General features: G+C 45.3%; 1 long non-coding RNA gene across 2 annotated transcripts; it reads right to left on the bottom strand.

Moving 5' to 3' along the window:
* Positions 1-104,432: 104,432 nt before the first annotated feature.
* Positions 104,433-216,665, bottom strand: LOC144761209 (uncharacterized). Of its 2 annotated transcripts, none has more exons than XR_013595629.1 (3): positions 215,311-216,665; positions 104,972-105,048; positions 104,433-104,876 (listed from the first exon to the last, which is right to left on the bottom strand). It is a non-coding gene; the product is annotated as an uncharacterized LOC144761209 (long non-coding RNA). The 2 variants fall into 2 exon arrangements; XR_013595630.1 differs by having other exon boundaries at positions 215,327-216,665.
* Positions 216,666-288,358: the final 71,693 nt, after the last annotated feature.

Genomic DNA, 288,358 nt, shown 5'->3' with positions numbered 1-288,358 from the left:
GTATCGGCCATAGTGCCTCGGCTGCCACCAACTCTGTGCACCTCAATCATCACCACGTGGCAGGAGGCCGGTGTCCGGCAAAGTGCTTCAGCTGCCACCAACTCTGTGCACCTCAAGTCATTGCCAGATTGCGGGAGGTCCGTGTCGGCCAAAGTGCCTCAGCTGCCACCAACATAATAAGCACATGGATACACCAAGATTGAGAGAGGAAATGGCATTGAGCATGTGCGCTCTGCCCTTTTCATTGGCAGGGTCACATGTCCTGTGATGCCTGTACTGCATGGGTGAGGTGTGAGTATAAAACAGCCGTGAGGGAGTGGCTATGGCATGCTGACAACTAGACCTGTGATCAGCAGATCACTACGGGGAAGACCTGGGACATGTAGGGCTGTAGTTCCCTCCCTGTAAGCGTAAGCGGAGTGGGCTGGCTGAAAACACGCATCCTTCACGACTTTACCAATTTGGCGGTTTGAATCCGCACACCCACAGGTGCACAATGGGTGCGCGACTCCACTTTAAAAATATATATATATATTAATACTTAAGAAAACAGAAGACATTATATTATTTTAATAACAAACAAAAAAAATACAAAAACAACTTTTAAAATATTAAAGTTACAAAATATCACAAAAAAAGAATTCATAATTACTGAAAAAACCATAGGTTTAATGTACATTATAAGTCGAAATTAGCATTTAAAAAACCTTTGAAATTCACTGAAAAAACCATAGGTTTTAGACATGTTATAGTTAGAATTTAGCATTTAAAAAACTTTAGAAATTCCTTAAAAAAACCATAGGTTTCAGGGACGTTATAGTTAGTTGGACATTTCTCTTGTACAAAACGATAGAAGTTAGTTCACCTAACTATAACTCGTGCCCCTGTAATGCACTGCTGATGATGTTATATATTACATCATTCATCACATTGTCAGTGACATCACTGATAACATCACTGATGCCATCATCCACGTGAAAATCTGATCCACCTCCTCACACTCTAATATCACCTTTGATACACCCACTGTAAAATAGACTACCATTTTCGAAACCATTGACACACCCAAAGCAGTTACTACATACGCACTCACTGATTCCTAGGTCTCCACACACATCCACTCATTCACCCGTACAATCACTCATACATGCAGTCATTCATCAATACAACACTATCATAAGCAGTCAAACACGTATACAGACACTCACACACCACCACTCATCCAGAATTACTTGCACACCTAGTCAGTCATGCAAAGAATTAATCACACTTCCATTTACTGACCTATACAGTTATACACACACCACATCAATTATTCAAACAGAAACAAATGCATGCTTACTCTCTTATACAATCACTGATACAAGTACACATCCATCCATACAGCCACTCTCACAATCACGGACTCTCATGTACAGTCATTTATATACTTCAACTCTCACATACACTGCCTTTTACATATGTAGGTACTTGGGCACTTACCATTGAGTCATTCATTCACTCACCAACACACCCACACACACACACACCCAAACAGATATTTTCACATGCACTCTTGAAACCCTGTACATAGTAAATGAACCACCCAAACATCTATGTACAAAGTCACACACCTCCCACCCACACACACACCCAGGCACCCATACAAATACACAGGCAAACCATTGATAAACCATATAGACACTCATGTAGCTACTGACCAACCCATGCAGCAGCTTATACAACAACAGACAGACTGATACAGACATTCACACAGTTTAGTCACTAACCCATGCATTCAGTAAGACACGTTTAATCACTCACTTAAACAGTCAGTCACGCACCTACTAAATCCTCCATTCAGGCATTTATACACCCACTCATTCGTCAATACACATTGGCATATATATAATACATATTTAAACTTTAAAGAAAAACACCGTCACTGGATGATGTCATTAGTGATGTCATTTGAGATGTCATTAGTGATGTCACTGACCATGTCATGAATGATGTAATATGTGATATTATCAGCAGTGCATTGTGGGGGCGCGAGTTATAGATAGGTGAACTAACTATAACGGGGGAATTTCTATGGTGTTGTACAAGAGAAATGTCCAACTAATTATAACTTCCCTGAAACCTATGGTTTTTTCAGTAAATATATATATATATATATATATATATATATATATATATATATATATATATATATATATATATATATATATTTATATTACCTACTGGCGGTCGCCAGTAGGTATATATAGTTAGGATTTTTTCTCTATGGGTTTTTTGAAAATTCTATGTCTAATAACTTTGGCGTTTGTGGACGGAATTGGCTGAAATTTTCAGGAAAATGGCACATTTTGTTTCTGAGCAGCCCTTGAAAATTTGGGGGGGGTTCGTCCAGTGGGGGCCGAGAAAAAAGGGGGGTCCCAAAACGTGTTTTTAACATTGAGTTTTCCATAGGGCGGTTGGCCTCACTTTTAGCCCGAACGGCTGAATGGATTTGCACGAAACTTGGCAAAATTGTAGGGACTGGTAGCCCGATGTGCCTTTTGTAGGTCTCAATATATGTGCTCCAGTGGATTTTGAGAAATTAACGTTTAAAAAAAGATATATATCTGTAACAGCGGACCGGGCAGCGCACTGGTTCGCGGACTTTTCGCGCAACGGAGCTTTGTGAAGCGAAGCTGATTGGTTCTCCGGCGTCTGTCAACATTCCAAACAGTCCGTAGCGGCCGCCATCTTGTCTCTCGGTAGGATCGAGAGACAAGAGGAGGTCAAAACAAAGGGGGAAATAACTATAAGGGGGCATAGTAGATCCTCGCTGACCCCCTAGGTTTGATGTGGAGGTTTTAAAAGGGCCCCGCGGGGCAAAAAAAAATAATAACAATAATAATTGAACGGCTGAATGGATTTGCACGAAACTTGGCAAAATATTAGGGACTGGTAGCCCGATGTGCCTTTGCTAGGTCTCAATATATGTGCTCCAGTGGATTTTGAGAAATTAACGTTCAAAAAAAGATATATATCTGTAACAGCGCTCCGCTTCGCGTAACGGAGGTTTGCGAAGCTGATTGGTCATTCTGTCACTGGGCTATAGTTGGGCTACATCTGGCTGATATTTGGGCTACATTTGTTTTTTTGTGTGTCTGGCGGCCATCTTTGGGCTACATTGGGCTACATTGGGCTTCATTGGGCTACATTCGGCTAATTAGCAAATAGCTCATCGCAAACTAGGAATGGTAAAGAATAGCTATTTATTCCTTAAAGTTCGTTATTTAGGAAATGCAAATAACTTTGATGATACATATGGCGGTTCATCTCTAACAAGATAAGAAGCATAGGGATACATTTATGATGACTGGCGCATCACCAGGGATGTGTTAGTCATTTTGTGCCGCTGTTCCGTCACCTATGGTGTGCTGCATTTACAATGCGGCGCATCATGGGGCAAAAACAGCACAGATGCGTGATGTATCTGTGCCGTAAAGGTGGCGCATTGCTGGAGTTGTATCGCAAGTGTGATGAAGCTCCAGCAAGGGTCGGGGGTGCCCCTGTCGCAGGGTTTCTGTTCTCACACAGAACTGTGGACAGAGGATTGGAACCTCGGCGAATTAGGGTGTCCCAAAACTCACGTTAGTAATCAAAAACTCCTTAGCAAGCTAGGTACAGTGTCACATTGGATATAACAAACTCTCAATGTTTAGACAATCCAGAATATGAACTTATAGTACCTCAGGATACGTGGAACTCATGAACAGTCGGTCGTTATAGATTTCTTAGAAACCAGAACATGGAGTTAAGAAGAACAGATGTGTATTTGAAATGTTTATTTACTAATGCCGTCTTCTCAGGCGTAGTACCTTAGATAATAAAAGTACACATATTATCAGTAGCAAAATTACCAGCATAGTTACTAGTACATAAAAAGTGAATGGTGATAGTATGTTAACATGCTGTAAATGAATAAGAGTTAGCAACACTTATAAGCAGCCGCGGGCCGTGGAGGGAGTTACGGTGAGGCAGGGAGGCGGGGAGGGGGAGAAGCAGGGTGGAGAATACAAGTACACATATTATCAGTAGCAAAATTACCAGCATAGTTACTAGTACATAAAAAGCGAATGGTGACAGTATGTTAACATGCTGTAAATGAATAAGAGTTAGCAACACTTATAAGCAGCCGCGGGCCGTGGAGGGAGTTACGGTGGGGCAGGGAGGCGGGGAGGGGGAGGGGCAAGGTAGAGAGGGCTCCACCCTGCTTCTCCCCCTCCCCGCCTCCCTGCCCCATCGTAACTCCCTCCACGGCCCGCGGCTGCTTATATCTCACCCTCCCTAATACACATATTATATTATTTGCTAAGAAGGTCTCTTTGTGTTGGTTTAGGGCGTGCCCATACTTTAGTGTCTTAGATTTGAAGGAATCACATCAGCATACACCAGCTCTCTCTTCATGTGAACCGCATCAAGTGTTGTGTATGTGTGTTCGGCAAAGCAATATAAAACCCGCCTCATGCCCAGAATTGGCAGAAGTTGCACTTATGTTATGAGTATGAAGTCGTGGAGATCAGACCTCATAACAATTCTGTATCGTGTTGTTCTTGAAACTTTAGCACTCGCTGTACAGATATAGTTTAACAAGTAAAGCAGATAGTAGATCAATAACATATTATTCTCATGTAAACCACGATGAACTACTAGGTGGAAAGCTAAAGCAACAACTAAGTGTCGTGTGCAGAAGTTGCAAAAAAGGAAAAATGGCGTTTAAACCGGTAATGAGCCCATGCTAACTTAACACGGTGTAAAGATATCCAGGACCTAGATGACACCTCCTCATGATCCGGAAACGAACTGAATAAGATAATAGAAGTGCCATCTCATGAGAGCAGATTGCAAGTTTATATGTGGACGGTCCGCAAGGTAAAGCATTAAAAACTAGGAAAATTTAATGCTAAAGAAAAATAAAACAGCCAAGTACTTTATCGAGTCTTAAGCCAATAGGCAAGGTAAATAATAAAAACTTGACAAATAAGTCAATGAATTGTCAATGAAATGCTAGTACTCAGCATATCAAACATGAAAAAGGTCTATGACATAACTGTGTATGCAAAATAAGCTGCAACAGCCTCCAATAGGAAGTCACCGTCTTCATCCGAAAACAGTTCAGCCATCCAATTTAAAAGCGGAAAAGAACATACGTGCTCTCCCAGCACCGGATCCTCTATCACCATCAGAGGACAGCTCGGTGGGTTTTCAAGAAAGCTCTGTTCCAAGAAAGACTGTGCTGCCGCCAGTAAATTCCAGGGACCAAGTAGTCCATGCATCAATGCCACAGCCATAATCCTTTCGCCTGGACAAACCAACTCGTGAGTAATGATAGGAGTCATCAGCTGATTAAAGTCGACGTCAGGAGAAACCGGTCCGCAGAGACACAAATCAATGGCCCAATCGAAATCACAGGTCAGGCAGTGAAATACAGGCTGGACACAGGTGAAGTAGGAGAACCGAAAAGATAATCCATATGCCGTGCTTAATATCGCCAACGGCATTGTGCCATAATATTCTAGCATGCGATTGCGGAACAGTGTCAGCAGCTGCAGGGTCGGAGGTTGCATAGGAGGGACATCCATATTTAAAAATGTAAAAAAGCACAAGAGCGTCCGCTGGTAATGCAAGTAAAAATGCCAATCTACGAACCAGAGTGCAGAAAATACAATGAAAGGAAGCAGGGATGACTCCAAAGATTTTCTCAAATGAAGTCACGAGACCACTGGTAACAACTTTAAAAAAGTGTGCCAGGGACTTTGTGGAGGATGCGTTAAAGATAGTCGGAAACATGTTGCTGAAATTGAAAGGCAAATCTTAATTGAAAAGGGTGTGCACCTCTGTATGGGTGTTCGCTATGTGAAGTATGAAAGTTTCACGGGCCGAACTCAAGGCCACCTCTCTCTGAGACAAAAGAGCTCTTATTCTTGCCATGCCGTTGAAACGTGTCCCAAGGTTGGTATTTGTGGCCAGATTGAAAACTCCCTATGTTCATGTGTGGGAGGAAATAGAACATTTCTGCAGCAAATAACCCGTTCACTTACTGTTACGATAAAAGGAATACTTTTAATTAACTCAGAACAATCTTCATTATTGAGCATCAAATAACTACCATTTTCCAACAACTTGAACGTGGGGATGATAGCAGGAAGTGGCGTGCCTTGCAACACGCAAGCCATATTTGGTCGGTGTTTGTTGCATGAACCGTGTAACTGTATGTGCCTACACATTAGTGAATGATCTGGCGTCTCAGTGCATTCCTCTCCATTCAGATAAACTTCTTGATCATCTTTGAAACATCTGTATGTGTATGGAAGCGACCAGACCTCATGAAGAAAAGCACTACCTAAAGGTTCATAACGACCTATTGGTATATATTTCATACAATTTGAAAACTTATATAAAGCAAAAGGCAGCGTTATTAAACCGTGGATAAGGCATGTTGCCAAAAAACCCGCAATCCTCTGCTGATGATGTCACTGAGCATGTCATGAATGATGTAATATGTGACATCATCAGCAGTGGATTACGGGTAATGGTATCTCTAGTTTACTCCCTTATAGCTGTGTTTCTTTTAACATAAGTGTCTGTTTCCTTCCCTTATACTTACTGTTTTTGGTTCGCTTCCGGTTCGCGTACCAGCGAGCGAACTAGGAAGCGAACTAAGAGAAATAGAGGTTGGCACAGTTCCAAATATTGTACCAATTTTTTAATAACGGGGAGGTAGTTCTGAAAAGAACTTTTTTTTTTATTTTTCTGAACATTTTTTTACTGTTTTTGAATTTTTCGGAACAGTTTTATATTTTTTGGGGTTTTTCTTGGAGGGGGCAATGAAAACGATTCATTGTAAAGGGCTCAACAGGAGCAACAAAACAAAAAAAAGAAGTATTTATTATTTTGGGCGTTTCGGACAAACTTGCATATGATAGTCAATAGCTCTGTTGATCAGAGTGATGCTTTTTTCTCCGTAGGAAATGAATCCATCGCAAAATGCGCAGATGTGTTTTACATCACCAAATCTCATTTGTATATTTGGCACCATCTCCCTGCCCTCTGGTCCCGTTACTTCCGGTACAACAGATCTTCTGGCCATAATAGGGAGATTATCTAGGTCGTTCCGAAACTGTGCAGCACTGTAGTTGTTAGGATGCCACCTAGTCATATGGCGATGCATTGTGTAGTTTCCGAAACTGTATTTTTTGTCGGTCCCTCTGGACAGTCTATCTTGACATATAAGGCAAGTTACGTATCTTGCATTTACTTTTTTCTGACCTTTGGGAATTTTAAAAAATTGCCAAATGAAGTTTTCTTTCCGGTGAGACGTCCTGGGCTGCTCAGGCAAAAACTGCCTCTCTTCGTGCTCGTCCTCCTGTTCCTCTTCTTCTTCTTCTTGTTGAATTACAACTTGAGCAGGTGGTCCACTCTTCCTTGGATGTGGTGGAGGTGGTGGGGAAGCACCAGCTGAAGCTACTAAAGAAGCCATTGCTCAGTGATCACAAAGGGTCTTTCTCTCACAATGATGAAAGTCAGAGTGAGGAAAGAAGGAGGGATTTTCATCATTTGGGAAAAACAAGAGTTCTCAACCAATCAAAAGTGTTCATTTTAGATTATATGACCTAGTCTTACATCATTAGGAAACCAAAAGTGAAATGAACCAATGAAAAGTGTTATTACCAAGTCACATGACTTGCTGTGTTTACGTTAAGCGCTTTGCAGGGCCTCCCGGTTTGCTTCCAGAAACCTGCGCTTTGCGACTCGCTTCGCGTACCAGTTCGCTAACGTAGCACGTCATATGACGTATCACGCGACAACGTGAAACGTCATGCGGACGGGAGGCGTCACGATGTTGTTTTCTAACGCGGCACTTGCGGTAAAGAAACGTTTACCGGCTCGCGGTCTATTTCGCGGCATCAAGGTCAGCTAACGGGAAGCTTCCCGATTCGCGAAGCGGGAACGAAGAAAAAAAAATATTTAAAAAAAAAATTATTCATAAACATATAAAATATATTTTTGGATTTAAAGAAGAATACATTTTACAGCTACAGATATTAGCTGTTAAAAAACCAATGAAATTCACAGAAAAAACCATAGGTTATAGACCATATATAGTTAGGAATTAGCATTTACAAAACCTTGAAAATTCACTGAAAAAACCATAGGTTATAGACCATATATAGTTAGGAATTAGCATTTAGAAAACCTTATTTTACTCACACAAAACCATTGAAATTCCATATATAGTTAGTTGCACTAACTATATATCGCGCACCCGCAATCCACTGCTGATGATGTCACATATTACATCATTCATGACATGGTCAGTGACATCACTGATGACATCACTGATGACATCTCAAATGACATCACTGATGACATCACTGATGACGTCTCATTTGGCATCATTCTTGTGCTAATACGATAAACCTCTTCAGACTCTAATATAACCTTAGATACACTCAGTGTAAACAGACACTCACACACTGCCACTCATCCATGGAGTTACTCACACACCCAGTCAGTCATGCAAAGAAACAATCTCACCTCCATTTCTTCAACTATACAGTTATACACACCTTACTTATTGAAACATATACTAACACATATTTACTCTCTTATACAATCCCTGATACAAGTTCACAATGATCGATACAACCACTCACTCAGTGGCTCTCATGCACAGTTATTTATATATGCCAACTCTCACATGTACTGTGTTTTACATATGTACTTACTATGACATGTAGCATTGAGATATCCATTCACTCATCAATACACTCATGCACACAGTCAACTGCCCATGTAGCTGTTTCCACATGCACTCTTGAACTCATACACCTAGTGAATAAACTGCTCACACATCTATGCACAGAGTCACACACCTTCCAGCCACCCCCACACAAACTCAATCTCCCATAGAAATACTTGGGCAACCAATTAATAACACATATAGCCTCTCGTATAGCTAATGATCAACACATGCAGCAGTTTACATCACAACAGACATAATGATGCACAAATTAAGACAGTTTAGTCACTAACCCATGCATTCAGTGAGACACATTTAATCACTCACTCATACAGTCAGTCACGCACTTACTAAATCCTTCATCCAGACACTTATACATCCACTCATTCTTCAATATCTAAGACATATTTTAACTTTACAGAAACATACAGTCACTGGATGTTGTCATCAGTGATGTCATTTGAGATGTCATCAGTGATGTCATCAGTGATGTCACTGACCATGTCATGAATGATGTAATATGTGACATCATCAGCAGTGGATTGCGGGTGCGCGATATATAGTTAGTGCAACTAACTATATATGGAATTTCAATGGTTTTGTGTGAGTAAAATAAGGTTTTCTAAATGCTAATTCCTAACTATATATGGTCTATAACCTATGGTTTTTTCAGTGAATTTTCAAGGTTTTGTAAATGCTAATTCCTAACTATATATGGTCTATAACCTATGGTTTTTTCTGTGAATATATATATATATAAATATATATATATATATATATATATATATATATATATATATATATATATATATATATCCTACTGGCAGTCACCAGTAGGTAGTTATAGTTAGGACCATGTTTCCATAGGAAAAGCATATTTTGACTTGGCTATAACTTTGGCATCATTTGACCGATCTTCATGAAAGTTCCCCCAAAAAGTGTCATGGTGGGTTCTATTGTCATGGAAAGTGTTAGGGTTATCCGTGCGGTGGGAACCGAGAATTTGGGGTGGAGAAATAAGGTTGCGTTTGTAATGTGTATTACCATAGGAACGTTCAGCCCGAACCGCTGATGGGACCGAAAATTATAGTGCTATCTCTGGCTGTGGATATTTCAAAGTGGTTGCACAATTAATCGCGAATGCATGCACCAGCGGGAATGCTCTGATTGGCTGGATACAACCTGTACAGAAAATTGCAGCTGCCATTTTGTCTATCAGGAATGGTTCCTGCAGCTGAAACATTATGTGAAAGCCCACATAAGGGGTCAGGGTGGAGATTCTGACCCCATGGTTGAGAAATAAGGGTGTTAGTGACACAAGTTAAGTGCCCAAAATTAAATGTTTTTATTTTTTTAATCGCGTCCGATATTTGTGACGACGCGACTGCCAGCATGGCCCCCGTGTATCATCACAGGAACGTCGCGATTATCATCGTCATCAATAATATTGGTGGAAATATAAAAAATTTTGTCAGTTAGTCATTAATAAGCATCATTATAGAGATATTGAGATTCCGATAAATGTTTTTATAAAGTTATTTATATAGTGAGTGATGTTCTGTGATGGTTAGAACTAATTATAAAGTTATAATTTTTGTATGTGATGGTGGCTATTAAATTCCTGATTTTGCTTTACGCTTTTGCAGCGTAACCCCGGGTATCGCGATGAGCAACATTATTGTGATCTCTGGCCTGACTGCGAAAGCAGAAAATAGGTTTTCAGATTTGGTTGTTCAAGAGATATACTATAAAAATATGAGTTTACAGTGTACAGTAATAAACCCCTTGTGAGTAAAATACTGTAATATGTGTGCATATATGTATTTTCACTTTGTGGAAAAGGCGCGATTGTCGCGGTTAACGACGTCATTGCTATGTCCCGAATAACCGTGATAACGGAAACTAGGTCTGAAAGATGATTTTTAAATCAATTTAGTAGACAATATGAGTTGAAAGATGCTTTGAATGAAGTATGTATATAGTAATATGTGTAGGGCAATGTTCAGAATGGATTATTTTTGCATATTATTTTTGATGTGTTGGTGGCCATTGAATGTCTGCTTTTGGTTTCCACTTTCGCGACATGTCCGTGGGGATCGTGATTACCGATGTCATCGCGATCGCCAGAGTCACAGCGAAAAGATAAAATAGGTTTAAGAGATGGTTTTTATAGAAACTCTCTAGAAAAACATGACTTTAGAGAACAGTGTAAGAAACCCCTTGTGTGTAAAATACTGTAATATGTGTGGATATATGTGTTTTAAACTTTATGGAAAAGGCGCGATCTTCGCGGTTAATGATGTCATTGCGACGTCCCAAATAATCGTGATAACATAAAATAAGTATGAAAGATGGTTTTTAAAGAAACTTAGAAGAAAAATATGGGTTTAAACATGCTTTAAAAGAAGTATGTATAAAGGTGCAACATGAGACAGTGAGCGGCATGTTTTTCCCCCTTTTTAATGAAGTTGAATTTGTGTGCACTGAACTTACCTGAACTCAAAATTGTGTAGGGTTCATTTGAACTGTTATATTTAGAACGCTGCAACATGGTTTAATCATGAATTAAAGATCACTGTACATGCTCAAAGACAAATGACCGGAGGACCACATCAACATTAAATTACGTGGTCATTTCAAAAGAAGCCGAAATATTTGATTCCTGTGAACAAGGCTTGTGAGTGGAGCCGAAATGCATTGGGACTGGCAACATCGCTCAAAGAATGCTCTCTAATAAAGCGCTGTGAGCCCCTTGGATCTGGCTGCGGTGTACTTCTTGTGAGGAGGAGATTTTCTGGACATAGTAATATGTGTAGGTAATGTTCAGAAAGTTTTTTTTGTACATATTATTTTTGGATGTGATGGTGCCCATTGATTGACTGCTTATGTTTTCCGTTTTCACAATGTTTCCACAGGGATCGCGATGACTGGCATCATTGCGATCTCCGGAATCACCACAAAAACAGAAAATAGGTTTTAGAGATGTTTTTTATAGAAGCTCTAGAAAAACATGACTTTAGAGAATACTGTAAGAAATCCCTAGTGGGTATAATACTGTAATATGTGCAGATATAAGTGTTTTAGGGGCAGATGTATCAAGCCTTTTGCGACTCGCATAGGCCGAAATTCCCAGAATTTCGGCCTTTGCGAATCGCAAATGGCCTTTTTGCATGTTTTGTAATGTATCAAAAAATCTCAATTTAAGGAATCGCAAAAAATTGCGTTTCCTTATTTTGCCATAGCATTTAAGGAATCGCAATTTTTGTGATTCCTTAACTGCTATGTATGTAGCAATTTCAACTTGCGAATTTTGGTTAAGAAATCGCAAATTACCACCAACTTGTTGTTTATGGTAATTTGCTAATTCTTTTAAAAAAGCTCAATTTTTCATTTTTTAAGGTGGCATGTGACACACACACATGCCCATAGGGCATGTATGTGCGCCATATGCACACACATGTACATTTCAGGGGTGCAGCAGGGTGTCTTTGAGACACCCCGCACCCTTGAAATAATTCTCAAATTGAGATTAGCAAATTGCGAATTCGCAATTTGAGAATTACTTCACAATCATTCCTATGGGCCTCCTGGCCCATAGGAATGAATGGGAAATTATTCCTTAATTGCGAATTCGCAAATTGCGAATTCGCAAATAAGAAAGATTAAGAAATCGCTAAAAAATAGCGATTTTTTTGATACATGCCATTTTGCGATTTCTAAATAGCGATTCCTTAAAAATCGCTATTTAGAAATCGCAAATGTCTATCTTGATACATCTGCCCCTTAGACTTTACAGAAAAGGCCTGATCATCGCCACTAATGGTTTCATCGCAACTTCCGCTATCTTGGCAAAAATGGAAAATAGTGTTTGAAGACAATTTTTCTGCAAACCCACTTACAAAATATGAGTTTGAAAAGTATACTAATTAAGCTCTACTGTCAAAAGTACTGTAGAATATGTCTGTATATGTTTTACACCTTGTACAAACCACAAGCTCTTCGCGACTACCAACGTCACCTTCGATGACGTCGGAAGTCGCAAATATAATATTATTTTGTAAAGGTGGTTTTCTCCTAAATTGATCAAAGAAACATAAGTTAAAACAGTATTTTACTAAATATGTAGACTTAAGCTATATTTTAAAAAATTATTTAAGTATAATTTTCAGCACGTGAAATACATTTACTAAGCACACATTCTCCACAGGACATTCAACAATGTTGTGCCGGCTCACAAAATTGTTACAAATAAAACCAGTTATTAATGTACTTTCTGATAAACACATACAAAATCAAAATGAGTGCGAGTGGTATATAATATAAATAATACACAATATACAATTATAGAAAGAACATACTAAAATCTTTGAGATTCATTTTTAAAAAAATAGACGTTACAATTAAGAAATAGAATTTATAAAAACCTTAGAAACTGAAGAAACCAAAGGTTACAGGGACAAAATATTTAGGAATTAGCATTTAAAAAACCTTAGAAATTTGATGAAAAAACCAAAGGTGTTATTATAGGGACGTTATAGTTAGGAAATATAATTGTAAAAAACCTTAGAAATTCACTGAAAAGAACAAAGGTTACAGGGACGTTGTAGTTAGGCTGGCATTTCACTGGTCTGGGCACAAAACACCTGGGTGGAATGCCGTTACAGCACTGGAATTGGTTACTTCTGCAGATTTCAGGATTTTTCAATGGGGTGTAACAAGCTGTTTGGAGTTCAAAGATCAGTAAAACCACATGGCATCGAATCTTCAGCACTGTTTTACCCCTACAAATGTCTCCATTAATTTGCACAGGAAAAAAATACTGATGCAAATGCAATTTGCCCAAGTCTCTGCTTGTGAAACTGCCCCCAAATAGCGTTTGGAGACAATTTCACAATTCATTTGGGGCCAGATGTATGACCATCTCGTTTTGTGGGTCTCAAATTGCGATTTGTTTTGTGACTCTCAAAAACAGAAAGTACTAATGTATCTCAGACACATTTAGCAATTCCCAATGGGGTGGCAAATGACCTACCTCAGTGCTCTCTGGTGTCATGTATTCCTATAGGTTCTGAATCGATCCCCCTATTCCTGACCCTATTCTGGTTAAACTAACTATCAAGTTAACTAACAGTCAGCCCATGAGGCAAGAAAAGCCCCCATTATGCAGATACCGTTATCTGACGCAGTCACACTACGGCACAGGAACGTGTTATCTGATTAGGTCATAACGCTTGAGATCTAATTAGACAAGCGACATTCCTCCAGCCCCTGATAAGGCATACGACGTTCTCATAACAAATCAAACCTATGACAACCTGGAAAATCCGTGCGGCCATTGTTTTGATTTCACAGAGAACTTCAGTAAAAGAATGTGCTAACGAGCAAGTCGTATGACATCTTTATTGACGTATCTATGTCCATCCTTACGTCAATCTCGGCACCTTTAAGGTATAAATATTGCCGATCTTGCCCTATGCAAACACACGCGTGGTGACGAGACGGAGCAGCCATACTTGCCGAAGCCCAGAAGCAGAGCAGACCCCGCTGGCAGCAGCCCCGCCTTCCTGACGCGCTGAGAGACGCGCTGCTATCTCCTACCGAGAGACCCAGCACCGGCGCTTTCGGGCAGCCCTCGCAGGCAGCCTGGAATATCGAGACCAGAGAAAGAGATACCATTCCTCATTCATCCTAACTTCCAGGTACAGAACTGAATAACCCCTCACAGAGAATTCTTTAGTTATTCACTTGGCAAAAACAAACTTAACTTAAACTGTAACTTTCTATTCCCGCCCACGCATTAGACTTAGGTCAGGTACACGGGGTAGGCGTATTTAGAAACACCAGTTGAGTACGTTTAGTCAAATGTATATGTGTATGTAAATATATTTTAATCATTTTTAAACATCATATGGCTCAGAAACCATATCAATGTTTTTACAGTATTATTTTATACTATTGCTTTTAATGTATGCACTTTACTTAACTATAAGTATTGCAATAATATCGATCCATTTCTCTTGTACGAGAAAAGAGACTGATCAATAAATAACACCTTTTTATTGAACACGCCCGTCTCTTCCTTTTCTCTACAATCTGATGAGACTAAGAATGCACGTACTGACTGAGTAAAATAATTGCCTTGTGCTCACACGACTCTGGAGATACACTCTTGATTAGGGGAGAGCAAAGTTGTCATGTTCTATGGTTGTCAGAAACTAAATCCCTTCTTGTCTAATCAGGGGAGTTAATTCTTTCCTGAACATTCGAGAAAGTTTCTAGCGAACTCTGAGCTACGCTGGCAAACCCAAAACTTAAGTTAACGTCTGGCCTAGGCCTTTACTGCTGCAGGTATTATTCCAATGCGCAGAGCCTATTGGGAAGATAGGAACTACACTACATGGCGCCCAACGCGTTTGGAAAGGGCGATAAAACTAACGTAAGACATTTAGAGTAACTCAGTCGTGCTTTCTCACTCAGACCCCTTTTCCCAAATACTCCAAAGACGTCTGGAGTGGGTGAAAGGTAATATCCTCCAAAACCTCGCAGGAGGTAACTCCTATGTAAGGTTCTTGGTTTAGTCAACGTTGAAGGATACACTGTTCCAAAATATTGTGCATCTAATCTCTGTTTCCATAAAGAAACCTGATCTGCAAACAAAAAGAATAACCTTTCTAACAGTAAAATTTCAGAAAGTGATGACGAAAGAGAGGCAGTTAGATTAGCAGCTGAAATAGTAGCAGCTGATACTGCAGCACTAGATGCGGACGGGGATATAATACTTATCCCGGTCGCCAAAAGGAAATCTATAACCTTAAAACTTATAGAAAATGGACTGACACCTAGAGGTGGCACAGTCATATTCGTAATTGAGGCACACGAATATCGGCAGACAGAGGTATACTATACATGGATACATTTTCCAGCAGCAAATGCTGTAACAAAGTACTTCCACTATTACAAAATAGAGGTTCCACCCGACATTTACACTCCTTTCGAGGAGGTGGAAGTACCACTCAAATTCCAAGAGCATTTGCTCTTATTTGATGGCGCCCTAATACATAATAATCACATCACCAGGCTCGGTCCTTTAGGTAGACCAGGAGCAACGTGGCCGGTCTTAGCCGGATACACACCACACCCAGACATCGAAGGAATGTCTACAGGAGAGCTGTTAATACAGCTAAAACAATTACTAAAAATTCATAGACAATTAGTCCAGTATGTAATGCGGACTTCAACAATTCAGCCAGCGATTAAACTTCCACAGCTGACCCCTCACCAGGGGAACACAAATAAAATCACACCACAGAACATCCAATCCTGCCTAGGTAAAGTTCCGGCTAAACGGGAACAGATACCATTCTGGTTGGCACAGAAAATCACCCAAATAGAGGCGGTGTTTCCTGACACCACCCCGCTAGAAAAACACAGGATTCTGACTATATGTCTCCCAATGGGAATCGCACCACACATAGAAGACTGTGACACTTGGGGTACAGTCTTTGCTTCAATCTACACAAAAACGCACGGTGTTCCATCCATTTCGGTAATACCAGATGTGCTAAAACAAATTCAAGATGAATACGGTCCAGAACCAGCTTTAACTCTTGGTATGAAATTACTTAAAGACTTCAAGCAGGTCTCGGCTATATTATTAGCCAATATAAAAGGTGAAGCAGCAAACGTGGCGATCCGCCAGAGGTTAAAAGAGACAGATATAGCAGACCAACCAGCTGAAATTGCCAGAATCATAGAAAAATCTTATGAAGAACTAGGTAGAGATAGTTTAGGTGGAATACCAGTAAAACCGCAACTGACTGAAAGTGCAGAAAAAATATTTTTTAATAATAATTCACCAAAAAAGAACTGGGATGAAAACAAACAATCCAATCCAAAAGAAAAGAAATTCCAGTCCCGAGGAAGGTCTCCTAGGCGAAGGGAGAAATCTCCGAACCAGAGACACAGGTCACCCCAGAGTGCCCCTTTGGGAAAAGATATAACCTTAGAAATAGGGATAATATTAAAAAACCTGATAGATATCAAGACATTGATACACGTCCCTCTCAATCTTTTCAGACTTCCTCGCAGAAATCGGAAAGAAGAGGACGATCAGAACAAAGAGAAGAGCACGCCAAGTCCAAAGACAAGGAACCTGCTCAACAAAAAAAGAAATTACAATTTCCAAAAAAGAAGGTAGCCAGTATCAAGGTAGTTAACAATGCCGAGAATACTGAGGACACAACTGAAAAACGGAGAGTGGGCTCAGACAATGCTAGACAGCGCAGCAGAAGTGAGCATAGCTCGCAAAGTCCTTATGAATCATCTGGAGACAGTGGACACGAATGAATATCTTCAAGTGGAAACTGCAGACACCAGAGTTAGCAAACCCCACAAGATATACGAGATAACATTACGTATAGAGGGAGATAAGACTAGGAAAATAAGGGGACTATTTTGGGATAACCTTTCCAAGGGTTATGACATCCTTCTAGCTGAAAAAGACTGGCCACCAGAGTTTGTCAGGGAGTGCCCTCATGGCGAAGAAGTAATTATGCCTGCCTTCTCGAATCAAATCCCGATTCATAAAAAATACACACTTGCTAGAAAGTGGGCAGTGGCCGTAGCACCTGCTTTATATAAAAATCATGTAGGATGGGATGAGGATTCTCCTCCTCACAAAATCCAGTTAAAATCACAACCTACTGCACAAAGGCAGTACCCAATTAAGCAAGAAGCTAAAAAACAGGTAAATGAAATACTAGATCAGCTAGAATACCAGGGGGTGATTGAAACTTGCACCTCACAAATGAACAATCCTTTGTTTCCGGTCTCCAAACCAGACAATTCATATCGTCTAGTTTTGGATTACCGACACCTTAACACATGTTGCAAAACCTTTGCAGTGCAAAACTCACACAGTGCTGCACTAATGAATAACATAGTGCGCAAAAAATACAAAACAACCTTGGACATCTCCAATGGATTCTTTTGTCAAAACATAGCACCAGAGAGCAGATATTTAACTGCATTCTCAGTAAATGGCACTCAAAAGCAATTCTGTCGGTTAGCCCAGGGGTACAAGAACAGCCCGGGGGTATTCTCAGCGAGAGTAACAGAATTACTACAACTATATGATGATGAAGCATTATCTTATGTTGATGACATTTACTTAACAGACGATGACTTGGATACTCACTTGAAAAGAGTGAACACCATAATACTTGGGTTCGCAGCGGAGGGTTACAAATTCAACTTTAAAAAATCCAGAATTGCCCATCTGACAGTCCTATTCTTAGGATATGAGTTATCAAGTGAAGGCAAAAGCCTGGCTGACAATTTCCTAGAGAAATGTGCTGTAATCCAAGCTCCTAAAACACTAAAAAACCTACAGTCAATTCTAGGCTTCCTAAATTTCGGAAGAACATACATTGCAAATTACGCAGAAAGGGTCAAACCCCTTTATGATCTAATTAAACCAGACTTTAAAATTTCCAATTGGACTCAAACACACACAGAGATTTTGAGATCCTTACAAACAGACATGCTAATTAAAACAAAATTAGAAACACGTGATAACACACGCAATCTTGTGATTCGAGTCATCCCAGGGAGATGCGGATTCACATACCTAACCTCTAATGAGGGAGAAAAGGTACCAATTGCATTCAAATCACACTTGTACACAGAAGCTGAACAGAAATTCAGTAATACAGAAAAAATCATTCGTGCAGTTCAAACCGCAATAGCTACAGAAAAAGACATAGCTGACGGTAGACATATCACAGTCAGAACAGCAGAATCAGCCTTTGAGGCACTAACAACACCGTGTAATTTACCAACAACAACATTGAATCCGGAATGGATACAATGGGTGAACTCAATCACAACGGACAAAGTATACTACTACTTTGATCCAGAACTAGAAGAATTAAAAAATCTAAAATATGAAAAGACGTATCCTCTGCCAATCGACATTCTGCCTCTACGACATTACGCCTGTGTAATCTATACAGACGGACATGCTCAACCCTCCGTTTGGGGAGAACATGCATACAACCCCACATGTGAGATTACAAAAGAAGTGTGGCGCGGAGGTAAACTAAGACCTCTATTAACAAAATCACACTCAGTAGAAAGTAATTCAGAACTACAAACTGAAATAATAGCATTAAAAATGGCGCTAGATAATGCGGATCGCGAATTCCCGACACTTATAGTGTCAGATTCATATTACTGCGTCAAAGCATGTAACAAGGATTTGCAGACATGGATTCAGAACGGTTACAAAGATGACACAGATGCACCAATAAAGCAGAAATTGCTCTGGGAACAAATAGCTCTTTTACAAAAAGAACTACCAAAGACTCACGTGACACACTCACTGAGTCATCAGCGTGATGGCGTTCACGTTGTAGGGAATTCATTGGCTGAAACAGCCGCAGCGGCAGCCACTAAATCGGCTCCCGTAGTTCGAAAAAAGCGTACATTAAAATACATTGACGGTGAAACAGTGCTGGCGGTGAAAACGTCATCAAAAGGCGACTGCTCAGCGTTACCGATCAACTATCCACTCAATTATACATACATAATCGATGCAAACTCCGTCCCTTTTGCTCGAATCCCTGGAGTGGGGGATAGAGTGATTCCAAACATGGACAGGAGAAGCTTGTTAATCGCAGACGCACATATGGGCGAGGGTCTCAGACACCTCAAACTGAAAGATTCTCTGGAAGAATTACAATCACGGTACTGGTGGCCAGGCATGAGCCTGCATTACACCATGTTTGTAAAAAACTGCCCAAACTGCAACAGAGATCGCAGTGGGGAGAGAAACAGTTTAATACCTCGTCGTATCAAGGCAGATAATATGACCAATAAAAAGCAGGGCTTGCGATTAACATATACAGGCTAGTTTCCACTTATAATGTAGATCACCAGCACTCGGCTGACGTCCGGACTGTTATACAAAGATTTGCGAGTCTAAATGGCATATACGCTAAGAGCATGCTACGTTCGACCATTGTTTTCACTCAAGCCCACCAGCCTGGGGGAAACATGGCCGAATGAGCACAGACCAGCGGGAATCTTCTCACTTCCTTCCTGAGGGTACGGGATGGTGTAAAGAAAAAACCAAGGCATAAAGCAATCTATAGCGGAAAGGAAATTAGGTTCGGGAGCTGGGTGGGTCAAACATCTAATAAGTGTCCAACGTAGTCTAAATAACTTGCCAAGAAATCCTCTGAAGGGATTCAGTCCGTACGAATTATTATTTGGAACTAGAATGATTATCTCTGACCTCGACAGTCAGACTTCAGTGGTTAAAGAAAAAAGCTTTGATGTCAAAGACCGTTTGGCTATTTTGCAGGACTTAAACAAAACAAGAAAAGACCTGAGCAACATACAGTTGAAACAACAGCCAACAACCACTGAAGAATCACCACCTGTCCCAGCAAGACCTGTCTGGATTCCAAAAGTCGGGGATCTAGTCAGGGAGAAGATCGCGGTAAAGAAGGAATTTGGGCCTTCTCACAGAAAAGCAGTTCCTGTCTTGTCTGTCAACGGGACAAGATCAGTTGTACTACCGCCACTTGCTGGTAAAAAGGAGAACCGAGTTGTATCCATCGACCTGGTAAAACCACAACATGTGGCCGATAACAAACAGTAGGCCAAGTGGACTCCCAATAAGTAGCAGAACACCAAGGTTTGCTACCAGTACAGAGGTCCTAACAAAGAGGCTCATCACATTCGAAATGCCTACAGAAGAACAACAAGGACTATGCAACAATGCAATAGAACTCAGACCTCTGAAAACCCAAATAAAAACATTTAGCAGAGACACACCAATCTATAATGAAGTACCAGGTGACAATTCAAGAAACAAAAATACTGAACCAATTGGAACAATTGACAGAACTGCATCCGGCTACTTCATCAACTTCGATGATTCCTCTGAAAGCCTCATTGAATCAAAGACACAGCCATCATCAAAATCCTTTAAAGACAAAGCTAAGGAACTTTTGAACCAACTGAAAGAAACATATCTGATTTCTCCATGGATTGAATTTTGGGTGGGTTTTGGTGCATTTATCCTCATACTTTGGCTCATCATGGTATTAACTTTGGGACGCTTCATTGAGGGAAAATATGCTAAAATGGACACAGCAAGTCAGAACATCAACTTGGTCCTCAAACCACACACATCTTCACACGTCGAGAAAAGAGAACTTTCTTCAGCCAACTTCACAGCCAATCCTATACCTGGTGGGGTAGCCTGGGACAACACTGACTATGAAATTTATGGTCCGGTCGAGATCCTGAAATATCCACACCAAATCAAGATCTCCTTGAGTGACTTTGCAAAACCAAACTCATTTGCTGATGATTGGGACTTCGAAAGCATTAATAACATGATGTCTGACTTAGTAATGTCTGCCAAATTTACAAAACATGATTATTTGCAAGGTTCTACAAATTATGATAGTATGTATTGCTATAACCACTATGGTAACCATTTTTTACATAAATCTGCACAACCTAGAAATGTTTTAAATTATAATCAATGGGAACATTGTGCAACACCTCCAAAAGGGAGCTCAAGAACCGTTTACGACAAATATTCATATTTTTCAGGTTTTAACACAAGTAATGCTGAAACATTTTATTTTAAATTGTCAAACAAGACAGGGATGAAAACCATGATAACCAACACAAAGTTGATATATTCAGATTCATTCTTCGAAGAAATGAATACTTTAGGATTTAATTATTGGGACAAAAATGTTGATTTGAAAAGTGTTTGGGGTACAAAAGAATGGCAAGTACAGGGTTTAGAAGCTTTGTTTAGAGCTTGCATGATCCCAGAACAAATGATATTTTTAAATGACACTGTTCAACAAACCACCTGTCTTGGCCTAGCCAAAATCAAAGATTTAAATAAACCGTCTATTCCAAAGCCAACAATGTTTAGCAATAGCTCTGATACGGATGAAGAGATAGACGTAAACCATATATTAAACAAAAACAGAACACATCCTGATTGGAAACAATGGTTAATCTGGCCCACAGATACAAATAACTGTCAAGACAGACTCCTGAATAAAACACAGGGGTTCAAAATGACCAGGCCAGACCCTAGATATCCCCAAAGACATCACCCAGGGATAATAACAACCTACAGTGTGGGCAAATTATGCCTTCAGTGGCTACAAACTTCCACACTGCCTGAAATTAAGCAACACCTAACTTTACTTACTGATGGTACTGACTTGCGTGATTTCATAATGGGACCACGCAAACAGCGTCAAAAGCGTTTCATAGCAGCCTCTGTATATGCAGCATACAATGAGGCCTGGAAGGTTAATCAAATTGAAACAGCAGAGAGAATACGGGAAATTGACCGTATTAATTTGGAAAAATCACTTTCTGTAGTGGACAATGGGTTAATGACTCTGTCCTCCAGAATTTTTTCATTGGACAGCATTGTGTCTTCAGCAATCGATATATTATCGCAAGACTTACTGTTATTACAACATGGTCAGTCACAATTGCGTTCTATTGTACAGCTTGGCTGGACGTTACAAAATCTGCGTTCAGGCTATGTGCCTTGGCGTTTAATCAACACAACGTCACTATTCCAAATCTTTAACCTTACTGATAGGACGACTGCAGAGATACATACATTATTATCAACTAATTCCCCCGTACATTTCGCGGAAATCCTGAGCGAAATCTTAAATATTTCTGATACCACTGAAGAGTAGTGAAGTTCAAGATGAAAGCAGCATTGATCAGGTACGACCTTCTGTCAGCAATGCGAATCAGAATGTCAATGGAGACAATCATGCGCACGAATGCATGGTTACACCTATTTCCGACTTAGTGGAACTTTCCCATGAAGCTGTTGACAGTTTTTTCGAAAGCCTTAATGATATGATGTTCTCTCCAGAACAGAAATAGAGACTTTTGAGCAAGCTCGCACACGGCGTTCCCTGAATTCGGCCTTCAACTTTAAAAATAAAGTCACATGAACAATTTTTCCCACCAGTTCACGGACAGCAATTTTTTAGCAGCCCCAAATTATTTTTTACAAAATTTTCGGGACACTTATCTTCTGCTTAAAGTAAGAAACTATTCCTAGAGAACTAAGATTTCTATTTTTAGATACTTTATAAACTTTAGTTGCCCGCTGGTATGTTCACAAATATTTTATTATGTGATGAAATGGTCTCGAACTTTCTTTCTGTATAGCCATATTAAGAGCCATTTCATGTGTATTTCTCATATACCAAATAAGCAATAATGTCTACAAATGCGTGTTTACTTTAGCGTTTAATTCATAGCTTAAGTGCATACAATATATATGACTGCAATGTTTCAGTATATTTGAAAATTTCAAAATGCATTTATGTATTTTGGGGTGGTGAGGTATACACTATACTCTATAGTATGTTGTACTATGTTATACTATGCATAGATTAGTAAATATGACCATAGTTAGCGTGGAGTGGGTGTCATGTATTCCTATAGGTTCTGAATCGATCCCCCTATTCCTGACCCTATTCTGGTTAAACTAACTATCAAGTTAACTAACAGTCAGCCCATGAGGCAAGAAAAGCCCCCATGATGCAGATACCGTTATCTGACGCAGTCACACTACGGCACAGGAACGTGTTATCTGATTAGGTCATAACGCTTGAGATCTAATTAGACAAGCGACATTCCTCCAGCCCCTGATAAGGCATACGACGTTCTCATAACAAATCAAACCTATGACAACCTGGAAAATCCGTGCGGCCATTGTTTTGATTTCACAGAGAACTTCAGTAAAAGAATGTGCTAACGAGCAAGTCGTATGACATCTTTATTGACGTATCTATGTCCATCCTTACGTCAATCTCGGCACCTTTAAGGTATAAATATTGCCGATCTTGCCCTATGCAAACACACGCGTGGTGACGAGACGGAGCAGCCATACTTGCCGAAGCCCAGAAGCAGAGCAGACCCCGCTGGCAGCAGCCCCGCCTTCCTGACGCGCTGAGAGACGCGCTGCTATCTCCTACCGAGAGACCCAGCATCGGCGCTTTCGGGCAGCCCTCGCAGGCAGCCTGGAATATCGAGACCAGAGAAAGAGATACCATTCCTCATTCATCCTAACTTCCAGGTACAGAACTGAATAACCCCTCACAGAGAATTCTTTAGTTATTCACTTGGCAAAAACAAACTTAACTTAAACTGTAAATTTCTATTCCCGCCCACGCATTAGACTTAGGTCAGGTACACGGGGTAGGCGTATTTAGAAACACCAGTTGAGTACGTTTAGTCAAATGTATATGTGTATGTAAATATATTTTAATCATTTTTAAACATCATATGGCTCAGAAACCATATCAATGTTTTTACAGTATTATTTTATACTATTGCTTTTAATGTATGCACTTTACTTAACTATAAGTATTGCAATAATATCGATCCATTTCTCTTGTACGAGAAAAGAGACTGATCAATAAATAACACCTTTTTATTGAACACGCCCGTCTCTTCCTTTTCTCTACAATCTGATGAGACTAAGAATGCACGTACTGACTGAGTAAAATAATTGCCTTGTGCTCACTAGACTCTGGAGATACACTCTTGATTAGGGGAGAGCAAAGTTGTCATGTTCTATGGTTGTCAGAAACTAAATCCCTTCTTGTCTAATCAGGGGAGTTAATTCTTTCCTGAACATTCGAGAAAGTTTCTAGCGAACTCTGAGCTACGCTGGCAAACCCAAAACTTAAGTCTAGTATCGACAGTAGTAGACCTAGTTAACGTCTGGCCTAGGCCTTTACTGCTGTAGGTATTATTCCAATGCGCAGAGCCTATTGGGAAGATAGGAACTACACTACACTGGACTCTCTTTTGGGGCAAACCAACTCACCTCCTGCTTCCCTGACTTTTTCGCCTTGGTCTCCCTCCCACAGCCGCAGTTCTCCATCTTCGCGGCTGCAGTGCGGAGGGGGACTACACTCCCCGGGATCCTTTGCGGCGGAAGCCGCCAACGCCAATTTCGCACCCGAAGGCGCTTACAACGGAGGAGAGCCCCCGCGTCGTCGGCCCGCACGCGGGCTAAGCCCGGGCAAAGGGCGGGCCGTCTGTGGCCGTCCGGGGCCGGGAGAGGCCGGGCTGGGCCATTTCTCTTGGTTCTGGGCTCTAAATAACCTAATGACTATATTGGTGGTAATTGCCCACAATTTAATCCCAACAGTAATATTGTATTGGAAATGTAATCCACTTTTTAAAGGTTATATCGTATTTTAATGCTTGATTTTTTCTTCATTCTTTGTGTATGTTGGTACCATTGTATTGGCTTACTATTAGCCTAGCACTTTTGGGCCCAATATTGTTAGAAAATATGGGGAAAAACACCCCTTACAACTTGCCCCTGCTACAAAACAAAGAGCAGCCTCAAACACTCCCCTACCCAGTTTAACAGCAATTGATAGAATGTTGCAGAAAACCATAGGGGTGGTCCCGTCTGCCTGTTGGTATGCTCCCCCCTTGCCCAATGCAAGTGCATTGATGCTTACGATAAACTCCCAGGACTCGATTTTAGAGCCATCTTTTGTTGGTTTGCTGGGTACTCAATCTGTTCCTCTAACCCATGAAATCGTACCTATACTGCAGAATTTGTCAGCTGAACCCTCCCATTCTTTAACTAGGCTATCCTTGACTCCATCAATTTTGCCAATGAACGTATCTTCTGATCCTCCACTTTTAACTGACCATCTTCTATAAAAAAGTGGGGTGTGATACTCTTCTAAGCCGATTTCTGTATCACTGCTGAGTGTGAATAGTGGTAGCCTGCGTGTAACAACTAGAGAGCAAAAGTCAAGGCGAAAGCAAAAGCATATAAATAAGGAAGGGTCATCTGCAAAAAATGTCAAAGGGAATGGCAGTTCTAAACAGTGTAAAGCTGCAGTAAAACCATCTGGAGGGAAAGAAAATAAAGGTAATGGTCAGACGGAGATTCCTTTTCCCTCAACTAGTATAGGTAATCCAGTAGTTGACGAGAATTTCTGGGGAAAATGGAGACTCTGATAACAACATTCTTAGAACCCATCTGTTTAAAAATTACGAACATAGAAACCAGACTAACTAGTATTGAGGAAAATCTTGCTAGTAACCATCAGCCCACTCAGGAGAAAACACATACTACCTTACCTCAATTAGTCCCAGTTAATCCAAATGAAAATCCATTCTTCCCCTCGGTTTCTTTTATTGTCCCCCACGGCCTGGTTGGGGTCCAGGTCCCCACTGTCCAGTATTAAACTATGTGGGTCATACCGGAGGAAGATATTGCGTCCGACATCTAATCCTTTTGAGATCCTTAGTGGTTTAGAGAGCAATGATTGACTGCAATCAGATACTCATGCAAATCCTTCTGGTATAGTAGTCGATCCCATCCCAGCTTGTAGTCATGAGGACAATTCAAATGAAGGGGTGGAGAAAGTTGTTACTATGACAAGGAGTGAGGATCATAGAGGGGGGACGGAGGTCTTGGATGATGGGTTAAAGGTTGGGAGAGAAACCAGGACTGAGATATTATTGGTAGGTGCTGGACCTGTTGCTCCTGTGTTTCCCCCATTGGTTCCCCCTTTATGCAACGTCACCTCTTGGAACATTGCTGGTATCAAGTCTAAAATTGGTAACCCACTTTGGCAGGACTTTATTCACACTGAAGACGTGATTTGTCTCCAGGAAACATGGAGTAGGGAACCAGTCCACCTTAATGGGTTTAAGACTTTCCATACTCCAGCTGTTGATGTTACACATGGGAGAGCTAAGGGGGGTTTGAGTGTCTATTTGTCAAATAGGCTGAATATAATAAGGGTAACAGAACCTGTTAAAGATATCTATTTCCAACTCCTGATACTTGTATTGGAGTATGACACCCCAATTGCTTTGCTTAATTTATTTAATAACATTCCCCCGGGCGAGGTATCTAACGTCCTTAATAAGTTGGCTAAAGCCCTGTCTTTTCATGAAAAATCTTTTGGCAATAATTTGATGATTCTTTTTGTGGGAGATTTTAACTGCACTTTATGTAGTATGGTGGAGGACAATAGGTGTGGAACAACATGGGAAGAGGGCTTGTGCCAGTCACATTTTAACCATTCTTCTCTGGGTGAACAGTTTAATGAATTACTTGGAAAATTTGATCTGGGATTTGTAAATGAAGTTTGTATGCTATCATATTCCTTATCTCTAACATTTAATGGGAGGGGCTGCTCTTCTACTATCGATTATGCTCTCGTAACCAATAAGCACGTTGACAGAATTAATTCTTTCAGGGTCTCAGATATTGCTTTAAGTGACCACTTTCCGCTCTGTGTGGCCATTTTGATCCCTATGAAGTCCCCTTTAAGACATAACCTGGAAGGGGACAATGGGGGTGAAAACTTGTCTATTGGTAGCATAAATGGCTACACGCTAAGATGGGCAATGGTGGATCAAACTAAAATACTTAATACAGTAATTGGTAAATGCAGGTCTGAGTTAGCAATTTGTTTGGGGGAAGATTATACCCCTGAAGTGCTCCTCGCTTCCTTTTTAACCATCTCTAATGAAATCAGGACCTCCCTTACGAAATGGTGTAAAAGTAATAAACAAAAGGGAGGCTGGTTCAATTCTTGTTGTACCAGAGCCTATGCACTTCTAAAGACAGAACAGCGTAGGAAACCAAGGTGTGTCGCGGAGGTTAGGAGACTCAGGAAAGAGTATAAAATTGCTGTAAAAGATAGAAAGAATATGCTGAAAGAAGAAGCTTGGGAAGCCTTGCATTTAGCCTCTGAAAAAAATTATAGTGCGGGCTTTTGGAAGATTGTTAGAACACCCTTTCTTAGGGAAGAGGCTGGCCCTAGATTGGAGATAGCAATTCTGGAATCAGATTGGATTGGGTATTTTGCCAAAGTATAAAGGGAGAGGCATTGGTAACTCCTCCTTCTATTTTCACCCTCCATTCTACTTCAAGAAATGTAATGTTCACTCTAGAAGAGGTTGAAACAGCATTGCATGCAAGCCAGAGTGGTAAGGCCCCCAGCCCGGAGTTGTCCCTATAGACATCTTTTAAGCCATCATTCCTCTGTGGGGCCCCCTCTTGGTTCAGGTGCTCAATGCTAGTTGTATTACAGGGGGTGGAGTCCATAATCGTGCCCATCTATAAAAAGGGGGATAGACCTGACCCGGGTTGTTACAGACCCATCTCCCTTCTGGATTATTTTACGAAAATAGCGTGGCAGATAATTTTGGACCATCTCTTGGTTTGGACTGAAGACAACTCTATTCTATCTGTCCTACAATATGGTTTTCGTTCAGGCTTGGGAACAGTGGAACAGGGTCTAAATCTGTTAATGCTGGTCGGGAAGTACACAAGGGCAAAAAAGGGAAACTTGTTCCTGGCCTTTGTTGACCTCTCGGCCGCATTTGACTATGTGATTCATTCCAAACTATGGATATTGCTGGGACAACTTGGGGTTGATGAAAATATTATTTATTATCTCAAACGCTTTTATAGTCACGCTTCAGCCCGCGTCCGTTTTAGCCTGAAGTGGGAACGAATGGACAAAATCACAATCAGGAGTGGTGTCAGGCAGGGCTGTGTCCTATTCCTTTTTAATTTGAACATAAATGGTTTGGAGGATGCCCTGTGCAGTAATTGTTTAGACCCCCCATATGTAGCAGGCCGTCCAATCCCTGCGCTTCTGTACCCTGACGAAGCTGTGTTAATGTCGCGTACTCAAGTGGCCTTCAGCGCGTGGTGGATAGTTTTGCCCTTTTTATGAGAGATTTGGGCCTAAGAGTAAATATGTCAAAAACTTTCATCATGCGCTGTGGCAGGCACTGTAACATTAGGAGGGCCATTTTTATTGCTGGATGGAAGCTTGAGTCCACTAAGCAATTTTCTTACCTGGGTATACTGTTTTCCCAGAATGAGTCTTGGGGGCAGGCAGTAGCAGCTAGAAAACTGGCGAAGGTTCGATCGACTGCTGCCCTGAAGACTTTTTCTAAGAAATTAGGTAGTAGACCACATGTGGAGCTAATTAAAATCTACAAAGCCAAATGTGTATCTGGTGCCATTTATGGGAGTGGGGTATGGGGTTTTGCAGACCCTTTGCCCATCCATGTAGTTGAAAATTCCTTTTTGAAATGTATCCTTGCAGTTACTAAGAGTACTCCCAACTACAACTGTCATGCAGAATTGGGACTTCCATTTATATCTGATTTGATTAAGCTTGAGCCTGTGCTTTTATGGCACTGGCTGTGGACTAGAGAATAAACTAAGCTGAACAGAGATATTTTGTCAGATATTTTGAAATTGGAAGGAGCTATGAGGATACCATGGTTGAGCTATGTATGTAAGTTTTTAATGGATATTGGAAGGTTGGATTACTTTTTAAATCCCCTTACTATGTCAACCATTTCACAGAAGGACTTGAAGAAGGAGGGTCTGTTCCTCTGGACTCTTTAAGAATAACATCTGAGGTTTTAAAACCTACTGTCCTGCAGCATCAATTATTATTAACAACTTTTAATATTCAACCCTATTTGGTTTAGGTCCCTGGCAACCATGATAGATTTTTCTCTTATCAAAGCTTTATTTCGATATAGAAATATCATAAAAGCATTTTCCATATTGTTTTTTTAAAGAATTAAGAACAAATTTAAAATACAACAGAATAAAACGTATTCCCCTCTTATACAATCAGTAAATAACAATTCATTCAAAAAAAGGAGAGTACAGTTATAAAATCAGTTACCATCAATCATTGAAGGTAAAGATGTACAATACATAGTAGTTAAGATTGAATTAAATAATCACAGCTTTGATACAGCGTTAAAACCCAATTTGGGAGAAAACTTTATCCCATACATAACTTTTTCGTGCGGATCACCCATGACCACCTGAGGAATTTGGCCACCCCACAGACCAGAGTAGTATTAGTATTTGTGCGTAATATTCTCAGGGCCTCAGAATGGTTTCTGGTTCCTAATTGGCAGCAAACCTAAGTCAACCATTTTTCCTCGGTTTAACATAAGCAGTACAGGCGAACATAAAGTGCGGGACACTTTCCACTACTTCATCACAGTGGGGACAGGATGATTGGGTCTGGTACGGAGGTTTCTACCTGCTGGTAAATTCTTGGACAGGTAATGTGCCTAACCTGCACTGAATATAAAGAGCCCTGTCTTTAGGTTTCTTAATAACGTCCAGGTAGGGTTCTAGGCTTGGGACCTGTTTGTGAAGATGAAAATCATCTGTGAGCCTACCTAACCTGTGGTTTCTAGACTCCTGACTGGCAACCCAAGCCCACTAGGCACTCTTGATATCCACTTTACTCAGTATGATCTCAGAGTCCCACGCTTCTCTATAACCCAGTTCTATAAGGAGTTTTTTATGTTAGAGAGCCAACCAATTTTTTGGGATCCCTCGATGAGCATTACTCCTCTTAGGCCGTCGGCGTATTTGGATAACTCAGGTGTACGCCGCAGGCGGGCCCAATAAAGGAGCGGATGTAAAATAGCAAGATCTTTCAAAGACCGACGTCCCAAATCATTCAGCAATGGCTTGGTTGGAGTTCCTTGAGGCAAAGAGACCAGCTCTCTAAAGAATTTGTTTTCTGCCTTAACCATTTCGGCAGCTTTCTCAAAGCCCCAGAGCTCAGCACCATATAGTGCTGAGCCTACAGCCTTAGCAGCATAGATTACAAGCGCAGGGGCAATTGGCCTGGAACTTGAGGAGCGATGCTCTCTACCTATGGCTCCCACTACCCTCTTGTGGTTCAAGGTCATTTTATCAATGTGGGGTTTCCAGGACAATTTATCTGAGATTCTGATGCCCAAGTAATCAAATGTTTTAACGCACTCTAAAGGCACCCCATCTAATGTAAGGGTTGACTTTGACTGCCTACTAGGGTTAAAAAAGAGAAGTTTGGTCGTAGTTGTATTTATTACCAGGCCCCTCAAATTACAAAACGAATGAAACCTATTTAACAGCTTCTGCAAGCCTGCGGGAGTTTTAGAGATTAATAAGGTGTCATCGGCAAAGAGTAAAGCAGGCACCTTATCACCCGCCAGGACTGGGGCATCTGCATTTATTTCTAGTACATAAGAGATAACCCCATTCACAAAAAGAGAAAAGAGGGTTGGGGCCATAACACAGCCCTGACGGACCCCTCTTTCAATTGGAATTTTCTCGGTTTTTAGGCCCTGTGTACCCCACCTGATTCGGGCATAGTTGCTCTCATGCATACGCACCAAAAGGTTCAGTATCGGCGAGGGTATCCCCATCTCATGTAGGACCAACCAGAGTCGGTCTCGTGGCACCAGGTCAAAGGCAGTCTTTAGGTCGATAAAAGCGAGATAAAGACTGCCTTTGCCAATGGTCACCACCTTCCAGTGTAGGAGGGCCAACCTAAAGGCCTGATCAATCGTACTTGTACATGCCCTGCACCCTGCCTGATAGTCCGACAAGATATTATTCTCTCCAACCCAGGAGAGGATCCTCTCCAAACCAGGAGAGGATCCTCTCCAGGAGGACCCGGCCAACCACCTTCTCACCGACATCTATAAGACTAATCGGGCGGTAGTTAGCTGGGTCTCCCCTAGAGCCCTTCTTGAAGATGGGTATTACCTCAGCCCCCTTCCAGGAGACGGGGACAGATGTCCCAGCCAAGAGGGCATTGATCAAGAGGGCAAAGTATATGGCCCAATCCCTTGGGTGGGCACGATATAGATCACCAGGAATGCCATCCTGGCCTGGGGCCTTTGCCGGGGCGATCTTATCTATGGCTCTCTCGACCTCACTGACAGCTATTGGATGAAACGACTCAGGGGAAGACAGAGACAGTTGACAACAGGAGGACTCTTGGGGGCAGATTTACAAGACCCTTGCGCGTCTTTTACGCTGCCGTTGCGTCACTTCCGTGACGCAGCGGTGGCGCAAAAGATGCGCCATGGTGAGGGTATTTACAACGTGACGCATCTGGGAGATGCGTCACGTTGTAAAGCCCTGCACCAGAAGGAGGCGTTCCTGCGCAGGGAGGGGCGTTCCGGCACAGGAACGCCTTCTAAAAGTGGCTGCATGAAATCTACAAGATTTCACTCAGTCACTTTGGGGCCCATGCTGCGTCAAAACCCTGCGCCTGCTTGAAGCTGGCGTAAGGATTGACGCAGCATTAACAAGATAGGGCCCCCCAGAGCATTGCTGGAGCTGCGTCGCGCTTGCGACGAAACTCCAGCAATGCGTCACTTTTACGGCACAGATGCGTGACGCATCTGTGCCTTTTTTGCCCCATGGTGCACCGCATTGTAAATGCGGCGCATCCATGGTGGCGGAGGCATGGCGCACAATAAGTGACGCATCCCTGCTGATATGCAGGGATGCGCCACCTATTGTAAATATGCCCCATTGTGCCTTGGGTTACTACCTCCTTCATACAATTTTCTGAAGTGTTCAAACCATTCCTGACTGGTTATCTGGTTCGGAGTCTGATAGATTTTTACTATCTCGTTTTAGATTTGGAATTTTTCAAGGACTGGTTAGCTTTCCGACATTAAATGACTGGTCAAATGATTTACAACCCTGTCCCTGTGACGATGTGTCCCCCAAAGTACCATGCATGTTCTTCTATTTTGTACATTTTACAGTTCACTTAGGCGCAGTGTTTTATTGCCACTATTGAGAGAAATGGGCCATCGACAATGCCGTTCGGCTATGTTAAGTATTCAATACCTGGATAACCAACTATGTGTTGCAACAATTACAGTGTTTCTGAAAAGAGTGATGTATAGTAGAAAAACCATGATTATATAGCAGCACACTCTAAAAAGGATGCCTTTAATGGAATTTTGCTATCAATGAACTTTTTTTTGTACAGCAGTGAGATATTGTAATTGTAATGAATTGAAATGAAATTATTTTTATGTATGCTTTTATGATTACTTTTTAAACAATCGAATAAAGTGATATTTGATTTGATTTGATTTGACCTACCTCATCAATATTCATGAGGCAGGACACAATTTGCAACCTATCGAGAATTGGCTACAATCATCACAGGGTTGGTGGCCTGCTGGGAACAGAAGACTAACATGTCTGTGTTTGCTTTTTAAATAAAGCAATGTTTTTTTTCAAATGCAGCTCGTTTTCCGTAAAGGAAAATGGGATGCGTTTAAAAGAAAAAAAACATGTTTTTTCTGCTTTTTTTTAAGAGATGGCAGTGGTTTGTGCCAAACACAAAGAAGAAGGGATCCTCTGTGGAACCCTATTTTGCGAGTCAATATTAGGTTACCGACTCGAAAAATTGGGTGTGTATATGCTAGAGCACTTTGTAGTAGTCGCAAATGGCCCGATTTTCTGTTTGCGTCTCCTAAAAATGGTTGTGAATTATTATTAAATGTCTATACAATATACAGTACTCAAAGATCATAGCACTGCCTGCACTCCCTGAAAGGTCGGCCCAAGGTCACACTTGTAAATTTTCCTTTCAGGGCTGTCATATGCTACTCATGTAACCCTCTGCCCCTTCTGCTGTGCGTGTTTTTTTGTCAAAACAATACAATTAGCTTCTTACAGCTTAGTTAGGCGGCTGGGGCCTGAGGCTAGGTGGCTAGCAGAAGACCCTAAAATGTGTTTGCTTTTTTCGTTGTCTTGTTGATATTTCAGCCAAAGACAGCCATCTAGTGTTACTTATCAACCTGCTCTCCTTCAACTAGCCTCAGACCAGTGCAGACCACAATATACTGTAGTTAAATTGTTTTCTGCAAAGAACTGTAAATCTCCACATAGAATTCAGCGCATGAGATCACTAACTTTAAACTGTTTGTACAAAATCAGACAACCATAGCCTCTGCCATGCTCTCCAACCGTGCTCCCCGCTGCTTTAAATGTATATATTCTTAATTGCAGGTTTTCTATAGGTGTACCACACACAACAATTTGATCTCCTTTGATATCACCAGGCCCTTATGGATTAGATGTCTGCGAGGCCCTATTATATGTGTTGATTTTAAGGCAGGCGTCTGTTTCACAGTCTTGGAAGTTCTTTAGAACCAGGAAGGTGATCTGATATGTGTATTTTCTAACAGATGAATTACCATGGACCTTTTTACTTTCATTTTGACGAAGTACCACAAACCAGAAATGTTTACTAGATCCCATGGGCACAGAGTCAGGAACAGGTCCAGACACTCCTCTGTCCTCATCAACCATGTTTCTTCTTTGGGAAGATCTCCTCTTACTCATTATTTTGAAATCAATATCTACTTTCTGAAATGAAAAAGATGCAATTGTTCTGTTTGTACTAGCCACATAGGGCCTGATTTCGACTTTGGCGGTGTGGATGCGGGACCGCCATGCCACCACCCCACTCCCTCACACCATCAAAGCAGTGTGAGTACCGCCTGCAGATTACACATTTTCTGGTGTCTGGTGGGTGTTCCTTTAGTGGTCCCACGACAGTACCTCTGAGAAAGGGCACAGCAACGGGAGAGTCAAAGGCCGTTTCTGCATGGCATGGACTATACAGGCCGTGCTGGGCAGGAACTAGGGTGCATGTACATGGCACGAAGAGACCTTATGGTGAACGTGAGCTGTATAAATGGCCTATACCATAACAACACAGGGGGTACAACATGGGCCTCCCTGCATGCACCTCATGGCCCTGAGGCAACAGGGGGCCTTGTAGACCCCCTTTGTTTCTTCTCAGCCACAATTTTCATTACGGGCTCACTGCCATGAAAACCACGGCAGAGAGGAAACTTGGCAGTGCCGCAGCGGCACCACCAAGCATATTGCAGCATAAAGAATGCTGCATCACTGCCAGGGATCTTGAATCCCTGGCAGTTGCAGTGGTCCCATGGAGATCTGACTGGCCAACTTGTAATAGGGGTTGGAACGTTGGTGCGGCAGTGCCCGCACCACCACCATGGCTACGGTGGTCCATCAGATGGCTGTAATCATAATCAGGCCCTTAGAGTTCTGTATGAAACCCTGAAAAAACAAAGAAGGAAGTAAAGCATCCCCTACTGTCAAGTCAATAACAGCAAATACATCAGTAATCAGAGCATGAACCCAATAGGAGGAATTAAAGTCAGACCCCTTCCGCAATTCAGCAATTATGTATATTATATTTACCACATGCAACAACCAACCACATGAACAAGGGTCAAATGTGACCACCACAATGTGGCAGCCAACAATACAGTTCATATATCCAGATAATGAGCAAGGACTGAAGACAAGACACAAAACAATTTGTTCAGGAACAACAGAAAACACATAACGCTTAGGGGGTCATTAGGATAGCGTGCGGAAAACCACCCCGACCGCCATGGAGGCGGAAACCAACCACCCGCCTGCACCGCGGAAACACTGGCGGGCACATTAGGATCAACCGCCACAAAAGACCGACCGCGGCGGTAGCGGGCCAAGCAAACCCGTCTGACGTGGTCGTGATGGCTAAAAACGGACCGCAGCGGTCGGAAAAGCAGCGGAAAAGCAACAAGCCGCCGCAAGGACAGAGGACACACCGCACGGGAAATTAAGATAACCCCGAGGGTGTCGCGGTCGGAACCGCTGCTACCGACCGCCGCGGTCGCACACAGGAGTGAATGGGAAAAATAGCAGAAGAGCTGCAGCATAGACACCGCAGCGGACGGAACATGAAAAACATGGCGGGCGATGCCAAAACACCGCAGTGATGCCAAACATTGCACAAATAAAATCAGCCATGCCCCCCAAATATACACATACAAATAAAAAAAACAAAAAAACAACCAGGACAACTCCCACAACACATCTGACACCCAAAATCCACTTGGACACACCCACACAGCTGAGTATAAAGCCACCCCCTTCACTAACCACAATCCTTTGCAATACTCCAGAATAGAAGGCCATATCCCATATCTAACAGGAGAGGCAAAAGAGCACAGCACACACACACATCCACCACCACCACCACCACCATCACCACCACCATTACACCAGCACAAACAATCCCCCACAACACACCTCACCTCAACACCATACCCCTGCACCCACACCCCTGCACCCACAAACACCTCAGCCACCACACACCATGACATCACAAAAAATGCCCAAATTCCCTGAGAGTGAGTTGACAGTCATGGTCAATGAGATTGTGAGAGTAGAGCCACAACTGTTTGGTAGCCTGGTCCAACAGACACCATTAGCCACGAGGACACAAATATGGGAAAGGATAGTCCAAAGGGTGAATGCAGTAGGGACCACCCCAAGATCCAAGAAGGAGATCATGAAGCGGTGGCATAATCTCAAGAGGGTTGTCAAGGAGAGGAGGAGTAAGAACTGGACGCTGGTGAACGTGACTGACAGTGGCCCTCCCATCCCACCGAAAACAATCACACCATCGGAGGAGAAGGTGCTTGCCATACTGCTTCCTGAGAGTCTCACAGGAGTAGCCGGGGGAGCGGAGGCTGGTAAGTACAAGCAAATGCCAAACAACACACTGAGAAGTACTTCCTTGCAATACCTAAACACCATTACACTTTCTATCCTCACCCAACAGGTAGCTAGCCATCTTGCTTAGGAGGCCTGTATGGGGGAGGGAGGGAGGCCTGCACTACCACTCCCACCACACCCCCTGGCCCACAGCCGAGCAGGATACAGGCCTCCCCCATCCAGGAGCAAGTGTCAGCCATTGCACAGTACAACAAACAGACTTACAGGTAGGTAGCCATCTTATATTGGAGCACTGTTTGGGGGTGGGAGGCCTGTATCACTACTCCCAGCATGCCCCCTGACCCACACTCCAGCAGCATGGAGGCCTCCCCCACCAATGAGCAAGTGTCAGCCATTGCACAGTACAACAAAAAGACTTACAGGTAGGTAGCCATCTTGTATTGGAGCACTGTATGGGAGTGGGAGGCCTGTATCACTACTCCAAGCATGCCCCCTGGCCCACAGCTGAGCAGGATACGGCCCAACCCACCCAGGAGCATGTGTCAGCCATTGCACAGTACAACAAACAGACTTACAGGTAGGTAGCCATCTTGTATTGGAGCACTGTTTGGGGGTGGGAGGCCTGTATCACTACTCCCAGCATGTCCCCTGGCCCACACTCCAGCAGCATGGAGGCCTCCCCCACCCAGGAGCAAGTGTCAGCCATTGCACAGTACAACAAACAGACTTACAGGTAGGTAGCCATCTTGTATTGGAGCACTGTTTGGGGATGGGAGGCCTGTATCACTACTCTCAGCATGCCCCCTGGCCCACAGCTGAGCAGGATACAGCCCAACCCCCCCCCAGGAGCATGTGTAAGCCATTGCAAAGTCAACAAACAGACTTACAGGTAGGTAGCCATCTTGTATTGGAGCACTGTTCGGGGTGGGAGGCCTGTATCACTACTCCTAGCATGTCCCCTGGCCCACAGCTGAGCAGGATACAGCCCAACCCACCCAGGAGCATGTGTCAGCCATTGCACAATTCAACAAACAGACTCACAGGTAGGTAGCCATCTTGTATTGGAGCACTGTTTGGGGGTGGGAGGCCTGTATCACTACTCCCAGCATGCCCCCTGGCCCACACTCCAGCAGCATGGAGGCCTCCCCCACCCAGGAGCAAGTGTCAGCCATTGCACAGTACAACAAACAGACTTACAGGTAGGTAGCCATCTTGTATTGGAGCACTTTTTGGGCGTGGGAGGCCTGTATCACTACTCCCAGCATGCCCCCTGGCCCACAGCTGAGCAGGATACAGCCCAACCCACCCAGGAGCATGTGTCAGCCATTGCACCGTACAACACACTGACTTACAGGTAGGTAGCCATCTTGTATTGGAGCACTGTTTGGGGGTGGGGGGCCTGTATCACTACTCCCAGCATGCCCCCTGGCCCACAGCTGAGCAGGATACAGCCCAACCCACCCAGGAGCATGTGTCAGCCATTGCACAGTTCAACAAACAGACTCACAGGTAGGTCGCCATCTTGTATTGGAACACTGTTTGGGGGTGGGAGGCCTGTATCACTACTCCAAGCATGCCCCCTGGCCCACAGCTGAGCAGGATACAGCCCAACCCACCCAGGAGCATGTGTCAGCCATTGCACAGTACAACACACAGACTTACAGGTAGAGTAGGCATCTTGTATTGGAGCACTGTTTGGGGGTGGGAGGCCTGTATCACTACTCCCAGCATGCCCCCTGGCCCACACTCCAGCAGCATGGAGGCCTCCCCCTCCCAGGAGCACAGGAGCAAGTGTCAGCCATTGCAAAGTACAACAAACAGACTTACAGGTAGGTAGCCATTTTGTATTGGAGCACTGTTTGGGGGTGGGAGGCCTGTATCACCACTCCCAGCATGCCCCCCGGCCCACACTCCAGCAGCATGGAGGCCTCCCCCACCCAGGAGCAAGTGTCAGCCATTGCACTCTTCACCCTCACCTAACAGGTAGGTAGCTATCTTAACTCTTCCTGGTGTGTGTGTGTGGGAGACCTGCATTTCTAAACACAGCAACAATTGCATGCAATGCATTGAGATCCAACATGTATGAGTAAATGATGTTCCTTTGTACTATGAAATTACACACAGTGTTGCCATGAATTGTACTACAGGTTACTTAATATTTGTGTAGTGTGCAGACAGTCGATTATAAGCAGCTGACACAATACTTGCACAGTGCCCAACACTGACCATTCCCCATCTACTCCACAGGTGATGAAGAACTCACTGCTGAGGACCACACCAACGACCAGCAGAGCCAGTCTCCACCCCCGGCACATGGACTTTCAGATGTGGACTCCCAGGACAGTTTGGATGATGAGCTCCAGCCCGGCCCATCTGGTGTGCCACAGATCCAGAGGTCCCAGGCCCCCATCCTCCCCACCATCAAGTCTGCTGCAACAACTGCGCAGCAGACCCCTGCTGTCACGGCCTCTGCCTCCACCGCAGCCACCACCACCACCGCAGCCACCACCACCGCCTCTGCCACTACCACTAGTACCACCAGTAACACCTGCAGCACCCTCCCTGTCCCAGGGGATGACCAGCCCACAGCAACAATTGTGGAGGGCAGGGAGAGAGTGCGTGGACCCACAGTGGCGAGGTAAGAGGTCCGTGGCAGCAGAGCAGGTGGGAGGGCCAGAGTCACCACCAGACCTCGGGAGGAGTGGACACCATCCCTGGACCACTTCACCAGAGTAGTGGAGGCATACCAAGAGGTCCAGGGACAAAGTGGCCGGTCGGATGAACTTTTAAGGGAGCTCATCCTGCTGATGAGGTCCATCGACAACCGCCTTGGACAGATGGTGGACCTCATGAGCCAGCAAGTGGCGTTGCAGAGGGACAGGCCTGTGTCCCAACCACCACCTCCGTCCCCTCCTGTTGTGCCACAGGATGACAGTACACCATCCTCCCCTGCGCCAACAGAGAGGGGCGAGTCCCCTCATGCCGCTGGCCATTCAGCAGGCCCCCCACTGCCAAAAAGATCTAGGGGACGTCCAAAGAAGAGCCTGGGAGTCTCCGGAGGCAAAGCACCTGCCACACGCCAGTCACGGAGCCAGCCATGATGACAACCCTCTTCCCTACTGTATTGACTGTTTGGACTGTCTTTCCCCACATTTCCTTGGCAATGTCACCTGTCTGTTGGACTGGGTCACCACATCCATGTGGACTCTACTCTTGCATCTCATCGAACAGGACTGTCAACTCACTGCTCATTCCCCACTGTCATGTAAATATTCCTGCACAAATCACATGTCCACTGTCAAAATAAAATACCTGACGCACCAGATTTTGCGCAGTATCGTTTTTAGGGCAATATTTACAATGTTGACAAGGTCCATGATGTGTCCAAATGATGTACAGTATGTAGAGCATGATTCGTCAGTTGCACCTAAGGAGACACAACAGAACAACAGTCACTGATCTCATTGTGGCATCACAGGCAGAACACTACACAAAACATACACAAGACACTACAGGCATACTAGACAATGGGCTGCAGGTGTGAACAAATAGGGTCCAGCATACGTTCCCATATGGAACGTCAATGTCACTTTTACCACACACAGGTGACTGAACGTGCGCCTGTCTGTAACATCCGCCCATAGCCCTTCACAACAACAGCAACCACACCAGACAATGTACACGTTGTACCTCGTCACCCACCTTCAAGTGAAGTAGCGTTCAATGAGCTGCTGGCGCAGGTCTACTCCTTCATCCTCACCACTGTCCTCATCACTGGACTCAGGTCCTTGAGCAGGTGGTGGCCTTGGTCCCTCACCATCGTCCAGGAGCAGGGGGACCCCCTTGTGAATGGCCAGGTTTTGCAGCATACAGCATGCCACAACGATCTTGCACACCTTCCCAGGCGAGTATGCCAGTGCGCCTCCTGTCAAGGCAGCGGAATCTAGACTTCAGCAGGCCAAAAGTCTGTTTGATTACCCGTCGGGTCCTGCCATGGGTGTCATTGTAGCGGATGTCAGCCGGGGTCCTGGGATTCCTGAGGGGGCTCAACAGCCATGGCCGACTGGGATATGCAGAGTCACCTGTGAATGACAAACACACATTGCAATGTTGCACAGCCACAGTGCAGCAGGTAACACACAGCACACCATATCAATAGGCATACTTACCCACAATTCAAGCACGCTCGGGATGCTGATTCTCCATCATCCGTGGGACCATGCTGTTCCTTATGATGTACGAATCATGCGCCGAGCCAGGATGCTTTGCACACACATGAGAAATGGTCATGTCCGCAAGGCACACCACCTGCACATTGATGGAATGATAATGTTTGCGGTTCCTAAATATGTGCTCCGTCGCCTGTGGTGCCACCAGACCTACATGGGTGCAATCGATGGCACCAACATGTGGGATGCACCCAAGGGGATAGAAGTCCCCTTTCACGGCAGCCAATTCTCCTCCCCTTGGGAAATGGATGTAGCGATTCCGATAGAGCATCATGGCTGCAAGAACATCCCTCAGCACCATGCTGAACATGGGCGTGACATCCCTCCAGCGCTAGCCACAGTCTCCTGGAAGGAACCTGTTGCAAAAAAGTGGAGTGCTGCCATCACCTTGTATGTGGGTGTAAATGCCGTCGGATAGTGACGGTGAGGCTACAGGTGGGGCTCCAATAGATCACACAGGATCTTCAGTGTTTGTCTATCCAGGCGGAATTGCCGGATTATTGCCTCATTCTCCATGTCCTCAAGCACTGTCAGGTGACGTAGTATATTTGGCCTCCTCCTAGTTGAGATGTAAATTAGAAAATGTCAGTGACAACCATCATGAGATGGCCACGGCACATACCATCAATGATGTCATGGAAAAACAAAGACTGCCTGAGAGACGCATGGCACACAAGGTTACATGGGTGGCCTTTTGATTCACACAGAGGGCACACCTCCCCACTGACAATGTACAAGTGCCACGAATACATTGGGGAATGTGAATGCGCACATACTGGAGGACACAATTCACATGTGCAGGCAAGGTGCTGCAACATCCGCCAATGTGTTGTAAATTACCATGTCTGTATCATACCCATCTGCTGTACCTGTCACCGCCATGGAGCATTGCCTACAGCCAATGGGAGCGATGATCGCGGTGGCATGATGCAGATTTGAAAAATGCGGAAGGTGTGCTCCGCCAGCGCGGAGGCAGTCATTGGATGATTTTGAAAGAGGCAGACCTGGACAACCAATTGGTGCTGCTTTGTAGCTTACAGACGACCCCAGGGGGCTATACGTTTGTGGGAGTGAGCCTCACATTTCCACTGCTCACAGAGCCTGCAGCCTGGGACCCTCTCCTGCTGCTGCCTCCTGAGCCTGCTGCCTGGGACCCTCTCCTGCTGCTGCCTCCTGAGCCTGCTGCCTGGGACCCTCTCCTGCTGCTGCCTCCTGAGCCTGCTGCCTGGGACCCTCTCCTGCTGCTGCCTCCTGAGCCTGCAGCCTGGGACCACTCACCACTCACTTCCACCACAGGTGGTAAACAACCTTTACAACGAAACTTTTACAACGACCTACCATTACAACGCAACTTTTACAATGCAAACTATTACAACGCATTGCTCTGGGGGGGCGCTCTAGGATAGGGAATAGGTTAATTTACTATCCAATAACCTTCCCTACTATCCACGGGGACTGGAGTTGGAATAGTAAATTAAACTATTCACTATCCAGCGCCTAAAAGCATTATGCGTTGTAATGGTATGCGTTGTAAAAACCGCGTTGTAAAGGTAGGCGTTGTAAAAGTATGCGTTGTAACGTCATACATCCACGACAGGTGTTCCATGTCCACAGGTATGGCAAGGACAGAGAAGATCCGTGCAAGTCCATTCACCAGCGAGGAGCTAGAGGTCCTTGTGGACGAGGTGCTGGCACAGTACCCAAGGCTGTTTGGTGGTCCCAATGTCGTGGTAAGCCACCATGAAGGTAGCTGTCGGGCACGGCGGGTGTCAGACATGTAGTTGTGCTGCTGCAGTATATGCCTGAGGGTGTGGGGTTGTGTCAAACACTGACAGACAAGCTGTCTCCAGGGCGAGGGAGTGTGTGTGTCACAATGTCACTCTTTTCCATGCCTGCACCTGTATGTGTGAGTGGGGAGTGTTACATTGTCAGCAATACAGAGCCACCGAATGTTTGCCATGTATGTGCCAGGACAGTAATTGCTTGTGTGAATATTTCTGTATGCCCCTGTTTTCTGACTCAGTGTGACCCAGAGAGTAGGACCAGTGGCTGCCCACCCAAACGAAATACACCACCAGACTTACATGGTCCTTGAACCAGTTCCTTCCCACTGAATAGTAGATATGTCCCATCTGTGCCCTGTGTAATAGCTTACACACTTCTGTCGATGCATATTATGTTCATGCATCCTGCATTTGTGAGATTATCCTGGACCCTCTATGCCCCAATGTGTGCATGCAATCACATCTGTGTGGGCCATGCAGAGTGCCCTTGTGAGGGGTCCCCCAGTTGTGGAGGGAGGGAGGTTTCAATTAGTCATGAGTCTGTGTCTTGCTACTGTTCTGATAGATGTTGTTATCTGTCATTGTGTAACTACATTTACCCTTCTTTTCGCTCATACCGGCAGCTCAAGGTAAACCAGCGTAAGGCCGTGTGGAGGGCCATTGTGGCAAAGGTGCGAGCCCTGGGGGTATCCAACCACCGACGCACACACTGCCACAAGAGGTGGGACGACATCAGTCGGCTTGCAAAAACCGTGGCTGAGATGACATTGGGGATGCTACCACGCACAGGGCGTTTGGCATGGCGCAGCATCATTCCAATGAGGGGCCGCATCTTGGCAGTGACTCATCCAGACCTGGATGCACGTCTGAAGGAGCATGGCAAGCAAGGCAGGGCTGGTGAGTATCTGGGGAGCGTGACTTTTGCTGTGTACATGTGGCAGCGGTGAGCCATGTGATGTGCATATGTTGCTGTGCTGTGCTGTGTCATGTGAGTGGCTGCTGTGATGTGTGCTTGTATCAGGCATTGTGCCACCCTGGCCTTACTGATCAGATACTCCCTGCTGTACTTTCCCATTGCCAGATGTGTTGGGCTCCACATGGTCATTCAGCGTTGGGATGGTGTGGGTAATCTATTATGGGGTGAACAGCAGTGTCCACTTGCACGTTGTGAATTCATGTATGCCTACTTTGCCTGCGCCATGATCGTTGGTGCCCACACATCTTCAAATAATGTGCCCCAGATTACCACATGTTGCTTGCTATGGCCTACGTGGCCTTGGGGACTGTGATGTCCTAATAGGTGTGTGTTGTCCCCTCCTGTTCCATGAAGGTCTGTTAGTGGTAACAAGTGTTGTACCCTCATCATGTCCCAAGGTGTGGGCAGGCCAAGTTGTGTGTGAGGTACACTTCATCTACAGGCAGGGTGTAGTGCTGTGTGGCATCAACATGGCTCACTCATGGCAGATATTCAGCGTTACAGGCACTGTTGTGGTCTGTGTTGTGTGTAGCTGCACGGTGATTGCAAGGTGTGGTGGTTACCATGTAGATTTGGGCCTCTCCTGTAGTGCATTGTCTTGAATTCGTGTGACCAGATGATGATACTTACACAACCCTGTATCTCTCTCTCATGCAGATCCGCAAGAGACCACAGAGGAACATGAGCCCGAACCCAGTGGTGGCGAAAGTAGCACTACAGCTGCAGCGGAGTCCAGTGACAGAGAGCCCACCAGCGCATATGAGGGGGACAGAAGTATGCAGGAGGAATCCGTGACAGAGACACAGAGTACCACATCATCTGATGCGAGCGGGGATGCATCCATGTTGGAAGGCACAGGGGATGGGGAGTCTGCATCATCATCTACCACCCAGCGGCCAGTGCCCAGCCTCCCATCCACTTCCTCTGGTGCTGCCCGTATCGGTGTCACTAGGAGGGGACGAGTCACATTCACACCTGGCACCGCTGCCCCTGCACCTCTCCCCCCTGCTGCCCTCACTGCAGAGTGTGTAGAGCTCCTGCGCCTGCTCTGTGTGGGCCAGACCGCCCTGCTCAATGCCTTCAGTGACCATGACAATAAATTAGGCCAGGTGGTTGTATACATGGAGGGCATACACTCTGACGTGGGTGGGCTACACCGTACAGTCCAGGCGTTGTCATCCACAGTGACATCAGCCCTTCAATAGGCACATGCTCCCATTGCAGCTCAGGTGCCTTTGTCCACCCCCCAGTCAGTGGCCACATCAGGTGACAGTGACTACGGTTCGCCTGCGTCACCAAAAAGATACAGCACAAGGAGCACACAACAGACACAACCCAGGCACTCCTGCCCACAGACACCATCCCCACTGAAGAGCATGGCCACCCCAGAATGCACAGACAAGAGCCAGTCAGGAAAGATCAAGGCCAGGTGATCAACGAGGCAGACATCAGGCTCACATGCCGCAGAGGCATCACCAGCAAAAGACTCCCCTGTCACTGAAACTTCACACAGACCTACCCATGCAGTGTCTGTGTCCACTGAGGAGGTGTTGCATATCAGGGGTACACCTAGTAAGAGCATAGGGACACATCCACCCACCACATCTACCCCAATTCCGAGTCCATTGAAGCAGGTGGGGGAGGGCACTGTAGAGACCCCCCTGGCAAGAAGTCAAAGGAGGGCACTGTAGGGGGAACACCTGGCAAGAAGGCAAAGGAGGTCACTGTAGGGTCCACCCCTGGAAAGAAGTCAAAGGAGGGCACTGTAGTGACCACCCCTGGCAAGAAGTCAAAGGAGGGCACTGTAGACACCACCCCTGGCAAGAAGTCAAAGGAGGGCACTGTAGACACCACCCCTAGCAAGAAGTCAAAGGAGGGCACTGTAGACACCACCACTGGCAAAAAGGCAAAGCAGGGCACTGTAGGGGGTACACCAGGCAAAGAGGGGAAGGAGATTCAGAGGCGTAGCCAGACCAAGCGTTCCGCAGGATCCAGCACATCACCAGAGGTAGTGCCAGTGTCTGCACCTGATGTGGGACAGTTGGTGTGTGTGCCTGTTGTGTCATCAACACTTCCCATCAACCCCAAGACAGGGAAGCCAATTCATATTCCCAAAAAGTGGAATGGCACCCCTCAAACTTCTCTCCGATAAACACACTGTGCCAGAAGTCTGCATGACTCCACCTCCACGTGCCACTATGCCACCTGGTCCACACAGCCCTCCAGCTTGCCAAGCCACTGTAAGCCCCACATAACCTGGGGCTCTGTCACCCCAGTTAAGTGGGCCTGCTGTCCCCGACACACAGCCAAGTCAAAGTCTGCATGACTGCCAGGAGTGTGTTGACATCCCCCTCATGCGCCTGTGCCTCATGCAGGTGTGCTAATCCTGACCATTATTTACAAGCATGGACACTGGCCCTGTAGCTCTGCTGTGTCGTGCTCTCACCTGTGCCTTGGACACTGGCCCTGTTGCTCTGCTGTGTCGTGCTCTCACCTGTGCCTTGGACACTGGCCCTGTAGCTCTGCTGTGTCGGCCTCTCCCCTGCCATGGACACTGGCCCTGTTGCTCTGCTGTGTCGTGCTCTCACCTGTGCCTTGGACACTGGCCCTGTTGCTTCGCTGTGTCGGCCTCTCCCCTGCCATAGACACTGGCCCTGTTGCTCTGCTGTGTTGTGCTCTCACCTGTGCCTTGGACACTGGCCCTGTTGCTCTACTATGTTGGACTCTCCCCTGCCATGGACACTGGCCCTGTTGCTCTGCTGTGTCGTGCTCTCACCTGTGCCTTGGACACTGGTCCTGTAGCTCTGCTGTGTCGTGCTCTCATCTGTGCCTTGGACACTGGCCCTGTTGCTCTGCTGTGTCGGCCTCTCCCCTGCCATAAGCATTGGCCCTGTTGCTCTGCTGTGTTGTGCTCTCACCTGTGCCTTGGACACTGGCCCTGTTGCTCTGCTGTGTCGGCCTCTCCCCTGCCAAGGACACTGACTCTGTTGCTCTGCTGTGTCGTGCTCTCACCTCTGCCTTGAACACTGGCCCTGTTGCTCTGCTGTGCCGGCCTCTCCCCTGCCATGGACAATGGCCCTGTTGCTCTGCTGTGTCGTGCTCTCACCTGTGCTTTGGACATTGGCCCTGTTGCTCTGCTGTGTTGGCCTCTCCCCTGCCATGGATACTGGCCCTGTTGCTCTGCTGTGTCGTGCTCTCACCTGTGCCTTGGACACGGGCCCTGTAGCTCTGCTGTGTCGTGCTCTCACCTGTGCCTTGGACACTGGCCCTGTTTCTCTGCTGTGCCGGCCTCTCCCCTGCCATGGACACTGGCCCTGTTGCTCTGCTGTGTCGTGCTCTCACCTGTGCCTTGGACCCTGGCCCTGTTGCTCTGCTGTGTTGGCCTCTCCCCTGCCATGGACACTGGCCCTGTTGCTCTGCTGTGTCGTGCTCTCACCTGTGCCTTGGACACTGGCCCTGTTGCTCTGCTGTGTCGGCCTCTCCCTTTCCATGGACACTGGCCCTGTTGCTCTGCTGTGTTGTGCTCTCACCTGTGCCTTGGACACTGGCCCTGTTGCTCTGCTTTGCCGGCCTCTCCCCTGCCATGGACACTGGCCCTGTTGCTCTGCTGTGTCGTGCTCTCACCTGTGCCTTGGACACTGGCCCTGTTGCTGTGTTGGCCTCTCCCCTGCCATGGACACTGGCCCTGTTGCTCTGCTGTGTTGGCCTCTCCCCTGCCTTGGACATTGGCCCTGTAGCTCTGCTGTGTCGTGCTCTCACCTGTGCCTTGGACACTGGCCCTGTTGCTCTGCTGTGTTGGACTCTCCCCTGCCATGGACACTGGCCCTGTTGCTCTGCTGTGTCGTGCTCTCACCTGTGCCTTGGACACTGGCCCTGTTGCTCTGCTGTGTTGGCCTCTCCCCTGTGCTATGGACACTCGCCTTCCTGTTTGTGTTTCACCTGTGCATGGTATATAGCATTTTTGCATCATTCTGAGCCTTGTTGTTGTCTACTATTGTTGTACCGCAGCATATGTGCAATATGTGAATAAATACAGTTACTTCTGGTGTGTGTTTTGTCGGTGTCCTTGCTGATTAAAGTTCTGTTTCTGTTCGCATTTGATTGCCTGTGCACCATGCTCCATGTATCACTTCAACATTGCAAAGCTCTTTGCAGCCATCATAATTTTGGGCAGGGGTGACAGGGTCTTAAATCCATTCTGAGCCTGTAAATTGTGTGATCTGTGATGGCTATTTACCTGGCATGCAGTCATCTTGTTAGTGATTTGCTGTTGTTGCCTACACTGTTCACGTGTGTGGGTGGGGGACACTGCCAGCACAGGGTGTGATGCTGTGCAAATGTTTTGAAGCTGGCTGGGATATGTAATGAAGTATGTGTGTGGATTGCTTTCTGTGTGCCCAGCCTTGTACGTGTATGGTCATCTTGTGTTGGCCCTTGGTCCTGGTGCCATGGCCTACATGAGATGCGTGGCGTTGGGTGTAGAAGAGGTGTGCAGTGTGAAGGGTGTCAGTTTGTAGTGGATGTGTGTGTGCCCCTGTATTGTGTGAGTCACACATGTGTCACCCAGGAGTTGTATGCCTGTTTGTTTTGTCTTGCCCTGGGTAGAGGATTGTATGCACTTGTGTGAGCTGTTTGTAGTGCACTGTGGTGTGTGTTGGTGTGTCCATGGTGTTGTGTGTGACTCCTCCTTGTTGTGTTTGTAAGTTTGAAGTGTACAAAGTGTGTGAGTTACACATCAGTGTTGTGTTTGATTGATCCTCAATGTGTCTTGAGTATTTTTCTGTGAACTGTGTGGCCCTGCTGCTCCACACTGGCATTGTGATTGTCATGCATTGCAGGCACATGGTGGTTTTTCCACTCCTGTATGGCATGGTGTGTGTGGTTTTAGGCCATCCCCTATGTGTGCTACTTTTGCCTGGCCATTGTGAGTGTTCCGTCCCTCTATTTGGGTGTGGTACACCCCTTGCATGTCTGCTACGGACATGCAGGCTGTTTAACTTTGATGTCAGCTTTGCCTTTGGTTTCCATGGGTGTGTGCCTCCCCATCACTTCATATGTGGGCTTGTGTTTTGTGGTGCAGTTCCTGGGCCATTAGTGTTGTTCCACTCTGGACATTGCCACAATGGTTTATGTGTGCTGTCCTTGTGCTATTGGTCATTCTGTAATGGTCATGTGCACTTCAGCTGTGTGTGCTGGCCAGTGCTCTGGTGGAGGTGGCTGTGCTCTTGTATCCCAGAGTGGTGCATGTGTACTTGTTGTGTTGGATGTGTGGATGTAGGGTGTGGTATTGCTTCAGTTCCTGGGTGTGGTGTTGTATTTGTGTAGTGCTATTTTGTGGTGTGTGATGCGGTTGTGTCAATCATGCCTGTTATGCAGATACTGCTTGTCGTGTATGCGGTGCTGTGTGTATGTGGCCTTGGCATTGCCTGATGTGCATCCCCTGTGTCTTGTGGTGTTTGTTGAATGAGGTTTCATGTGCATCTGTGATGGGTTTGATGTGGCTGTGTGTGTTGGTCCAGATGCACTTCTTGTGTGATTTGTGTTATGGTGTGTGTGTTTTGTTCCTGAGTGGTGTTGTTGTGTACTCCTGTTGTGTCTGTTCTCCCATTGCTTTTCCCCAGTTTGGCTGACAGGGTATGTGTTTTTCTGTTGGCGTTAAGTATGTGTTCCTGTAGTGTTTGTGTGTTGTTCTTGTGCAGGCATCGGTTGAGGCATCCCTGTGTGTGTGTTGTGTTTGTGGCTACACCCAGGGTGTGTGTTTGTTTGAGTGTGTGTGTATGTGCTGGCAAGGATTGTGAGCCTTGAGTGTGTGTGGCAGTGGTGTTGTGCGTTCCTTGTCAGCCACTCTTGCAGTGGCTGTCTCCCTGGTTGTGTGTTGTGTGGTGCACAGAGTGTGTATTGTGCTTGTTGTTGCAGTGCTTGTTGGTGTGTGTAGGAAGGTAGAGCCCTGACTATGGTTGCCCCCAACTTTTTGCCTGGTGTTTTGCTGGTTTTCTGACTTAGTTGACCTGGGACCCTGCTATTCAGGGCCCCAGGCCTACTGCTCTCTCTGTAAAATGGATTCCATGTACCTTAGGTACATATCTAAATTGGATACTGAGTCACCTTATCAGTCCCTGTACAGTGTACCTTAGGTACCCAGGGCATAGGTGTACCCAGGGCCTACCAGGGGCTGCAGCATGTATTGTGCCACCCCTGGCTGGCCATCCAAATCTGACACAACTGGCTGCTTGACAGCTGGGGCAAGGTGGTGTAATCACCCTTTGCTTTAGATATAGTATACCTATATCTAACCCTAAAAATGGACACACAGATCTCCTATCAGTCACTCCTATGGCAGGCCTTAACAATCCTGAAGGCAGAGTGCTTGGAATCGTGTGAGATGGTGCTCTGGCATGAGCTGAGCCTGTCTGCGGCTTTCGGGATCCATCCCTTAGCCGTTTCCATGATATCGCATACCATATACTCTTAAGTGCATTATAATCCTCGCGGTTATATGCCAACTCTGGTATCGCTTTATCAAAACATGTCGAGTAAGGTGTCATACGAATTGGAATACTAACCCCTCGCCAATTCTGGCGACGGGGTTAGCATTCCACCCTTCTAGAGGGACACGACATGTATGTAACCCCTAACCCCGGTTAAAGTCAGACAGAGCCTTAGCATCCACAAAATGGATGCTGCCACCGAGACACAAGTCTGCCCTCCTGCTGCTGGGAGTCCTCCCAGAGCAGGAGATAAGGACAAAGGGTTTCCTGCCAGGGGCGGTGCCAGCACCGTCCCAGACAGGGTTTTGTGTATTGTAGGTAGGCAGGGCTTTAGAGGAAGGTGACTGCAAGTGGCACCCCGGTGCTCACTGTGCATAGGCCGGCTGAAACCAGTTCCAGGGGCACTCCAGCCCCTGGCCTGGGGAAAGCCCGCCAAGGAAGTGGGTGTAACCCCCCCCCTCCTGGTCCCACCCATAGGGCAGGACCTAGTCGCGTGCCAGCCCCCTTTTACAGGATAAAGGTAGGAACTGGCCCCCTTCCAAATCAGATCATCTTTGAATCCTGAAACTACTTTCTGCGAAAGGAACTCAAGACTTCTTCCTAAGATTTCTCCCTTGTGACTAAGGAGTAGTCACCCTGCATCCGCAGGCACCATCTAAGAACACTGCGGTCTGCTGCAAGTCCTTCCTCCGGAATCCGACTGCCCAGCTCGACGAGAACCGGCTTCCCTGGCACCTCTGACCTCTACCCACCTCTACAGCCCAGCTGAGAACCGTGGGTGCGACGAGACCTCAAGGGACCGGCCATCTGCAAGACTGCACGACTTCTTTCCAGCAAGCCCGCCGAGTGAATTCCTGGTGAGTGCTTTGGGGTCCGAGAAGCCCCCACCCTGAGCAGCTCCAGCACCGAAGAGCAGCCCCCCAGCATCTCCACGATCTGCGTGGGGCCCTTCTGCTTTTTACTGCTCACCGCGTTGTTTGGCTACTAGCCCGCTGGCTTGTGGCCTTCCTGACGACGCCCGACGACATTTCTGCTGCTGGTCTGGTTGCTCCAGACTGGCCCTTGCTTCCCTCCATCGGAGAAGTACCCTGGACCCTCCTGGTCCACCCAAGACGCCATTTTAGGTCCACCGCGTGGGCTTTGCATTTGCCAAGACTTGTTGCCCAATCCTGGGTCCAGCGACGTCGACAGCAAGATCCTTCGTGGGACAGCTCGCACCTCCATCCTGGTCGCCGACAACGCCTCCTGGTCCGAGAGACTGCAGAGCCCAGCAGCGCCCACTCACCTGACTGCGGTGACTTCGCCCGGTGCCATCCTGGTGCCCACTTAATCACTGGCTAGTGATTCAAGAACTTGGTCCCCTCTGCTTTCAGGTTTTCTTCTTCCTTGATCCAGGCTTGGATCCATCGAACTTTTCTTCACTGGTCGCCTGCCAGCAACTTCTTCCTTCCAGGCTCCTGGTCCGGCAACGAGATCCCCGACGTCTTTTCAGACCTATGCAGCTGCAGCCCCTGGGCTAGGTAACTTCGGCACTTCGGTGTCCCAGCATAGCCTCACTATCCTAGGGTCAGGATCCACTGTCGTTTTCTTCCTACCAGGTCGGGTTCGCCCGTGAACACTAACTTTGCCTTTACTAGCCTCCATAGACTTTGTCCCGCATCCCGCGTGAGAGTGCACACTCTGCACCCGAGTCCCCTGGGCCTCCTAGAAGTAATCTAACGATTCCCTAGTCAAGTCCTAGCGATTCCAAAGCCTATTAGTACTGTACTTACCTGCTAGTAATTTCGCATTCCAGTTTTAGAGTATATGGTTTTTCGTGCCCCTCGGGCATTTGTGTATAACGTGCTAACTTAAGTATTTTCGTAAGAGTTTTGTTGTGTGCTTAGCTCCCTGTCTCATAAAGAGCCAGGGTAGTCTTGTTATAAATAAATACACTGTTTATTTTCATAACAACTTGTGTGGTGTCCTTTCACTGGGTGTTCAAGGGGTAATGTGATGGTAAAACAGCTGGCTTAACACGCCCTCTAGAGTCTTAGCCTTAGACTGCTCGTATCCATGCTACTAGGATAGCTGGTCTATAAGGTTGACTTACAACCAATCATCAATAAGGGTTGTTTGGACTGATATATAGTGATCACTAGAATAGTGAGCACTGCACATCAGGCCAACTTCTCACATTGGTGAGCAGCGGTTGGGATTTGAGCTTGCTGTTGTTTTACCACACATGCCCTAAGAATATCTTGTGAAAGATCACATAAGTACTAAAGGTACATATAACTTAGCTTAGAATACTCTGAGTTCTACTGAACCAGCTGTTGTAGCTCCTAGGGCCTAGCACACCCTAAACTACAACTCTAGCAAGGGATCAGTAGGCAAACATATAGCGTAGGTAAGTGCACCACTTACACCTCACTAGAAAAGCATGTCTACCCAGGGAGAATCTACTGAGACTCCCCTGGTCAGTGTTGACCCTCCACAGGTCACTTCAAGATATGCAGCTCTCAGCTTTCAGGAGATGAGACAAATCTGTGTCTCCAGGAAACTGAAGCAGGGGTCTAACCCCACCACTCCCTTTCTGATAGGTCTCTTAGAGACATATGATGCCAGAAAGCTTTCTCAGTTACATGAGAACATGCCAGCCTTAGAGGGAACCTCTGGGGATCCAGACCTCCCCAACACTGATTCAGCAGTTGAGGAGGAGGATCAAGAGGTACTCTCTGGGGATGAGGTAGACAAGGGTCTTGAGGTAGTCAGAAGGCTAACTAGGACCAACTTAGACTTACTTGGGCTAGGATCTGGGGGACCCCCAGTACTAACCCGAAGTGGGCCTAACCTTGGAGTTAGGAGAGATAGATCTCTTTCTAGGGACTCCAATAGATCTCTGCACTCTAATGCCTCTTCTCAGGGGAGAAGGAATCCTCCACAGAGGAGATTTACTTCCCCTCAGAGAAGAGAGCATGAAGCTAGGATGAGACAAGCTGAACTGAGGATTGAAAGGGAAGAAATTGCCCTGGCCAAAGAGAAGCTTGCCCTGGCAAGAGAGCAGCAGATGAGTGGGTTAGCTCCCACTGGTGGCAGCAATCTCCCAAGAGATAGAGAGAAGGGTTTAGACACTAAACACCTGACTAAAATAGTGCCCCCCTTTAAGCAAGGGGATGACATCCAGAAATGGATGGCTGCTCTGGAGAGGGCCTGCACTGTGCAGTGCATTCCCCAGAGTCAGTGGGCAGCTATACTGTGGCTCTCCTTTGATGGTAAAGGTAGAGATAAGCTCCTCACTACAAGAGTGGAGGATGCTAACAATTACCAGGTCCTGAAAAATGCACTGGTTGATGGGTTTGGTTTAACCACTGAGCAGTACAGGTTGCTGTTCAGAGACACCCAGAAAACTCAGTCTCAGGACTGGTCTGACTTTGTTGATTGTGCCACTAAGGCTTTGGAAGGCTGGCTACTGGGTAGCAAGGTTACTGACTTCACAGGATTGTATAATCTTATTATGAGAGAGCAAGTCTTAAATAATTGTCAGAACCAGTTATTACACCAGCACCTGGTAGACTCTGATCTGACCTCTCCACAAGAATTGGGTAAGAGGGCAGACAAATGGGTCAGAACCAGGATTAGGCCCAAGAACCAAGGTGGTGACCAGAAAAAGGAATCAACCAAGCCTCAAGAGAAGGGTGGGAATAAATCTACAGATCAAACCACATCAGGGCCCCAAAAATCCTCTGAGGGGGGTGGGTCCCAGAATCCTTCCAACAACCAGAAGAAACCTTATTGTTATCCCTGTAAACAGGTGGGTCATTTAAAAACTGACAGCAGTTGCCCCAAGAATAACAATAAGGAAAACATACCCCCAAGTAACATTCCCAAACCTCCTGTTACTACTAGTAGTAATCCCCCAGGTGGTGGGAGTGCCCCCAAGAATTTGGGTGCATTTACTTTGGGAGTTCCTGGGGACTCTGGCCTAACCAGGTCCCCAAACTTAGATACTCTTGTCTGTGAGACTGGCATGGGGTTTGCCAACTTCACAACTTGTCCCAACACTTTGGGCAAGTACAGACAGGAGCCCCTCATCAATGGTATAAAAGTTGAGGCCTATAGAGATACAGGGGCTAGCATCACTATGGTGACTGAGAGTCTAGTCCCCTCAAGGCAACTTTTACCTGGTGCCACATACCAGGTGACCAATATTGATGGAGTACAGAGAGATCATCCCATGGCAGTGGTCAATCTCAGCTGGGGAGGTGTCACTGGCCACAAGAGAGTGGCAGTGTCACCAAACTTGCCTGTAGATTGCCTACTGGGGAATGATTTAGAGCTTTCAGCCTGGGCTGAAGTAGAGCAAGAAACCCATTCTAGAATGGTAAACATCCATGGTAAGGTTAGTGGGGCAGTGGTAGCCACAGCCCCAGTCCACGATATCCTCCCTGAACAGGCCAGGAGGGTTGTGCCAGTCACAACCCAATCTCAGACAACTTCCTTCCCAGAACAGGTTGTCAAGGCTGTAATGGTAACAGCCCACACCCAAACTGAGCCCCCTCCTGAAAAGGTTGGGAGAGTTGTGATGGCCACAGCTCAAACTCAGACAGATGATAGTGTTGTGAAGCCTGAAACTATGGATCACTCCACTCAGACAGAGAGTATTGAGGAGGAAGAGAAATCTCCCTCCCACCAGACTTTAGGAAAGGATCAGCCTCCTCAGGGAACTGATCTGACCCCTTGTGAAGAAACTGCCACAGAGGTAGTCAGGCCTAGCCTGGCAGAGCCCCTGATGTCAGTGGACCCTTCCAAGGTGGGACCCAGTCTGGAGCAGGTACCCTGCCCCTCTCTACCCTGCCTCAGTCAGCCCAGGGCTGTAGAGGTCAGGGAGGCCAGTGTTGGACCCCAAAGGGCCCCCTGTCCAAAAGAATCTCCCAATCAACAGATTAAGGGCACTGAAGCTAGTAGTACTAGCCAAGTAAAAATAAGACACACTCCTGAGGGATCCCCCTTAAAATTAGTTAGGGACCTCCCACAGATGGACACTGTTGGGCACAGCCAAACTTGGGACCTGAGGGCCCCAGACCTGAACTGTCCCTCCAGTAAGCCAAACAGAGGGACCCAACCTCCAGCTGTAGGTAGCCAGAGGTTGACCCTGAGAGCCCAAAACAACTCAGTCTTGGAAAGAAAGGCCTCTATGGTGGATAATGATTGGAGGAAGCTGAGCCCAAAGCTAGTGGAGCCTCACTTCAGTACTCCATTTCAGCACCAGCCTTTTTCTTTGACAAAACACACCACAGGTAGAGATTCCCTATGGTGGAGACCCTCAGACACCCTTAGGGTGAGGGATTGCTTAGTGGACCATGACATAGGGGGTAACCATGCCCGTGCTGGTACTTCCTTAAATGGCCACTTAGGCAATATAGGCTTACCTGGACAAGGATAGCCTTATCTCCTTTCGTTTGGGGGGGGGTTATGTAGGAAGGTAGAGCCCTGACTATGGTTGCCCCCAACTTTTTGCCTGGTGTTTTGCTGGTTTTCTGACTTAGTTGACCTGGGACCCTGCTATTCAGGGCCCCAGGCCTACTGCTCTCTCTGTAAAATGGATTCCATGTACCTTAGGTACATATCTAAATTGGATACTGAGTCACCTTATCAGTCCCTGTACAGTGTACCTTAGGTACCCAGGGCATAGGTGTACCCAGGGCCTACCAGGGGCTGCAGCATGTATTGTGCCACCCCTGGCTGGCCATCCAAATCTGACACAACTGGCTGCTTGACAGCTGGGGCAAGGTGGTGTAATCACCCTTTGCTTTAGATATAGTATACCTATATCTAACCCTAAAAATGGACACACAGATCTCCTATCAGTCACTCCTATGGCAGGCCTTAACAATCCTGAAGGCAGAGTGCTTGGAATCGTGTGAGATGGTGCTCTGGCATGAGCTGAGCCTGTCTGCGGCTTTCGGGATCCATCCCTTAGCCGTTTCCATGATATCGCATACCATATACTCTTAAGTGCATTATAATCCTCGCGGTTATATGCCAACTCTGGTATCGCTTTATCAAAACATGTCGAGTAAGGTGTCATACGAATTGGAATACTAACCCCTCGCCAATTCTGGCGACGGGGTTAGCATTCCACCCTTCTAGAGGGACACGACATGTATGTAACCCCTAACCCCGGTTAAAGTCAGACAGAGCCTTAGCATCCACAAAATGGATGCTGCCACCGAGACACAAGTCTGCCCTCCTGCTGCTGGGAGTCCTCCCAGAGCAGGAGATAAGGACAAAGGGTTTCCTGCCAGGGGCGGTGCCAGCACCGTCCCAGACAGGGTTTTGTGTATTGTAGGTAGGCAGGGCTTTAGAGGAAGGTGACTGCAAGTGGCACCCCGGTGCTCACTGTGCATAGGCCGGCTGAAACCAGTTCCAGGGGCACTCCAGCCCCTGGCCTGGGGAAAGCCCGCCAAGGAAGTGGGTGTAACCCCCCCCCTCCTGGTCCCACCCATAGGGCAGGACCTAGTCGCGTGCCAGCCCCCTTTTACAGGATAAAGGTAGGAACTGGCCCCCTTCCAAATCAGATCATCTTTGAATCCTGAAACTACTTTCTGCGAAAGGAACTCAAGACTTCTTCCTAAGATTTCTCCCTTGTGACTAAGGAGTAGTCACCCTGCATCCGCAGGCACCATCTAAGAACACTGCGGTCTGCTGCAAGTCCTTCCTCCGGAATCCGACTGCCCAGCTCGACGAGAACCGGCTTCCCTGGCACCTCTGACCTCTACCCACCTCTACAGCCCAGCTGAGAACCGTGGGTGCGACGAGACCTCAAGGGACCGGCCATCTGCAAGACTGCACGACTTCTTTCCAGCAAGCCCGCCGAGTGAATTCCTGGTGAGTGCTTTGGGGTCCGAGAAGCCCCCACCCTGAGCAGCTCCAGCACCGAAGAGCAGCCCCCCAGCATCTCCACGATCTGCGTGGGGCCCTTCTGCTTTTTACTGCTCACCGCGTTGTTTGGCTACTAGCCCGCTGGCTTGTGGCCTTCCTGACGACGCCCGACGACATTTCTGCTGCTGGTCTGGTTGCTCCAGACTGGCCCTTGCTTCCCTCCATCGGAGAAGTACCCTGGACCCTCCTGGTCCACCCAAGACGCCATTTTAGGTCCACCGCGTGGGCCTTGCATTTGCCAAGACTTGTTGCCCAATCCTGGGTCCAGCGACGTCGACAGCAAGATCCTTCGTGGGACAGCTCGCACCTCCATCCTGGTCGCCGACAACGCCTCCTGGTCCGAGAGACTGCAGAGCCCAGCAGCGCCCACTCACCTGACTGCGGTGACTTCGCCCGGTGCCATCCTGGTGCCCACTTAATCACTGGCTAGTGATTCAAGAACTTGGTCCCCTCTGCTTTCAGGTTTTCTTCTTCCTTGATCCAGGCTTGGATCCATCGAACTTTTCTTCACTGGTCGCCTGCCAGCAACTTCTTCCTTCCAGGCTCCTGGTCCGGCAACGAGATCCCCGACGTCTTTTCAGACCTATGCAGCTGCAGCCCCTGGGCTAGGTAACTTCGGCACTTCGGTGTCCCAGCATAGCCTCACTATCCTAGGGTCAGGATCCACTGTCGTTTTCTTCCTACCAGGTCGGGTTCGCCCGTGAACACTAACTTTGCCTTTACTAGCCTCCATAGACTTTGTCCCGCATCCCGCGTGAGAGTGCACACTCTGCACCCGAGTCCCCTGGGCCTCCTAGAAGTAATCTAACGATTCCCTAGTCAAGTCCTAGCGATTCCAAAGCCTATTAGTACTGTACTTACCTGCTAGTAATTTCGCATTCCAGTTTTAGAGTATATGGTTTTTCGTGCCCCTCGGGCATTTGTGTATAACGTGCTAACTTAAGTATTTTCGTAAGAGTTTTGTTGTGTGCTTAGCTCCCTGTCTCATAAAGAGCCAGGGTAGTCTTGTTATAAATAAATACACTGTTTATTTTCATAACAACTTGTGTGGTGTCCTTTCACTGGGTGTTCAAGGGGTAATGTGATGGTAAAACAGCTGGCTTAACACGCCCTCTAGAGTCTTAGCCTTAGACTGCTCGTATCCATGCTACTAGGATAGCTGGTCTATAAGGTTGACTTACAACCAATCATCAATAAGGGTTGTTTGGACTGATATATAGTGATCACTAGAATAGTGAGCACTGCACATCAGGCCAACTTCTCACAGTGTGCATGGGGGTGCAAGGGATGGGCACCTGGCCTGTGGATTGATGGGGTGTGTTGCTGTGTGGTTGGGGGCTGTGTGTCCCTGTGGTGTCTGTGCCCTGCCCATGCCTTGGAGTGGCCCTGCCTTCTGCATAGTGCGCATGTGTTGACCGCGGCGGTGACGTGACCGGGACCGGGACGCTGCTGCTGGATGGCGGGTGATGTGTGTCCCGGATGCTGAGGGGTGCCTTGTTGTGAGGTGGGTGATGTTTGGGTGCCCTTGTGGATGTGTTGTGACCATCAGCAGGGTGTCTTTGGGGTGATTGGACCCTATGTCGGCCTGTGTGTTGTGTGTTGCATATGTGTAATTGTGTACCGGCGGCGGCGTCCGCGGCGGCCCATCTGACGGTAGTGTTGTAGGAGGAACATCACCGGATGCATATGGAGGGCTGGGTTCATGGCGTTCGGGACCGGGTCTCGGATATCTTGCTCCGCTGTCGAGTTTCCGCCTGCTCAGGCTGGGCGGTGTCTCAGTTTGTTAAATGGACAGATTATTTAGTAAATAGTTTTTGTCAAAATGCTTTAATTCTTTCCATACATATAGAAGTATAGAAAATTAATCTATATTTATATTTTTTGTGTTTTGGTATGAACAGCCCTGATGATGTCCATGTCTGGACAAAACGCGTTGGCTGTTTGACATGTGTATTGATTTATGAATAACGAAGATGTACTACTGATTGATCGCCATCATCTCTGTTGAAATAATATCAATAAAGAAATTTTTTGGGAATCCACATCTGTGAACCTTTGGATATTTCTTGTTGAATTTGGACGCTCCCTCAACTCATAGGAATTTTATTATGGACATTATTGGATTTTCTCGGTGGATCCAATTGAGGTTTTGAGCGTACATTTGATTTCTAATTTTCGGAACTACTGAATGCATTAATTTAGTTATTGTCTGTGCTGCTCTAGTTACCCTCACCGCTCTTTAAATATAAGTATTTCTCTGCTGCGGTGCGTCTGCTTGTTTGGGCCATCCTAATTTGTCGAGCGGGGAAGACGTCATTCGGCACGGCGGAGAGTCTCGATTGGCTCCCACCGCCGCAGTGGCGGGCACACTTTGATGGTGGTGCGCGGCGCTCCGCGGCGGACGGGAAATGACCTATGTTTACCTATCTTAATGTGGCGGACGTGAGTTCTGCTGCTCGCGGGCGGTAAAAGCTGTTTTTCCGCCCCGCCACCACCGCGGTGGTGCCACCGCCCGACATCCTAATGGACCCCTTAGTCTCCTGCCAAGTACCTAACTGCACAATCTATTGCACAGTCGAAGCTTCGCCAATTTATGAACATAGAAATGGCTTTCTTACAACACAGCCAATGCTACCATATTACCATGGCAATAGAGGCAAGCAAATAAAATCACTACAGTGAGTGAATATTCAAAAAATAACATAAAAAATAACAAGAATGAAAGACAGGCATTTATAGCTTGGAAAATACTGCACAAAACAGCAAATCTGCATGGAAGGAAACCAGAGTGTTTAAGGCAGCACCTCTAAGCGCGACCCCAATAAATGCATGGTCCTTCCCAGGTCCTCACCAACCTTGACACACCTCAAGTTCCACAAACTAGTAAATATGATCTTACAATCAGACTGTCCACTACTAACTGGAAAGGAGAAAGGGGCTCAGAGCCCAGCATCCCTTAGCAACAGTGCTCTGAGCCAGAGGTTCTTGACCTTGTGACATCTGTAGACCCCACTGAATCACTGATGGATGCAGGGGGTCTCAGCCTAAGCCATTTCTATGGTTTGAACCTTAAAGCAATACACAAAAATACAGAAACAAGTATACATCAAACAGATACAAACACTATGAATTTTATATTCAATTAACAAGCAACAAAATACAAAAATTTAATTTTAATGGGAATGCTGGAACGTTTCAAAACTTGATTCTAGACTCTAGGATATCAAATTGTTTTTCTCTGAAGGCTTTCTATTCATCAGAACATGCCAGTGCTTCACTTTGGGCCACCAAACGCCCATACTCGATGTGTTGCTGTACTTTCATCGCTCCCACAAATCGAGCTCTGTTTCGCTTATAAATTCCTTACAGAGCGTTTAAAAAAAATGTAATTTATATTTTGTTTTTTTAGCTATTAATCTGCTAGTACTATTTAATTTTCTAAAAAATCGCGGATGCCCTGAGCAGTAGTCACTGGCCAGCAGGGGTCCAGGGACCCAGGTTAAGAACCGCTGTTCTAAGCTTCTTAAAGAAACAACCACAACAGAACTGTCATTTATCAAATTAAATATCTGAAACGATTCTATCTAGGTTCAAATGTTACAAAATATTAGCACAAAAAGCAAACTGTAAGAACAGTGGAGAGACCTGTGCGATCAGTGGTATGGACTTCGCAGCTGCAGGGTGCCCTAAGCAACTACCAGCCTGTTTGTCCATCAAAAGAAAAGACACCTTACTTCACCCTCTGAGGGAGAAATCAAACAAGGAACTCACAGCACTCTCCTGCAATCCAGTGAAGGGGCTGCTGCAGATCATTCTTGAAACCGGCATTGTGTCCGCCATCAGGAAAGTATCTCAAAGAGACTGAGCTCGGATAAACAGACATAAAGACCCCAGTAAGGTCCCATGGGTTCCAGCAAGCCCCACTATGTCTGAAACACACACTTGATGCAAGGAAATGTTACTTCCAGAAACCATCACCCTGCCTCAGATGAGCAGGATCCGACCTGCAGGGCACTGGGTTGTGCTGGCTCTGGCAGTCTCTAATCCTCTGAAAAAAGTACCTGCACAGAAACACCCTTTTTTAATGAAACTTCTCTAACCTCTATATTGATCACATGCTGAAGAGGCAGCTATATCTTTTCAATATCAAGGTAGAAGACGGTGACCGCTGAGCGACAAGAACTGTAGCCGTCATTAGTAGAGCACCGTACAGCAAACCCAGCAGGCCATGCCATCTATGCTGAGAATCTAGCCCAGTGGCTCAGTGAGTTGAATGCTCTCTGCTGAAATATGCAGTGGTCAGCAGATCATGAGTTAGAATCCTAGCGACCACTCAACCTTTCATCCTCCTATGATTGCTAAATTGAAATCATTAGATTGGGTAATATTCACACCTGTTATTTCCAGCGCTTAGAACAGGCAGAAGTACAGCATAAAGCACTGTGTAGATATAAGCAATCAGAGACGAATATTTGGTTTAATTTGTCCGTGGTTTGAATTCCTGATAACAACAAATATATGCCTCAGTAGAAGGAGAAAGCACCATGAGGGAGTGAAGCCTGGGAAGTATGCGATGGTGGAAAGCATGTGGCTTGGAAGAAGGCCAAAACCACGAACAACCCAAGAGGGGGGAGATGACGGCTGGGCAGACCCACCCACACACAGAGAAAGAAGTGGAGAGAGTAATGACCCTTAATTCAAGAACTGCAGCTGACCCATCTCCTACAAAAAAGTAATTCATCTACAGATAGGGATGGGAGTGGTGTAGAAAGGATTTCATAGATATTTTAATATTTCACTTTTTTTTACGAAACAGGTCTGATGTCACCCGCTAGGTCCAATTGGGTCTTCTTCTGAAAAGGGCGGAGGGTGACACAGATGTAGGTTTGAACACTGGCGTCTAGTACTTTGTAAGCTGCTGCTCCTGCCTCTGTACTAGCTGAAAGCAATGGATTGAGAGTGGGAAGAAATGCAACAGCCCGGCGAGGTCTCATCTCCCAACACAAAAACACGAGGGCTGTAGCAGACGCAACCTCATTCAAACCCGAAGAAGTGGGACTGACATTGAGAGACTAAGGGGCCTATTACGATAGTCTGCCCGCAACCGCATCGGAGCACGGGACCGACTGCCGATGTTGCGGCAGTCCCACCATTCAAATTAGGATGAACCCGCCACACTGGCGGGCGCATCCCTCATTAGGTCTCGGCTAGAAGCGAGCGAAGCTCGCTCTCGCCAGAGACCTATACTTAGCGGCTCAGCTTCCGAGGAGGACAGCACCTGGCCGCGCGCATTTCTGCCAAAGGAGGCGATTTGCGCCGGCCACGCGCGCGCGAACGCGCTCGCAGTGGCCAGGTGCTGTCCTCCTGGAAAGCAGCCTCCCACAACTCAGAACGCTGCTCATGCTCACGCCTGCTCCCAGGGCACGCACTCTCTCATCTGTGCGACTTGGTAGAGCAGCTTGTAGTGTTCCTCCCTCTCCTCAAAAGTACACAGGTCGCAGTCTTCTCTTCGCCCGACAAACGCTGGTTCTTTTATTTCACCCACGCTCGCCTGCCTCCCGTTGATATTAAAGCATTTCTGGTGCATCGAAGCATCGAGGGAGGGAAAGTGCTTAAGTTTATTTTCTCTTCCTACAAGTACACCACATGTGATAAGCATGGGTCATTGTAGCATCACCCAAACATAGATAGTACATGCTGCTTCTGCAACGAAAGGCATGACTCAGTTAACCTGCTCCAGCATTCAGTGGTAAGAAGAGAGGAGTTGGCCTAACGGCTAGGGCGCTCGACCTCGGACCTGGGGAACACTGTTCGAGTCTCGGGAATATCGCGAAAATCTCCTGTGATTCTGGGCAAATCTCCGTGCCTCACAATATGGATGTGTGTCCTTGTGTAACGTAATTGGTGCTATGTAAAGCACTCTGAACGTATTAAAAATCTATTTACATGTGAAAATAATGTGATTTCTTTTGATACTCCATTGTAGTAACCCCACTGGTCTTTTTCTCACGTTTGGGGCTACACTGGATAGTGCGTCCACTTCTCCTTGAGGATTCCTCCTTTTTGCATTTCAGCGGAACATAAGTTCATTTTATCTCGGAGACAGACTTGGGTGGTGCCTGTCTTCCGCATGTACGTGTTCTCGCCGATCAGGTCTGTGTGGTTAATGTTGTGCAAGCCACTCATATTATGTGTACCTGCGTGGGTGTTCTGTGAGGCTGGTTTTATTTTACCACTTCAAAGCACATGCCGTTTCCACCATTAGGCCAGACTAGGCGGTCGCCTAGGGCGGCAGAAGGGAGAGGGCGGCAAAAACAAGAGTTTGGGAATTCTGCTCATTTGCACTCAGCTTCCGAGGAGGACAGCACCTGGCCGCGCGCATTTCTGCCGAAGGAGGCGATTTGCGCCGGCCACGCGTGCGCGAACGCGCTCGCAGTGGCCAGGTGCTGTCCTCCTGGAAAGCAGCCTCCCACAACTCAGAACGCTGCTCGTGCTCCGCCTGCTCCCAGGGCACGCACTCTCTCATCTGTGCGACTTGGTAGAGCAGCTTGTAGTGTTCCTCCCTCTTCTCAAAAGTGCACAGGTCGCAGTCTTCTCTTTATGCAGGATGGGCGGATCGCCCGACAAACGCTGGTTCTTTTATTTCACCCATGCTCGCCTGCCTCACGTTGATATTAAAGCATTTCTGGTGCATCAAAGCATCGAGGGAGGGAAAGTGCTTAAGTTTATTTTCTCTTCCTACAAGTACACCACATGTGATAAGCATGGGTCATTGTAGCATCACCCAAACATAGATAGTACATGCTGCTTCTGCAACGAAAGGCATGACTCAGTTAACCTGCTCCTGCATTCAGTGGTAAGAAGAGAGGAGTTGGCCTAACGGCTAGGGTGCTTGACCTCGGACCTGGGGAACACGGTTCGAGTCTCGGATATATCGCGAAAACCTCCTGTGATTCTGGGCAAATCCCCATGCCTCACAAAATTAATGTGTGGCCTTGTGTAACGTAATTGGTGCTATGTAAAGCGCTCTGAACGTATTAAAAATCTATTTACATGTGAAAATAATGTGCTTTCTTTTGATACTCCATTGTAGTAACCCCACTGGTCTTTTTCTCACTTTTGGGGCTACACTAGATAGTGCGTCCACTTCTCCATGAAGATTCCTCCTTTTTGCACTTCAGCGGAACATAAGTTAATTTTATCTCGGAGACAGACTTGGGTGGTGCCTGTCTTCCGCATGTGCGTGTTCTCGCCGATCAGGTCTGTGTGGTTAATGTTGTGCAAGCCACTCATATTATGTGTACCTGCGTGGGTGTTCTGTGAGGCTGGTTTTATTTTACCACTTCAAAGCACGGGCCGTTTCCACCATTAGGCCAGACTAGGCGGTCGCCTAGGGCGGCAGAAGGGAGAGGGCGGCAAAAACAAGAGTTTGGGAATTCTGCTCATTTGCACTCGCTCACTGTGACAGTATCAAAGCGGTGCCAGGACTCTGCGTCCCAAACCTCGGCTCCCAGACGGGGACAGGAAATCTGCAGCTGCGGCGCACAACATGCCCTTGAGAGGAACTGGGTGCTGAGGGCAGTCCTGGACACAGGACGTTGGGTGGGCCGGGCATACTGGAGGGCCACCCTGTGCAGGAGGAGACAGGCGGTGGCGCTCTGTGCTCAGCTTGAGACCCCAGGCCCACAGCCCCACCCCAACCTCCGGGCCGCCATGGCGGAGGCACCGCTGTGCCTCACCTGGGTGCTTCTGGTGCTGGCCGTGTCCTGCGTGTCCATCAGCCTGGCGTCCAACAACGAATGCCACAACACCTTTGATTAAAACGGCTGGAATGCCAGGTTGAGGTATAGTGCCTGAAACTCAACTTTTGGCCTGGGAGCCTTTCACAGGATTGGAAATGAAAGCCTGTGTCAGACTCGTCAAGGGCCTTGAGTGCACAATTCCAGGAAGCAGCGTTGGCTGGGCTGATGAGAGTTGTACACGCCATGCCGACATCACTCCCACCCCGTACCTGCGCATGGCATATTACAGGCACACAGTCGACCTTTCTTCTCTTGCTGTGTGTACTCGACCTTCCGATCCAGACTGGAAGGAACAGCTAGAAGTCCCGGGGTTAGTGGCATTTAAGAGCTGCACCTAGCACCTAGAGGCAGTGTAGCGGCTAGGCCTAGCACGCCTGGTGTTCTTCGCATTTCTTCCATTAGCAGCACGCTCTTCAGCGCCGAGGGAACCGGTTGTTGTGGACACATGGTTCGCCTCTAGATAGCAGGCCAGGGCGGCAAAGGGATCAACTGCTCAGGTACAGCCACCCGTGGAAAAAAGCTGCATGGGTTGGCGAGTCACGCCCTGTTCACTTCAACCACCAGGGCACATCGGCACGACCTTTCCCTGTGTACCATGTTGGAGAACTGCTCATAGCCCATCCGTCATTCTCCGCATGTTTGTTTATTTTCCCTTCTTCTTACTGTGCAGCTGCAGACACCCCTCCCAGTCTGCGATCCAGTGAGTCACATGCCTCTTTCCCCAATCCATCTGGTTCGATGTGCACTTTCCCTGCAGCTGCGGTACTTCTAGTTTTGCAATTAGAAAGCATCAGTGGGCCAGCTCTGAAGGGACGGGGAAGCCTTCACTGACTGACCGTGCACTGCAGGATGTTATACATGATTCTACGCCCCGCCTACCAGAAGGACCCTCACTTTCAGGCACTGAGGCCACAGTGCCAACCCTCGGCTCACGCCAATGAACCAAGGGAACAGTGTCAGACGCGGGATACGGGCGCTTCTGTGAAAGTGGAGCATGCATCTGGAATTCCCTCCCTGGAACATCTGTACCCCCCTCCTATTTAATGCTCTTCACAACCCCCCTCCCCCTCCCTCCAGATACTGGCGCCCGTCATCGCCCGTCATCGCTTCAGCATAGCATGCAACCTTCCAGTGATCAGTGCAATGCTGTGACGTATCACACAATGAGTGTAATGAGCATGTGCTGCCTCTCTAACGGCTCTCGGGATACACTCAGCGAAAGCATGACCCCGGGCCATGTACATGTGAAGCTCTGCAAGAGCTGTATGTACCTGACTGCTCTCCTACTTTGCCTTTGTGCGTCCGCTCCTCCTTGCATTTGATGCTCAAGGCCAGCTTGCACATGCGTAGCCTGGGATCAGTGCTTGCGTTTATTCTTAGGTGCTTTGGCAAGGTGTGCGTTTAAGCAGAGGCATGGTGCAACATATACCTATCTGCGGAGCGCTTCTCTCCATAAAGGTACTTGCACAAGCTTGCACTGCTAACTGTTTTCGTTGGCGAGTGTTGCTCCATTGATAGATTCTTCCCCCTGATTGCACTTGTGTTTTTCTTGCCTTCTGCACCGCTGTCCGTGTATGATTGCACTCAAGAGATTAGGGTCTGGTCTCCTGCTGGTCACCTTCTGCACAGCCTCACTGGCACGCCGCGGAAACTGTGAGGCATCGAGGCATAGGAGCTAGGATCAAGGTAAGAGGTCTGTGGTCACCTGCCTGCCACCCCTCTCACTACCTCACTCTCTATCTCACTACATAACAACTTCACTCTCTCTCTCTCTCTATCTCACTACCTCACTCACTCTTTATCTCACTACCTCACTCGCTCTCTTTCTATCTCACTAACTCACTTTCACTCTCTCTTTCACTACCTCTCTCTCTATCTCAATACCTCACAACATCACTCTCTGCTTATATCTCACTACCTCACAACATCCCTCTCCCTCACTACCTCACTCTTTCACTACCTAACTGTCTCTATCTCACTATCTCACTCTCTCTCTCACTACCTAACTCTCTCTCACTACCTCACTCTCTATTTAAATACCTCACTCTCTCTCTGCTAATGCAATAAGTCTCACATATGCAAAAAATTAAGCTATTGCCAATAGAAATGACAATGCCATTTATTTAGGGATAAACATTTTTTTTTTAAAAGAGCAATGCCAACAGCTCTAACTATAATATTGCCGAGACCATTGCATTGTAAATGCTTGTTTTTCACATTGCGGCTGGTGGTGCTGTAAGTAGCACACGCCACAATGTAAAAAATGCATGTTGTGCATTTGCATGCACAACGTGACAGGCACTGTGTGGTGCCTGCCACCTTGTGCATGCAAATGAAGGGGGGTCATGTGCCCACCCCCCCAACACCCTGGGGGCCCGCAACGGGCCCCCAACAGCAAGAACTGCCTGCCTTTCCATGGCGGCAACACCTCCATGGAAAGGCTACTCTCCACCTGCATCAAATATGGATGGCGTTTTCTTGAAGACACCACCACCATATTATGCCCCTTTTGCGCCTGGTCGATGAGTCAACCGACGGAAAAGCGGTGGACAGTCTTTCCGTCCGCCGCGGACTCCCCCAGCCATGCTAATATGGCGGGAGGTCAATCAGGCATGGATGGTGGGCGGATTGCCCCCGCGAGGCCAGCGGTGGCTACCACCGGCATGACGGGGCGATCCATCCGCCATCCTAATGGGCCCCTATATAAGGTGCATTAATCCTGCATTTCAAGGTCTTGGCAAACAAAGAAGCCCACTCTTTCAGTCTAGAAGGGCTTCAGCCTACTGTGCTCACAAAGAGTCAGCCTTTCCAAGCAAGGGGTCGAAAATTGAATTGAAATGAATTGAGTGAAGTCCACAGATCCATGGAGCATTACACATGACTCAGAGGCAGGGCCTTGACTGGTGAAGGAACACACAGTCGGCACCCCACACTTAGAGGAGCTTGAGGCCTCATCTGTTCGATGCACGAAGATGAGCCATGCTTCCAAAGCACTGCTTGCATGGTAACCCCCATCCTGGAAAACTATACGTCAGAATCCAAAGAGAAGCATGCAGGCGAGCACCCGCACATCAATGCATGCACCAGTACGAATAAGGAACAGTGACAGCTGGATACACAGCAACATCCAAGGGTGTTTAGTGGGAAGTGAAGCAAAGAAACGCTATTCCAGAGTGAAAGGTCGGCTATGTTCCATGTCCTGGGGTCAGAGGTGCAGCCAGCATTTATGGCCTTTCTGCACCTACTCTCATTCCTGACCCTCCCCTCTCTTCATACACGTGTAGTGTTGCTTTCTTTCAACTAATAGGTTTCTCTGAACATTCCACCGTGTATAAGACCTGTAGGTACATTTATGGGTGCAGTGTCTGCCACCTAACTGACAACACAAAAACGCTCAACCTGGAAGACGGCAAAATCTGGCAACAACGATCCCACACAAACTGCAACAGCAGTAATGTAATATACCTCATCAAATACACATGTGGAAAACCATATGTTGGCATGACGACACGGAAGGTCAAACAGCGCATCAGCGAACACCGCAGCACCATACGCTGCAAAAAGAGTGCAACAAGACTGACAGAACATTTCCTGGCAGCTCACCACACCCCCAACGACATGAGATGGACAATAATAGAGCAGGTCAAAGCGGGACCCACCCTGCAAAATCATCTCAATGAAAAAGAGCAACGCTGGATCTACAGATTGTCCACATACAAAATTGGATTAAATGATAACATTCCTTGGGCCTAGGTATTAAAATGACCTTGCAACATAATCTTGATGGACTACAGTTTCAGCTACCTGCATTGACTATACTCTCATCAGTGCACCAACTGTGCTTATGTTCCTATAGACATGCTTTCTTTTCCATATACAGGGATCACCCTGTACAAGCACCCCATACACTATGATACACTATCTGGATGTATACCCAAGCGGCACATTGACCACAATCAATGGCCTCAGTTGTGCCACGAGCAATCCTAGAACAACCAGCCCCAGTTGAGCCTGGCACTTAACCTTCCTTGCCAAGCCCCTTTGCCGGAATCATGCAGAGACATCTCTCACATGCATGTTTTTTACCGTAGACACTCTCCCGCTATGTAAACCCCCAACATGTACGGGAGCAGAGAGACACAATCCCTGTGGTCCCGATGTCACCCACATATTGAACTTTAACCTGGTGAATTGTGCACTCAGCTCTGTAATACGTTCTCACCATAAGGGCACCTCAAAATGCACAAGGTGTCCTCTGGTAAACAGAGATAAATGCTCGTTTTACCTTCCATCTACTCATACTGTGAACTTTATTAATGACGTTTGTGCAGACATTCTCAGATAGGTGCTCCCTCGCCCTTTCACTGTAGTCGCCTTTTGAGTACTTCAGGACACCGTAGCTCATTCAGACAGCGATCGCCATGACAACCATCACGTGATTGCTACCTAGCCACGCCCGTCCCGGAAACCAGCTCCGGTCTTAACAGACACTGTGAGCACCGGCCATTGTAACGGGGCAGCGGGCACGGCTGATAGGTAAATAGCCATCCTAAGCACAGCGGAACTGTAAGTACTTCTAATCCCATCCTTTCTTTCACAGCTCCGACGCACTCCGCCACAATGGAGCTCGGACCCTGCGCTACCAGCCGCATATCCACGCGGTCACTTTTAATAAGAGCTAAACCCCATCTTTTGCCTTTTCACCACCCACAGAATATGTTCTAGCTGAGGAAAACCTCCCCCTGCCCACCAATGCCTTAAGACACACAATAGGAGTAAGACTGGCCTAAATACCTTTACATGTTACTCGTATGTTGGTCTTTTCGTGTGTTGGTCTGTGTATGTCTCTTTTAAGTACTGGTATGTTTGCACGTTTTTAATCCCGTCCTCACGCATAGTAATGAGAGGATGGATTACCACGCCACTTCAGTTTGGATGCGCGTGTGACTAAAATAAATTCAATATCCGCCACCTTACACGCACATATTGATCAGTGTGTATGATGATGTCTACTTACTAAGCATGGGCGTAAAATCCGTTCCGCTCGCGGATTTTTCGGATTTTCGGTAAATCCGCAATCCGCGAACTCTCGCGGATGTAGAGAAAATACGCAAATCCGCGCGCTGCGGATTTTTTGCTTGTGTTCGCACTGCTCGCGGTCCGCGGCGCGGGCAGCAACAATCTCGCACTCGCGAAATTACAAAAATTACAATTGGGGAGGGGTGAAGGAAGTGGCCCAGTCTCCAACTTCCTGTTCCTGTCCAGCAAGCTCCTCCCATTGCTTAGTCCATTTCCTGGCCACTTTGAATTCGATCTTGACTGGGAAGGATTACTTTTTGTGGATGCTGCTGGAGATTTGGTTTTGAGGCCTTTTGGATTACTTTTGGATTCGAAATTTGATTTCACAAGTAAGTTGATAAGTTGATGTTGTTTGTTTGTGGTGATTTTTGTGTGTGTTTTTCGACTTTTTGGGGTGGGGTTGGGGGCTGGCTATGTTGGTGGGAGGCCATTTTGAGGCATGGTCCTGCAGGTCCTGGCCATGTGGATGGGGTCAAGCGGCCATTTTGAAGTCAGGCAGTGTGCTTTGTGCCCTAGGCCCACCCAGTCTGCTCTGATTTCTTTCATTATGCCCAGGGGGCCTAGAACTCCCGCGGATTACCCGAAAATCGGATTTAAAAAAAAAAAATGTGCCTGTGTTCGTACTGCTCGCGTCCCGCGCAGCAACAATCTCGCACTCGCGAAATTGTAAAAATTACAATTCTGCACATGAATTGAAAACTACCAGGCTTAGTTATGGGTGCATGCATGATACAACTGTTTTGTTGAATTTTAACATGATTCTGGCCAGGGCATGGATGGCATTGGATTGTGGTGATTTTTGTGTGTTTTACGTCTTTTTGGGGTGGTGTTGGGGGCTTGCTATGTGGGTGGGGGTCATTTTATTGCCTGGTCCCGTGTGGGTGGGGGTCTAGGGGCCATTTTTAAGCCAGTTTGTGTGCTTTGTGCCATAGGCCTGCACCCAGTATGCTGTGATTTTATCATGCCCAGGGGGCCCAGAATCGGTCTGTTCGCGGATTTTGCTGGTTTTTCGCCACGTTCGCGTCGTGAAGCAACAATCTCGCACTCGCGAAATTGCAAAAATTGCAATTCTGCACCAGAAAACCACCAGCAGGCAGCATAAACCTTCTGAAACTTGATGGATGGCATTGGATTGTGGTGATTTGATTGGTGTTGTGTTTTTTGATTTTTTGGAGTAGGGGTTGGGGGCTGGCTATGTTGGTGGGGGCCATTTTGAGGCATGGTCCTGGCCATGTGGATGGGGGTCAAGCGGCCATTTTGAAGGCAGACAGTGAGCTTTGTGCCATAGGCCTGCACCCATTTTGCCTTGCTTTCACCCATTGTGCCCAGGGGGAGTCAGTGGTACATGAAACTATAACCCTCTCTGTGTGTGCTCTCTTGGATCAATGTTAAATTCCTGTTTCCCAAAAATTTAGCAATTCTTAATTTTGAAATTTCCATATTGTGTGGTGTGCACGTGTGTATTCATAAATGCCTACTTGCATACTATTTATTGAAGCGCTACATATGCAACATATATTTACTGATGTTCCTCTGTCTTCGTTTGCTTTTAGGTGCACAAAGTCAATAACTCCGCATCATCGTTGAGCATCAGTGCCAGGAAGAAGTCCTGCTGCGGCCTGCTGTTCCGACATCTGAAGAAGATGGCTCCAAAAAGAGGTGCCCGTAGCTCCTCTTGCAAGAAAGATGTCTCTACTAAGGAGAAGAAGAAGCAAGTGGCACCACTTACCAAGGAGACTGGTGGGTCGACCACTAAATTTTTGTGGAAAAAACAAAGGCCCACCATGAGTGCTGCACAGGTAGCCTGTTTAGTGGTTCAATCACCAACGACCAGTGATGTTGGCTCATCGCAAGAAAGTAGCAGCACACCATCAACACAGGTTGTAACTCATCTCACAAGTACTATTCAACAACCAAAGCCGCAACAACAACTGCATGGGCTACTAGTACAAGCACAAGTACATGCGCGAGGAGCTGGCCGAGAAGGAGCTGTCCGAGAAGGAGCTGTCCGAGAAGGAGCTGTCCGAGAAGGAGCTGGCCGAGAAGGAGCTGGCCGAGAAGGAGCTGGCCGAGAAGGAGAAGGCCGAGAAGGAGAAGGCCGAGAAGGAGAAGGCCGAGAAGGAGAGGTCCATGGAGAGTTGCAAGTAGAGGTCAGTGAAGAGGCCCATGTAGCGGCGCATGGAGCGGTGCAAGTGCCCACAATGGTTGTTCTTCCAGAAGTAGGGGCACAGGAGGAAATTGACTTTGGAGCCGGGGTATCATGTCAGGAAGACGAAGGCACTCCTCCAGATGATTCATTTTCTCCCAGCTCCCCAGCAAGGAAAAGATCAAGGAGTGTGTGTAGAAGTTCCTCTTCAAGCCCCGCTCCATCAGATGATCTGGATCTAGATTGGCAACCATCTCCGACGTCTGAGAGGGAGGCACACCATGAGCTGCGAAAGGTATCACATGTTAAAAGGAAGGGCCCCGGAAAGCTCATACTTATGGATCCGAACGTCGGACTTGATGAAGTGGTGCATTCTGATTTTGTTGAACAGGATGACAGCAATGACCTAGTCATCACACACGTCATTCCAGCCACACCGGCCATGCAGCAGACAGACATTTATACCCTATCCCGACGTCATGCTGAGCGTGACCCTGGCGACGTGGCACTGGTAGCACCACCAACGCAGTCAAGTAGTACAACAAGTTCAACAAAACCTACAGCTCCCATATTTTCTCCCCAGAGGGGGACTCCATCCAGCTCGACTCCCTCAAGTAGGGTTGCTGCAATAATTGCACAACCCAGTAGATGTCTGCAAGGCTCATCCACCACTGCTTCATCTGGCATTGGCAGTATCATCTCGTGCGGCAAAACCAGAAGTTTCCAGTCCCCAGTTTGGAACTTTTTTAGTGTCCATGCAAAGTATGATAACATAGCCGTTTGTTGCATTTGTAAGACTAGAGTTAGCCGTGGTAAGACTGGTACCAACTATGGAACCGGAGGCCAGATAGGTCATCTTAAAAGAAGGCACGCTGTCGAATGGTTTGCGCACCTAGCAAACATCAAGGGAAAGCAATCCCAAAGGGCAAGTGGCCAAAATATACCCATACTAGGTGTTTCATCTGAAGATGACGGGGAGGTAGAAGAAGCGTCAGACATTTGTCCGGTTGCACCCAGTACCCCTGGCAGCACCACACCCTCCGGAACACATAGGAGGCACACTGAGAGTCTGGGAGACACACCAATGCGGAAAATGTCAACACTGAGCAGAAGTGGGTCGAAGAAGGCATCAGCATCATCCAGTAAATTTGTCCAGCGCACCATTACAAACATGTTCTCCTCAGATGCGCAATTTCAACGCAACCACCCAATTGTACGCCTGTATAACACTAAGCTGGCTAAAATGCTAGCGGTGGACCTTCTCCCTTTTTCGTTTGTCAAAGGTGTGGGTTTTCTTGAACTCGTGGCAACACTGGCCCCTAAATGGAAGGTTCCTAGCCGGTTCTATTTTGCCAGGGTTGCTGTTCCAGCACTACATAAAGAGGTGCTTGAGTTGGTTGGGCCAGCTTTGCAGAAGAGTGCTGTTCACACTATACACCTGACAACAGACATGTGGACCAGTTGCCAAGCCCTTGATTACATGTGCATCACTGCACACTGGGTCTCTTTTTCAGGGGTTGCAAAACAGATAAATGCAGGTGGTGACTTGGTCGAGATTTCTAAGGGTGCTCGTAAACATGCAACATTAGCCATGTTTGGCATGGAGAAAACTCATACTGCAGCCAACATTTTGGATGACTTTAACAAAAAGGTCTCGCAATGGCTGCCCCCAAGAAATTGCAAGGTTGGTTATGTTTCTACTGATAATGGCAGCAATGTAGTTAAGGCCATGGAGAACGGTTACTATTTCAGAGTGCCGTGTTTGGCGCACTGTATGAACCTTGTCGTGCAAAAGTTCTTGAAAAAAGAACTTGCAGTCGACAAAATACTGACCATCTGCAGAAGAATATGCACACATTTCAACCATTCTTTTAAGGCCCGGAAGGAGCTGAGGCGCCAGCAAAATGTACGTAGAATGCCAGTGAAAGCACTTATCCAGGAGGTGGCAACACGTTGGAACTCAACCTTCTACATGCTTGAGCGTCTGCATGAGCTGTTTCCAGTAGTCAATGAGTATTTCTACAACCTGGGTGGTGATACGACAGAAATGATGCTAGCGGTGGAGCAATGGCAGCTAGTTAAAAGCCTGACAGACATGCTTCGTCCTTTTGAGGTCTTCACGCGTGAAGTCAGCAGGGAGGACTGTTCTTTGAGCAAAGCTATCCCATTGTTGCTGAAGCTCGAGCACCAAGTCAAGGTGGTGTCTTCAGAATTAAAAGATGCTGGAAAGAATGAAGCATATGAGTTGGCGCAGAGATTATTACAACGCCTAGTTAGCAATAAACGGCTTGTAAATATCAAGAAACAACAGCACTACATTTGTGCTACTATTCTGGATCCACGTTACAAAAAGCCATTGTTTGGCAAAGTAATAATTCCTTTTGAAACATCAGATGTTACAGAGTACAAAGATTGGCTAGCTCAGTCAGCCATTCGTTTTGAAAGAGAGCGGAAGGAAACTGTAGGAGAAGACAGTACTACTAGTGAATCAGCAGGCCATCAGGCGTCCCAAAAAACACTTCTGCATCTGTGCCTGTGGCAGAAGTGAGTGACTTTTCCTCTGAGCCGTTAACCACACCAGCAACCGTATCATCTGCATCAGGCCCAGGCGATATGTCTGAAGCGGATTGGCTAAGTGAGCTAGGGTTTCCTTGTCCCAGAAAGGACACAGAAGTGCAAAGTACAGGAATCCGGGAGAACATTGTTTCAATTGTGCAGGCCTATCTGGATGACTCAACAGCGGTCAATATTACTGAGGACCCATTGGGGTATTGGCATGGGAAAAGAAACATATGGCGAGAGCTCACCAACCTGGCTATCAATTACTTGTCTTGCCCACTCGCAAGCGTGTCTTCAGAACGTGTTTTTAGTTCTGCTGGTGGCATTGTGACTTGCAAAAGGTCCCGCCTCTTGCCCGCAAATGTGGAGCGGCTCACCATGATAAAGATGAACCAGCACTTCATACCACCAGATTACAAAGTACGAGAATGCACGCAGGAAGAAGAGGACACCGACCTACCTGAGGAAAGTTCTCCTCAGTTACCAGAAGTACTACCGACTGAATTTGCAGAGTATGAGGACGAGTTCTGCTTCCCTGACAGCGAGTTCTGAAAATGAGTCAATGAATCATTAACTTTATTATTCGTCCTTATTCACTTTTATTCCTGTGTGTCTGTCTTTCTTTGTTTAGCAAGTGCTTCATCACATTCACAACAAAACTCGAATCAACCAATCAAACAACAAGCCCATCAGCAGAACTGTCTTGATTTTGATGCCGCAGCATTCCTCAGGTTCACAACAGTTAGTTGACAAGAACTCAGTCCTGGTCGTCTATCCTCCTCCTCCAGACTCACCCTATCCATTTCCCGTAATGCTGATGCCTGGATTCTGCACAATGAAGAAACTTACGTTGACGAGTCCCCTAAAGAGGGACTGGAAGTAGTGAGTCCTCATTTAAATACATTTTGCTAAGTGTGACTTTTTTTCCCCGATTTGCTTTTTGGCTGTTTGGGGGGTGTCAAACTTGTTTGCGCTTGGGTTTACGGGTCTTGGCTGGGCCATTGCTGGCAAGGTCTATTAAGGGATGAAATTGGTTAGGCATTTATTTTGAAAAACATTTGGCCAATTACACGTGAACGTTCAGGCGTTATTATTGCTTGCTTGCCTGTCTTAGGGGTGCTGTCTGTGGGGCTTCTAGGTTTTTGGGGTCTGTGAGCACCGCTGCCACATTTCTAATGTTGATTGCTTTTGTTTTGCAGAAAATCCACGCCGGGAAACTCCAGTTGGGGCCCTGCTGCAGAACGCTTTAGGAGGACACTGTGAATTCCAGGTGGAGCCAGCCCTCAAACACAAATTACAGGTAAGATAAGCGTTTGGATGGGAGGTAGTATAATGGAGTATTAGGAGAGGCGAGAGAGTGACAGTGGTACTAGTAGTAAAGTCCTAGGACTCTTGAATTAACAAACTCTGTGACAGGCATTTACTTTGGAAAACATTTGGCCAATTACACGTGAACCAACACGATGACAGTGTTCAATAAAACAAACTTACTGCAAAACCACCACCCACCAGGCTCAAAAGTACTAAAAAACAGGTATGCTCAGATAAAGTTTGAAAAAGTACATTTTTATATCCCTAACAAAATAAACTCCTGCAAGACCCTCCCTAACCCCAACAAATAAATAGTCCTTCAAAAGTCCCCAAAAACCCCAACTCCCAATTCCCACCCTCCAAAAGTCTCTAAAAAAGGGGCAAGGGACACTCTAGGGATGCATGGTGTTGACTTTGGCCTCCAGGGCATCATGCCTTAGGGCCAGGGCATCGTACTGCTCCTGGAGGGTGGCGTGGTCTAAGCGGAGGCCCCCCAACAAAGTTTGATATTCTTTCAATTTCCGGACCTCCGCCTCCCCAGGTCGGACACTCTGTGGATTGCACGGCGCAAGCGAGCCTTTAGAGTACTGTGAGGGGCAGCCGTTGCTGCTCGGCGGTGGCGTCTGCCAGCACGGCTCCGTTTCGCCGGAGCACTGCGCTGACCGGCAGAACGTGGGGTCACGGAAGAGGATGCAGATGTCCCATTCGATGTACTGGACTGCGTGTCCTCCCCCTCCAGTTCCACCAGCCGCTGATATTGGGCAACAGTAGCATCCAGCCTCCGTTGCCGGGCCAGTACAGCCTGCATACTCCTTGTTGGTTTTGATGTTTTAGTATGACCAACTATATGAAGAAAGAAAGACATAATCTGTAACCAATGCTCTTTAAGAATATGATTAACACAAAATGATTCAGCAGGAAGTTGTGTCACAGTACAACTAGCAACTAGCCAGCGCAGTACAAAACTATTCAGGCCAGTATCATGGGCGTCTGCAGGGAGGGGCAAGGGGGGGCGCTTGCCCCCCCCTGGATCGCAGGTCCATCCAGTGCTGGCCCAGTGACAAATTACAATATGGTAATTACAGCAGGCTGGGACCGACAGACAGATAGAGGCAGAGACAGGGACAGAGAGAGAGGAAGACAGAAGGAGAGAGAGAGAGGGAGGGAGCCAGAGGGTGACAGAGGGAGGGTGAGGGAGGGAGACAGAGAGAGAGAGACAGCGAGGTAGAGGGAGACACAGGGAGACAGAAAGAGGGAGACAGAGAGAGAGAGAGAGAGGGAAACAGAGAGAGGGAGGGAGACAGAGAGAGAGGGAGGGAGACAGAGAGAGAGGGAGGGAGAGAGACAGAGAGAGAGACAGAGAGATAGAGAGAGAAAGAAAGATGTGTGTAATGTGTATGCCAGGTCTGGTGGCTCAGTGGACGAAGGCATCCGCTGCAGGGGCATGAGTTCAACCTCATGGTCATAGTTTTTTTTGTTGCTCTAGATCCACCCCCCTCCCCCACTGACCCTGCCCCCTTCGGTGCGGCCCTTGGCCACAAACCACACTGTCAATTTGGCCCCGAGAGAAAGTTTGTGAGGACCCATGCTCTATAACCACATCCTCCTGATTTAGATTGAATTGTTTTTTTCTGGCATTTTTTGTTTTTCCCTCTGTTTTAATGTAGTTGCCAGGTCGTCTGCTGTGGTGCCGCACAAGATTTTTCTCTTCCCCCTATGGGGTTCTTTGTTTATTTAAGCTCTATGTCGTGTTAGATTTAAAAAAAATGTATTTAATACTTGTGCTCAATCATGTCAGGAGTAGGACTCAGGAGATGGTGATGATGTTGCACCCCCCCCCTGGAAACATTTCATAGTATTTTCGTAGTTCATCCAGTGACCGTCTACTCTCTGTAGATACACATCATATGCTATCTAAGAGTCAGATAGTACCATGATCCAGCTTACCTGTACCCGCCACCACCACTGTCTGCTTCCTCACAGTCTGTTCTTGGGCCACTTGCGTCGCCTCCTCCCCAGAGTTGTCCTCAGAGTCGATCACCACCACCACATCCGAGCTGGCCCCGCCACCAGATGTTCCACCTACAAAGTAGATTTAAGAATGTTAGATTACACCACTCACTAGTATTTGGTCTAGGAATGAAGAAATGTGAAAATAACAGAAAAAGTAATTGACTGTCTACTCTAGTCTAAAGTAAAAATGTCCCTCCTTCCAGGGAAGGCTGTTGTCTTGCTGCACTTTTTTGTCACAATTGATGAATGCTTGCTTAATTTTAACACACACCATTTTTCTCTGAACAGACAGAAGCTGGACTACTAAGGACAAGAGCAACATCAACTTCAAACCAGGTGAAAGCTCGGCTCGACCACAAGAAATGTGTTCCATTACTCATCAACTCAGCACCAAGCACTTTTCCATTTCCAGCTAACTTTATTTTAATATATGTGTTTACTTTTACTTTTAATAAAGCTTTTAAACTTGAATAGACTCTGTGGTTTTTGGTCCTCCAGACTAGAGTGACTGAGCGAAAGGTTTTGCAATTTTTGCAAGGAGGAGTCCGTGCCGCTGACACTACCAGGTTTATACAGTGTGCCAAACACGCCACTCTGAAATATTATTACTCTGGTCTTTGGTGTCCATAGTTCGGTTTGTGGAGAATTGTCCCTGCAACAGTAGTATTATGGATTTTGCTCCTATCTAAACACTATTTCGAAAAAATTAAATTAGGAACGCTTGGACAACAATAACAATAGGTCCTCTATATTTAAATGAAAACTTACTGGGGCCAGCAAAGGAGCACTCGCCGCCCTGGCCTGCATCCTCCTCTTTTGGAGCCACAGCATCCTCCTTTTCCGTCCGCTTGCCCCTGGGCGGACCTGACGTACAACATGAAAGAAAGAACAGAAAACATTGATGATTGCTGCTTGTCGATGTCCTTGTCAACCAAATCAAACATTTAGAAAGAACAAGAACCAACTATTTTGCGAGGCGCACAGCTGCCTGACCGCCACCCCCACCCCTCCCCCCCCCCTGCGTGGGAACGCACCCATTGTGGCGCAGGCCCAGGCCTTAACGTGGCGCATCTCCCTAGATGCATCACGTTGTACATGACTCGCAGGGATGCGCCACGTTTACGTCGCTGTGCGTCAGGTAAGGCAGCGTAAACGTGACGCAAGGGGCTTGTAAATCTGCCCCTTTGTGTCTAGCATTACGCAGTTCTGTAAAGTACACTCATACATTACTCAGCCCAATTAAATGAACACAAAATAGAAAACAAATAAGCAGTGGCACCGCCACAGAGAAGGAGAGCAGTGCACCTGAAATGCACAGAAGATTTTGAAATATTAATTTACCTCTCCTATCAATGTAATCGGCAGCATTATTGCTCTTTGTAAAAAAGTTAAAACAAACATTTGCAATATAACACACAGAGCAGGAGAAAAAACAGAGTAGTGAGTGATGAAAAAATTGCTACTACTACTCACCAAGCCCGGGGACCTCCACTCCCAGCAGGTCGAGCAGGTCGCGCTCCCGGTCCAGGATATCGGTCCAGCGGTGGGTCACCTGGTTGTAGGTGCGCTGGACCCCCGAGATGTGAAACAGGGCCCGGCACACCTGCTCCCACCGCTTCCGTCGCTCCTGGAGGTTGTAGCCACCAGCGATCCTGCCGCCTGCCACGATGGTCCTGGGGAGGCGGCGCTGTACATAGAAAACGAGTGCGCCCACCTCCTCAGGGCTGAAGATGTCCCTGGGCACCACCATTTCCGCCCTCAAACGGCCACACGGGAGCCGGGCACGGGCTGCGGGGCCCGTCTTGGGCAGCTTCACAGCTGGCTTCACCATGGTCTGGGCAGGTGTTAGCAACAAGGAGACAAAATGAAAAAGAATAAGACTAGAGAAGAAGAAAATAAAAGTTTAAAAAAGTAGTTGAAAAGTAAACAAAAGTAGCCTAAAACACAAAAATATAGACCTAGAAAACTAGAGGGATAGAAAAAAAGTTAAATAGATCAAAAAAATATTAAAACAAGAAAAGGATGGCAGAGATATAGAGAGGATAGAAACACCATGCCCAGACACATAGGAATGAATGAAAAACAAGATGGCGGCCCGATCACGTGCGCGTAAGTAAGTTCGCACGCGATTTCTCTCGCGAACTCGTGCGAACTTGCATTCGCAAGGCGCTCATTCCGCGAGATTACACATAGCGGGCGGAAACGGAAATACGTCACGCAAACAAAATGGCGGCGCCCATACTCAACCTTGGGGTAACTCGCACGAGTTTGCTGCTTCCACGGTCGATTTCGCACGACGCCGCTCCTCGCGAATAGCGCGAAATTACCGAAAAACGAGTTTTGCAAAAGCAAAACCAACGAGCAGGTGCAAAAGTTCGAGCTCATCATTTGTAACCATTTCCCTGTAGTGCTTCCTGAAGGGGCCCTCCAGAATCCGGTTGCCTACTTGCAACTATTGTGTGACCCTGCTCTGACAGTCACAGAATAGTTAGAAGTATGCCATTGCATCCTGTTAAAAAAAAATTACATTGCAACAAAAAGGAAAGGGAGCAGACAAGCAGGTGCCAGCCTTCATTAATGTCAGTTGGGGCAGGGCAGGTGTTGTTGTTTGCAAAACTTAAAGCACTTAGCAGGTGTGCTTTGCTTTGCCACAATAATGTACACTCACTGGTCAACCAGAGGGTGCTGTGATGACACCGAGGGTGGCATGGGTGTGCCAGCCAGAGGGTGGCATGGGTGAACCAGAGTGGCAGTGTTGACAGAGGATGGCAGTGCTTTGCTTTGCCCCAATAATGTACACTGGTGAACCAGAGGGTGCTGTGATGACACAGAGGGTGACATGGGTGAGCCAGAGGGTGTCATGGGTGAACAAAGAGAGTGCCAGTGGTGACAGAGGATGGCAGTGATGAAGAAAGCCTTGCAAACAGGCTGGGCATGTAGAAACAACAAGTTCGCAAAACTGGCGACCCGACAAGTAAGTTCGCAATTTGCGAAATTGTACAAAACCCTCGCGAACTTGCAGAAACCCGTGCGAACACACACCCAAAAAAAACATTTTTCGCAATCCGCAAATTCGTAAATCCGCAAATTCGCGGATTGCGAATCCGCAAAATCCGCCCATGCTTACTACTTACCCTATTTGGGGAATCCTAGCATTAACATAGCAGCACCTCAAACCGGATATACGTATGAGCTAGCCCCCGGACTCTCCAGCCGGCTATACACTGGAACATAATGGGATTGGCATGTTGCATGGGGACACGAGAGAATCATCACAACGTTACAGGCACGTAATCGAAAATATTTACGACCGTCTTTCCGTTCTTTCTTCCCACAGGTCTTTTTTATCACAAGCTCGCCCATTTTGGCAGGAGCTCACGCCACAAGCAGACTTTTTTGCTTATCTGGTTACAAGAATCTAGGATTGGATACGCCTTTTAGGGGGTGTAGACCGTCCATTTTCTTGCACTTTGGTCCTGAAGAAAACCTGGTAATTTCCACATAAAGGTTGAAACATGTAGACCAGACCACCTACAGAGATACTCTTGGTCATAACTACCCTCAAAGTATCTCCACACGTCTTTTAACATTGTCCAGTTACTTATGAATACAATTTATTTTTTGAGTCAAACCAGGACAATTTTTTGCACTCAACACTCACAAACCAGCTCCACTGTATTCCAGGTGTTGTAGCACACCCTGATGGCACTCGGTCATCAGGGTGGACCCCTATGATGAAGCATGTCACCACCAGGCTGGTAAGTGAGGTTTTTTTTACAAAAGGATGAATTCTTTCCTTTTTTCAAACACGCATCCCATTAAGAATCTACGATTCTCTATGGCGATACTCTTCCTTTGTTAATTATAAACCTACCTAGGGGAACAGGAGTAATCTCCAGTCACACTTGGTGAATAAAATCCCTTACTCTCCTCTTTGTTGTTACACAACAGAAAAACTAATATCAACATGAAGAATCCAACAAGGTCTTCAGTATAATTTCTAACCTCAGGCTGTGTCCCAGACTCCCTTCAACTAGGACAAATCACATCCATTCTCAAGAACCAGGGGCTGACCCCAATGATCTTAACCACCTCAGACCCATCTCCAACCTCCCGTTCCTTGCAAAAACATTGGAGAAATGCGTTCTCCACCAATTCAACAAACACATTGATGAGCTCAACCTCCTCAACACCTTTCAATTAGGGCTCAGGGAGGGTTGTAGCACTGAAACAGCTATGCTCAACATCTCTGACGGTATTCACAAGGTTTTAGATGAAGGTGATGCCTGCCTACTCACCCTTATTGACCTATCTGCGGCATTCAATACAGTAAATCATCCAGCTCTTCTGGAGACCTTGTTGAAGCGCTCCGGCATTAATGGCACAGTACTAAAATGGTTCACCTCCTTCCTTCAACACTGCTCGCAACAAATTAAAATCAACTCCTGTCTCTCGAAGCCAACAAAAGTCACACTCTGGGTCCCGCAAGGCTCGATCCTCTCCCCGTCCCTCTTCAATCTCTTCATGGAGCTCCTCACAATCATCTTGAAAAGAGCGGGAGTGAAGTACCACCTTTCCGCTGATGACACCCAAATCTATTTCACAATCAAGTCTCCCAGCGACATCCGACACCTCAATGTCACTCTAACCGAGATCCAAACTTAGTTCAACGCTAACAACTTAAAGCTCAACCCAGATAAAACGGAACTAATCATATTCTCTCCTATAAGCAACCATCGCCCAATCCAAGAATGGCTCAAAAATCTGGTTGTCCTAAACTGACCGCTCGTCCTATCCGACTCAGTTAAGTCTCTAGGCATCACCCTTGACAAGACTTTATCAATGGAGGCCCACATCAAAAACTCTGTAAAAGGTGCTCTTTTCTCACTAAAATACCTCAAGAAATTGAAACCTTTTCTTCCCCATGATGACCTCAAGTCAGTAGTTCAATCTCTAGTTATCTCTCAAATCGACAACGGGAACGCCATCCTAACATGGACTCCAAAAGCTCACCTAGCCCCACTAAAGTCAGTGCTGAACGTGGCCGCTCGACTCCTATCTGGTGTGAAAAGATTTGAACACATCACTCCAGCTCTCAACTCCCTCAACTGGATTCCCATGGAAGGAAGGTGTATTTACAAGCTAGCCTGCATCACACACAAAACCCTTCACTCTCCGACCCCCAACTAGCAGAATAACAAACTGGTAAGAGCAGATCAATCCAGAATGCTGAGAAGTTCCAACTCTCTCCTTATCCCTCCGAAACTAAAAAAGAAAACCACCCCATTCTGATTGTTTTCTGGCAACGCCCCCAGGATGTGGAACGCTCTCCCTAGAGTGCAACACCTCCTCCTGTTTCAAAAGGGACCTGAAACTCCATCTCCTTAACAAATTCTTTCCTGACCAGCGTCAACTAACCTAGACTTCAATATCCGAGTTGACTCCCCTCCCTCTGGACATTCAAGGATAGTGGTGACCGGACTGTGTTAACCACCTTTGTTTGTTTTCTCTCCCTCCGCTGCACTATTTATCTATTTATCATGTTGTATTTGTTATATCTGTTTTGCTTCCTTACTGCCTTCCTACTATGTAATGCAATTTCCTTTGGTTTTTACAGTGTGTATGTAAAGCGCTCTGATACCTACGGGTCTAGCTAGCGCTATATAAAACTTTTAAAATAAAGAAATAAATAAAAATAAAATAAATAAACCAGTAAAACTAAGCAATACCAAAATCACAAAAAAACGATAAGGGGATGGAAAGATCTGAATGTTTAAGGAAAATGTCAAAATAGCAATATTGGAACAATGGAATTGTAATAGCCATTTTCTGTCCATACATATTACCATAATGGCAGACCCAGAGAGCCAGTGTGTGCAGCTTGGCTATCCCACTAAGGAGCTGTCTTGTTTTAAGAAGGACGCTCCCTTCTAAGCCAACCATGGCCTGTTCTAATCCCAGGTTCTTATTGCAAGAAGGATGCTCCCTTCTAAGCCAACCACAACCGGTTCTAAACCCAGGTTCGGATCACTGAAACAATATCGATGGACAGAATATCGAGCTACACAAATATCAACGCTGGAATATCGAAGACAAAAATATAGACACCCTATCTACAACATTGTAAGTACAAAAATATCTAAAAAAATAAATATCGATGTTAAAAATATAAGTAAAAATATTGGGGGTTTTTTGTAGAAAAAAGTAAAATAAAGTAAATATTGAAATAAACATATTTAAACATATTTAATACTGTTTAAAATTAGTAAATAATACATATTTAATATTAAAACTTTAAAAATATACATACAATATATACCATATAATTACTAAATAATAATTTTTTTTATCATTATTTAATTACTTAGAAATTATTTAAAAATATTATAAATTACAAATACATTTATACTCATAAGATAAAACATAAATAAAAATAAATAATTATATTTAATAAATTAATACAATTAAATATATTTCAATATTTTTAAAGTTAATTAAATACATTATCTAAAAAAATATTAAATACATAAATGAATAAAAGTACTATTTAAATGCCAAGAAAAACAACAGTAATGAAAACATTGGATAGCGTAGAAAATAAAATTGCTATTCCCACTCCAAAAAATTCAACCGTAGGGAAAGCGTTAAATAGCATAGGGGTAAAAATTACTATTCCCACTCCAGAGAGTGCAACTATAGGAAAAACGTTGGATAGCGTAGGGGTATAAATTACTATTCCCACTCCAGACAGTGCAACAGTAGAGAAAGCGTTGAATAGCGTAAGGGTAAAAAATACTATACCCACTCCAGAGAGTGCAACATTAGGGAAAGCGTTGGGTAGCGTAGGGGTAAAAATTACTATTCACACTCCAGTGAGTGCAACAGTAGAGAAAGGGTTGGATAGCGTAGGGGTAAAAATTACTATTCCACTCCAGTGAGTGCAACAGTAGGGAAAGCGTTGGATAGCGGGTGAGTAAAAATTACTATTCCAATTCCAGAGAGTGAAACAGTAGGGAAAACGTTGGATAGCGTAGGGGTATAAATTACTATTCCCACTCCAGACAGTGCAACAGTAGAGAAAGCGTTGGATAGCGTAAGGGTAAAAATTACTGTTCCTACTACAGTGAGTGAAACAGTAGGGAAAGCGTTGGATAGCGTAGGGGTAAAAATTACTATTCCAACTCCAGTGAGTGCAACAGTAGGGAAAGCGTTGGATAGCGTAGGGGTAAAAACTACTATTCCCACTCCAGTGAGTGCAACAGTAGGGAAAGCGTTGGATAGCGAGTGGGTAAAAAATACTATTCCCACTCCAGTGGGTGCAAAAGTAGGGAAAGCGTTGGATAGCATAGGGGTAAAAATTACTGTTCCTACTACAGTGAGTGAAACAGTAGGGAAAGCGTTGGATAGCGTAGGGGTAAAAATTACTATTCCAACTCCAGTGAGTGCAACAGTAGGGAAAGCGTTGGATAGCGTAGGGGTAAAAACTACTATTCCCACTCCAGTGAGTGCAACAGTAGGGAAAGCGTTGGATAGCGAGTGGGTAAAAAATACTATTCCCACTCTAGTGAGTGCAACAGTAGGGAAAGTGTTGGATAGCATAGGGGTAAAAATTACTATTCCTACACCAGTGAGTGCAACAGTAGGGAAAGCGTTGGATAGCATAGAAATTAAATATAACATACTTATAAATCATTTTTGTATTTAAAATAAATAATAATTTAAATTTTAAACAACTCAACATCATTTACAATTACCCATAAATAATTATAAAAACATAATTACAATTGAATAATTAATTAACAATAAATTAACAATAAATAGCAATAAATATTAATTAATAAATATTAGTTACAAAATAATAAATATGAAAAAATAAAAGATTAAAATGAATACAAATTGATTAACAACTTAAAAAAATTAAACAATAAAATTATTTTTTATACCAAAATATACTTTTTTATAAAACATTAACTAACAATAAAAAATTATTTCCAAATTAAAAATAATAATTACAAATTAAAAAATGAATTACCAATTAAAAAAATGAATGACCAATTACAAACATGAATTACCAATTACAAACATTAATTACCGATAACAAACATTATTTACAAATTAACAAATTAATTAACAATTCAATAATTTAATTGCCAATTATTAATTAACTAAAAATAATTTAATTATGAATACCAAAAATTTTAAATAAATCATTACTTAATTACAATTAAAATACTTCCCACCCAATTCCCCTATAACCCCACTACAGAACTTACATGCAAAAATTAATTAAAATTAATTAATAACTCGTAAAAATTAATAATTAATTTACTATTATTAAATTACTTCCCACCCTATTCCCCTATAAACCCACAACCCGCTCCGGTAAATTTACTGAAAAATAACATTATTAATATATAAAAATAGTACACATATAATGTAAAACAAGTAAAATACTTAACAAAAAACAAATAACACATACATGTTAAATACATAATAAAATACATAAAAAGACAAAAATCGATATTAGTAACATCGAGATTAGTAACATCGATTTATTTGATATCAATATTACTGACTTCGATATTACTTACATCGATATTAAAAAAATCTATATTACTTACCTTAGAGTCTTTATTCTGTCTACGATATTCTTGACCTCGATATTCTGTACCTTTGATATTAAAAACTCAATATTTCTGTAGGTCGATAAAAAAACTCGATATTTAGAATGTGCACCCCCAGGTTCTTATTACAAGAAGGACACTCCCTTCTATGCCAACCACGGCCGGTTATAAGCCCAGGTTCTTATAACAAGGAGGGTACTCCCTTCTATGCCAACCATGGCCAGTTCATTATTCATTCATTAATAACTTTATTCGGTTGTTGCATAGAAAAAAGACAACCATAAAAGTACATATTTAAAAATACAGTATAAAAACAAAACATAAGAAAGACAAATATATGTACATAATCATCATTACACATTAAAAGTAAATAACTAATTACGGCTAGGCAAGAATTGATTTTCGTACTCTAAGAGCATTTTCAAAAAAGGCAGACGGAAGCAATGGTCAAAATGTTATCTAGCTTCTGAATGGCTAAAAAAGCAGGGCGACACTGATTTAAATCCATGATCTTCAATATGGGCACAATCCATCTTTTTCTATGAACAGTATAAAACTTACAATATAGCAAAATATGCATATCTGATTGATTGGATAATTCATCGCATGGACAGTTACTAAGGGGTCATTATGATGACGGGCGGACTTTGTCCGCCCGTCACCATAGTGGGGAACGGGAACGCCCGCCATAAGGGCGGGGGTCCCGTGGAGGGAATTAGGATGTGCCCGCCACAGTGGCGGGCACATCCAGTAGTTTTAGCATTGTGGCGGGCGGGGCACTCTGCACCGCCCGCCACAATGCTAAAAATGCTTTTTTGCATTTGCATATGCCAAGCGGCAGGCACCCTGCAGGGGGCCCCCGCAGCAATCCCCGCCTGCCTTTCCGTGGCGGCATTGCCGCCACGGAAAGGCCTCTACAGTGTGCCATTGTAATATGGCTGGCGGTGTCCATTGGACACCGCCACCATATTAATCCATTACCGCCGCGGTCGCAAGGCGACCGCGGCGGTAAAGCGGCGGACGGTCTTTCCGTCTGCCGCTGTCCCCTCCGCCATCCTAATCTGGCGGAGGGGAAAACGAGAGTGCTTGTCGGGCGGATTGCCACTGCCACCCTGGCGGAGGCAATCCGCACGACATCCTAATGGGGCCCTAAGTTGTTTTGTCCAATCATTCATTTTGGGGAAGCTAAAAAATCTAAATAAAATATTAGACCTAAAACGAATCAAATAAAACCTTTCAAAGGCTTTCATGTGTAGTTTAACATATGGCTGGATATCGCTAGTAATCATTATCAATTGATGAGCAACCATAGTACATTTTCTCATCTCGATGCTCAGTCTTTGATCCCCCAGATGCGTCATGCATACATTTTGTAATTCTCTTCTTGACACGTGAGTCATCGATGACGGATCTTCAAAATAATCCCGGTGGCCTATTTCTATGAGAAACATCTTTACATAAGACAACCATCTTATTTTACTAGCGTTATCCAGATTCATAGCATCTCTCAGTATCAGTTGATTAAAAACACACTCCTCTGTAGTCCAAACCCTATGCAATAGTAATACTGGTTAGACTTTGATAACATCCTCTAGAAATGGTTGGCCCAGTTCAGCGTGACAGATATACGTAGACATTCTGGGGGTCATTAGGATGGCGGGCGGACTTTGCCCGCCCGCCATCCTGACGGGGATTGGGACTGCCCGCCATAAGGGCGGGGGTCCCGTGGGGGGATTAGGATGTGCCCGCCACAGTGGCGGGCACATCCTGCATAACTAGCATTGTGGTTGGCGGTGCTCTCAGCACCCGCCGCCACAATGCTAGAAATGCATTTCAGCATTTGCATAAACAAAGCAGCATGCACCACGCTGTGCCTGCCGCTTTGTTTATGCAAATGTGGGGGGGTACCACAGGTACCCCCCGTGTGCAGCCCACACCTCTCCTTCACTCTGGGGGCCCGCAGCGGGCCCCCAGAGTGAAGACCGCATGCCCCGCCACGGAAAGGCATTGTAAAATGCCCATTGTAATATGGATGGCGGTGTCTGATAGACACCGCCACCATATTATTCCGTCCGCCGAGGTCCCCCCGCAATTCTAATATGGCGGGGGGGAAACGAGTGAGAATGTCGGGCGGATTGCCCCCGCCAGGCTGGCGGTGGCAACCGCCAGCCTGGCGGGGGCAATCCGTCCAACATCCTATTGACCCCCACTGTCTGGAACTGTTAGGAGGTATCTCATAAAACAGTTTTCTGCCACCTGTAATGATTTTACATTTGCGTACCCCCATATTCCTGCGCCATATGTAGCGATTGAAACACATGTTGCTCTATATACAGTTAAAAGTTCCCCAATCGTTTTTTTGCCCAATTTTCTGCTAAAATTTGTAAGGGCCATTATAGATTTACAGAACAACAACCTCTGTGTCTTTATTGTTGTGTTCCATAGGCCAGTTTGATCGAACATTATACCTAGGTACGGAAAAGTGGGAGTAAATTCCAACGGATTCGAATTAATATACATTACTTTCTTTTTCTTTTGTGCCACAGGGCCACAATTCATACAAAATGTTTTCGTACAATTAATTCTTAAATCCAGATTGGTCATGAAGTTGGAAAAAGATGTAATCATCCTTTGCATGGCCAAAGGTGTTCGGGCCATCAAAACCGCGTTGTCCGCGTATAATAGTGCAGGGACCGATCTTTTAGCTATCATAGGCATGTCTCTGCACTCCCGGAGTAATGTATTTTCCAGGTCATTAATGTAGATTGTAAATAGGAAGGGAGTGAGCACGCACCCTTGCCGTACTCCTCTTGCAATATTGATGGGCTTAGTGCATTCTCCGTTCCTACCAAATCTAACTATGGTCCGTGCTCTCATATAAAGTTCCCTAAGGAAAGAAACTATGTTCTCCTCCACACCCAATTTTTCTAAAATAAGCCACAGCTTACTGTGGGTGACGCAGTCAAACGCTGACGTTAGGTCGACAAAAGTTAAAAATATTCGACTTCTCCTAACTATGGTATACTTTTCTAGAAGGATGTGCAGATTAAGACCCTGTTTAATTGTACCAAGGCCTTTCCTAAAACCGTATTGAAGATCACTTATTATTGAGTGTTCTTCAGCCCATACTTGCAATCTATTTAAAATTACACGGCCAAAGATCTTAATGGTTGAGTCTAGCAGTGATATTGGGCGATAACATGTGTAACTTGTCCTGTCTCCCTTTTTAAATAAAGGTACAATGGTAGACTCAAACCAAGAGGGTAACAATCCATTCGAACAAGACGCATTAAAAAGTTTCGTAAGGATTGGACCCCATAAGACCAAGTTGTTTTTGTACAGGTCAACTGGCACCCCATCAGCGCCAGGGGCTTTGCCTCCCAGGCTAGCTTTTATACCCGCCATGACTTCGTTCAGATTGATACGCAGATCCATTTTTCTGTTGCTATTTAAAGTCCCCTCTGCCACCGCATTTATTGCTAGAATCTGATCCGAAGGCATCGCTGCACTATATAAAGCCGCGTAGTGCTCTGTCCAATCGCTATTGGAGATTGCTATCTCTATTCTAGCCTTAGATTTCTCACTAAGGAAGGGTGCGTTGACTACTTTCCAGAAAGCAGCAGTGTCTCTACTCAAAGAAGCCTCACACAAGGACTCCCATGCCTCCTTTTTCAGGGTGTCCTTTCGCTGTTTTAACGTATTTTTGTAAACCTTACGCAAGTCCCTGCTTAAGTTCTGGTCTCTTGGAGTATCGGTTAGTGCATGTTTAAGGTTAGAGTAAGCCTTGGTGCAAGCTGTATCAAACCAGCTGGCAACATTATCTTTGGGATTTTGCTTATCAACCCATAGGCTAGTTTTAATGTGTGAGGTTATAATTGCAAAATGTTTCACAATTGCTGAGTCACACGCATTTCCATCTAGGCAAACTTAAAAACTGGCTTCGCATTTCCTAATCAATTTCTGAAGGAAAACTTCCGGGACCACTTTGGTTCATTTTAGGGAATACCCATTTTGTCGGTTCAGGGCAATATCATCTACAACCTGTCTTGTTGGGTTGTCTTTATTCGATTCATAATCAAAGTTTTAAATTTCGATGCTAAGAGGGAAATGATCGCTTAATGCGGTGTCTAGAGTGTTAAAACTTTTAATCTGCTCACTATATCTAGCCGTGGTTAAAATGAAGTCAATTGTTGAAAATACACCTCTACCATTAAATGTGGGGCAAAAAGAGACCTCGGGATAACAAGCTTTATTTGCGAAGCCCATATAGCATGAAAACATGATGTTGTTTAGAACATCCCCACATACAGAGTGGTCAAAGTGAGATAAACTAGTTTCTTCGCTCAACAATGTGCCGCATACTCCTCGTTCCCCTCTTTTACATAATGAGGAATTAAAATCGCCTCCCCAGACAGCAAAAACTTCCTTCGCTTTCCTTCCTAACATGTGTTTAAAATCTGCACTCAGTCCTTTTAACATATCATTCAATACCTCCGCCGAAGCATTATTATAAAAATTTACAATAAGCAGGCACTGCACTTTATTAATATGTATCTTAGCCATATGATAGTATCTGTTGTTAATAGGAAACTCTATTTTCACACATTTAAACATGTTTGATACATAGGTGCATAGCCCCCCTTTTGCCCTACCAAAAGTTGAGCCTACCGCTGGTGAAAAAAGTTTTAAAACCACACAAATGGTGTGCCTCCTTGGCCCAGGTTTCTTGCAAACTCACTATATCAAAATGGGGCAAATAAAGAGGGAGGATAAAAATATCTTAGATCTAAAGTTTGGATCCCACCCACCCTTCTTTGCTCGATCCATCCGCAAATATGACGAACCACCCGTCTGTCTCTAAAATTAACAATAACACAATCGCCTGGCAAACCCTTCGGTTTATGGCCCACCCAGCTTATTCTACAAACATGCAGGATTTCACCATGCATGTGAGTCGGGATAGGTCTGTTCTTATTCAGCCAGAAGGTCACTTTATTTTTCTGATCAGAATAGTGTTCTAATTTACCCTCATCCAACTCGGGGACCTCCGTCAGCACAACAGTGTATGGGAAAGACTCTGGTGGTAAATCGATGCGGGGGAGTATATTCTTATGTTTTACAGAGTCTAGGATTCCCTTAACTAAACATCCATCTTCTTTGGCCAACTCATTTGTACTCGTTGCTTTTACCATCCCCCCTACCCCATCCCTTGTCGTCCCCCTCCTTGTGTGCTCTGTGTCCTGTTTTCTAAGACTGAAATATCCTTGGTAGATCTATTCGTCGGCTGAGGTGTGTATTATTCGTAGTGGGGCAGACAGTGGGGCTACTGAGTTCCCAATTAGATTCGCCCGACCTTGGTTAGGTATGTTCTCAGCGTATTTCCTCACTATCTCGTTGTTAACTAGAGTAGCTTGTTCACATTTTTCTAGCCTGTCACCCATCATTTTTATCCTCTCAAGTATGGGTAACATTAGCGATTTAAGCAAATGCTCCATTTTCCCCATAAAATCCTCTGCAAATTGTGGGGAGGGCGCACCAAGTTCAGCCATATCCACAGACCTTGGCTTTGACAAGTGGTTAGGATTCGTTGGAAGTATGGTTTCTACTAAAGATGAGGTCTGTGTTACAGCGTTAGATGTTCTATGCTTGTTATTCACTATCACACTCTTTGCCTTCTTGGACTTCCCTCCCTGTTTTCTCTTAAAATGTAATCCTGTGTCCAACGTTTGTTTTGCAGTTTGAGAATTAGATTTGTTTTTGGACATGGATCTCGTCGAAGAGTGTGGTGCAACATCAATCGATGTGTTAACTGAGCTTAGCTCACTGCAATCATTTATTACTGCAATGGGGCCACAATCATTTGTTGCAGGTGGAATAGTCGTTTCTGGAGTCTGATGACCGTCGCTATCACTCACACTATTATCATTGGTGTTTTTTCCAAGTTGCTCTGGTGTAACAGCTAGCATTATTCCCCCCAATGATGATCGTTTAGTATAAAGTGGTTCTAGCGAGAGACGGCGTTCAGTTAGGGCTATTTCACGCTATAAAACATTAGTGGCCCTAGTTATAAAGTTATCCAGTGTTCCCGTTACAATCCCACCAATCACTGCCTTTCTCCCTTTTCCAGCACGAGTCGCCATTTGTCCCTAGACTGCAAGCTATTATGTTCCCACAGCCAAAAATATAACTCACATAAACTGTGCAATACAATGTCCAATTTATCAGAGTGCTTACAGTTTCTCGGATGTTCGAGGGGTGGCCCAGCCCGGCTTCAAACGGCCTCAGACGGCCCCGCCCTTGTCCCGGGCTTCTCCCGGCGCTGCCCGCGTGCGTCCCGCGTTAAGTGGGGGAAGGCGGTGCTTTATAGCGCGATGACAGCGCCTCCCCCTGCAGCAGCAGCTGTGTTCACTTTGGCACTCAGGCGACAGGAAAAGTAATGCGGTGCACCCTGGGACCACGAGTCCCACATGGGCAGCAAGACGCGTGGAACGGGCGTCTCGTCCACACAGCACAGCAGCAAGTCACCAGGAAAGACTTGAAAAGGGCCCCGTGCTGCGTGGGGGAAGGCAGCGCTTCATAGCGCGATGACAGCGCCTCCCCCTGCAGCAGCAGCTGTGTTCACTTTGGCACTCAGGTGACAGGAAAAGTAATGCGGTGCACCCTGGGACCACGAGTCCCACCAGGGCAGCAAGACACGTAGAACGGGCGTCTCGTCCACACAGCACAGCAGCAAGTCAACAGGAAAGACTTGAGGGGACATACATGTGCAGAGGAGCCTAAGGCGGCCCTTATAACATACTGGAGAGTTCTACGTCCAACTGGAGCAGTCCTCTACATGTCACTTCCTTAATATTTTCATATTTGGGAAGGCCAGTTGTACACCATACACATGGATCTTCAGGCTGTTCCCTCAAACAAAACGTGGTAAACAGAAACACCAGGAACTATGCACACTTCTTTAGGAGCCTCCAGTCCACGCGCAAACGTAAAACAACTTCCGGGTTGTAAAGAAGGTCAGCACCCATGGCCAGTTCTAAGCCCAGGTTCTTATTACAATGAGAAAGCTCCCTTCGAAGCAAACTACGCCCGGTTCTCAGCCCTGGTTCTTATTACAGTGAGGACGCTCCCTTCTAAGCCAACCATGACCGGTTCTCGGACCAGGTTCTTATTACAATGAGAACGCTCCCTTCGAAGCCAACCACGGCTGGCTCTCAGCCCAGGTTCTTATAACAATGAGGACACTCCCTTCTTATCCAACCAAGACTTGGTTCTCAGTCAAGGTTCTTATTACAATGAGGACACTCCCTTCTAAGCCAGCCACAGCTGGTTCTCAGCCCAGGTTCTTATTTCAAGAAGGACGCCCCCTTCAAAGCCAGTCACAGCGCGTTCTCAGTCAGGTTCTTATTACAATGAGGACACTCCCTTCTAAGCCAACCACGACTGGTTCTCAGCCCAGGTTCCTATTACAATGAGGACAGTCCCTCCAAAGCCAGCCACTGCGAGTTCTCAGCCCAGGATCTTATTACAATGAGGATGCTCCCTTCAAAGCCAGCCACAGCGCGTTCTCAGCCTAGGTTCTTATTACAATGAGGACACTCCTTTCAAAGCCAGCCACGGCGCGTTCTCAGCCCAGGTTCTTATTACAATGAGGTCACTCCCTTCAAAGCCAGCCACGGCTGGTTCTGAGTCCATGTCCACCTTCTGCTCTGCTCTCAAAGACCTCCTTTACAATAAGACTCTTGTTATCACATATGAAAAAATGCTAAATAATGGAAATCAATATCAGAAGGCAGTAAATGAGCATATTTATCAGAAACAGGTTATTTAGACTTATGCGGTAAGAACAGGTGCCAACTCGCCTCCTCGGAAATAACATTAGGTCAGGGGTCGTGTTTTCTTTCGCACCCGATTGTTGTTTTCAGTGTTATTACCTCTTGTAACCTGCATTGCTACAACCTGTCTGTTAAAAAACAAGAGCTATTCATTTGGCATCCTTTATATCGTGTGCTCACAAGTCTAAAGAAGCTTTAAGTAACTTGCATTATGCTACAGATAAGCCTGGTGAGTGCTTTTCAGCTCTGCTGAGAGGCATAAGGTGACTGAGTCCTTGAATACTAACATGTGACATTCACAGAACAATTAAACTGATGCAAGAATGTGGCACCCAATTTGAATGATTTTCTATATGAAATAAAGCAGACTTGAATGATGGATGTTAGGAAGTAATAAAGGTGCACTGACAATAGGTAAAGCTTAATTCTAATTTAAAAGAGCTATGTTGCAAAGCAGTCACTCTTGAGTGGAAAACACACTGTAAAATAATTTACAAAACAACAGTCGCATTTTTCAACTTTTTTTTTAGAAGTTTTATTTTTCAGTTTTTATAAAACATTGCAGCAGAATTGGGTACAACTAAAGATATTCAAGACAGAATCAATGAGGCTGAAAAACAATAAAATGGCCAATATAACCTCATGTATTTACTGTGGCCCAAACCTCCAATCAACCGGGGTGCCGTATACCCCATCTTAGCTTCGAGGTTCTCTCAATGAGCTCACTGCCTCCATTTGTTTCATCCCCATCACTCTCTTCAGTTTCAACATTCTCACTGTCGTTGGAAGTCCCTGACGCCTCTGAATCTAGAAAGACATCACATATATCCAGTGCTTGAAATGGAAAAATAGAAGTGCGGGTACTCTGTAGCAGAGTACCTGCTTGTTTCTGAGAAGTGCCGGTACTCTCCAATGAAAAATATAGCCTTTCTCTTGAGAAGTGCCGGTACTCTCCAATAAAAAATATGGCTTTTCTCTTGAGAAGTGTCGGTACTCTCCCTCTCAAACTAAAAAAGTGCAGGTACTCTATACCTCACAGTACCGGCCCATTTAAAGCACTGCATGTATCGCTCCAGATAGCAAGGTCCTCTACGACCTTGCCATCTTGTCTAGTCAGTCGCATATGAGACTCTTCAGCGACAGACCATTCCAACACATCACTGCACCAGCGATTAAAGTCCGGGGCTCTCTGTCCCATCCAGGTGATTGCTATCCAGCGCCTGGCCAGGACTAATGCCGGATGCAAAAATCGGTATGTCAGTTTATTGCCCTTAGGTCACCTAATACTGCCTAACAGACAGCACTGCGGTGTGTGATTAAATGGTATATGTACGGTTCACTGTATCTCTGCTACCGCACGGGTCCAGAATCCCTGCACCTTCCGACATTAACAGGTCAAAAGCATGAAATCAGCGCCCCAACACCACATCGGGTCAAAATGTCTGCACTGGTGGGGGATCTGCGGTGCAAGCCCTTGGGGGTGAGATAGGACCTGTGCAAAAAACTAGAGTGCACTAACTTACATCTGGCATTACAGTCAGTGGTCGAAGTGGGGGAAAAAAAGTAGGGGAACTGTGGGCGGAGAATCAGAGGGCGGGAATAACCTGAGGATTGGATCAGTGGGCGGAGTTAGAGGTGTGGCCAGGATGCGCAAAACATCCCAATCTTTAGTATTTGTGTGGCATTTCACTGACCAGTTACAGCTTATTATGTTATGTAATTCAACCAATGGATACACATGATTATTTAACGGTTAATATGAGCTATTGACATTAGAAACATATTCCAGTTTGTGAATTTATTTTAATCACGGAATGTCCCAAAAATGCTTAAAAGTGGAAGCACGAGCCATTTGTTTCCGAGCCATGGAGTTTCTGTCGTCAGCAATATACACAGAGATAATCAATTTTACATGTGTAAATGACTGTATAGGAAATGTTACATAAGACAAAGGACTACAAGATGTAGGAGTCACATGATTACCATACTAGTAGACAGTATAGTTTAATAGTGATTGGCTTTGAGATACACAAACTCAGAATTTAAAACTTAATACCATGATTGGGGGTTCTCTTTAAAAATCATTATTGATTTGTTTCAAAAATAACACTTTTTGCAACATTAGGATAATCAAAGGCTTAGGGAAAAAAACATAACGCTCTAGCTTATACCTTGCAGTTTGTATGCAGCTCTTAGATGAAAGTTAATAGCTCACTGTTCTATGTTAGGATTTTAACCTATAAACTGCAAGTAGCAAAAGGATCTCACTGACAAAAGCAGTAACCCACTGACCTATTTACAATATGTGCACTTTGTGATGGGCCTGGTACATTTTCTCTTGCAGCAGGCACATTAACCCTCTGTGCTATCTTTCCATGAGTCAAAACTTCCACTAGACAAATCTCCGATCTCGCTCTAGGAAGAAGTTTATTCATCAGAGTTATCATGACATTTTTATTATTGCCGAAAATAGCTGGCGGCCAGGAAGGCCAGCAAGTGCTTTTAAAACCATAATATACGACGCCCCAACTCAAAGTCAGCGCCCGTTGCGGTCACACCTGGTCCCCACCGAGACCAGGAAGACGGTCACCCAGGCCCTCGTCACCAGCCGTCTGGACTACGGCAACGCCCTCTACGCCGGAACCACCGCCAAGCTCCAGAAGAGACTCCAGCGTATCCAGAACGCCTCGGCGAGACTCATCCTCGACGTCCCCAGACGAAGCCACATCTCCAGACACCTGAGAGACCTGCACTGGCTCCCGATCAACAAAAGAATCACCTTCCGGCTCCTCACCCACGCACACAAAGCCCTACACAACCAAGGCCCGACTTACCTCAACAGCCGCCTCAACTTCTACGCTCCCAAACGCCATCTCCGCTCGACCAGCCACGCCCTCGCCGCCGTCCCCCGCATCCGAAGAGCGACAACAGGAGGAAGGTCCTTCTCCCACCTGGCCGCCAAGACCTGGAACTCCCTCCCTCCCGACCTACGCTTGACCCAAGACCACCTCTCCTTCAGGAAGAAGCTCAAGACCTGGCTGTTCGAGCAGTAGTGGACCCCCCCCCCCTAGCGCCTTGAGACCCTCCGGGTGAGTAGTGCGCGGTATAAATGCCTATGATTGATTGATTGATTGACCAGTCGCACTGCCCTAGAGCCAGCTCTTCTCAGGGGCCCTGTGACCTCAGTGACAGAGTTACTGTTGCTCTAGGGTCTGCTACTTCGTAGGCCTTCCCGCAAGAATGGAGGTGAACTTCAGTATGGATTGTGGTGGGCAGGCCTTCAAGGTGAACCCACACTTGCCACTGCTAGGGTCCACCTGCTGGTGCTAACACGCCAGGGCTTTTCTGGTGCCTTCTAAGGTCTGGCATGGGAATGTGCTCCCTCAGGAGAGTGGTCTGGGGGACTGTTCATGAAGGCTGAACCTGGTTCCCCAGTTCTAAATTTAGCAGCTCTGCCCCCAGTGCTACATCTGCTCCCTCACTGAACACCATACAGCCCCACTGAGAGAAACTCATACTGCCTTCAGCTACAATTCAATTTGACCTGCTATAAATAACTGGATGCAACTCAATTCAAATTACACACTAGGCAAGAGCAATATGCTGCCTAAAAGAAAAGGTAACAACATCCTGGGAAAAGCAAACACTTATAAGGAATGAAAGATTTAATAAAGCATGTAAAATGTAAGCAGGAACATGGTGAACTTAACGCTTTTACAGTCATTATTCAGAAATCAACAAGTATTTTTGCCTGAAAAGTTAAGTACATAACTACAGGGCCCAGAAAGGACCCATTTCAATGTCCACTGCTTATATGCTTACAAAACGTAAGCAGTATGGTTTCAAAAGACCACATTTGTGAACACAAAGCCGCCGTACACATTTCGTTTTCCAATCCACCCATCAACCAGGTATTGCAGTACCTCCAGGCAGAGCCGGTCCTAGGATTTTCGGGGCCCTGCGCAAAAGGGAATGTGGGAGGCCCCTGAAATCTACATAAGTGGCACCTTCTGATCTCGGGGAAGCTGCTTTGTGCAGACTCCACTTGGGCCGCAGCTCCTCTTCTCAGCCACCCCAAGCAACTCTTGTACAGCCCATTTCGAACTGAAGGTGTGAAAATTGCTTGGGGGCTGAGTTAAACCTGTGTGGGCTAAAGTGCTGACAATGGGCGCCCTGCCAAGTCTCTGAACTGGCTGCCTGAGAGGTGTACCCTCCCCCAGGCCTTACTACACCATCCCTTAGAGGCCCCAGGAGGGGGGCCCCCTCCCATGAGCCCGTTTGTAAAGCATTTCTTTCACTCTGATCGGCAGACATACACAAGGACTAGTGGGGTGTTAATTGCCATTGTGGGGGGCCCCATCCTGGCAGGCAGAGTGCCAGGCCCTGGGCAGCTGGCCACACTGCCCTTGCCTAGCGCCAGCCCTGCCTCCAGGTAGGAGGTACTGGAGGAAAACAATGCTGTTCAAAGAAAGACAAGAAAACAAAAATAGCGCTTTACTGGCAAACTCTGTAAAGTGGCGCTAATGTGTTGGGGTTTGAAAAAACTTATCCGGCCACTTTAAGAAACTCCATCTTGCTTTATTTAATTATTTTTCATAGTTTGAACATTTTATTTCCGAGGCTGCACTTTGGAACAGAAAAATGTGAAAACGGCATTTCCAGCAAAAGTGTTGGGTTTTTTTTGCATCCATTTCACAGAGGTACAAATGGACGACAGGAAGAGACGGTGAGAACCATTTCTTGATTCATGATTCTCGGAAAAGTGAGAAGGAGTTAGACAGAACGAGAGGGAATAGGAGTAAGAAAGAGGGGGCAGCTGCCAGAGGCAGAGCAGAAGCGTACACCTTCCTTGTCTTGTCTGGGCAGGAAGTAAGAGACAGAGACCTTTTCCTTCTCTGCTCCCCTCCCGCCCAGGAACAGAATATTTCTGACGTCCAGGGACGCATGTTCATAATAAAAAAGTTGGGGAACGGAATCTACAGAATTAAAGAAGTAGGGGCACGCCGTGCCCTGACGTTCCCGCCCACTTCGACCACTGATTACAGTAGATGGCTGGTAACCCTTATCCAGTCTCCTTTAGTAAGAGGAGTGTCCTAGTCTATGTACCCGGCAAGGAGCGTCCGTGGGGGGAGTGCTCACCACAATTTTTCTACTGTTATCAAGAAGGAAGCTGTTACCCTTTCTATTTGAGATAGTGTATAATTACAAAGATTTGGCGTAGTGCAATGCCTTAAGTCATTTTGCTGCGCTGCCCTATGCCAACTTGAAAGGACAGAAATGCCCCATATTTACAAGATACAGTGCATTCATGTCCTTTTAGCCAGTGCAATAATTGCAGCTTTGCGCCAACACAGGCACCCTTGCACCATGGTGCATGGATATCTGTGTTGTTGGCATGATTGTTTTGTGCAGGAAGTGCCACCTTCCTGCACAAAAACAATCATGAGAGGCGTTTTCCTTGTTCTATGCATGCTTCCGAATGCAGCACATATGGAAAGAGAAAAAAACCGACGACAAATGTAAACATTTCTCCTTGTTGTGCCTGCTCTGGAGAGGCATACATTTTTGATGCTGCCCCCGATTCACGCTTGTTGTAAATCTGGGGCAGTATCAAAATCCAAGGGTGGAAATACCCACAGCAACACCCATGGCACGCCTCCCTGCCGCAATGTAAGGCAATGCAGTGACTTGCGCCGCATGGCACAATGCCTATTTATCACAAGCCTTGCCATTTCTTTTATATTTACAGAAATGCAGGAATCTTTCAATCTCAAAGTGGCTGTTTGTACGTTAAGGTAAGATGAAAAGTGGATTGTGACAAAAGAAAACACATATTTAAATTTCATGTATTATCTAGTGTCAGGTTACATAATAGATAAGTACATTTATTGTTTATAAATAAATCAATTCCAATAATAGAAGAGCAAAACATGATAACCCGTATTACAATAAAACGGGCAGCCCGTTGTCAACAGGAGTTAAAATAACAAGGGGTTGCTATCAGACCTCAACTTTGATAACATCAAATAGGTTAAATCAAGAACTTGAGGAGCTGGGCTATAAAAACTTTAGTTTGTAATGCAAAACAAAGAGTAATTGCATCTTTGACCATCGGAACGTTAGCAGCATTAAAACAGGGAGGTAAACTCTTTTTGCCAAAAGGAGTAATTTCAGGCAAAGACAAATGGTGTGTTTTAGTGATCCCTCCTCGTAGCCACTAAGTCTGCAGCCTGTTGACTTGGAGCACTTAAATTGACACTACCTAACAATCCACAGAACTGGAATGTTCTGACCCCAAATCTCATGAACTTGTTAGGATTTGCCTGTACAGCGCTTGCACTGTGCTTGTGAAATCTATTGTTTTTAAAATATCTTTAAAGGGACTTGCATCCTACCTTCACTTCTTATTGGTCCGTGTGCTTACTAGTATGCGTTCCTCCGTTTTTATTGGTTGTACCCTGTTCTCCTTTCTGTGTTTCTCTTATCAGTTCCCCGTGGCCTAACTACTCATTCCCATCCGCTTTTGTTGTTATAACTCTTTTTCTTTTGGTTAACGCTTCATGCCGTTTATTCTAACCGTCCAGTCTCCGTTTCTGGCTGTCTCCAACAGCCCCGCCTCCCCCCTCCTGCGCCCTGCCTCATGTTATCCACAGTTGGGGAAATTATTCATGGCCAGGATGCTTGGCTGAAATATCCTCACCTGACTCAGCATGTTCTTCAAATCGCCACCCTCCCAAATCCCTTTCACTCTCCGCTCACACCAACTCACTCCAGCTTTGGCGGTATTTAAATAAGAAGGTCCACCTTTTATGCCTGTTTTCTCCTCTAAAAAGAAAATATGTTTGCTATGAGTAACTGTGCTGTTATCCTGCGGCACACGTGGTGCACTCTTTTTCCCAAGGCTAGTATTTTATTGCTAACATATGCCACAAATATAACATGCACTGGCAAAGCCAATACGTCTTGGTTCAGCTACTGGCATTGCCAATGCCTGTTTTGAACTACATAAGAAGGGGAAGCTTGCATGGCAGTTTGGTAGTAGGAATTTAAAGCACAGCAATTCATAGATTTGTTGCACCATGTGATGCAAAATAATGATTAGAACTGTTCGGATTTCCTTCTTTTCAAACATTTCTAAATCAGAAAAATAGCTACATGTTAAAATGAACTAACCAGTTCTTCCAGTCCCCGTTTCCCCTGGCTGGAGACTGATGTGTAGGGTAGTTTAACTCCAACTGGACTATGACGAAATTGACTGATATATAACTTTTGGGGAGTCATACCCAGACACAGGCCAAGGCCATGCGGCATTGATAATGCCAGCATGTCTTGGCACGGTTTACCAAACAGGTTCATAAGTTAAAAACAACTGTTCCTCACTGTAATGAGATTTCAGAGCCCACCCCAGGTTTATGAACACACATAATCAACGCACTTCATAAGAACAGTTTTTCCAAAATTCTATCTTAGGCTATTATTGTGCAAACGAGTACAAAAAACACTGAATTCTCTGCAGCAGACCACACCCACCTGCAGGGGGTGCTTGCACCACGTAGGACTCGGTTTTCAGCGGCACACTTTTCTAAGCCAAGTCCCCATTGTGACAGCGCTGATGTCACCACCAGTGAAGACAGTATTTCTCATGAAAGTAGATGGAATGTTTTTCACTTTTTATCATTCGCCACTGAAATCAACCTCATATTTTCTGATCTTTTAATGGTTAACCATGCAAAATTACCCGCTGACCCAGGCCATGTCCCAGGCTTTGAGCATCTGATCTACAGCTCCCTCACCTGGGGGTCAGTGACTTCAGGAATCAATCAGAACACAATGCAAGGAGTTCCCAGAGCAAATGACATCCATTCTGGTGTCACCATGCTGTTTTCAATGCCTTGCAAACATGTGAGCAAGCATGTTATTTGCACCATTTTTAGGATTCGCTTGCTAGGTTTTGCCTGGACCGACTCTTACTGCCTTATATGTCTACAGCATAAGCTTTAAGACCAGAGACTGTGGTATCAAGTGGTAACTCTGCATATTTATATTTAAGAAGGCATATAGGTCGCTGAGACGATCATTGTACATCAAGGTGTCCCTGATAAGTTGTTTAGGGGATGGCTTGCTCATGGCAGACAACAGAATAACGCTGGAAGGCCGTGTTCTATTTCTTGGTGATGTTATTTGCCTTTTTAACTTCTGTACTTCTTATTTCAGTTTTATATATAGGTTTAGAATGCTTGATCATCTTTTTCCAGTGGTCTTTAAAGGAAGTTTTCAGCAAATGTCTTATGGTTTGCTGGTGATGTCTTTTGGCTTTCATAATTTGCCTGTAACATCAATTACTTGGTACATGGGTAGCTCTGGCAATTTTACTACCCAAGGAGCTTGAGGAAATAAAGTGGAGAGTGCCTTGAAAAAGCAGTTTTCAATCAGATATCCAGGCTCGTGTGGAGCACCCGTCGTCCATGATGCACTACAGACAAAGAGTTGTAAATGGCTGAGTAGTTAGTGAAGACTGCTTAAGATTAGGATCACTGTTCCATCGAACACACTGTTTCTTGACTACATTGCCCTTACTAGTAGACTGACAGGTTAAATAGTGATTGAAGGTGATGCTTAACGTAGAGTGTTGTGGATTATGATTACTCCCTGTTCTGGATATTATTTCAGACTCAGAATAACGGTTGAAAAGAGTAGAATGCATAAATGTTTAATGGTGAATGATTCCCTGTAAGAAAGGTAGATTTTACGATCCGGTCATTCGCAAGTTTGCCATTTAGTAAAAGGAATCTATTGTCTGAGAGTAGATTAAAGAGATTGTCCCTGTCATATGGTGTTTTGAGTTTGGTCTTCTTGGTCATGAGAGGAATGATATTGAACACAGAATCAGATGAGCCTCAGCCACATCCGTAGGTCTATTCAGAAGTAAATCATTGTTAAAATCCCACGTAAGAACAATAATGAAGTTTCCATGTGCATCGAAGATGTTATTAAGTTCATCCAAGAAAGCACCATTCCAGCTCCAGATTTCTTTATAGAAGTTAGAAGGTAAATGTAATGATGAGAATGGATTAGTTGGCTTTAGTTTTGAACTGTATGATGAATATTTCCTTTGAAGCATTTGAAAGAACCATTGACTAGGGTTAAACGACCATAACTGGGTCTACCTATTTTTGATTTATTGGCAAGCTTGTCAAAAGTTGGAAGTTAGTGAAGGCATAGGGTGTAGTTTTCCACGACTCCTGAAAACAGATTACATCACAGGAGTTTCAGAAGTTGTTATCTGATCCGCAACTGTGAGTGAGTTGTCCGTCTATCCCCATGATGTGCCAAGAGCAGATTAGGAGACCAGTCCCCTGAATAAGAGGCATGCCTTCCTGCTAGTGCGAAAAAGTAGAACTTAATGGAGGTAAAGAGGTGATTCAACTGTTAGAATCTGAGTTGTTATCAAGAATTATTAGTACATTTTTCTGGCTTTTAAAAACTGAATGGTCTGGAATTTTAAATGACAGTTATCATATAAGTTATGTTTAATTGGGCACAGAGTTGAAAGTGGCTGCAGGACTGAAAAGTTCACTATATTTAACTTTTGGTGGTTGAAAAAACAGGATACCCCATGATGCTAGGTCATCTCTCCTTGTCCAAATACGATTGACCATAAGTACGCTTAGTAGGTCACTGGATGTTCTCTAATTTATTTCTGGGTAATATCTCCGAAGATTAGGAATGTTCTGACGATTCAGTATGGGGATTCTGAGAATGACTAAGGGGTCAATTGGCAGGGAATATAGTTCTCTAAGATCTTGCTGCTAGTGGTGCCACATTTAATTGAATTTCTGGATAAAGTTCCTGCAGCTCGCTTCTTTAATATTGATTTGATTCAGTAACTGCTGCATGTTTTTGCCAGTTTGTTGTTTTAGAAATGTCCAACACTTTCATTGAACAGTCCCCAGCTCTGAACAGTAAACAAGCTGTTAGAGGCACACTTTTTTGTTCTGTGAAAAAAATGTGGAATTAGTCTAGTTGCTGTTAATGACTGCAGAGAACAAGGGTGGTTGGATGGTGGTGGATGGAGATAATGTACAGCGAGTCAAGGTGTGATTATTGAACTTGTCTTGTAAGTTCTAACTTTCCCCTGCATAGGTCTAACTGACTCAAAAGTTCACCCATGGGCTGCCATCTGATTGAATGTACTTGAAATGTTATTCTGAACTGTGGCAGGAGGTAGTATCGATGTAGAGGCCGCAGGCTCCTGTCTGTTATGGAAGACGGCCTTCTGGAGGACTAGAAGGCAAGGAGGTACTTTACATTAGTTCTTGGTGCAACCAGAGTGGTGATAGCTGGTTGAATGAAGAGAAGAAATAGTATAATACTATTTGAAAGAGCCCCTTTAGTGGCAGGTTGAGAATTATCAGATGACAGTTTTATTGTTTTTTAAGCTTCTTAAACTGATGTTTACTTATATAAGGTTGAGAGCCATCTGCAGACGTCTCCTCTGGATCCTTGGGGTAGAGCCTTGCCTGTTGGCTTTGGACTCCCTTGTCTTGTTGGTGACTTTGTGTTGTCAGTTGAGGTTAGAGCAAGTGAATTGGAACCAGGAAGAGGATCTGTTGCAATTAGTGAGGGACTATTGTTCCTAATGCTAATGGAAAAAAGATCTCAAACCAAACCTGTTGTAAGAGTGGTAATCAGTTTATGAAGGGAAAGTTGCAATAAGTCTACAATGTTGTCAAACTGTAGCAGATTGCGAAAAAGTGGCTCAAATCTCTCAAAGATATATTGATGTTGCCAAACAATGTTGAATTTGATGCACAGTCGTTAGCTCACTTTTCATAGTTTTCAGTAATGAAACCTGTTTGACAAGTAAAGAAGACTGGTTAATTAAGGCAATCAAAAAAAATTGAAACACTCAAAAGGCCAATTCTATTTATAATTTGCCAATCATACCTATAAAAGTCAGAAGTCCGTGGTGCAGGGGCAATTTCTTCCAATATTCTGACATTCAATTGAGGAGACTCAAATGCCTATGATTAAAAAAGGTTTAATCAAACGTTAATTTTCATTGCTTCTTTTTTTAAATATAAAATCCGACAATGACAGTCCAGCCAATGAGTTTCGTCCCAACAGGGGACTTTAAGGACTGTAAAAAACCAAACCAGAATTTTACAGTAAAAGCAATTAAAAAAAAGAAACATTTCTGTGAGTACATTACATCATGATCATGAACTCAGCATTCTTATGCAATCCTCTGCATCATCAATTGGACATAAATATCCATACATAGTGTTCATAAAACATATTTCAATAAATGGGCAGGCCACACCTTACAATTTCATCTATCTTATCACAGTTACTTCATATGCCTAAATATTCAGCAATGTGATCAACAAATATTACCTCCAGGTGTACTAAAAATACTTGTGCTCTATTGCATGTCATACATCTGTACAAGCATTAATATCATTCATGAGCTTATGCGCCACTGCCCGCTGTTCAATAACGATAACTTTATTAGTAAATGGTTTCATTGGTATCTGCATTTTTACTTCTTAACACCTCCAAGCTGAACAATTATGGAAGGGTCTTGTCCACGTGCGCCACATACATGTGAATTTTCGCCCTACAGAACCTTTTCATCAGGTCACTGCACATAAGAAAAAAAGGGGGGTTTAAATGATGATAGAGCACTGTTAACAGTCAACCGTATAGACCAACAAGTCATTTTACCAAAAATACATATTTCAAACTGAAACTTAAAACATGAAAAGAACATCCGCCATCTTTTAAATGCAAACAATAGCAGTTTTGTATGATTGAGCACAGAGGTGCATTATCGGTACGTTTAAATCCATCCTCGCATCAGATGGATAAATAATTAACACAGTGCACCCACCAAGGCATATAAACCTGCCAACAGAGAGGACCAGTGTGTCTAGAGATAGGCGTGGTGTGAGGGTCTAACCGTGGTGAGCTGCGGCAGAGCAACACATATTTACTCCACATGCTGTGAATCAAGTCTTCTCCACCCATCTAGGAGACAGGGGGGGTGAAGGGAGCATCCCATGGGAGCTGTTGGGACGGTGCCAACTGTGATGGTGTTGGTGGCCTGTAAGGCAATAAGCAGCACATCCCAGCTCTGTGCAATGGGAAATTTACAAAGCCCCGCTTTTTCTTCTCTGTGGAGTGCCGTGCTTTCCACCTGTGCCCATATTATAAGGGAGTGCTTCCAACTAAGTACCTCCGGTGGGAAGGCATTTTCCCATTTTTTAGTTATGAGGCGTTTTCCGGTAAGGAGGCCCAAATCCCGAAACTTCGAGGTGACTTTAGTTTTTTGTATCTAAGGTAAAGCCCTAAAAAGCAGACTTCCCATGACAACGGTAGTGTTGTGTTTGTGCTAGGGTCATGACTACCTCTTGCCAATAACCCTGAAGGGACGTGCAAGCCCAAAGTATATGGAGCAAGTCCGCATCTGGATGTTGACAGCGTGGGCATGCAGATGTGAAGGTGTGGAAATATCTCTTTATCATGTCCGGCGAAAGACATGCCCTTTGTATAACATATGTTTGAATAAGCTTGAACTGCGAGTTTCTTGGTATGTTCCTAGCGCCTGCTAATATGGCTTCCCACTCCTTATCCGTCCAGGGTCGGTCTCTGTCCACTTCCCATCTGTCTCTAAGCTGTTGCATCGGTAACAGCGTATGCGTGAGAAGTGCCTCTATCAACCAATGCACCACATGTGACCCCGCTCCCATGACATGTAGGGGTTGTACCAGCAGATGTGTCGGTGGTTCAATTGCCAAATCTCCCCAGCTTTCAGGAGGGAAGTGTGTAGGAGAAATTGAATCACTGGTAAGTCATTGTCATCAACTAGCATCCCAAATGTTTATAATGCCCCATCTCAATATATAAGTCGCCTAAAGTGTCAAGCTCTGCCGCATGCCAGAGCTGCCTCCGAGGTACCCAGTCTACCCCTTGGTGTCCCCAGGAGTGGTAAGATCGGGGTGTATGTAAGTGTGTGGCGTGTAAGGTATAAACTTCTTTTATAACATTTGTGGGCTAATCCCAAATGCAACTGCGGCCTACATGGGGTTTTTGCTATGGGGTGGAACATGTGGCAAATTTGGGAGTCGGTCCAGGGCTGTGCGTGGTCGCTGTATCTTCCAGGCTCCTCCCATTCAGCCATTTTGTCACCCATTGAAGCTGCGCAGCTAAATAATACAGCTCCATATTAGGGATTGCCAACCCTCCCTGACCAATGGGAGAATACAGCTTCCACAAGGCAACACACGGCCTCCCTCTATTCCAGATAAAGTTCCGGGACAGTCGCTCCAGGTCTCGAAATGTCTTAGGTGGGACATAGAGTGGGAGATTTGAAAATTAATATAGCAGTTTGGGGAGTACAATCATTTTTAGCAGAGTGATGCACCTCTTTACGTTTAACGGAAGCGTCTTCCAAAATTGCATTTGAGCACGTGTGGCGGATATCGCTCTTGTTAAATTGCCTTCCATCAAATCTTCTGGAGATCGGTGTATAAAAACGCCGAGGTATCTGAATGTGGTGGGATACCATGTTAGGGGAACACCTGTTAAAGTTACATCCACCTCCGGTGCGGTGGTGCTGACTGAATAGATTCCCGATTTCGCCCAATTGACCCGGAGGCCCGACTTCTCCTCAAACGTTTTAAGTATGTCTGCAAAGGACTCTGGGACTGCCTTTATATCACGGAGAAACAGTAACAAAACATCCACATATAGGAAGATGGTGTGCAGCCCATCTCTCAGCCGTATCCCCCAATCCTCTCCATCTCTCCAGGGAAGTACTGCTAAAGGCTCCATAGTTAGAGAGAACAACAACGGAGATAGTGGGCACTCATGACGTTTTCCCCGCCCCACTCTGATGCAGTCCGAGATTAACTACCAGTACAGACCTGAACAGTGGGCAGCTGGTACAATAAGCTAATCATGTGTAAAAAGTGTTCCCCTAGTTCATATTTCCCCAGCACCGCCGCCAAATAAGGCCACTCTAACGAATCAAAGGCCTTCTCCAAATCTAGTACCAGGCAGCCAGAATGAGGCCAGGCATGTGTGGCGTACTGTTGCACTCTAAAAAATCTGCATATATTGAGGGAAGTGCAACGCGCAGGGACAAAGCCATTCCGATCGGGGTGCACCAGTGTCTTAACAATGGGCGAGAGGCGCCTAGATAAAAGAGATGCAAAAAATGTATAATCTGTATTAAGGAGAGCTAACAGAGAAGGGAGACCAACAGGGCCTCATTCTGCGTATCAGTGAGAGTGGAGTCATCAAGCGCCGTCTCGTATATTTTGAGCCATTGCGGGACCATAATATGTGTATATGCCTTATAAAATTCAGTGGAGAGGCCATCCGGCCCGGCGATTTCCCGTTAGATAGAGAGATAATACTGTCTCTAATTTCCCCTGAGTGGAGTGGGGCGTTTAGCTCCTTTCTTTGTGAGCGCGTGGGTTGTGGCAGCTCTAACCCATCTAAATATATCTGCATCTCTAGGGGAGTGACTTGCACGTACGACTGATACAGTTCCCGATAGTGCAACACAAATGCGCCGTGTATGCCCCGTTGTGTATATGCAGGTTCCCCAGTCGAATCCCTCAGTGATGCTATGGGTGCCGACAACTCATTCTGGCGAATGAGCCATGAGAGCAGTTAGCCCGCTTTATCGCCTATATCATGGGTCCTTGCTGAATGTGCAGCATAGTTTAGGCATCTCAATCGCTCTAGCAACCACTTATGTTCCTCCAGAAGGCAACCCAGTTGTTCCTGGGAGTCATCTATGTCAGCCTGTTAAACAGCGGTTGGCCTATGATCCAGAGTGGTGAGGTCCTTTTTCAGCTGCGTACGCATACCGGCCTGTGCTCCCAGGCAATGTCCTCTAACAACTACCTTTAGGGTGTCCCACTCTACCAATGGTGACCCTTCCCACATAGGGTGAACAGCAAAACACACAAGATGATGGACGGAATGTTGCCCAGTGGCAACACATTCACCCCCAGTCACAGATCTGGGTTTAATCCATCGTTATTTTGGTCACCAAGCCACCCCAGTTCAGACATGGCCATATGCAAATCAGTCTTGACCCTGTGCCTCATGGGAACAGTCCAGCCCGAACTGCCAAGCCATGTCTTTCCTGGACCGGAATCAAGCATCCTAGGACCGGTTTCTGGCTATCAGCCGTCTTCTGCCAAGATAGCTTGTCTCCAGTGGCTTAGTGAGCAAGGGACCCACGTCTGGGCATACCCTTCCCACATAGGGTGAACAGCAAAACACACAAGAGGATGGACGGAATGTTGCCCAATGGCAACACATTCACCCCCAGTCACAGATCTGGGTTTAATCCATCGTTATTTTGCTCACCAACCCACCCCAGTTCAGACATGGCCATATGCAAATCAGTCTTGACCCTGTGCCTCATGGGAACAGTCCAGCTCGAACTGCCAAGCCATGTCTTTCCTGGACCGGAATCAAGCATCCTAGGACCTGCTTCTGGCTATCAGCCGTCTTCAGCCAGGATAGAGTATCTCCAGTGGCTTAATGAGCAAGGGACCCACGTCTGGGCATACCCTTCTCACATAGGGTGAACAGCAAAACACACAAGATGATGGACGGAATGTTGCACAATGGCAAAACATTCACCCCCAGTCACAGATCTGGGTTTAATCCATTGTTTAATCCATCGTGCCTGCATTGTCATCAAAATATTGTGCCACTGAAGTGGCCAATAAGTCCCGGAAGGGCGCATCCAGAAGGACATCTGGTTGAAGGCGCCAGATCGGGATCGGTGGCAACTCCTCCTCCCACCGTATCTCTATACTATGTGGATTGTGATCAGAGTGTGTACGTCCCATTTGGGTGGAGTCTGAAATGTATGATAAAAGGCCATTTGAAACCATGAAACAATCTAAGCAGACATGTAGTCTCTGGGCCCCATAGTAGGAGTACACCCTGTCTAGCGGGTTCCTATGTCACCATGCATCGGAGAAGCGCCACTGTGATGCCCAATGCCCTACCGCTTTCGGAGCTGATTGGGTGACGGTGCCAGGCAAGGGAGGGAAGGACCGATCCAGGGAGACATCCAGTACACTGTTGTAGTCCCGGACCAGGATCATAGGAAGGTCGTGCCATGCGGATCATTTCTGCGATTAAAGATCTAGGAAGGCTGCCTGCTCAGTGTTGGGCGCGTAGAGCGATGCTATTACTACCGGCTTCCCATCAAGTACCCCTTTGACTATCACATATCTTCCCTCCCCGTCCACCAATGTGTCCACTACCTTAAATGGGGTGCCTTGTCTCACCCACACTAGGACTCCTCGTGCGTATGCAGAATAGCTCGTCGTGTACAGTTGCCCCCTCCAACGTCTACAGAGTCGTGCAACTTCCGTTTGGGCTAAATGTGTCTCCTGTAGTAGCGCTATTTGTATGTGATGGCGTTTCAGGAAAGAATATATGAGAAAGCGACGTTCCGGGCTATGAATGCCACAAACGTTCCATGTGCCTATTCTAATGGGTGCCATAACCAGTGGATGTCAGAGGTGTATCTAGTCCTATCAAACCGGATACCAGGAGAGGGTGGCAATATGTATATTAAGACCACTCTAGTGTGTACTGCACTCTGCAGTCCTACCATACCACAACCATACTCTTGTATTTGAATTTGAATTTAAAAGCATTTATACAGCGCACTTTTACCCAGCGGTTTCATGGCGCTATTTAGGTTGCGATGGACGGCAGCAGTTAGAGGGGGTTTAGACGGGATAGGCTTGCGCAAACAAGAGGGTTTTGAGTTCCCTCCGAAACTGAGTGTAGGAGGGCGTTGTGCGAAGGCCAACAGGAAGAGAATTCCAGAATGCTGGAGCCAGGACAGCGAACCTCGCTCCACCTGCCTTCTGTTTTTTAAAACGGGGGGTGACTAGGAGGGCCGAGTGGGAGGAACGTAATTCTCTGCCTGGAAGGTAGGGCACAATGGCAGAGCAAAGAAATTCAGGGGCGGTGCCTGACCTAGCCTGAAAAGTAAGGCAGCCAAGCTTAAAAAGGGCACGCTCTCGCACCGGCAGCCAGTGTAAAGCTTTGAGTAGTGGGCTGGCCCGATGGTATTTAGGGAGGCCATGAATCAGGCGGGCAGCCTGATTCTGCACCAGCTGCAGACGATGGATCGCGTAAGCTGGGGCCCCATTATATATAGCATTGCCATAATCGATACGGGACAGTACCATGGCCATGACAATGATTTTCAAAGCCGGGAGGGAGAAGAAGCGGGAGACTTTCCTAATTGTTCTTAGGGAGAAGAAGCAAGAAGAGACAACCGAGCCAATGTGTGAGTGGATAGAAAGTTGTGAATCTAAGAAAATCCCTAGGGTTTTAACTTTGGAAACGGGAAGTGGAGGGACACCGAGTGAGGGGGGCCAGAAGGAAGGGGACCATGGACTGCAACCACCTCCGGTCAAGACCAACTCGGTCTTGTCTGGATTGAGTTTGAGGTGGTTGCAGTTCATCCAATCTTGGATAAATGTCATGACTGACTGGACATTCTGGGCAGATGAAGGGGAGTGGGAGAGGTTAAAGATTAACTGGAGGTCATCAGCATAATTAAACACTGTGACCTCCAGCTGCTGTAACATAAAAATGAGGGGGTAGATGTATAAATTAAACAAAAGGGGGGAAAGTGACGATCCCTGAGGAACCCCGCACTCCACCTTGCGGGAGGCCGCGGCGAAGCCGGCCAGATGGACCGCTTGAGTTCTCCCCACCAGGAAGGACTCGAGCCACGAGAGGGCTAAGCCCTCTATGCCCGCCGCCCTGACACGGCTGAGGAGGATGGAATGGTCCACCGTGTCAAAAGCGGCGGACAGATCTAAAAGTATCAGGGCTTGAGGTACGTTGGTATCAATACCCTCCCGCAGCTTGTCCATCACCGAGATTACCACCTTCTCCGTGGAATGCAGGGGCCTAAACCCAGCTTGGCAGGAGGAGAGGCAATGGTTTGCTTCTACATGGGTACTCAGGGCGGTCGTGATGTGAGTCTCAAGGACTTTAGCTAGGTAGGGCAGAAGGGAAATAGGACGGTAGTGGGAAGGGGAAGATGAATCGGCGCCAGGTTTTTTAAGGATTGGGACGACAACCGCTGATTTATGTAGGCTGGGAACGGTGCCGTTAGTGAGTGAATCATTGAGAAGGGTCAAAGGCGGGATAGGGCAGTTTAAATAAATTTCCCTAAGAATGTGGGCTGGGGCGAAATCCAGGGGAGATCCTGATTTGACTCGGTCCAACAGCGGTGAGAGAGTATTAGTGGTCAACAGAGGAAAGGAAGACAGTTTGGAAACCGTGAGGGGTTTGTAAATGCCGGGGAAGGGAGGGGGATGTTAAGTTTAATTTTTGCAACTTTGTCGATAAAGAACTCGTTGAGTGAGTTGCAGAGGGACTGGGAGGGAGGAATTGACGCTGTGGCTCTGTCGGATGATGCGAGTTCATGGACAGTCGAGAAAATGTCTTTAGAGTGAGACTCGGCTGCCATTACTCTGCTCGTGTAGAACTCAGTTTTAGCATCCAGAATGCCCTTTTTGTAAGTTTGTAGTACGGACAGGTAGACTGCCTTTAGCGCAGGACTGTAAGTTCTACGCCAAGCTCGCTCGGCCCTCCGTGCAGCCAATTTCTTAGCTTTTAGATCCGAGGTGAACCAACGGTTGGCTGCATGGGCTCACCTGACTGTGAGTCGCCTTAAAGGGGCAAACTCGTCGCCTGCCAAAGTCAGCCAGTTGTCGATGGCGGACAGCTGGGAATTGGCTGTAAGGCCAGATAGCTCGGGGCAGGTTTTAGCCAGAGTAGAGCAAAGGGAGGGCATGTCAGTTTTCCCCCACTTCCTGACCCAGGTGTTCTTGGGAAGTTGGGGTTTGGTCAGAGGGGCTAAGGCGAGGGAAAAAGTGATGGTAAAGTGGTCCGACCAGGAACAAGGGGCTATTATAGGGGGTGTGAACGGGATGTTTAGAGCCCAGATTTGATCTAATACGTGGCCATGCGAGTGAGTCGGGCTGTGAACCAGAGGTAAAAAGTTTAAGCTGGTCATAAGGTTGGTAAACTCCCTAGATTGAAGGCTCTCAGCAGGATCATTGGGCCAAAAGTTGAATTCCCCCAGGACCAATACTGAAGAATTATTGATCACCAGGGTGGCCAGGAGAGTCTGAATACTGGGAAGGAAAGAAGGGGTGAGCTGGGGGGGACGGTAAATTAAAACAAAAGTGAAGGGGGCCTGATGTGAAGTCGAACGGGCTAGAAGGTAATCTATGTCAGGTATGGGAGGGGAAGGGAGAATCTGAAAAAAAAAATTAGTGCGAGCGATTAAAGCCACTCCTCCTCCTCGCCTGCCTCCTTGTCTAAAAATGATGGCGGAAAGAACAAAAAAACAACTTATGATCAAGAATACAATAGGAGCAAATTTGCAACAGGCAATTGCCCAAACCTGAAATACAATGGAACACAGCTAACGTCGGAGGGAGGCTATTGTGCACAACAATCTAAGAGTCAAAGTAAATAGAGGAGGGGACCGTCATGCATAGCTGAACCTATCCCCGGCTCGTCCGTAATTTTGGTGGGTGCAGCTGCGTACTTATTATATATAAGGTTCCCAGATATTACAAAGCTGAAATAGAGGGTGTGCCGGCAACCCCAAGACCCACCCCGCAAAGCCAACCAGTGGAGAAAACACCATCCTTAGTTATTGCACTGCAAAAACCAGCACAATGAGTCTTTTATACTTGCCTGTCCAGTAGACCCAAGCATCGCCCTGAGCATGAAGGATAAGAGAGGTAAGCAATAAATGTACACACAGTCAAGCAACGTCATAAGTCTGTTGAGTGACATCTGGCATCACACAGGAGCCTTGGGAGACAGAGAAAGTGTCTGAGAGTTCCTCTTCACTGCGCTGTCCATGGTGATTGGAGTCTGTATCGGATTCCCCTTCCGGGGATCCGCTAATGTTCGCCACTGCCTGTACTGCCTCGAGTTGTCCGCTCAGTATCAACTCCGGGGTCAGGCCAAATGCCTGATGGGTGGAGGAGTGTGACTTTCTCCGTCGCCTCCGGCGGCGCCGCAATGCTGCCTCCGGCGGCTGTTCTCTGCCACCAGTTTGCGATGAGCTGAAAGAGTCCAGCCATTCCTCTGCACCTTCAGGTGTGGTGAAAAAATGTGTCTTTCCATTTGCGATAACTCTCAGCTTTGCAGGAAACAACTGTGAATATTTAAGATCACATTGCCGCAGGCGTCTCTTCACCGCTAAGTAAGAATGGCGTTGTTTCTGGATTTGGAAGGTGTAGTCCAGAAAGACCATTACTTTGTGATTGTCTACTTGAATGTCCTGCAATTTTTGGGTTTCTTGAAGAACAGCGCCCCTGTCCCTATAGTTTAATAGGAAAATTAAAAATGGCCTTGGGTTGGAGCCCACAGGTGGGGGCTTGGCGGGCACTCTGTGTGCTCTTTCAACAACGAGGTGCGGGGACAGGGCTCATCCGGTAACAGTGAACAGATCAAATCTTCCGCGTATGCTACTGCGTTATTGCGGCTGGCCCTACCTTTGACCTCCTCCGCTCTATCTTCCAGAAATTCCACTCGATTAAGCAAGTTATGAATGCTCATCTCGGCCGTTGACACTAGCGGTGAAACCTCCGCAATTTCCCCTTCAGTTGCGGCAGTATGGTCTACGAGTTTCCGATGGTGTGCTTCAGCAGCGTCAGGTCAAGTGCCACCTTATCGATCTTACCTTCCAGGGAGGTACGGATCTGATTCATTGTCTCTCCAAGTTTCTTAATTGCCGCCCGCACAGCATCCAGCTTGTGCGACATGGGATCCGCTATCTCCGCCTCCGTCATCTTGTCTGCCTGCGCCTGGGTCTGTGGGTGAAGACCCGTCGCACCTCCGGTACCAGTCTTTACTCGGCTCCCTCGTGACATGGGGCAGCAAAGAACGAGTGCAATGCCGAACGTATCATGCCTCAATTGCCGCCGGAGAAGTGTCCGGGATCCCCCTCCACGAGCTACCATAAACAAAGCCCAGTATCAGGCCAAAGCGGCAGGTGTGCCTCGATTGCATCAGCAACAACAGGAGGAACCCCAATTCATACGCGAAACAAGAAACAGGCAATATTGGAAGCAGGGAATGTAATTCCTATTTTTAATCTTTCAAAAATTGATTTTGACACTTCTAGTATTGCACTGTTATCCAAGGGCCTCTCTTTTGTACCTCACTCCACTCCAAATCTCTTTGAACTATACTGTGATATAATTTCCTTTTTTCGGAAGGTCCGCTTAAAAAGATTTTTTGCAACTGAAGGCAGTAGTGATGAGGAATCCACCGCCATCAAATCCTTAAGTCTTCCATCAACCTTCAGTCCTTCTCTAGAACAACTAGGACCGGAAGTGGCCACTTTTGAGCTAGTAGTTTTAAAAAAATTAGACCAGGCTTTGAGATTTATCCCAAAACCTATCTATAATATAGATAAAGAAGAACACCAAGCTCTATCGACTATTTCCTCAAATAAAGACCTTACCATCAAGAGTTGCGATAAGGGACGTGGGATTGTTCTCATCGACACTGCCCAATATGAATTAAATATGTTAAAAATGTTGGATGACAAGTCTTTTTACATCCCTATTCAAACATACTCCTCACTGAATCTATCTAAAAAGATAAGGTCATTGATGAAAACAGCCCTGGAAGATGGCTATATTAATCTTAAGGAATTCGAATTTTTAAATCACAATCTAGGCAAAACTGCTTGTATATACGGGCTCCCTAAGATTCATAAAAATCCTACCGATCCACCATATCGTCCTATAGTTTCAACAATAGGTACAGCTACTGAGCCCCTATCTAAATATATAGATAATTACTTACGTCCCTTTGTATCCAAAATCAAGTCATATGTGCGCGACACAGGTGACATGATACAAAAGACAGAAGGTTTAATCTTTAATTCTGGAAGAGATCTCTTAGTCACAATGGACGTAGAGTCTCTATACAGTAATATTCCTCTAGCCGAAGCAATGAAAGCTACATCGTGGTTCATTGATTTATATAACATCCCTTGCCCTAAATCATTCTTACTGGCATGTCTAGAAATTGTCCTAACCGACAATTTTTTTGAATTTGGATCGAATACTTACCGCCAAATCAAGGGCGTAAGTATGGGCGCATCGGTGGCACCCTCGATCGCAAATATATACATGGCGGCTTTTGAGGAAAAATATATACATAATGAAATGGCTCCCTTCTTTGAGTCTGTCTCCCATTGGTCCAGATACATAGATGATATTTTCTTTGTCTGGACCGATGGGAGGGATACGCTGGATGAGTTTATCTCTTGGATAGATGAAGCAAATTCTAATCTTCATTTTACGTCACACATCAGTGTCGACAAACTGGAATTCCTAGACATTGAAATCATAAATGATGTGGGCATTTTAAAAGTCGATCTCCATATAAAACCCACAGCCAGAAATACCCTGCTGCATTACAGTAGCTTTCATCCCAGATCTCAAAAAGATTCTATTCCCTTCTCACAGTTTTTAAGGGTGAGACGAAACTGCACAAGTCTTGCAGATTTCGATAGACAGGCCTCATTGATGAGAAGTAAATTCATTGAGAGGGGTTATCCTCACCGATTGGTGAGACACTCCTACAAGCGTGCCCGCTATTACGACCGGGATTGTTTGCTCCAGTCCAAGCCTGTTAAAACAACTGAACAAGTGGTCTGTATAACAAAACATTCTACCATTGATGCCAAAATTAAACAGGTAATAAATTCGAATTGGCACATTCTAAATAGCAACTGCAACTCAGAACAGAAGTTAGCCAAGCCACTTTTTGCCTATAAAAGAAATAAAAACATTAAAGAACATATCGTCCATTCACGTTTTCAATCTACATCAGTCGGAAATTATCCGGCTCAAAGGTCGATTATATCAGGCAACCCAGTGAAAGGAACCTTTCCCTGTTCCTCTTGTTCCTCTTGTACTAATATCATAAGGGGAAAAGAATTCACGCATAATGGCCACACTACAGTTGCAAAAGAAATGTGGAACTGTAGATCCTCAAATTTGATCTACTTTATACAGTGTCCCTGTCTCCTCGGGTATATAGGAGAAACATCCCGTGCAATACAGACACGTTTAAATGAACATCGTTCTGCAATTAGAACTCAAAAAATCGCTGCCCCAATGGTGAAACATTTTTTGGAAAAAGGACATAAGGCAGACGACTTTAAATGGAGAGTCTTAGAAAGAATCCATACCCCAGATTCCAATGGTGGCTGTGCTATCAGAAAAAAGAGGGAGGTGTTTTGGATATTTGTCTTCAACACCTTCCGCGAGGGAATGAACAGCGAATTGCCCTGGGAACACGCTATCTGCTAGAATAAGATCATTCCCCTAAACTATATTTTATTTATCTGATGTATTGTTGAGTCATGACTCTACCCTATAGGTTGGCAGTCAACTATAGGTTATCTATACACAGAATTACCGACAATTTTCATGTTCTCTCCTTCTATGAGGATTTGAGAATCACACCAATAAACACCCCCTTTTTCCCGTTTCAGTTATTCTCCTAATTAGTTGTCAGCCCGTTTATCATTTTTATCAATTTTGTAAAAATTATAAATGTAATGACTTTTCCCTATTTTTATATCGACCGCTTTGCTAACCATATAATAAATCCTTTTGCCTGTACATTAAATGCTATACTATTTGCACCGCAATATATCACCACCGATCGACTAAAGAACATTAAGCAGACTCTGACTGTATTTGTAAGGAGTCCGTTTTCCACTTCGCCCTTATTTTAGCGCCCAAACTAAACCATTCACGGTATAATTTTTGTTATTTAATCCTGTATTCATTTATTCCTGGAAACTATCATTAGGTATAGTTTATACTACGTCCCCTTGGGAACGAAGTCCCCTTTCTACTATGTTGACGGGTTGGTCCGTTCGGTGCCTTCCACACCGTCGTTTATTTTTACTGCAAGTAGCGCATTCGTCCATAGCCTATGCGACTTTCTTTCCAAAACGCAGTCCCCTTTCTAGCTTTCCAATTACTTGGTCCGTTTTTTATCTCCTGACATAGGTCAGCTGCACCCAATTCTTCAATTAAGTAGGGTATAAAAACTGCAGCACAAGCCGTCTTCAAACGCTACCGTTCGTGGAAGGATTACAGAACCCCCGTGTCCCGCCGCCGGAAACCTGGAGCCCTGTTGATATCGATCGGGTAAGACCACAAAAGCCCTAGGCTTAATACTTGTAGCCTAGTCGCTCTATAGCTGACTCTGTATTCGTAGTTATCAGTGGTTTACACTATTTCTTAATTTATTTTTTCAGACAGGGAGTTATTTTAATCATAGTGAACCGACTCCATTCGAGTAAAAGCAAAAAGGTAACTATTAGTTTTTTACCTCTTGATTATTAGGTCACCATGTTGTTATCCAATCACTGTATCGAACAGACGCTTATTATAGAATATTTTCCATTTAAAATATAGGAAATCATCATTATCGAAAATCCCCACATCAGGAGGATTGCATATATATTTTTTGTGGCACCATATAAATAAATATTCTTGTGGCCATCACGTCTTGTTTCCGGTCGGCGGGTCTAAATGAACCCCTCTTTTCCAATTCAGGTAATTTCTTCTTCCTGAGTGATAACTGTGAGAATTCGTACTTTACAATTCCTTAGTTATTTGAATTCAGCAAAAACTGAAAAATGTAACAATTTCTTTAGGAAATACAAAATCTAAAAAAGCCAAAACCTGATACCAACTCACAGCATCATCTTCTGTTGGAAATTCATCCGTGAACTCAAATTAAAATAGGTAAACACCAATTCCTGTTTTTATTAAACCTTTGTTTTGAAATAATCATGGACCGGGTTATAATTTTACGTTGTTCCTTTATTGTGTTCTTTAGGTTTATAGTATCTTCACCAAGAAATTAAGAAAGGATATCCCTTTTATACATAAACCAGTTTGATTCATCGAGTTTCCGTTATAACCTCCGTTTTTTAAGTAAGTGACCCTATTCATTAAATACACGCATCTTAGATAAATACAAGGGTCCCGCTAGGATAATTGTTTGATAATGGCTACCATCTCAAGCTCCATGTGTATTATCTACTATCAAGAGTTACATGGCCCGCTATAGAGAGAACTATATCAGAATCTCTGAAATATCTATCCATCTAGGAATTTTTTCATCTCCAACCTTAGGAAGTGTCATTTCAATGTAATATATCCCCCTTTTTCTGTGACCTATGTTACAGATAAAATAGAATGGGTACATCTTAAATATCGATCCACTAAAGTCGCTTAACTGGGTCTACATATACTGGTTTGAATTCCAACAAGATAAATAAATCTTGTAATTACTATTATGGCAAGGAAATGAAATCTTTAATAGAAATGTTGTATTGTCAAAGTGTTTAGGTCATTATATAATGGAAAGTCTGAGACTACCAGATTAACATTGGAATGTAGAGTATTTATGTATTATAAACTAAGATTCAAACAATATTGTATATAATGTTTTCCTGTATGATATTCCTTTCTTTTTTTAGATATTATCGTGGCTGCTCCAGAAGAAGGCGCTGGTTCGCCGAAACGCGCGTAGAGATTAAAATTTGCCACATTTTCTCTTAAATTGTGTTTATTTTATGTATATCCATATACTTTATTGGATCATCTCTCTTTTTTAATAATGTTTTGTATTCTCAATTTTTTGAGTTATATGTGTTAATTGCAAATAGTGAATTTGTATTTTTAATTTATGTGTTTTGATAAAACTTTGAATAAAATTGTACTCGCTTTTAACAAAAACCAATGTTGTAGCTCAGTCTCTTCTGACCTTCTATTAGGATTGTTGCCTAGATTGATATATATCATTCAAAGCGGCAGGTGTGCCTCGATTGCACAGCTCGCAACTAGGCCACCGAATTGTGATATGAAGGCTTACGGGTGGGTCCTGCCGCTCCTGGCCCAATAACATAATCCCATAAATCAGGACTCAGCCGAAGCGGCAAGCTGTGGCATGTCACCGTGCATCTGTCTTCACCACGGCTGTAGCACAAGCAGTCCTGCTCTAAATGGTCCCTGAAAACAAGGCACCCAGTGTGACATTTGTCTCTATGCAGAGCGTTCAATCATGGGCCATCTACTACTTGGTACTCCCCAAAACTCCTCAGTGGACTTCACATTCCCTTCTTCATACACTGCAGTGATGTCTCAATTTTCTGCAAGAGGTCCCAGTCGTGTTGCTCAGGTTGCACAGGCCTCAGGTGTCCATACGTGTAGAGAGCGCTCCATCTCTGCCTGGGTGTGTAATCACACTGCTGTGACACGGGGACTGCAATGTAAGTGTCTAGGCTCCAGAGCGAGACAACCACCAATCTCGATCATGGGGAAAGGGGCAAGACGATGTCTGGGCAGCAGCTCCTCCCACTAGGCCCCACAACAGCTCCTCACCTGGTCATCGTTTCCTCGCTAACTATCGCGGCTCCTATGTGGTCCGGCATCACTGTGCGGAAGCAGGGCCAGTGGGCGGAGTCAGTCCACGGCCGCGCGTTCAGTGTTGTAGCGGGCAGCAGCGCTCCAAGCTCGGTGGCCCAGCAAACAAAGGGGTTAAGTCCGGCGTCAAGGGGGGGAGCTTTGGCTCCGTCTCCCCTCAGTATCGCGGGGGTGGGCTCCGAGGGCTCTCCGGCAGTAGCTGAGAGTCGGGAGGCGAACCAATGCCTCAGCACGAATCTGGGCCTTGAGGTGTGGGGACAATCCCCAGCCCTCTCGTACCTGTGCCTGCCTGATGCTCCGGAGCTGCACATGGTTGTAGGGCAGGCAGGGAGACCCACTTCAGCATTGCAGCTCAGTCACTCAGTAGGGCATCAGGGTCATCACAGAAAGAATCACGGCTGGCAGCAGCACCCTCAGTACACTTGCAAACGGACTACTTCAGCCAGGGAAGGGAGCCATGGACGGAGCTCCGCAGCTACACGGCCGACTCCATTGCTGGCCAAGCCACGCCCCCATACTAAAAGCCCATTCATAGGCAGTAAACAGTTATCTAGTCAATCATGGCTCTATAAAGGCTAATGGTAATCCCTCATTGGTAGTTTCTTCACTAGAATGTTAACAAATATGTATGTTTCACCTGCCGCCATCTTAAAGTTCCACATATGTTGAGCGTTCTACTATACCAAAAACACAGGTGCCCTCTTAAATTGTTGACAAATCTCTCAAATAGAGGATATAGCCTATATCTAAAATCTACCAATTGAAAGACGCAATTTTCAAGAGTAACTTGTAACACACAAACATTGTTTATTTATTCCTTCTTATTCATCACTGCATGTAGACTTTATATGTACAAGTCTATATTTTTAACCCCCATACAATTGGCACTCAAACAGCCATATCATCCATCTTGACCATCGAACGACAAATTTAAATACCTCTTTTGTCGTTTCTGGAACTCAAACACTTACAGTATTCACCTATCGCCTGCCACCATCTAATGTTCCATATAAAGCAAGTGCTACATCAAACAAAAAGGAGGCATCATCTTGTAATGTTAGTGGTTCTTGATATTATTCATCTCATGACCTTTGTATTTAACATAAAAAATAATCTAACTTTTTCTTCGTATTTAATCCACATTCCAAAGCCCACAATCTACTGATCAGTCTGGCCTTAGATTGCCGTAGAAACAACTCTTGGTCACCTCCACGTGAACCAAAGGCCATTCTTTGTATTCCAATAAAAATAAATTCATGTCTGTCAGGATATCTTTCTATGATATGTTGGGCTATTGGATAACGAATATCCTCAATTCTAATTGTTCTATGATATTATTTTATGCGTGTCTTAAGTGTTCTTAAAGTACTTCCCACATATGTCTTTGATTGGATTTCCAGAATTTACTATGTATAAGTTGGGAATATGTGTACGTTTCGAAGTAATGGTCTGAAACTGTTCAGACACAATTCTGAACAACAATATTACATTGATTAGTTTATCAACTGTATTAGTACAAGTTACTCCTGAAGGGTGACACTGTCTCCTGAACAGCAATACTGCCTGCTCCCCACACCACCAGACCTTATCCCCCTCAAAGCTGGCATTTCTCCAGTTTCTCCCCAAGCAAAAGAGACAGCCGGGACACCCAGGACAGCCCCCTAGTTACGCGAGGATACTTCTCTGGGAGGGTGGGAGGAAGGAGCTCTGGTGCAGGCAGAGCTGGAGGCGGTTGAGGTCAAAGGCCTGATGGTCATGCCTCACAGAGGGGGAAATATGGGGATGTAGTGAAGGGTGATAACACTGGCGCCTCCGGTGATGGCTAACAGCCAAGTGAAGGTTGGAGGGGCCTAAGAACAGACAGGTTGGCGCAAGTTCGATACGGGTCTCACGCTACCACCACACGCACAGGCACAAGCGTGTACACAGACTTACTCCCAAGTTACATATTATTTACTTGAATGCAGGAACATAAACAAACACCCAATACACACATGCATCTTGCCCTCCATGTGTGTACATTGAAATAGGCATTCAAGCATACATAAAAGCAGTCATGCACTAGCTCACACACAGCCACAGAGGTACTAGAGCAGACAAGAAATGTTTCTCTGTTACATTTGTAAATAACACTGGCGCCTCCGGTGATGGCTAACAGCCAAGTGAAGGTTGGAGGGGCCTAAGAACAGACAGGTTGGCGCAAGTTCGATACGGGTCTCACGCTACCACCACACGCACAGGCACAAGCGTGTACACAGACTTACTCCCAAGTTACATATTATTTACTTGAATGCAGGAACATAAACAAACACCCAATACACACATGCATCTTGCCCTCCATGTGTGTACATTGAAATAGGCATTCAAGCATACATAAAAGCACTCATGCACTAGCTCACACACAGCCACAGAGGTACTAGAGCAGACAAGAAATGTTTCTCTGCTACATTTGTAAAGGACTAAACTTTTATCGTAATGTAACATGGCACAACACCACACAACACAATGCCACACAACATAAATCCGACAAGACAGACGTTCTCTCCTCTGTTCAGTGACGCCATTCTCAAGATGAAGAAGCCAAAAGCTGTGTGGCTGATCTCTCAGGAACTTTTAACTGCACTTCCTCGGCACTGTAGATGATGCATCATGTGGAGATTTGTAAGTAAATTGTTGGGTTCTATTCTATTTGCTAAGTCTAGAACTTCTAGTTAGACGTTCTAGAAGATAGGGAGAACGACAGTTGGGAAGAGCACAGGAGGCGGTGGTGATTTAATGCTCTATGTCTTGCTGGAAATAAAGGAAGAAGTTAACACTTACCTGGAGTCGAGACCACTTCTTTTCATTGGCGACGGGGTTCCAGCAAGGCATCCACGCCTGCAGGTTCCTGAAGGCTGACCCGCATAGCAGATCCTGGAGTTTGTCTACGGGACATCCGAGGAACACCAGTATATTCGTGATCCAAGGTGTTTGTGGTGAGGACATCGGAGGAATTGAACGGCGTCCATTGAGCAATTTTTGGCACAAGGTACGTTGAAGCGAATTTAGGAAACAGCGCTCGCGACTGACTCTCGCGCTCCAATGATGTCATCAAGCCCGCTCAAGCTACTCGCGCTACTGCCACAAACGTAATCGAGCGTGCCACTAACGTCATCGAGCGTCTGACATAAGACGCATTTGACGTCTACGTGCTGCCATCTTCATAAGTCTCCGAGCGCGTACTTCTGTTGCCCAGCAACTGCCTATTATGTTTACGTGCGCATCACATCAAAGTATTCTTCAGCTGCTTTCTACGCGTCCTGGTGTTGCTAAGCGACGCAACGCACATATATATTTTCTTTACTCTTCAGGCTTATCTTGCAGTAACAGCGATGCGCACGCTAATAGTTTGACAAAATCTTCATAAGCGTGTCAATCTGTTTCACAGCGACGCGCACGCTGAAATCATACATTCAAAGTGCTCGTCGATCTGTTTCACAGCAACGCACACGCTGTTATCCTACATTCAAAGTGCTCAACCATCCTAAGTCTGCCATCTGTTCCACTGCGCATCATTTATCCTACATGCTTACAACAGCGATGCGCACACACTGCAAATTAGCGTAATTCTTAACATAAATTGTAAAATTTATTTATATCACTTACATATGCAATTACAGTAAATTGATAGTACCAACTGTATATTAATTGTTTTCTGCCCTTATTGTATCTTATTGTCACCATATTAAATAAAAGCTGTATAACATAACCTGTTCTATAACTACACTTTAAACTACATTCAGTATGCAGCAATCTTTAACAGCACCTCCAGCTTTTTCTCCAAATCCATCTTCTCCTGAATTAGATTGGGAGAAGTGGAAAGAAAGCTTTCTGGCATATTTAGATGCCCTAGATGGTGATTCTTTTACATTGTCTTGGATCTGAAGGCCGCACCATCCTTAAACACACCCCGAAAATAGTAGTTCTATTAGGTGGAGTTGAAGGTGATAGTGAAGGTGAAGACAAGTATGCCACGGCAATTAAATCTCTTGATAATAAGTTCAAGGCCTGTAAGAACATTACATTAGAAAGACATAAATTTAGGAAAAGAGCACAGCTCACTGGAGAATCTGCCACTAATTACGTTGGCGCATTACGTATTTAAGCTGAATCCTGTGATTACAAAACTTTTGAAGAAGAAATGATAAGAGATCAGTTAGTAGAAAGAACTAACTGCAAAAAAGTACAAGAAGCTCTGTTAAATAAACCAAATTTATCGCTAGAAAAAGCATTGGAGATCACTGTAAGAATTGAAAGCACGTTTTCTCATCTAGAACAGATATCCATTTCTAGCCCGGATAATCAGGTACAACCTCAAACTGTTTCTAACATCAAAAGTAAATCTAACTCTTCTTCAAAAGATAAACTAAAAGTAAAAAGAGATGGACATGCCAACCCTGAATCTAATTCGAGACTTAACAGACATTGCGAATGATATCGTTGCGAAAGTAGTTCCCATCTTGGAAATGCAAATTTAGTCCGGCCCTTAATAAAACGTGCAGCAAGTGCCAAAAGAAAGGCCATTTTGCAAGTGTTTGCAGGTCTAATATTAAATCATCATTTAGGAAACCAAGTACATCAAATATAAAGAAGGTCTTGAACATTGAACAATCATCTGAAAAGTCATCATCAAGTGAAGAGAATCAAATCTGTATATTAACTGCATCTCGGAATAATGATGTAGTTGCTACTATAGAAGCAGAATCCAAACGTCCCATATGCACATTAACAGTCAATGGTATTGACATCAAAGATCTAGTGGACGCTGGATCTTCCTTCACCCTTATATCTGAGAAAATAGTGGGAAGATTTGTTCAAGACTTAAGGTCATACATTAAGGCACTCTATTGTTAAACCTATTGCATACGGGGGGAAAAACATAAATGTTATAGGCGAGTTTGATGCTAATTTAGGTTTCAAAGGTAACTGTACAGAAGGAATTGTTTATGTGGCCAAAGATGATACATGTTTATTGAGTTGGAAAGATCAAGGCAATTTAGGAATAATTCTAGATCCCAATGATCCTGAACAAGTTATACTTAGGAAAGATTTGATTTCAGTATATGCACTTGGAAATGCGCCTTGGCTAGCTAATTATCCTGAAATTTGTAATGATATACTTGGATTAATTAAAGGCTTCAAGCATAAAATTAAATTGATGGATGGGAGCAAACCTGTTATACATAAAGTTCGGAGAGTACCGTTGGCACTGCGTGAAGACCTTAAAAAGGAATTGGAAAAACTGTGTGCGAGTGGTATAATCGAACCTATAGAATCTTCAGATTGGGTTTCGCCAATTTTATCGCTCAAAGCCAACGGTTCTCTTCGGATGTGTGTGGTCCTTCGTGAGTTAAATCGCAACATTTGGATTGATCAGTATCCATTATCAAACATAATTGAAATGACTAGCACCCTCTTGAACACCTCATGGGCATCCAGGATCTCACCCAGTTCTCCATGAATGTGTCCGCCTGACCCTGCTCGGCCCCCTCAGTAAATTCTATAAGGCGCAGGTTGTTTCTTTGTGACTTATTTTCGGCATCTTCAGCACAGCGGTGAAGTTCCGAGGCCTGAGTCTGAAGCCGGGCAACCTGGGTATTAAGTTGGCCTATATCGTCTTCTGCCGTGGAAATGCGTGACTCTGCCTCCCAAATCCGGGCCGTGACATTGCGGAGGTCTTGATGAATGAGGGCCACGTCCACCCTCACCTCACCAATCTTGCTTTCCACTGAGGGCTTTGAGGTTCCGATTGCCTGAAGGATGGTGGACAGGTCTCCACCAGAGGGAGCGAGGTAAGCGGACAGCCCCCCCCAGGGTCCTGGTGGCTGGTGGTGTAGCGGTCCATCTTGGTCTGGGTTGGTGGTGCGGTCATCTGCGTAGTGCGGACTACACCCATCCCCACTGACGATGGGAGTCCCCACTGCTGACCAGGCAGGGAGGACAGGCCAGTGATCCAGCGGCAGGAAGAGGCCAGCACCCAGACGGTCGATACTCAGGCCCGGGCACCCAGACCAGGCCCCAGAGGTAATCACGACGAATCCGAGGGCAGCCAACCCCTCCCGTCCAATGCGACGGTCGACTGTAGGGTGGAGCCACTCCCTTCCCCTGCTGCGGAAAGCCGGATAGAGGGCCCAGGAAGCTAACACTCCACGTCACGGCGCTGTCGGCCCAGAACCAAATGTGTTGAGGCCTCTGTATGCCTGGTCTAGTGATGCTCGGCAGAGGCGGTGAAAGGATAGGTAGCGGGTCACTAGCACCGAGTCGTCAGTAGAAGCCAGGGTCGGCCGTGTGTGAGCTGGAATGGGGAGGCCGAGGACTAGGCCCCCGCAAAGGCCCGGGATCAGCCCCAAATCTAGGAGTATAGGCCAGGGCAGATGGGGGAGCGAGGGGGAGCCAAGGTGCGTGGAGGACTCTATCACAGGAATGAGTGAGCGTGGGTAGGAGAGGTCAGGCAGATCCAATTCACCCCACGGTCCGGCAGACACAGGGAGGACCCCCAGAGGAGAAGCCTGGCACGAGGGGGAGAGGTGATAACAGCAGGGGAGGAAGGGGGGGGGGCGGGAGTGCTGATTGCACCGTGCTGCCCGCCACCCAACACGGTGACCGATCCCCGACCCCACTCACCGGTAGTCTGAAGTTGGAGGCCACAAATGAGGTCCAGATGCCTCTAAGGGCCGGCTGCCCCAACGGCAGAGAGGAGGTCACCGCACTCATGCTGGACCGGTGTGGCAGGAGGTGATGGTGTGCTGCGGGCTCAGGGCAGCCTAGGAGTCCCCACCGGGGGAGGCCGCAACAAAGAGCTACCCAGAGGATAAATCCACAGCCTCAGCAAGCTTCAGGAGGACTCAAAGGCTGCACCGCGCCACCAAGTCTAGCAGGTGGCAGCGGCGGAGGCCGTGGATGGCGTGCCCCGGAAGGCTCCCCCCCAACCTGCCCACCGGAGGGAGCAATCGGAATCAGGCCAAAGAGGAAACACCGAAGAGGCCGGGATAGAGCAGCGCTCCCCGCGCTGCTGCCCGACAGTAGCAGCCAAGGTCTGACTGTCCGCACCCTGCCACGGGCACGTTCTGGAGTGGTTCAGGCAGAGGCCTCCAGGGCCAGCGGGCTGGGCCCTGTCAGACTCAGAGTCGGGTCACCCTCACAGCGTCCAGAGTAATCCTCGCACAGAGAAGCATCCACAGCGCTGACCCCAGTGGCAGGAACAAGCAGAAGGGCCCCAGGCCCGGTCATCACCACAGTGTAGTTGGGGGTGACGGACCATCTGGGGAAGGCGTCAGGCCTACGAATGAGGGGCCGACGGGGCCGCCATTTTGAGTACCCAGGGCCGGTGAGGGAAAGGACGCCCCCATCCATGACTGGAACTACGATCCGCCCACAAGAAGGGATCAGAGTAGGGCCGGTGATGCAGGGAAACCCAGCGGACAGTCAGAGGAGGTTAGTGGCAGCCGTTAACGGGAGGATGCAAGGCGGATGACGGAGGGGGTCCTGAGCACTCTTAGATTGCGACCGCCATCTTGATGCCTCAGGCCAAACCCTCAAATGTAGTACTTTTACAGACATTGACGCCAGTCTCTAATATAATCGATGCCTCATTTATACATTTGTTTTGAAATGGTATTAGGTACTTTGCATTTGCATCGCAATAAATTACAGCTGCTCTTTTTTAGTATCTGGACACCTAGTAACAACTGGTGTAAGTGCAGGCATGTGCTACTCACTGTTGGGACAACTTGTACCACTTTGTGGTAATGCAGACACAGGATCAGTCTAGCAACCAGTGCCTTGTTTGAGCCAGGGGTTTTCGGTGCTTGGCACTGGCACTTAATTGCCAACACTACACTGATGACATTCTGCCACATGGTGGCACTGTTCATCTAATTTAGAGATGATCAGAACAACAGTTGTTTATTAATACAATATACTTAAAAAAATATGAATACCTGCCTCCCCAGCCATTCTTTTAGATTTGGGGACCTGGAATAATCTGAACCATCGCATTTGCTGATGAGAGAGATGGTTAGTGTTGTTGCGGTAACTGCCTTTGGCAGAGATGATGGGGGCAATGGGTGGTGAAAGCTCCAGTGGGCTCCAGGTCAAGGCCCAGGCACTTATTATTTTACAAATTAAGCACTGCTTGCAACAGTGTGTAACAGCCTGTGGTACTCACATTCTTAGGTCTGGCTTGACAGCAAGGCTTCCTGCCAGATTTGTTGTCACTAGTTTTCCCAAATTATACATTTATTGGACTTCAAAGAAGTAAATATCACTCACTGCATGCTATGGCTGTTTGGTTGATCATTCTACTGCCTTTGAAATTATTCTATTGCAGTGCACTAGATACGTTAGTTTCAATACATGCCAAGGACGATTTGGTGAGCAAAGAAGTCATCTTGAAATGTTTCCCCACTTCAAAAAATATGTTCTGCATTACAAGCACATGCTTACAAGATGTGTCATCCAACATTCGGCTTGTACATGCTCTATATTTTGTAATACAACAGTCAAAAAGTGGCAGGGTCAACTCTGCGCTGAGTCAGTGCAATGTAGTACAATCAAAATTCCAAAGTTTGCTCCCAGGATAAGTGGAAAGGCCACCCGACATTCCAAGGTTTGGAGATGGAATCCCCAAATAACAATACAAACAAAATCTTATCCTGAGCAAATGTCCATTCCAAAGTAAATCCAGCAATCTGTAGTTATAGTAATTTCTTTGTTTTATTCCAAACGCCAGAATTCCAAATAGGTAATATCACAGCCAGTCTAAACAGAATGCACCCAACACGTGTTTCGTCTCCTGGATAATTTCCACTGACTTCATCAGGGCTAATAAGTCATAATCAAGTTCAGTCCTCAGTAGTAAAACATAGATTTTCAAAAGCACCTGCAAACAATGGGGCGAGTGCTCCTCATGGTATGTAGACACCGAGATATCATGAGGAGCACCGCCACCATTGTAGGGATTGGGAGGCCCCAGGTGGCTCAAGGAGTCAGTTAGATGTGAGGCGGTTGGGCTTTCTGCCAGCCTGCACTCCGCCCACCATCAAGATCTGGCAGACGGAAGAGCTGATTAGTATGGCGGGGTGACCGCCACCGACAACTTGTCGGTGGGGGTCTTCCCGCCATCTTTACCGCACAGCATCCTCCCTTTCCTGAACGAATCCCTTAGAAAGGGCGAAGTACCTAGCGCCTTCAAAAACGCAACGTTAGTTCCTCTCTTAAAGAAACCAGGGGCAGAACCATTGAACTCCTCTTACTACCGCCCTATTTCCCTTCTCCCCTTTTTGGCTAAAGTCTTGGAGGCCCACGTGGCTAGGTGACTCTCAAACTTTATCGAAGAATCAGAATTCTTAGAGCCTAATCAAGCTGGTTTCCGGCCAGCTCACTCGACGGAGTCACTTATTCAGGCAGTACTGGACACACTGGGAGCAAATGCTGACATGGGGGTCCCCCAGGCCCTTGTGCTCCTGGACTTGTCAGCTGCGTTCGACACGGTTGATCATAACATCTTGTTGAACCTTGTCGAACAAGCAGGTATACAAGGTTCTGCTTCTAAATGGATCAAGTCCTTTCTCACAGGCAGAATCCAAGCAGTACGCCTTGGTGCCTTGACTGCCCCTAACCTGTCCACCTCATGTGGGGTCCCGCAGGGCTCGTCCCTCTCCCCACTGTTGTTTAACCTTTATATCAGGCCTTTGATTTATTCACTCAAAGCCAGGAAAATAACTGTCTTTAACTACGCTGATGACCTCCAGCTTGTCTTCCCCTTGGATTCTCCAAAAGCCGCCACCGAATTTAAATCTACGATGCTCCACATCCAGTGGTGGATGGATCTTAACCAGCTGAAACTCAACCCGGGCAAGATGGAATTGGTGCTACCCGGGAAGAGCGATGCCTGCTGGGGACCGCATTTCCAGCCGAGTGAAGTAGGCTCTCCCCCCACCCCTTCCCCTTCAGTTTAAACTTTAGGGGTCACCATCAACGCTGATCTTTCACTTAGAGGACACGTGGGGCAGTGGTCTCTACTAGTCTCTTCCAATTGCGCAAAATCAGGAAGATTGCTCATTTGCTGTCCCACTCAGCCCTCGTCCAGGTAGTGATAGCACTGGTTCTCTCATGTCTGGATTTCTCAAACTCCCTTTATATTGGTTTACCTCAGTTTCTGCTCAACCATCTACAAATGGTTCAAAATCAGGTGGCAAGATTAATTCACGAACAGCTGAGTTGGCAATCGGCTAGGCCCTTGTTGCTAAAACGTCATTGGTTGCCCATGGCGCAACGTGCTGCTTTTAAGACGGGCTGCCTAGTTTTCAAAGCGCTGCACTGCAACAGCCCAAAATTTCTCAGTAATCTTATCACAAAGCACGTCCCTCGGCGCAATCTACGATCAGCTCACCTTCACTTATTTACCATTCCGACCATCAAATTAAAAAGGCAGGGAGGCTGCAGGTTCTCTTACCTTGCATCCAGACTCCGGAACTCCCTCCCATTCACAACCAGGAGCTGCGACAATCTACTGGGTCTTAGAAAGGCCCTGAAAACATGGCTGTTCGGGCAATCCTGCTAACCAGGTCTTCTGCAACAACAGTACACATGATTAGCGCCATGAAACCTTTGGTGGCCGTGCGCTTTACAAGCTTTTATTAACAAAACATAACATAACATAACATCTTAATCAGCCCCTTGATTCCAACCTAGAACCCTTACAGTCACTTTACAACACTTAGGGCTCAATTTACAAAGGATGTTTTCAGGTGGTAACCCACAAAAGATGGCCTGATTCACAATGTTTCCCTGGTTAAAGACAGTCTAAAGACACACCTACAATTGTCTTAAACCATGAAAAAACGTTTGTAAATAAGTGTCTTAAGGCTGCCTTATGTCAGGAAAAAGGCCTTTATTCAGTCCTATGTTTCCAAGTCAGGAAAGATTCTTCTAAACGTTATAAATACAAGTCTTCTCTTAAATGATTACCTTACACATTTTAAAGTGGTGGTGGCAATTGTTTGAAATACAAAGTAATTCTTGTGCACCTCACCCCTAGTCATCCACTAACGGGGTCACATGGCAAATGTACAATACAGGACAATGTTTCAGATCATCTAACTAAATTTCAATGCACAGACCCAATCTTCCCTATGTTTTGGAAAGGTGCAATAACTGTTTGTCGTTCTGCTTGGATACATATACTGCTCAATTCAATGTACAACTCAATTCTTCATTAAACAAGGTTTCATGGTCACATTTGGCCCCCTATTCAGAAGAATCCATTATCATATTGCCAGTTCTAAATAGCTACTTTCCATGCCCCTGTGTGGGCCATAACATGCTTCTTTTATTTCAATGGCAGAATACAGCATTAAATCATTGCAATCTCTTCTCTCAGCGGCTGCGTAACTCTGCAAGATAACCCCCAACCAGGGCATTCAGGCAAAGTGCAAAGTAATTTATTAGCACTTATGAGATGAATAAAATGTTATAGAATTAAAGTCACATTTACAGCACATTTTGAGACATTTATTACAAAAGCAACTTTAGTTAATTATGCTATAACTTATCATATTAAATATATTTCTCAACACATCTTATTTCTACTTATCACATACTCTGCAGCAACCCACACCATACTGCATTACTTTAACTCAGACTGGGAAAGCTACTTAAAAATGTAACATGTAATATATAATTAACCAAGAACAGTTGTTATAAGGAACATTTCAGTAAATCAAGCCTGGTGGTGCAAATATCAGAAATATACTCTGCAGTCCCTGGCGCTTTTGTACAAAGTTTGCATGTGGGAGATTTGTCAGCATCCTAATGTAAGCGTGTGCACAGTAGAGAGCTATTATTTCCGGTATGATGTTCATGGAGTTCTTCTGCTAGGGAGGTTAGGCATGCATATCTAGCTGCAACCCAGCAGGAGAACCTGACTCCGAGTAGAGGTCTAGCAGCTGAAATAATGGCGGGGAGAGGGTATGGCGAGGAGTTGGCCTAACGGCTAGGGCGCTCGACCTCGGACCTGGGAATCTGGGTTCGAGTCTCGGTAACGACGCCAAAACCTCCTGTGATTCCGGGCAAATCACTTAATCTCCCCGTGCCTAAATAAAAAGATAAAAGCGTGTCCTCATGTAACGTAACTGGAAAAAATGTAAAGCGTTCTGATACCGGATTCGGTTTGGGTCTAGTTCGCGCTATATAAAACTCTGCAAAAAAGATAAATAAATAAAAGGGAGTAGAAGGTAAGAGGAGATAACCCAGGAGAAAGAAGCATTTAATGGAAGAAAAAAGGGGATGCCAGGCCCACCAGCAGGAGAAAAATGGGAAGAAATGTGTGTGACTTGTAAGATAATTAGGGGTGGACAAAACTGGTGCAATTGTCTTTAGAAAAATTACTCACAATTACCTCAAAATCAATTGTATGTATGTGTAATTTTGTAAAAGTGTAATTCAGCATTTAGAGCTATTTTCTAGTATAGAATGCACCCCATAGTGGCACCAGTTGGACTGTCCCCCTGTTTTGAGCTGGAGCATGCCCACAGGTAACCTGTGAGACCCCCTTCCCCAGGGGGCGCCACCGCGCCCTGTGGTTGTGAGATTGCTGTCAGGCCCGGACTGGCCGTTGTGGGCACCGGTCAATCCCCCGATACGCCGCAAGGGTGTGGGCCAGTTTTGGGCCCTGGGGGCTGTTTTTGTTACAGGGCCGTTTATGCTGCAAAAGCGGCCCTGTAACAAAATCAGCTGAAAACCGGCCCAGCCAAAGAGCTCGGTCGCACCCCCAGGGGGCCGGCCGAGCACTTTGCCAGGGCCGGTTTTGGTTCTCAGTCCGGCCCTGATTGCTGTATTTTAAGAACAGAGATCATATCCTGAGCGAAGCTCGCAACAAAGAAGTGCTTATGTTTGAAATCCAGAAAGTAATAGTATACCCAGACTTCACACTAGCAGTCCGGAAGCAAAGGGCTTCCTTCCTTGATGCCAAAAATGCCTATGCCAATTGGGAATCAAATATGCCACGTTATTCACTGCAAAACTGAAGATCATTACAAATGGTGGCTGTTATACCTTGCTCCTCGCTTGGTTTCCAATGACATTTTGCCTTCTGACCTTCTATTTTGCTGACCTTGTTTTTGCTAGCTTCAGGACTGTGAGCACATTACCACTGCTAACCAGTGCTAAAGTGCATGTGCTCTCCAATTTAAACATGGTAACAATGGATTATCCACAGTTGGCATATTTAATTTACGTATCCGTCCCTAGTAAAATGCACTACCTGTGTCCAGGGCCTGTATATTAAATGCTACTAATAGGCCTGCAGCCCTGATTCTGCCATCCACTTAAGTAGCCCTTTAAACATGTCTCAGGCCTGCCGTCACAGAGCCAGTGTGTGCAGTTTCAAACTGCCATGTCAACCTGGCAAGTTAACCCTCTTACCAGGCCCAAACCTTCATTTTTAATACATATAAGGCACCCCTAAGGTAGGCCCTGGACAGCTCAAGGGCAGGGACAGTGTATTTGAAAAGTAGGACATGTACTTTTAAGTTTTACATGCCCTGGAAGTTAAAAACTCGTACATTTGTTTTTCACTACAGAAAGGCCTTATCTCTCCCATGGATTAATATTGGGACTACCTTATTACCTCTTTTAAGTGTAATTCCTAATTTTGAAAAGACTTACCTATCAAGTTTTGTGTCTCATCACACAACCTCACCATCCTCTCATATGCCGACAACACCCAGCTGATCATCTCCCTCACCAAAGACCCTGCCGCCGCCAAAATCAGCTTTCATGAAGGAATGAAGGCAATCGCTGAATGGATGAAGAACAGTCGCCTGAAACTGAACTCGGACAAGACGGAGGTCCTTATCCTCGGCTCTCCCCCCCCCCTCTGCCTGGGACGACTCCTGGTGTCCGGCCTCGCTGGGAGCTGCACCAACACCTACTGTTTTATATAGCGCTAGCCTGACCGGAGTGTATCGGAGCGTTTCACATCGGTTACATAACAGGAAAAGATAGCAGCACAAAGTACAGTAAGGCAAGACAGTTCAGCAATAAAAGTCACAGTGCCAAAGCAGTGGAGGGTCCATATCAAGATCATTATTAACATCGAATCCCGGGAGGGAAGTGTGAATCTCAGGCTCCAGGTGCTCCTATCTGTTCATCAGGGATCGGTCAAGGAAAAGGATATTGAGTTGACTTTTGAATTTAGCAAAGGACGGAATAGTTCTGATGTGAGGGGGAATAGAGTTCCAGATTTTAGGCGCGTTGCCGGCGAAGGACCTGGCGGCGGTTTTCTGTTTTCGTGAGAAGTAAGGTGTTGGAGCTTCTGAGGGTCCTGTTCTGGCCAGCTTTTTTGAGTTTGGCCGCCAGATATTCGGGTTTGCCTGTGTGAAGGGCTTTGTGGGTGAGGCAGGCTGTTCTGAAGTTCGCCCGCAGTTCTATAGGTAGCCATTTGAGTTCCTTGAGAGCAGGAGAGATATGATCACATTTCTTTACTCCAGTGACCATTCTGGCAGCCGCATTGAGAGTTGTTTTCAGGGGAGCAAGATGTGTTTTAGCTATTCCGGAAAGGACTGCGTTTCCATAGTCTAGTCTTGACAGCACCAATGCTTGGGTGGCTTGCTTAATATCTTTGGGCAGGATAAAAGGTTTTATTTTGTTTAGAAGCTTAAGGTTGAGGTAGGCACTCTTCGCTGAGATCTTAATATGCTTGCTCATGTCCGGTTTTGAGTCTAGTGTAATGCCTAAGGATTTAACAGAATCAGCCAGGGTGAGGATCCCGTTGAGCGCATCAATGGCTTTTATCCACTCGACCATTTGTGGATTTTCTTCTTTGTTCGAAATGAGGAGGAGTTCGGTTTTGTCCGGGTTTAGATTATTGGACAGCCACAGTTGCACTTCTCTTAGTGACTCGTTAAGTCTTTGAATGTCTTTGGCTGATGAGATTTCCAAGTAAATTTGAGTATCGTCAGCATATAAGTGGAAAGGGATGTTAGCTTTCCTGAGGAGGGTGGTGAGGGGTTCCATGTAGATGTTGAAGAGTTGAGAGGAGAGCACTGATCCTTGGGGAACTCCCCTGTTGACGGGATGGAGGTTGGACTCAAAGCTTTTGATTTTGATTCTTTGGAAGCGGTTGTGGAGGAATGAGGAGAACCATTTGAGGAACACCTCGTCTAGACCAGCCCTCTCTTCGAGGGCCTTGAGGAGAAGTTTGTGATCTACTGTGTCGAATGCTGCCGATAGGTCTAGGAGAATAAGTAGGCAGCATTGGTCTGAGTCCAGTGATTTGTGAATGTTATCTATTATGTTAAGGATTGCGGTTTCAGTGCTGCAACCTTTAGTGAATCCCGACTGATGGGAGTTGAGAAGATTCGTGTTGTCCAGGTGATGGATTAGTTGTTGGAGTACACATTTTTCTAAGATTTTGGAGAGAAGAGGAAGGTTGGAGACGGGTCTGAAGTTGTTTAAGTCATTTATGGCTAGGCCTGTTTTTTTTAGCAGTAGGTTGACTTGTCCCACTTTCAGACAATCCGGAACGATACCAGTTTTAAGGGAGCTATTAATAATCCTGCACCAGAGAGGGGCTAGGGAGAGATTCAGCTTTTTAGTGAGTTGAGCAGGTAGGGGTTCTAGGGCGTGTGATGAGGGTTTGGAATAAGCATGGGCGGATCTAGCGGATCTCGCGTACGCGAATTTGCGTATTTACGGATTCACAATCCGCAAAATCCGCGAACTTTCGCGGATTTGCAGATTTTTGTTTTTTTTATGTTCGCGAGCGTTCGCGAGGATTTGTGGACCAGTTCGCAATTGCGAACTTACTTGTCGGCTCGCAACGGCCGCGACTATGTTGTTTCTACGTCTGGTTTATCATCACAGGTTCACAGCACCCTCTGTTTCACCACTGCCACCCTCTGGTACACCCATGCCACCCTCTGGTACATCCTCACTGCCACCCATTAGGTTTGTTTATCACTGTAGATTATGGGGGTGAAAAAAAGCAAGGACACCTGCCCTGCTTCAACTGCCATGAATTAATTTGGGGTTGATTAATGTGTCAGTGATTTTGAAACTTCCAGTCTGGCTGGCACCTGCTTCCTTCCTTATCTGTAATTTGCTTTCTGTTGCAATGAAAGCAAGCACACCTGCCCTTCTTCAACTGCCATGAATTAATTTGGGGTTGATTAATGTGTCAGTAATTTTGAAACTTCCAGTCTGGCTGGCACCTGCTTCCTTCCTTATCTGTAATTTGCTTTCTGTTGCAGTGCAATTTTTTTTCACATGACCTTTATGTTCTACTTGTAGCTATTCTATGAGCCTGCTGTTTGGGTCATAGCAGGGTCATAGTATAGTTGCAAATAGGCAACTGAACTCTGGAGGGGCCCCTCAGGAAGCACTAGAGTGAATGGTTACTAATGTTAAGTTTGAACTTTTGCACCTGCTGATTGCTTTCAGTTTAGCAAAACTCGTTTTTCTGCAGAACAGCAACTGTAATGCCCCCAAAAAACTTACTTGTGAAAGTTGATTTCTGATCCAAAAGTGATCCAAAGAAAGTCAAAAGGCCTCAAATCCAAAAAAGTGCAGGCAAATGTCAACCTGAGGAGTTATTCTGATAAAAATCATCATTTTCAGAAGGTCTATGCTGCTTGCTAGTGGATTTCTTGTGCAGAATTGCAAATTTTGTAATTTCGCGAGTGCGAGATTGTTGCTGCCCGCCGCACCTACATGTTCGCAATTGCGAGCTTACGCCGCACGCCGCAAAATTGTATCACCAAGAAAAAAAAATCCGCTGCGTGCGAATTTGCGGATTTTCGGTAAATTCGCGAGCGTTCGCGGATCGCAAATTTAACGGAAATCCGCAAAATCCGCGAGCGGAACGGATTTTCCGCCCATGCTTAGTTTGGAAGTGATGAGTTTAACTATCTCTTCTTCTGGGATGGACTGGAAAAGAGACCAGGGTTTAGAGGTAAGATAGGGAGCGCTACCCAACACCTCACCCTGGCTGCTATAGGGAAGTGAGGCGGGATTGGTATCGAGGGATCGTTCGATCTTGGAGATCTTACCATTGAAAAAGTTGGCGAAGTTATCGCACCGTTCTTTGAAAGCCGGACCTAGGGACTTATCAGGTTTGGAAATTTGGCGTCTGAGGATATTAAAGAGCTCCTTGGGTTTGTTTTTTGCGCTATCAAGAGGGAAGCAGAAATACACAGATTTTTTATTCTTGATATGTCTGTTGTAATTCTTCCGGACTTTTCTAAGTTGATCGCGATGAGGGGTGCTGGGCATCGTCCTCCACCATCTTTCTGTAGCTCTTAGTTGTCTCCTTTCATCATTGATGTCTAAGTCGAACCATGATCTGGACGGAATAGGACAACTTTTTTTTAATTTCAGGGGAGCAAGTTGGTCAAGCAAGGTTACCATGTTCGCGTTATAGAGCGAGATGAGCTCAGTTGTGGGGAGTTCCATGTCACTATTTAAGAGCAGATTTAGCCTCTCTTCCATGACATCCAGGGGAATCTGGGAGAGATTTCTGTACCATTTGGGGAGTCAAGGACCGGAGGCAGGGATAAAAGTCTTTGGTTGATGTGGAATAGGATCATGTGATGATCCGACCAGTCCACTGGAAGAATATTGTCGATCGTAGTTGCATACTGGTGGGCGATGATGGCATCCAGGGTTGCACCTTTGTTGTGCGTTTCTTCTGAACAGTGTTGTGAAAGATTATTGTCACAGAGGAGGTTGTTGAGAGATTCAATTAGAGAGTTGTTGGTCTAATTCCAACGTAGGTTGAGATCACCCAGGATTAGGACGTTAGTGTCTTTGAGTGCACACTAGGTAATTAGGTCGGATAAGTGTTCCCCAAATGTGGGGATGTTCCCTGGGGGGTGATAGAGAAGATGGCAGACTATAGGGCTGTTGTCTTTAGTCTTAATGTTCACAGAAAGACATTCAAATGAGCTGTACTTGCAAGAGTCAGTTACAGTGATGTCTATGTCGTCTCTGTGGATGATGGCTATACCTCCCCCTCATTGATCTATCCTATCTTTGTTGATGATGGAGTAGCCAGGAGGCACAAGCATATCTAAAAAGGGAGGGGAGGTATCTTTTAGCCATGTCTCTGTGATGAACGCAATGTCTAGGTCATGGGAGAGGATGGTTTCTGCTAATTCCGTTGCATGTTTGGGAGCTGATCTACAGTTAATGAGTAGACAGCTAGTGGATATACTCTTTTTGCTAGGGTACTTTCCTGGTGGGGCCTTAGGTATGGACAGGAGGGAGGGCAGGGGTCTTTTAGCTTTAGGGGGGTGTCCTCTTCTGAAGCCTGTGATCACTTGTATTTTGGATTCAAGTGAGTCTGTGGGAGGAGAGTCGTAGGTGGCGGCTAGGTTCGCTGCTTCTTCCTCGGACATTGCTGCTTTGGTCCTGGAGGGTCTATGCGTCTGGGACTCTGCAGCCATACCTGGGGGACTCGGTAGCCTGGACATTGGGGATTTGGTTCTAGTGCGGGTCTGTAACGTGGACTCCATGACAGTTTTATTGAGCCTCGGGCTGGATATCGAGGACGGGAAAGGGATCGCATTGGGATTTTGGGAGGTTAGAATTGGTCGCAGGCAAGGCCCTTCTAAGGGATTGCTCAGGCATTCGAGAAAGGGTCTGTAATGGGGTCTCCACAACAGTTTTATTGGGCCTCGTGGGCTGGAGATCAAGGGCGGGACAGGGCTCGGACTGGGAATTTAGAAGGTCAGAGTTGGTTGGAGGAGAGGCCCTTATAGGGGCTTGCTCGGGCATACGAGCCTTGTCTAGGTTGGTTATAATTTCGTCAGGGTCTCTGAATATTATTAGTAACTGATTCTCTAATAAGATCAGTGGGTGCAACATGTTTTCCGGGGGAGGAGGCATGTGATTGTGGGTCGGGACAGCCCTTGAGGTGGTGGGCAAGATCGAATTGTAGGGTCTAATGCTGGTTGGGTCGCCTAGATAGCCGCTGTTCATGACCCTCTGTGGGGGGTCAGGTTGCGAGCTCTTCCTCAGAGGTTCATTAGAAAAGGGGGAGTCGGAGGGCCATGTTCGAGTGTAGGTGAAGGAATGTAGGGGCGGCTGAGTCTGAGGGGGTGTAGGGATAAGAGGAACCTCGGGAGATTGATGGTCGCGATTAGTAGGAACGGGGGAGACAGAAGGGCTCCTAGCTGGGAGGCTGAAGGGTCTCACCGGGAGGATGGAGTAGGTATTTGTGACCTCTGGTGGGGAAGAGAGTGCGGAGACGGGGGTTGAGGTGGAGCAGATCGAAGAGAGTGGAGATGGGCGGAACGGAGAGCAGGAAAGAGGGAGTCGAAGGCCTCGTGGTTCTCATTATTAGCCTGTACCAACACTGTGCCATTTGAGTAAATGGTCACTGTTGTGTTCCCATTTCTAGTCGCCTGGTTCGGAAGAGAGGTCGTAAATTCACAGCTATGTGTGGTGGTAGTCGTTTTGAATATGTGAAGTTGTAATCTAAGTGTAGTGATCCAACTGTCCGGTCTATCCGTGTGGAAGATGAGATCCATCTTCACCTGCCCTTTGGAAGAGCAGTGGTAGGAGTCTACAAAAAGTGTTTCTGGGTGTTGTCTGATAAGACTATGTTTGAGGTTTCTCCTTGCTTTGGTGGAGAGCTTGGGAGGGGGGAAGCTATTTTCAAAGGTGTTCACGCCTTGCGGTTTTGTGTGGGTCGGCATGGGAGCATCGACAGGGATTGGGGTACCACCTGGCGTTGTTGGGTTACGTGAGATTGGAATGCAGGTGCAGTCCATTGCAGCTGTGGGAGACGAGGGACTACTGGGTCGGGGGCCGCAGAGTAGTGGAGGGAGCAATAGGCGGCGTGGGATCACATAGCCACCATAGGAGTCAGAGGGATCTCAAAGGACTGGTCCGAGGAGAGGAGGGAGCCCAGTGAATAAATTGGGAGAGAAGTTGCTGCGAAAGGAAGGAGGGGGTGAGAGTTGGTGGGGTTATCCTCAATGGGATAAGCTATTGAGGGAACTCACTGTGTGGCTTTGTTATCCCGTTGGGGGGTTACATCATCGCGGATGCTTCCGTATCTTATTCAGACTCTCAGTCTGTGTGTATTTATTGGGACGTCAGGGCGGCCATCTTAGAGTGGGCAAAGAATTCGAAGCACTAGAGTGTGGCCCGCGATGTTGTGTTGAGGCAGGGGATCCTCTTTAGATAGAATGGAGAGACGGTTTGATTATTTTTAGTTTATATCCCTGGCAACAGAAAGCTGCGTTGACACGAAGGGGACAAACATCGTACCTGTGGACAAGGCGAGGCGGCGAGGACCTCTATCCGGTCTTGGTCCTGGAGGCCGTGCCCAAGGGTGAGCAGTCATCCACTGTGGAGCTGTTGTCCGACGAATGAGGGGCTAAACATATAGTGCTTGGCGGGTTCCTTCGTGACGGGATCCTCCTCGGACCGCTTGCTGTCCTGGAGGCACCGGGCGAGGAACGATTCCACCGTGCTTGTCAGTTTGGCCTGCTTCAATCTGTTCTAATCCTGGATTGTTGCGGTGAGTCGTCCAGCTTCTTAAGGATTGTTGAGTGGCGGTTTTACTGCGACGGTGGACCCAGAGTCCGGGAGCTTGGTTTCAGAGCTCCTTCCCCCGCGGCAATCCTGCCATTATGTCAAGATTGTCTTGGCAGGCTGTTGGTCCTTGGGACTGTTTCCTAGGCTCACCAAACACAAAGTTGTAACTAATGTCATAGACCTTGCTTTAATATTGGCCAAGCGGCTGATAACTCTTAATTGGAAAAATACCAGTGGCCCAACATTGATGAAATGGCGGGGTGACCTGGAACAATGAACAGAGTATGAGTATGGCCCTTATGCGAGACGCTATGAGAGGTAAGGTCCTGATGGAGTCAGCCAGAGCTTAGGAGGGTATCCTGGATGACCTTTAACAAGACGACTCCCATGTCCACGACAGTGTACATACCCCATTGACCAGTGTACATACCCCATTGACCTAATGACTGCCACTGGTGATGGCTTGCCTTTTGTACCACAGCTTACCCCCCCCCCGAACCCCACCTCCCCGGCTAGACTGTGGCCTTAATTGTTTAGTGCTCTTTGAGTGGTGACAGGACAGGGTTGCAGGAGGGTGATGTTGAGTTGATTTCTTAGGTACCTTTGGGGTCGGAGGTACTGTGAACATGGGACACTACTATGATGCTTACGAACATGTGGAGCTGGGTGGACATTAAGAGGGCCTATGAGCTCTCTCTGTCATCTACTGTGAAAAAGTGATCTCACCTTCTATGCTTTGCACGTTGCAGTCCATGTGTGCATGTTTCAATCACTGCCTTTTTGTTTTTTTCGTTCAAAAACAATAAAATATGTTTAAATAAAAGAAAGTAGCACTAAATGTTACAGCAGATGAACGGCAGAAGCCAGCAGCCACTCTCTCATAGTTCATTGTTACCGTGCTCCTACGGTAGGATTTTTGTCCTAAATTACTCTTAATTACTCAAGCTAGCGTAATCACATAACTTCATTAATTTTGCATCACAAGAGTAATGCTTAACTTCGGAAATTACTCCAGTTACTCTGACATAATTAAAATTTCTCCCAGGCCTAATATAGTTAGGGGGAGGTGGAAGGAGGGAGGATAGCAAAAAGGGGATGTGATACAGGAGGGCAGAGAGAGGGAGAAGAAAGGGGTTGTATAGGGACAAATGGGAAGGCATGGAAGGGGAAAAGAGGAGGTCAGTCAAAAGAAACTCAAATTCCTATATCTCCTAATGATGCACGCAGTCTTTCCAGTGCCATCTTGTACACAACCTACATCCAGTTCTTTAAACCGGAGCCTTCAAATACACACAATCTCTGTTCCTAGGTAGTCCTTTTTAACCCAGCAGCTCCCCTTACTCAACTTGTCTGGGTCCTCGATTGGATTGCGACCGCACCCCCAGTGTTTAATTGACAGGAATCAAGATAATATTGATTGTTCATGGTCTTTTTGAAAGTTTCTTCATAGATGTTGTACTTGTACATCAGAAATATCCAAAGCATAGTGTTGGGACGGGAAGTCTCCTGCATGTCTCTGGAGAGAGTGCTTCCCCTGCCTTATGCTAATCTCCAGGCAAGTCACTCAAAAGCTACTGTATAGTTTCTAGATCCCTACCTCAGTGAGCATGACAATCATACATGTCCACTGAGGGTCTCCCTGTTTACATGGATTGAGACCCCAGAGCCTGGCTCTGAGGTCGAGGGGGCATGCCTAGTGCACCCCTATTTTTCAGAGAGTGGCTACTGCCCTCTCTATTAAGGCTGTGGTAGACTGACAGTGGTGGCAGCAATAAATCTATAGTCAGGAGGGGTGAGTCCCTAGGCACCCTCCTGACCAAGTCTGTGCAGTTTGCCATGCCTGTGGGCCTGTTGCCTTTGTCTGGCTGATGTGTGTTTGAGAGCCCGTGGGTGTACAGGGGAAGAATGGTGATTTGAGCCAGTGTGAGGAATGCGAGCTGTCCTGCTGGACATCCCAGCTCCCCCGTCCCCCTCCCTATTTCCTTGGAAAGGCCTGGTGGGCTGGGGGAGACCCTCAGCTCTTATCTGGGTTTAGCTGCACTAACGGTGTGGAAAGGACCCTCCCTCACTTGTCAGGGCCTCCTGGGCTGGAGTTAATTAAAATCCTCTCTAGAGGGTTGCGCAGCCTGATACCAGAACACGACCTGCTACATGCTTTACCCATGCATTGAACACGCGGTGAATGGTGTGTGATTGGAGGTGTAATAAGTAGCAGACCCTCTGATTGGATGAGCCTATCAATCAGAGGTGATAAACGTCTGGCCTGAGTGGTCAGCTGTTGTTCAAAGACTGGGCTATGAAAGAGAAGATAGCCAGGCACGGACCCCGCGGGTGTGAAGGCAGAAGATAAGACTCTGTTCACTGCGGTCATTAAGGACCAGCTGTTTGTAAGGTTTGGAGGAGCGTTCGCTTTGGACCAAGGAAATTACAGACAGCTGCCCAGTGTGGGAAGGAAGCTTGTGGCACATCACCAAAGGTGTGGGAAGGAAGCTTACAGCACATCACAGAGGCTGGTGGAAAGAAGCTTGCAGCACAGGACGAGAGCCAGAGAGAGGAGGATGCTTGATTCTAGTCTTTGAAGGTGAGATCAAATCCCCTCTAGGCTCCTCCCTTGCGCTGTGGGAGCCTGTACAAGCAGTAACTGGGAAGAGAGGCCAGTGAAGCAGACCCCCACCTTACTTTTTGTGAACTCTGAGGGTATTAGGGTGAACTGGCACTCTGTCCAGCCACTACCCTTCTTCAGCTAGCCAGTGGCTACTGGACTAGTTGGACTCCAGTAAACTGTGCCAAGACATCTGGCACCTTTGATCAGATCCCTGACACCACTAGAGCGGTGTCCTCACTCACAATGGGAGGGCACTTCTGTTGCTTTGGGTGGGGGGTTATGGGGCTGATCATGAACATTTGACTTCACATCATATGCTGAAACTATATCCTTTCAATACAAAGTTTGGTATCAAGGCTCTAGTGAATGAGAGCAGCCCTGTGTAACATGATCTGTAATATGCAATGCTTACTGTGTGTTTTCATGTTAACTGTGTTTTTATAGTGCTTGGCGTCTAGGCGCTATAATACTGTTTGGGGTCAGAACTCTGTCCCAGAGGGTTGTAGAGTACTTTTCTTTTATAAAAAGTAAAGCACTGACTGGACATTGAGTTTATCAGCTGGTGGTACGGTTTACACTGTATTCTGAATGTCTAACCCCACCTCACCTCCTTGAGTAAGCCTTGGACTGCTCTGTCTCGCTACCCTGAGAGAGTCAAGTGCTGGAGAGGAGTACTTGGTTATCCAGTTTTGGGTCCTTTAGTACTGAGGCCCCAGGACATCAGTGAGGGAACACTCCAGTTGATGCGATTGGAGCGCAGTTACCCCTGAGTGCCCTGGTGCCCAGGAAGCCGGGTCTAACACATAGAATGCTTTATTGAATGGAAAATTAGTAAACATATGAAAATAGTTCTTCTATTTTGTAGATGAAGAGTTACTACAGACTAGTGACAGCTGTGAACCATTTAATTTTTTGTTGGCCCTTTCAAAAATTATTAGAAATCCTCATTTCAATTTAGATGCACACAAATATTATATTGAGGCACATACAGACAGAATCAGGATCGGTGGACATATATGATCACTTCTGTATCATGTGACAGTGGAAAATGTGCCCAATTAATGGATTTCGACAGTCAGTGGAGCAACATAAGGGGTGGTAAAATATTGTGTCCTACGAGAGGTATAGAGCTGTAGGGATTTTGAAGTACTGAGCATCAACAAAGACATAACTCTGTTGTGGGAATTCACAATTTTTTTGGACAGTTATTTTCAACCAACTTGCAGACATTAGGTTGGAGCAAGTGAACACTCGATGGCGGAGTGCCACAAACACTCCACATTTCTTTGGTTTGTGAAAAGGGAATACAGTCATCCATTTACTTTTGCTTGGGTCCACCATACTCACCCCTTGTGGGGTCTACCAAAATGATAATCCAAAGGTGAGCAGGATTATTCATGGAAATATAGGATTCTTGTAGATTTCTATGGGTGCTCCTAGGCATTACCACAAATTTGCTAAAATTGTTATTTTACTGTTATGGATGAGGACATGGGAGTTTCAAATGAAGAAATAGGATTGTGGGCTTTGGCTAAAGAGAGAACACAAACAGAATCATAACTCTATGGATATTAATCAAATCTCCTGCTTTTTATTTCCTCCCCACTAGCAGGCAAAGAATGCAAAATGCCCTTCTAATCCATGGGCATGCAGGAAATGGGATTTATTTGCTAGAGGAGTAAACAAACATTGCATAGCCATGGTGTTTGTAAACCTTTATTGTTCATGTAGCTGCCGGGCCCTAATCAAGTTAAAAAGAAAAACATTGTATACAGGTAAAAATGTTTTTATGGTCTCAAAAAAGCAGAAATTACTAAAGCACTCCCTCGCACTGAAGGGAACTACTTGCGTGTGGATGTGCTCCTTGTGAAAGAGTAGCATGCCGTAAGTCATAGTGAAGTGGGCTAACGGATTGACCCTGCTGCATGCTGGAGTGGGTGGAAGAAAAGTACAAATGATACAACCAAAGACTAAGGATGAAGTCTGGCTGCAAACCCTTATAGGTATTTATGTTATACACACAATTTTAGTAACATCAAAAGGTTTTGGCTAACACAGACCTAAAACAGCTAGTTGGTCTATCATTAGCTGCTAGCCTCTTGCTTTTGGGAAAGAAGGCAGGAAAGAGGGAAAGAAAGATAGAAAGAAAGAAAGAAAACAAGAAAGAAGGTAGGAAGGCCAGCAATAAAGAAGGCAGGAAAAAAGGAAAGAAGGAAAGAAACAAACGAACACACAAAGAGGGAACGAGTGCGCGAAACCAGGAAAGAAAGAAAGTCTGCAAAAGACAAAGAAGGAAAGAAAGAAGGCAAGAGGAAAAGAAAGGAAAAGAAGGAAATACAGAAGGCAAAAGAGAAAGAAAGCAAGAATGAGGTAAAGAAAGAAAGAAGGAAAGAAATACGCCAAATGAGAAAGAAAACAAGTATGAAGGAAAAAAGAAAGAAAGCCAAAATGAAAGAAGGCAGAAGAGAAAGCTATAAAGAAAGAAAGAAAGAAAGACTGAAGGAAAGAAAGAAGGCAAGAAGGAAAAAAGCTAGAAGAAAACAAAAAAGAAAGAATGAATGAATAAAAGAAATATGGAAAGAAAGAAGGAAACAGAGAAAGTAAAAAATATAAAAGGCAGAAGGAAGGAATGGGAGAAACAAAAGAAAGAAAGCAAGAAAGACAGGGTTGCAAAGATAGAGAGAGCACACATATTAGCCTATATTCAAAGTTTTTGTGTCCTCAAGTGTAGAACTCCAAAACAAGCAGGAGATGGCATCTGATATAGTTGGACTGTGCCCTACGCTCATATCAAAGGCGTCCTGTAATCACATCTAGATCTAAACACAAAGACAGCACTAAATTAATTATAAAGTAAAAACAAAAACACTGGCATTGAAGGGAACTACCTTGTGTGTGAATGTGCTACTTGTGAAAGAGCAAAATGCAGTCACTCAAAGTGAAGTTAACTAGCGACGCAAGTAGGCAGACCCATTGCCTCATTCTGCATGATGTAGTGGGCGGAAACAAAATGTGAATAACACCACAAAAGACCAATGGATGAACAGAGATGGCCGAAAGCCCCTTTAAGTAAGTATATTATACATATATGTCCAGATTTATCAAACTTTCACGCAACTCAGCAAGACACCTTGCTGCACCGCATAAATAGGAGAGGGCAGGAATGCGTCATATTAAACATTATACTGCTCATTTCTGTCCTCACCTTGCACACGCGCACAATGTGCTGCTTTGCCTCAACGCTGGTACCCTTGCACCATGACATCTTAAGGATCTTGGGGTGCCTGTGCCAAACTTATTTTTGGGCCCCCCTTTCGGCACAGCTGTGAATTTATGATCCAATGCCGGCTCTTTCATGCCCTCTTTGGCCAGGTCACTGCCAGTGTGCAGGCAAACTCGTCCAAACTCTTTATGTGTTTACATCCAATAGTCAGGGGTAGTGACGTGTTTTCAATATTGTAAAACAGCAGCAGCTCTCTAATGTTGCTGCAAATAATATCTGTGACACCCTCTTCTTTCTCATTTGTGAAGTCATTTTTTTATAGAAAACAAACTTTTTTATAAATGTTGCATGAAATATAAACACAATATTTCTCTGTAAAATGTCTGTAGTAGAACCACACATCAAAAAATTAAAGGAAAACAGTATTTAAAATAATCTGTTTAAGAATTACTGAAGTTCATATGAGCGTGACCCTGTAAAACAGAGCTGGCTCTATCGGGGCTCCCTAGAAGGCTGGGGCCCTGGGCCAGAGCCCACTTTGCCCATGCCTTAAAATGTCTCTGGTGCAAGGTAGCCTGCGTTTTAAGCAGGATTTTTTTGTGTGCAGGAAGGCACGCTTCTGACACAACAATAATCCTCTGAGGCTTTTTCCTCTTCCTACGTGTGCCGCAGAAAAAAGAAAACAAGCATTTGTAATGCAATAGGTCTCGCATTTGTGAGAGTTTGAACTGTTGGCATTGTAAATGGCAATGCGTTTTATCTGCGAGTTTTTAAAAACTGTAGTTATAGTGTTTGCTTACCTGAAGCAAGTCTGGCAGTAATTGTGCCTCTTTTACTGCTAGCCTTCCTTACCGTAAGCAAGGATCATAAGTACAAAATGCATGTTTACACACTGCTTGCAATTTTTCATTTTTAAAAACACATACATGAAAGGCATTGTCATTTACAATGCCAATAACTAAAAACTCTCACAAATGCGAGACCTATTGCATTGCAAATGCTTGTTTTAAACATGTAGGGTGGACAGAGAAATGAAACCAAAAGCCACTGCTGTCGCAGGGATTCTGCTCCTACACAGACCAAGGACCTCAGTGAATTGTGGTTTACCAAAAACTCACCTCAGTGCCTAGAAACCCTAACCAGCCAGCATCAGTGTCACATTAGCTCTTAGTCCTATAGCAAATGAACCAATGATTATACAACCCAGAATATGCGACTTAGGTTATACTCAGGAATGGTGGGAAATAAGAACTCTCTTTCGTTATACTCTCATACCAGTCCACAACAGGAGTAAATAGAGACACGGGCAAAGTTAAAATATTTATTTTAACGACGTGCTCGAAGATGCAGTATCTTTGCTAACATAAGCATACATATGATTAGAAATAATATTATCAGCATTGTTACAATTCCATAAATCACAAAAGGAGAAATCATATTACAATGATGGTGAAAATAGGTCCTATAGCGCCTAGTAAATCACCCTCCCTAGCTAGGAACTATGTTTTATAAAATATAGAAGGTCTCTTAGGCTTGTTTAGGGGACCCCATCCTCCAAGATCAGCAGGTGCGAATCACATCAGGATCTGCCAAAGCTCTCTGTCTCTGCGGAAAAATGGGCTTCTTCCAAGTGCCTAAAATCATGCTTACAGTGTAATATTAAAGGCTGCGCTTAACTGAGGACAGCATTTGCCACGCCATTCATCGGTCTGGGAGACCGCAACGTAACGCCGACGCCTACCTGGGGGGCCCTGCTGCTCTCGCTCTCGCTCCTCTACCATCTCAACTGAGGGGACAAAGGACTGAAAGTCCCAGCACTCCCTCTGCGGCGCTCACCATCGACGCCAGCAGCAAGCGCCAGGAGGCGCTTGAAAAGCGAAGTGGGGCTGGAGTCAAGTGGGCTGCGCTTTACTGAGGACAGCATTTGCCACGCCATTAATCGGTCTGGGAGACCGCAACGTAACGCCGACGCCTACCTGGGGGGGCCCTGCTGCTCTCGTTCTCGCTCCCGCTCCTCTACCATCTCAACTGCGGGGACAAAGGACTCAAAGTCCCAGCACTCTCTCTGCGGCGCTCACCATCAACGCCAGCAGCAAGCGCCAGGAGGCGCTTGAAAAGTGGAGTGGGGCTGGAGTCAAGTGGGTTGCGCTTAACTGAGAACAGCATTTTCCAAGCCATTAATTGGTCTGGGAGACCGCAACGTAACGCCGACGCCTACTTGGGGGGCCCTGCTGCTCTCGCTCTCGCTTCCGCTCCTCTACCATCTCAACTGCGGGGACAAAGGACTCAAAGTCTCAGCACTCCCTCTGCTGCGCTCACCATCGACGCCAAGAGCAAGCGCCAGGAGGCGCATGAAAAGCGGAGTGGGGCTTCCGCCCCACGCCGGGCAAAGCCCGGGCCAAGGGCGGGCCCGTCCTAGCCCGTCACAGCCCGGAAGAGGCTGGGCTGGGCCCCGTCTCTTGGTTCTCCAGTTTTAGGCCTCCGAGGACAATACTAAACTGAAGCCACAAACTACGGTAAAGACTACATTGACTTGGGTACTGTAACTGTATTGTCTGCTTTGCATGGGACAGGGTTTTCTGCCAAAAAGATGGGGAAGAGGAAGTTAAATAAATCAAATTCAGGTCAGCTGACAAATATGCCTAATCCAAATAATATGTCTTTAATGAACTATTTGACAGGGGCGGTGGGGGCTATTGAAAAACAAATTTCTAGTGTAGAGGCTTTGACTAAAGCTAAGTAGGCGTTGACGTCAGCTGAATCCAGTAGGGTCCTAAATCCTCCCAGGTTAACGTCTCCTGGGTCAAACAACACCTGTAATGTGCCTACTGAATCAACCAATGGCTGTATATTTATAGGAGGCAACGAGATCTCGTCAGATGACCTAGACGCCGCCACATTTCCACCGCCTAAGAGAACTTGTACTAAGAAGAAGAAACCTCCTCCCATTAGCCTTACACCTTTGTTCCATAAAACTGCTATATCCCCTAAAGGCCCTGCCCTTGCATTTAAAACATGCCAAAGCAAGGACATTACAGGGACGAACAAAGTAAAAAAACGGGCAAACTACGTAAAAAGTAGTAGCAACTCTAAGGGTCAACATGATAATCCTTTCCCAGAAATTAAGAGTTTCTTTACTGAACTAACTTCTATTATAAAGGCGTTTATTGGTCCTCTAGAGAACAGACTAGATCAGATAGAAGCAGGTCAAGCTTCAATTATGGATAAATTAACTGAAGTAGCCTCTAGACTGCCTATGCTAGGTGGAGAGGAGGGTGGTGACAAAACCTGTAGGCAGCTTCCCTGTTCTCAGACACAAGGATGCAGCAATCACTGTAACTTGAAGGAAAATATATCTAGAACGAAAAGCACTACCCCTAGGGGCTCAGGGCTAATCAGTGAAGAAGGCATAGGGGTGGAAGGACATATAGTTAAAGAAAATCGGGGGTCGATACCTCCTGCAAATGCTTATCTGCAGCAAAGGATTTCAGGATTTTCCATTCAAGAGGCCCCTCCAGAACTTATTAGTTTAAATCTACCCCCCGCTGCAGCCCCTTACACCTTAGTTTTAGCAAATGTCCCACCGACAATTGAGCGAGATAAAGAATCTTGGGTTACACTGCGGAATAAGATCATTTACCATCTGGATACCAAGTCTGGTCTGACGAAGGAGATGTTTGATACGTTCAAGATGGTGAGACGCGTCTCGTGGGTCGGTTGTGACAGGAAAGCCTTAAAGGGGGACTGTGTGGTTTTGACCTTGAGTTCTCCGGCTCTGGTTCGCGAAATTTTAATTCGCTCTAGTGCTGAAGAACTGAGAGTAGATGGAATTAATGTTCTCCCCCTGGGCTTTTTTTACCGGCTGATTATGCCAGGAGAGCCCCATTCCTTTTGTGGTAACACTTAACACATTAATAAATCGATCTATAATTTAGAGGTAAAAAATAGGTTTGGCCTGTTACAATATTTTGAGGATGTGGATTGACATCATGGCTTTTACTAAAATATGGGGAGTTCTGTGTGTGAATGGAATACGGGGGATTTGAAAAGGGTATATAATAATGATCGACGGGCACGCGTCAATGTACTCAATATGGCTTCTCTTCAAGATCCATGTGATTTGACGAGGGTAAAAGTACTGCTTGAAGTGTCATGTAATCAGCTTAATCATAACATGTACCCAGAACCTCAGAGCAAGGATGTCTCATCCTTAATAGCAACCGTAATAACTATCCTGCTTAAATCGGATTGTTGTGGAATAAGTGAACCCCTTGTTCCCTCTATTGAAGCCGAATATCATGTAGACCTTCCATCACAGGCGGTAGTACCTATGGGTCAGGGAGAAAAAGTATTTGATCTAGATTCTCAACCAGCCTCAACACCTGGGGTGGCTAAAATAGTTTACTGGAACATCTGTGGTCTTGAGTCGAAGGTTACCAATGAAGTTTGGGTTGATGTTATTCATAATTTTGACATTCTTTGTCTCCAGGAGACGTGGTTAATAAATGAGAAACACCTGGATGGTTACAAAACATTTCACATCCCTGCATTGCGGTCAGCACATGGGAGACATAAAGAGGGAATTTGTGTATATATATCTAACATGATCAGGGTTCAGAATATTAAAATGCTAAAAAGTACTGCGTACTACCAAATTGTTACCATTTATTTGTCTTCGTTCGTAAAGCTGCTGGTTGTAAACTTTTATATTAATATAGAAAAAGCTAACTTCGTGGATGTTATAAAAAGTCTCATTGATGATTTAAGCAGCCAGGTTATCCCGAAAGGGAGAGCAAACTACGAGAGGGGGGATGACTGAGTGTTAATTGCGCTGGAGTGTGATAATTGTAAGAGTTCTCAATCTGTCAAAACAGCTCAAAGGATAAGGTTGCGTTCACCCACCCACAAACAAACTGGGTAATGTCAAAAAACAAAACCGCAAATAAACAATAAACAAATTATATCCTGAGCTAAACAGCAGTGTATCAAAATAGATGAATAAATTCCAAAAGATGAGTAATCTTCAAATCTTCTGTTTATTAATTCCGTCTTTCTTCTTAGACCACACTAGCCGCCAACACGTGTTTCGTCTTGGTATAATCCACCATAGACTTCTTCAGGGCTAGAATATTATAATACATATAATCAAAATTTACATAAAACATGCAGTACAACTAATAAGTTCACTAACAACAACAGATACATATCTCTATTATGTTATTCTCAGTCAATCACTAGTGGCTGAAAATGCATGCAACAAAATTCACTTATGAGATGTCATGTTTATACTAAACAAGTAATGTTATGCACCACAGGTTTAAGGGAGCATGAGTAAATTCTCCCCTCTTATATACACAGAGAGTGACAATATATAAAGGTTCAGGTACAAAAGTCCAAACTTCACATCACCATTGCCATCCCTGAAGACTATAAGATCACGCGCAAAGATCACGCGCTATAAGATCACGCGCAAAGATCGTACCGGCCACACAGGAGGAGGAATCGCTATCGTCCATAAGAAATCAATCCGCATCTCAACCAGCTCTGACTCCAACCTCACCAACTCCGAACACCTTCACTTCCAGATCCACATCGACCCCAAGACCACACTCAGAGGCACCCTCCTCTACAGACCACCAGGACCCCGCGCAAAATTCAGTGAAGACATCTCGGACTTCATCACTCCACACGCGCTCCCCTCCAAAGAATACATCCTTCTGGGAGACCTCAACTTTCACCTTGAAAAGAACAACGACCGCAACACCACCACCCTCTTGGACAACCTCGCCAACCTCGGACTTAAACAACTGGTCACTTCCCCCACCCACATCGCAGGTCACACACTCGACCCCATCTTCACCTCCAGCAATCATGTCTCCTTCAGCCACACTACGGATCTCCTCTGGACTGACCACAGCTGCGTTCACTTCACCTACAACAAGCCCAAACCCACCAACCACCTCCAACCAACTCTACAAAGAAACTGGAACAAAATCACCACCGACCAGATCTCCTCATCGCTCCTTCTAAGCACCCCAACCCATTCTTCTAACCCAAACCAAGCCGCCGCCAACTTCACCCTATGGCTATCCAACACCGCCGACACCTTAGCACCTCTGAAAAAACGTCAAAACAAACCTGGCAACAAGAAGGCCTCATGGTTCAACGATGATCTTAAGAAGTCCAAGAAACTCTGCCGCACCCTCGAAAAAGCTTGGAAAAAAGACCCAACCACCAACACCAAGGACGCCTTCAAAAACGCCACCCGCACTCACCACCAACTAATCCGAAAGACTAAGAAATCAGCATTCAAGGAACGACTTGACAACAACGCCCACAACAGCAAGGAACTTTTCAACATCGTCAAGGAATTTTCCAATCCCTCAGCCAACTCCAACGACATCACCCCCTCTCAAGCCCTCTGCGACTCCCTAGCCTCATTCTTCCACAACAAGATTGCAGACATCCACAACAGCTTCGACAACCAACCCGGAGTCCAACCCACCCAACCATATGCTGAACACTCTCCCCCCGCGAACACCCTTAACAACTGGAACCCAATCTCCACCGAGGACACCATCCGCCTGATGAACTCCATCCACTCTGGATCCCCCACAGACCCATGCCCTCACCACATCTTCAACAAAGCAGACTCCGTCATAGCACCGTACCTCCGAGACGTCATCAACTGCTCCTTCAATTCCGCCACCTTCCCAGAAAACTGGAAACACGCTGAACTCACCGCCCTTCTGAAAAAACCCACAGCGGACCCCACCAAACTCAAAAATTACCGCCCCATTTCGCTCCTTCCATTCCCGGCCAAAGTCATCGAGAAAGCTGTCAACAACCAGCTCGCCGCTTTCCTCGAAGCCAACAATTCCCTCGACTCCTCACAATCTGGATTCCGAGCAAAACACAGCACTGAAACCGCCCTTATCGCAGCAACAGACGACATTCGAACTCTACTGGACAATGGAGACACAGTCGCCCTCATCCTCCTCGACCTCTCTGCAGCATTCGACACAGTCTGCCACAGCACCCTTTTACAACGCCTCAGCAACATCGGAATACAAGGAAAAGCACTTGAATGGATCACCTCGTTCCTCACCGGAAGAACCCAGAGAGTCCGCCTTCCACCATTCAAGTCCGAGGCCACCGAAGTCATCTGTGGCGTACCACAAGGATCCTCACTCAGCCCCACCCTCTTCAACGTATACATGAGCCCCCTCGCGGCCATCGCCCGCCAACACAACCTCAACATCATCTCTTACGCGGACGACACTCAACTAATCCTTTCTCTCACCAAGGACCCCAGCACCGCCAAAACTAACCTACACGAAGGAATGAAAGAAGTCGCTGAATGGATGAAACACAGCCGTCTGAAACTGAACTCAGATAAAACAGAAGTCCTCATCCTAGGTACATCCCCCTCTGCATGGGACGACTCTTGGTGGCCGGAAGCCCTTGGAAAAGCACCCATCCCGACAGACCACGCACGGAACCTAGGCGTTATCCTGGATTCTTCACTCTCAATGAACAGACAAGTCAGCGCCGTTTCCTCATCCTGCTTCAACATTCTTCGCATGCTCAAAAAAACATTCCGCTGGATCCCCACCGAGACCAGGAAAACAGTCACCCATGCTCTGGTCACAAGCCGACTGGACTACGGAAACACCCTCTACGCAGGTACTACCGCTAAACTCCAGAAGAAACTCCAACGAATCCAAAACGCCTCAGCCAGAATCATATTGGACATCCCACGCAGCGAACACATCTCTGGTCACCTGAAAGACCTCCACTGGCTACCCGTCAATAAGAGAATCACTTTCCGACTGCTAACCCACGCGCACAAATCACTCTACGACATTGGACCAGAATGCCTTAACTCACGACTGTCCTTCTACACCCCCCCCCCGCCATCTACGTTCTTCCAGCCAAGCCCTCGCCACTGTACCTCGCATCAACAAGACCACCATGGGAGGCAGATCTTTCTCATACCTGGCTGCTAAAACATGGAACTCACTTCCCACTTACCTTCGCCTCACCCAGAACCACCTAGCATTCAGAAAGCAACTTAAAACGTGGATATTTGACAAGTAATCCTCTTCCCCTCCTAAGCGCCTTGAGACCCTCTGGGTATGTAGTGCGCTATATAAATTTTCTGACTTGACTTGACTTGACTTACTCCAAAGCCATGTTTATCTAAACATAGCTGACTGTTAATGTTATAATTATTAATTGCAAGAAAGGAGAAGCACATCTGAACTGAGCATACTTCATATTCGTCAAATGTTCATGCAGAAGAGACCATGAGTGATTGAAATATACAGAAATATTAAGATACACACCACATAGACACCAAAATGTGCAAAGCCATATAGATATAAAAGTGACGCGATAAAAGCCGCTACAGATCATAAGTCCAGAGAAAAAGGGGGAGTAAGGGAACAGGTGACCCGAAAAAGTTCCTTTCTCTTATTTCCCAGTATTATTCTCAATAGGTATTAGCCTAAAACTCACCTATGGTTAGAATGAAGCAGAACTCTCCATCGTTCATGAAAGTATATAAGTGTAATACTCTAAAAAAACACACAGCAAGGCAGGATTAACATGAAAAACCGTGGCCACTCACTAAATCTGATTAGGGAAGTGTCTAATAATCACTTCAGAGTCACTCACTTATTCCACGAAGGCTCCTAATTCAAATATAAGTAAAGAAATCTCCAGTGTAAAGTCTTCATCAATTGGCCTCAAATTCATATCCTATGGGGAAAGACCAACATTGTTCATATATATATTCCTATTGCTCTAGATAGACTTCGTTTACAAAGTTAGTTCATCAATATGTACCATTGGGTCACTATGTTTCAATCCAAGATACAATCCCATTACCAAAGCGGGGGGGGGGGGAACCGTTTCTCTTTCTCCACGGTAAGAACATATCATCCTAACCTCAGAACTATAATCACCAGTATCTGAGTAATGTCAAACCCAGGAACGGAACGAGGCAAACTAATTAACGGGCCATCGTTGTGAAGATAATAAGGTCATAAATAAAACCGAAAGCCCAACAAGCTAGATGTCAGTCGGTAAGCTTTTAGCAAGCGTCAGTTTGCTCCACAGAGCCATTCATTACCCTGTGCAAAAGTATTCATAAAAGTTTAACAATAAATAGCGATAACATTTAATTCATATAAAATATCCTGATTGGAATTCCCAGTGGTCTATAAAGTGCATCAAATATTTGAAGAAGCGACGACCTTACGCACTTCAGATTCCACATTTATCTAGTTGTCCAGTATATCATAATCTACATAAAAATCTAATCATGCCACCAAATATTTGTATCCCAAATTCCTTGACGATTACCTTAAGAGTTGAAAAAGATCGTGCGAAGTGTATGTTCCGTGGCGTGTAGCACCCGCGCCATATTTGTGCAGTACTTAAGTATCCGGCTTCCAATAGTAGACATAGTGGTAGGACTGCGTCAATGTTCAATACTAGAAACCTTCGTCAATAGCCCATTTACCCAATTTGTTGCGTTCCATATTCATTTGATGAACCCCCGAGTAGGCTAACAGAATTACCATGATTATAATCATAGCGCCTTAAGTTAAAAACAAATTAACTCCAATAGGTATTAATTCTATAACAAAAAAAACGGCGTCGGACATCTTGACTTGGGAAAGGAAAGTTAGTTCTACAGTGTTTACATTCTAAAAACAGGAGCCCAAGTTCATCTAGCAAACATTTGTTGAAAATACATACTCTCTTCCTATAACTATATATTAGTTAATATTCTAAGTTCCTCCGCTAGACCCTATTTATATATGATCAAGAGTACACAGAACTGTCCCACTTGTCGACATGTGTATAAAGGTAGGGAGAACTTCTTTCCATATGCCCCAACGTTCTCTATTCGAATATCTCACCTGTAATCGTGGTAGTTAGAACCCAGAAGATTAACACCAGAAAACAAGGGTATAGAACACAGGTTGAAAGGACAGATAGATTGAGGACCAGAATTCATATACTGTCTTTTTATAGTAAGATGAGTAAAAATGATTCAATTTCGTGAGAGAAAAACATTCTATCATTGATTAATATTGTATACATTCCTGATTACATTTGGATGCTCTCAGATTTATCATTTGTACATGCAATCTCAAGTTAGCCATTATTACAACCTGGCACATTGAAGTCAAAATAAGGTTTAAATATATTTCCATTATCACAGGAAAAGCTGAAAAAAGGGAAAAGCTGAAAAACAAGGGGGGGAAGGGGAAATGAAAGGTTAACATATAGGATGTCATTAGAGTAAAACAATTATGAGCTGTGTCACAGTCGGTACTTTTATAGACATATTAATATGAAGTACACTCATTCACTCATGTAAATACACGCCCAATCATGTAGGTCTATCCATATTGTCAACCTAAAAAATACTGTAACTCATTATCAAAATGTAAACCCCTCGCCACCGCATGCATTCTCATAATCCAACGTGCTTCCAATTGTCGTAATTTTAATTCACGGTTGCCACCCCTGCTGTCCATAGGCATAATTGTTTTACTCTAATGACATCCTATATGTTAACCTTTCATTCCCCCCCCTTGTTTTTCAGCTTTTCCCTTTTTTCAGCTTTTCCTTTGATAATGGAAATATATTTAAACCTTATTTTGACTTCAATGTGCCAGGTTGTAATAATGGCTAAATTGAGATTGCATGTACAAATGATAAATCTGAGAGCATCCAAATGTAATCAGGAATGTATACAATATTAATCAATGATAGAATGTTTTTCTCGCACGAAATTGAATCATTTTTACTCATCTTACTATAAAAAGACAGTATATGAATTCTGGTTATCAATCTATCTGTCCTTTCAACCTGTGTTCTATACCCTTGTTTTCTGGTGTTAATCTTCTGGGTTCTAACTACCATGATTACAGGTGAGATATTCGAATAGAGAACCTTGGGGGCATATGGAAAGAAGTTCTCCCTACCTTTATACACATGTCGACAAGTGGGACAGTTCTGTGTACTCATGATCATATATAAATAGGGTCTAGCGGAGGAACTTAGAATATTACCTAATATATAGTTATAGGAAGAGAGTATGTATTTTCAACAAATGTTTGCTAGATGAATGTCCACAACTTGGGCTCCTGTTTTTAGAACGTAAACACTGTAGAAATAACTTTCCTTTCCCAAGTCAAGATGGCCGACGCCGGTTTTTTTGTTATAGAATTAATACCTATTGGAGTTAATTTGTTTTTAACTTAAGGCGCTATGATTATAATCATAGTAATTCTGTTAGCCTACTCGGGGGTTCATCAAATGAATATGGAACGCAACAAATTGGGTAAATGGGCTATTGACGAAGGTTTCTAGTATTGAACATTGACGCAGTCCTACCACTGTGTCTACTATTGGAAGCCGGATACTTAAGTACTGCACAAATATGGCGCAGGTGCTACACGCCACGGAACACACACTTCGCACGATCTTTTTCAACTCTTAAGGTAATCGTCAAGGAATTTGGGATACAAATATTTGGTGGCATGATTAGGTTTTTATGTAGATTATGATATACTGGACGACTAGATAAATGTGGAATCTGAAGTGCGTAAGGTCGTCGCGTCTTCAAATATTTGATGCACTTTATAGACCACTGGGGTTTCCAATCAGGATATTTTATATTAATTAAATGTTATCGCTATTTATTGTTAAACTTTTATGAATACTTTTGCACAGGGTAATGAATGGCTCTGTGGAGCAAACTGACGCTTGCTAAAAGCTTACCGACTAACATCTAGCTTGTTGGCCTTTCGGTTTTATTTATGACCTTATTATCTTCACAACGATGGCCCGTTAATAGATTTGCCTCGTTCCATTCCTGGGCTTGACATTACTCAGATACTGGTGATTATAGTTCTGAGGTTAGGATGATATGTTCTTACCGTGCAGAAAGAGAAACGGTCGTCCCCCCTGCTTTGGTAATGGGATTGTATCTTGGATTGAAACATGGTGACCCAAAGGTACATATTGATGAACTAACTTTGTAAACAAAGTCTATCTAGAGCAATAGGAATATATATATGAACAGTGTTGGTCTTTCCCCATAGGATAGGAATTTGGAGGCCAATTGATGAAGACTTTACACTGGAGATTTCGTTACTTATATTTGAATTAGGAGCCTTCGTGGAATAAGTGAGGGACTCTGAAGTGATTATTAGACACTTCCCTAATCAGATTTAGTGAGTGGCCACGGTTTTTCATGTTAATCCCGCTTTGTTGTATGTTTTTTAGAGTATTACACTTATATGCTTTCATGAACGATGGAGAATTCTGCTTGATTCTAACCATAGGTGGGTTTTAGGCTAATACCTATTGAGAATAATACTGGGAAATAAGAGAAAGGAACTTTTTCGGGTCACCTGTTCCCTTACTCCCCCTTTTTCTCTGGACTTATGATCTGTAGCGGCTTTTATCGCGTCACTTTTATATCTATATGGCTTTGCACATTTTGGTGTCTATGTGGTGTGTATCTTAATATTTCTGCATATTTCAATCACTCATGGTCTCTTCTGCATGAACATTTGACGAATATGAAGTATGCTCAGTTCAGATGTGCTTCTCCTTTCTTGCAATTAATAATTATAACATTAACAGTCAGCTATGTTTAGATAAACATGGCTTTGGAGTGACAATGTGAAGTTTGGACTTTTGTACCTGAACCTTTATATATTGTCACTCTCTGTGTATATAAGAGGGGAGAATTTACTCATGCTCCCTTAGACTTGTGGTGCATAACATTATTTGTTTAGTATAAACATGACATCTCATAAGTGAATTTTCTTTGCATGCATTTTCAGCCACTAGTGATTGACTGAGAAGAACATAATAGAGATATGTATCTGTTGTTGTTAGTGAACTTATTAGTTGTACTGCATGTTTTATGTAAATTTTGATTATATGTATTATAATATTCTTGCCCTGAAGAAGTCTATTGTTGATTATACCAAGACGAAACACGTGTTGGCGGCTAGTGTGGTCTAAGAAGAAAGACGTAATTAATAAACATAAGATTTGAAGATTACTCATCTTTTGGAATGTATTCATCTATTTTGATAAACTGCTGTTTAGCTCAGGATTTAATTTGTTTATTATCCCAAAATGGAGAGTTGTAATTATGATATGGGGCGGGGATTTTAATATAAGTATCTGTAGCCTGAATGACTGTGGATTTGGGGGAAATGATCTAGAGGAAAATGGTCATTTTAATCACTTTGTACATACAGATAGAGGGGAAAAGTTCAATGATATTATGGCCGGTAAACATCACTTACAACGAAACTTTTACAACGCACTACCATTACAACGCGGTCATTACAACGCAAACTATTACAACGCATTGCGCTGGGGGGCGCTCTAGGATAGGGAATAAGTTTAATTTACTATCCAACACCTTACCTAGTGTCCAAGGGGACTGGAGTTGGAATAGTAAATTAAACTATTCACTATCCAGCACCCAAAAGCGCTATGCGTTGTAATGGTATGCGATGTAAAAAACGCGTTGTAAAGGCAGGCGTTGTAATAGCCTGCGTTGTAACGTCATACATCCATTATGGCCATGTTTGACCTCGGGTTTGCTAACATGATGTGTTCTCCATCCGTGGACTTTGGCCCAACATATATAGGCCGAGGCTTTAAATCAGTGATTGACCTTATCATTATTCCAACCCGATATGCTAACCGAGTGGAAAAATGTGTGATTCACTCTAATGGTCTTAGTGACCATTTGCCACTTAGTATGAATTTCATGTTATTTGATAGTAATGCCCCTTCCACTGTAGAAAGTCTGGCGTGGACCCAAGATATTGTGCTGGCCCGCCACGGCCATGAACACTAACATTATATCAAAGGCCTTAGCTCCGATCCTAGTATGTCTAAAAGAAGACACTCCCCATGTTGACATTCTAAATTAGTTTATGCAGATTACACAGGTCATACAAAATATATTGCTCACCCCTAGCAAGAAGCCTATAAATAGGAGTAACGGGTGGTTTGATAGCCAGTGCACCAAAACGTATTCCCTTCTTAAGGCCGCACTCTGTAACTCAAAGAGTGATGGCGAAAAAATTAGAGCCTGCAGGAAGGCCTATAACCTTGCCAGGAAAAACCGTAAAAAAGAAATCAAGGAGCAGGCGTGGTATAATCTTTATGAGGCCTCACAGCGTAGAGACTCCTATTCTTTCTGGCAGGCAGTGAAGGCCCCCTTTTTTGCAAACAGTGAGAGCCCGAGGGTAGAAGTAGCGCTCGATGAAAACACTGGGATTAATTTCTTCTCCAAAGTTTATAGTAATGATGCCGGTGACCTCTTAAGTCATCCAGATACCATAGATGTGCAGGGGGGTCAACTAGCTCATTTACCAATCGCTATTGAGTTCTCCCATGGTGAAGTATTGATGGCCATTAATATGAGCAAAGGAAATAATGCCCTGGGTCCTGATGGGATTCCCATTGATCTATTTAAATCAACTACTGATCTCTGGGCCCCTCTCTTAACACGAGTTCTAGAGGCATGCTGTCCAACGGGGTTCATAAAATCCTGGTCCGAATCAGTTATCATACCTATTTTTAAAAAAGGGACCAGGAGAACCCTTCCAGCTACTGACCAATATCCCTCCTGGATTCTTTAATGAAAATTGCAGGAAGGGTGGTGCTAAACAAACTACAAAAATGGGCCGAACATAACAATAAATGAGCTCGGTGCAGTATGGTTTTAGGGAGGAGATGGGCACTATTGAACAGATTTTTAATTTATTTTACTTCAAGGGAAATACACCCAAACAAAGACAGGGCGTCTGTATGCTGTATTTGCCAACCTTACGGCCGCCTTCGATTGCGTGGACCATAGCAAGCTGTGGAAAGTTTTAGAGCACATGAGGGCAGAACCCTCAATTGTGCAATTTTTACGACAATTGTATGCGGGGGGCCTCTGCGAAAGTGAGACATGGACTCAAGGGAGAGTGCACCAAGTCATTCGGCGTGGAGGGAGGTGTAAGGCAAGGCTCCGTTTTGGCCCTTTTCCTCTTTTCCATATATACCAAAGCTTTGGTGGAGGAACTGGGGGCCAACGTAAGAGACTCACCAAGATATAACAAGCAGATTGTCTCCCTTCTTTACGCGGATGACACGGTGCTAATGGCTAGAACAAAGATAGGCCTACAGAGAGCACTTTCCACCTATATTGAGTTTATGGCCAATAGGGGCCTAAAATTCAATGCAAAGAAAACTTTTGTTATGATGTGTGGGAAAGGGGGATCTAAATGTAGAAATCTAGTAGTGGGTGATGATAGAATTGAATCCACAAGAACATTTTCCTATCTTGGAATGCACCTTGAGGACTCTGGCTCCTGGGGACCAGCGGTCAAGAGTAGGACTCATGTTTAAACGTTCGACCGCAGCGCTAATGAATTTTGCCCAAAAACTGGGAAACTCCCCAGAGATCCTATTAAAAATTTATATAGCAAAATGTAGAAGTATTGCAATCTATGGGGCGGGTGTTTGGGTTTTTTATAATTTAGTTTCTTTACAAATTGTAGAAAATGCTTTTTTAAGATATATTTTAGCTTTTCCCCAGAGTACATCTGTTTTTAATTGTCATACTGAATTGGGAATTGAGTATATCACAGATCTTATTAAATTAGAACCAATCTTACTCTGGCATAGAGTCTGGACCGCATCCACTTTATGCTTAAATAGAGAAATCATCAAGGATACAATGGCCCTGGACCATGCTAGAAATATTCCTTGGTTAAACTACGTCAGAAACTTACTAAATAATCTAAATAGACCAGAATTTTATGATAAGCCAGAGTCGATCTATTCTATATCCAGAAAAGAACTGAAAATATTATGCATGAATCATTTTGAGTTGCTTAGATTAGCTGGGGAAATTAACAAAAAAAACTGTGATTCGGCACCAAATGACCATGGCCTGTTATACTACCCAACCTTATTTACTTTATTGTTTAAGGGGTTTTGATAGATATGTGTTGACCAGGTTCAGGTTTGAGACCTTCCATCACCTGGTAACTTTTCCAACTAAAAATGATTGGTCGAGGGATCTAGTGCTCTGCCCATGCGACAATCTTTCATTGCAAACTACCATTAACGTGGTCCTATTTTGTAAATTTTATGCTAGGGAATGTGCAAGATGGATTAAGCCCTACCTGAAGCAGGGCGCATGGCGGAAATGCCGCCCAGCTTTTTTATTTTTACAGCTACTGGATAACAATATTGTACTGGAATTATGACTGGACTTTTAGAGAGTATTCTGAGGAAGCGGAACAGTATAACTTGTTAGATATCTTAAAATGTAAAAAGCACACATTTTTTGTATGGCATGTTTTTTTAATGTAATTTTGTATGAATTTGCCTATCTTAATTGTTGCTTTTATGATTTTATTAATTTGCTAAAATCGAATAAAGCATTTTCTGATTCTGATTCTGATATTAAACGCGCCAGAATCATGTTGGCTGCAACTGCATCTATGTTGTGTCTAAAAACGTGAGCCGATCAGCTCGAACAACAGCTACTTTGTTATGATGACCATGCAGGCTTTAGAACGAGAGTCACGATGTAAGTCTAGGGATGCTGAAAACAAACCATTCTCATATGTAGCATTTCACACAGCCTAACTTACAACAACAGTTATATGCAGTGTTGTGTGCAAAAGCGGCAAAAAGGTAAAATGGCGTTTATACTTCTAATAGGCCTATGCTGACTTCACAATGTGCGTAACAAGGCCCAGCCCACACTACACCCTCCCTTGATCAGAGAACGGACAATAGCGGGGGCAATTTTTAGAACGCAGAGTTCAAGTTCGAATTAGACTGAACCAAGTTCAAAATTTCGTCAAAGTGGATAATTGGGAGTACAATCCGAATTAGTAACCAAAAAAATGTTTTACAATCCAACAAGGATGTATAGTGTCAAAACACATGTAACCTGAAAAGTGATAGAGAAAATAAAATGAAGGGAAAAAAGTCATCAATCCATTACGTGTCTATGAGCCAGAAAAAAGATCATAACTTCAATACAATAGCGTATAGGCACAGTACCTTGCAACCGCCTCCAATAGGAAGTCGTTATCGTCAGCGAACATTTCAGCCATCCGATTCAGTAAAGGAAAAGAACGCACATGTTCTTTAACAGCCGGAGCCTCTAGCACCAACAGAGAACAACTCAGGTGTTCTTCTAGATAACTGCGTGCCAGAAAGTCATTGGCTGCAGTCCATATGTTCCAATTGCCTAAGACTCCATGAGCCGCTGCGCAGGCCATAATTCCGACTCCAGTCTAGTTCATGAGCAACTAAGGGACTCATTAGTAGATCATAATCCGGGTTAGGAGACACTGTGTTGCAGAGACACAAATCCAGGGCCCATTCAAATCTGCAATACAGGCAGTGGAAAACTGGCCGCACGCATGTAAAATATGAAAACCGGAAAGATAAACCATACACCACACTCAGAGTCGCCAGAGATAGCGATCCATAGTATTCAAGCACCCAGTTACGAAGTTGGAGCAGCCGGGGCAGACCGTCGTGGGGCACAGAATGTGCAACCATTTTGGAGTAAGCAAATTAACAGCAATACACCGGCACCCAAAGCGAAAATTAATGGGAAACCGCCAAAGACGCTGGAAAAAATAGAATGAAAAAATGTCGGTATCACACCAAATATAGCTTGTAACGAAGTCACAAGGCCAGAACTTACTACTTTAAAAAAGTGTGCCAAGCCCATGGTCGAGGAGGCATTAAAGATAGTGTAAATCAACGCCCCAAAATGCAGGGGGAGATCTGTGTTTAATAAGGCATGTACATCAGTACGAGCATTAGCCACGTGAAGGACGAATGCTTCACGCGCAGATATAAGGGCGACTTCTTTTTGAGACAAAAGGGCCCTTATTCGACTCATCTTGTTGAACTCTGCTTTCAAGGTCGGAATGGAAGGCCAGATGGAGACATCGAGCTTCCCATGTGGAGGAGGAAACAGTACATTTTTACAACAGACAACACGTTGGGAAACAGTCACTATGTACGGAATTCCCACCAGCATACCACAGCAATCTTCATTATTCAATAATAAATAACCACTGTTTGCTAACAACGTGAAAGTCGGTGTAATAGCCGGAGCCGGTGTGCCTTTTAAAATGCACGCTAAATTCGGTGCTTCTGATTGAGCGCGCGAGGCCACCCGACCAATAGTTTTCGCCGTTTTCCGGCTTCAGGGCCCATATACTTTCAAATCACCATATACATCGATCAGGTGACTTCACGAGCTCTACCAATTTGTGTGTGTTCTCCCTACTAATAATTTTCAATGCACCCGACTTACCATCCACCGATGCGGGTACCTAATGACCACAATGAATCAGGGAGCTAGCTGTAAAAGAAAAGGCAGCAAAATACAAACCCAACCAATAACATTCAAAATACTATTGAAATGACCACGGACAACTGGAAGTTTTAAAATAGTTATCTAAAGTTCATTATTTTCTTGCATGAGGTACAGTAAAATAAAGCAATCGATAACCAAGATAACGTAAATTATATAGGCATGAAGAAATAATGACAGGGTAATCATTCAAATGTAATATGGTATGTAGATGGGAAAAATACTATAAAAACTCAGAAATGTTTAAGCATGGACAGTTTATGCATGGATATCTATAGGAGGGCCTATAAAGAGTAACACGCTTCACTTAAGGTGAATGGGCCTTTGAACAATCTAGGCAATGAAGTTCTAGACCAAATCAGAAAATTACAAACTGCAATGCAAAATATAATCTCTATCAAATGAGAAGACATAGGAACAAACTTATGAAAAATATGTAATTGACTTTCAATAGTTGCGGAAAGGCATGGAAAATATAACATATGCAATGATGAACTTTATTAAAGCAAAAGTTAGAAATTCAGAAGGTGCAAGATTTTAAGAGTTTCAGAGCAATATTTACCTAGAATGGTGTGGAAACCAAACCCTGGCCACGGGTCAGTTAAGGACAGGAAACCCTCAAGGAAGGATACCCCTCAAAGGACAGCAGGTGCAGAATGGACACCCAGGACAGGACAGGATACCCTCGGAATAGGAATCAGGACAGGACCCTCAGGACAGGACAGCAAACCCTCAGGACAGGACCGCTCAGGACAGGACCGCACCCGCAGTTTGGAAGCAACGCCTGCGCTCCACCCGCTCTGCAGTTATCGATCAAGACCCCGATTGGGTCAGCGAACTCCCAGTAAAGTGCTTCACCAGCACTTTAAGGTTCAGTAGAACCTCAGTCTATGGTCAAATTCGGACAGAGTGCTTCGCAGCGCTCTGTATCTTCAGTCACCTATTGAGTGCGTTGGGTCAGTGACAGGTCAGCTAAACCAGACAAGTCGGACGGCTCCCCAGGGGAACCCAGGGTAGATATACAGTTTGGGGACAGCGTACCACCCCCCAATGTTGCAAAGTGTCAGAATCCCTTAATTTCGATTGGTCCTAAGGAAGGATTTGGGTAAAACACCAATCACGACATAGCGCTTCAAGCCTACATTTGCATAATAGGGTACCGCCTAACTAGATTGGGGTTCTCATGAGAACTGGTGCAGAAATACAATGGCAACTTTAACATTGTTGCTCTGTGAGCACATATGATTGGTTCAGCCGAGTTTTCGGGTCGTTCTCAGGAGCATCTTGCTCATCACTGCCAACTGGCTGCGTTCCATCAGTCAAGGTCTGTTTAGGCCTCGGCAAGTCGCGCAGGCGCAGAAGAGACCTCCAAGATGGTTCCCGGCACAGACAAACCCCATTCCCCGCGGTACATAAAAAGTAAGCGAAAAACAAATTAATACATAATAATGTCATTATGAAAACACATCACAGGATTTGTACTTTTGACTCATCATCAAGAAATAAAAACTATTGCATTTTAAATGTTAGCTACATTGACACAGTCACAAAAGCAGTGGCACGAGCAGTACCACATGATAAGCACAGCTATGAATTACGCATGCGCATAACTTTCCCTCCACTTCTGCAGACGCGTCAGGACACGTGAGTGTGGCTGACGCATGCGCAGTAACTAAATACAAGCGGCGGCCATTTTAGATGACTCGAATAAATTATTTTAGTAAAACACATGTGCAAGCTTCACGATCCTTATCTAAACTAAACATAAATGTTAGTAGAACATACACTTGTTACCGTATTACACATAAACGAGGTTCTTGACTTCGGCAAGCCGCAAAATATGCAAAGCTTTGCTTCATCAATCCCCTCTTTGATGATATTTACTATCATCACAAATTATAATGGAACCAGATGCCAACTTTCTTTCACACTTTATAAAGTTCTATCTCTTCCAGCAACCGTTCTAACTTTTCTCTCTCAGTTTTAGTAGGGTGAGAAGTCTTCACCTTTTTGTATATCTGATCATTCACTTCCTCTAATTCAATCTCATCCACACTTCGTTTCACTCCTCTTGCATTTACCTCGTGCTTTTTGGTGCGCTTGCGGTATTTACAGCACAAGAAAATGGAAAGTATAATAAGACCTATAATACCAATTGGCATCAGAATTTTGAACAATAAGCTTTTACCTATGCTAGCAAGCCAATGACCTACATTTGAGAGACCATCTACCAGTCTCTTCCAGGCACTATCAACCTCAAGTGGTTTTAGTTCTTTTGCCAAATTAGTAATGTTTTTCACATATCTTTTGATCTGTACACTTTTATCCGGAATATAAGTGCAACAATGTTGCGCCTTCAACATCCGGCAGACTCCGCCCTCTTTCGCTAATAAGGTGTCAAGAGCAAGTCGATTCTGCAAAACCATTGATCTGATCGCAACCATTTCAGTATTGACCAGCAGAAATCCATGAGCTGTTTCAGTAGACAGCACATCCACTATAGTAGACAATTTGCAAATTCTGTGAGTGTTCAGAACCACTCCCACTCCAGGTATCAGTGCACTGAAAATACTACCCATAATTTCACCTATACTTTCTCTTTTACTACGCACTAAGCCATTAGTATCTTCATTGCTTCCAGCTTTCCCATTCACATGGTATATTTTCGGGAAGACAATACCAAAGTAGCAGCTTCCATACCAGTGATCCGGCAATTTGAAATAAGCCTTGTCTCCACAAATATAATAAATTCCAGGAAACACAGGCTCTGACCCATTTTTGAAACCCCAACCTCCAATTACCTTGTAATTATGTTCGCATTCACTGGAACCAATGAAAACATTATTATAATAGCTAGTCTTCTCGCGGTGAAGACATAGCTTGCCTTTCTTTTCAAAACCCAGCAACAGAGCAGGACCCGCTCCACCAGATGAGGTGCCTTCCATGTTCTCTGCCCACTTTGGCTTTTTCTGACTTTCGTCATTAGCCTTCTTTTGAATTTTAATTCTTCTTTTCTCTGCCATGTTCAGGAACATCTTTTCCTGCTCACGCAAAGAACAAGTCAAGTTATCTCTGTGTGCGTCTGCTATGTCAATGTTACCTATAGTCAGAAAGTAGTCTCCCATATATCTTATGGTGTCACTTTTGGTATGTACAGGATTCAAGTTCCCACGTATAGGAAGTTCAGAAAAGATCACGTCATTGTTAGAGTAATAGTACTGTAACGGTCCCCTTTTGTAAAATAAACTAGCTAAAATGCTACAGGAGATTCCATATGTCAATGGCAGGTGATGGTATGTCACGCCTTCAGCCACAGAAGTAGGTAGCTTCATGCAGACATAGCAATCTTCAATTTCCATAGTCTCTACATAGTGTATTAACAAGTTTGCGAAAACATTTAAGTGTGTCTTGTTCTTAACTCCATGATAATGTAGTCCTCCCTCATCTGATGCTTCTAAGTTTTGTTTTGTTTGTCTCAGGGCTCTTTCATGTCTTGCTACACTCTGTGTTGTTAGCTCCTCACTGTCAGTATTTACAACTTCAGTAGGGACAATGTTAGTATCTTTACTTACAGCAAAGGGAATGAAAATTGTTAGTCCTATCCAGATAACTATCAGTACTACTACACTACATATACACACCTTGCAACACGTCTTAAAACGGCTGCAACTAGGTCTACCATTCACTGTTGAATCAGACATTTTGGCTCAGAAGGAGTTTCTCGACCCCTCTTTTTGGCTTTACACAACTAGCTTACTTTGTGCAAATTCACGGTGGTTCGTCTTCTTCTTCAGCTGAGTACTCAGGGACGGGCTCTCCGTCGCTCACGTCAGTTATATCAAGATCTTCAAGTTCTTCCAAAACCAGTGTCCATTCAGGAGACTTGTATTTCTTGTTTTGTCTTTTTAATCGTTCACTCCTTCTTTTGCTAGAGTTTTCTTCTTGCTCTGCTATCCGTGCACTTCTCCTTGCTTCTGCACGTTTCTCTTCCACCGTCTTTATCCTTAGCCTTAGTCTCTTTATGAACCTAGGCTCAAGGTTGTTTCTTTTCTTTAGTCTCTTAGTTGGTACTTGGACTTCACCTTCTTCTCTTATCCTCTTGTTCTCTTTAGCTTGTGGCAATTCTTCTCCACTTTCTTCTTCTACTTCCCCTATCTGGCTAGTTCCAGGGCTAGCATCAAATTCTTCTGCCTGGTTGCTAATCTGGCCTTGTTCAGGAATATTTTGTTTTTGGCTTTCGATTGTCTCTGTTTCTGTTTCTGTTTCCTGAACCCGTTCTTCTAACCCTCTCTGATCCTGTTCAAGCACTTCGATCTCTTGATTTTCTTCTGCTCGAACTATCACTCTATTTCTAGTCTCTCCCTTATCTGCATCAGGTGTTAGCGGTGGTGTATCGAACACCTGTTCTGTCCCTGTCTGACCTTCTCCTTCCTCAGTTTTGATGTGAATCTCAAGCGGCTGAGGTTCTTCGCCTGTGCCTTGCTTTTCCTGGCTAATCCACTCTCTACCTTCACACAGTCGTTCTCTTGTTCTGATGGGATCTTCGGTCAGATCAATCATCGGTATCCATTCTTCTGGCCATATGCTTGGCAGCTCGTCTTCAGCTACTCCTGGCTCAGTTTCCTGGACCTCTTCAGCAGGCTGGATTCTTGGCAGTTCGTAGTCAACTACTCCTGGGCCAACGTCTGCTGTTCCTGTAGCCTGACTGGTGCTGGGCTGCTCGTTGTCAGCTGCTTCTGGACTGGCTCCTGCAGGGTCCTCTGCTGGTTGCCCTTCTTCTGCAAATTCTTTGTCTGGTAATACCTTCTGGGTGTGTCCAGCGTGGATCCACTGGGGAACACCTGCGACCTTCACTGCAGTGGTTGTTACCAGGATTACTTGGCGTTTCTTTCCCCACCTTGGTGCCAGACAGCTTGATCGAGTGTGCTTCTTTATTTTGACCCAGTCTCCTGGAACCAGGCTGTGGAGAGGAGTCGTTGGATTGAGGATGCCGTCGTCTCCAATCTGGCGAGAGATAGAACGCACTTGGTCACCCAATCTTCTGCAGTATTCAAGCACCAAATCATCAGTAATACTCAACAGTTTGCTTCCTGGCACCCATGCTTGTCTCATTACTCTTCCCATAATGATTTCATGGGGACTTAGGCCTGTCTTGCGGTCAGGAACACTTCTCAGTCCCATCAGGACCAGGGGCAGGGCCTTCACCCAGGTCATGCCAGTAGCATTTGTCAGCTTTGCTAGCCTGTTTTTGATAGTTCCATTTACTTGTTCCACTATTCCAGAAGCCTCTGGGTGGTATGCACAATGCAGTTTCTGCCTTATTCCAAAGGCCTTACAGAGTTCAGCCAGTATTTCATTCTGGAAATGTCCACCCTTATCTGATTCAATAATGTATGGTATTCCGAATCTAGGTATCAGTTCTTTTAGTAAACACTTCGCTACTGTCAGTGCGTCACTTTTGGGAGTAGGGTAAGCTTCTACCCATTTCGAGAATACGCACACAATGACAAGGACATATCGCTTTCCTTCACAACGGGGCATGGTGATGAAATCAGTCTGTATTTTTATAAAGGGACCCCCTGATCTCCCAATTTTGCTCAGTTCAACCATTGTCCTCTTGCCTGGGTTCATCTGTTGACATGACAGGCACCTCTGGCAGAGGGACTCTGCTACCTTCCTGAACTTTTTACTGTACCAAGTCTGTTGAAATACCAGAATCATGGCATCCCTACCAATGTGTGATCCTTCGTGTATTAATCTTGCCATTGTGCCAAGCAAGTGTCGGGGTAACACAGGCATACCAGTTGGGCCCAAAATCACACCATCCACACGTCTCGGTCTACACCCATCCTCCTTCCATTTCTCTCTTTCTTGCCAAGGAGCCGATTCCTGCCACTCTCTCACTTCATCCCAAGTAGGCACTTCCTCAAACACCTGAAGCTGGCAGCTGGTTCCTGGTCCCCCTCGTTTTGGATTTACAATATACCGATCTTTGGCGCACCATTGGGCCACTCGATCAGCATAATCGTTTCCCAGTGATACTTTGTCCATGCTCTTTTTATGAGCAGCACATTTTACCACTGCCAGTTCTTTGGGCAACTGGATGGCCTCTAAAAGGTCATGAACAACCTTTGCATTCCGAATGGGAGTACCTGAGGAAGTCATGAATTCCCTCTGTAGCCATAATTGGCCAAAGTCATGCACAACTCCATAACAGTACTGACTGTCAGTATACACTGTTATGCGTAAGTCCTTCCCAATTTTGCAAGCTTTTATCATAGCAATCAATTCGGCTACTTGTGCAGACTTGATGCTATATAGGTAACCTGCTTCTTCAATTTTTGTAAAAGAGACTACTGCCTAAGCAGCACTCAGGCCTCCTAGTTCATGTCTTAGACAGGAACCATCCACAAATAGTTCTTTATCATGTTCAGGCAATGGCGTTTCTTTTATGTCTGGGCATGGTTTAGTACTGAACTCTGTCAGGTCAATGCAGTCATGTTCATCATCATCCCCACCTTCCATTTCCAAGGGGTCGGGGAGCAAAGTGGCAGGGTTCAGAATACCTGACAATGCTTACATTTGCTGCACCCACAAGAATCCTCTCGTATTTAGTCAGCCGACTAGGGGTGAGATACTGCGTTTTAGTTCTGGTCAATAGAATTACTACTCCATGCGAAACATACACAGTCACAGGATGTCCCATGACAATGGACTCGCTCTGTTCCAAACTTGCACAAGTAGCAGCTACTGCTTTCAGACAGCCTGGTAACCCAGCAGCTACTGGGTCCAAAGTGGCAGAGAAATAGGCCACAGGCCTTCTGGTCGTGCCATGTTCTTGAGTCAGGACTGACAATGCGCAATTATCGCGAGTGTCACAGAATAAGGCAAATTCTTTGGAATAATCAGGCATTCCCAGCGCAGGGGCTGTACACAGACAGTTTTTCAGTCTTGTGAAAGCCATTAGGCTTTCATCGTCCCACTCTACAATATCTGGCATTCCTCTCGTGGTCATTTTTATCAAAGGCCTGGCTAAGGCTGCAAATCCCAGAATCCACTGCCTACAGTAGCCTAGTACACCCAGGAACATTCTGACATCTTTTTGAGTACGGGGCAACTGCATCTTTTGAATTATTCTCACTCTTTCTGATGTGACTTTTCTGACACCCTTTTCTATCTGGTGTCCTAGATATTTCACTGATTTCGCACAGAACTGTAGTTTGTCAGGGGCCACTTTATGCCCTTTCTCACACAGATGATTTAGGAGGGCAATGGTGTCAACTACACAGTCCCTATGACTTTTAGACGCCAGTAGAAGGTCGTCTATGTACTGCACTAACACAGAGTTCCCAGGTAAGATCAAAGTCTCTAGACATTTTTTCAAGATCTGATTAAAGATAGAGGGGCTCTCTGTATACCCTTGAGGGACCCGGTTCCAACAATACACGTGACCCTCGAAGGCAAAAGAGAAAAGAAATTTGCTGTCGGGGTGCAGGGGTATCGAAAAGAATGCATGACACAAATCAATCACAGTGAACCACTCAGCATCCCAAGGAATCTGGTACAGAATCACTGCAGGGTTCGGGACAATAGGGCAGCAAGGAACTACAATTTTGTTTACCTTTCTCAGGTCTTGCACTACCCTATACTTGCCGCTGGGCTTCTTGATGCCCATAATCGGTGAGTTGCATGGGCTGCTCATTACTTCCTGTATGATGTCTCCTTCTAATAATTTTTGAATTTCCAAAGTGACACCTGCTTTCACTTCAGCATTCATTCGGTAGGGCCTAGTGTTAGGATATACTGCATTGTCCTTGATGGCTATCTGTATGGGATCCACATCTTTCATCAACCCCACATCCTTCCCAGTGAAATCCCACACCTCTGGCTTTACTGCTTCCTGGAGTTCTTGGGGCAAGTCCTGCAGGGTCAATCTTTTAATTTCTGAGTCAGGTCTAAGTAACAATAGTTTATAAATGCCATCTTCATCTGGGGTCTGTATTTCAACACCCTTTGGTGTGCAAAAGATGGTACAGTTCATTTTGCACAGCAAATCACGACCCAGTAAATTCACTGGACTGGTGTCACAGACGACAAATCTATGCATCTGTTTAAAATTTCCAATTGAAATCTCCATTGGTTCGGTAACAGGAGTACTAATCAATTGATTAGATACACCCACTACTTGGATATTTTCTCCCGAGAGGGGTAGGTTTGGAACGTCCACTGTTCTTACAGTAGAACGGGTAGCGCCAGTGTCCAACAGAAAGGTGACATCATTTCCGTCTACCTTTCCTTCAATGTATGGTGCAGACTGGTCTACCGGCAAGGAAGCGCCAAGTACGCACTCCTCGTCCTCCCCTCTCAGGCCCCGTCAGTCCTGATCATTACAAAGGAAGGTATCATTTAGCAGATACTGCGAAGTTGCTGTATTTCTGTTCTCACCGCTTTCCCAAACTTCTATCTCCTCACCCTCTGCTTGCTTTCCCCTGTATACCTGATTGGGTGCTCGAGGCACCTGAACTGTTTTTACCTGGGGTTGAGTCTTTCTTGGCCTTTCTTTCTGCGTCTGTGGATTTAAATCAGGAGTATTTGCATTATCATTCATTAATTGCGGACACTCGTTACGCCAGTGTCCAATTTCGCCGCACTGATGGCAGGGAAATTTCTTCATAGCCTCTTCCCTGCTAAATTTTGGCCGGGGCTTTCCTCCACCCCCTCCCCCAGGACTTTTGTTCTCAGCATTTTTAACCATGTTACTCAATTGTTTTTCCTGCTGTTCTGCGAGCTTCACCTGAGCCCACATCACCTTTTCCTTAAGGGCCTTTTTCTTTTCTGCCATCTCGTCCTCGCAGTACTTAGCGTACCGCAGGACCTCATCCATTTTCTTTGTATGCCAGCAGATTTTATTATCTTTTATCCACTGGCAAATTTCAGGTCTTAAACCATTTACAAACCTGTAAATAAAGTGCGTCATGTCCTTCAAATCGATGTTATCAATACCACTGTATGTTTTAAATACCTGCAATAACCTCTCATAGAAGGAGTGCACTGTCTCGTCCCTTTCCTGTGTTGTTCTATCTATTTTTGTCCAATCCGTCTCCTTTGCGGGCACCTTTTCTTTCAAATGCTGAATTACCTGCTCATATTTTCGCATGACATCCTTTGATGGCTCCCCTGTTTCCTTATTTCTTGGGTACTCCTCACTGGGCCAGTCTATGGCTATTTTACACTGGGTCCATAAATCTACTGGAACCACAATGTCGAAAAACCCATCCAGGTCTTTCCACAGACATTTCTGTACCTTCACGAACCTCTCCACCTGCCTGTACCAGTCAACTGGCTTCTCTCGTAATTTTGGAAAATCGTTCGTGAAGGACACAATATCCTGCCTAGACCAGGGGACATGCACATATTTCCCTCCTGGAACTTCGCGCATGGGGCATAACTGCTCAGGTTTTTCTACCTCCCTTAAAGTAAATTCAGGAGTCATTTGTCGGGAGCGAACCTCTTCCCACTTTTTCGCCCACCTGCTTCTCCATCTTTCCACATCTCCCCATTTCTGCAGTACCCCCATTAATTCTTTAATCTGCAGCTTTTTCCCCGCCACATTCAGGTGCTCTATATCTTTGTCTGAGAAGTCTGCTCTGTACGGTTTCTGTAAGGGCTTGGATTTTGAGATATCTACCCCCATACTAACTGCTGTTTCGCTCAGTTTTTCGTGGAGCACTCTGGTGTTCCTTGTAAAGCTTTTACATATGAACGACAATTCTTCTTCAGAGTAAGTGTTCAATCGATCCAACCCCACATTTCCTGCCATTAATTCTTCTATTTCTACCCTCAGTTTGTAGAGGTCTAAAGGTTTCATTTGCGGAGTCTGTTTCTCTAATTCACGACTCCAACTCTCAATTTCATCTGGAGTTACCAGAGAGACATTCCTAGTACCTGTTGCTGATTCTAATTTAATCTCTTTCACATTAAAAGGGTTATACCTCTGCTGCATTCCCTTTCCGGTCGGTTTGTTTGGCAAGTCCAAGAACGCAACTTCAGACTCGCACTCACTGGAATGATCATCTATGATTATCGGTTCCTGTCTCGGGGTTGCCATGACTGGGGTCATAACTGGAGTAATCGGATTTCCCTGACCATTTCCGTATAACGGGACCACCGGTCCAATAGTTACTGGAATAGTCAATGCCTCAGGACTGGTATTTAACTGGGAGATTTTCTGAATTATTTCTGTCCTTTGTCTAGCTAGAGCCTCTTGCTCTTTTTCCACTAGTATCCTTCTTAAAGTCGTGTCCTGTAATATCTGTGGGGTCAAGGGAGGAGTAAAACTCGGGGCAGTAGGATGCGTTTCACTTGGTCCCCCACCATAATTTGGTTTCGGAAATAAAGTTCCAGTGTTAAAGGACCTGCGTTCTTCCCCATATGGAGGTTGAACAAAAGGCAGTCCTGAATTTGATGGTTTCTCTTCGCTTTCATACGAGGGTCTGGGGAAAAAAACTTTCGTACTTGAATATTTTTCTTCCTGGCTTGCGGGCACTTTGGGATATATATCCCTTGTTTCCGCCGGTTCGGGTTTCTCAGGATAGGGCAATACTTGACCACCCCCTCCCAGTCCTAAGAATCTGTCTTCTTCCTTGAGGAAGTGGCGTCGGGGAGCATCTCCTACACTGGAAGGTCGGGTTCCCTCATTATAAGGTGGCGGACTTCTGGTACAAATGTCATCTAGCAATTCATCATCTGATTCCCCCGGACCCCCCCAATGTTTACACTTTTCGGTGCTTTTCTCACCTGCTCCAACGTTATGACATGCCGGCATCATGGGAAACAGACCCTCAACAATCATGCTCTGCCTCCACTGTTTCATCCTTTTATCCCTGGACTCCTGTTTCTGCCTGGGGTACCACTTGGTCAAACCCTTGTCCATTCGGGGTCTTTCTCTTTCAAAAGCCTCAATCTCCCATTCCTCTAATGCCTCATACTGCGTTAGTCTTGGCCTGGGATGCAGTTCATTCATTCGGGTTCTTAAATTAAATAAGATCCTTCCATTGAAAGTACCATCTAACGGAAAGGCCAATACTCCGTCATCTTTTGTGTACTTCACCCAATTCTCCAACCACACACAGGTATTGTACCCTCGGTCAAACATCATAAATGAGGCAGGAGTATTAGGTGGTGGGACAAGAACACCTTCCCTAGATTTAATCGGTTTGTCCGTTTTAAAATAATTTTTCACTTTACTTACAAGGGACATTTTTCTCTTGGTTCCGTACATAATATCGTATCTATTAGTCTTCCACTGATCCCTTTCAAACCCTAGGTGCCTTGGATCAGGTCGAGTTCCTGTAGTCTGCGAGTGCCACATACGACTTCTGCGCTAAACTTTGTTTACAAACTACCTCCAATCAGAACGCGCTTCAGAAATTCGTGCAACCAATGGGTGCGCGACACTAAATAAGCTCCGCCAATGGGTGCGCGGCCCCTTCGTGAGACAGTTCCCACGCTCCGGCGCTCACCCCTCCTTTACAATTCCAGCTCCGCTACCCGCCCGCTGCTTCTACCAATCCCAGCGCGGCACAGAGTGACGTCAGAGGCGCTTCGCGACTGACTCCCTCCCTTCACAAGGTAACGGAAACTTTCTTTCTTTTAAAGTGCTCAGTGCTTGGTTATTTTACAACAAATACACATTCGCCACAGTGCTCAAGTGTCTAGACAGAGAAAGAATTGTTTTACTGCAAGTAAACTACTTCCATTTACTTTTCACTCGCTGCGGGCAGATCTCTTCCGCCTACCCTTCACTCTAGCATCGGTGAACCTGTTATTCCCCTAAACTCATCCACTTCTTTCCGGGATATATTCCGAGTTTAAGGTTTCTCAGCGGACCCCTCTGCTTTCACGTTAGCTCCGAGGAACCTGCTACTCTTCCGATGTGACCCTTACTAGGTTACGCCACTATGGGAATTTTGCCAATGAACCCCGTTACTGTCATTTATTCACACATGTATTCAGAAAAACCCTAGTTAGTGCTTCCCGGTTATCCTAACCTGCACCTAACTTTCCTCGAGCCTGTGACCTCAGGACAATGGATTCTATTCACCACTTGCCCTTTCAATTCCCCGGGGAGTTCGGACAACATGAAACGATACGGTTTACAAATGCATGGATTAGTACATATAGCAATATAAGAACAAGAATAATAACAATGCAAAAATTCATGAGTTTCAGCAGCGTATTCACAAGAGAATGATCAGGTCTCTTAGAACAGCCGCTCTTCTAGCAGCATCAATATACTAGTAGCTTCCGACTCAACTAGTCCAACTAATCCCTGCCTTACTCTCAACTAGTCCCTAACCATCCTCTAGCTACCAGAAAAACTGATTGAGCGCGTGAGGCCACCCGACCAATAGTTTTCGCCGTTTTCCGGCTTCAGGGCCCATATACTTTCAAATCACCATATACATCGATCAGGTGACTTCACGAGCTCTACCAATTTGTGTGTGTTCTCCCTACTAATCATTTTCAATGCACCCGACTTACCATCCACCGATGCGGGTACCTAATGACCACAATGAATCAGGGAGCTAGCTGTAAAAGAAAAGGCAGCAAAATACAAACCCAACCAATAACATTCAAAATACTATTGAAATGACCACGGACAACTGGAAGTTTTAAAATGTTTATCTAAAGTTCATTATTTTCTTGCATGAGGTACAGTAAAATAAAGCAATCGATAACCAAGATAACGTAAATTATAAAGGCATGAAGAAATAATGACAGGGTAATCATTCAAATGTAATATGGTATGTAGATGGGAAAAATACTATAAAAACTCAGAAATGTTTAAGCATGGACAGTTTATGCATGGATATCTATAGGAGGGCCTATAAAGAGTAACACGCTTCACTTAAGGTGAATGGGCCTTTGAACAATCTAGGCAATGAAGTTCTAGACCAAATCAGAAAATTACAAACTGCAATGCAAAATATAATCTCTATCAAATGAGAAGACATAGGAACAAACTTATGAAAAATATGTAATTGACTTTCAATAGTTGCGGAAAGGCATGGAAAATATAACATATGCAATGATGAACTTTATTAAAGCAAAAGTTAGAAATTCAGAAGGTGCAAGATTTTAAGAGTTTCAGAGCAATATTTACCTAGAATGGTGTGGAAACCAAACCCTGGCCACGGGTCAGTTAAGGACAGGAAACCCTCAAGGAAGGATACCCCTCAAAGGACAGCAGGTGCAGAATGGACACCCAGGACAGGACAGGATACCCTCGGAATAGGAATCAGGACAGGACCCTCAGGACAGGACAGCAAACCCTCAGGACAGGACCGCTCAGGACAGGACCGCACCCGCAGTTTGGAAGCAACGCCTGCGCTCCACCCGCTCTGCAGTTATCGATCAAGACCCCGATTGGGTCAGCGAACTCCCAGTAAAGTGCTTCACCAGCACTTTAAGGTTCAGTAGAACCTCAGTCTATGGTCAAATTCGGACAGAGTGCTTCGCAGCTCTCTGTATCTTCAGTCACCTATTGAGTGCGTTGGGTCAGTGACAGGTCAGCTAAACCAGACAAGTCGGACGGCTCCCCAGGGGAACCCAGGGTAGATATACAGTTTGGGGACAGCGTACCACCCCCCAATGTTGCAAAGTGTCAGAATCCCTTAATTTCGATTGGTCCTAAGGTAGGATTTGGGTAACACACCAATCACGACATAGCGCTTCAAGCCTACATTTGCATAATAGGGTACCGCCTAACTAGATTGGGGTTCTCATGAGAACTGGTGCAGAAATACAATGGCAACTTTAACATTGTTGCTCTGTGAGCACATATGATTGGTTCAGCCGAGTTTTCGGGTCGTTCTCAGGAGCATCTTGCTCATCACTGCCAACTGGCTGCGTTCCATCAGTCAAGGTCTGTTTAGGCCTCGGCAAGTCGCGCAGGCGCAGAAGAGACCTCCAAGATGGTTCCCGGCACAGACAAACCCCATTCCCCGCGGTACATAAAAAGTAAGCGAAAAACAAATTAATACATAATAATGTCATTATGAAAACACATCACAGGATTTGTACTTTTGACTCATCATCAAGAAATAAAAACTATTGCATTTTAAATGTTAGCTACATTGACACAGTCACAAAAGCAGTGGCACGAGCAGTACCACATGATAAGCACAGCTATGAATTACGCATGCGCATAACTTTCCCTCCACTTCTGCAGACGCGTCAGGACACGTGAGTGTGGCTGACGCATGCGCAGTAACTAAATACAAGCGGCGGCCATTTTAGATGACTCGAATAAATTATTTTAGTAAAACACATGTGCAAGCTTCACGATCCTTATCTAAACTAAACATAAATGTTAGTAGAACATACACTTGTTACCGTATTACACATAAACGAGGTTCTTGACTTCGGCAAGCCGCAAAATATGCAAAGCTTTGCTTCATCACTTCCTGGTTGCAAGAACCGTGCAATTGTATATTCCTACAGACTAATGAGTGATCAGGTGTGGATGTGCAATCTTCACCTTTTAAATAAACTTCTTTACCCTCCCTCAGACACCTATAGGTGAACGGAAGAGACCAAACTACACTGAGATATGCGCTACCTAATGGCTCATATCTGCCTATGGCATAGTGTTTCATGCATACCTCAAATTTAAACAGCGGGAAAGGTAGAGTTATTAACCCATGGATAAGCCAAACATCTGAATTTGTCTTGGCCATTGAAAATGGTAGGGGTTCTAACTTTTCAATCTGTAAAAGTGAAAATGTGGCATCTTTCATTGACATGAATTGTTGTTTAACAGTCAGGTTAAATGGTAAAAACAATGTAGAAGTGTTCATGTAGTCCCAAGGCACTTTGGAGAGTGTGTGATTGACAGATCACAAAGGACGCGCTCATTCAACGTGAAACCAAGGGGTTTCTTCACTCATTTAATTGTAGCTTAATGATCTTGCTTCAATAAAGTTTATCATATGTATCTTGAACATATCATATGTTTTATTTAAGTTGATTTTCATTGTCCACAATGTTTTTTGAAAATTCATTTCACGAATACATCATTTCAAAGCATTACTTCATGCCCAATGCATTTCGGGTTCAAAGGTGATCCTTCGTCAGGGGCCTGCAACAATGAAAACATACAGGACCTTAGCAGTCAGCAAAACAAACCATAGGTGACTTATAAAAACATTCTACATTACATAAGTACTATTTTGCTTGAAACAATCATACATAATGTAATCATCATTCGAAAATCCATAGCAAAAACAAGGTTTCGTTAATCAAGAAGCGAACTACACATCTACGTAGAAAAGTGTACTGGTCATGCACATAGAAAAGTATAATCGGCATTTATGCCCGGAAAGTGGATTGCGTGAGGTGCAATTGCAAAGAAACGAGTGCAATGGCGTGTCGGGAACTAAAATTAAACTACGGTGATGACAGTGAACAAACGGCTTACTTCAAGTGTGACACGCAGTCTACTAGGGGCTGCGAACGTGCAGAAAGGTAAACACTCTCCAATGACGTAATGCACTGCCAGGCACAGTGTGACAAGAACAGCGCCGTCCTCAACCCAGTATAAACAATTTTTTGAATTGAGTGAGTGCACGGAGATAACAGCCAGTGTGTCCCAAGGCACTTTCCCAGCCTTTAACGTTTGTAAAGTCCATGCAAACTGCATAATAGAACGCAATTGATTTTGACCATGGTACAAAACAGAAACTACATCCTACACAATATCAACAACAGAAGAAACAATGTTATCTAATGTATAAATTCTAGAAGAACGTGTGTTAATGCTATTATCTACAACTGCAAGCACTTTCTCTAAATTAGCTTCATCAATAGCTCTCAACCTTGAAGCAGCTTCAATTTGGGACAGCCTCCAAACTTCGTTGTAAACTGCACAGATCCATCTTTTGGACCTGCCTTTTGCAGGACCTTTGACAAAGTCGTTCAAATCAACATCATCTGATAATTTGGGCAAGTGCAGCTTAACTGACACTAAGGTGGAGTGTTTAAGGGAGTTCTGACATAGCCTGCCAACAGAATAGGTAGTGACAGAATGGTCAGTCTCAAAATGGGGTTCTACCCTAACCTGTGTATAGCCATGGGCTAAACCCAGAAAATGACGCTGGCATGAATCTGCACTTTTTTTGCCATAACAGCCAGCCTTCTGAATCTAAACTGGAAATGTTAAAGGACGAATTCTGTAACAGAGTTTGTAAATCACTAGGGGCCAGATGTAGGAGCCCTAATACCGGTCGGTAACGGCCGAATTCGGCCGTTACCGACCGGTATTAGGGTTTTCTGATGTAGGGGGCCTATATTTTACCGATTCTGTAAATTTACCGAATCGGTAAATTTACAGAATCGGTAAAATACTGAATCAGTATATTTACAGATTCGGTAAATCCATATGTAGATGACACTCCTGAGAGTGCCACAGGCCCTTAAGAGTCGGTATTTTACGGGTGGAAAAATACCGAATTCAGGTGTGCATGCACATCTGTGCATGCACACTGTGCAATGTGACACACAGACATGCCCTTAGGGCATGTATGTGTGCCACATGTCACACATGCCTGTACTTGGGGTGCTAGAGGGTTTTAGTTTAGTTTAGTTTAAAGGAGTTTGTAGAGCGCATGGTAACACCTCCCGGCGTGTCCCCGCGCTATAGAGAAAGAAAGCAGCAGCAGAGGAAAAAAAGAAAGAGCCAGTTCACACAGCAAAGAGGCAAGTTTTCAGCTTCTTCCTAAATACGATTTCATTACTCTCCAACCTGATATCTAGAGGCAGGAGGTTCCATTGCCTGGCAGCTAAGGTGCGGAATGATCTGCCACCCATTTTAGCTTTTTTGGGGCAGGTAGTTTTAAGTAGACCCATTCCTTTGGATCTAAGAGATCTGTTGGGTTCGTACACAGACACCAAATCAGACATATATGCCGGCGCTCTGTGATGAATTATTTTATGGCACCAGAGCATTGCTTTAAAAACAATCCTCTTACTGATCGGTAACCAGTGGAGGGCTGCTAGAGAGGGACGTGAGGGAGCACGGCGGGGAAGCCTTAGCACCAGGCAAGCTGCCGAGTTTTGTAGAACCTGTAGTTTGTTTATGTTTTTTCACTGAAGTCCCCATGAGTAGTACATTACCGTAATCAATGCGGGACGTTATTAGTGCCTGCGTCATGGTACGCCTGGAGTTAGTGGGTAACAGGTCGAGGGTGCGGTTGAGGGTTTTCATCACCCCAAAACATTTGCCAACAGTCCTCTTTACGTGGCTGTCGAAGGACAGTTTATTGTCCACCCATACACCTAAGTTCTTCGCCTCTTGTGCAGGCGTGGGCAGGGGACCCAGACAGCTGGGCCACCACTCTTTCGTCCATTTGACCTCATTTCCTCCCATAATGAGGACCTCTGTTTTTGTCCCATTTAATTTCAAACAGTGTTCATTCATCCACATAGCTAGTTTGGACATGCAGGCGTTGAAGTTATCAGCTTCCTTAGAAGGGGCATGGGTCAGGGATATGAGAAGTTGCGTGTCGTCGGCGTAAGAGACAAGCTCTACGCCGAACGATTGCACCACTTCTGCCAGAGGGGCCATGTAGAGATTGAACAGGGTAGGACTCAGGGCAGAGCCCTGAGGAACCCCCTGTTCCAGCATCACCCTGTCGGAGAGGAAAGTCCCTCTTTGAACCTGGAAGGTCCTGTTAATCAGGAAAGATTTCAGCCAACCCAGTGTCTTGTTGGTGACACCCGCTTTATTTAGACACTGTAGCAAGATGGAGTGTGCTACAGTGTCAAAAGCGGCACTGAGATCAAGCATGATGAGGGCCATTGTCTTTCCCTTATCTGCTCCTTCACGTAAGGTTTCAGTGGCCCTCAGGAGAGCTGTCTCCGTAGAGAAGCCAGTTCTGAAACCCGACTGAGATTTATGGAAAACATTATGGTTCTCAAGGTCTTCCATAAGTTGACTGTTAGCGATTTTCTCTGCTAACTTGGCCACGTAAGGTAGCAGGGATATGGGTCGTAGATTGTCCATAATGTCCAAGCTGATGTTTGATTTTTTCTTAATGGGTAATACTATTGCCTGTTTCCACTCCTCCGGGAGGCAGGAGGTAGTAAAGGAAGCGTGTAATAAGTGCCTGAAATGAGGCTCTAGTACAGGAAAGGCTTCGGCTAAAATTTTTGGGGGTGCTGGATCCCTAGGGGATCCTGATTTAATTTTTTTGCACATTTTGGACAGGATTTCATAGGAAGGGACTGTAAAAGAGCTTAAACATACAGATGTATTTACAAGTTTGTCATTTTCGATAAAATCCGTGGCCGAATCTGTCTGGTTAGAGAAACTAGAATAGATTTTATGTATTTTGCCTGCAAAATATTGTGCAATATTGTTGCACACTTCCACCGAGTCATAGTGCGCGGGGGAAGTCATGTCCACTATGGATATCTCTTTATATATCAGAAACAGTTCCTTGGAGGAATTGCCTGCTTCCATAATGCGGGTGTGATAATGCTCTGCTTTGGCCAAGCGAACTGATTTATAATATTCTCTCTGTGTTGTTTTATATTGTGTTTTAATATCAGCACAGAGATTCTGGCGCCAAGCTCTCTCGAGTTTCTTACAAGCCGTTTTCATGGCTTGCAGTTCTTGGCTAAACCAAGGAGCAGTTTTCTTAGGTCTCCTGGCATTGGACAGGGTACGACTTGGGGCTGTGATGTCCAGGGCCTTGGTGACGATGTTGTTTAAGTTGTCATTAGCTGCCTCACAGTCGACCCCTTTGGGAGGGCCTTCGTCATGTACAATTTGCTTAAATGAATCAAGGGAGAAGTGCTTCCATTTCCTGCGTTTGTATCGCAGGGATTGATGCCGAACAATTTCCGTTCTGTCAAGCTGTAATGTGATGGGAATAATATAATGGTCCGACCAGGGTATGGGTATAGGATCAGAGGTATGCACTCCCTGCCAATTACTAAAAACGGGGTCTAGAAGGTGTCCTAATTGATGAGAAGGCTCATTATTTATTTGATCAAGCTGAATAGATTGCAATTCCATCCGGATATCATCAGCATTTTTATCTAGATGATCTTCGAAATGAGCATTGAGATCCCCTAGCACTAACAGTCTGGATTTCCTCAGTGCTAGATGAGTGACCGCTTCCATTAGGGTCGATGTAAACTCATGTAGTGTACCTGGCGGTCGGTATATCAAAATGCCAGAGATCGAATGATTGGGGCCAGTGTTAATTGTGAAGGTGCCGGCTTCACTGTGATCAACCTGAGTGTGTACTAGGGAACAGACTAGAGGAGCTTTCGTGGCTATGGCGATGCCGCCTCCTCTGCCGTCCTGTCTGTCCAATCTAGCTAGGGAATAGCCGTCGGGCATGGCCTGGATGATGTCCGGATCCGAGTGATCATCTAGCCAGGTTTCAGTTAGAAAGAGGATCTGAAGATTTAGGTCTTCTAGTAAATGGTAGATTTCTAAAGCATGCTTCCGTAGGGATCTACAGTTCAATAGTGCAGCTTTGATGATAGGGCCCGAGTTGGTGTCAGGGATTTGAGGAAGGGGTACAAAGCGGCACCTCGTGCATTCTGTAAGTGACTGGGCAGACATTGCGTGTTTGCAATCGATAGGTGTGTCAGGTTGTAGAGCAAGTAGTGCGTGTCTGCCATACCTTATGGTGTTTTGAGTTGAACTGCCAGGGGTTGTGGCCCCGAGCCCCGGACTGCCGCTGACGGGCGCAGACGGGCTGGACTTTGGCTCGACTTCGGCGCGCTTCCGGCGCGCCCGCTGTGCCAGCCCGCTGCGCCGTCTGGTTGGGTGACACATAATATGGGGAGGAGGAGGGTGGGAGGCCGGCCCGACTTGAGCGCTGACCTCGCCTTCCTCACCCAAGATGGCGCCCACCGCCGAGTGAAATCTCGAACAAAGCGGATTTAAGTTCAATATTAAAGAGGTAAGGGTGTGTAGAGTGTCAGTGTGCCTGCTAATTCAATTCCCCATTCTAAAAGCAGCCCCCAGAATAAAAAGCGGTATAATGTTAAAAACGCTAAAAACGCTCTAAATTATTTTTTAAACAGCCTGTAAACAGTGCGCAAAGGATAGCACTACCTCTTGTTTCTACTGCAGCTCGCAGCCCCAATAACCTCTCTAGGGAGAGCTACTGTAGGGCAGAGAGCACTGGGTAGGGCGCGCCTAAATACTGTGGGAGGGCGGGAGGCCGGCCCGACTTGAGCGCTGACCTCGCCTTCCTCACCCAAGATGGCGCCCACCGCCGAGTGAAATCTCGAACAAAGCGGATTTAAGTTCAATATTAAAGAGGTAAGGGTGTGTAGAGTGTCAGTGTGCCTGCTAATTCAATTCCCCATTCTAAAAGCAGCCCCCAGAATAAAAAGCGGTATAATGTTAAAAACGCTAAAAACGCTCTAAATTATTTTTTAAACAGCCTGTAAACAGTGCGCAAAGGATAGCACTACCTCTTGTTTCTACTGCAGCTCGCAGCCCCAATAACCTCTCTAGGGAGAGCTACTGTAGGGCAGAGAGCACTGGGTAGGGCGCGCCTAAATACTGTGGGAGGGCGGGAGGCCGGCCCGACTTGAGCGCTGACCTCGCCTTCCTCACCCAAGATGGCGCCCACCGCCGAGTGAAATCTCGAACAAAGCGGATTTAAGTTCAATATTAAAGAGGTAAGGGTGTGTAGAGTGTCAGTGTGCCTGCTAATTCAATTCCCCATTCTAAAAGCAGCCCCCAGAATAAAAAGCGGTATAATGTTAAAAACGCTAAAAACGCTCTAAATTATTTTTTAAACAGCCTGTAAACAGTGCGCAAAGGATAGCACTACCTCTTGTTTCTACTGCAGCTCACAGCCCCAATAACCTCTCTAGGGAGAGCTACTGTAGGGCAGAGAGCACTGGGTAGGGCGCGCCTAAATACTGTGGGAGGGCGGGAGGCCGGCCCGACTTGAGCGCTGACCTCGCCTTCCTCACCCAAGATGGCGCCCACCGCCGAGTGAAATCTCGAACAAAGCGGATTTAAGTTCAATATTAAAGAGGTAAGGGTGTGTAGAGTGTCAGTGTGCCTGCTAATTCAATTCCCCATTCTAAAAGCAGCCCCCAGAATAAAAAGCGGTATAATGTTAAAAACGCTAAACACGCTCTAAATTATTTTTTAAACAGCCTGTAAACAGTGCGCAAAGGATAGCACTACCTCTTGTTTCTACTGCAGCTCGCAGCCCCAATAACCTCTCTAGGGAGAGCTACTGTAGGGCCTACAAAGTGACACCCCCTGCACCCTTGCAGGATTCGGTATTTACCGAAGGCCCATAGGAATCAATGGGCAATACCGAATCGGTATTTACCGAATCGGTAAATACCGAATGTTACCGATTTGGTAATTAAAAATGAAATTTTACCTACATCTCCCACCTTCTAATTTACCGATTCATAAATACCGAATCGGTAAAATTCGGTATTTATGAATCGGTAAATTAGAATTACCTACATCTAGCCCTAAGGGATCTACTGGTATGAATATTCCAATTGGAGTATTCTCCCAAATCAGGAATAGAGGGAGCATTTAATGTTTTAGACGTACCCAATCCAAGGCAGGTGGTTTGTGAAATAGTCGAATTCAGAAACAACATATGGTTCGGGATGAGACATGCACAATGCAAAGCCTCAGTGCCAATGGTATCTTTCCACAGCTAGTATCCTTCTATGGCCAATTGGTCTATAAAAGACTTTGAATATAATAATTTTGTGTGGGTAAGTCTAACCTTGGAAGCGGACTTCTCAGTCATCTTAAAATAAAATGCAACAGGGTTGGATTGATTAAATCAGTAAAATATGAAAACATTTTCAAGAGAGTTTTGGAGCTGCCTTCAACAGGAGCTGGGCAATGTTCCCACTATGTGTAATTAACCACATTCCTAAAGGTGTTCGCTTTGTGCAGGATAATAAAATAAATCACCATAATTAGCAGAATCTAAATACAAATCTTCAGCATCAAACGCAGCATAATATTTCAAATCAGAAAACAGTGCATTTACGGCTTGGACGTCCCAATCAGCAGAGCGAATATTTTATTTAACCACATCCCCCATTGAAACATGAAGTAAATTAGGGACATTATTAACCTCGGTGGGTTCGTGGATTTGAAATTTTACAGCATCCCATACAATCCCATCTAAGACAGGCCAAGCAGTGATATTCACGAAAGTCTGGTCCCTCTTCATTCTGTGTGATGAGGAGTGGGGTGCCAAAGTTCCATCAATTAGTTTAATTGTAGTTCGTTCTTTAACATAGTGTCCATTGATAAGATGGAAAAAATACACCACAAATCCAATGGACATGAATAAAAAAATTGAAAAAAGCACCAGACAAACGTAAGTCCAGGGGGAAATTAAAAAATGTTTTTAAACCAAACAGCAAAAATCAAAACTTTTGAAGGGGACTTTGATGTGGTAGTTAGTGTCAAATCAAAAACGTGATTGATTAGCCACACAAGTCTCTAAATCGGGCATAGATAAGTCTGTGGGAGAAGTGTACTCAGGAACATCAAGAGGATCACCAGCCGGTGGATTCAATAGAGGATTCGCAACTGTAGTCATCTCGATGGCAACATCAGGTCCGGCAGCAGGTGTTGGAGCCAAAACAGAGTTTCGCATTATAGCTGGACGAAAGCCCGCAGGTGTCATACTAAGAAGAATCGGCCACTCTGTGTATTTTGACATTGTCAATAGAGATGTACCTGTTTTCTTTTTGACTAGGAAGTGGAGGTAAAATTATTGTTCTTGTACCCTGCACGTCAAGCACAGGAACTGGAGCACGATATGAGGGACCAAACTCCTTCTTGTTTGCGACCTTTTCTCGGACCAGTTCACCAACTCGTGGTTGCCAGCCAACTACCGGAATCTGCAACGCAGCATCAGATGTGAAGGGCAAATGTTCCTTTGCAACACTGTCTCTGGTCTTTTGTAGATTCTGTAAAATATTAGAATGTTCATCTACGTCAAAGGATGCGGCGGACGCCGCCATGTCTAGACCCTCAAGGTCCGGAACAAACCTTTTGATGCCAAAGAGCATTTGGTATGGGGTCTGCCCACCTAGAGACCTTCTAGGGAGATTATTAGGTGCACACTGAACGCTTTTGAGGTGGGCTAGTCAGTTCCGGCCAGTACCTAATACTCTAGCTGTCAAGGATTGCTTTAAGTCACGGTTCATCCGCTCCACAACACTATTGCCCTCAGGCCAAAATGGAGACAAAAACTTTACCTGGACCCCAATGAACGCATGGCATCTTTGTAGGTTTTAGAGGCAAAAGCTGGACCCTGGTCCGAATGGAAGGTACCACATGCAAATATTCCCACAAAGACACACAAATCCCTTACGACAGTTAGAGAATCAGCACTCCTTTGTGGCCACAACCACACAAAGCGTGTGCATGAATCAACTGTAACTAAGATGTACTTAGACGCAGTATCAGAGGAGCAAGGACCGCAGTGGTCTAAATAAACACACACAAGTGGTTTATTAGATAGGTACAACTGCGTCTGGGGTGGGCGTGAAGAAGTAGGTTTAATCAGCTGGCAAATGTCACAGTGAAGGACATAATCACACGTCTGTTTGTACAATCCCCTCCACCAGTAACGCTGCTGTAGGAGAGATACAGTAGCTGACACGCCGGCGTGCGCTGAGGTCATGCCCTTGTGGGCCGGTGTAATCAAAGTCTGCCTGCGGTCCACATTGGGAATCAATCTGTCACCAACGTCGTTAATTCTCACATAAGGAACTTTATCAGGACTTAAATGATAAGAATATTTAGAAGGGAAACCATTCTGGTAATTACCTCCCTTCTCTGTTGCGGATATAGCTGCCAAGATGTTATCATTAATCTTACTTTGGAACCTGTAACTGCTGCTACTGAGTATGCTGCAACTGCTGTCTTGGCCGCTTCGTCAGCAAGACTGTTGCCAACAGCGTGAACATCTACACGCTGGTGACCAAGAGTATGAATTACAAACACTAGTGGGAGCCTTTTTTTAAGTTCAGCCACTCGAACCCAGATCATTTTATGTTTTATTGTGCGACCTTTGGAGTCACGATAGTCATTTTAAGTCCAAAAGAATAAATTGTCATTGTATGATTGAAACAGTAGTAAGAGTCACTTACGATAGGAGTAGTCACACTGGGATCTGCCTACTCCAATGCAAGCATCAGAGAACGAAGCTCTGCCAATTGGGTGGTGCAGTCCCCTAATGTCTGTGTATGCACGACATCGGACTTGAATTCACTATCCACCATAGTACCAACCACTATTGCACAGGCCTAAGAATATGCGTGCTTTGAACCCGTAGCCGCTTGCGCAGAACCATCAGTGTAAATGATACAATGGAAATCCTCTAAAGGCCGCATGGTCAGAGGAGCAGGATGAACAAATTCATACTGCAAAAACTCCTCAGTCTGCAGAGAGGAATCAAAGACAAACGTGACATCCGTAGACGTCAAGGATGTGGCCCATTGTATTCACTGTGGGAGCCAAGCCTTTGAATTTGGTACACTTGCTTTCATCACTGCCTCCAAGGCAGGATACGGAGTAACAACCAAAATGCGTTTTCCCTGCGACAGTGCACGTTCCTTGAGAATCGCCATTTGCACTGCTGTTAAAACTTTCCCACAGTGGAAAACCGCAACTCAGCCGAAGTGTACTAGTGTGACTTGTAAGCAATAGGGACTATGTCACCCTCATTAAAAGTCAGGTATATGAAACCCACCGCCACAGGCACGATTCTTATCACCAGGTTGGTGGGGTTATCATGAGTCAATAAGAATTTAGATTCTAGAAGATCAGCCTGCAAAGATTGCAAGATGGCTGAATGTGCAGGCAGCCAGCAAGATTTGGAGAAAGTAGGTTGTACCAAAGCGCAAAGAGGCTTGATACGCTGGGCATAATCGGGAATGGAAGTACGCCCGAAATTTAAAAAGCCCAGTAAAGATTGTCATTTTTTCAGTGTTGAGGGAGCGCGCAGCTGTGCACATTCCTCCAGGAAGTGAGGAGTCAAACCGCAACCTTCATTGTTGAGATCGTAGCCCAGGAACAACACTGTGTACTCTGCAATGTGTAATTTTGCAAAGTTGAATTTACAGCCAAAATCCGCTAAATTGCAAATTATGCAGTCAACGCGACACAGATGCGGCCATAGTTCGTCGTCTGTGAGATAAATTCATCCACATACGAACAGGCATCTGGGTCGAGCCCCTCTAAAAGAGAGACTATGCGGGCGGCAAAGACGCCTAGACTGTTTTTATAGCCCATTGCCAAACGATGGAATTGGCGGTGTTAGCCACCACTGGTAAAAGCTGCCCATTGACTACTAATAGAGAATAGGTTATGGGCAAAGAATCCATTGGATATGTCAAGTGTGGTTTTAAACCTTTTGCGCACGAGACTATCCACAAGAGTAGAACTGTGAGTATTCTGCACCGCGCACGTACGACAATGGGATCCAATACCAAACGGTACGAGCCATCCGGCTTGGTCACAGTAAAAAGAGAAACACACGTTTCAATTACACCTTGATATTCCAATTGCTCAAGGATTTCTGCCATGGGAGCTTTCGCTTCACGTCACATGGGGTATTGGGGTTGAGGCTGTGGCCTAGACCGTGAGGGAATCTCATGTCTGGGGGAAAATGTGTCCCAAACAAGGTGAGTACAGTACAAAGCCAGCACAAGCGCCTTAGCCCAATCTTCTGCAAAATGCATGGCCTGCTCCTTCGGCACTGTGTGCGCGAAACTAGGGAGGATTACCTCTTCCCCTTGCGGAGCTGCTAAAACAAAAGGTGGGGGCCAGTCGACCTCCGGCAACAAAATGTTATAGGTAGTGGTTAGATTTTCCCTGAAACACCCCTTTTATGGTACGTTGTATGTCACCTTCAATTAAAAGGACAATTTCAAATAGTCTTTCGGGGGAGCCACCCTAGCGTCAGCTGTCTCAACTACAACAAATTTGTCAGTTGCTGTCACTTTCAGTAGTGAACGCAAAACGCCTCTCGCACTATGGTCATCTCCGCTGCGCTGTCCAACAGCGTTAGCGCCCATGTCAGATTCCGAAGCTGCGTTCTCACTATCTGTGGCATATCTTGCTGTCACAGCAGCAACTTTCTTCTTCTGAAACTGGGGTCTCTGGTGTTAAGAGTCATCCTTCTTGCCTTTACAGTCAGCCTTGCGGGGTGGGTCTTGCTTTGCACCCCTCCCCCGGCCGCCGTTTCCTCCACCAGTGGGTGAGACCGATGAATCCTGCAAAGAGCAAGGAGAACGTTGATCAGGAACCTGAAAACAATCAGGTGACTTAATCGTAGTGCAGTCACGCATTACATTAGTGCGCTCAGTAGACGCAGATATTGGCAAGGCAGGACGGGACCCCTGATTCTGTAGCATTTTCCCCTGTTTTTTATTTTTAGTCCAATTCTGTTTTGGACCCGGGGGGCGATCATCTTTGTCAGACTTCGCCGCCTGCTTTTGTTTTTGCGCTGTCTTGGAAAAAGGCATAATGCCTAAACTATTACGGCCAACTGTCTTATAAGCCGCCATGATAATTTTCGGTAACTGACAGGGTTTCTCTGCATCAGGGACATTGCGCAAAGCATTAGACACCTGAAAGCTTACCGCATCTTCCTTAACGTTAGCAAGGACAAGATCGGAAACTACGTCAAACACTCCAACGAGTCTCATTCCGAATTCAACAGCTGCCTCCGGCCCGTGCTCATCCTGAATGCGCTTAATGACAGAGGGAAGGACAGACATTGACGGGGTGCCGAAGCATCTCGTATAGACTGCCGCAAAAATCATACCCCATGTGGAACAGTCAGTCACTTCAGGTACTAAGTCTTTCTGCAAACTAATTGTAAGGATCCTGTGTTTCTCCACAGGAGTCGTTTTAGGAAATACTGCCTCTAGTTGGTCAGATTTCTCGGCAAGCCAAAAAGGCATCTCATCCTTATCTTGGGGACGCATTCCCATAACTGCATTAACCATAACAGGACTAAGCTTTAACCCGTTCGGTCCAACTGGATGCACCTCAACACCAGGGCCCCCACCTGGCATGTTGCGAGAAATGTAATGAACCAAAGCCCTAATAACTGCTACTGCAGTGGCATAACGGGGCCTTAATTCAAGTAAGGGACATTCCACTGCACGCGGGTGCGGGGTAAATCCAGCCAAAACAGTCCAAGAAGCACCTGGAATGGGAGTGTATGCATGAAACACATTAGTATCCGCATTGACTGCCGGAAACGTAACCACTGAGTCGAAAAGCTCAAACGGGTATGCTGTCGGCACTCACCACAAAGACAGCTGCCACGTTGAAGCCCTGCAAATGATTGCGAACAGCCAATCGACTGTGCTGTGGGATATCAACGGCAGCCATAACAACACAGAAAGAATAGAAACAATGCAAAGTAATGTAGCACAACTGGGTATTAATTCAAAAGAAACCGTTTTAGAATTTCACGCGTGAAAAGACCTATGTAAACTATAGGTAGGTTTATCAGTCACCACTGTCAACCGGAAACAATAGTGAGGGGGTCATGGACTGATAAAAGCACTACTCGAGAGTCTCACAATAAGACCACAAAGTTAGGTGCGCCATGTCGCAGGGATTCTGCTCCTACACAGAACTGTGCACAGAGACCCAGGACCTCAGTGAATTGTGGTTTATCAAAAACTCACTTCAGTGCCTAGAAACCCGAATCAGCTAGAATCAGTGTCACATTAGCTCTTCGTCCTATAGCAAAGGAACCAATGATTAGACAACCGAGAAAATGCGACTTAGGTTATACTCAGGAATGGTGGGAAATAAGAACACTCTTTCGTTATACTCTCATATCAGTCCACAACAGGAGTAAATAGAGACACGGGCAAAGTAAAAATATATATTTAAACGACGTGCTCTAAGATGCATTATCTTTGCTAACATAAGCAGACATATGATTAGAAATAATATGATCAGCATTGTTACAATTCCATAAAACACAAAAGGAGAAATCATATTACAATGATGGTGAAAATAGGTCCTATAGCGCCTAGTAAATCACCCTCCCTGGCTAGGAACTATGTTTTATAAAATATAGAAGGTCTCTTAGGCTTGTTTGGGGGACCCCATACCTCTAAGATCAGCAGGTGTGAATCACATCAGGACCTGCAAAAGCTCTCTGTCTCTCTAGAAAACCGGGCTTCTTCCAAGTGCCTGAAATCATGCTTACAGTGTGATATTAAAGGTGCCATAATCACGTTGGCTGCAGCTGCATCTATGTTGTGTTTACAAACATGAGCCGATCAGCTCGAACAACAGCTACTTTGTTATGATGACCTTGTAGGCTTTAGAACACTCAGTGTGCAGACTACAGTCACGATGTAAGACTAGGGATGCTGAAAACAAGCCATTCTCATGAGAAGCATTTCACGCAGCCTAACTTACAACAACAGTTATATGCAGTGATGTGTGCAAAAGTGGCAAAAAGGTAAAATGGCGTTTAAACTTCTAATAAGCCTATGCTAACTTAAAAATGTGCGTAACAAGGCCCAGCCCACACTACACTGCCTTGCAATGATAAAAAACTTCCACAGGCACTGGTGTCCAGAGACACACCTTGAGACACCATCTCCATGGCAAGTTCTCCTCTTTAGAACATATTTATTTGCAAAAATGACTATACAGAGTACTGCACAAGGCTCCATTCACAGACATGCTGGAAATGTTTGCTTGTGTCTTCATTTTTCATACAATAATTGGCTTGCTGGCTTCATTAACTTTCATAGTTTTTTCATCTGTTTCCTGAGTCCATCAAAATTAAAAAGTGAGAGCAGCAATGGGAGAAATATGCATGTGATGCATGTAGGAAAGCTTAATGGGTTCAGCGGCCACTGCAGAGAAGTGAGTGCAAACTCGAAGGTCACAGGTTCCAGTGTCAACTCATACGATTACACTTTTGGGGTGGAAGGAACGAGAACTATTGCGACAACTCACTCCATAGTGCAGATTATTTAAAGTATTAATTCATAAATAAATAATGAAAAAAATCCTAGACCTGGAAACTTGTTTGAACTACAGAACTTTTTGCACAGAGAGTCTTGCAAGTACATTTACATCTTTCAGAGGCTGCAACAGAAACTGTATGGTTTTGGTTTAGTAACTATTTACACAGAAAACACGCTTTATGTTTTACCAATAGCCCTGCATATACGAATCCGTATAAAATTTGGCAAATGTCTGTCCCATCCACCTCAGATTGATTCAATTAAATTTCATGTAATTGGTCAAAGTGGGTGAGTTCTAATTAGCACGAACTCAACCCGAGGGTATTGCATGGGATGTACGTTGTTACAACGCATGCGTTTACTACGCATGCCTTTACAACGCAGGTATCTCAACGCAAGTCGTTACAACGACTTGCATTGGGGGGTGCTGGATAGTGAATAGTTTAATTTACTATTCCAACTCCAGTCCCCGTGGATAGTAGGGAAGGTGTTGGATAGTAAATTAAACTATTACCTATCCTAGAGTGCCCCCCCAGCGCAATTCGTTGTAATGACTTGCGTTGAAAAACCTGCGTTGTAAAGGCACTGCGTGGTAAAAGTTGCATCGTAAAGGATGTTTCCCATTGCTTTACATGAGGACCAGTTGCGCTACAGACAGACAAACCTTCTTTTTTGTTGGGCACAGGGAGATTAAGTGATTGCCCAGAATCACAGGATGATAATCATCCTTGCAAGACTCGAACCCAGTTGCCTCACTTCGAGGTCGATGGCTCTAGCCATTAGGCTGCTTGTTATCGATCCCATTTTCAGTGCTTTTGTGGTAAAATAATAAGTGCTTGGGACCAATGCGCTGCTCAGACATACGTGGCCAGTGCTATAAAATGTCAGAGTGACAAATGTAAATGTAAATGTAAATGTAAATGTAAATGTAGTATACTTGTAAAGCGCACAGCTGCCCCAGCAACGGGGCGTCCCGGCGCTGTATAACTCTGGGGAACCCGTCCTGGCTTTCCCTGTGGGATGGTCCCTTGCTGGGAGTCCCCAAGGTGGAGCCAGGCATCCCCGGAATTGGTGGGGCCGTTGTGGAGATTAGGCAAGCTAATGCCCAGAGTTGCCGAGTGGAACCCCTGATTAGAGTAAGCACCAAAGCGAGAATTATCAAGTCCGCTGACCAAGGTCCACGACCCTGCCGCGTCGGGAATTGAACCCTGATCCCGGGCTGACTTCTGCTCTCAGGCCTGCTGCCTCTAACCAGTGAGCCACACTACTCCACAAATACCAAACCTACATAGCCCGGAATCCACCTCAGGCTTTTTTACCACTGCCAGACACTCCCTTGCTGTTATCTCACTCTTACAGGTTACTACTGTTTCCTTTGGTGACAGGTTTTCTGTTTTTTTCTTCCTGTTTATTTCTCCTTCCTTGGTCACTCTCATACTCCGGGGAAATGTCGGCGGCAGAAAAATAACTGCTGTCTCCAAAAATATGTGCCAATGGCCTCCCACAGTAACCACAGGCTTAAATTAAGCACTGCCTATCTTAAGTCTAATTGGTATTTTAGGAGGTCATTACGATCATGGTGAGACTGCCACCGACAGGCTATCAGTGGCAGTCTCACCATTATTGTAAGGGCATTTTCCGCCCCCGCCATATAATGATGGCAGGCGGTTCTGTGGCAGTCGTAAACTCAGACTGCCACGCATCGGACTGGGCTCAATGAGCCCACAGGTGCTGCAGAGGCCTTCCTGTCCCTGAAATGGTGGCAGTGCCTACCAGGCACCACTGTAGGGATTAGGATGGTCCCTGTAGTATGCCGTAATGTACTTGTATTGTGTGACGTATTATGTATTTCCCTTTAAGTAACATGTACTCTTTTGAATTGCTATGTGTTCTATGTTCCATTGTATATTCAACGTTGGTCAGTTTCTTGCTGACTGCTGAAGTGTATGGACGTGCTCTTTTATTTGGAATAAATCTCCATTTAAACTTAACTTTGAATTATTTATTACAAGACGAATACTACAGTCCCTCCCCGCGAGCCTCTCCATGGCGGTTTACCAGCCATGGAAAGGCAGGCGGGATGGACATCGGGGGCCCGTAGTGGGCCCCCCTTCTCACCAGGCCCTTTTCTTTGGGTGTGGGTGGGGCACCTAAGGTGCCCCAAACAGATACCTGTACCAAGTGACAGGCACTGTATGGTGCCTGTCATGTAGTACAGGGATATGTTACACATCCATTTTTTCCATTGCAGCGGGTGCTGCAGCCAGCAGCCCCCACCCCAATGGAAAAGGTGGACAATGTCACTGCCACGGTGGCGGTCGCATTGTAATTAGGCCTGTGTGTCACTGAAATGGTGGCAGTGCCTGTCAGGGCCTACCGTAGGATTAGGATGGTCCCTCCCTGCCAACCTCTCCATGGCGGTTCACCAGCCATGGAAAGGCAGGCGGGGATGGACATTGGGGGCCCGTAGTGCCCCCCCCTCCTCCCCAGGACCTTTTCTTTGGGTGTGGGTGGGGCACCTATGGTGTCCCCCCCCCAACAGATACCTGTACCAAGTGACAGGTACTGTATGGTGCCTGTCACGTAGTACAGGGATATGTTACACATCCCTTTTTTCCATTGCAGCGGGTGCTGCAGCCAGCAGCACCCACCGCAATGGAAAAAGTGGACAATGTCACTGCCACGGTGGCGGTCGCATTGTAATTAGGTCTGTGGGCCACTGAAATGGTGGCAGTGCCTACCAGGCACCACCATAGGGATTAGGATGGTCCCTCCCTGCCAACCTCTCCATGGCGGTTCACCAGCCATGGAAAGGCAGGTGGGGATGGACATCGTGGCCGTAGAGGGCCCCCCTTCTCCCCAGGACCTTTTCTTTGGGTGTGGGTAGGGCACCTATGGTGCCCCCCCAACAGATACCTGTACCAAGTGACAGGCACTGTATGGTGCCTGTCACGTAGTACAGGGATATGTTACTCATCCCTTTTTTCCGTTGCGGCGGGTGCTGCAGCCAGCAGCACCCACCACAATGGAAAAGGTGGACAATGTCACTGCCACAGTGGCGGTCGCATTGTAATTAGGCCTGTGGGACCTCTGACACTATGTCGGGTGATCCCCATCTCCGTTAGGTCTGCCATCCTAATCAGATCCAAAGTTCTATGTAAGTAGAGCATTGAACAGGTTGACACTAACCTTGTTATGAAGTTATAACTTCACTGTGAACAGAACTGTTTTTGTTTGTCGAGAATGGAAAAAAGATGTGAACTCTTTGAGGACTTTATCACAATCAGTAGAGGCCCGCTGAGAGTTCAAAGGTTGTAATTCAAAATAGAGGTGGTCGGTAAACGTGAAAAAAAAAAATGTTGCACCCATTTACTTGCATCGAAGCTGTGGAAAATAGCATTACACTACCTTAAAAAGTTGTGACTCATCCGTCTGTATAAGGAGAGCTGCTGTGTATGATTGTCCTAAGTCTTACCAATTTTTTGAGATGGGCTATATTCTTGATGAAAGCATGCAGTTTTCCCACAATTGATCTAAAAACTGAAATTTAATATATTATACCGGCGGACAGAACGCAATTGATATATTTTTCACTTATATCTGCCTAATTTTTCGAGGCAGCACTTGTGGACGACATTGAAAATCAGACTTGTAACATCCTGCTGCACCAGAGACTACCAATAAAACTCATAGGTGGATTGATAAAACATCAAAAAAATCTGAAAGGTAGGTTTCCAGTAAACAAACATTAAAAAATGTGCTCAGTGATGTAAACTCGTTCTACGAAAAATAAGTTCTTGCAAATACATTTGTCCTAGAATAAAAGTAAATCATGTGAACCTAGTCCACAACATATGGTGTAGCAAACATTCAACCTAAAAAGAAAAACTGTACCGTAAACACATTTTACTTAACTTTTCAAAACGAGAATGAAATAAACATGCGAAGAAGGAACACAACACACACCAGGCTGGGAGAGAACCCCTGTCTGCGAACAGCACCGAGCAGCAGATCGGGATCTCCCTGCACGTCAGGCAGAGCCAGGCAGAAGAATGGCACAGGAGTGCACGCTTTGAATGAAAAAGATGAGGCTGTGTTTAAACGTGTCATCCACTCTTTCCATCTTTGTTTAAGTGAAGCCACCATGCAACGGGGGAAGAGGAGACTTTCGACTAACCCTGGGTGGAGTTTGCGGTAAAAAAACTCCGCTGTGCTATGCGAAGTACGGTAGAAAAATGCCGTTTGTGGTGAGTTTTAGTGCCGGATGCTTGTCCGCACAGTGCAATCAACTCGAGCAGTAGCACGCACAGGGCAAGCGAATGCGCTAGATTTTTACTCAAGCGACAGCTTTCTTAATGCGAACCAGCAGTTGCTCAACGCGAGCGGTCGTGAGCATAAGCGACCACTCGCAATGAGAAACCTGACCCCCCCACCACATTGAGGAATCTCGCCAGGAGGTTTATTTTCCACACTCGCACTCGCCAACTTGATGTTTTTGATTGCAAACGAGGAAAAATCTCGCCGTGAGGGGGATTTTCCTCGCTCGCGCTTGCCAACTTGACGTTCCTGAACGCGAATGAGGGAAAAAACTCCGCTCCGCGAAGCAGAGATTTTCGGAACTCCACGAGCTCCGTGTGACACGGAGTGCGGAAAACTCCGCTAGCGGAGCGGACTTCACCGCCCAGGGTTACTTTGGACACTGGAGGAGGTGAAGGCCCCTTTGCCACTGGCAGCGCAGGATGAAAGAACAGCCTCTAAGCTGCTGACAGGAAGGGAGCAGGACACACGCTTCGTGGTCAGCACTGTACGTAGGGACTGCAAGTTCAGTCCATTGCTTGCTCCCGCAGCAATGGACTGAACTTTTTGGACAAGGTGAGACATGCACCCACCATTAGCAGGCTATAATTTTTAAATGACATACGTCAAAGCCCTTGCGTTACCTTGCATGATGCTACGCCAATGATAAATCGGGCAGATAATTTTAGTAAAATCATAAGGTCTTGGCTAGCACAAGGCCTAGAAAACAAAAAAGGTTTAGGGCCTTATTACTAGTTTGGTGGTCTTCCTGTCGGCCTGCCACTGCCATGCCAACAGGAGGACTGCCAAGCCTGTTGTGCACCCTCCTGCCAGATTACGACTTTAATCCATGGCAGGTGGGTGGACGATGCTGCCGTGGTCTCACGGAGGCAGCTGCTCATAGGAGAGCCTTAACAGCAAAGTACCACAGTGACAGAACTTGCAGCATGTTCCTGCATGGTATGGCCTACAACATGCCATCCATGCCATACCACGCAAGAACGGCGGGGGCACAACATGTGCCTCCTGTATGCACCCCCAGGCCCAGAAGCAGCAGGGGGCGCTGTTAGGACCCTCTTACTTCCATTACTTTCATGCCCACCACCCTTTTCATGGCGGGCTCACTGCCATGAAAAGGGCAGTGGAAATGAAAGTCGAAATATGCTTGGTGGTGCTACAGCCGCACCGTCAGCATATTCCTGGATATTTCCAGCCTGCCTGAATAGCAGAATTCTTGATCCCGGTAGAGCCAGCAGTCTTGTGGCAGTCTGACTGACCAGTGTGGCGGTGGTCGGACCGCCACCGCAAGTACAGCGATCCTGTGGATCTCTGTATTTGTAATAAGGCCCTTAATATGCTAATGAACTTTCTGCAACAATTTGTCATATAATAGTTCTGCCCGATTGTCAAATCACAGGAGTAGTAAGCGTAGGTCAACAAGAACTCATGAGGCAGTCAAAGACTTGCATTGAAGTCAATGGGTATTAGGAATTTGAATAGTTCCTACAAAGTTGCAAATCCTAGTAGTAAATACATGTTGAGTAGATTTATGATTTTAAAAAGTTTTTTTGTGAATGGAGATGGTCCCTTTGTGTCGTGACCCGACAGATAGGGCGACAGGACAGGAGGACGCTAGGACCCTGTGGGTCATGAGGGAGGTGACCAGGTCACCGGACACCACATCCGGTTAGGGACAGGAAGGGCAGACTGACCAGGACGGGCATGGGGACAGACATACATGTGACCAGCAGTGAAGAGAAAGAAATAAAGGAAACACTGAGCAACCTACCTGTGTCCAGAGTCTGGTGTTTGTCCGGCGCCCACTAGCACGATACAACACTTTGCAAACTCATACATGTTGTTGCTACATTTATAATAAATCGCGGATATTGTTTCTATATCTGGAAATCAGGTGGAGAAAACTCTTACACTACACACCGATCAATTTTGGGAAATTTCCTATTTCCATTCCTGAGGTATAAATGGACTTACACCAGTCTTTCGCAAGAGTAAACCTCTAAAGGTTTTCAGGTAAGAAAACTATCTGCACAGGGCTTGTGCATCCCCAATAACAGCTGGCTTGTGGCTGTCCTCCAGATTTTATAGCTATAGCTACCCTAGAGCGCCCACAAACTCCATCTGTGAGCTTTGCTCCCGTTAATATTCCATCACACTGGCAAGTATTTCCGCATGTGCAGATTCATGTACAAGTACAACCCATATTTTGAACCAACTTCACAGTTTTTTCTAGGAGTAGGTGGGACGTGATCTTCTAATGCACATGGATTTCTCCCGAATACTAAGAATTTAAAAATAAACTCGGAGTATTGCACGAGTCACTCATACCTACACATAACATATTTTTTAATAGGGCCCAATGGGTTTGAGGAATTACTTATTTCCGCTTCTTAATGAAGATATCAATGCAAATACCATCCCGGCTTTGACACAGTGGATCTGAGGAGTTTCAGTATGTCTGATATGATCTGGGTGAATTTCTGTTAAATTAAAATTTCTGCCATTACATACATTTGTTATAACTACTCATTCCCTGACTTAAATTAAATAGAACATTTACTTTCACGCTCATTAAAATGCTGTCAGTCTTCAGATCTTGTAAACAAGCTCACATCTTTGGAAGGTTAATACTTGGCTATCAAACATTTATCACTACAAAAGGCAGAATCTGTTTAAAAAGAGTGCAGTGTTGGCAGAGGCGTTCCACATGTTCCTTCAGGATTAATTCTGTAGCTGATTCCCCAAGATAGGTTTTCTCATTTTCAATGCTATTCATAGAAATGGTGCAGCAATCATTGTAACCTGTGGGGATGTCTCATCTAATAGACACATCATCATTGTGCTTCTGTCTCTTATCACTGCTGGTTTCCTGAGAGGGTATCATTTTCCTGCAGGATAGATTTTTAATAAATAGGAAAATGAGGAAACGTGCATGACATTTGCATCTACGTTTCAAAAGCATGCCCAATTTGCTGTTTGTGTCTTTTATCAATGCTCAGTGATTTGTCGAGGTTTTTTTAAACATGTTTTTCTAGGGCAGGTGGTTTTTTCCATGTTTCTTAAGTTCCTGAAGTAAAGCTCTGTTTTCAGTTACAGCCTCTAGGACAAAGTTGAACTGATAGTATCTTTCACATTTCCTGAATCCCAGCAGAACCATGTACACTAGATATGTAAAGGGAGTACAGATATACATTAAGTAATGTATTCCATTATCCAGTGTTGGGAACTGTATAGCATATTACATCTAGCATATTTTTAACTTTCGGTTACTTGACAGTCTTGCATTATCTGTCCTTCCCCATCAATCTCCATGAGCTTATTATTTCATCCCTGGGGCATGAACATATTCATAGAAGGTATCCTGCCATTATGAATATCAGCCCTCAGGTCATATGCTTTTTTCCCTATTAAATTTATTGCAGATGCATATGCCACATTTATTTTAGGTTTCAGCATTGAGCCACACGTAGCCTGTAAAACTTAATAAGAATTGCATATCAGTAGTTTACCAAGCTGTGGTAACAGACTGAAGTTACACTGCGCATGTCAAGATGTATGGCCAGTCTTATGATGGCAGCGCAATTCTTTCATAGCACTTGACAACCATCCTTAAGATGGCGATTGTTAAAACCCGGTTCAGGGGGCAACAGGGCAACTCGGTCCAAATGTGGGCACTGAGACATTTAACTCCTGATGCCCCGGGCCCAACTTACTGTGGATTCTGAGTAACCGGGCCAAGTACCCCTTTGGCACTTGACTCTCAGTAGTAGCACAGGTCAAGCAATCCAAGGCTTCTTGGTGGGAGGTAGATACAGGACGGTGGACACAGGCTCACAACTCAAAATACATTCAATAGCAGTAATGAATGATTGTGCACTCAAAGGCTTGCTTTTAATAAAATAAGGAGTATTTATATACGAGCACAAAGTAAAATACGGCATACATGAACAATACACGCAGTGCCCTGAGGTCAGGGGTCTATTGATCGACAGGCAGGCCCCTGAGTCCCACTTCTTTCTCACTACAGGTAGTGATTATTCCCCATTCATTATAGGCGACATTCAGGTTATGCCCCACTAGTAGTTCGAGTCTCAGGAGTCCCACTCTAAGTCCTATAAAAGTGTCCCAGCGCAAAAGCGCTATGCCGCAGGGTGCCTACCAGCCCTGCAATCAGCCTTACCCATGCCTGCAGAGGTTGCGCTACAGAGTTGCCAAGAGCGTTTTTCTCAAATGATGCGGAGGGCTGCATCAACTGCTGATGATGAGTAGCACTCACGGCTCTGCAGGGGCAGTGGGTGGGTGTCTATGGCACTTCCCCTGGTGAGATGATAAGTTCCTCTGATCTTCATCACAGGTGGGGAGGGGCGATCGCTTGGGTTTTGATCCTCAGTCAGAGCCAGGGCACGCAGATGTCACCTTGGCGCCCTCTCTTTTTGATGACAGATGAACCAGGCAATGCCTCTTGTTCTTCCCAGTGGCCACCTCTGGCATCCAGGTCGCATGCAGGCTACAGACCCAGCAGACTAGCAGTAATCTTTATGGTTACCCCATGTGGCATACGGGGTCGCTGATGTCATTCCGCAAATGGGTTAGGGTCCGATAGGCACAGCAGTAATCTTCACAGCTGCCTCCCCTGGCATACAGGGTGACGAATTTCACTTTGCACAAGAGCTACGGCCTGATTGGTGCATCCACTGGTAGCTTAATGGCGCTCCTCTCTCTGGCCTATGGGGTGGCCGACTGGGAAATGCCCGGGGACAATGGCCTGATCTGTGTTGCAGTCATCTCCTCAAACCTTGCTACAGAGAGCCACTTGCTATTATCCCACACAAACTGGTGCTCCAGGGTTCAGGGCAGGTGGTCTTGGATTCCCTGGGTGATATCCTCTCACCCAGCTGGGTGACCTGCAGATCTTAATTCCCAGTACTAGCTACAGGCAGGAGTCTTGCAGAACTTCTCCTCCTCCTCGAATAGCCCGACTGAGTGCTTGTTAAGGCCATGCCGAGAGAGAGGGAGGAACTCGAGGGGACCCACCATCCAGCCCTTGTAACCTCTGAGCCCTGGCTATTGGACCGGAACTTCAAGTTCGCACAGTCCAATGATCCCACCCTCCAGCATGGATGGCAAAATGCCAGAGACAGTGACGTCACTGCTCCCATGACTTACCCCTATTTCGTTACCGTAGATGGTTTGTTATACCGCAAGGGGTCTAAAGAGGGGGATCCACAATTGTTCGTTCCTGTGACCTTCAGGGACTAAATCCTCACAGCGGGGCACATAGGAGCTGAGAAAGTCACCCAAAACATCTTGAGATACTTCTACTAGCCTGGGATTTATGGAGATATAAAGAAGTACTACCAGTCATGCGAAACCTGCCAGAAAAAGAACCCCCTATCGCCCCCCGCCCCACCGGTTCCTCTTCAGCGTCTACCAATCATAGGCATACCCTTCGAGCGAGTGGGTATGGACCTTTTAGGCCCCCTTCCAAAAACAAGAAAAGGACACCAGTATGCCCTAGTTTTGGTGGACTATACCACCCACTACCCCGAGGCCTTCCCTCTGACAGCCCCCACCACCCATAATATCGCTGACAAATTAATTGAGCTCTTTTCCCGAGTAAGGTTCCCCCGTGAGATATTAACAGATTAGGGTACCCCTTTTGTCTCGCGGCTAATGAAAGAGGTCTGCAAAACATTAAACCTTAGACACATCAACACGTGAGTGTACCACCCTCAGACTGACTGCCCCCCCATATTTGATAGCTTGAATACTGTCCCTCACATCTCCTATACTCTCTCTTCTTTTCCTGAGCCTCCTGAAGTACCAAGACAAGACCGGAAGCAGAAGGAAAGAAGACGAGGTCCGAAACCCTTTGAACAGAACAGGACGGGATAAGAAGGATTATCCCTTGTTAACTGACGCTGGCTTCCCAAAAGAAGAGACTTTATTCAATAAAGCCTAAGCTAAACCGACTTGGTGTGTCACGTGATCCTTCCTTACCGCTACACAGAGTAATTTTGTGCTACTCTTTGATGCGGAATTACCAACAATTACGCAATTACTCCTGCTTGCCTAATTATGAGTATTTGGTGGAAAAAATTCAGCCATGAGAGCACATTTACCAAGTGCGAGAGGCCGCTCGAAGCTCACTATTCATGTTCTACTGCATTTACCACTATTTCTTTGTGCAAAGTACATTCTCACTCCCATTTTGGATGCGAGAATGCATTTTTGCCATCATAAATAGCTCTAAACACTGAATTATTCTTCCTGAGCAATCTTGCATATTCTAGCGGAATTCTTATGTGATTCCAGGTGATTATGCCTCACTGGACTAAGTGAGTTACACCCATCACTAGAGTATACATGGTAAGGGGGAGGTAGGCTAGGCATAAGGAAGATATCTTCTGGCAATGCAGAGTTTTAAATACTTGACTGAGTAGCAGACAGCAGGGGTTGGAGAATCATATCGCCCGACGCCCGAACCAACTGGAATTTTATAAAGGGCAAGAAGATTTATTGTCTATTTTGTCCGACGGTCAAGTAGACATTAACTCACAAAGAAGAAATGAGCTGTGGGCGCTCTGGGGCTCACAGGCAATTGAAATGCTGTCAGAAAGCCTTTGGAGGCCTTTGACTGGCTGGAATCCCATGACTGGGCTCTATCTAATCAGTGATTGGCTGGGGGAGTCTTACGCTAGATGTAAGTGTTCTAGCGTGAGTTCCACACTGGTGCAGCCCACCTGCTCTTGGAACCCAGCTGCTGAACGTGAAAGGGCGGGGGCCGAGGCACGAAACACTTTTGCGTCAGTCTGGGTCCCAGCGCTGTGGGCCAGGTGCCCTTGAGGTATCTCTGACATTTATTGCTGCAGGGCTCAATCTCCCTGTCCATTGGGATCTGTCCAGGGCAGTCCATTCATCTTTGGTGCGCTGCGAGGCACTTCCTGGAATGGGGAGAGGAAAGTCGTGGTCTCTGACACAGTGAATGCTTCACCAGCAGGCGAGTCAATCTAATAATATGGTTTTGCAGCGGTCAGAGCCTTAAGAAAACTATGTTAACTGTTATGCTGCAAGGGATGGGCTGGCATCAGTGGGCGTGGCGGCAGGGTCAAATGTGTGGCGTTAATTTACAGTAAGGCGGGAACTTTTTCACTGCTATCTGCTGATCAGTGAGTTGCCTATTGCAATGCAACCAGTGCAGCATTGATAATGAGTGAAAACACCACGAATGGAGTCTCACTATTTAGAGACATTGACCTTTACCTTGCCAGTCTTCTTTTATGGACGAGGTCGTATTTGGGGGCACGGAGTTAACGATTATACTTTAACACCTGGCAGTCTTACCGAAAAGGCATCCTTGCAAGATTAAGCGTGAGCTGTAAATAGAAGCATTTTTTCAACTGCATCTTTTTTCCTGGAGTTAAACAAAGCTAAATTTGAATAAAAGAAAGGCCACATAATGAAGCAGGCAGAAAGTATCTTCGCGTTCCAGGCAATGTATGTGTGCAGCATATTTCACACAGCTCACTGAAACTTGGGCCACTCTTGGTGTCTCAAACATCGCAATGTCACATTTTTGCCTGGGGGTCTCCGTTACTAATACCCTCCCCCACAGTCTTTCTTGCCTTTTCCTTATTCCATTACCTCCACCTTCCCTCCACTGCTTCACGTCCGTGTCAATTTTACAGGATTGATCTGGCAAGAAACCGGTTATTCTTCACATTTTGGGCTCATTCCTGTTAGCCCGTACCTCTATTTGGTTGCATTTCCCGTCTCCTGCACCTACTGTAAACCACCCCACCATGCAAAGTGCTCTGGCACTTGGTGCTAAATAAACAGAGCCCCTGTAATGAAGCAGCAGAGAAGGTCTAAATTATGCGCAGGGTTGACTAAATTATGTGGCCACAAAAAATTAGAATTATGTAGCAGAAGGCAGCACATTTTTGTTTATCATATTACTTCTTTTTTTTTTACATCGGTATAGGTTAACCCTGTCAGTATAAATGTTTTGCCTTATTACTTTCAGATTAACACCCAAATACCACAATAGCAATGTAAAAGTGACCAGTCACTAGTTGTGAAGGGCTTTTCACTGTGTGGCAGGATGGGTTACCCTCTTTTTAGAAACTTTTGATCTGTTTGAGCTAGAATCAACATTTTTGTTAAAATGTGCAGTTTAGGCAGCATGATTATGTGGCAAATTACGAGGAAAACGTCTCAGCTGTAGAATCTCATTATTAGAGTGACTTTGTTATGAATCACGCACATACACAGGACCTGCCACCAGTGGGGTACCATCTGTCATTTGCAACAATGTAAAATGGCAAAAATTGCAGAAAAGATTTCAATATAAAGCAGAAATATCAGCATTTACATGTGTAGGTCTCACAATCATGTTTTATTGACAACTGCATGACATTATACAATATTCCCACCTTAATTTTATATTGCTACATTTTTGTTGCACAGTTATGTCAGCAGTAAAAATTAGCCCATACCAGATCCAAGGAAAAGTGACACTGCCACCTGTGTGATTCGTCCTATGTAGACATAAAGGCTTGTTTTTCTTTCCCTACATGATTTGAAAGGAGTGTTTTTCCTGTGTGCCTGCCTTAGTGCCTTCTTTATGCATGTGCCCATTTCGAAATATCCAAGCATCATCCCTTAGACCCTCAGATAGCTCGGCTTCTGAAAAAAAAAAACTGATTGCACACGTTGCTGCAACGTTAAAATCTTATCTTTCACCAGGCTTTCCAATACTCGTATGTCAGCATACGGCAACAGAAATACAGGATTTTCCAAGGAGATAACGGTCACATCTGGGTGGGCGGTGGGGGCTGGGGACATTGGGAGGAGACAGACAAGTGGCAGAGAATTCGGATTTTAAAGAAAAAAGTGACTACTTCACAAATCTAAGTGAGACAAATTTGCACATCTATTGTAGAGCTGCACCTATTCATGTTTGGGGAGCTTACTCTTCTTGCGCCATTACTATACCACTACTGTGCACAAGAGAACCCTGTTGCTACTGCCTGTGCCGCATATGCTCCTTGTGTGGGAGAAGAATGTGGAGATTTATCAGTGAGTGCACAGTAGTACAATCACACCTCACCTGCCCAGGAACGTAAAAGGAGAGATTGATTTAACTGCCCAGTACTGCCTCTTGTGTATTTGTACTTGTGGATACTGCCTCAGTCAACCACAGCACCTCTGCCACGCAATTTTGGCTGTCCCATGAATAATTCATAAGCTCCGCCAAAAAGTGCAGTTATTCCCATCCACACGTTTATCAGATCATGTGTACATGTGAGTATTTTTGAAGCTGGACAGATATGAGTTGGCCCTAGGATGGAGAACGCCCTTCTGTCCTACAGGTTCATATTCCGACACAGAGTGCAGACTAGTAATTGACTACATTAATTGAAGTATACTTGGCATAGGATGTCTTTAGGTACTCCTTCTCTACAATTGAAATTTGGTCACATGCATACTGGTGGATAATTGGGTGCAGTGCACACTGACACTATCCACCCACATACTGTACAACCTACCAGTACAACAGTAGCATTTAAAGATGCATGCCCATGCACTGTATAATTGGACTTGCGCTTGAAATAATGTTACACAGTATGTTGCACTCATTACAGTGCAGGTTCTCGCCATGCAAACCCACCTTAGTGATTTATGGAATAGGTGGGGCAAGCAGATATCTTCCCAGGACAAGTAGATTTCTTTAAAAGTAGTTTTTTTTTACAAATTTCCACACCCCTGCAGACAGGTGCCAGGAAATGGGATTGAGGTTATATACATCCCTTTTCCAAAGAAAATTTCTCAGACAACATTTCAGGCTGGTAAAATCAGGTCTGGCGTTGTTGCATCCAGAAAATCTGGGTACATGACACTAGCCCACTTATGATTTTGTGAAGATTATATTAAATGTACTAATATTTTAAATGTATTATATATGAATATATGTAGATAGGTGGAATTGCCATATAAATTTAAATTGGTAAAATATTAATATATTGTAAAATAACTATTTCTTTAATTATGTTACACTAAATATATATGCAGATATGTATATAGTATTATACATTAGTGGAATATATTTAGTTTACATTACATTAAAAGTATGTAATAAAATATTTAACATGTACTACTTTAAACTCTATTAATATTTAAAAAAATATATTTCTGTCTATTTTGTGACAATAGTAGTGTCAAAGATATTTTTTTCCAATATTTTTGTACTTAACATTATAAGTATAGGATCACAATATATTATGGTAATTCACTTTTGTGTTCTTGTTTGTTTGAAGGGAGGCATGCAGTAAAGCGGAAATGAAGCTCCAACCTTTTCTTTGGCCCGCCTCCACTGTGTAGCTAGAGGATCATTTAATACATACTTTCAGCATATTTAGATCCTTAAAAGATGGATTCCTCTCTAATTCTGAGCAATCAAATGTAATTCCATTACTGCTGTTCTGCACTCTATTTAGTCTTAACAGACTATGACCTCCTGCATTCAGCGGCTTCGAAATTCACCAGCAATATTTGCCACAAGCAAACAAGGCCGCTTCTCCCCAGTGTTAAAAAGCTACATTTGCTGCCAGTATACACAGAACGCATTTTAAGGGACTATGCAAAACAGTCGGATTAGTAAAGGCCTGAATTTCCTGAATGGACTCCTTAAATGTTAGTTATAGTTCAATACATGCAATGGGGTTCTCAGAAAACCTGCTGAAGACCTCATATTTCATTGGAATCAGACAAGCGTGCGAAACGACTCAGTTCTCTCCTCAGATTCCAGATTCTCTCTCAAACTCTGAAAACAAATTAAGATTATGTTTCATTTTGCAAGCACCTGACAGTTTGCAAATACACTTTTCCGTATGGGGAACTCATAGGTTCAGTATGTATTTGTTAGAACCGTGATTCTCTAATTGGCTGAGGTAGGTACCTTAGCCCAAATAGGGACCCTTGCTTCTAAGTCAGGGAAAGGAAGGACACCTTATCAGATAGTCCCTGCTCAATGCTGTCGCCAGAAAGGGTGAGTAGGACCTAAAAATAGCTCGTCCTGAACTATCCGACTTGCAAATGCGAGCGGTATGGTGTAAACCAAAGTGCAGCTCCGCACTCCGGCACCGGCACTGCTACTCCTCTCAAGTACGGGCCGCGATATGAGAATGGGAAAGGCCGAGAGTGTCTCTCTCCGAGCCCGCACCAAGCCCCAGTCGGCGACACACGTTACCTGGGGGGGCGCGACCTCTCTCTCCTCTCCTCTCATCGCCACTTGGGCCTCTGATGTGACTTTGTTGATTCCGGACAGTGGTACTCGCCCCCCTCAACGGGGTTGGTTTGAGGTCCTGATTTGGCAACAGCGGGCTTGATGACGAAGATCTAGGCTGCAACAAGGCACACACACACAGTGTCGCTGAAACGCATGTGAGTTCCGGGTGTGCACGATCACAGGGCAATCCTCACGAAGGTCTCAGGCTGCAGGAAGCACACGCACACAGCTTCACAGAGACTCACTTGGACTCCGGGTGCACACTATCACAGGGAAATCCTCACGAAGGTCTCAGGCTGCACAAAGCACGCGCACACAGCGTCGCTGAGACACACTTGTAATCTGGGTACACACGATCACAGGGCAATCCTCCTGAATGTCTCAGGCTGCACAAAGCACACGCACACAGCGTCTCTGAGACACACTTGGACTCCGGGTGTGCACAATCACAGGACAATCCTCACAAAGGTCTCAGGCTGCACGAAGCACACAAACACAGCGTCGCTGAGACTCACTTGGATTCCAAGTGCACACAATCACAGGACAATCCTCACGAAGCTCTCCGTTGGCATGAATCACATGCACACAGCGTCACTGACACTCACTTGGATTCTGGGTGTGCACAATCACAGGGCAATCCTCACGAAGGTCTCACGCTGCACTAAGCACACACACATACACACAGCGTCGCTAAGACTCACTTGGATTCCGGGTGCGCGCGATCACAGGGCAATCCTCACGAAGGTCTCAGGCTGCACGAAACACACAGCGTCACTGAGACTCACTTGGATTTCGGGTGCACACGGTTTACAGGACAATTCCTTGTAAATGTCTCAGGCTGCACGAAGTACACGCACACAGCGCCACTGAGACTCACTTGGATTCCAGGTGCCCACGATCACAGGGCAATTCTTACGAGGGTATCAGTCTGCAAAAAGCACATGCACTCAGCGTAGCTGAGAATCTCCTGGAAACTTTTATGTTACTGAGTTTCCACAACAGGGAGCTCTCCTCCAGCCCTTGGGGATAAGTTACTTCAGGACACAGCACACAGCAAAGTCCTCTCAAGCAGGGGGACACAGCACACACCAAAGTCCCTTAGCCTCTCCTTGGTTGAATCAGCAAACTGCAGGCCAGCCCCAGAAAACCAAGCAAGGTTCAATCCTTTCCTTCAGTCTCTTCAGCTGTTTCTTCCTTGGCAGAGGTTCCTCTTGACCACAAAGTAGTTTCAATCCTTTTCAGTCTTGAACAGTTCCATTCCATTTCAACGTTCAGGGGCTTCAGCTATCATTGTTATACCCCTAAATTTCTTTGAAGTCTTTTTGTTCAGGGGGGCACTGACCCCTTTCCAAACCAGTTATGGTTGTCTCCCTGCCAGTGACACCTTCTTCCTTTGAAAGTGTGGGTCTGGATCCTTAATCACTCAGCAGGGGATGGAGCCATTGTTTTATGACGGCAGCACAGGCCTCCTCACCTCCTGGGACTACTCCTCCCCCCTACACTCCAGATGCAGGTCAGCCTATTGCTGGCTCACCTCCTCCCCTGGGTCAAGACATTCCCCAGAGCCTATCACATTCAAATCTAGACAGTCAACCCACAACCAGGCATAGAAACAAAGAAATGTTAGAACACAAAAAAACAGCCACTTCTAAAAGAGTGGTTTCTAAACACACAATGCAAAAACGACATTTGACAGAAAGATGTGTTGTTAAATTGTGATTGCAGGCACACTAAACTTCACCTCTCCATCTTAAGCCTATGGGAAAATAGGCTGGAAACATATTACACAGCCTCCCCATTCTGTCCTATGGGCAAGATGGCCTTTCAAGACTGAAAAACGAAATGGAGAGTATTTCACTGTTAGGACATGGTACACACCTCAGTACATGTCCTACCTTTCACATACACTGCACCCTGCCGAAGGGGGTACTTAGGCCTACCGTAGGGGTGTCTGTTGTGCAAAAAAAGGGCCCATTCTTGCCCATAGGACAAATGGGGAGGCTGTGTAATATGTTTCCAGCCTATCTTCCCATAGGCTTAAGATGGAGGGGTGAAGTTTAGTAAGGCCTGGCAAGTGGGTGCACTTGTCAGGACAACAAGTTTAACAAACTGTGCGCAGGCACTGCAGTGGCAGGCCTGAGTTCCCTCTTTAAGGCTACTGGTGTGGGTGGCGCAATTAGTGCTGCAGGCACACTAGTAGCATTTGCATTACTAGCCCAGGCACACATAGTGCGATTTACTAGGAACTTTACTAGTAAGGCAAACATACCAATCATGGGCAAACGATTACCATTACACTTTATACAGGGAGCACTTGCACTTTGACACTAATCAGCAGTGGCAAAGTGCCCAAAGCATCTAAGCCAGTAAAACGAAATCCATCACAGCATCAAAAATAGAAGCAGTAGAGGCAAAAAGTCAGGGGTAATCATGCCAAGAAATGCCAGGTCTAACAGTATTGAAGTGGCAAGTGGCAATCCATTGACCTTCCAAAGGATGACTCTGCTGGTCACAAAATAACATTACCACTCAAATAGATGAATGAGAAGAGTTGAGATGACCCTGAGAAGGTGGGCTTCATTCACCTACTCTGTATTGTAGGGAACCAGGTTGTTAATCTAAGGGAGAAAGAGGCTACAGTCTTGATGTGAGTTGGGAATGATCTTCAACAAGGACCAAACAGTTGGATCCCCAAAAGAAAACTGCCTTCTGTGAGAAATCCCTGGCTCACACCGGGTAGCTAAAGCATATGGTGTACGTGCAAAAACGTACCAGAAAAAATAACAACACAAATGCAATATAAATATAAATATTCAGTTGTAGTGATTCCATAAAAATCAATTGAGCCTTAATAATCCATTTGTTAGTCTATGGACGGGGTGACCAATGTAGGTATAGAGGTCCATACAAAGATGTCAGTATAGCTGTGTAAGATAAATGTGCTTACAATTATACATTTGGTGATTAAACCGGTGGGCACTTTGAATTATAAACAAAAAGTAAAAAAGAACACTAAGATATAGCCACCATGGTTGTGTCTTTTCTGGTAGGCTTGGCACTTTTTCCTGGCCCTCGACTAGAGATGAAAAGATCCTAAGCCAAAGAAAGCTGTCTTGCAGCACTGGTACCTGGATAGAAACGTATTCAAATGTTCACCCTCCAGCCACAAGATAAAAGGTCCAGAAGGTTTAAGAGGCTAAATGTTCGTCTGGAACTGGCCCACTGTTTTGTTCTTACCAGGCAGACACTAGCATCCTTGATACATAACCCTCTGAACAATCTAGCCACTAGAGGGAGGTTCCTTAGGGGAAGAAAGAAGTCCCTGGCAGGACCTGGACCCCGTTCGCCTTGTGAGTCACCAGGAGGCAAGTGCAGCTTACCTTAGAGATAGTTCTGGGCCCCGAGAATCCAGGATGAGCTGGATACTGATCACAATCAGACATGCGGAAATTGCTCAGTGTAGGAAGAAGGGTTGTTTTATTATCTTCATCTCATCTTCCCCTGACCCAAGTGGTTATCCTTTGGAGCAAGTTAAGCAAGGTATTGGAAAGCATGGATCTATTTAGCTTTGAGCCAATTCTAACAAAATTCTTAACCTTTGCCAAATCAGATTTTACTTTGGGTTTTTCTCTGGACTGTGCTTAAAGTAAAGAGCTGTTCAAAGGCCAGATGTAGGTGGCCAATTACCGGTCGGTAACGGCCGAATTCGGCCGTTACCGACCGGTATTTGGATTTTGAGATGTAGGGGGAAAAAACAGGCATTTTCGGTAATTTTACCGAATCGGAAAATAGACCAATCGGTAAAATTACCGAAAATGCATTTTCGGTATGTAGGTGCCAAGTTGCACATTGACACAGGGCTTTGAAAATCGGTATTTTACCATGCAATACAATTGCATGGTAAAATACCGATGCAGGTGTACATGCACATCTGTGCATGTACACCTGTGCCATGTGGCACACAAGCCTAAAACAGGGGTGCCAGAGGGTGTCAAAGTGACACCCCCTGCACCCTTGCTAAAATCGGTATTTACCGATTCTATAATTACAGAATCGGTATAGCCCATAGGAATCAATAGGAAATACCGATTCGGTATTTCCAGATTCGGTAAATACCGAATGTTAACGATTCGGTATTTCCACATCTGGAAATACCTACATCTCCCCCCTTCATATTTACCACTTCTTAAATACCGAATCGGTAAAATTCTGTATTTAAGAAGTGGTAAATATGAATTACCTACATCTGGCCCCTAGTGCTAATGCACCACAAAATTAAGATGGTGCTTACTTTGTACAGCTATTTTGATCTTTTGCTCCTCCAGAGCCTCTTAACGTGTAAATTAAGCTCCTTAGCTTCCTCAGTTACAGCCACTTCAAAGGAAATCCCCACCCCTAATATCTCACTTGCAGCAGGCCTCCTTCACGGCATTCCACTAGGGTTCAGTCCCTACAACCTGGAAGAAGCTACATACCTAAAGAGCAATTCAGATGCATAAATGATGCAAGAAGTGTTGGGTCAATTTTTCCCTTATTTCCTGACCTATGAGTGGCTTTCGTCTGCTTACGCAGGTGGTGCTGGCTGGTCAGTGACCAGAATCGGTGGAAAAGAAGGGAAACTCTAGCACAGGGTGTGTATGTACTGCAGCCAATACACACTTGCACGTTAAGTTTTAGGTGTCTGACAAAAGAATATTTTTTTCTCTCTAATGCCATCTATCTATACTCTACACAGCTGTGCAGCAACTCTCTGCACAATAGTAACGGTTTTGGGGATTTATAATAGAAATAGGATATGTGGCTGAGGGACAGTAGGCGGCCTCAACCCATGGAGAGATCAAAAACATCAGAAGCAGAGTGGGTAATAGGAGCTGTAAGGTTGGTAATAATGCCTAATACTATGTTTGATGCTTATGCATCGCGCGGCCAGAGCGAGATGCTTAAGATGTGCATTGTTGTATTTGTTTGAATGTGGCTCACGCATGGAGTGTCCCTTGGAAGGGGGTTCGAATGGCATCGGGCAGTTGGCGTTCAATCATCTGACTGGGAGAACACTCCGTTTGCTGAGTGGAGGACTTATTGGAATAAAATGCCTCTCTTCAAGATACACTGCACTGCCTTCTTATTTCATCTGGCAGCGAGCGAGAACGACTCCACCCACATACCTATGCTTGAGAATACCTGGTGGCTGTTTGTGGTGACCGCCGCTGTGGTGTACTTCGGATCCAACCATGATGATTTCTCAGATGGTCTTTATTAACCTCGACACCTTGAGGCCACTGCAACTTGTCCTGAGCGTAAGAACACATCAAAAGGTACATGTGTTTTTTATCTTTAATTTTACGGAGCACGCTCGCGCTCCTCACCCTTGTGAACCTACTGGTCACGCGCCCCCAGCGCACCAAGCACTCGATGATCGACTCATCACGAGCCAGCGCTGTTGTCATTATGCTACGTGGCGCCATCTTGAATCGGGCTCATTTCCACAAGCAACTCGGATAACTCTGAATTAGCATTAACACTACCAGCGTGTTTCCATTACCGCTTTCCGACGACACATACTTCATTTCCAAGCATTATCAGCTGTTTTACAGATTCAGCCAGCGTGTTTGCTACGTGTATTTCTGCGGCACGCACGCCTGTTTTACAGATTCATTCAGCGTGTTTTCTGCTTGTATTTTGGCGACACGCACGCCTGTTTTATAGATTCAGCCAGCGTGTTTTCTACTTGTATTTCTGCGACACGCATGCCCATTCATTTACATATCTGCAATTCCAGATTTAGTCAGCGTGTTTGCTTCCTAGTACTCCAGTGACACGCACGCTTATTATTCTACATACTCAGCGACTCGCACGCTTATTATTCTGCATTCAACAATTTTAAAGCAGATTTAAAGTACGTAGGAATTACAATTTCAGCGTTTTAATCTTCGTTGACATGCACACTTTTGTTCTCCTGCTTTCTATTCTAAATACATTGTGGGTTTTAGTAAAATATACAATTTGTCATGGCTAATGTACAACAAATAGCGCAACCTCCTTCATTCTTAAGCAAACCAGAGAGCCCCCCAATTAATTGGTCAGAGTGGTTCAGACTTTTCGAAAACCACTTATTGGCTATTGATGCTGTTGGCTATTCTCCTGCACGTAAATTTGCCCTATTATTTGGATGTCTTGGTCAAGCAGCTCAAAGGATTTTTGACAGAATTTTACCTATTCCACCTCCAGCATCTCATTCTGGCGACGGTCAATGGAACGCTTACTTGGAGGCTGTCGCACGTGTTAAGAAACAATTTTCCGACTAGCCCAATATCATGCTAGAATGACATAACTTTTGCCAAAGGAGGACGAGAAAGTGGAGGAATATATCTCAGCTCTCAGGGTGTTAGCAACCACATGTGGTTTTGGTCCTTTAGCGTATGTAGAGAAAGAATGTAGCAAACTCTGAGAATATATCTAGACCCTAAACCAACATGTAATGATACATACTATACAGCATCAAAATAAATATATACTGAAACAGTGATATATCAAAAATTCTTGAATCTTTTTATTTTAATTGTAGTATATTTTCTTATTTTTTTTCCTCTTTCTTATTCATTTTGTATCTTCAATAAAAACATTTGTGAATTTAATGAATGACATTCCGGTTCTGTAAATAGGAAATGTTACAAATAGAACAGTGCAAAAACAATTAATGTGAACAAAAACACTACATAGACAAAATATCATAAAAAAAGAGGTGATATACGATATAACCAGTCGTTGGAAGATTGGATGAAGGCAATGCGGTTGAATGGAACTACGCGCGTTTCGGCCAAAAGGCCTTCGTCAGGTGACCGTCATTCGTACATTACATATATACAAAAATATGATAAAGACATGAAGAAAGTGACTGTGTGAGAACAACACGGAATATCTGGTCCCTATGGGGGCCGCTTTATTTTAATGGCGTCAAATTATAGCATGCTGATAAATTTATATAGATGCCCTTCAGAGCAAATTGTTTCGTATGTAGCTCAAGGGTTTAAATCCAGTTATATTAAAATGTTTTCATGGAAACTTCTTTGAAGTTGCCTAACTCTCGGAAATCTGCTGAATGTTATTTATAATTTTCAATCCATTTGATATTTTTCTAGATGAATTGGAAAGGAACCGCGGGGTGCCGGCATCTATTTCCTTAATATGTAAGTAGTCTTGGCGTAGTTCTATGAATAAATACGCCGGATAGATGATCATGTAGGTCAGGCAACCTTCATTCCCTGGATAAAGCGTTCCAAGACGGGGGGGTCTGCTCGTTTGTTACCTCCGATGGTATAGCGGACAGCTATATCAGAGATCAGTTTGTATTCATCTGTGCATCTCGAAAGATCAAGGACAGAGTTCTGGGTTGCAAAAATCCTCCTTTGGCCAAAGTAACTGAATTAGCTTTAAGTATTGAACGTTTAGCAATATCTAGCAAAGCTATGCAGGATGGTGCCAAAGCCGGGGTCAATTTGGTAACTTCTCCTGATCGTGTGCAAGAGAGTCCCCTATGTGCTGTGAATGTTTGTAGTAAATCTGTTAAATTCCCTCAAAGAAAACAACCTTTCCTTCTGTTACAGGTGCGGATCTAAAAAACATAAAACATATTGGGAATCTCCCTGGCTGCTCCGCTATTAACAAACGTTGTGTCATATGTAAAAAAAAATAGGGCATTTCCAAGGGGTGTGCAGAAGCGCCAGGAAGCCTATCAATGTAAGCTGTATCGAGACTCATGTAGACTCCTGTACTAGTTCACTTAGTAATGTGATCATAACCCTAGACTGTGGAGAAGATTCTAGTTCCATAAAGGGCCCTTTGTGTTCTGCTTCGATTGATAACGTTCCACTTCAGGTCATAGTCGACTCTGGTTCGCATATTACCATTTAAAGGGACACCACACTGAATGATTTATGGAAAGATAGAGTAAAATTACTACAATCCAACGTTAACGCTAAAGCCTTCGGAGAGAAGGACATCAATATGATTAGTTTTTTAGGAGTGGTACAATGTCTTGGAAGAGAAACTGAAACAAAAATGTATGTAGCAGAATAAGGGAAAAACATAATGGGGTGGAAAGATTTAGCGAGCATGGGACTATGTTTAGTCCCAGGCAATGAAAATCCAATTAAAGTGGGGGAGTTACCTGTATGCAATATTGAATGTACTAAAGCTGGTGTGGGTGTAGACATGTTGAAAGAGATAATTTCGGAGTTCAAACCTGTATTTAGTGAACAGGTTGGTCTAGTCAAAGGTGTGGAACACCATATTAGACTAGTACCTGGTGCCCAACCTGTGGCACACAAAGCACATTCTGTTCCAATGAGTGTCAGAGGGGAACTGAAACTTACTTTACAAAGTTTATGTGAACAGGGCATCATCAAAGCTATGGATTCTTCACAGTGGGTGGCCCCCATTGTAGTTGCGCGCTTGAAGACTGGCGAGATCAGACTTTGAGCGCACACAACAAAAATATAATTGTGGATTGCCACCCACTGCCTAGAATCCATTCATTACTGGCCAACCTAGGAGGGGCAAAGTTGTTCCCATTGATTGACTTAAGATCAGCATATCATCAAGTGTCATTGTCAGAAGATTTTCAAGATTTGACTAGATTTGTGACCCCTTTCGGGGCATACAAATTCTTACACCTACCTTTTGGCCTAGCTTTGGCCGGCAGTGTGTTCCAGAAACTGATGGACACAGTATTTCATGACATCAAGCGAGTCCAAGCTTATTTGGACGACATTCTAATATATGCCATGTCGTTCAAAGAACACAATGTCATATTAAAATGTGTACTATCTATCTTGAGATCTATAGAGATAACAGGGAGGTCAGACAAATGTAAATTCGCTGTACAAGAGTTGGAATATTTAGGCCACACTGTGTCTAGTTATGGGATTAAGCCAACATTTTCTGTAATTAGAGCAATTGAAGAAGCAAAAGCCCCCACGGATAAAGATGCATTACATTCATTCCTTGGCTTAGCCGAATATTATGCAAGGTTCGTATCCTGGTATGCCCAAGCAGTAGAACCCTTATGAGTGTTACTTAGGAAGGGTCAGAGTTTTAAGTGGACAGATGATTTGGATGTAGCATTTGGGAATGTGAAAAAATTAGTTGTTTCTGCTCAAGCATTACATGCATTTAGGGATGACTGTGTTTACCTCATAACTGTGGATGCCAGTATTTCCAGACTTGGAGCAGTACTAAGTCAGAGAGTGGATGGACGTGAGCACATGGTAGCGTTCGCTTGTAGATCTCTTAAACAGTTTGAACAGCAGTACCACGGGACAGAGCGAGAAGCTTTGGCATGCATGTGGGGTGTTCATAAGTTTAGAATGTACATCTGGGGACGCAAGTTTGAATTAGTGACAGAACATAAGCCTTTGGTTTATATCTTTAATAAGGTAAACACCACCAATATGTCTGCCAGGCTCATGTAGCTAGTGTCGAAACTCCAAGAGTATAATTTTGTGGTTAAACACATACAGGGCAGTAAAAGTTTTCGTGCCGACTGTTTGTCCAGATTGCTTATGTACAAGGACGATGAGGAGGATTTTCTAATGGAGAACATCGAATGTGTAGCTGTGGTGGACACAGCACAAGAGTATGATTCCGTGTTGTCCGAGGATGATTGGAAGACAGCTTGCGAGAGTGATTTCGTCTTGCAGAAGGTAATTGAGTGTACAACCCACAGCTGACCTGAACCTAGATGTTTGAATGGTGATTTGTGTGTTATCGCTCAGGTGTCAGACTAATTGTCTGTTGAAAACAGTATTGTACGACGGGGAGACAGATTTGTCCCTCCCGTCGGATTGTGCTCTTCAATCATTATCAAAGCTCACCTTGTGCATCTGGAATCTACTAAGACTGGGATGAAGATTAAACAACATTATTGGTTGCTTTCTCTGGATTCCCAAATTAAAAATGCAATCGACAATTGTCCTGAATGTCTCCTGTCCGATAAACACTGCTGGACATTGAAGACCCCGTTACATCCAACAGTGTTCCCTAATGTCCCATGGGAAAATATAGTCTTAGATTTTTCAGGACCATATTCTATACTCAATCAAGATAGAAAATATGTCATCCCAGCTGTCGATTACTTTTTTAAATGGATGTATCACAGTGTTGTCGAATCCCCTGATACCGAGTCAACCATATCATTTTTTAACAAGATTTTTTTTGGGAAGGGGACCCACTCTCTTGGGGGAAGGAAGATGGCGGGTTGATGCCGCTGCTGTGAACTAGCAACCCCGGCTGCTCCCAACCCTGCCCTGGCTCCGGCTATCACTAACCTGCTTCGTGCCTCTTTTGTTGGCTTGATGGTTTCCCGGGAGACTTTTTGACGCGAGGCGCTGATGCTGAGTTTTTCCTCTTGATTGTTGCGGTCCTACCAAGCTGTCTGACTTATGGATGTTTGTGGATATTCTTGTGACGGCGGCTGAATTCCGGTTGGGGCTCCACTCTGCTTCTTCTGGAAACACTGCCCCGGCTTTGGCTGCTGACTTGCTCTACAGTGGATTCTTGAAGACTGTTGGAGTTGGGCGCCGATGCTGAGCGCTGCCTACTGACCGCTGCGACTCTGCTGTGTAGCTGCTTGGCTCGCGGCTGCTACATGGCAGGATCTGAATCTACACTGCGGCCCTTGGAACACCTATTCTCTTAGCTCTCGTGGCTTGCAGCACCTGGAGAGCATTATGGCTCCACCGCGCGGCCGAGACCAACACGCTCCTTCCACAGTGCCTAATAATGCTTCACCGGTGCGAGACGGCAGGGGCACAAAAAATAACGAACCCACCACTACCGCCCAATGCATTGTCAGCGATGTAAGGGGGGAGAATAATTGCATTGGGAGACCCATTCTTAAGTTACTTCAGTCAGGCAAGGCGGCAGCCGCTATACAGTCTTGCGTGACCCCTTCTGATCAGTCTGTGGCAGCAGCTCTATTGGAGGCAGTGGAGGTAGAACAGGTCAGAGGGCAGGAGAGAGACCGAGAAACTTCTGTATCCTGCTCTCCTTCTACTGATCTGGTCGCCAGTCTGACGACTTCAACAGCAGTGTGAGGTAATGTCTTGATGTTAAAAACTGCCTCTGCTTCTGCCTCTGATTGTTTACCACTAGAGAGTGTGGAGAAATCTTTAATGTATGAGATTGTAGTAACGACTACAGCTGAAGCCGCAGCTGTGACTCAACCAAGTTTATCAAGTACGCTAAGCGCTGGCGATGATATTTGCAACATGTTAACTGTGAATCTTGAGGCGTCTGCTGCCACATGTTCTTCTGCAGAGAGGTCAGAGGCTGCTAATATAACAACTGCCCCTTCCCCAGATAGAATAATAAATGGAGGAGAGGAAGTTGGGGAAGGTCAGGGTGCACGTAATGATCCTGGGGGAATGGATTCTAATGACAATGCAACTCATGAAGCTGGGATTTGTCACATATCTGCACCGACCTCAGGACAGGATACTGACCCAGCAGAAAATAATCTGTTGAACGCTGCCCCAGATTCTACTTATCTCCCTAACTACTCTTCTACCTCTACCACTACATCTGATCCAGCACCTAAAGGTAGAAATCCTCCATCTAAAGTGAAGGGGTCTGCTGATATAAACTGGAAGCAACTTGAAACTGATAACAGCTGCAACAAAGGGGCAAAACTGAAGAAAAAGCAGAAGGCCAAGGAGCAGGCTATGCTACATCCTGTAGCATTAAAATCAATATCAACAGATGGCTGCGCTAAAAAGATTAGCACCCTCAGAAAATGGGTCACTACCAAGGGGACGTTAAAGCTATGATCTTAAGGCTATCTGGATCTTCTCCAAATAATGAAACGCAAGTACAAATACAGGAATCATCGGATTTGGGACCAGGCCCATGCCTGGGCTGTGGCATAGGCCTTGCTAATGGCGCTAGCGTTGGTGAAACATTTTCTGCTCATTTTGCAGGCAGTGCTGATGGTACTGAAAGGGAACCTTCTCTACCAACTTCCAATGCTTTTACTCCTACTGCTTCTATACATTTAAATGATCAAAGGCAAGACAGTAGTGATGAACCCACTTTATCTGCTATCTTTCAACTACTCCATGATCAAAGAACAGAGATGTTAAGTAGCTTTAGCCAAGCCCGAGCTGATAGTAGTCTGATACAACAGGGCTTATCAGAGGTATAAACTAAAGTAACTGGAATTACTCAAGAAATAACGCAATTGCAACAGCGCCTGGCGACCACGGAAGACACTGTTGCAGCGTCAGCTTCTACGATAGAGATACATGAAACTCAAATTATGTCTCTTAAAAATAAGGTTGAGGACTTGGAAAACAGACAACGAAGGAGTAATTTACGGCTGTTTGGAATTCCTGTGGAAAAAGAGGGTGCGGATCCTAGAGCCTATGTAGTCCAGCTCTTTCAGAAATCCTTCCCAGAACTCTCTGACTGGGACTGGGACTCCCAAATCCAGCGAGCTCATAGGCTCCCTTTGTTCTTAAATCAAGAAGCACGAGCTAGCCGACAGCATCCTAGAGCTCTGATTATTTTTTGGGGGAACTTATTGCTTAGGCAGGCAGTTTTCTTTCGAGCTCGACCTGGCTCATCCAACTCCTATTCGTTTTCTGTGCGGTCAGTTCTTTGTAAGGAAACAATGGAGCGTCGATGGAATTTACGTCAACTGATTGATACCATGAACACCATGGGCGCGCAAGTATTTCTCCAAGAACCTGCTAGACTTAAAGCCATTCGTGGGGGCCATACTTGGCTTTTTCATTTAGTCAAAGAGGCGCAACTAGTTCTGGACCAATGGAAGTCTTCCAAACAACCAGCTTCTTAAGACTTCTTAAGACTTTATATTAAATGAATGTATATTTTTGATAATGCTTATAATGTGTACTTGCCTTACCGCCTGACTTCCTGTGGAAACGCTTGCATTGCAGCACCCATCACGTCGGCCAGCCATAAAACTCAAGCTGGACTGGACGCACAGCGGACGCGCGCAGCGGGCGCGCCGCCGGCGCGCCAAAGGCAAGCCCATCTGCACCCGTCCGCGCTAAGTTCACGCCATGCGCCAGAGATGCTGCCCGACTCGCACAGACTGCTGTAGAGAGGATAAAGTGGTCAGGTGACTCCCTTCTATCCTTTAACAAATCTAATGGAGGTTGCCCTTTAATGGATATGACCCAGGATTCCTCCAGCCTACTATGCCATAACTGTGGCGTCAAGACTACTATTTTTGAATCGCCCCCCAACTGTCAAATGGGTAACAGTAAAAATATTAATCTTCCTCCCAACAGCAAATATCAACTGCCTTTAGTCAATGCACGGTCTTAGGTGAAGCATGCATTTGAAGTAGCAGAGCTTATCGTGAACAAACATCTTGATGTTCTTTTTATTAATGAAACTTGGGGTAATGACCATTCTAGTCCCGACTTACTGATTGCTACTCCTCAAGGGTACTCAATGAGGAGAGTAGACAGAGGGGGAAATAGGGGAGGCGGCTTGGGGATAATCTACAGAAACGAGTTTCAAATTAAAATCGACCCCTTACTAAATGCAGACTGTGAACTATTATCCTTCAAGATTGACATAACTAATAATTATTCTCTGAATGGCCTTCTTATCTATCGCCCTCCAGGTACTAGATACAAGTTTCTCCAATCAGTCCATTCACTAGTAGAGGGGGGAGCATGCAAGAACGATTATACAGTACTTGGAGACTTTAATTTCCACTTAGACTGTAAGGAGGATAAAGATACAGAAGCTATCTTGGAGATTAGGAATTCCTTTAATCTCCCTCAACTAGTCCATCAGCCTACTCATAATGGTGGACATACGTTGGATGCAATTTTTTCTAACAATAATTCCATCTTGGTCAAAGATATTCTGCCCCTCACATGGTCTGCCCATAAAGCAGTACTATTCCAACTGACAGTCCAGCCTCCCTTTCAAAATAGGGAACGTGACATTAGCCAGTTACCGTCGTACCAGTGGTCCAAAACCAATTTCGATACCTTAGAACACCATCTAGGTAAAGTCACTTGTACTCTGCGATCAGACCCAAATGAAGCCTCAGAGACGTACTCCAATTGGCTAAACACGGCCATCTCAAAAGCGGTCCCAAAAAAAGGCACCAACAGAAATAAAGTTAAAAAATCTACATCGTGGTATTCGGATGCTCTCCGGCTCCAAAAACAAAATTGCAGGAAACTAGAAAGGGCTTGGAGGCTAAAATACAGCCCCACTGATAAAATAATATATAAAAAGGCCGTGGCCAATTATAAAGAAGCCATTATCCCCAAAAAAATCATCTTTTTTCACTCAGCAAATAGAAGCTTCGAAAAACTCGGCCAAAGAACTCTTCCTGGTCATAAACAAATTGACTAAGCTCCCTGAGTTAAAAAGTAACAACATCAGTCAATCTTTTTGTGAAGAAATTGCCTCATATTTCCGCCACAAAGTGGAATTAATATATAATAAATGTTCTCTCTCTAGTGACCTTTCATTTAGCAAAGGCTACATAAACGACTTTGATGTAGACAACATTACTTTTTATGCTAAACTTACACAATTCACAGTCACCACTTCAGATGAAGTCTTAAAACTAATTCATTCCACAAAGTCAGGATCACCATTCGACCCATGTCCTCCTTCGGTACTAAAGCAAATACCAGCTCTCATTGCTACACCTTTAGCCAATATCTTTAATGGCATGTACAACACAGGTATTTTTCCAGATCTTTGGAAAAGAGCTTCCATTCTGCCGCTCTTGCAGAAGACAAATTTAGACCCGAGTAACGCAGCCAATTACCGTCCGATCTCCAGGTTACCTTTTCCTGCCAAATTGGTGGAAAAAATGATAAATACAGAATTATCAACGTTTTTTCAGGATAAGCACCTGTTGGATCCCTCTCAGTTCGGCTTTAGGGCCGAACATAGCACCGAGACGGCTCTAATAAAAACAACGGATGAGCTAAGAACTGTCCTGGATAAAGGGGGCTCTCCAGCACTTATCCTTTTGGACTTGTCGGTGGCCTTTGATACGGTTGACCATGTCACTCTTGTCAACCGTCTCAGTAAATGAGGCATTGCCGACAAAGCACAGGCTCTACTCCAATCATTCCTGACAAATAGAAACAATTCTGTTATGTTGGAGAATTTCTCTTCTGGTTCCTTTTTACTCCCTTGTGGGGTTCCACAAGGATCATCTTTGAGTCCTCTGCTTTTTAATATTTATGTTTCAGAACGTGCCCCTTTAATTAGATCTTTTGGTTTTCCCCCACGTCTTATGCAGACGACACCCAAATTGTGGAGGCAGCCTCGAACAACATAGATGCCACTTCCTCCCAGTTCCACAACTGTATGAGAGCAGTTAGTGGCTGGATGGAAGCCCATTGTTTCAAGCTAAATGCTGAGAAAACCGAGGTTATACTTTTTGGCAACAACCCCTCTCAGGAACTCACATGTTGGCCAACAGAGATGGGAACTCTTCCCATTCCTCTACAAAAAGCAAGAAATCTGGGTGTAATAATAGACGACAAGTTAAGATTTGATAAACACATCAGCTCAGTCGTCTCGGCCAGCTTTAAAACCCTAAGGATCATTAAAAAGATTCTTCCGTTTATCCCCATGACCACCAGAAAAACAGTCGTCTCTTTATTGATCCTATCAAAATTGGATTACTGTAATGGTCTTCTTGCCAAACTTCAAAAACAACATCTGAAGAAACTCCAGAGTATCCAGAATGCGGCAGCCAGGCTTGTTTTCGACTTGCCTAAATTTCACCCACTTTCATTGGCCATCAAGGAATTGCATTGGCTGAAGGTTACAAATCGATTAAGTTCAAGGCATTATTCCTTACTTTCAAAGCCCTGCACAATGAAGGCCCTTGCTATATAAAAAAATCTCTTTCATGGTATGTTCCTAATAGAGAACTTCTCTCTAAAAATGCCATGATAATGCCCTGCTCCAGATACAAGAGCCAAAGACGGGGAGGCAGTTGTTTTACCACCGAAGCCCCTGCCCTGTGGAACAGCTTACCTATAAACATCAAAGCAGCTCCTAGTTTGCTGGATTTTAGGAAGCTAATAAAAACCTGGCTTTTCAATTCTTAGGTACATAATCACTCTCAGCACCCTCACCTAACTGCCACTCAAACAGCGCCAAGACACCCATGGGTATTCGAGTGCTTTAGAAACATTTTAACATAACATAACATAACATAGTGTTTAAGATAGTATGAATGAGCCAATACTATCATTATCATAGATCTTAGTGGGGGGCGGAAGCATTTCTTTTTTTTACAAATTACCTTAATGAATTATACGGTGTGCTAGGGGTGGAGCGGGTAGTACTCGGGGTGATGCTAGTTTACACTGGCTGTCAAGTCCATCTACAGCCTAAATGGGGGTGATTCCCCAAGGAACAGGGAGGGGAGGGAGGGTGGCCCCCATGTCTGGCTAGCGCTGGTCTGGTTGGGGCCTGGGGAGCTGGGGGTGGGAGCAGGGGTGTTAAGCAGGAAAAATGGGAAGGAGTAAGCAGAAAGAATATGCCTGATTTAATACTTTATATTTGTAATGACATATACAGCAGGGAATGGTATGAATGTTTGATGTATTCTATTATACTTAAAAATGATGTTAAAGGGACCACAGTTCTTTGGCCATGCAGCCTTGCTATGATTCAAGTATCATAATAATGGGTATCGTAAAATGTTTATGCTGGAACGTAGCTGGTTTTGCAAATAAGCGACGGCTTGTACGGGCGGAAATTCATAATTATAAGCCTCATATTGTTGCACTAGTCGAAACGTATCGGGCGCACAAAGAGAAGCATTTACTTAAACAATTGGATTATAAGATAGTTGCTAGTACATCTCAGACAGTTCCAATCAGAGGGTTGCTATCTTAGCTGATAAGTGGCTAGATTACACTTTGCTCAAAGCTTCTTATGACAACCGCGGCAGATGGATAATAGCGCAATTACTTATGAATGGTTATAAATATGTACTATGTGCTATTTATGGACCTAATACTGATGATCCATATATCTTCGAGGCTCTTAATATGGAACTTCTCGATTGGCAGGGAGATTTAATAATTATGGGTGATTTAAATTGTACTATGAATTCTAGTATTGATACAACAAATCAAGGAGCTTCGGCCAGAATGAGGAAAGTTAGGGCGACTACTGGGGAAATGGCTAGGTTACACGGTTTGAAAGATGTTTGGCGGACATTGTATCCTTCAATGCCTGGTTATAAATATTACAGTGCGCCACATCGATCATTTTCAAGAATTGATATGTTTTTTATCTGTGATTCCCTTCTTACAAGTGCTAGATGTGAAGTCTGCCCTAAAATAGTCTCAGATCACAATCCTTTACTTCTGACTTTAACACTGAACTCATCTATTAGGCCAGTCCGTCAATTTTCTTTTCCCCGCTCTCTGTTAAAAGATAAAATGTTTATGCTGGAATGAGTTAGTAATTTTATACAGGATAATTAAGGCTCTCCCTCTCTTTGTTTTTGTTTGGGAATCACTTAAGGCCTACATAAGAGGTGCTACCCAGCAATATGTATTAAGACAGAATAGAATTAAAAATCAGGTAAATAAAGACACTAGAGATGCTATTCGAAAATTAGAGGTTGCACACACAGATGAAATTATGAAATGTGCTTCCCAACACTTGGTAGCTCCTATACATTCTCCAATATATCTTCCTTTAATTGAAAAACGTGCAGAGTTAAATCGTTAGCTAAAAAGAAAGAACGGCTGCAAATTATATTAAGCATAAAACTTTACAATATGAATATGGTGAGCATGTTGGAAAAGTGCTGGCACATCAACTTTCTGATAAGCGTGCAGAGCGGGTGACATAAAGTATAAGAGGCAATGATGGGCTACTTCATACACAACCTGAAGAGATTATTGAACAACTTTCTTGCTACTACCAGACTTTATATAGCAATTCTAATTTGTTTGATGAGGGAAAATTTCCCAGCTATTTAGAAAAGTGTGATTTTTATGAAACAATTAATAGATTGGAAGCAGGCCAGGCAGACGTATTGAACTCAGTAGTCTCAGTGTGTAGTGTAGTTCCTATTATCCCAATAGGCTCTGCGCATTGGAATAATACCTTCAATAGTATAGGCCTAGACCAGACGTTAACTAGGTCTACTACTGTCGATATTAGACTTAAAGTTTTGGGTTTGCCAGCTAGCTCAGAGTTCACTAGAAACTTTCTTGAATAGGCAAGGAGGAGTTGAACCTCCCTGGATAGACAAGAAGGGATTTAGTTTCTGACAACCATAGAACATGACAACTTTGCTCTCCCCTAATCAAGAGTGTATCTCTAGAGTCGTGTGAAAACAAAAGACGACTTATTTTACTCAGTCAGTACGTGCATTCTTAGTCTCACCAGATTGTAGAGAAAAGGAAGAGACGGGCGTGTTCAATAAAAGATGTTATTTATTGATCAGTCTCTTTTCTCATACAAGAGAAATGGATCGATATTATTGCAATACTTATGGTTAAGTAAAGTGCATACATTAAAAGCAGAAGTATAAAATAATACTGTAAAAACATTGATATGGTTTCTAAGCCATATGATGGTTTAAAATGGATAAAATAGATACATACACATAGACATTTGACTAATCGTACTCAACTGGTGTTTCTAACTACGCCTACCCCAGATGTACCTGACCTAAGCCTAATACGTGGGTGGGAATAGAAAGTAGCAGTTTAAGTTAAGTTTGTTTTGCCAAGTGACTGACTAAAGAATTCTCTGCAAGGGGTTATTCAGTTCTGTACCTGGAATCTAGGATGAATGAGGGATGGTATCTCTCGTCTCTGGTCTCGATATTCCAGGCTGCCTGCGAGGGCTACCCGGAAGCGCCGGAGCTGGATTTCTCGGCAGGAGAAAGCAGCGTCTCGTTCTCAGCGCGTCAGGAAGGCGGGGCTGCGCCAGCGGGGTCTGCTCTGCTCTGGGCTTCGGCAAGTCTGGCTGCTCCGATCTCGTCACCACCGCGTGTGTTTGCATAGGGCAATATCGGTAATATTTATACCTTTAAGGTGCCGAGATTGACGTAAGGATGGACATAGATACGTCAATAAGGATGTCATACGACCTGGTCGTTAGCACATTCTTTTGCTGAAGTTCTCGGTGAAATCAAAACAATGGCCGCAGGGTTTTTCCCAGGTTGTCATAGGTTTGATTTGTTTTGAGAACTCCGTATGCCTTATCAGGGGCTGGAGGAATATCGCTTGTCTAATTAGATGGCAAGCGTTATGACCTAATCAGATAACACGTTCCTGTGCCGTAGTGTGGCTTAATCAGATAACGGTTCCTGCATCATGGGGGTTTTCTGCCTCATGGGATGGCTGCTAGTTAACTTGTTAACCAGAATAGGGTCAGGAATAGGGGGATCGATACAGAACCTATAGGAATACATCACACCCACTCCACGCTAACTATGGACATATTTACGAATCTATGCATAGTAAAACATACTGTAGAGTATCATGTATACCTTACCACCCCAAAATACATAAAATGCATTTTGAAATGATCAAATATACGGAAAAAATAGTCACATGTAATATATGCACTCAAGCTGTAGAATAATGCTAAAGTAATCACGCATATCTATACATTATCACTAATTTGTATATGAGAATTTACACATGAAATGGCTCTTAATACAGAAAAAAGGTTCGAGACCATTCCATCACAGAATAAAATAATTATGAACATACCAGCGGGCAGCTAATGTCTATAAAGTATCTAAAAATAGAAATTTTAGTTCTCTAAGAATAGTTCTTACTTTAAGCAGAAGATAAGTGTCCCGAAAAATATGTAGAAATATTTTGGGGCTGCTGAAAAAAATTGCTGTCCGTGAACTTGAGGGAAAATTGTTCATGGTATTTTGCTATTCTAGTTGAAGGCCAAATTCAGGGAACGCCGTGTGCGAGCTTGCTCAAAAGTCTCTATTTCTGCTCTGGTGAGAACATCATATCATTTAGACTGTCGAAAAAGCTGTCAACAGCTTCCTGGGAGAGTTCCACTAACTCGGAAAAAGGTGTAACCATGCATTCGTGCGCATGATTGTCTCCATTGACGTTTTGATTATTGCTGACAGAAGGTCGTACCTGATCAATGCTGCTTTCATCTTGAACTTCACTACCCCTTAATCGTAGTGGTGAAGCTTCCACGAATGCCGTCATCAGGATTGGTAGCCGTTGAGGGCAGCACAAAGCATGAGCCTTTATTGGACTCAACAATGTTTCTGCATCCATTGGCGCATCCGATTGTAGCGTCAGACAGGTGTCCAACACGCATTCTTCTCCGCATAGCAAGCACCTTAATACAGGTAAAACACATCGTTGCCACATTGGTCGAAATGAAAGAAACCAAGTCATGTTCAGGTCTCTAAGCCGGGATAGTCCCAGGATTTTTGATATCCGGTCCCGGTATCCAATGGCTAGGATTGTTTCTTCCCTTGTCGCAGGTGTTTTGTCTGTGACATGGTTTGCCATAACGAAATATAAGGACTAGGAATAGGATTCCTGCAATTAGTCCCAAAATGAGGGGAAGTCCGCCAAAAATCGAATGGACGAAATCTGGAAAAATACCCAGTATGGCTTTGAATGGTGTTAATGCCATCGAAAATACTGTCTTAAATACTTTTGAGACTCCACTGGTATCAGAAATATTTAAGATTTCATTCAGGATTTCTGCGAAATGTATGGGGGAATTAGTTGATAACAATGAGTGAATCTCTGCAGTCGTCCTTGCGACTAGGAGATCATACGTTTCTTTTGATGACGTGAGCCTGGTCGGCGTCTGAAGAAGCACTGTTTTCATTCTGCTTAAAGTATCTATTCGAATAGAAGTAATTTTCAAGTTGGGCCATGCCCTTGCCTCCCTGTCTGGAAGGGAGCTGGGGAACAATAAGCGTCCACAGCACTTGACCTTCGCAGTCGTAGTTACGAGATAAGGAGTCCCGGGCATAAGACTACAACATCTGCGGTCCACAATTAGAACGTAACTCCCATTATAGAGTCTTTGAAAGAATGGTTCTATCTCTGTTGCAGGTGCGCCTAGCTGGTGACATGAAAGGTTATTTGAGTTCCCTTCACAGGCTCCATGCAAGCTAATTCCATTACACAGAAGTGTACCGCTTAGTGACATCGCACAATTATTGCCACTAAGAAACACTTTCTGTCCTTTATTACTGACACATGCATGTGAATAGGGCAAGTTCCATGTTGTCTTAATGTACCCTTTTCCCAATTTTTCGTACATGCCAGCCTGTATATATTTTTGGCAGTATTGAAACCTGAAGGTTGATATCGGAATATTAATTATCCCATGTATTATCCATTCACTGACAGGTCGTTCTGACATTGTCACTGGTAATCTCTCGAGTTTCTCAATGCTCAGGATTGTATAATCAGCACCCTTTTGTGCCATACTGATTTGTTTATCAGTAAGGTTAAAGATATTGAATAGTGACGTTGTGTTGATTAAACGCCAAGGCACATAGCCTGAACGCAGATTTTGTAACGTCCAGCCAAGCTGTACAATAGAACGCAATTGGGACTGACCGTGTTGTAACAACAGTAAGTCTTGCGATAATATGTCGATTGCTGAAGACACAATGCTGTCCAGAGAAAAAATTCTGGAGGACAGAGTCATTAACCCATTGTCCACTACAGAAAGTGATTTTTCCAAATTAATACGGTCAATTTCCCGTATACTTTCTGCTGTCTCAATTTGAGTCACCTTCCAGGCCTCGTTGTATGCTGCATATACAGAGGCTGCTATGAAACGTTTCTGACGCTGTTTGCGCGGTCCCATAATGAAATCACGCAAGTCAGCACCATCAGTAAGTAAAGTTAGGTGTTGCTTAATTTCTGCCAGTGTGGAAGTTTGTAGCCACTGAAGGCATAATTTGCCCACACTGTAGGTGGTTATTATCCCTGGGTGTTGTCTTTGGGAATATCTAGGGTCTGGCCTGGTCATTTTGAACCCCTGTGTTTTGTTCAGGAATCTGGCTTGACAGTTATTAGTATCTGTGGGCCAGATCAACCACTTTTTCCAATCAGGATGTGTTCTGTTTTGGTTTAATACATAATTTATGTCTATCTCTTCATCTGTAGAGCTATTGCTGTTCATTGTTGGTTTTGGAATAGACGGTTTATTTAAGTCTTTGATTTTGGCTAGGCCGAGACAGGTAGTTTGTTGAACAGTGTCATTTAAAAATATAATTTGTTCTGGGATCATGCAGGCTCTAAACAAAGATTCTATACCCTGTACTTGCCATTCTTTTGTACCCCAAACACTCTTTACTTCAACATTTTTGTCCCAATAATCAAAACCAAAAGTATTCATTTGTTCAAAGAATGAGTCTGAATATATCAATTTCGTGTTTGTTATCATGGTCTTTGTCCCTGTCTTATTTGACAATTTGAAATAAAATGTTTCAGCATTACTTGTGTTAAAACCTGAAAAGTATGAATATTTGTCATAAACGGTTCTTGAGCTTCCTTTTGGAGGGGTTGCACAATGTTCCCATTGATTATAATTTAAAACATTTCTAGGTTGTGTAGATCTATGTAGAAAATGGTTACCATAGTGGTTATAACAGTACATACTATCATAATTTGTCGAACCCTGCAAATAATCATGTTTTGTAAATTTAGCAGACATCACTAAGTCAGACATCATATTATTTATACTTTCAAAGTCCCAATCATCAGCAAATGAGCTTGCTTTTACAAAGTCACTCAACGAGATCTTAATTTGGTGTGGATATTTCAGGATTTCAACCGGACCATAAATTTCGTAGTCAGTGTTGTCCCATGCTACCCCACCCGGTATAGGATTGGCTGTGAAGTTGACTGAAGAAAGTTCTCTTTTCTCGACGTGTGAAGATGTGTGTGGTTTGAGGATCAAGTTGATTTTCTGACTTGCTGTGTCCATTTTAGCATATTTTCCCTCAATGAAGCGTCCCAAAGTTAGTACCATGATGAGCCAAAGTATGAGGATAAATGCACCAAAACCCACCCAAAATTCAATCCATGGAGAAATCAGATATGTTTCTTTCAGTTGTTTCAAAAGTACTTTAACTTTATCTTTAAAGGTTTTTGTTGATGGCTGTGTTTTTGATTCAGTGAAGCCTTCAGAGGAATCATCGAAGTTTATGAAGTTGCCGGATGCAGTTCTGTCAATTGTTCCAATTGCTTCAGGATTACTGTTTCTTGCATAGTCGTTTGTTACTTCATTATAGATTGGTGTGTCTCTGCTAAATGTTTTTATTTGGGTTTTCAGAGGTCTAAGTTCCATTGCATTGTTGCATAGTCCTTGTTGTAGTTCTGTAGGCGTTTCGAATGTGATTAGCCTCTTAGATTGAACCTCTGTGTTTGTAGCAAATCTTGGTGTTCTACTACTTATCGGGAGTCCACTTGGCCTACTATTTGTTATCGGCCACATGATTGTGGTTTTACCAGGTCGATGGATACAACTCGGTTCTCCTTTTTACCAGCAAGCGGCGGTAGTACAACTGATCTTGTCCCGTTGATAGACAAGACAGGAACTGCTTTTCTGTAAGAAGGCCCAAATTCCTTCTTTACCGCGATCTTTTCTCTGACTAGATCCCCGACTTTTGGAATCCAGACAGGTCTTGCTGGGACAGGTGGTGGTTCTTCAGTGGTTGTTGGCTGCTGTTTCAACTTTATGTTGCTCAGGTCTTTTCTTGTTTCGTTTAAGTCCTGCAAAATAGCCAAACGATCTTTGATATCAAAGCTTTTTTCCTTCACCACTGAAGTCTGACTGTCGAGGTCTAAGACTAACATCCTAGTTCCAAACAATAATTCGTACGGACTGAATCCCTTCAGAGAATTTCTTGGCAGGTTATTTAGACTACGTTGGACACTTATTAGATGTTTGACCCACCCAGCTCCCGAACCTAATACCTTTGCCGTTATAGATTGCTTTATGTCACGTTTTTTTCTTTCAACAATTCCGTTCCCCTCAGGGTGAAATGGACAAGAGTACCGCAATGTAACGCCCATGCTGACCATGGCCTCCTTATAAGCTCTAGAGCTAAAAGCAGGACCATGGTCCGAATGCAGCATGCCAATTGCGTATGTGCCGATAAAGACTCGCAAATCTTTTATAACAGTTCTGGCGTCAGCCGTTCCCTGGGGCCACATCCATATGAATCTCGTGCATGAGTCCACTGCAACCAAGATATATTTATAGTTACCATCCCTTTGTAAGGGACCACAGTGGTCTAGGTAAACACAGGCTAATGGTTTATCCGAGATTAGAAGGGGCGTCTGCGCTGGACGTCTCACCGTTGATACTTTCATTCTTTGACATATTTCACATTCTAAAACATAGTTCCTTGTTTGTCTTCTCATTTGTGGCCACCAGTATCTCTGTTTTAATAATGATACTGTGGCTGAGACGCCAGCATGTATAGAAGCAAGCCCTTCGTGTGCCGCTATTATCAGTCCTAACCTATGTTCCATGTTTGGAATTGCCCTATCCCCCACTCCAGGGATTTGAGCAAAAGGAACATTGTTTGTATCAGTTATGTATGAGTATTTTACTGGAAAGCCTTTCGGGAGTGTTTCTATCGAATCCTTTTCTGTAGCGCTGACAGCCTGTAATATTTCGCTGTCTATTTTTGTTTTTGACCGTGTGATGGCAGCTACGGAAGCCGTTTGCACAGCTGCCTTCGCGGCCTCATCAGCCAATGAATTTCCTGCAACGTGAACGCCATCACGTTGATGACTCAGTGTATGTATCACGTGAGTCTTTGGTAGTTCTTTCTGTAAAAGAACTACTTGTTCCCAGAGCATTTTATGCTTGATTGTGCCTCCTTTTGCATCCTTAAAGCCATTCTGAAGCCAGATCTGCAAGTATTCATTGTAAGACTGAACGCAGTAATACGAATCGCACACTATGAGTGTGGGGAATTCTCGATCGGTATTTTCAAGCGCCATCTTGAACGCCAGTAGTTCAGATCGCTGAGCTGTACAATCTCCTAGAGATTGTGTCTTAGTGATAGCTGGTTTGAATTTTCCTTCGTGCCAGCGACCTTTAACAATCGCGCACGCAGCACTGTAAGCTTGTTTACCCCCTACTGCGGGTTGTGCTGATCCGTCTGTATATATTATCCAGCCGTAATGTTCTAGAGGCAGAATTTCGGTCGGTGGAGGACATTCAAATTCATATTGGAGAAATTCTTGTGTTTTTAAGTTAGGATCAAATTCGTATGCCACGTCTGTTGCAGCAAGAGAATTAGCCCATTGTATCCATCTCGGATGGAGCGCTTTAGCATTTGGAATGCTTGCTTTTGTTACAGCCTCTAGGGCAGGTATCGGTGTCACGATTATTTTCCTTTTACCTTATGCCAGGGCTCGTTCTTTTGCTATAGCTGTCTGTGTTGCAGTAAGAATTTTTTACGTTGGGCTAAATTTCATTTCAGCCTTAGTGTACAAGTGTGATTTGAATGCAATTGGTACCTTTTCTCCCTCATTAGAGGTCAGGTATGTGAATCCGCATCTTCCTGGGATGACTCGAATCACAAGATTGCGTGTGTTATCACGTGTTTCTAATTTTGTTTTAATTAACATGTCTGTTTGTAAGGATCTCAGAATTTCTGTGTGTATTTGAGTCCAATTGGTTCTTTTAAAATCTGGTTTTATTAGATCATAAAGGGGTTTGACCCTTTCTGCGTAATTTGCAATGTATGTTCTTCCGAAATTTAGGAAGCCTAGAATTTACTGTAGGTTTTTTAGTGTTCTAGGTGCTTGGAGTACGGCACATTTCTCTAGGAAATTGTCAGCCAGGCTTTTGCCTTCACTTGATAATTCATATCCTAAGAACAGGACAGTTAGATGGGCAATTCTCGATTTTTTAAAGTTGAATTTGTAACCCTCTACTGCGAACCCAAGTATTATGGTGTTCACTCTCTTCAAGTGAGTATCCAAGTCATCATCTGTTAGGTATATGCCATCGACATAAGATAATGCTTCGTCATCATATGTTTGTAGTAACTCTGTTACTCTCGCTGAGAATACCCCTGGGCTATTCTTGTACCCCTGGGCTAACCGTCAGAATTGTTTTTGAGTGCCATTTATTGAGAACGCAGACAAATATCTGCTCTCTGGTGCTATGTTTTGACAAAAGAATCCATTAGAGATGTCTAATGTTGTTTTGTATTTTTTGCGCACTATGTTATTCATTAGTGCAGCACTATGCGAATTTTGCACTGCAAAAGTTTTGCAACATGAGTTAAGGTGTCTGTAATCCAAAACTAGACGATATGAATTGTCTGGTTTGGAGACAGGAAACAAAGGGTTGTTCATTTGTGAGGTGCAAGTTTCAATCACCCCCTGGTATTCTAATTGATCTAGAATTTCTTTAACCTGTTTTTTAGCTTCTTGATTGGATACTGCCTTTGTGCAGTAGGTTGTGATTTTAACTGGATTTTGTGAGGAGGAGAGTCCTCATCCCATCCTACATGATTTTTATATAAAGCAGGAGCTTGAGCTACTGCCCACTTTCTGGCAAGTGTGTATTTTTTATGAATTGGGATATGATTTGAGAAGGCAGGCATAATTATTTCTTCGCCATGAGGGCACTCCCTGACAAACTCTGGTGGCCAGTCTTTTTCAGCTAGAAGGATGTCATAGCCCTTGGAGAGATTATCCCAAAATAGTCCCCTTATTTTTCTAGTCTTATCCCCTTCTATACGTAAAGTTATTTCATATATTTTGTGAGGTTTGCTAACTCTGGTGTCTGCAGTTTCCACTTGAAGATATTCATTCGTGTCCACTGTCTCCAGATGATTCATAAGGACTTTGCGAGCTATGCTCACTTCTGCTGCGCTGTCTAGCATTGTCTGAGCCCATTCTCCGTTTTTCAGTTGTGTCCTCAGTATTCTCGGCATTGTTTACTACCTTGATACTGGCTACCTTCTTTTTTGGAAATTGTAGTTTCTTTTTTAGATGAGCAGATTCCTTGTCTTTGGACTTGGCGTGCTCTTCTCTTTGTTCTGATCGTCCTCTTCTTTCCGATTTCTGCGAGGAAGTCTGAAAAGATTGAGAGGGACGTGTATCAATGTCTTGATATCTATCAGGCTTCTTTATATTATCCCTATTTCTAAGGTTATATCTTTTCCCAGAGGGGTCACTTTGGGGTGACCTGTGTCTTTGGTTCGGAGATTTTTCTCTCCGCCGAGGAGACCTTCCTCTGGACTGGAATTTCTTTTCTTTAGGATTGGATTGTTTGTTTCCATCCCAGCTCTTTTTTTGTGATGTTGAATTATTATTAAAAAATATTTTTCCAGGACTTTCAATCAGTTGTGGTTTTACTGGTATTCCACCTAAACTATCTCTACCTAGTTCCTCATAGGATTTTTCTATAATTCTGGCAATTTCAGCTGGTTGGTCTGCTATATCTGTCTCCTTTAACCTCTGGCGGATCGCCACGTTTGCTGCTTCTCCCTTTATGTTGGCTAATAATATAGCCGAGACCTGCTTGAAGTCTTTTAGTAATTTCATACCAAGAGTTAAAGCGGGTTCTGGACCGTATTCGTCTTGAATTTGTTTTAGCACATCTGGTATTACCGAAATGGATGGAACACCGTGCGTTTTTGTGTAGATGGAAGCAAAGACTGTACCCCAAGTGTCACAGTCCTCCACGTGTGGTGCGATTCCCATTGGAAGACAGATAGTCAGAATCCTGTGTTTTTCTAACGGGGTGGTGTCTGGAAACACCGCCTCTATTTGGGTGATTTTTTGTGCTAACCAGAATGGTATTTGTTCCCGTTTAGCTGGTACCTTACCTAGGCAGGATTGTATGTTCTGTGGTGTAATTTTATTTGTGTTCCCCTGATGAGGGGTCAGCTGTGGAATTTTAATTGCTGGTTGAATTGTTGAAGTCCGCATCACATATTGGACTAATTGTCTATGTAATTTTATTAATTGTTTTAGCTGTGTTAAAAGCTCTGCTGCAGACATCCCATCGATGTCTGGATGTGGTGTGTATCCGGCTAGAACCGGCCACGTTGCTCCTGGTCTACCTAATGGACCGAGCCTGGTGATGTGATTATTATGTTTTAGGGCGCCATTAAATAAGAGCAGATGCTCTTGAAATTTAAGTGGTACTTCCACCTCCTCGAAAGGAGTGTACTCATTAGGAGGTTCCTCTGTTTTGTAATAGTGGAAGACCTTTGTTACAGCATTAGCTGCTGGAAAGTTTATCCATGTGTAGAATACCTCTGTCTGCCGATATTCGTGTGCCTCAATTACGAATATGACTGTGCCACCTCTAGGTGTCAGTCCATTTTCTATAAGTTTTAAAGTTATAGATTTTCTTGTGTTGACCGGGATGATTATTATACCCGGGTCTGCTTCTTGCATAGCAGTATCAGCTGCTGCGAGTTCAGTTGCTATTCTAACTGCCTCTCTTTCTCCTTCACTGTCTGACATTGTACTGTCCAGAAGGTTATTTTGTTTGTTTGCAGATCAGGTTCTTATGGAAACAAAGATTAGATGCACAATATTTTGGAACAGTGTATCCTTCAACGTTGACTAAACCAAGGACCATACATAGGAGTTTCCTCCTGCGAGGTCTGGCGGATATTACCTTTCACCCACTCCAGACGTCTTTGGAGTATTATGGGAAAAAAAGGGGTCTGAGTGAAAAAGCACGACTGAGTTACTCTAAATGTCTTACGTTAGTTTTATCGCCTATCCAAACACGTTGGGCGCCATGTAGTGTAGTTCCTATTATCCCAATAGGCTCTGCGCATTGGAATAATACCTTCAATAGTATAGGCCTAGACCAGACGTTAACTAGGTCTACTACTGTCGATATTAGACTTAAAGTTTTGGGTTTGCCAGCTAGCTCAGAGTTCACTAGAAACTTTCTCGAATAGGCAAGGAGGAGTTGAACCTCCCTGGATAGACAAGAAGGGATTTAGTTTCTGACAACCATAGAACATGACAACTTTGCTCTCCCCTAATCAAGAGTGTATCTCTAGAGTCGTGTGAAAACAAAAGACGACTTATTTTACTCAGTCAGTACGTGCATTCTTAGTCTCACCAGATTGTAGAGAAAAGGAAGAGACGGGCGTGTTCAATAAAAGATGCTATTTATTGATCAGTCTCTTTTCTCATACAAGAGAAATGGATCGATATTATTGCAATACTTATGGTTAAGTAAAGTGCATACATTAAAAGCAGAAGTATAAAATAATACTGTAAAAACATTGATATGGTTTCTAAGCCATATGATGGTTTAAAATGGATAAAATAGATACATACACATAGACATTTGACTAATCGTACTCAACTGGTGTTTCTAACTACGCCTACCCCAGATGTACCTGACCTAAGCCTAATACGTGGGCGGGAATAGAAAGTAGCAGTTTAAGTTAAGTTTGTTTTGCCAAGTGACTGACTAAAGAATTCTCTGCAAGGGGTTATTCAGTTCTGTACCTGGAATCTAGGATGAATGAGGGATGGTATCTCTCGTCTCTGGTCTCGATATTCCAACCTGCCTGCGAGGGCTACCCGGAAGCGCCGGAGCTGGATTTCTCGGCAGGAGAAAGCAGCGTCTCGTTCTCAGCGCGTCAGGAAGGCGGGGCTGCGCCAGCGGGGTCTGCTCTGCTCTGGGCTTCGGCAAGTCTGGCTGCTCCGATCTCGTCACCACCGCGTGTGTTTGCATAGGGCAATATCGGTAATATTTATACCTTTAAGGTGCCGAGATTGACGTAAGGATGGACATAGATACGTCAATAAGGATGTCATACGACCTGGTCGTTAGCACATTCTTTTGCGGAAGTTCTCGGTGAAATCAAAACAATGGCCGCAGGGTTTTTCCCAGGTTGTCATAGGTTTGATTTGTTTTGAGAACTCCGTATGCCTTATCAGGGGCTGGAGGAGTATCGCTTGTCTAATTAGATGGCAAGCGTTATGACCTAATCAGATAACACGTTCCTGTGCCGTAGTGTGGCTTAATCAGATAACGGTTCCTGCATCATGGGGGTTTTCTGCCTCATGGGATGGCTGCTAGTTAACTTGTTAACCAGAATAGGGTCAGGAATAGGGGGATCGATACAGAACCTATAGGAATACATCACAAGTGGAAGAGTTATCGGCGGCTATTCGGCAGGTATTGATGCTCTACCACCAGGTAAAGCAGCCGGAGAAGAAACTTTACCGGTCGAATTTTATAAGATCTTTAAGGCCGGTCTAATTCCTCTAATGCTTAAAGTTATAAATCACATTACTGTTGAAAAATCTACACCTAAGACCTGGGATACGAAAAATATTGTTTTTTTTTTTAGAAAAACAAACCGAGCGAAGAGTGTGGGTCATACCGTCCTATATCATTATTAAATACCGACGCAAAAATCTTTGCAAAAATATTGGCGATACGTCTTGCACCCTTTATGTTACAACTTGCTTCTGCCTAACAACACGGGTTTATACCCAGACAGGATACAACTGCACATGTGAATATCGCTATTGTTTCCTTTGATGCTGCCTCTAAAACTAATCTGGAGATAGGAATGATTATGCTCGATGCAGAAAAGGCATTCGACCGTGTAACCTGGGACTGTCTATGGACCACACTCAATGCTTATAATATCAAGGGCCGTTTTTATGATTGGGTTTGTGCCCTGTATAGGTCCCCGAATGCCAAGTTAATTTATTTAACTTGCCAGTCTACACCATTCAAGGTTCTTAGGGGTACCCGACAGGGGTGCCCTTTATCACCCCTACTTTTTGCCTTATATATATAGAACCATATATTAAATCTTTGCTCTCCAGTCCATCTATCCCACCTGTTATTTTAGGGTCTGAAGAACTGAAGGTCACGGCTTATGCTGATGACATTGCAGTATTTTCTACAGATCCAGCAAAAGCAATAGAAGCAATTCAAACCGAAGCAGGCTTATTTGGCCATTTTTCAGGAAATAAGCTTAATTTTAGTAAAACTCAGACTGTCCTTAACTTTCAATCAAGATTGCCTATAACTGGCGCTTGTACGTCAGCTACTTATTTAGGTGTTCAGATCACTTCAGACAAACATAAGATCATAAAAATTAATTATGATACTCTACTTAAATCAATAATATCTAAAATGAGGGTCTGGCACAAATTGCCAATTAGTATTATAGGGTGATGTAACATTATAAAAATGATTGTATTGCCTAAATTTCTTTATTTATTCAGGGCAATACCGCTAAGAGTCCCAAACTATTTTTTTAGTAAACTTGAGGGTGCCATTAGTAGTTTCATTTGGAGCTATAAACAGCCGAGACGAGCTATAAAATACTTAAAACTTCCTTACTGTCAAGGTGGATTCAAACTACCAGATTTTAAATTATATTTTTGGGCCTCTTTTATGGGGCGTCTCCGGGATCTTCTTGATGTTAGGAGCAAACAAAGCTGTTATTGTCACGATCTCCCGGACGGTAATTCACTGCCTGCCCTTGTGGCAGTGATCGGGGCGATCCGCAGACAAGTACTACATTTTCCAGCAACACTTGCGGTTCACGCATCACGTGACACCCACGCAAACCCGGAACCAGGATATATCGGTGATTACTGATGGCCGCGGTGCCAATAATCCTGGTTTGGTGCCCGATGCTGACTTCATCGTTCCTGCTTCCTGATTTCTGAAAAGGCAGTAAGAGTGCTCATGCACTGCTCCCTGTTATCGCCTACTCTTTGTGCAAGCCGCGTTTACTCCGGTCTTCTCGGAGGTAACGCTGCTTCTTCTTTGCTTTTTCTTAAACAGTCCAGAACTCCTCTGTTGGAGGAGACCTCGTTTTTTGGGTCTCGTGCAGAGGAGCTCTAGTGTTCGTTGTTGCTCCATGCTTCTGTTTACTCCTCTGTTGGATGAGACTGGCTACGCCAAGTCTCATGCAGAGGAGCCCCTTTTACTTTAACTTTGCTAGAGCAAGACTGTGAGAGTGAACATTTGCCCCTTTAAACCAAAGGGTCCGGTAAAGAAGAGATTTATCTGGATTATGTCTTTTGGCTACTTCTGCACATATCTATTATGGTGAGATTGTACTTTCCTTGTTCAAACCGTTTGACCAGACTAAAGACGAGAAGATTATTGTTTATAGTACTGGATATTAAGCCTCACAAGCTTTTGGCTTTTGTTCTTGACTTCATTCTAGGAGAGAGGTTCGTAGAGGGTGTGTTGCCAGCTAGGCTAGGCACCTGACCTCACTTCAAACACTATGGTAGGTGGAATAGAAACATAGGAGGTATAACTTTACAATGTGGATATAACACTTCTATTTCCTTCACATGATTTCTGTTCTTTTGTATTGCAATCATAGGTATTGGGGTGATCTTGCCGCTGCCCTCTGCTCTCTTCTATGTACTAGGCTACACTTATTTACTTTCAGCTGAGGGGAGGGGTGAGAATTATTTAATGCTGCATTACTTATCATTCGATGTTTCTGCAGACTTAATTCTGTAAAACCTATGGCTATACTGTGTTCTTCTATCCTCCTCTACATCTTGGGATACATTTAGTATTAGACAGCTTAGCTATTTGTATAATGTTGCTTGGTACCGCACGTTTTTAGATCTGCAGACTTCATTTGGTCTTCGGAAAAACATGTTTTATAAATATTTGCAGCTAAGAGATTATTTACTGGGATCTAAGGGGATAAAACAACCTATGGGTTCGTTTCTACTGCAATATATTCATTCAGACTCAAAATTGACTATCAGTAGCGACCATTTCCCTAATAGTGTTACCCTGTCTATTAAAAATGTCTCATCACAATTAACTAGGCCAAGCTTACTGAACCAACAATTGCTGTCCATGGACAAAGTAAAAGTTTTTTCTGTAAAATGGTCCAAAATTGACCCAGCAGTAATCACAAATAAAGTGGTATCCAGAGCCCTTCCGTGGTTGTACAACTGCCTAGCATTAGACTCCCCACCCCAGACGACCATAACCAGCTTTTTGGAAATTATTAGAATCATACGGGAGGAGCTGTTTCGTCAAAAGTCCAGGAAATCAGAAACCAAAGGTTGGTTTAACTCTAATTGCCGTAAAGCTCTAACCGACCTAAAAACAGCACTCCACGCTCCGATTAGAGATCGAGTTGAAATCACCAAATTAAGAAAGATCTATAAAATAGCACAGTTTAACCGTAGGAACGAAATCAAGAAGAACCTGTGGGCCCAACTACATGAGAGCTGTAAATCCAAAGACAGTTCTTTGTTTTGGCGTATGATAAAATCACCCTTTTTGGCAGATGCTCCATCCTCACAACACCTTGATGTTGCAGTGACGGCTGATGAGTGGGTAGCCCACTTTTCAAAGATATTTGGTGGACCTGACAACGTGGTTCACGTGGCTGGTGACGGTCCCGGGGACCAGATATTTCCCATTGACCTCCTCTTCGATCATAAGGAGGTCATCAATGCGTTGTCATCATCCAAAACCGGTAAGGCCCCCGGCCTGGACGGTGTTCCACTAGACATCTTTGCACACAGCCCGGAAATCTGGTCACCTCTTGTCACTCAGGTTATGGCAGCTGTCACAAAAATAGGTCTAATAGACTCTTGGTCCACTTCAATTTTACTCCCAATTTTCAAGAAGGGCGATCGTAACAACCCAGCATGCTACAGGCCCATCTCCCTCCTGGATTCCTTGGGGAAAGTTGCTGGTCGGCTGGTCCTGGAACGCCTCCAGGATTGGGCGTCCACGAATAACATCATGACCGATCTGCAATACGGTTTCCAGGAGGGACTTGGTACTGTGGAGCAGGCTTTGAACCTAGCCCTCTTGATTGGCAAATATGTGGGGGCCAAAAGTGGAAATTTGTATTTAGTGTATGTAGACCTCAGCGCGGCATTAGATTGTGTCATTCACTCAAGGCTGTGGTCCATCCTCGGTGATCTAGGGGTAGATCCACCTCTTATTCATTTTCTTCTAGAGCTTTATTCAGACGCGACTGCTCGCGTTAGATACGGGATTGGCGGTGAACTATCTCCATCATTTGCCGTTAATAAAGGTGTTAGACAGGGCTGTGTCCTGGCTCCCTTCTTATTTAACCTATACACTAACGGGCTGGAAGCGGCCATGCTCGAAGGGAGCCAGGGTCTTCCTTCTATAAACCCCCGCCCCATTCCCGCGCTATTATATGCGGACGATTCCGTAATCCTAGCCAGAACCTTAATCCAGCTACAAAAACAGCTAAACAAATACTGTCAATTCATGCTCTCTCTAGGTTTAAAAGTGAATAAAAACAAAACCTATGTTATGCACATTGGTCCCAGGGTAATGAAACCTAAACCTGTTTTTATTGACAACGTAAGGTTGGAACGCACCAGGGAATACCCCTATCTAGGAATTTTAATGGATGATAGATTGAGTTGGAAACAAGCCCTGGTCAGTAAAAAGCTACTTTTTCAGAGAGCGACCGCAGCTCTAGTTTCCTTTTCGAGGAAACTGGGTAAACCTGCTCCAGCAGAGTTGCTAAAAATCTATCACGCTAAGTGCCATAGCGTGGCAACCTACGGTGCAGGGATCTGGGGTTACGCTCCCATTGATACTCTTCAAACGGTTGAGAATGGGTTTCTCAAATACTTATTGGCAGTTCCTCGTAGTGATCCAACTTACGGTTGCCACATCGAGTTGGGCCTTGACTATTTGATAGATATCATTAGATGCCAACCGATTTTGCTATGGCACCGCATATGGACTAAAATACAATGCCACCTAACCCGCTCACTGATAACCGACTGTTTGGCCATGGCAAATTGGAGTAAAATCCCATGGCTTCTGTACGTGTCCAACTTCCTCAAGGACCTGGACTGTACATCTTATTTCTTAGAACCTTCCACGATGTCAGATTTCTCTAGGAAAGACCTGAAAAAACGATGCCTACTTCATCTTAGGGAACTACGTCTTTCCAAAGAAATAAGTAAAACCTCAAACGTACAGATCCTGTCAGTCCAGACCGCTTTGGGTATTCAACCATACTTAACATATTATTTAACTATATATGACAAATATGTACTAACTAGGTTTCGTTTTAATTCTTTCTTTCGTCTAGTCACATTTCCAAAAGAGCAGGACTGGTCACTCAATCTAACGAAATGCCCCTGTGATGGCATTTCATCCCAGTCAACAATGCATGTAATATTGTTTTGCAGATACTACGACCTCCCTCGCAAGCGCTGGATTATTCCCCTACTGCGAAAAATGGGCTTGAGATCTTGTCGGCCAGCCTATCTGGCCTTGCAGTTTCTGGACTCCCAATATACTGCTAAGTGTGTAGCCTGTTTTTTAAAATCATGCTTAAAAATTTGCTGTAATTCCAATGTCTGTAACTGAATTAATGTTAGCAATGGTTTTAAATGACTTCTGCTTTTAAATTGTATTTTTGATATTGTGATTCTTTATTTGTACTGTTTTATCTCTGTACTTTTTATGGTCTCGTCAAGATGTAACCGAATAAAAGTTTTATGACTGACTGACTGACTATCAGTAAGGCATATCAGATACTTTCCCAAACTTGGGAGGATGACTACCTAAAGATAGCACTCAAATGGACTGGGCTATTGGGTCAAGTTGTAAATCCAGCTGATATAGAAGAACCAATGGAGAACTTAAACAGCTCGTCCACTCTATTAATCTTAAATTGCAACAGTTTAGAACAATGTTTATGCTTTACTATACACCAGAACGTATAGCTAAGTGGATAGATTCTGCTAATATAAACATGAATGATAAATGCAAATGTGCCCAGTGTGGAATGATAGCTGCAGATATTTTACATATGTTTGTTACTTGTCTAGATCTGGCTGTTTTCTGGAATGAGATACGGGACATTATAGCTGATTGTTTAATAATTGATTTTTACTTAGCAGAGAAAGAGATTATGCTTGGCTATAAAGCAGATATAACTCTTAGACTAAGATCGCTAATATCAATTATGCTTGTAACTGCACGCATTTGTGATGCCCGGGCTTGGCTATCCAAAACTCCTCCTAGAGCTTTTGAATGGTGGGCAGCATTAAGGGAGATTTTAGAAAGAGAGATGGCTATAGCCAATGGCAGAGGCATACGGTCATGGAGGAAGTTCTATCGAATTTGGGGACCTTTGATAGATTAAGTAGGGAAGAATTTATATTTTCGCAATCTTTCCTTACATTTTATTTGTTTACTTATCCGTTTAATGTATAACGGCATTTTCTTTTTTCCTATCATGTACTATATGATGATATGATTGCTTTGTCACTACAATGCTTACTTTCCAAAATAAAAATATTTAAAAAAAAAAAAATGAAGGAGTCCCAAAAGTTATCGTTACAGATAACGGCACCCATTTTGTTTCTAAGATTTGTAAATTCATCAGCAAATTAGATATAATACACCTGAAAGTGAACAAATGAATTCATGAATATAAGCTTTATAAAGCGCAAACTTAGCCCAGGGGCATCAAGGCGCTGCAGAAAGAGGTCAAGAGAACTGAGGTGCACATATGTACAAAGCTTACAGAGTAGAGAGAGTAAAAAGCCAGGTCTTCAAGGCTTTACGAAAGAGAGAGTGGGAATCCAGACCCGAAATTGAGAGAGGGAGAGATTCCCAATGTTTAGCCACAGAAACAGAGAAGGCTCTGCCTCCCCACCTAGCTTTCCTAAAACTAGGGACTATCAGCAAGATAGTACTAGCCGATCTTAACTGCTTGGTGGGGACGTATCTCTGAAATCGTTTCTTAATGCCTTCTGACCCTGTATTGTAGAAAGCCTTATGAACCAGACAGAGGGCTTTGAATACAGTTCTCCGATCAAGCGGAAGCCAGTGAAGATTCCTGATAGTGGCCGAGATTGAGTGATGTTTGGGAAAACCCATCACCAGCCTGGCAGCAGCATTCTGCACTAGCTAAAGTCGATGCACAAGACCCTTGTTAATACCCAAATAGAGGGCATTACAATAGTCTAATCTAGACAACACAAGGGCTACAGTGGCCTGTTTTAGGGCAGAGACGGAAAGAAATTGGGGGATTTTTCTAAGAATCCTTATCATCCCGAAACAGGTCGAAACTGTCCTATTGATTTGGGGGCCAAAGAGAGTTGTCAATTATGATGCCCAAATTTTTGGCACTGAGGCCAGGACAGGGGCAAGGACCAAGTATGGCCGGCCACTAAGCGTCCGACCAAATGTCCTGATGGTTTCCAAAATTTATAACCTCAGTTTTTTCTCCATTAAGTCTTAAATAGTTCTCTACCTTCTAGGAGGCCACTGCCTGCATACAGTTTTTATAATTTGCCGCTGATGCTTCCACACTGTCAGTGATAGAGACCTTTATTTGAGTGTCATCTGCATATGATAACCCAAATGATCTTACCACACTGGCGAGCGGGACTACATAAATATTAAAAAGGGTTGTACTCAATGAGGACCCCTGAGGAATTCCACAGAACAACGAATTGGAAGCTGAGTAGAATTGACCCATTTTGACCCTTTGTGACCGGTCCATAACAAATGAGGTGAACAGATTCAGGGCAATGCCCTTAATCCCAATTTCCCTAAGCCTCCCAACCAATCTTAGGGGAGAGATAGTATCGAAGGCCGACGTAAGGTCCAGTGGAGTTATACTCTCCCACACCTAATGGTCTAGTTGAGAGAGGGAATAAAGTTGTGAAGGAAGGGATCCAGACAGCATTAGCATCCGGGTTGGATGTGGGCGAGTTTATTGATCAAAAAATTTGGAATTATAACACGTCTCCCCACTGTACTACTGGAATATGCCCTTTACTTTGTTGAGGGTCAGAGAAGCACATACTCTTCAGTTTCCAACATGGTTGAAGAAGATGTCTGATGGGGACAATATCAACTTTCAGGACGTGTCCGATAGTCTACATCAAGCAGACTCAAATGAAGGAAAATGTTGATAACAAATGCCGCTTGAATGGTGAGGACGTCCTGGTTGGAGACTGGGTTCTAATTAAGAAACCGGTAAAAGTTAGGCAGGGAGAGTCAAAATTCTTTATGCCCGAACAGTTGTGCAAGATCAGTAAAGGAGCTGCTTTCATAGGATACAAGCATTTACAATGCAATAAGTCTCGGGTTAATTAAGTTTGAGCTATTGGCATTGCTAAATATTGCAACACCAACTGCAACAAAAGTCTATAAATTGTAGGCCAAAAAAATGTGTACTTATTTTCGTAGCAATGGTGGCATGCTGCGCTTTAGATGAATATGTTTAAAAGTAAAGTGCGCCATACTGCGATTGCTACAATAGTTAATTGTGGATGGGTTAACAATTGATATGTGCACTGACGGCTGGTAGTGTGTTTGTCTGTAGAAATTGTGCACTGATGGCTGGTGGTGTGTATGCCTGGTGGAAGTGTGCACTGCTGGCTGATGGTGTGTGTGCCTGGTGGAAGTGTGCACTGACGACTGGTGGTGTGTGTGCCTGGTAAAAGTGTGCACTGGCGGCTGGTGGTGTGTGTCTGATGAATGCGTGGATTGACGACTGGTGGTATGTGTGTGTGCTTGGTGAAATCGTGCGCAGGTGGTGTTTGTGCCCGGTGAAAGCATGCACTTATGGGGTCTGTGCTTCGTGAAAGTGTGCACTGACAGTTTGGGTCGGTGTGTGGCTGTATGTGTGGTTGTGTGTGTGTGGTTGTGTATGTGGTTATGTGTGTGTTTGTGGTTGTGTGTATAGTTGTGTGGGTGTGTGTGTGGTTATGTGTGTTGTGTTTGTGGTGGTGTGTGTGGTTGTGTGTGTGCCTGTGGTTGTGTGTGTGTGGTTGTGTGTGTGCCTGTGGTTGTGTATGTGTGTGGTTGTGTGTGTGTGTGGTTGTGTGTGTGTGTTTGGGTGCGTGTGTGGTTGTGTGTGTGGTTGTGTGTGTGCTACACCAGGAGACCTACAATAGACGCAGAGAGACAGAAGGGGTCTGAGAGAGGGAGATCATACCGTGGTGCAGAAGAGAACACAATGCAACAAGGGACACACATGGTAAAAGTGACGAAGAAGAAACGGGGACATCTTGGGATACAGACTGGCAGAGAGTAGACACTCAGAAAAGAGACACACCAGGGGTCGGACACAGGGAATACAATCAGAGGAGCAGCAGAGGACAGACTATAGCAGAACAGAGACACAAACCTGAAGACATCTTGACAGAAGCAGAGATTAGCACACACAGTGACAACATATTCAATAGAGAAATTAACAAAGTAATCGGCAGGCCGGTGCCTTCAAGGCTAGTCGAATCTGGTGAAACTTATGTGGAGTTGCAGATTCATATTGACACAAATCAATGTGCACCAGCCCTACCTGCCTATCAGATGGCACACCTTTTCAGAAATCAGCCCATTTCGAAGCAGTTTTCCCGTCAGACACACGCTACAGGGTGCACTGAAGCAGAATGCTGAATACAGGGCATCCTCTCCACAAAGGGGATCGGCGGGTGGCCCTTTTGCCACTTCTTACCTGAAACTTCACAGCTCCCCCATTTATTATCTCTATTCTGCTTCTTCTCTGAGCAGTCAAGGACAGGAAAGACTTTTCCACAAAGCTACCCTTTGCATACAAGAAGTGCAGTATAGTGAGTATCCCTGGGAGTGGCGTTTCCTGGTTCATGACCCCTCCCACTCTGACCTTATCTGCCTGGCATGTGACAAAGGTCACATGAACCAATATGTTGTTAAGGGGGACATGACCCAATGGAAACCACGCATTTACTATTTTGTAAACATTCTCTTGTGGTGCACAGGAATATGCCCAACAATGCATGTAGATAAATGCTTCGGAGATACCTTGGAGGGGGGGGGAGCTTTAAAAAAAAAATAATCATTAGAATCGATTATTTCAAAGGGCTGGAAGTGGAGAAACACAGAAAACTGGATATTTGCATAATGAACCAGACCAACTATGTTTCTAACGATGGCAAAGCGTGAAATGAAATGCTGATTATCATTAAAGTAGGGTTGGGAAAACTAAAAGACAGACAAAGACCAATCACATGGACTGCAGATGCAGAACCTGAAAGCCGGACGAAGACCGGATGTAGGTGTTATCAACAAGGATCTTGCACAAGAACCTCCCTTCTACGCACTAGAACAAATATGCAGCGACGAACAATCACCTGTGAGGTTTGGCGGGGAGAATCACTTTCAACAACAAATGGATAACCAAAATCTGAAAAGCCGGCTAGGCGAGACCATGAGATGGCAGACAATGCTGCAGAATGCAGTGCAGCATGAAACAGCACAAGACATACAGTGAGCTACAATGCTGCCTAGGCTAGAACAAACTGTTACACAATGAATGTAGAGGTGACACCCTTCCTTCCAGCACCTATACAGGGCACGGCAGAACACGGACCCAAGCAGATCTATGCACCTGTACGCAGCACATAAAGGACACGGGGCAATCACCCAGGCCCTGGGCCAGGGAGGGGATATGCACCTGTGTACTTTAGTGTGGGTCAAATGGCAATGGAGGGCTCAGAGCTCATACAGGGCACTGCAGAGCAGAACACTACAAAACTTAGTTTGAATACAGTAATTTGTAAGCACTAACATGCATAATGTACAGCAAGATGTCTCACTGAGTTAAACTCTTACTGCTAACATCGGTTTTGATCGGAAGAACCAGCAAAGCCAACGTAAATGTCCATCCTTCCTATGTATGTAAACTGCGTACCAATTCGTTGGTTAACTGTAACATCTTTTGTTGCAGCTCTTTCAAGTCGTAAGTGTGGTTTGCAGTGCTAAAAACGAATTATTTCTCTTTCACACACTTTTCATATATTTTGGATTCTGGAACTGTTGCCACATTCCTTTAACCATCTGCTGATATTTCATATCAGTTTTCTCGGATTTTCTCACTGCAGACTCTGCTGCTACTTTTATTTATGTGTGTTGCACACACTTATGTCAGCGTCTGCTCCACCACTAACGTAGCTTCCTGCTGCTGCTGCGGTGTCTGTTCATACTTTCGTTTTAGTTTTTTGTGCCACTTACCCTCAGGAGCCTGCAGCTGATTGTCATTTCACTTTCTGCTACAACGTCATTTCCATGTCTGCAGTGCTGATACTTTCCACTCTGTATTTATCTAATTTCAATGAAATTGATTATAATTAATTGTAATTCTGTGTATGTGGATACCCTCCTATCAGCATTTAATAAACTTTCATTTAATTGTTTATTCCTGTTTTTATTTCAGAGTCTGCTGACACGGGTTATTCCACTTAATACCGCGGCGTTCACTTCAGTGTGCACTGACACCTAAATATATATATTTTTTTATATGTTGGATTGCTCGGTGTGCAATTTCTTAAAAGCGCTTCTGAAGCGGTTCTTAAAACTCCGCGCCAAGTGAAGCGTGAAAACCCATCCCCTGCTGGAACACTGCTGTGCTAATGTCACACTTTCCGGAAATGTGGAGTACTGGGGACATTTATTACATCCTATACAGGAGAAGGAGATGACCAGAAGTCATGCTTTGGGGAGTAGGAGGGTAAATCATGGCTGAAGTCAGGCAATGTCAGAGGTAGGGGTCACTTGCCTAGACCCTTTGCTGAAATGGCTGATTTGAACCCTTATCATTAAAGAAAGGAGAAGCAAAGTGTAATTGTCTGAAACTTCCAGGGCACATAATTATTTTCCTAAATGTATGGTTTTCTGCACGAGTGCCTGCTAGCTGCGTTCCTTCGGTACGGAGCAGAATTGTGAGAGGCGGCCCACTTCGAGTAATACGGTAATGCCGAAGGAAAACAGAAAGTGCGCTTCCAACGGCAGAGGAGCTAGAGGAATCTCGGGTGCCGGAGGAAATCTCTTTGGATGTTTCAGGAAAGCCTCTTGGATGTTGCATTGAAGGCGAGCGGGGCGCCGGGCTGGGAGCAACATGTACCCTACGGGCAGCACAACCTTCCTCCAGCGGCCGTCGGGGGAAATGGCAAAACAAAAGCGCCGGCAAAAAAAAAAGAAGTAAACGCCCACCTCCGAATGACGATGAAAAAGGGGCGGGACTTAAAAAAAGAGGCAGAAACGCCCACAAATCGCATCAAGGCGGGGAAAATAGTAATTGACACACATCTCTTCCAATGGCTAGCCTCTATTTACGAAGCTAGCCAATGGAAGAGATAGGCGGAATAAAGCTCCACTGTTGAAGTCATGAAATTTCGGCTCCGCCCCCAACTGCTTCGCAGTGAGACGGTAGCCTCGACCTAAAAAGGGGTGGTGGAACAAAAGACAACTTGTTAAAGTATCTCCTGAACAAGCCGAGATAATGCATCATAGGCGGAAAAATATTGAGGACGATCTTTAATGGGGTCACTGGTTGGATCCAATCAGATCTGCGAGATCCACTGTCCAGTCTACCCCACTTCAAGACACTTCTCCACCTCAGGTTGATGCTAGCTTCCCAGCCCAGGCTGATGTTAATACGAGCATTAGTAGCTCGTCCAGGGGACGTGTCATTAAGACACCAAAATGGTTTGAGGATTTCATTAGATATTAAGATCTACACTTTGTTTACGTCATTTTGTTTATTCAAGTTAATTCTTTGGTATGTAACTTGTAACTTTTTGTTTCTCTGTAAGGGGGAAGGTGTTGTAATGTTGGTAATAATGCCTAATCCTATGTTTGATGCGTATGCATCGCGCGGACAGCGCAAGATGCTTAAGATGTGCATTGTTATTCGTTTGAATGTGGCTTATGCATGGAGTGTCCACTGGAAGGAAGGTGGTTCGAATGACATCGGGCAGCTGCCTTTCGATCATCTGCCTGGGAGGACGCTACGTGTTTTGGGTGGAGTACTTATTGGAATAAAACGCCTCTCTTCTTGAATTTCTGTAATCATCAGACTGGGCACTTAAGGAAGCCTTATTGAAGAAAAGATGCCACAAGACTTGTATCCTTACCTCACCTTGTTGCATGTACCTCATCGGCGCCTCGAGGAACTGCCCTTCCTGAAACCATTTTATGGTTACTACACAAACATTTCAATCCAGGAGGCACAGCCGTTTCAAAACTGCTCCACTTTCAACAATTTAAGTGAGGCCTGGAAGTGGGTGAAGGGCAGGCCCTGCTGTCAGTCTGCTAAGCAAAGGCATACTTAGCTAGCACCACTCACCACACAAGTGTGTGGGAGTGAAATCAGTGTGAAGAGGTTAAAAGGATGGGTGGGATGAACAGTCTGTTTCAGACCTCCTCTGAGCACCTGCCTCAGCAGCACGAGTCCTGCTCAGTCTGCTGCCGCCATCTTCTCGATAAACCTGGGAATCCGCCCAAGCTGCAGTGTTGTGCCTGCAGCGCGGTCCGTCTGGTGTCGCGGCTCGCGGCGGCGTCACGTGCGTGGGCTCCGCTCCCTGGCGTGTGCACGTCGGATGTGGCAACAGACGGCAGACGTGGAGTGACGGCTTCCGGCGTCGTTCTTCCAGTGTTTAGTACACATTTAGCAAGTGTGGGAGAAGAACAGGCCGGCTCTACCTCAGCTGCTTGTCACTTCTTTGACAAGTGGTTTAAAGTACACAGATTTTGGAAACAAGTCGCGTGTCGAGCTCTCTGCACTACCCCACAGCACGGGGGGCAGTGTGGACACAGCAGACTAGAAGCTGGCACGTGTTTCTGTGGCTGTCAGACGGATTATTCAATAAATGACACATGCCAGTCAGTCAGAGTCGCCCACGTTTCCCACGCGGACTCCACAACAGGCTCTCACAGGATTGCTTTTTTATTTGTTTATTTGGGAAATGTAAAACATTCTGCAACTGCTGCTGAGACAGGCTCTGCTAAACCAGCAGGCCACCGAAACCTCTCCTGTTGTCAAACAGCAGAAAAACACAAAACCCCACACAACGAGTAAAAAACATCATACATAACGTGCATCAGGCAGTGTATCGCATAAGCCCGATAGAACCAAACAGCAAGACAGCGGGCACAGGGCCTGCAGCACCACAATACAGCAACAAGCGTTGGCAAAGCCAATCGTGTTGGCCATGTTTAGTGAAAGGATGTCTTGAGCTGGTGTAATTTACAGAAAAGGCAGCACATACATAGTCAATAGTGCAAAGATAGTGTTAGGACATCTTGCAATTAAGCTGCCATGCTTTGTTTGGGAGGACCACCACCTTCCCCTGTAGGGAAATCCAAAGAACTGGCACTATAGACAGGTTGGTGTGAGCACACTGCAGCAGCCCAGGCAGGAGGGTACAGCTCAAGGCCAAGTATGCAGTGCATGCTCTGTGGACAACAGACCTCCTCCCATCCAAGTCCAGGGAAGTGCACAGCACAGGCTGTCTGTGGGTCAGTGCAGGGCCCGACCCCCTCTCATCCCAGGGCCAGGAGAGTGCACAGCACAGGCTGTCTGTGGTGCAGTGCCCGACCCAACCCACTCTCATCCAAGGACCAGGGGAGTGCACAGTACAGGCTGTCTGCAGTGCAGTGCCCGGCCCAACCCCCTCTCATCCAAGGACCCGGGGAGTGCACAGCACAGGCTGTTTGCGGTGCAGTGCCCGGCCCAACCCACTCTCATCCAAGGACCAGGGGAGTGCACAGTACAGGCTGTCTGCGGTGGAGTGCCCGGCCCAACCCCCTCTCATCCAAGGACCAGGGGAGTGCACAGCACAGGCTGTCTGCGGTGCAGTGCCCGGCCCAACCCCCTCTCATCCCAGGACCAGGGGAGTGCACAGTACAGGCTGTCTGCAGTGCAGTGCCCGGCCCAACCCCCTCTCATCCAAGGACCTGGGGAGTGCACAGCACAGGCTTTCTGCGGTGCAGTGCCCGGCCCAACCCCCTCTCATCCATGGACCAAGGGAGTGCACTGTACAGGCTGTTTGCGGTGCAGTGCCCGGCCCATCCCCCTCTCATCCAAGGACCAGGGGAGTGCACAGCACAGGCTCAGGCTGTCTGTGGTGCAGTGCCCGGCCCAACCCCCTCTCATCCAAGGACCAGGGGAGTGCATAGCACAGGCTGTCTGTGGTGCAGTGCCCGGCCCAACCCCCTCTCATCCAAGCACCAAGGGAGTGCACAGCACAGGCTGTCTGCAGTGGAGTGCCCGGCCCAACCCCCTCTCATCCAAGGACCAGGGGAGTGCATAGCACAGGCTGTCTGTGGTGCAGTGCCCGGCCCAACCCCCTCTCATCCAAGCACCAAGGGAGTGCACAGTACAGGCTGTCTGCGGTGCAGTGCCCGTCCCAACCCCCTCTCATCCAAGGACCAGGGTAGTGCACAGCACGGCTGTCTGTGGTGCAGTGCCCGGCCCAACCCCCTCTCATCCAAGGACCAGGGGAGTGCACAGCACAAGCTGTCTGTAGTGGAGTGCACGGCCCACCACCTCTCATCCAAGGACCAGTGAAGTGCACAGCACAGGCTATCTGTGGTGCAGTGCACTGCCCGACCCCCTCTCATCCAAGGACCAAGGGAGTGCACAGTACAGGCAGTCTGCGGTGCACTGCCTGTCCCAACCCCCTCTCATCCAAGGACGAGGGAAGTGCACAGCACAGGTTGTCTGCGGTGCAGTGCCTGGCCCAACCCCCTCTCATCCAAGGACCAGGGGAGTGCACAGCACAGGCTGTCTGCGGTGCAGTGCCCGGCCCAACCCCCTCTCATCCAAGGACCAAGGGAGTGCACAGTACAGGCTGTCTGCGGTGCAGTGCCCGGCCCAACCCCCTCTCATCCCAGGGCCAGGGAGTGCACAGCACAAGCTGTCTGTAGTGGAGTGCACGGCCCACCACCTCTCATCCAAGGACCAGTGAAGTGCACAGCACAGGCTATCTGTGGTGCAGTGCACTGCCCGACCCCCTCTCATCCAAGGACCAAGGGAGTGCACAGTACAGGCAGTCTGCGGTGCACTGCCTGTCCCAACCCCCTCTCATCCAAGGACGAGGGAAGTGCACAGCACAGGTTGTCTGCGGTGCAGTGCCTGGCCCAACCCCCTCTCATCCAAGGACCAGGGGAGTGCACAGCACAGGCTGTCTGCGGTGCAGTGCCCGGCCCAACCCCCTCTCATCCAAGGACCAAGGGAGTGCACAGTACAGGCTGTCTGCGGTGCAGTGCCCGGCCCAACCCCCTCTCATCCAAGGACCAGGGGAGTGCATAGCACAGGCTGTCTGTGGTGCAGTGCCCGGCCCAACCCCCTCTCATCCAAGCACCAAGGGAGTGCACAGTACAGGCTGTCTGCGGTGCAGTGCCCGGCCCAACCCCCTCTCATCCAAGCACCAAGGGAGTGTCACAGTACAGGCTGTCTGTGGTGCAGTGCCCGGCCCAACCCCCTCTCATCCAAGGACCAGGTAGTGCACAGCACAGGCTGTCTGCAGTGGAGTGCACGGCCCACCACCTCTCATCCAAGGACCAGTGAAGTGCACAGCACAGGCTGTCTGTGGTGCAGTGCCGTGCCCAACCCCCTCTCATCCCAGGGCCAGGGAGTGCACAGCACAGGCTGTCTGCAGTGGAGTGCACGGCCCACCACCTCTCATCCAAGGACCAGTGAAGTGCACAGCACAGGCTATCTGTGGTGCAGTGCAGGGCCCGACCACCTCTCATCCCAGTGTCAGGGGAGTGCACAGTACAGGCTGTCTGCGGTGCAGTGCCCGGCCCAACCCCCTCTCATCCCAGGACCAGGGGAGTGCACAGCACAGGCTCAGGCTGTCTGTGGTGCAGTGCCCGGCCCAACCCCCTCTCATCCAAGTACCAGGGGAGTGCACAGCACAGGCTGTCTGTGGTGCAGTGCCCGGCCCAACCCCCTCTCATTCTAGAACCAGGGGAGTGCCCAGTACATAGTTTGCTGGTGGGTGGTGCAGCGCACGGTCTGTAAGTGAATGGTGCAGCACAGCCTCTGCTGTTGGATGGAGCAGTGCAGGGTCTGCTAGTAGTTGGAGCAGTCAGTGTATGGTCTGCAGATGGATGAAGTAGCCCAGGGTCTGCTGGTGGATGGAGCAGCACAGGGTCTGCTGGTCTGTGGTGCAGCACACAGCCTGTAAGTGAATGGAGCAGCATAGAGTTTGCTGGTGAATGGGGCAGCACAGGGTTTGCTGGTGTATGGAGCAGTGCTGGGTCTACAGGTGGATGGAGCAGCACAGGGTCTGCTGGTGGATGGAGCGGTGCAGAATCTGCTTATCGGTGGGAACAGCAGAGGGTATGTTGGCACAATGAGCAGCACAGAATTTATTGGTGGATAGAGCAGTGCACCGACGGTCTGCTAGTGGATGGAGCAGCACAAGGTCTGCTGTTGGATGAGGCAGTACCGGTATTGCTGGTCAATCGAGCAGCGCAGGGTCTGCTGGTGGTTGGAGCAGTCAGTGTATCAATCAATCAATCAATCAATCAGAGTACTTGTAGAGCGTGCTACTTACCTGTGAGGGTCTCAAGGCGCTGAGGGGAGGGGGTGCTGCAACTGCTCAAAGAGCCAGGTCTTGAGGAGTCTTCTGAAGGCGAGTAGGTCTTGGGTCTGCCGTATGTGGGTAGGGAGGGTGTTCCAGGTCTTGGCGGTGAGGTAGGAGAAGGATATGCCGCCGGAGGTCATTCGTTGGATGCGGGGGACAGCGGCGAGGGCGAGGCTGGTGGAGCGGAGCGGGCGCGTGGGGTGTAGAAGCTGAGTCTGCTGTTAAGGTAGGCTGGTCCAGCATTGTGGAGTGCTTTGTGTGCGTGGGTGAGGAGCTTGAAGGTGATCCTCTTGTCGACGGTGAGCCAGTGTAGGTCTCTCAGGTGAGGGGTGATGTGGCTGCGGCGGGGGATGTTGACAATTAGTCGGGCAGAGGCGTTTTGAATGCATTGTAGTCGTTGTAGGTGTTTGGCTGAGATTCCTCCGTAGAGTGCGTTGCCGTAGTGCTGCTGACGAGGGCCTGTGTCATCGTTCTTCTTGTTTTGGTCAGAATCCACTTGTAGATCCTGCGGAGCATGCGGAGGGTGTTGTAGCAGGAGGAGGAGACGGCGTTGACCTGCGTAGCCATGGAGAGGGAGGAGTCGAGGATGAATCCTAGGTTGCGTGCATGGTTGGTGGGTGTTGGTGCTATTCCCAGTGTGGTTGGCCACCAGGAGTCATCCTAGGCTGAGGGGGTGGGTCCGAGGATGAGTACCTCCGTCTTGTCCGAGTTCAGCTTCAGACGGTTGCTCCTCATCCAGTCGGCGACGGCCTTCATTCACTCGTGGAGGTTGGTTTTGGCAGTGTGTGGGTCATTGGTGAGGAAGAGGATGATCTGGGTGTCGTCGGCGTAGGAGATGATGTTGAGGTTGTGCTAGTGGGCCACTTGTGCGAGGGGGGCCATGTAGATGTTGAACAGCGTCGGGCTGAGGGATGAGCCCTGGGGGACGCCGCAGATGATGTTGGTGGCTTCGAATCGAAAGGGTGCGAGGCGGAGCTCTGGGTTCTGCCGGAGAGGAAGGACGAGGTCCAGTCAAGGGCCTTCTCTTGGATTCCGGCTTCTAGGAGGCATGTCTTTAGAGTGCGATGGCAGTCCATGTCGAAGGCGGCCGACAGGTCCAGGAGGATGAGGGCTGATATTTCGTCGTTGTCTAGTTGTTGCCTGATGTCGGCTGTGGCGGCGATGAGGGCTGTCTCGGTGCTGTGGTTTCGTCTGAATCCGGACTGGGACGGGTCCAAGATGTTGTTGTCTTTCAGGTGGTGAGCCAATTGCCTGTTGACGATTTTCTCGATGACCATTGCCGGGAACGGGAGCAGGGAGATGGGCCAGAAGTTCTTGAGGTCCTTGGGGTCCGCCTTGGGCTTCTTGAGGAGGACGTTGATTTCGGCGTGCTTCCAGCTTTCCGGGAATGTCGCTGTTTCAAAGAAGATGTTGATGACCTTCCGTAGTTGGGGTGAGATGGCTGCGTCTGCTTTGTTGAATACGGGGTGTGGGCACGGGTCTGACGGAGATCCTGAGTGGATGGCGTTCATGACCTTGCGTGTCTCATCATCGTTGACGTTGGACCAGGAGGTCAGGCGGATGGCGCTGGTGGTGTTCGCAGGGGAGGTGGAGTCTGGCGTAGTCGGGCGGTTGTGGTGTTGAAGCTGTCGTGGATGTCAGTGATCTTGTGGTGGAAGAAGATGGCTAGCGAGTCACACAGTTCTTGTGAGGGTGGGATGTTGTTGGTGCTGGTGTTGGAGAGTTCCTTTACGATGCTGAAGAGCTCTTTGCTGTTGTTATCCAAGCGGTCTTTGAAGGAGGATCTCTTGGCTAATCTGATGAGGTGGTGATGTCTGCGGGTGGCGTCCTTGTGGGGTGCGTGGTTGTCCGGTGTGCGTTCGTGGAGCGATATTTTCTCCAGTTTCCGGCATGCGCGTTTGGAGGTCTGGAGCTCGTTGGTGAACCAATTGGCTCTCTTGCTGGCTTGGCTGTTGGAGGGTTTCTTGAGAGGGGCGAGGGTGTTAGCGCAGTCATAGATCCACTGTCTGAGGTTGCGGGCTGCGGCGTCTGGGTTGGTGGGGTCATTGGGTGGGTTCTGGTCGAGGGTGGTGATCAGCCGGTCTTCGTTGACTTTGCTCCAGCAGCAGCGAGGCAGCTGTTGGGTGCGGTGGTGCGTGGTAGGTTTCTTGAAGGTGAAATGAATGCAGCGGTGGTCGGTCCAGTGGAGTTCGGTGGTGTGGTAGAAGGCGACGTAGGTGCCTGTGGAGAAGACGGGGTCCAACGTGTGGCCGGCGGCATGGATGGGTGCGGTGACGAGTTGTTTGAGGCCAAGTTTGGCGAGGTTGTTGATCAGGGTGGCGGAGTTGGCGTTGTTGTTGTCCTCGAGGTGAAAGTTCAGGTCCCCGAGGAGGATGTAGTCGCGTGGGTGCTGGCGAGGTCGGTGATGGAGTCGCTGAACTGAGCCCGGGGACCGGGGGGTCTATAGATGAGTGTTCCTCTGAGGGTGGTGTTGGGGTCGGTGTGGATCCGGAAGTGCAGGTTTTTGGCAGTGTGGAGGGTGTCGTCTGCATGGGTGGCGACCTAGAGGGTGGACTTGTGGACGATGGCTATTCCACCTCGGTTACGTTGGCACGATCCCTGCGTGTGATCTTGTAGCTGTCCGGGATGGCTATGGCGATGTCGGGTGCCGAGGAGTCGTTCCACCAGGTCTCGGTTAGGAAGGCCACGTCTGGGGCGGAGGTGTCGAGCAGATCCCAGAGCTCGACGGCGTGTTTGCATGCAGAGCGGGTGTTGAGGAGTATGCAGCGGAGGTGGTTGGGTCCAGTTCTTGGTGGTTTGGTGGTTCTGTCGCAGGTGAAGCTGCAGGTGCGGCAGGAAAAAGGTTTGTGGGTCCGTTTTGGGGTGGCCTGGAAGCAGGTGTGGTTTCGGCCGGCGTTGAGTGCGTGGAGGCTGCTGGCGTCATAGTGGAGTCTGGTGTCGTGGCGTTTGCGGGGTCCAGGCAGGCTTGCCTTAGACGTGCCTTTGTCGCGCCAGCGGCGTAGCTGCGCAGCTGCCGCCATTTGAAGGAGAGCTTGGAGGGAGGAGCAGCTGGGAGGCGGGAGGCAGGGGATGGCGAATGGGCGCGGGGGGGGCGCAGGGGCAGCAGCGGCGGGAGGTGAGCAGTGGACACGGGGGTGAGGGAAAAATCAGGGGCAGCGAGCGGGAGAGAAGGCATGAAAAAGAGCACAATTAGGGGAGCAGAAGGCAGGAAAACGAGCACAATCAGGGAACAGAGGCAAGAAAAGCGAGCACAACCAGGGAACAGAGGCAAGAAAAAACTAGCACAATCAGGGAACAGAGGCAAGAAAAACGAGCACAACCAGGGAACAGAGGCAAGAAACACGAGCACAATCAGGGGGCAGAGGCAGAAAAAACGATCACTATCAGGGAGTAGAGGCAAGAAAAATTTGCACAATTAGGGGAGCAGAAGGCAAGAAAATAAGCACAATCAGGGGAGCAGAAGGCAAGAAAAAGGGAACAAATCAGGGGCAGCGAGGGGGAGCAGAAGGCAAGAAACAAGCCCAATCAGGGAACAGGAGCCAAGAAAACTGGCACAGATAAGAATGCAGGCACAGGGAGGAGACAGGCTGAAGAAATGTAAATCTTCATTCTCAGGGAATACTTACTAATAAAACAAGAACTTGGCACAGAAGCTGAAATATGAAAAGACATCTTTATTAAATTTAATAAGTGAGGCCACGTCACACAGAAGCCGTAGCAACTGAATGAGGCAGTCTGAGGAATACAGAGGACAGAGGCCTTTTATATGTTTTAGGGTTACATGACTCAGCACAAAAGTAAGGGGCAGTCCTAGCTTTTGCAAGCATGAAAAAAATCCAACATTCCTTCTTTACAGTTTGACCACTCACATGTTTCCACGACAAAAGCAGGATCATGATGACAAGCCATTTTTCAGTTTGTCCAGCCCAAAATCAATCATTGGTTAAATTTTAACATTTTTCATCAGACAGGTTGATCGGACCCATAATTAAAACGGGCACATCCCCATCGTAAATAGGCCATAAAGAAGGAACAGAAACAGATGAGACGCAAGATAGAAAGGTGTGTGCGTGTATCATAAACTCAGCAATGTCCTGCTCTTTGATCTCTATCTCGATCAGCTAAAGGGCAAGAACTGGTTTGGCAAGGTCAGTTTCAGGCAGCAGGGTCAGTTCATTTCAGGTCAAACAGGAGTCAGCACAAACTCAAGCTAAGTTGCACGTGTCCCAGAGACTTGTTCAGCCATAGTCATGGGCCTATGTGAGGGCAACCATAAAATGGCTGCCATGCACAAAATGGAACCCAAGGGTTTCAGAACGAAATCGTCAAATACACAGTGAATCCATCAGTGTAGCATGACGGAAACACTCATGCTTGCTGAGCTCACTGTTTACGGTTCGCTGTTACCAAAATCGTAACAGAACCACGACCTTTATGATCCAGGTTCAGAATTCACGGAACCTCAGACCCTCCTTTTGCCCTTACATAGGCAATAACCTAAACTCACGCCAATCTGAATCCAGGTCTATACTCATCAGATCATCAAGATGTTGCTGGAGCATAATCCTATTACTTAGCAACTCTCTTCAGGACAGGTCTCCTTACACACGTAGTAGCACAATATAATCCTATTACTTAGCAACTCTCTTCGGGACAGGTCCCCTTACACACGTAGTAGCACAAAGGCCGCATATGGCAGGACAAAATAGGGAATACCTCTATCTGTAGTATGTGGCATAAGACCACACACCCAACAATTAGTGATGTTCACTACTAACTGGTGTTGATGCAGAAGCGGTACAAAGGAATTATTAATAAACTCTGACCTCCTAACCAGTTCATGTTCAGGTAAAGTATGGGAAGAATGCAAAGAAGTAGTAGTAGGAAGAGACATAGGTTGGGAGGTGGGTACAGATGTCAATTGGGTAGCAAAAACAATCCCACCCATAAAAGACAATGTCATGTTTAAAAACACTAGAAAACACGTTGTTAAGAACATATAGACAACAGGAGAAAGTAGTGACCACTATTACAAACAAAATCATAAATTTTCACAACTTTAAGCAAAAAGTAAATACTAACATTTTTAGGGCTCCTATGCATTTCAATAATTTTTCATATGTTCAGGTGAAACAGTGGTGATCCTTATTAATGCTCTCAGATGAAAAGGGATACTCTTCCACAGAGAATGGACTTTATTCTGCTTTTACTAAACAGAATACTACTTTAAAACAATGCCAGCAAAACAGCAAAAATTAGTCTCCTAACACCTATTATATGCAAGCGCACAGAACCCACTTGTGAAACCAACTATGCCCAGAGTCCGTTCAAAAAGCCTCTCTGGCAGGCTTCTATTGTCCATCAAATCTTCTTTTGTTGTTTTCTTCCACATGGGCCTCTTCATTCAAGCCTTTCATGTAAATGGTGCTTCTCAGTATCCGTTGGAGTGCCCTCCTGGCAAACACTCAGTGCTCACTTAAAAGTCTCAATGTCTCAATGCAGTGCACCAGTGTCTCTCCTCTGCGGCAGACACTACAGATAGCATGATCTTCATTGATCATGGGCACAAATCATCTCGTGCAGACCCGGGACCATTCTCAGACTCCAACACTCAAAATTCAGTGTCAGAGGACGCTCAGGCTGCTCTTGGGCACCAGAATGGAGTGCCTTTTGCCAATCTTGGATCCTCCAGTGCACTGCACTTCAGTTGAAGCAAAGGAAAAAGGGGGGTGCGTGGCCAAAACTCAGGCCAAGGGGCTCAAGGGACTGCACACTGTCAGAGGTTGACCAGCACATGACAGGCGCTCTTTTGCACTGAAATTCTGGTTCTGTGGCAAAACCAGCTCCTCCTTCTTTTCTGATGTTGAACGCCTTCTGATGAAGCAAGTGCGATGCTTTAAACAGTTCATTGTATAAGAAGGGGACTGCAAACAGGTGGCCTGCGATCTTCAAAGGAGTGGCCACACGCCATGGGACAATTCTGCGTTGAAATACACTGTCATTCTCAAAGGCAATACAAAAACAAAGGCAGTAGGCAAAACAGTGCCTCTAGGCTCTTCAATTGGGTTTCCGTGTGAAAGCATATCCTTCACCATCTAAGGGTAGATGGCGACATGGACTTCTATTTGAATGGATGTCCTCACACATAGTGGCATCGTCTAATGGGGCAAACACATTTTATCTCAATGATTACATATAGGTGTTCCTAAATTCCTCATCTAGAACATCTCAGGAGAAAAATCGCATAGTGCAGATTATCAGGGAAAACAGTTTGGTTATGCAAAAGGGAATTATACATAATATGGGGGTCCATGGTACATTACTGCAATCTGAAAGTGTGAACCTGAACAATACACTAATAATAATAGAAGCTGACTGGTGAAAGGAATACGGAAATGAGAAATGGGACTAGGACACAGCTAAAATCCCCAATAACTAGGCACAATGCGCTTGGGTGATAGTCAGGCATGTGACACAATACCAAGAGTATGGGTGATACACAAAAAAAAATCCCAATAGTTTACAAATTTAACTCTACCGCTGGCCGCTACACCATATACGGTAATCTCAGCTAATGTTCCAGTTCCTTCTTCAGGAAAAAATGAAACCTGGTTTCCTTTATGGTACAAAGCCATATACTACTTAGGAAGCAGAATAAAACTGACTAATGTAATATAGAAATTAGTTCACCATGTACAAGAGTCACAAATCTATAATTTATCCTTACGTCCAATCAGGATACATAATTTTAGGGCTGCCTGTTCCTTACAGGAAAGGGGGCAGTAATGTTACTGTAGGTGAAACCTTGTTTCCTGTATATCTTTTTTATTTTCCTTCAAATACCATTAAAGCCAAATTTGACATACACTGATGAAGTGTTGTCTGTCTTTCTGTGAAATTTAGTGTCAAAGTAAATCTACCCAACTGTTTGCAGGATACACATTGTGATGTATATCCCTTCACAACACAGGTAAACTTGTAATAGTATCATAAGCAGCAACATAACACATAAAACATGCAAAAAACGGACATGTCAAGCCATCAGATATACTCGCTGTAAAACAATAGCATATATAAATGAGCGGTGACGCATAATACCGTGTCAGGTTTAAAATCCTTACCCTCCTTTTTGACAGTAGATCACCAATTAGTGGATATCTGCTGTCAAATACAACTTTCAGGCACACAGAACCAGCAAGAACATGTCATGATAGAACCAAATACACAAATATGAAAAACGCATGGACATTTCTTTCCAAAGGAGTTACACAAAAAACACATCTTATTTCAACCAACCAAACTCACGTGTCTTGTCAGCCTTAAAATCCCCCAGAGCAATCCATGGATGATCTGTGAGCAGAAGCGGGAAAGGAAAAAAAAACACAACACACAAAAGAGAGACATTTTTCATAGCAAACAAATATCAATTATAACTTTTAATCAGAAGACAAAACATAATACACATTAACAGACACAAAAATAAATTTCCATTACTTAACTGTTACCATCTAGTCAGTCACCTTGCAACATGAAGCCCTTTTAACTTTCCAAAAGTACAATTCTTTCACTGACACTCCATGTTATCCTTGCCCCACAATTCGTTCTTACTTGGGCATGTAGCCTTCAACATTTGAATAAAGAGCTTCCTCTTATTTTCTGTCTAAAACTTAATGCAATGCCTCATTTTCTGTCAAAAATAAAAGCAACTAGCGGACATCATTTTTTAGAGCAGAAATACAAATGTATCATTTCTGCAGAGCATTTAGCATGTGTTGGGACTTTCAAAGAAACCTTTTTCATATTTTTCCCTTTGGAATTAAGTTCTTTAATTTTGTGGAGAAACCAGAAACCCTTCCTTTTAGAGGCCTGTTTAGCAAAGTCATTCTGCATTTCACAGAGACCAAGCACTAATTTAAAAGGTCGCAAATGTCAACATGACAGCCTCCTTCCATTGTTTACAGGGAAACCAAAGATAGCATCTCAGCGCGACTTGAGCCAGCTGCAGCTTCTTCTAGCCCCCACTCACTCTCTGCTCATTCTGAGGCTGACAAAGGCAAAAGGCCTACTACATTTACTGTGAATTATTCACAAAACCTAATAACACACATACCAGTTTTTAGAACAAATGCTTGTTGCAATGGTACTCATTTCAGCAACTTTAATTGGATCTCACTGGGACATTTAAAAGTAAACCCAAATGGGGACAACCTGCAAGTTTGTATTATACCTAAATGTATGCATTTACTGAAGCCTAAAGCACTTTAAAGCTATTTTAAATGGCAAAAATACCCAAATTCGACTTTGATGTTTGGGGCACTTAAAAATAAATATCCTATACTTGTGATACATATTAATCATCCTCAGAATGTTCTTTACAAATTACAGATATTTTTAATCAGACATATCCCATGTAAATCTTTAGAAAAATGAGCTTTTTACGCCTGCGCTAAGTGAAATTCTATATGCTAATGTTCTCATCATGCGGTATAGCACAACTTAAATTAAATTTTAATGCTAGGATGTCATAGTATGAGCATTAAGCTTCATGAATAGTAAAAAACGAATTTTGTAGCACTTATTTTCAATAATTATTTTTCATAATTAATAAAAAAATTTAATAGACCCAATTACTTTTGATAATTCCACATATAAGAGCAAGCTGCATCCCTTGCGTATCATTTTTGGACGCATTCATTTATAAGCCCAAGCACAGACGCCTAACTTGAAACATGACAAAATGTTTGCGCCATTTTTTTCTTTCTAAAAAGGACAATTTCATTTAGCAACAGACCCAAGAATATGCTTACAAAATGTTGCTTAATAGACTGAAAACATCAAGAAAAACCACGAACAGACATTGAGCTAATTTCAGACGTAAACAGAAAGGGGTGAAACACTCAGGACACACAATACGGCGCGCTTTTAGCCATGCATCTCATGAATAGCGCCATCGCTATGTACTTACAGAAATTGCACTAATGGGAAACCCACATAGACATTTAAACACACATTTAACCCACAAATCAATACTCAGGACAGAAACCAAGGACAGCCCACAGACTGTACTTAAACCAAACCATTTGTAAATACTAGTTGTAAGTCATATTTACAAGAAACGCTTCTCAATTGTGTTTCAAAAAGACTGCAAAAACAGCCCAACAGACTGATGTATGTCCAAGAAGCGAAAATACACTCAATTCACTAGCTTTGGTTAGCAGAACACCAAACAAAATCGTTCTGATTATCTTCATTCATAAAACTGCGCAGAACAAAGGATCCTTGTTTTGTATTATGTCATATTTTAATTCCCTGAGGATACAAAATCACCAAGGAAGAAATATGTTTGTGAATCGAAACCTATTTAGATATTCCCTTTAGGGGAAGCCGGCTAATCCAAACGTATACAAAGTTGGCCAACACAAAGCTCCAAATTTGCTAAGATCAGGCATCTTATAGCTCACTAATCTAGCTTCAAACTTAAAGGGGCTATCTCTATCGATACACTCGTAAATATACAAGACCCTTGGTTTTTGAAAATTGCAATCTTCAAATAAAAACTAAGGACCAAACAAACTAAGAACCAATCAAAACCAAAGAACCAAAGAACAAAGGACTGGGAGCGACCCACTTATACTTAACTCTTACTTTTACTAATCAAAATGTTATCCAAATTCTAACTGTCAAGTTCTACATGACCTAACGGTATTTTTAGAATACTCACGCCAAAAAGGTTCTCAGTCAGGAGTGACATCATGTGGAGGATCAAAATCAGGAAGATCAGAAGTATACTGGGCTGCAGAATCAAAGAATCTCCAGAATCCCTGTGCACAGAGTACCTTCTTAGTAGAATCCTGTTCTGTCCTTTTCAGTAGATTTCAGTCTCCTGACAAGATCACTCCCACAGAAAGCCACTTCTCTGATGAGCCCCGCGTTGGCTGCGCCATTTGAAGAAATGTAAATCTTCATTCTCAGGGAATACTTACTAATAAAACAAGAACTTGGCACAGAAGCTGAAATATGAAAAGACATCTTTATTAAATTTAATAAGTGGGGCCACGTCACACAGAAGCCGTAGCAACTGAATGAGGCAGTCTGAGGAATACAGAGGACAGAGGCCTTTTATATGTTTTAGGGTTACATGACTCAGCACAAAAGTAAGGGGCAGTCCTAGCTTTTGCAAGCATGAAAGAAATCCAACATTCCTTCTTTACAGTTTGACCACTCACATGTTTCCACGACAGAAGCAGGATCATGATGACAAGCCCATTTTTCAGTTTGTCCAGCCCAAAATCAATCATTGGTTAAACTTTAACATTTTTCATCAGACAGGTCGATCGGACCCATAATAAAAACGGGCACATCCCCATCGTAAATAGGCCATAAAGAAGGAACAGAAACAGATGAGACACAAGATAGAAAGGTGTGTGCGTGTATCATAAACTCAGCAATGTCCTGCTCTTTGATCTCTATCTCGATCAGCTAAAGGGCAAGAACTGGTTTGGCAAGGTCAGCTTCAGGCAGCAGGGTCAGTTCATTTCAGGTCAAACAGGAGTCAGCAAAAACTCAAGCTAAGTTGCACGTGTCCCAGAGACTTGTTCAGCCATAGTCATGGGCCTATGTGAGGGCAACCATAAAATGGCTGCCATGCACAAAATGGAACTCAAGGGTTTCAGAACGAAATCGTCAAATACACAGTGAATCCATCAGTGTAGCATGACGGAAACACTCATGCTTGCTGAGCTCACTGTTTACGGTTCGCTGTTACCAAAATCGTAACAGAACCACGACCTTTATGATCCAGGTTCAGAATTCACGGAACCTCAAAGCAACTGTGGTGACAAACACCAGAAGACAGTATGGGCAGTACAGGGAAGACAGACAGACAGCAACAGTGATACAAACCTAAGGCCTACCACTGACCACCAGGGATGAGGCGCAGGTGGTAGCCTGCGGGTGGAGAAGGGCCTCAACTTCTACAGCAGCAGCAGCTGGGGTAGGGTCAGGACACACAGGCGGAGCTGTGTGGTGGGGGAGCGACCTACCAGCAAGGTCTGCTCCCCCACAGTCTGCTGGAGGATGGAGCAGCACAGGGTCTTCTGAAGGATGGACCAGCACAGGGTCTGCTGGAGGATGGAGCAGCGCTGATTATTTTTGCACAATGAGCAGCACAGAGTTTGCAGGTGGGCGGAGCCGCGCACGGTCTGCTAGTGGATGGAGCAGTGCAGGGTTTACTGGTGAATGGAAGGGCAGGGTCTGCTAGTGGGGAGCAGTCAGTGTTTGTCCAGCTGCAGTGCGTGCAACGAAATTCATTTTATTTATTTAAATGTTTACTTACCTGTAAAACTCCGTAATCCATACATTACTACCTCCCCACCCTACCCCTACCCCTCCCCACGTCACCGCCCTGCAGGTACTCCCACTGCCGGCCGTGGCTGGTACTGAGACCCTTGTTAAAGGCCCAACAGACCCCTAGTGCTTCTCCCTGCCACTTTGTTGCTATTCCCACCCACGCTGAGTGGGATGCCTTTGAAAGGGGCGGTATACCATCAGGGCCGGACCCGCTGCGGCAGGCACCTAGTGTTTCCCCGGTGGGCCGCTAGGGTGGAGGCCGGTTTTCGGTCCCGGGGTGGCGTTTTTGTTACCGGTGTCGGCGATATCAGCCCCCTGTAACAAAATCAGCCTAAACCGGCCCTAGCAAACAGCTCAGCAGCTCCCCACCTTCCCAGTCCTACCCTGTATACATTGGAAAGACCACTAGCTGTCAAGATTGTCTCTCCAAATTTGGGTGGTCCCATTGTGTGCTGCAATAGAGCGGAGACAATTTCCCCCTATTTCGTCCTCAAGGGGTAGATGAGCCCTGAACTCATCGTCGTATTGTGCCCAACCATACCCCCATAATTAATTTGTGCTTTCCATTTCATGTTCATGTATTGGAATAGCTCTACAAGCTGTTCTGGGAACTTCCTGCAGCAACCACTACGAATATTAAAAAAGGCTGTGGCCCTGTTTTCAATTGTCACCAGTACCATAGGCTTTTTGGACGATTCATATTCTTCTTTTTTTTTAATCCCTCTTTGGCGCTGAACTCTCTGTGTAACAGCTTGAACATTTCCAAGTATTCCGCCCTCCATATTGTTTAACTCGTGGACAACATTAAGTGTGATCCAAGTGGTTTTGTCATCCCTATGTGTGGCAATTTTTTGCTCGTTAGATCTTTGCTCCCCAGCCCATCAGCCTTCTGTCTCCCCCCTACCTGTCTTGTCCCCACCCCTCTTTACAGGTTGTGTGAGCCTAGTCTCTCTGTTGCTACTGCAAAGGATGATGTCTGACCCAACCCTTGGCTAATGTCCTTGACCTGTGTGGCACCTCCACTCTTACCTTCCTGCTTTGAGTCCTCCTTACCCACCCCTGGTCTCATTGACATACCTATTTATTTATTTATTTATTTATTTATTTATGCATGCATGTGTTTTGTATAGCATGAACATGACCAAAAGGTATTAGATTGCTTTATAGAGTGAGCACAACAAACCATAAACATTAGATACTTAGAGAGTAGATAAAAATAACAATACTAAAAGTAGAAGTAAACGGTATACAGAGTGATATGTAAAAAAAAATTGCTACGAGTATCCGAGTTACAAAATGCTTGATTAGGTCCAGGGTGGCTCCTTTCTTTTGGGTCGGATCGTTACAGGCTTGGGGTTGAGGTCCTGAAGGAAGTATTTGAAACTGTTCACATGCGGGTCATTGATATTGTTCCAAGAGATGTTGAAACCGCCAAGGAAGATCTGGTTGGTTTGATTGTCATTGTTGGAGGGGATAATTTCCATGACCTGTTCAATGAAAGTGCAATTACCCCGTGATAGGACCTGTAGAGGGAGCACTTTGTGTTAGTGGAGGTGAAGATGTTTATCATACATTATACACATGAGGGCATAGATGAAGTGTGAGATTGTTTCACAGAGAGTGAGGCACTTGTGTTCGAGATTGGAGGTGATATAAAATAGTTTGAGAATGTCTGCTCGGATCATATGAAGTTCGGAATTTATAGAATTGATCATTAAGTCATAGGACAGGTTACTGTAACTTACTGAGAGGTTCTAGATTGGGTGATAGAGTGATCACCCACCTACAACCCCCCCCCCCCCCCCACCATGTAGGTGCTGAGCCCTGTCCCTTCCCTGTGCATGTGTAGCCTTTGCAGGATGGCTTCAAGGGGAACCTGTCACTGGCCCTGGGTCCCCCACCCCCCTATGTGTCCTCAATGCTTTGTCATCCTTAGATCCCTCCTCCCTGTCACTCCACTCTCGGAGTGCTGCCACCAGGGCAGATGCTGGGCCACTTGCAGCCCTCCCCGGTGTCTCTGTATCTGTTTCTTGCCCTGCTGCCACCCTCTGTAGCAGCTCCTGTGTGATGGGGTACTCCTCTTCCTCCACCCGGTCTCCTCAAACCACCGTGAGAATAGGCCCTGAGGGACCCCTTCCAGCCAACTCCCCGGGGCATAGACCCAGACACGTTACGTCTCCCTTTCACTTCCCCTACCCATGATCAAGCCCCTTCCTTTTCCGCCTGCAGTCTGACAGATAATATCCATTTGGGCTGCAGGTCCAACGACTCTGCCATGTTTATGGGGCTCCCCATCTCGCTTCACCCCAGTATTTCCCTTCCCTGCCGGCACGCTGAGCCGACATGCGCAGCACCTGGCGGGACCCCAAGCCTAACGGGTATGGCCCACTCAGTCTTTAGAGTGTCCCATGGCCCTTAATGAAATTTAAGAGCAGGCCATCATGCAGCAACGTGTGCTGCGTGCGCACTCCACACTTCTCTGGGGGCCCCTTGCGGCAACAGGGAGCGGCCCTTTCTCCTACCTTTGAGGTCCATCCCAATGTTGCGGTTCCCTTACGGTCGCGAACACGCTAAAACCTTTGCGGTAACTCTTTCCTTTGCCCGGCGTGCAGGGTGCATAATGACTCACGCTTCCGGGGTGAGCAAATCCATCTGGCCCGCCTCAAAGAGTAGTCACATGGCCTGATTCATTCCTACTTCTGACATCTGAATAAATGCCACGCACTTAGCAATAACTACTCCACTAATCACCACCAGCACAAAAAATCCCCCTACTACCTCACCAGCCTCTCTGTTACCACTCCCAAAACGGTGACTTATGACCCAAGATTGAAGGTTTGATACCTTGAGCTACCCTTTATGGAAGTATATTCCAAAAATAGCCCAGCGGCCGACTGGACTAAAGAACTCCACCAACTCCCCCAGGAAGCCCATATTTCAAGTTTGGCTGCCCCCCCCAAACGCATTGTGCCTCCTTCAGTGCACTCATCTGACCTCACCATACTGTCTGGACTACCACCCCACTCATCTACAGACCCACCTGTCAGCTTATCTGTAAGGAAAGGCACAATGTCCTCTGACAAGGAAATCCGAAGAATAAACCTATGTTTTCATTCCTGAGAATCTTACAAAACCAATGTTATTTTCCGTCCATTTCTGTTCTTTAAATAGAATTCCTTAATTACATACTTCTCAAGAATATCATAATTATATTCGTAGAAGAGGTAGACGGCTCATGATATGTGCAGAATGCAAAGTATCCCAGCAGCAGGATCTCATAGAATTTCACTCCATGGTCACTGCTGAAGCAAAATCATTTGCAGGCGAACTCTCAGCAGAGAACCATCTTTCAAAGATAAAACTCCATTTTAAGTGTGGCGTTTTCAGACAAAGGCTTGCAAGTGACAATATAAGATGGAATGTGGTCATTTTCCTTGAAACACAAGTCACTTGGTACTCATACACCATCTGCGCCTCTCATCAAAGGCACATTCCTCAAGATTACAGTTATTGCAAGAACAATGGATACGCGACTTATCGTTCGCTGCTGACATCTCCAGTCACCACAAATTCCAATTCTGGGAAGGTGGACTAGGCCTTTCATCCTTTCGAGGTCGATAAATTACCATTAGTGTGAGCAATGGTGACAACTGGAGTTTACAGCACTTAGGGCCAGATGTAAAAAGGGTTTTCGCAGTTACAAACCCTCTGATTCGGAAAAATACAAGGGGGCAAAAAGTCATGCAGCAAGTGACAGGGAAAGGGCAGGGAATGCTCCATACTTAACAATATATGACACATTCCTGTCATTTCACAGCACTGACGCACAATGTGCTGCCCAGCGTTGATGGAGGCACTTTTGTACCATGGTGCAAGGGTACCTGCCTTGTAAGCACATTGTTTTTGTGCAGGAAGTGCCCCCTTCCTGCACAAAAACAATCCACTGAGGCAGAATGCAGCACACATAGAAAGCGAGAAAAAAAAGAGGAAAAATAAGCAAACTTCTCCTTGCTACGCCTCCCCTGGTGATGCGCAGCATTTTGACGCATTCCTTGGTCTACCACTAATGGTAAATCTTGGAATGTGCAAAATCAATGGGTAGATGCATGGGTAAACCCATCCTCCACCCATGGAATGCCTCCCGTGGGCAGAGTAATGCAATGCAGCAATTTGTGCTGTGTTACCTTACTCCAGATTTATCAAGCCACTTAGGGCCATGCAAGGTGGTCTTACGTGGCTTGATAAATCGCATATAGTAATTTCGTCATGCCTGCTACCCATTGCGTGGCACAATTGAATTTGAATTTGAATTTTAAAATATTTGTAGAGCGCTCTTATACCGGAACGGTTTCATGGCGCTAGATAGCTATGGATCAGTGGAGGCGAAGAAGGGGGCTAGGCTGCTACAGATCTGGAGAACAAGAAGGTCTTCAGTGACTTGCGAAATTCCAGATAGGAAGATGACGTCCTGAGAGCAAGCGGGAGTGAGTTCCAAAAGGATGGAGCCAGCACTGCAAATCTAGCCCCCCCGGACTTCTGTTTCCTGAAGCGGGGAACTGACAAGAGGGCCAGGTGGGTGGAACGAAGCTCTCTGGAAGGGAGGTAAGGGGAGATGGCTTCACACAGAAAAACGGGGGCGGTCCCTGATCTAGCCTGATAGGTGATACAGCCCAGCTTAAAGAGGGCCCTCTCCCTCACTGGAAGCCAATGCAGAGACTGCAGCAGGGGGGTCGTGTGGTTGAACCTGGGGAGCCCGTAAATCAGGCGAGCCGCCTGATTTTGAATCAGCTGAAGCCGACGGATCAAGTAGGCCGGCGCGCCATTGTAGATTACATTCCCGTAGTCAAGGCGCGAAAGCACCATGGCCATGAGAATGAGTTTGAGTGCAGCGGCAGTGAAGAAGCGGGAAACCCTTCGGATGATCCGAAGGGAGAAGAAGCAAGCAGACACCACTGAACTGGTCTGCGCATGGAGAGTGAGCAGGGGATTGATGAAGATGCCTAGGGTTTTGACTTTGAGGATTGGAAGGGGGGGAGGGCCAAGGGAAGGGGGCCAGAAGGAAGAGGACCAGGGACTGCAACCACCCCCCGTCAGGACCAATTCGGTCTTGTCCGGGTTTAACTTGAGGTGGTTGCAGTTCATCCACCCTTGGATAAAAAGCATAACCTTCTGGAAATTAGAGGACGAAGAAGGGGAGGAGGAGAGATTGAAAATAAGTTGGAGGTCATCGGCGTAATTAAACACCGAGACCTCCATCTGCTGCAAAGAAAAAATGAGGGGTGAAATGTATAAATTGAATAGCAAGGGGGACAGGGAAGAGCCTTGGGGGACTCCGCATGTCACCCTCCTAAGTGGAGCAGTGAAGTTGGCAAGATGAACAGCCTGCTCCCTGTCCATCAGAAAAGAACGGAGGCAGGCAAAGGCCGTGCCCCCAATGCCCGCCGCTTCGACACGGGTCAACAAGATGTCATGGTCCACCGTGTCGAACGCGGCGGACAGATCTAACAGGACCAGGGCCTGTGGTCGGCCAGTGTCAATGCCCTCACTTAGTTGATCCATCACCGACACGACTACCTTCTCGGTAGAGTGCAGCGGGCGAAAGCCCGCCTGGCGGGCGGAGAGGCAGCCCGTGGATTCCACAAAGGAGCTCAGGGACCTGGTGATATGAGCCTCTGAGACCTTTGCGAGGTATGGGAGGAGGGAGATAGGGCGGTAGTTGGCGGGCAGAGAAGGATCGGAGCCTGCCTTTTTCAAGATAGGGATGATGACTGCCGACTTGTGGGCAAGAGGAACAGTACCGGTGCTGAGGGAATGATTGATGAAGGTGAGTGGAGGAGAATAACAGTTAGAGAAAAGCTCTTTTAAAACAAATGCAGGGCCGATGTCCTGAGGGGAGCCCGATTTGATCCGGGCCAGGAGGGGAAGCAAAGTGTCTCGGGTGAGGGGGGGAAACTGAGTAAAGGAAGGCGCGGGGGGAGAGGGGGGAGCAGCAGGTAATGCCAGGGATGGTGGGGGGATGTTGGCCTTGATGAGGACAATCTTCTCGAAGAAGAAGGAATTGAGGGAATTACAAAGTGTTTGGGATGGGGGGATTTTGGGGGTCGCCCTGTCGGAAGCAGCGAGCTCGTGGACAGTGGCGAATATCTCCTTGGGTTGGTTTTCTGCTGCCAAGATTCTGCCAGAAAAGTACTCCGCTTTGGCTTTTAATATATCGCATTTGTAATCCTTCAATGACAAGCAGTAGCTGGCCTTGAGAAGAGGGCAGTAGGTACGGCGCCAGGCGCGTTCGGCTCTACGAGCCGCAAGCTTTTTGTCCCTTAAGGCGGGAGTGAACCATCTGTTGGCCGCATGGGCACGTTTAATGGTCACTCTCTTAAGGGGGACGATGGGATTGTACGCCTTTAGCAGCCAGTTGTTGATGGCTGAGAGTTGGGTGGAAAGGGGTAAGTCACTAAGCTCCGGACTGGATGCTGCAAGGGAGGAGCAGACCGCAGGAAGGATCGCCTTATCCCACTTTCTGGCCCAGATGTTTTTGGGCAGGGGGGGTTTAGGCGGCCGTCCGAGGTCGGCTGTGAAGGAAATGAGGGAGTGGTCTGACCAGGAACAAGGGGAAATGATTGGAGGGTCGATAGGGATGTTGAGGGACCAAATTTGATCGAGTTGATGGCCTTTAATGTGGGTGGCCATGCTGAGCTGAGGAAGGAAATTTAGGCTAGTGAGCAGAGCCGTAAACTCCTTAGATCTTATGTCTTCAGCTTGGTCATTCGGCCAATAGTTCAGGTCTCCAAGTAGTAAAATTGCAGAGTTGTTCACCACAAGGGTGGCCAGAAGGTCCTCAATAGCGGTTAAAAATTGCTACGTAACTATTTATTAAATAGGGCTCAGGGTTTGCAACCGTAAAACAACTCTGATACATATGTTCTAACCCCATTTTCGGATTCAGAAATTCACAAAATAGGTTTAGAAATAATTCCTGAATCGGAATTTGGAAGGGGCATTTTTAAGTGTGTCCATTCAAAACTTTGATTCAGTAACCTATTTATCAGTGGTTTGAGACCAAAATTCTGGTTGCAAACCATTGATTCTCCCAAGTTACGGTGATAACTGAATTACAAAGGGGAAGGGGGACCCTTTAAAGAATTAGGGTACTAGTTTCAGGGAAAGAAGATAGTGGATTGGGGAACCACTACTTTAGACCACTTGTCACTCCTGGATGAAATCCATATAATACTCCTTATTGGTTTGTAAGTCAGTGTGGGCAGCAAACTCAACTATGCTTCCAGAGCTTGCGAAGTTTTAGTGGAGTGCGGTGGTCGGAAAACTGTCTCCGGCATAGTGGGGTTTGCAAGGCCAGCATCACCCCAACCCAGGTACCCTTTAATAGTTGACTGGCTGTCGCTATTTCATTATCCTTGCTGATCCCAATCCGTGCTGATGAAAGATGCGCTCTGTAGAGTATACCTTTTCCTTACATGACCTCACCTCACCACAACTGTGCACCCTCTCTACTGATGCACTGATCAAAGAGATTAATGTGGCTGTTGATTGTTTACTTTGTTCGTGCAACTGCATGCACACGCTGACTTAGCTGTTTGGGTCAGTACGCTTTCTCTTCACACGATATGCCAAGATGAGGGATCATGCGCTTACTCCCTTACCACTCACAACTGGCTCAGCAGGTGGTATACACGTTTACTTCACCCAGGGGCGGCCTTAGGCATGTGCAAGCTGTGCACCTGCACAGGGCCGCCAAACCCCAGGGGCCACCACGCCAATATATATCCTTAATATAATAATCCTCTGAGGATGGATACATATTTGCGTGGCGGCCCCTGCTAGGGATTTGGCAGCCTCCGGTTCTGTTCCACTTCCAAACACCCTGACCCCCCCATCTTCACTGGCCTCCGTGCCTGCGTTCCTCTGGGGCCCCCAAACCTACGCTCCCTGCCCAGGGCCGCCATGAGCCTTGAGCCGCCCCTGCTTCACCTCCAGGGTTGGATTGTGATCAAAAATCGTCCCGGACACACCAAAAAAAAAGTGGCCCACATTTGCATAGTGCCTTTCTGCAAAACACTGCTTCAGCGAAGTTTTATGAAAAGATTTTTAAAAAGATGCCCAGATTAGTTCACACTGCTGAGCCACACATGAATGCAAGTGAGAACACTTCTGCTCAGACCCCTGGCCCCTGCTCAATCAGCACACCCTAATGGGCCGGCCCAGCTAGAGAAAGGGAGAGATACCTCTACCCATCTGTCTCTTGAAAGGCCACTCAGACACCCACTGGGTCGCTGGCGGCATCCTAACAGTACAGACAGCCCCCAGGCTGCCCCAAAAAGTAGCCCACAGCTGGAACTCGGCTACTGGCCCTTTGGTCATTTCCCGAGTGCCCACATTACCAGTCCGACCCTGTTCACCTCTCACTGCGCTTCATTTCACAGACTCTTGTTGTGTAAAAAGTACCTCTGCAATACCATAACTCTTCTGCCACTGATTGAAATATTGCTTCACGAAATGTCACCAAAACATGTGAAAGACGTCGCTTCCACACAGTGGCTCTTCTGATTGTCAATGTGATCCCCACTATATTTGCCAACTCTTCCACAGACTCCTTAGTGGCCCAAACATCGTCCGTCGAGACAAGGGCCAGCTTTCAGGCCTCTGCTTGCGTTATTTCTGTAAGTGCTTCCTGTTGAGGTTTCATTTTTGTGAGACCAGCAGCATGCCAGAATGAATCCTACCCGGCACATTTATTTATCCAATGTCACTTACCTCCCTCTCGCCTCAATCAACCAGCTCACTCCACGCCCTCATCACTGCGGCTTCCAACTGTACCAAATGTATCAGCAGACAGGAGAGGAAAGAAAGCTCAAAGCCAAAACCGAATGTCTCAGAACGCCCTCGAGGCCCTGAAACCCTCATTCTCTGAAGTCGGGGCATGCAATTGAGTAGGGTCTGAGCAGGGCTGGGTGGGGACACTCACAGGCTTTCAGACAGAGCCCTCATGCCCCTCCCCCACCCCCCAGCTCCGGGATAGCCAGGCAGCCCCTTAGGCTGTAGTTATCCAGCTGGGGTTTCCCTTTCAGGGGTAGCCTGAGTGCAGAAGGGCTGGCAGTTGCATCCTTTGGACTGTTGTAGGGACCGGTGCCCCCTCGCAACATGGAGTGCTCCGTGAGGCTGGCCGTGAAAGAAGACTGTAAGGACAGCAAATGATTCGGATAAGGAGGTGGTAGGGCCGCCTGCGGGGCTGGGGTGCAGCGCTTCATTTCTTGCTTAACTGCAATGCGCCCTCAGTAGCTGGCGGTAACAGGAGGGGTTAGAGTCGAGACAGGAGTTAGAGCAGTGTGAGGCTTGTAGCACTCATGGACTTTGGCGCGTGAGAGTGCTCTATATTATGGAACGATTTACAGAGGCGTAGCTAGAGCTTGTGGTGCCCGGGGCTCTCCTTCAGATTGCCGCCCCCCTGGGGGGGTGCTGGGGAAAAAGGACGGTGAGCACCTGAAAGAGGTCCGAGAGACACGTAGTATCGCTGCTAATAGTTACCTCGATCATGCAAGTTACATGCACATACATGACACGGTCCAGGTCTAGACAGCCCCATCCCCAAATTAGTGCTGCCTGGGGCCAAAACTTACATCAATTCTACCTACGTTGTTTGTGACCTCTCACTCATACCATCACAGCTTGTGCACGAGTCTTGTCCCCTATCTGTGGCGCACTGCCAATAATTGTAGAATTTTAATAGGAACGTAGACTTGTGTATTGCTGTGGAAATATTGGTAAAAAGGGGAAAGGGTTAACTAAAATAAATTGACAACATGCTATGGGTTTAATTAAGGGACCATGAATCATCTGAGCTGAGCACATAGAGTTTTTAACGCCCTTTTTGTTCGTTCACCTATAAGCGTTAAGAGGTGGTTAAAGTTTAAGACAGGCTCCGTTAAAGACAATGCTTCAAGTCATGTATTTCTGACCGGACCGGAAGATAGGGATGTGTTTCTCTCATATCTTTGCAAGGACGTGGTTGACGAAAGTGTATATTACTGTCATCTACGATAATCAACACAATTATTAGTGTTTCATCAGACCTTACAATTAAAATAAATACAAAGTGTTTAAAAGTCTTTAGCTAACTTGGCATGAGGTCCGAATGGAGTCAGACACCGGCTGTGAGTGACTGCAATACTACATCTAGAGCAGGCAGCGGAAGATACTAGGGGCTGCTAGTTTAAAAGGCAAGCACACCTTTAATTAAAAACTTGCAGAGTGAGAGATACAATTAAATTAAAAAAACTTTATTTCTGTCAATATGACCTCAAAAGTACACACACAGTACACATGAATACATAAAAAATATACATCAAAGATCAAATGCATTAAAAATGAATAAAAAAACAATTTGTAAATACTGTTGGCGCACATGTAAAGTAAATGAATTCCATGCTCAGTTAAAATAATGCCTACAGCTGTTTGTCTGCAGAGAGAGAACAAGGAGGAACAGAAATCACAGAGGGTTGTTTATGGCAAGGAACAAGGATTCACTTTCGGAAAGTGCAGCATAATGCAAATAAATAAAAAAATTACTTAAAAAAGGATTTCTAAAAAGGATGACCATATATTGTTATCGTGCTATAGATGATATCAAGAGATACAATTACCTCACTCTACGAGCGGCAAGTCAACACGGCCAGGCCTCCTCGTGGCCCACTGACTCCCGGGGCAAACCATGCATGATTCATTTCAGGTTCAGCAGCAAAGCTGCACACCGGTGTGGGCTGCGAGGCTTGAGGTTGGCTCGGGGGTCCGGTGAGGTCACAGGAACACATTTTTTAAAAATGATTCCTCGGTGTGAGGCGCGCTCATTGCTGCCACAACTTCCTACTCGCACTCGCATTACGCATCAGTAGCACAAAGTCACGTGACGCACTGCTGGGCAGCACTCGCATTTCAGACAGCGGCCGCGGTAGTGGCCAGTTGCGGCGGCCTTTATCATTTATTTGAGGACACTCACTGACAGTAGTGACATCAAATAAATGATAAAGGCAGCTGCAATGGGCCACTGCCGCGGCCGCCACCCTCAGAATAGTGCCGCCTGGGGCGGACCGCCCCCCACCGCACCCCCCTAGCTACACGGCTGACGATTTAGACACTTGTGCCGGCCCTGAAATGATGAGTTGCAGATGCTGCGCACATGTGAACTCACGGAGCCGCTGCTTTAGCGAGTTAATGGCCCTGTGCTGGGCAGCAGGCCTAAGTGTGAGGGCACCTTGTGCACAGTACAAGCCACCTCAGTGCAGGGGAATCTAGGGGGCTGGGAGGAGCAGAACTACACAGAATTCCACCGAGTTTTTATGCAGAATTCTGCATAGTGTAACTCCGCAAGCTCCACCTACCCCTCTTTGTAATTGCCTTCAGTAGGGTTGGGTCTCTTTCTTTCCTGGATGGAATCTATATAGTTGTTTGTGTTGGCATCTTAGTGCCTGCAGTACAGCTGGCCCTCACTTGCTCCCTGATGTTCTAAATGTGCCGCTGACATGTAGGGTAACTTTGGTGGGCTCCACTGATGTACATCCACAGTGGTTTGCACGTATGATACTGTTCACCCTTAAGGATGGGAACAAACACGGAGGTGGAATTGTCATCATCCACAAAGAAACCATCCACTGCACTGCAGGCGACACCACGATGATCATGGAACACCTCAATTTCCAATTCCAAATTGTTGGCAAAACCACCGTCAGACATACCCTCACCTATAGATCTTCAGGATAACGCCCTGGTTTTTGCAACATCATCCACAAATTCATTGTGCCACTCTCAAGGGACTCCAAATACTTTCTCTTCCTCGACAACACAACCAGCCTCCTAGGAAAGCATGACTAACATTGGCTTCACCCAACTAGTCACCGACCCGCACATTATTCAGGACACACGCTTGACCAAATCTTCAGGGCCAGTGACAGCGTCAAGTACAGCCATGTTACTGAGCTCACCTGGACAGACCATGCCATTGTCCACTTCACCATCAGAGGGTCCCACAGCACTGCCTTCGAGCCGCCCAGCACCTCACATCACAGCTGGAACAAAGTATAGGAGAACCAGTGGACCAACACTCTCAGCATCTCCAGCCCTAACACTGCACCCAATCTAGAACAGGCTGTTAAGAACTTCTCTGCCTGGATCACCGACTGCACCAACAGAGTCGCCCCATCAAGCCCATCAAACAAGCCAGTTGGTACACCACAGAACTGAGAAACGCAAAACGCAACTGCAAGCGACTGGAAAGGAATTGGCTCACCAACAAGGAGCCCAGGGACACAGCCACATACAAGTTGTCCCTCAACCAAGACCACCAACTACTGAAAAAGAAGAAAAGGAGTGCCCTAGCCGACTGCATCAAAAACAGCTCCAACTACAGCAAGGAACACTTCAACATTGTCAAAGGGTTCTCAAACCCCTCAGCAACTGAAAACACCATCACCTTTTCTCAGGAACTCTGCGACTTCCTTACAGACTTCTTCCATGACAAAATCTCCACCATGTACAGAAACTTTGAACCCCAACCCACCACTGCAACACCCTCAACCGTCTCACTCCCATGGATGCCAACCCTGATGCAGTCTCCGGCCACCTGCTCACCTCTTGGGACCAACTCACCACACAGAACACCACAGTCAATATGAAGTCTGTCAAACTAAGGAGTACCCATGGACACCTGCCCCATCACATTTCCAAACGCAGCATCAAGACGATCAGCAGCGAGCTCACCACCAGCTTCAACTCATCAATAACCTCAGCCTCCTTCCCCAGTGTATGGAAACAGGCAGAAGTCAAACCCCTTCTCAAGAAATCTTCAGCTGACCCCAGCATACTCAAGAACTACTGCACCATCTTGCTGCTCCTCTTTTCCGCCAAAGTCCTCAAAAAGGCCATCAAATGCCAATTCACGGAACAACTGGAAATCGACAATCTTCTGGAGCCCTCCCATTCCAGATTCCGCAGCAACCACTGCACCAAAACTTCCTTGATCACTGCTACTGATGACATCCTTAACCGGGGAGAAAAAGCGGCCCTAATACTCCTCGACCTTTCAGCAGCATTCAATACCATATCCCACCACACCCTCATCAAGAGGCTTCATCACATTGGAATCTAAGGAAACACCCTCTAGTGGATTGCCTCCTTCTTCACCAGAAGAGCCGAGAGATTCCGCCTAACACCTTTCACCTCAAAACACAAGGACCTCTTCTACAGCGTCTCTCAAGGCTTATTTCTCAGCTCTACAATGTTCAACATCTGCATGAACCCCTTACCCAACATCTTCTGATCCCATGGAATCAACATCATATTCTATGTAGACGACACAGCTGAACCTCTCACTATCAGATGCCCCTCCACCACTAAAGCCAACTTCCACAGTTGCATGATGGGTATCACCAACTGGATGAAAGACCACTGCCTAAAACTCAATAGAGTGCTGATCTTCGGAAACAAAACCACCCTGTGGAACGACTGCTGGTAGCCTCCTGAACTTGGACCAGCACCCAACCTGAGAGATCATGCCCACAACCATGGCATAATTCTGGACAGAAAGCTCACCCTCAAAAATCGGATCACTGCAGTTTCTTCCACCGCCTTCTTCACTCTTCGCATGCTCTGTAAGTTCTCCAAATGGCTTCCTATCAACACCAGACAAACCGTCACTCAATTCCTAGTCACCAGCCGCTGGACTACAGCCATGCACTCTGTAGGAATCATCACATGCCTCCTGAAGAGACTGCAGACCATACAAAACTCAGCAGGCAGACTCAGCCTCGACCCTCCCCAAACTTACCCAGATCAACCCCCCCTCTAAAGAAGCTCTATAGGCTCCCCATTCAAAAGAAATGTCAACTCAAGATGCTGACCCACATGAAAGTCCTGCACAACCAAGGACCAGCTTAATCAGCCACCTCTTGAACTTCCATTAACCCTCCAGACACCTGCACCGCCTCCCTCTCGCTCATACACACCCCGCATCCACCAGAGCAACAGTGGAGGATGCTTCTTCTCCTATCTCGTATAGAAATCTTGGAACAACCTCTCCCTCCACCTGCGGACCTCATCCTCTCTTCTGGAATTCAGGAAAGGACCCAATACCTGGCTGTTCAACTGAACCCCTTAGAAACTATGCTCTCACTGCCTTGATACCCTCTTGGGTGATGAGCCGTGCTCTACAAATCCATCTTCATTGATTGACTTGCCTGTGTGACTGGGTTTCTACACTCTTCATAATGTCAGATGCATTTGTGCAGCAACATTCAACACATTGGGGCATATGTACTAAGAAATGTCAGAGCGTGGAGCTTCGCCAAATTTGGCAGCGCCATGCTCCTACATTTCCAAAACGCAGGGGTGTGCCATCTTTATAAGAATACAGCTCACCTCTGTATTTTCCATAGTGCTGGTGCTAAAATTAGCTGCTTACCACCATTGAGCAAGGGTGCCTGCACTGCCGGGAATGATTGTTTATGTGCAGGAAGGGAAACAATCCATAATGGTGATTTGTTACATCCGTGTGCTGCAGAATGTAGCTCACATAGAAGTAGCACATTGTCATAATTTAATGATTGTTTATGTTCAGGAAGATACACCATGCACCTTTGTGGAAATTTAGTTTGTATACTGAACATTATCTACGCCATCTTGCAGACTCACGTACGAGCATACACGACAGCCATTGTAGGTACCATGGTCTCCCTGTTCACGATCGCTCATCAGCGCACTTCCCTGACCCTGCGAGCATCCCCCATGCACCCTGACTGCCCCCGCTCTCTCATGCACAAGTCAGGAGCCCTCCCCTCCCGCATGATTCTGTCCCAGAGAATCGCACCCCGCGCCTGACCAACACCTCCTTTCCGTCCATGAATACCCCCCCTTTGATGACCCTTCCTCTGAGCCTAACGTCAGCACTGACCGCTGGTCATCCTTTAGCCCGAGGTTACAGTTTATTGCCCCCTACTGTATGCACTCGCCTCTCCTGAAAGAGGCCACTATTGATCACGATCCTCCACCCCCAGAGATTCGATCAGGCGCACACATTCCAGAGAGATCGGCAGAACACTCAGCTGCGTGATAGCCCCTCCCAATCATATGAGGGGAAAGGGTCTCTACTGTTGTCATGTGTTGGAATGGGCCGGAACTGGGGGGTGACAGGGATATCGTTCTGATGTCATTCTCATGCTCTACAATGTCCCTGTTGTAATAAAGGACGTTCACATGTCTAAAACCAGTGTATAAAAGACCAGCTCTCAGAGAAGTTGGGAGAGCACCTCGAGACGATACCTTGTTGTCCGATCTGATGTGTTCCACTCCGTCGGAATAAAACTTGTTTCCTGTCTTCCAGTCTCCAGCGCCTGCCTCTTTATTGAGTAATTTCGTATGGTATTAGAGGCGTTTTACGCCGGGCAAATTCAACTTAGGAAACAACTACTAAAATCGCCTGACCATTGTAAATTGATCTTTATCAATTGGCGTCCCAAACGCGGGGCCCATCAGCGACACGTGGATCCAGTGGGAGAGGTCCCGACGACAGAGTGAACGACTGCAACGATCGGAAGAGCTCCTGTCCGATAGACCCTCGTCTGACAGCCGATCATCTGAACTTCACTGATTCCGAGCAGACCTCTCCCGAGTGATCTACGGTCCTGACTGGGAACCACCAGGAGTGCCGCGATAGCAACAGAGAGTAGAGGACGATCGGGCGCTGGAAGCGGAAGACGAGAAACTGTCCATGCGGTCCGGGTAAGGTCGTGACACACGACAAAATTGCGAAATTGATTGATTGATTGTTTGATAATACTAGTATTACTTATTTGTCTCTGAGAAATTCTCTATTTGCAAACAAACACAGAATCGCCATACTCTGTTTAGTCTTTACAGATAGGGGAGAGTAGGCAACGCGAAACTTTAACACGTCGTGCTTATTCTTTTTTTCTCCCCATTGATTGATTGATTGAATCGAGCATTGAATTGTTCGAAGTTGGTTCTCTTAGGGATCTTCTCTGCCTACAAACGGGGAAGAATAGGAATATTCTCTCTCCCTTTGCAGAAAGTGAAGGGTAGGTAACGCAAACCTTTAACACGTCGTACCTATTACGTTCCTCATTGATTGATTGTTTGACCAAACATTGACTGTTTGGAATTGGGTCTTTCGGGAGGTATTCTCTGTTTGCAAATAGTGTAAAATAGAATATTCTGTCCAGCCTTTGCAAATAGTGAAAAGATAGGTAGTGCAGGCTTTTGCCCCCTATGGTAATTCGTCATGCCTATCTTCTCCCCATTGGTTCATAGTTGGGTCAACCCGGACCGCTTATTAGAGATGAACCATCCAGCTCCACTGGAGGGCACCCCTAATAAGGACATGTTTACTAAGCAAGGACTAGTCGCTATAGCTTATAGTAAGTTATGGCATAAATATACAAAAAGAGATCCTAAAAACCAGTGGCCACTGATAGGTTCTTTTGATGAAAATAAAATAAAAACACTAGAAACAGCTGTAAAAATAAATAAGGCAACGCCCACTATGCTCGATAGTATCGGCATGTGGCGCAAAGAAGCAGAGCATCGCAGGAAAAAAGAGGAAGCAAAAACAGTGAAAGAATTACGAAAAGCAGCCCATCTGGCCGCAAAAGAACTAGATGAAGAAATAAGAAGAAGAGAGGAAGTTAAACAATCGCAAGAATCAGGACTGACAGGTCAATGCCCTGTCAGGACCACTCCTACGCTCTACCCGGAGGTACCCTCCAAACAACGGGCAAATGGCGAGTTACTGCTCGGTCCTCCAATGATCTACATGCCTCCTCCTTATGCTCCCTGCCAGCCTCTAGCACAACACTCACCAGTCCAGAGTGCAGTCGAGGGTAACCCTAGCGCTAGTGCCCCGACTCTTACGGTCTTCGCACCAGCCGCATCGGTAACAACACCAGATGAACTTGAAACTGGCAAACAATTAACAGCCAGACCAAATAGGTTGAGCAAAGATGAGCGGGATGGAATCGACCAAATAGCAAAAACCCTGGTAGAACGGAGGGAGAGTGAAGAATATACGATGAATATGCACAACTCGCATGCCGGTAGTGACAGACGGCATTTTATTTTACGGTTCAGCTACCACACCCTGAACGCGTATGAGGATAGGTACCAGACTAAGGGTCCTGCTAAATTGACGGCCCTATATAGAAAGATTGATGTCGGAGATGGGGCTGAAAGCGATATGACGGATCTCTTCATGCAAATGCTTGAGGTCTTCCGCCACCTCGCGGAGCAGAAACCAGAGGTCAAGATCACAGTCCCTGAGACGATTGAACCCTCACTAGGAGCAGCCAACACTATGATGCCTATCAGAGAAGCCGCCCCCTATTGGGTTCCCCCGAGAGGTCAGGGAACAAACGATGATATCAACCATGCAGACGCCAAAGGGAGGGTTGTGTACAACTGGGTTTACCAACCATGGGATCGGCAAGATATTTTAACTTTTAGACAAACCCTGCCCGATTTAAGAAAAAACCCTACAGCATTCTATACCGAATTAGGCACAGCTTTGGGCTCAACTATAATGACTTTAGCGGACATGGATTTATTTTTCGGGTTGTGTCTGCCGGCTGATGTGTGGAAGCAAATCCGGAGAACTGACCACACGGAGCTGTTTGGACACACCTGGACAAAACTCGATGAACTAGATAGGCAGCGAGAGCCCGGAAAGAAACCTGTAAAAGACATACTGGAACTCCCGACAAAATAGTGCAGAAGCTAAAAACGTTGATCCCAGAAAAGAAGGTAGACTGGTCGATAGTCACGGCCTGCCGCCAGAAACCTCAGGAGGACGTATCAGAATACTTCTCACGATTTGAAACAGTGTTCTCCGACTACAGTGGCCAAGACATGACCACCGCAACCGGACAACACCTATTCGTGCAGAAATACGTAAAGGGGCTATTGCAAGAGGTCTCCCAAAAGTTACAGACTAGCGAAAGTAGTTGGGGAGCCTCCAAACCTGCAGCTATCCTTCAGATGGCTCAGTATTACGAACACCAAAAGAATGAGAACGAAAGGGCAACAGAGAAAAAGAAAAAGGACCTAAAGGAACGAGTAATGATTGCACAACTACAGGGAGTGACCACAGGGAGGGAACGGTATAGGGGGAACTACCAGTCGAATGCCCCTAGGAATTCGACCCCTAGAGACCGCAACCCCGCCCCTGGCGCTCCACGAACCGACCTTGATGAGAACCAATGTGCATTCTGTAAAGAATTTGGACATTGGAAGTCTCAGTGCCCAGCCCTTCGGGAACTGATTAGAAATAAAGAGACGAGGGACATGGCAAATGGCCCCAAAACTGGAGGGCAGGGACGAGGACAGACCCACGACACCACCAATGACCGATCTGGTAGACCAAACACATTTGACCGCCCCCGACAGAATCAGTGCCAACAGTCCGATGGCTACAATGATCACAACTCTGCATAGGACTGCCAGGGGCAAGGGAGGGATCCAGTCGAGCTCTGTGTAGACCAGCAAGGTCCTTATGTCACCGCTAAGGTCCTGGGTACAAAGACTACATTTTTGGTAGACACCGGAGCGACACGTAGTGTATTATCAAAACAACTGATTCCAAGGGCACCCTTGTCTGGCTCACACATTACCTCGATAGGTTTCGATGGGACGCCCTCCACTAACCCCCTGTCTGTACCTATCTCCTTTGACCTAGGAAACAATCCCACTGACACGACGTTTCTACTCTCCTCCAACTCCCCTGATGCTATTATGGGTATTGATTTACTGAAACATTTCCGAGCTACTATTAGGTGTTCCCCGGAAGGAGTCCGAGTCATTCTGTACGACAACCCGAACATGTCCGGACCCTACCCCGCACGACACATGTACATTTTGACAGATGCTGACCTATCCTTGCTCGATTCGCTACCCCCGCACCTATGGGCCAGAAACGACTCAGATGTGGGACGAATGATGATCGATCCTGTACACATAACTGTTCGACCAGATGCAATACTCCCGAAACTCCCACAGTACCGGATATCGCCCGAAGGCGAGAAGGCATTGGTGGCGATTATTCAGTCCTTGGTAGATGCAGGAGTGGTAGAGGAAGTAGTTAGTAATGTCTGCAATAGTCCTATCCTACCCATTGTTAAGAAGCAAGGTGAGGGGGATGAGAAAGCGTATCGCTTCATCATCGATCTACGAGAAGTCAACAAAGTGGTGGTGCCACAGTACCCTGTAGTCTCAGACATCGCCACCATTCTGACTCTCATCCCGTCCACTGCCACCACCTTCACCGTTATTGATCTTAAAAATGCATTTTTCTCTATCCCCATCCATCCAGACAGCCGTTATCTCTTCGGCTTCACTTTAAAAAACCGTTCATACCGATTTTGTA

This window comes from Lissotriton helveticus, chromosome 6, assembly GCF_964261635.1.
Source record: "Lissotriton helveticus chromosome 6, aLisHel1.1, whole genome shotgun sequence".
NCBI classification, from domain to species: Eukaryota; Metazoa; Chordata; class Amphibia; order Caudata; family Salamandridae; genus Lissotriton; species Lissotriton helveticus.
The sequence above is the reverse complement of the archived record's forward strand: the minus strand, read 5'-3'. Positions and strand labels throughout refer to the sequence as shown.